We start from the raw sequence: 287,550 nt of genomic DNA, 5'->3' as shown, positions 1-287,550 counted from the left end.
CTTTTTCACAAAAAGTTTAAAACTCAAAATGTTGTTCTTTCATTATAAAGCAATCGCATAATATTCTCGTATCATGTAAAACTTTATGACGAAGTTACTTATCTACCGTTTTGCAATTATAAAATGAAATAATTATTGAATTCTACTTGCATTTTAAAATGTAATACTCAATCGTTCAATGAATTTTATGATTATTTTTATAAAACTGTGTATAATGAACATTTCAACTAAAATAATTAGTACAAAATGGCTGCTAAAAATTCTCGTAAACATTTATAAATATTATACATTTATAAATTTCAGCTTTTCGCATTATTGCTAAATAATCCGTACGAGCAGAACCATTAAGTTTAATTAATGAATATAGAATTAGTAACAAAGTTTCTGCTAAACAATAATTTTTTTTTAATCTTTTAAGTAAACAAACTTTATTGTAATAATTATTTCATTATTAAGGATTAGAGGTTATTGTGAAATTATTAATTTTAATTAGCGGATGAGTAGGTAAAGAAGTTCACTACTCGAAATACATTTAATGAAAGTTGTGAAAATACAGAATTATGGAGGTAATAATATATAATTTTTTTTATCTTAGTTTTATTACGACCTTCTAAAAATCGCTAATAAACACAATTATGTCAACAGATACAAACGATTATGTCGGAGCTATAACAAAAAAATACGCTTTATATTTCATTTAATGCAGAAGAATCTAATGTAGATCAGCTTATTTAAAACTCTGAAATGTCACACCCATATGTAACTTGGTGAATGATAGATACCAAAAAACAAAACAAAAACATAAGCACACAGCTGTTTGGCGATTTGCGAGAACGTTCGTTTAACGCCAATTGAAAGTTTCGCCAACCCTTTTATAATCTACGGTATGTTTTATCAATACGCTTACGGGACACCGAAAAAAGTCGTCATAATATTATTGACACCAATACTGTGCATTTTTATACGAAATGTCTTACGGTCCCTAGATGATATAAGTACGGGAGAAAATATGTTGACTGTGATATATTTTCAATATCATGAGTTGCCTTGAAAAACAGTATTGTGCTTTTCTTAATCTAATAATGCAAAGCAACTGAAAATGTTAACAAATTATAATAAATAAAAAACATTGGAATCCTTTTAACTGTATTACTTGTGTCGGTATTTTTCTGAAAATTTTGTGCACGATTTTGCAGTGTTTTTCAGTACTGATTAATTGATGCCCTTTTTTCCACCCTGTACAAAGCACGGGTATTCAGCTAGTAAAAAAAAATATAAAACTCTAAATGCGTTCATTGATACACGAAGATAATACAAAACGGATAATACAAAACTCAGGTTTTAGTTGATACAAAAGTTTTTTGTTGTTGAATGTTTAGTTGATACAGATAATACAAAACGGAACACATGGATAACACTTGACCAAATGATTGGATAATTATGTTATGAGATAATTACTATGCACTGTCCGAAATTTCTAGGTAAAAATGTTTAAATAGCAATTTATTTAATTGTTATTTAACCAGCTACCACAATAGTCAAGCAACCTTAAAAAAGATTATATTCAAACTATTAAGTGTGAGAAAAAAAAAGTTTATTGATTGTTTTTATCTTATACTGGTTAACAACCAGAATTCTATCCGTGTAACCTTATGAAGCCATTTTGTTCCGTACAGCTGAGTGCATACCATAGCTGAGAGGGTTAATGAGTCAATCTTATGATCGGCTGCACAGGGGTTCGAATCATAGCCTTGATACCACAATATTTCTTACATTTCTTCAATACGCGAAGAGTTTCTAGTATCCTGAACTCTTCAATCGGTGACCCTAGACTGTTATACGAAACTATATAATTCACACATAAATGGCGCAGCACCAACAGAGCTCCAATGACTGTTTAAGTTTTGTTTTTATGGTTAAGAAACTATGTTAGTAATGGATGGTTACAAAACTGTATTGTTTTGTATTCACGGTTTTTTAACCGTACCAGTTATAAACGGTTTGAAACCCGTAAATGTAAGGGTAAGTTCCTGGCCATAAACTTTATAGTTAATGGGATGGAGAGACTGCTGCCAGTTATTTTACAGTAACTTCAGAATGAAAATTCTAACAGCGTGTGATCGAACTCAAACATGCTTATTCATTTTAGCAGAGGGTATTTTTTTTTGCTGTAGCGAAATCAGAGCAGAGGCAAAAACGAAACTTTCAGAATTAGCATGATTTTTTGGCTATGTTTAGATTTTTGATCTTCAAAATAACCAAGAGCTGTCGAAATTTTAGTTTATTTCAAATTTTGAGTTTTTCATCAGTTCCCTGGATTTATTTACGAGAATCGAAATTTTTTTTGACATAATTGGAAAGCTCGCTTATCTAAAAACAAGTTAATAGGAAAAATTATTTTATTTCTGTACATTCTTTAGGTTCATTAACATTTTCTTTTGTAACATACCATTTAATTTTACGTTGGTAGCAAAAATGGGATCTTTTTCCCGAGCTGATCAACAATCTAGCGTTTTTTAATTTACTTTGGAGCTGAGGGGCCCGATGGGGAAAAATTAAAACTTTATAGATTAGTGAGGAATTTCACCAGATTTTCTGGGTCAAGAATCCAATTCCACCACCAACAAAAAAATAAAAAATAAATAAATGATGAAAACACCTTCTATAAAATGAAAAAATAAATTTGGTCACCGCAAGGCAATCACAGGTTACCCATTGGCAAAATGGCTGTTGTCTTTTGTTTGGAAAAGAAACTTGACTGTGTTTTCATCTTGGACATCTTTAACTCTTAATCCTGAACTGCTCGGTACGCAATTTCGCAGACACATTTAAATGCAGCTCAGACACATTCTGTGTAAATTCTTTTGATGACTGAATAGGCATTGAACAGCCAATCGAAATTAATATTAACCTTTTCGGATTGGTACAGTGCTTTTTAATGGAGATGGTAAGCTGCATCATACACCCGTTTCGGATTCTCAAGTTCATACATGAAATATGTTTTGAAAGTTAGGCTTTTTTTCAAATTTTCATGAATGGTGAATGAATCATTTATATTGCGTGGAAGACAGTCTACGGTCTTGTGCAAGTTATTGGGTACGTTGACAATGGATCCTTTTATCCCTAACTGGTGATCAACAATCAGTTCTCGTATTTGCATGAAAGGGGTTCGGAGAGTCACCATTCGCTCTTCGGTAGAGTTCAATTCTCTTAACCACTTTCGTACTTTTGTGAGGAACGGGCTTCATGCTTGTGTTTGCGTACGGAATCCTTGAGTTTTTCCGTTTGTGTGTAATGCTTAAGGTATTCCCATCTATGCTCTGTGGCTTTGGCTTTTTCAGCCTCGGTAAGTTTAGGCCTTGGCATCGTTTTTTCTTGCTTTAACTCTAACTTTTGGGACCGTGTCAATCGGTTTGGACCCTCTTTATTTGTGATATTAACCTGAATTAGTATTAAAAACTATCCAGTTTGAACTGTAGGTTAGAATTTCTGATTCTAAATTAAAACAATACAAAACAAAAATATCGTTCATATGATGAATTTCTCTTTTATTCATAACTCAAGAAGTATTTATGGGATCTCTCTGGTCCCATGTCTCAAAATAAACTCACCAACTGAATGCGTAACAAAATTAAAAGTGAAAAAAAGAATTCTAAAAAAAAATTATCAAACAGCAGCGGTTGCCATAGCAACGCATGCGCACTGTTTACTATTACTCTTGATAATTGTAGTTAAAAAGTGCGGACGCCATGAAATTCTAATCAAGACCCATTTTGGCAATGGGTAATAAGTTACGTTTATTTAGAAAAAGAAAGTTTTTGTGTCTGATTTCATAACTTAAAACATCGCCTTCTCAAATGAAGTGTTCAAAATTATTAAGATTAGTATGTAATATTTCGATAATTAAATCAATACTATACATACACCTTATTTACAATTGAAAAAAAAAGATAATACATAAAATAAAAACTTTTTTATTCGAGCTAAATTTCAATTTTATGGTCTAAAAGTTATATAATTACACCTAATTATTAATCATTATTACTTGGCTTAAGCGAGCAATAGCTAATTCTTTTAAAGGAGCGGGAAATATATTTTTGACAGCTTGGCGAATTTCAGCCGGCCTTATAGTTTCTACTTTTAAAGTATTGACTTCATTAATAATTTTTTTCAATAAAGTCCCTAAGTTTTTGCTAAAGAGAGATACTCCATTGTCGCTGGCGAAAGAAATACCAAAAAAATCGCCAAGTCTTATAACACCTAGTTTGAGAAAATTCGTGCTTGTGGTTTTAGATTTCGGTTTTTGGTCTTTTAGCAAAAGTTTTAATTGAGACTTGATTTGCTTTTGCTTTTTTGGTTTGATTTGCAAAGCTTTCCTACGAGGTTTTTCTTTTATCGTTTTTTTCTTGGGTGTAAATTTTCGTTTTTTACGTGGTTTCGCGGATATTACTGCTTTGCGCTTTTCCTGCTTTTTGACTGCTTTAGGTTTTGGTACTTTTTTTAAGACATACTTTATCCCTTTTTTACCAGCAACTCTTTTTACGGGCAGTTCATCTTCACTTCCTGAAGACACGTGCTTACGTTTTGTTGGTTCAAATTTAGGCTTATGTTTAATTTTTTTAACTGTTTCCTTAAGAGGTTTTTTCAAGCGGGTAGGTTTCAGTTTTTTTCGTGGTTTTACTGGTGTTTTCGCCTTGCGTTTTTTAATCAATTCAGGTTTTTTCCTTCTTGGTGTAGATTTTTTCCTCTTTTCAACTTTTCGTTTCCACGAACTACTTTTCTTTAACAACTTAGGTTTAACTTTTAATGACTTCTTTTTCACTGATAATTTCAGAGGTTTTTTCATGGGGGTAGGTTTAAGTTTTTTTCGTGGTTTCACACGTGTTTTCGCCTTGCGTTTCTTTATCAATTTAGGTTTTTTCCTTGCAGATTTTTCCGCTTTTCGTTTCAACAAAGTACTTTTCTTTAACAACTTGGGTTTAACTTTTAAGGACTTCTTTTTCACTGATAATTTCAGAGGTTTTTTTATGGGGGTTGGTTTCAGTTTTTTTCGTGGTTTCACACGTGTTTTCGCCTTGCGTTTCTTTATCAATTTAGGTTTTTTCCTTGCAGATTTTTCCGCTTTTCGTTTCAACAAAGTACTTTTCTTTAACAGCTTGGGTTTAACTTTTAAGGACTTCTTTTTAACTGCTAACTTCAGAGGTTTTTTCTTGGGGGTAGGTTTCAATCTTTTTCGTTGTTTTACACTTGTTTTCGCCTTGCGTTTTTTAATCAAATCTTTCTCTTCAGGTCTTTTCCTTCTTGTAGATTTTGCTGCACTTCGTTTTCGCCAAGTTCTTTTCCTTGGTCTAGGTTTTACTTTCAATGACTTCTTTTTAACTGTTAATTTCAAAGGCTTCGAAAGTTTCTTCTTGGTTGTAAGTTTCCTTTTTCCTTGCGGTTTCACAAATGATTTTGCTTTACGCTTTTCTGTTAACTCTTTTTCGATCTTCTTCTCAAATTTTCTAATTTTTGCGGTCCGTTTCGGCATAAGTCTCTTTTTTGTTTTCTCTTTTCGAACGATTTTCTTTTCACGCGTTTCGTCTTCCCTTTTTAATTCACGTTTACGTTTTTTAGGCACGGATTTTGATTTAATTTCTTTTAATGGTTTTTTCTTCTTTGGCGAAGTTTTCGTTTTGGACTTGTAAACGATTCTCCTTTTCCTTCCTGTGGCCTCTTTTTTATCCTTTATAGTAACACTCTTGTGCATCATAACTTGACTTATACGCGCAACTGCCAAATTCTTCAAAGTATCAGGAAAAATGTTTAATACTGCTTTGCGAATTTGGGTTGGGTTCACTTTGTTTATTTCCATATTGTTTACTTCGTCAATTAAATATTTTAATACAGATGCCAAGTTTTCCCCCAACAAAGATATGCAGTTATCATTTGCGAATGTGATACCGAAACATGCATTGAGTCGTCGAATACCTTGTTTTAGTTTGAATATGTTCTCAGCTTTTACTTCATGTACTTGTTTTTTCGCCGTGTGTCTTGACTTGGATTTGACTTTCTGCTGCTTTTCCTTACGTCTTCTTTTTAGTAGCGTCTTCTTGGGTTTGACTTTAGGCTTTACCTTGAGTCTTCGTTTTAGCGGTGTCTTCTTGGATTTGATTTTCAAAGGCTTTACCTTGGGTCTTCTTTTTAGTAGCGTCTTCTTGGGTTTGACTTTCCGAGGCTTTACCTTGAGTCTTCCTTTTAGTAGTGTCTTCTTGGGTTTGATTTTCAGAGGCTTTACCTCGGGTCTTCTTTTTAGTGGAGTCTTCTTGGATTTGACTCTAAGAGGCTTTACTTTGGGTCTTCTTTTTAATGGTGTCTTCTTGGGTTTGACTTTCTGTGGCTTTGCCTTTAGTCTTCGTTTTAGTGGTGTCTTTTTGGGTTCTACTTTCAAAGACTTTACCTTGGGTCTTCTTTTTAATGGTGTCTTCTTAGGTTTGACTTTAAGCGGCATTGTCGCGAGTCTTCGTTTTAGTGGTGTCTTCGTGGGTTTTACTTTTAATGTCTTTAGCTTGGGTTTTCTTTTTAGTGGTGTCCTCTTGGATTTGATTCTAAGAGGCTTTACTTTGGGTCTTCTTTTTAATAGTGTCTTCTTGGGTTTGATTTTCCGTGACTTTTCCTTGTGTTTTCTTTTTAGTGGTGTCTTTGTGGGTTTGACTTTCTGTGGCTTTGTTTTGAGTCTTCTTTTTAGTAGTGTCTTCATGGGTTTGACTTTCAGCAGCTTTTTCTTAGGTTTTCTTTTTAGCGGTGTCTTCTTGGGTTTGACTTTTAACGGCGTTGTTTTGGGTCTTCTTTTTAGTTGTGTTTTCGTGGGTTTGACTTTTAATGACCTTGCTTTGGGTTTCCTTTTCAGTGGTTTCTTCGTGGGCTCAATTTTCAGCGGCTTTGCCGTAGGTACTCTTTTTAGTAATGTCTTCTTGGGTTTTCTTTTGAGAGACTTTTTCTTGGTCGTAATTTTAGATTTCCCTGGCTTCTTCTTTTTGAGTATTTTTGAACGAAGTTCCTTCTTGCGTTTGATTATTTTCAGTTTTTTTCGTAGTGTTTTCGAAGTTTTCACTTTCCCTTTAGCGAAAGGTTTTTGTTTTTTCGGTGGTGCTACAGATGTTTTCCTTTTACGTTTAGTTTTCATTATTTTAAGTGGCTTAAAAGTTTTTGTTTCACGTTTTTTCTTGATGCCTTTCTTTTCAGATTTTTTTGTAGATAATCTGGTTTTCTTTATTTTAGGTGTTATACGTTTACTCTTTATCAGAATTATTTTCTTTTTGGACACTTCATCTTTAGTCCTTGATACACGTTTTCGTTTCTTTGGCAATGCCCTAGACTTTATTTTCAAAAGATGTTTTGGTGATTTTTTCCCAGAAATTTTTTTCTTAGATGTTTGCACTTGTTTCTTTTTTGTTTTTTTGTAAAGTTCTTTTTTCCTTGGTGAAAATGTTGTTTTTTTAATTTTGGCAACTATCTTTCGAGTTGGGACTTTTAATTTAACAAGGTCTGATTTTGCAATTCTCCCTTTATACATCATAATTTGAGCTATACGGGCGACTGCCAGCTCTTTCAAATCTGGTGGGAATTTTTTTAAAACAGTCTGTCGAATTTGTGTTGGCGTTATAATGTCTACTTTCACTTTATTAAGTTCATTCACAATATATGCCAATACTTTTACCAAGTTTTTACATAAGAGCAGCAAGCCATTATCTTTTGCTAAAATAGCGCCAAAAGTCGTTACTAAGCGCTGGACCCCTTGCTTCAGGAAACTATTTTTAAGAGGTACTTGAGATAGAGGTTGCCGCTTGATATCATCCTGAAGTTTTCTTTTTTTAGTTCTATGTCTTGACATGACTTTCAATGACTTCTTTGATTTATTTGAGGTTTTTCTTCTGGATTTGATGGTGGACAGTTTTGGAAACGCAACTTTTTGGATGAAATCTTTTACGCCTTTATATGAAGTTATATTTCGAAATCTTCGAATATGTTTGCTGATATGTTTCTCTTTTGCAGGCATGTGTTTTAGATTTAGTAATGAAACCATATTATTCATCTGCTATTCAATTTCCGCCTTCAGTTTTTGAAAAATATTTTAACAAACATAATTTAAAGCATCTGTTAGAAAATTTTGCTAAGGAGTAGACAAAAATGAATTAACAAAATAAAATAATAATATTGTGTTTAGATGTTTAAAGTTTGATCTAAAGCGAAATAATTTTTAATGCTAATTACAACCTTCCTCAATTAAACTTAAAGTACTCTTTTAAACTTTTGTTTCATAAGTTTTGGCAGTTATTCTTTAATTAAAAGCTTTAGGCGATGACCATTTTCACAACTGTTACGAGAATGCTATTTCTATATAATATTTTTTTTTACAAAAATAATTTGCACATGCACAGTTCTGTTTTTGGGGTGTGGTACTATTTTTGGGAAGATCAAAAAGATGGAAGCTAGATTGATGGAAAATTTAAAAGATTTATTTGCTTTTAAAATTTATTATATATTAATTTATTCTAAATTAATTTATTCTAAATTAATTTATAATAAATTTGTTTATAACAAATTTATTTAAAATAAATTTATTTATAATAAATTTATTTATAATAAATTTATTTATAATAAATTTATTTATAATAAATTAATTTATTATAAATAAATAATATTATTATATATTAACTTACTATAAATTGTAATTTATAATAAATTTAGGAATATTTCAGCTGAGCAATCTGAATGAATTTTGTCAAAGACACTTAAATCATGAAGAACGAACCATTGCATTATTTTTGCTGTTTATTTTTTTACTTTAAAGTTACCATTTTCGAGATTTAGGAGAAAATCCTCTTCTGTCTTCAATAAATTAAATTTTTAATGAAGAGCAAATTTGACATCACTCTTTGAAAAAAAAATCTGTGTAGTGAATATCAGGCAATAACACTTAATCTTTAAACAAAACATTAGTGTAGAGAATACCGAGCAAATCTAGCTACAGGAAAATGGCCCTTTATTTAAAAAAAAAGCATCAGCATGTGACAAACAACCCCACATTAATACTCTGTCTATTAAACTGATTTTCATTGATTTAAAAAAGGATATTATTTATAGGCACTAGCTATTTTCACTTAAATTGAAAACAACAACAATAATAATCTCAGTTGAATTGTTCTTAATTGGTTGTGCTTTTCTTAATTGGTTGTGAGGGCTTCTTTCATTAATTTGCATGGGTTAACTTTCGTGAAAATAGACAGTGCTAAAATTTTAATACAAGAGCCCAGGAAATTTCGATTATGTTAGCTCACTAATTTATAATTAGCTCAAAATTTCACTTAATGTGTCGATGACCCAAACTTGAAAATTTTCAAAATTTCCTTGACCAAATTGGTGAATCAAATATAAAGCCTAACAATTTTGTTTTGTAAAATATTTTCTTCCATATCTAAATTATATATCAACATATTTTTAGTTCTTTACAAAGCAATATACTCAAAATAGGTGTTTAAAACTTATGCTTGCTTTTTTTTCTAATTTAAAAAAAGAGAAAAGAAAGAAAAAACTTGTTGTTAATGAATATAATCGGCTAAACCTAAAGCCTAATTTTTACTCCTACAATAATAATTTAAAATAATAGTTTAAAAAATACATAGTATGCAATTTAAACTTGTCTGAAATGTTAATATGATAACTTTTTAAGCGTGCTACTTTCTAAACACGTTTATACATGCAACATGCGTCATACACGTTGACATGCTTGCATGTATTAAAAATGGTTACCAAGTTACTTAGCATTTCAAGAAATTTAACCAGCGTTCCACGATTTGATTTTGATTAAGATATCTCAAATATGTTGCAAATTCAAATGTTGAGGAAAATATTTAACTGTAATATAGTTTGTTTTAATTTCATTTCTTTCAATACTTTAATTTTTATTTAATTTTAAATTATGTCTTGGGATGTACCTGAAAGACTATTTCCCTAATCGAGTATTTTAAAAATTAATATTTTGCAGCAGAAATAAATATCCAAATTTCAAATCTGTTATACACCGTCATTGTTTTGCTTCACTTTTCAGGATCTGCAACAACGCGGGTATTATTTCAATGGGAGAAATGACGTTTTATAAGTTTACTGGTCTCAAATATTTGTAAGTATACTAAATGTAATCTTTGAAATATTCTTTATTTGCTTTTTAAATTACATATTTTTGAATGTTATTGCTATTTCGTTTATTTATTTAATTCGGAAATTAATGTAAATAAGTATATTATCTTTTCTCCCTTAAAAATAAATACATAATTTAATAAGGTAATTATTTTATTAATTATTTGATTTTTAATAAATAAATAAATAAATAAATAAATAAATAAATAAATAAATAAATAAATAAATTAATTAATAAAATGATTAATTAATAAATTAGTCATTTTAATAAATTAATTAGCAAATAAACCATTTATAGATGTAGGCTTTTAGCTAAACAAGTTAAACGAAATTCTTGAGTTTTAATTTTATTCAATTAATCTGTTTAAAGTTTTATAGCATTTTTTTCTGTTTTAAATTTTTTGATTGTTTAATGAACTAAAATAATGTTAAAAAACTCATGAATTTTATCATTTTTTCCTTAAAAAACATACTCTAAACATTCTTTTGAAGATATAAATTTCATATTTAACTCAAACACAATTAAATAAATCGCTTTTTTTTCTCTCTGGGGTAGACCAGTTGAGCCACACTGAATTTACTGCTGCTCTTGTTCACATTCAGGGCCTTGTAATTTTGTACCCAACCCAGAAAACAAGGATTCTCCTTGACAAACACACCTACTTGGAGAACATGTTTATAGAATTCACATGCGCTTGTTTATATATTCTAAACCATAATAGGTTTACCACTGAAGATTATTGAAATTAATATTTGACTGATGCGAACTGGTTGACGTGTTTTGGTTGAATATGGTAAAATAACAATTAAATAAATTGTTATTTTACCATTTTTTAGAGATAGTTCTAATAGCGCAGTGCTACGTTCAAATTTGTGTGGGTATAGAGCTTTCTTATTTCATTAAAAAGCCAAATATCTGTTATATGTATGAACTGCTTAACATCTGTGATGAAATAAAATACAAATGTGAATACAAATTTAAATGTTTCCAAATGTATGTAAATAGAAATTTATAGTGGACTCTTCATTTGTTGCAGGTATCTCAATGGAAACGGAATACATACTATAGGAAATAAAACTTTCATGGGGAGTGCGTCGTTACAATTTTTGTAAGTATTTCATTCCTTTTTAGTTATTATTGCTAGATTAAAAACACATTAATCAAAAGCTTAACGTTTCAATACATTGGAGCTAAATTTTAGAACTTTTATTTTCTCGTCTACTTCTCGATAAAATATGTTTTAGATCTTTTATTTTCGAGTTTACTTCTCGATAAAAAATATTTTAGAACTTTTATTTTCGAGTTTACTTCTCGATAAAAAATATTTTAGAACTTTTATTTTCGAGTTTACTTCTCGATAAAAAATGTTTTAGAACTTTTATTTTCGAGTTTACTTCTCGATAAAAAATGTTTTAGAACTTTTATTTTCGAGTTTACTTCTCGATAAAAAATGTTTTAGAACTTTTATTTTCTCGTTTACTTCTCGATAAAATATGTTTTAGAACTTTTATTTTCGCATTTCATTCTGGATAAAAATGTCTTAACAAAGAAAATAGCATTGTGGGACGCATTTTCATTTGTTTTCAGTTGAGTGAGATTCTTTAACAGATCTGTGCAAGTACTTTACGCACTCTATGTGAGTACTTTATGCACTCTGTGCAAGTACCGATGCAAGTACTTTCGTATTGTTGATTTCAAATTTACAGATTTTTCAAGTTACAGATTTCTTTTTTAATGACATTTTCAGTCTAATTTTCATGGAAATGTATAAGTTTTAAAACGATATATATAACAGAGAGTCACGTAAATGTAAAATTTCATAGGAACCAGTTCTCATGCAACGCTAGGGGTGCTTTCCTATTATATAATGTTTTTCTGTGTGTCTAAGGGTAAATTCGAGTGATTAAGCACTTCAAAACACTGATTATTCATGGACATCGCGCTAAATAATAAAGAGAACAACTTCAATAACTTTTTCATTGTTCTTCAGGCGCAATTGCATAAAAAAGATGGTATTTAAATCATTTCATTTAATAATTTTTTCCGTTCATGTGGCAAAGGTTTACTAGAAATTCTGGTTTTCGAAATTATAGTTCTTATTACCATATATTTAATAAGAAAAAGTGCAAAATTGAAAAGTAAATTTAACCGAATAAATTATTTTTAAGTCATGCTCTAAAGTTTCTTGATGAATAATTGCCAAACAGCGTGGTAATAAAGTTCTATTTTATGTTAGTTTTTTTAAAAATCTATACTAAAGAGCTACGTTTAAATAATTGGGCTTTTTAGTACTTCCATAGAGCCAGAAACATGGTAAATTTTACCATATTATGGTTGCTTATTGCCCATATATTGATAGCACCAAACGAAATGGCTGGCACTTCTATAGTATCAATTACACAAGTTCTGAGACTTCGAACAAGAAACAGTTTATTACCTAAGAAAATTTGAAGTTACTTCTTGAGGTCACTTTTTAACTCATCACTATTTCTTCTGGAAATCAAGCATTGTTTTAATGTTACATAGTTACACCTCACTGAGTAGTAATTCACTAAATTTCGATACCGTTTTCAAATTCATTTTTTTTCATAGTTAAGTATGAATTTAGGATTTTTAATCTGTATACTTTTTGACATCATTTTTGACAAGGGTTCTTAAAATACATGTTATATGCATATACTATAGTTTACTAGTTTTTTTCAGTAATATCTATAATGTTTTATTGCGCATAATTTTTCATTTTCCATACTTTTTTTTTATTATTTTGTATTAACTTTGGCAAAATGAGAGAAAATATAGCATTCTTATAATTTATGGTTATTAAAAACAGCATAAGACACCGGTGTCATTTTTTGGTTTAGAGGTAAAATCGTCCAGACGCGGTTCACCTCCAAACAATAATTTTTCAAATTTGCTATAGTTTGCAGTTATTTTAATCTAAGAGAAACAGTTATTCATCATTAAAATTTCTTTAATTTGTGAAATCAGTCATTGATAAATATGAATGAAAAAATATTTTTTAAACTACTTTTTTTCGAATTTTATATGTTAGTACAAACATAATTCCGATAAACTGACAGTTTTTTAAGTAACTATTAGACTGTTTTTTTATGATAAAAAAATACCAAAATATACTACTTGTTTTTAGTTGTAATTAGGGCGTCTGAAAAAATATAAAAAAAGGACACCTGTGTCCCATCTGCATCAAATGGTTAAATAGTTTCTAGGCACAAAAAGTCTCAATTGCATGAAACGCAAAGTTGTTTGATCAATCAGAAATGTTAAGCTTGAAAAAATCAGTGCAATTACTTTTGAACATATGAACAGTCATATGAACATGTTAAGTTTGACGATTCCATTTTTTTAATCTTATCAATGGCTCAGTTTGTATTAAAAATAAACTCCATAAACTATAATTTAAAGCGTCTTGTATTTTCTTATAGGCAGGTATTCTTATCTTTCAGAAATAACTAGTACTAACTAATTTATTCAGTACTAACTAGTTTATTCTGATGCAGAAGATATTCATGCTAATTAGATTACGCATATTTAGTGATGTATAGACGTCGAACTTTATTGAAGATTGACGCTAAATTGTATCTATTACATGTATGACAAAATGTAATTATTTTCTTAGCTATTATTTCTTCTTTCAATTGAAAGCACATTAAATATTCAGAAAAGAAATTTTTTCCTGGTTATTTCTAAGTAAAAATCATTATAGTAAAAATAAAAGATGCAAGACTTATAGAAAATCAAAAAGCTTAGTAATTCTTTGAATACAACGTTTACTATAACTTTTAAAAATGTAAACAATTCAAATAAAAGTCACGAAAAAATATTTGCTACTTTAAATTCACATGGTGACGAGATATAATAATAACACACAATTCATTGTAAAATTAAAATATAAAAATATATTTAAGACCGTGAAAGCTTGGTTGGCAGGGCGCTGCACTCACGTTTGAGAGAATGGGACTTCGAATCCGGCCGGCTGAAGACTCTCCGTTTAGTAAATGGTGACGAGTGCACGTTAAATCAAAGTCCTCCATGTTCCCATAACAAATCAGTACCTCTGGGAGTACTGAATTGGAGATTGATCGTTCTCTGGTTCAGGTCAAAATTACGATCTGTGGATGAATGAATGGATGTATGAATGGGTTCGCCCTATAAACATATGTGACGTATGGTTGTGGCAGAAGTCGAATTTTTGGCCATAGATGGCGCAACTAAAAACAAGAATAATCGCGACCCCTTTACCAGAATGGCAGACAACAACACTGAAATATATAAAACTAACCACTTTTGGCGACCAGGTTGGTCAATTTTCAAAATTATCTTGCGCAACCTATAAATGTAATGGTAATTAAGCCGAATGCATAGCACAGCCGTATTAAAAATTCTAACTCTTCTACCCCTCCACCAATCTTAACATCTTATCGTAATTAGTTTTAAACACTATACACTGCTGTCCACCGTTAATGCAACTCCATGAAGGAGCATGCAAATAGCATGAAATTTACAACATGCATTAGCGGAGGTGAGATATGCAAGTGATTAGAGTATCAGCGCAGATGCACATTACGCGCGCCCGTGGTGCCACTTCAAAGCGCTATTTAAAGCTTGGAGATTTCGACGATTTCAAATTCGGCAATTGTGTTTTTCTTGTGGTTTTTTCAAAAAACGATTAATTATGCCTCGTAGAAAACAGTGATCATCTTTTGATCTAGTATCTGAGTTCGACAGAGGAAGGATAGTGGCCTTCCGAGATTGTGGATTATCTTTGAGGGAAATCAGTAGTCGTGTTGGACGAAACCAAACAACTGTAATGCGGATATGTGATCGTTGGATGCAGGTTTTTTGTGCTCTTTAACGTTGTTTACCTTAGTTTGTATTTTTAGCACAAAGGTCGCCCACTTGTGTATTTATGATTTATTGTTGTTTTTTACCTCACTTTATCGGCAGCAATATCTTAATCAAGTTTATAATTAATAATAATTTTAAAAAAAAAGGAAGAGCCCCCATACAAGTAAAAAATTGCTGACTTTCCTGGCAGCTAATGTATTTTTAAATATGAGCAGGAGAGTTTTTGAGACAAATTACATTTCAAATATGACTTATAACTCGACAAATTTATGATTTATTCATTTACTGGGGATTTGACTATTTAAGGATTTAACCACTTATTTAATGAGCAAATTTATGGCAATAACTACGTGCGTTATGGCAGTAATTACACTGTAAAAAATTTAATGTATTTCAATGAAAAAATTGGTGGTAACTACTTCACAACTAAAGTGTTGTGAAACGCCATGCGTAACTATTTGATTTAATGCTTCACTACACTAATATTCCTTTAAACTACTTCGTATTAAGATGACGCCATCATTTTTGTTATTTAGTTACACCAAACTTTACAAATGAGATTAGATACACATAAAAGTCAGTGAAGTTATTTTTACAAAGTAAGGTAGGAATGCAGGTCTAAACTAATTCTTAAAATAACATTAGGTTATAAATCAAACATGCGCAGATTACAGAGAAAATAAATATTAATACGAATTCGAACTAGGCTTAACAGAACGGAAGCTGATAAAAATTATGCTTTATAAAATCATTTAATACAGTTCTCAGAGATTTAAAAAAATTGAAATATAATTTTCCTTATTACACAACTAAAACAAACATTCATATTTGGCGACGAAATTTGACTTCTGTTGATGGATGTTAGTGTTTGAAAATATCAACATACTCTTGCCAACTCATTCCAGATAGTAAACAAAATTCTCGCGAGATTCTATTCGGCGTTTCTTGATATTGATGTTTCTTGATATTTTGACATTCTAAGAAAGCTATTATTGGTGTTTTTGGATATAATATAATATAATGTAAGTTAAGAAAGCTTGCCTAAACTAATTCCTAAAAAAACATTAGTTTCTAAACCAAACATACGCGTAGTGCAGAGAAAATATTAACACAGATTCGAACTAGGCTTAACAGAATGGAAAGAGATTATGCTTTATAAAATCCTTTAATACAGTTCTCAGCGATTAAAAAAATTAAAATTAATTTTCCTTCTTACAAAAGTAAACACATACATTCATATTTGACAGGCGAAATTTGACTTCTGCTGATGAATGTCAGTGTCTCAAACTAACAAACTCTTGTCAACTCTTTTCAGATAGTAAACAGACTACTCACGTTATTCTCTTTCTAAGTATTTCGATATTGATATTCCTTGATATTTTGAAGTTCTGAGAGCAATAATAGTGGTGTTTTCAGAAGTGAAAATAGTTCTCATGCGGTAAAGCAGAAGAGCTGCTGAAAAATTACTCAATTTTAAATGTTTCGATTTAAATTACATCTTTTAAATTGTATATGAACGCTCAATTTGGTGTTAACCCGGAAGTTTTCTTTTACTCGATATTTTGGGTTGCTCAATATTATATTCGAAGAGATATTACACCACCGTTTTTACAGTGTAATATTCATTTATGTGTGTAAAATGTATGAATTATCTTTTTGTTGTTGTTCCATTTAGATATTTATCTTATAATCCAATCCAAGAAATAGAGGACGGGGCTTTCATTGGTCTAAAAAGCTTGGAAGAATTGTAAGTACTTTTAGTGTTCTTAAGAAATATGTTTAAATATGTTTTATTAAATGAAGCAATTTGCACCAAATACTGATAAGTTTTAAAAATTCAAAAAAGAATGAGCATAATGTGGGCATAAGGGGATATTAATAAAGTCATAGAAACTTATTTCTGCAAGTTTTAATGTTTCATTAAAAATTTATTTTGTTATAAACTATTCAACTTAACGATTGTATCAAAACTCTCTAATTGTGCAACCTCTAACAATTTTTCTTTCAAAAAATTTGAGAATAAAGTTATCAGAAACGCAATTTAACTATCATAGTTATTATTACGTAGTGTTAAATGATTTTTAGAATAATGAAATAGTATGCATAAATATGAGTTCAACATTAAATATCAATACTGGCATAACGTAATCAAAAATATCAATGCTATATCACACAGCAATGCTGTCTTAACACAGATTGTTTAAAAAAAGAACTAAAAATAACTGAAAAAAATTAAATTGGAAAAAAGGGAAGGAGATATAAATGTACCTTTTTCTCTGTTCTGGCTAGCAAGCCAGTATATTTATTTACGTTTGTCTTTGTTCTTAGTAAGCCAGTGTATTTAGACACGCTTTTCTCTGTTCTGGTAAGTAAGCCAGTATATTAATTTACGTTTGTCTTTGTTCTTAGTCAGTCAGTGTGTTTAGACACGCTTTTCTCTGTTCTGGTTAGTAAGCCTGTATATCCATTTACGTTTGTCTTTGCTCTTAGTAAGCCAGTGTATTTATACACGCTTTTCTCTGTTCTGGTCAGTAAGCCAGTATATTCATTTACGTTTGTCTTTGTTCTTAGTCAGCCAGTGTATTTAGACACGCTTTTCTGAGTTCTGGTTAGTAAGCCAGTATATTCATTTACGTTTGTCTTTGTTCTTAGTCAGCTAGTGTATTTAGACACGCTTTTCTCAGTTCTGGTTAGTAAGACAATATATTTATTTCAAATGTGGTTTAAAAGCAAGAATATCTTTTCTGTATATGGTTCAAAAATTTCATCATAAAATAGAGCTTTTGTTGGGAGAACTAAAAATCTATATCTTTCTTCTGCGTTTTAAACTATTGAAACAGAATAATTTCTTTTTGTTTGAGTTTTTTTCTCAGATTGCACCATGTGGTTACAGGAAAAAAGAGGTTATTTCGGAAAAGTTCGTTAATTAATTTTCTCAGTTGATAACTACGCAAGTTTTGCAACTATATTCAATACTTCCTGACATTAAGTTAACTGATTTCTTATGCAAAACTCAGAGTACTATGCATTTTTAGATCTTTCTACTTTTTTTACTGATTTTTCGAATCATCAATCACAATTTTTGAAAAATCGCAGCTATCAAAATTTCATCAAATGCTACATTATGTAGTTTCAATGAAGTATATTAGAGTGTTGCTATACTAAAATATTCATTATTTTCAAAAATTTAAAATTGATAATATCAAATTTTGAAAAGAAGGACTTTACAAAGCATTGAATAGATATGAAATCAAAGTGATATGGCAAAAGTAAATGTATATCAGTTTATTTTCATCCAAATTTAATGTTCAATATGTTTTTTAAATTTAAATAACTGTATTGAAATCAAAGTAACTAAGCTTAATATATTAATTATTAAGTGCATATGTTTTTAAAAATTTTAGATCTCTTCGCCATTGTTTAATATCATCGATAACTATATCAACTTTTCAACCTCTACTGAAATTAAAAGCACTGTGAGTATTTTTTATTCTATTTCTTATTGTGTTTTGGTGCTCAAAATAGAAAATGGATTAACTTGAAGAATTTTTGATCAAATGATCGGATTTTCATGTTCTAGGACTCAATCTTAATGGTTCGAGGAAGTGATCTCTAAATGCTAAATAATTAATGCAGACGATATTTTTAGCTACGAAATCAAATACAAAAACGTATTCTCCCTGGATAAACTTACCTTTTTTTCGACAAATTCAAATTTCTGAACCTCCAAATATGGGGGGGGGGGGGGGTAGCCTCAGTCTGGGAAATATGGTCCCAATAGTTCGGTCAGGAGAGCGATCGAAAGTTGGGATCCCTTAATATTAATTTTACATTTTTCTCATTTCACCATATTTCGAGGTATAGTGAAATACCCAAATCTGCACTAACTAATTAGCATATTTGAGGCCACTCCATAGAACCATTAAGATTATGTCATACAACGTGAAGATCAAAAGTTGTTTAGGGTGGTTCGTTTATATTTTTTGCGCACTGCACATGTACAGGTAATAACCTAACGACAAAAATTATTATGCAATCTTTCATGGTGTTGAATGTTTATTAATTAATGCGGAATGTTTTGGTATAAAGACTTACTCATCAAAAATTTTATATATATATATATAAACACAAATAATAAAGTAATAGAAAATAGAAAACTATTAATGGGAAAAACAAAAGTCCTCCTCAGGGCACATTTTTCGGCATAAATTAATGCGATATTTCTGAATAAAGAACAATTATTCTAAGATAAAAATTATTCTTTCTAATGTGACGATAACGCTAAAAAATTCAGTTGAAAAAGAGTATGAAAAAAAGAAAGCAGAAACCAAACTTACCGGCGTGTAGCAAAATATGGGTTAGATTTAAAAGTAAAATACTAAATTAACAGTTAACACACACACACACACATATATATATATTCAGAATGCTTACGTTTTTTGCTCAACTGCGCTAAAAAATATCATGTTGCTCTTTTGCGTAACAAAAAATATTCTATTTAGAAGCACTGTTAGAAACTTCCTTTTAAATATCTACATTCATCATTTTAGTCATAACAACTATTTAATTGTAAAAAATTTAATTCTCAAATAAAATATACTTAAGATCAAAATAAAAATAAGAAATTAGCTTTTAAGCTAATTTCCGTATCCTCTAAAACAGCCACATTTTTTTTCTTTTTCGTTTTATTCATTAATTTCAATTCCTTCCGATTACAAGGTATTTAAGAAGAAATGAATTAGTTTCTTTACAAATAACAGGAAATTAATTTAATTACTTTCGGGTTAAGTAATTCTTTTATTTATCTTCTTACTTCCTTACAGAAGCATTTTTTTTTGCTTTAAGTGTTTTTTAATAATCTTATAAATATATTTTCTTCAGTACTAATGCAATTTATGAAAGATTAAACGTCTTCCAGGTTTGTTTGAGTAATTTTATTTCTTTCTGTTTCTCTGAATGGTTTTTTTTCCTGAATTTCTCCTTTGAGTTAATTAATAACATTCAGATAATGAATTATTTAAGCATTATTTTTTTCGCTTGATTATCTCGATACAATGATTTTAAACATAGATTAAGTCGTATATTGTATTCACCGAATTTAGAGTAAAAGCTCCTAGTTAAGTCTTACTTAAAAGATTTCAGTATAATAACTACATTTTATAGATTGAACATTTACGATAATTAAAACTTCAACAGAAATAAAAAAAAGTATACTGAATTATTAAAATCATATAAGACGATCAAAGGATTTAAATTTTTTTAAGGGCAAAAGTTTTAATTGATTTCTAATTCTTAATGATCTAAGTTCTCCTTTGTTTTACTTTAAGACTTACGCACTTTAAAATGCCATAGAATTAAGAAGGTAAAAGAGGAGTAAAAGAAGAACAAACTGCAAAATGGTACTATAATGTGTAGGTTTAGCACCTAGTTCTGCATCTTACTGTTCAATGTGATAAATGCAAGTTTAAATATTTATAGAGCCAAGTATTTTTAAATTACGTTTAGTTAAGAAAGCAAAGAACTAAGAACAAAATGTTCCGTAAATCTCACTGCTTATTGATATTTTTTTGAAATCTTGTGAAAAATTAAGTGAAGAAAAGATAAATATAGTGTTACAAATTAATGTTTAAAGGAAAAAAAAAGAGAAAATGGTCATAAAAGTTTAGTAAACACTTAAAAATCAAGACGAAGATAGAGATATTAAAAGCTGTTTGATTGCCAAAAAAAACTTAGGTGAAAAGGGATAATTTGAAACGCTTTCAAATTAACCGGACAAAATAAACTCATGTTTGTGAAAATTGCATGCAACACCATAAAGGACTTATGCGAGTGAGCTGAAATTTTCAGGAAATGCAAAGTAGAACATGATATGTCATTGATTAGAATTTCAGATCCGTAGCGCATGCGTATGCCGAGTAGCGCCCTCTGAACTGCTGATGGATCCGAATAAACAGACGGCTGTAGCGAGGCGTCTATGGTTATCGGTGATTATCTGCTTGTGGTAAACGTTAACTTAGTCATTACTTATGCCTCTTCGACGAAAAAGAGCAAGATTTCAACAACTTACTGAGTTTGAGCGGGGGAGAACCATCGGCCATCGTGAAGCTGGATTGTCTTATCGTGCAGTAGCGGTTCGTGTGCAGCGTAACAGCTGCACAGTGATGCGTGTTTGGAAGTAGTGGACGGACGAGTGTCAGACAGCTCGGAAATCCGGGAGTAGACTCCGAATGTCATGTCAGCTCGCGATGATAGACACCTGCTCCGCATGGCGCTGACGGACCGTAGGGCTCCCTCTATACAACTGGCAGCACAGTGGTCAATAGCTACAGGTGTTTCATTGTGTGCTTCATCACTTCGTAGACGTCTGCTGCAGCGTGGATTGCGCGCAAGGACTCCTTTATACAGGATCCCCACCCCACGATAAACCATCGCTGCCTGCGGCAGCAATGGGCCAACCAGTATAGGGACTGGCGTGCTGATTGGCAGCGTGTCGTGTATTCTGACGAATCTCGCTTCAATTTGTGATACCATGATGGCCGCATTCGTGTCAGACGCTATGCCGGTGAACGCAACCTTCCGGAGTGCGTTATCGAACGCCACAGTGGACGAACATCTGGAGTTATGATCCGGGGTGCCATAGCTAATCATGGACGATCTCAATTGCTACGAATTGTGGGTAATCTGAACAGCAACCGGTACATCAGTGAAGTTCTACAGCCCCAAGCTGTTCCGTTCCTTCAAGCCTTGCCAGGTGCTGTATTTCAACAAGACAATGCCCGCCCTCATATTGCTAGGACTGTTCAATCCTTCCCTGCATTGCGACAGGTACAACTTCTTCTTTGGCCGGCGTATTCCCCGGATATGTCGCCGATTGAACATGTGTGGGATTTCGTTGGTCGGTGTCTCGCTCGTGATCCTCGTCCTGTTGCTTCTACAGACGAACTTTGGGTACGCACACAAACAATATGGAATGCTTTTTCTCAGACAGACATTCAAAATTTGCGTCACTCCTTGCCACGTCGCGTAACAGCACTTACTGCGGCGCGTGGAAACTACACAAAATACTGATTTTGATCTCTTGTTATTGTTTGTTTGATTTGAAAGTTTAATCATTCATTTGTACCACTACCACTCAACTGTGTACTAAATTTAATTTAATTATGACGATTCTATCACGGTGTTGCAATTTTCACAAACATGAGTTTACAATACTGGCTTTATTGGGTTTAATTTCGCCTTTTCTGTAACGATTCATCAGATTTTAACCAATTTTTTGCATTTGCACAATTAAGTATTTGTTACAATTAAGTAATGTAAGTTTTTAGACTTTTTTTTCCTGAAACATGCTACATGTGCTAATGATATCGTCCTTAGGCACGTTAGGCCATTATACGTTTGACATGACTGTGCAGAAATATGATCTAATCTGGGAAAACAGCTGAATCTCAGAGGAAGAAATCCGCCTTCAGATCAACATTCTTCATGACACCTTACATGTCATTAGCAAAAATCTCCTTTGAAAAATTTACGCGTAGTTGGTACCTTGGCTACTGACAGCGGGACAAAATATGAGAGAATATGTCAGTTCTCCTTCATTGAGTTTTTGGAACTTTCTCCAAACTATTTTGACGATGCCGTTCGAAAAGTTTAATCGGTTTTCTTAGAATAGAAGAGTGGAGATATTCTTTTTCGGTATAAATAATCGACTTTGTGTAGAATTCAAATGTTTTTAAATCAATTTTTTCATTTTAATATAAAATATTTTTCTACGCTACGCAGAGAATATTTTTTGTCAATATTTCATCAAAATAAAAATTTGTACAAAATATATAATTAGAAATGGAGAATATTATTGGTGCATTTAAAGTAGAATGATCAAACCACATTCTTTAGAAATATATTCTAAGTTTCTAAAAATCGGGAATTATTCTTTAAGATTTTACAACTTTTATTGTAATTCATTTTTCCGAAAGAAATATTTAAAATAGTGATAAAACAACTATTATTTAACTCAGAATAATGACGTCATGTAAAATTTAAGAATTGAATCAATCGAAAATTCAACCCTTAAAAAATTAACAATAAACGATTAACTTCTCAAAAGTTGAAGAAATTCGGTGTGGGCTTTAAAAGCTCCGTGTCGTGGAACAGGTTGCATGTGTGAGACATTGCTGTATGTGTGAGACATTTGCAATTGTACCACAAGAAAAATTGCGCTTTTCTGACGAGAACGCACACGTATATCATTACAGTGAACGTGGTTTATTGATGCCCTGGAATTCACATGTCCCCATTTTGAATTCCAGAGTAAACGATAACGATAAAGCCAGCACTGCACGTGGTTGCATCAGACGATGAAGTGCGCAACTGGTGGAAATTATGAAACCATCAGTGACCTAATTCTTACTGGAGATCTGGAATTTATCGTCTCATGTCCAACTGGGATATATGTATTGAGTGCTTTTGGCAATCATTTTTAAAATTAAACCCAACCAATTGTATGGTTGTCTCATGTCCAACTGGAATATATGTATTGAGTGCTTTTGGCAATCATTTTTAAAATGAAACCAAACCGATTGTATGGTTGTTTCATGTCCAACTGAGATATATGTATTGAGCGCCTTTGACTATCATTTCTAAAATGAAATCAAACTGATTGCATGGTTGTCTTATGTCCAACTGGGATATATGTATTGAGTGCTTTTGACTATTATTTTTAAAATGAAACCAAACCGATTGTATGGTTGTCTCATGTCCAACTGGGATACATGTATTGAGTGCTTTTGTCAATCATTTTTTAAACGAAACCAAACCGATTGTATGTCAGTTTGTATGGTTTGTCATTTATATATTGAAGATGATAAATGACAAAATAGCATGAAAGTTAAGATCGTTTTATTCTAAAAAAAACTCTGCATTTATTCAAATAAAATAAATTTAAAATTAAATAAATTACAATTATAAAAATGAATTGATTACCATTATAAAAATAAATAAATTATAATTCTTCGGAAAGAATGCCAGTTATTTGAATTATTTTATTTTAGAAGTTATTGTTAAATGATAAACCGACAAATTATTTTATCAGGTGGTTGGATGAGAACAACTTAGAAACAATTCCGAATGGGGCATTTCAACGTCTGCAGCAGTTGGAAATTCTGTAAGTTACAGTTTTTTTTATTCTTTAGTAAGTTTTATTTTTTTTATTCTGCTAAGCAGAATCATTGGTTAAGTATTCAAAACAATAAAAACATCTGTTAAAGAAAGAATATTTAATTTTACTTATTTTTTTTATTCATTTTCTATGAAAAATCAAACAATTTAAACTCTATTTTTAGACGAAAACTTAAATAACTTTATTTTAAAAAAATATGCCTTCATATGTTACACGTATCCTAGTTAAAGTAACAGTTAAAAAAATAAAATTTTAAATCATATAGGAAGTTTCTAAACGTTACAATAGAGGGGTGATAATTATTTAGTAATTAAAGAAATTATAAACTTATTTGACACGATAATTCTATAATTTCACTTATTCGGCTGTTATCACAAGTAATTTCTGCATATTTTTTTAAACTCTTGATACTTTTAATGCCATATTATTTATCATAACAAGGGAATCTGAAAACAAGAAACAACCTTTTTATTTAACCTCTTTTTGACGCGCTTCCTTGTAAATACACTTGGTTTGATCATTATTATTCTTTTCAGCATTTGCTGTAGATTTCAGTTTTTAATTTTTTTTATTCGATGACACACCAAAAGTTTTCGAAAAAAAGAAGAAAGTGTAATTTTTTCAATATATATAGAGCGAGCCGCGATGGCTCAGGGGATAAAGCGTTCGCCTCCCAATTAGGTGAACCGGGGTTCGATCCCGGCGATGGTTGGTCCATACGAATTCTGCATCCGGCTTGCACCGACCACAGTGTTGACGTGAAATATCTTCAGTGGTAGACGGATCTTGGGTTTGAGTCCCTTTGCCATCAGGCTAACCGTCGGAGGTTCTCGTGGTCTTCCTCTCCATGTAACGCAAATGCGGGTTAGATCCATCAAAAAGTTCTCCACGAAGACAAATTTCTCCCAATACTTCATCCAGGAGTTCCCTTGTCTTCAGGACTGGGTTCAAAATTGCAAGGCTGCATTGTAGTCGTAAGCCCCAAACAAAATTGGGTCGGCTGTTCAACGACGGTTATAAAATAAAATATATAGAGGAATAGAGCATAGGCTTTCAAATGAGGTGAACCGGGTTGGAATCCCAGTGATGGCCGGTTGATACGAATCCCGCATACGGCTTGCATTGATATCCTCAGTGGTAGACGGATCTTGGGTCAGAGTCCCCTTGCTGCCAGGCTAAACAAGGGAGGTTTTCGTGGTTTTCCCTCTTCATGTAACGAAAATGAGGGTTACTTTCATCAAAAAGACATACGCACACACACACACACACACACACATATATATATATATATACATACTCTACATTTTTGCGTTACATGGAGGAAAACCACGAAAACCTCTCTTGTTTAGCATGCTGAAAAATGACAGTCGCTATTTCTCCTCTTTGAGCAAAATGATAAAAAAAAATTTATTAAAGAAAAACCAAGAAGAAAAAAAAATTTTAGATAGTTTTTTCTTCCCGCAATCACTTATCTGTATTTAATAACTCTTAAAAAAATTAAAACTTTTGCTGATGATATTATTATTTTAAATTCCATGCTTCCCTACCTTTTCCTATTTCAGATCTTTATCAACAAATCATTTAATAAACATCGATTCAGGAACACTACAAGGACTGTGGAGTCTTTCCACTTTGTAAGTATTCAACTACTAAATGTTAAAATCAATTAGTAAATTATCTACGTTATTTAATTTACTGCGTTAAAAAAAGTAAAATAAAAGTCTATTCGCTTGGTATTGCGATATTTAGTTAAAAACTAATCGAGAGTTACTAATGGTTTTATTAATTCTGTTAATTAATATTCTGTTTTAAATATTTCAATATTTAGAAACTGTTTTTAACTCAATGCAAAAAAATTAAAGTTTTAAAAAAATTTCTAGCTATAAAGCTTGTTTTTAGTTAAAAGCTTATTTTTTTTAGTTAAAAGCTTATTTTTTTAGTAAAAAGCTTATTTTATGGTAAAAGCTTCTTTAATAGAATGTAGCAATATATTTTAGAAATTTTAAAACCATATATTTTATAAATCATCTGTGCATATGATAGTTATAAAAAAAAGTTCGCAATACGGAACTTTTCATTGTTGTAAACTGTTGTAAAAAAAGCTAAGTAGATTATATAGGTTTTATTAAATCTTTTCGTACGTTTAATATTACATTAATTATCAAATTTCAACATTTTAACATCATTTTCATTAAAACCTTTATGTATTGAAATAGTTTGCTACAGTTGCTAGTCAATAGCATAGCAAATAAAAACATTTGTAACTAATGCATCACAAATATTTATTTCAAATACTTTATAGGGGAATTTAATTTTGTACTTTTACTCTTTTAGATATTTGACTTCGAATTCTCTAACGTATTTGAGAAAAAATCATTTTGGAAATTTCACATCTTTATTGACGTTGTAAGCTGCTTTTTTTTTACTTTTACAAAGAAAAATGTGTTTTTTTTTAATAAAAACTAAATACTGAATATCCTGTTTTTTCCCCTTTTTTAACAGGGATTTACAAGATAACGATATCTATACCATAGAAATTCAAGCTTTTGAATTGTTGAAAAACTTAAACTCACTGTAAGTATAGCAAATTAAATGTTTTTATATCAAATAACTTTTAATAGCATTTAATAAAGAATTTTCAAACCTAATAAATACTAGTATTGTTAAGCATTTTAGTTTTTTTTATATTGTAAAGAAAAATTTGTTTATTGTTAATAAAAAAAAACTCTAAGTTCGTTTTTTATTTGTATTGTATTCGTTTCGTATTGAATTCATTGTGTCTATATTTTGTAATAAAAGTTTATTTAAATAAAAATGAGTAATAGCATGTTGCAAATTCATGGCAGATTGGTATTAGGCGAAATCCTTTTACATGCCGTTATGACACATCACAGGGAAACCGAGATATGATTAAACAAAGAAAAACATTTTGCTCCATTAGGGAACATTTTTAAAAGGGGAACAAATATGGCTACATTTAAAATTTTAAAAACATATTATAACAAAATAAAATATTAGATTATCTATTTTATAGAGACGGAGCAGTACCTCCTAGAAGAGAGAAAGCTTCAGCACGAGTTATCATAAATAAGAAATTTGCTCTGTTAGTAATCCAAACGCAATGACATCCTTCGTATTTTCCTCTACTGCGCAGCTTTTATACTCCGAATGTAGTGATATTTTCTTATTTTCCTCTACTGCGCAGCTTTTATATTCCGAATGTAGTGATATTTTCTTATTTTTCCTCCACTGCGCAGCTTTTATACTCCGAATGCAGTGATATTTTCTTATTTTTCCTCTACTGCGCAGCTTTTATACTCCGAATGTAGTGATATTTTCTTACTTTTCCTCCACTGCGCAGCTTTTATACTCCGAATGTAGTGATATTTTCTTATTTTTCCTCTACTGCGCAGCTTTTATACTCCGAATGTAGTGATATTTCCTTATTTTTCCTCCACTGCGCAGTTTATATTCGTTACGTTGGAGCTCTAAATTGATCCGTGCTGAGGCCTTCTTTCTTCTAAGATGTGTTGGGTGCAGGTGGTTTCATTTTAGGCATCGATGTTATATAACAATTTTGAAAAAACTTCAATGGTCAGACGGAGGGGACCATCGGACATCCGATAACTACCCGTCCTAAATCCAAGAAGTTCAAATTTCCAGTGAATGCGTAGTTACTAACGGACACTTAGGAGCATTGGAAGATACCTAAAATTTGGCTAGTTATCGATAGTTAATATAGCCTGATGCCAACTCCACGTTATTAATATTAAATTTCAAATAATCTGGCTACGACTTAATCTCCAAAAAGACCGTTGAAATTTAATATAACCCTGTAACCGTAATATTTTGTAGTTAGAGAAATAAAATATCTTAAATAAAAATAAATTCAAAAAAAAAAATGTTGATATCAAAAAATGTTGTGACACAATGAATCAATGAGTTATATACTTGTATTGAATTAAAAAGTTAACCGTAACGCTGATAGTTAAGAAAAAGAATAAAATATTTACAATCGCTATTTATTAAACGTGATAAAAATTAAATAATTGATTTAGTTACGATGAGTTTAAGAATTATTAAGGAAATTTAAAATAATTCGTTAATTTGGATCTATGTCACATACTAAATTGATACACTGATTAATACTTTTAGTACATCGATTATTAAATTCTAAATAACTATTTTAGGAACGTGAAAGGAAATCCTCTACGGCATATTCAGTCTGACTGCTTCAAACCTTTGGTGTCATTACAGTACATGTAAGTATTGCCTTCCTATAAAAACCACCGCCTTACTGGCTTTCAACTGGACGTTACATTTTATTTTAGCTTGTAAACACTATCATACTTAGAAACTTAATATTATGAATGTATGCAGGAAATGTTCGTATGATGGAATAAAAAAATACAACATACGATACAACGTTCGATAACTATCAACAGTTAAACTTGTAAGAAATAACTGTTGTGTAGGGGAGAGTGGGATCAATTGTAAAACTTTTTACTTAACTATTTTTAACTGACAAAAATTCCAATATATTATTAGTATTAATTGACAGACGAGTAAAGTAGACTATCCTCTACTAGAAAAAATAAATAAATACCTTATTTTAAATGTTATTATATCAGTTGTTAACAATTTTTGACAGTCGTGCACTTGTTACAATTGTCCCCACTTACGGGGTCAATTGTAACAGTTCATAAATTCAACTAAAACATAGTTAATTATACATATTATCATAGTTGTGATAGATTTTTCTATTGACCAAAATAGTAATGATATTTTAGGAGTCAAAATAATGATGAGCAGAGACCTAAAGGGTTAAACTTTAAGGGGTTAAAAATTTTAATTTATGCTGTGAAAGGTGACAAATGAAATAATGCACATGCAACATAATATAAATGATATAGGAAACTATTGGTGGTTCTTAAAGAGTTAAGTAATGGTTTGTAAACATAAAATTATTTATTTTCAGCTGTTACAATCGTCCCTTTACTTATTGTTACAATTGTCCCCAAGACGCCATTTCAGCTTCATTTGTTAAGAACAATGCTAGTTAATTAACAAAACTAATCTTTTTTTTCAAAATGTTAATTAAGGTGTCCACTTACATATTCGGTTAATAATTTTTATTTGTTTGAACAAAATTACTTTGTTACAATATAATATTCTAATACCAAAAAAAGTACTTACGTAGCGTGAAAATATCTTTTGTGATGTAACTCTTTCAAAAGTACATAAAAATGGTTGCCAGCAGGGGTGTACATGTAGATTTATTAAATACACCTTGTTCGCCACCTAGGAACCAAATCTAGAACCCGACACTCGAAATATTTGCTCTGTTACAATCGTACCCTGTTAAAATTGACCCCACTCTCCCCTACTCTGCAGAAATGCAACTACAGAGTTGAAATTTGACGAGTTGAAAGAGCTATATTTAATAATGTGTTTAACACTAGTTTTTCACGAAATTTCAATTTGTACAAAAGTTATTGGAATTTTAATTGCCTTTTATCTCGAATTGTTTCTTATTTTTTCCTTTAACTTTGTGAATAAAAAAATATAACATACGATGTTCAGTTCGATAATTATAACAGTTAAACCAGTAAGAAATACCTGTTCTGTATTCTGCAGAAATGCAACTACTGAGTTTTTTCCTAATTGTTCCTTTGAATTTGATAATAAAAAAATATAACATACAATGTTCAGTTCGATAATTATTAACAGTTAAACTTGTAAGAAATACCTGTTCTGTATTATGCAGAAATGCAACTACTGAGTTTTTTCCTAATTGTTCCTTTGAATTTGATAATAAAAAAATATAACATACAATGTTCAGTTCGATAATTATTAACAGTTAAACTTGTAAGAAATACCTGTTCTGTATTATGCAGAAATGCAACTACAGAGTTTTTTCCTAATTGTTTCTTACTTTTTCCTTTGAATTTACGAATAAAAAAAATCTAACATACAATGCTCAGTTCGGTAGCTATTAACAGTTAAAACTTGTGAGAAATACCTTTTCTGTACTCTGCAGAAATGCGAATATGGAGTTGCAATTTGACAGGTTGAAAGGGTCGTTATTAATAAATTGAACACGAGTTTTTCACAAAATTTCAATTTCTTCGAAATTTATTGAATTTTAATTGCTTTTTTTCGAATCGCTCCTTACGTTTTTCCTTTGAATTTGTGACTAATTATTCATTGTTCTAGTGAATTTTATTATCTTGTTTGAGGTCTTTATTTTATAAATGAGTACATGAACTGATGTGAAAAAATAGCAAATATATGCCTTATACAAATCTTAACATTTATATTGAAATTTATAAAAATATAAAATTCCAGAGATGTAAGAATCGTTTCCAATTTGAACTGTTACAATTATAATATATTGTTAACAAATGAAATTACTTCTAACTTAATTCTTCTTATTTTATCAGATTTTATCAAGTTTTTTTTTCCGAGTTCAGTTGAATAAGTTTCTAACCAGGTAATTGCTCATTTCATTGCAAAATAGACAATTACCTGGTATGAATTGTTCATTTATTTTCTGGCATAAAGTAAAACGTAGTTGTATATGATATTAATAAAATTATCATTTTTTTTTTTAGAAAAATCACTTAAAACAATGACGATTGAGAACTAATCAAGTTGCTTAGTGCTCAGAATGACCTGTAGGTGGAGCTTCGTAGCTATCAAAATTAATTTTAATACGTGACATATATGTTGATAATGTTAAAAATGATGAGTATACTAAAAAAAAAGGAAATAGGTAAACAGAAGGAAAGTAAACAAAACTGATAACGAAATTTAACGACTTACCGTTAATTGCCGTTCAATTGTCGCTTCAACCGGGAATTAGATTGTAATGTCTTTCTTGTCCATTTCTTCAGTAGTGATTTGTTAGATTTTGATGGCATTTTTCTTTTTTCCTTACTTGAATATTAATTTACAATCCTTAATAAGTATTTTTTGGCTGCATTTTTCAAAGGACTCTAAAAATATATATTAAGGGTGATCGTTGTGTAGCATATTGTATATTATGTCTCATTTAATGGCTCGCCATTTTTGAATATCTGTTAGAAATATTGTGTTTTAATTTTAATTAAATTTTAATTTAATTATTAATGAAATTTTAATTAAATTTAAATTTTAATTTAACTTTAATTGACAGTTCATTGCATTTGAAGGGTGAACCGGTAATTTTTTAACATTTTCCTTGAGAAGTACAGCAATAAACGGAAGGTCACGGACTTTTTAAATTTCGTTATTAACATTCTTAACATTCCAGAAGTGCTTTTTTCTTCAAAATGGCAGACATTTTAATAAAATTGTAAAATTTTATTTATTGCTTCGAAAAGGCAGACAAATTTAAAAAGCTGAAACCATCTTCATTTGAAGCAGCAGACTGAAAAAAAAATTTCCAATTTAAACTGGTTAGAGAAGTAGTAGAAGATCGAATTCAATAGCTTTCATAATAAAAATATTTTATTTAAGAAACATGATTATCTGCTGCTTTGTCAACATGTTTTTATTAAAATGTATTTCATATATTTTAATAAATACACTTTCAAAATACGTGAATTCGAGTTATAATGTGATGAAAAAAAATGCTTTAAGCTTCTTATTATGTTGATACTCGGTTCCAACCGGTTTAAACCGGTAAGTGCTTAGAGGACAGTTACCTTTATTAAAAATATAGTTATTGTGGTAGGACTATATTATTATTTCTCTAGGGGAATTAAAAGATCTATGGATCTCAGACATGGTACAGCAATAAAAATGACATGAAAAAAACTTCAAGTATTTATTAACAACAGTATTATAACAGTTTACAAAATCAGAAAAAAAAACGTATTTTCTCTAAATAAACATATCTTTTTTTCAAAGAATTTGGATTTCTGACCCCCAACATAAAACAGTAGCCGCAATCTGGGAAATATGGCCCCTATAGTTTGGTCAAAAGAGAGACCTTAAATTTCAACCTCATAATGTTACTTTTAATTTATTTGCGTTTTTCTCCATATCTTGAGAACTTTTTAAGGGAATTAAAAAAAAAAATTGCAAGCAATTGTGAAATTCGGTTGTTCAAAAATAAAAGATCAAAAAAATTTTTAGTTCATATATATTATTTTTTTATTATTTTATTTAATAATAGTCGAAAAAATTGAAACGTAAGGTATGCAATTTTTTACATAATTTTAGAGTATGTAATTTTACATGGCAAGATACAAAATTTGAGTGAAATCGGTTGATTAGTCCCTGAGAAATTGAATTTAAAATGTACGTTTTCTCTAAAATTCGATTTCTTAGGAACTATATTTTAAAATTACATACTTAAAAATTATGTAAAGAAATTGTATACCTTGTAATAAATTTTTTTGTGGCTATTATTAAATAAAATGATAAAAAATGATAAATGTTTAGTAAAATTTATTTTTTGCATGAATGGATAAATGAATTTTATAATTGTGTGTAAAATTTTTTAAATTCGCTTAATAAGTTCCCAAGATATAGTGAAATACGCAAAAATTACAATTAGCACTATGAGGCCCAAATTTTGGATTGCTCTCTTGACCAAACTATAGGGGCCATATTTCCCTGATTGCGGCTGCCCCTTATATTTTTGGGGTCAGAAATCCGAATTTAATGAAAAAAGATATTAAGAGAAAGTAAGTTTATGATTTCGTAACTTGAAATATCGTCTGCCCTAATTAATTAGCATATTTGAGGCCATCCTCTCGAAAAATTAAGATTGAGTCCTTGTGCGTGCATATACGATCATTAAAATCAAAAGTCATTCAGGGTGATCCATTTTATTATTATATTTTTTATGCATTATACATGTAGTTTCTTTTCCTTTTTTTCAGATATTTTTCCAATTTTTATTTTTGCTCCTACGCGCAGCATGTTAGAGTCTGCGAGCCAAACAGTGATGGCATCAGTTCGTTTAGCCACCTTTTGGATAATGTTTTACTGCGAATTTTTGTCTGGCTTGTTGCAGGGCTGGCTTGTGTTGGAAATGCCTGCGTCATGATTGGTCGGGCATTAGTAAAAGAAACAAACAGCGTACATTCCTTTTACATCAAGGTTAGTATATTCAATTTCCCAACCAGATTTGAAATTAATTGTTTGTGGTCTAGGAATAAAGGATGATTTCCTAATTAATTTACTGATATAGTGACAACACTACTACTCTTAATGTACTAAATATTGAGAACACAGAAACACCATTTAGAATACACTATTTGACCACCTGAAACATTACGGTAATGAAATTTTTTCATGGCCTGGGTTCCTTAGTTCATGTGGTTGCTAACTCTAAGATGTATACCGGCAATGCTGCTTTCCCAACTTTTACAGCAATATTTTAAAAAAGGTTCATCATTTCTTCTCCAGCAGGAGTATTATTTGATGGAACTAATCCGCATTTGTGTTGCATGGTGAAGAAAAACACGAAAACCTCCCATGATTATCCCTATGGCAGGTGGCTAACAATTGTTACCTGATTCGCCTTTATGGTAGACAAATCAGGAATCCATGATTCGTCTACCACTGAGGATATTTTGTTCCACGCAGTGGCCAGTGCGAGCCGGGAGCCGAATTCGAATCAACCAACTGAGTCATCTCGGTACCATAGAACACCACTCTTTGTCTTATATTTTATAACCGTCGTTGAAAATCCACCCCATTATTCAGTTTGCGACTACCAATGTTAAACTCTGTAGCCGTGAAATTTTGAACCCTATACAACAAAAAAGGAAATTCCTGGATCATCTGTTAGAAGTTAGCCCTCCCACAGTTAGCCAGACGGTGAGTGAACTCTAACCCATGATCCGTCTAACACTGAGGATATTTTGCGTCAGCACTGTGAGCGGTGCGAGCCGGGAGCGGAATTCGAGTCAACCAGACATCGCTTGAATTTGAACTCGAGTCATCTTATTGGCAGGCGAGTGATCTATCCCCTGAGCCACCCACCACGGCTCCATAGAACGCCTTTGGGACGAATCTGAATGGAGATTATTTAGCCAAATCTACTATCCTCCCATCTAGCACTCAAGTGTAATCAATGAGACGCATCTTGTATACTATCAAAACTGGTGGAAAGTCCCCCCTGGCGAGTACAAATTATCATCGATGAAGACAAAGGAAGACCAAGATCATATTAATATATGCCACCGGTTACTTTTGTGCAGATAGTGTATAATGCTTCTAACTTACATCTTGAAAAATAATATGTTAAGTTTAGAATATACCAGTTTTAACTTAGATACGTTAAGAATAAGATTTTAACCTTATTATGGATTATTTATGTCCACATAAGGTTTTGTTTGGAAGAGTCATAATATTTTTTTCTATATATAATACCCAACATGAGATCGTATCTTTATTTATTTTTAAGATTTTGTCCTCGTGAGAATTATTCTTACGTAGACAATTTCCGACGCAAAATTTGTAAAATTTTGACCTCTTGGTTTTGTGACCATTTTAGATTTTGCATTTGTCGGATTATGCTAACATATTGATTTTTTTCAGATCTTTATTTTGACCTTAACAATTTCATGTTCATTTGAAATTTAATTCTTTTAGAGGTGAACTCATGCACCACAATATTTTGATTCTTCATTATTTTTTGTCTGTTTGAGATTTTTTCTCCGTGAGGTTAGAGGTACGTTAGATAGTGTAACTCGTTATGTCAACAATGAGATTTTGTCCCATTGAGTTTATCTTTATTAGGGACTTTGTCCCAGTAAAATTATGTCAACGTGAGAGAGTTTGTTCTTTTGAAGTTAAAAGTTCACTTTTGAGAATAAAAACAAGCTCATATTAAAAGAATTTATAAAATATTTTTTCTAGAACTTATCCGTGGCTGATTTCATGATGTGCTTATATTTGTTCATAATTGCCGGCCATGATGTAGCTTTCAGAGGACAATATATTCATCACGATGTGCAGTGGCGACATAGTTGGCAATGTACTTTGGCGGGAATGTTAAGCACTATAAGCAGTGAAGCATCTATATTTATCATGACTTTAATTACTGCTGACAGGTAAGTACTCAGGTCTCATGATTTAAATATGATATTTATCATTTCATCCGTTTTTTTTATATAAACGAATATTTTAAATTTAATAAATTGCAAGAATAGTAGAACACTAGACAGTTTTTCTACATAAGTTTATGATGTATGACTGGAAGAAAAAAATCATAAATTTGAGACAATTTTATACTTTAGGAAGAATTAATAAAAACTGATAATATCTGACTTTTCTACGAGTATATTTTGAGTTATACGTAGACATATCCCTCACTATTTCATTTAATCGAGTTTTTCACAGCGAAAGGTTCTTAATTGGGCCTTTTGCTTACCCAACAACAATGTTCTTTACTTTCTTGTATTTGTGTTTTATGTTAGCCGGTAGCATATGAAAGACATCTGAAGGCAATGTTGAAAAACTACCGATTTACGATGCTTTTGAAAATAGATATCCTGCAAGTCATTGACTTTCGTCTACACAGACGGTTCAATGTTTCAAAGATGTATTAGACCTGTACTGGAGTTTATTATGAATACTTTGATTTCTTTAAGGACATTAGCAGAAGCACTACAAATTTCAATTTTCAATTCTATTTTAAATGTTTTGAAACAAATTATGGTGTTGATACGAAAATTTATTAACGTAGTTATAATGTCTGATTCCAAACCTACTTTCAGGCCATCTCCAATAATAAAGTTTGCAATTCTAAACACCTTTTTGATGTGTTTTGAAATCATTTACTGATTCTGCCGTGTTGCAGAAGGCTCACTCCCACTTTGGAAAGGAAAGTAATGCAAGAGTTTATTACCTTGCCAAGAAAGGTATCACTGTTTTGCGCAGAGACCTAATCAACCTTTGACTTTTCATTCTGCTAAACGTCTCACCAAAATAGAATTTGGGAAAAGATTTAAATTGGAATTGAATACACGAGCTAGGGGAACAACTCTATGGTACTGGATCGTCTTTCCCGGTCTAAAATTCTACTGTTTCTACTCTCCGTCTTATAATAGGACGCGATTGTCTTAATGCCAAGTCTCTTTAAAATTGGACTTAAGAATTCCCTGACTTGCTGTCTTTGTGGTATTGGGCTGTCAATGGACAGTTGCCATATCGACACGTGCACTGCATTTAATTGTAATTGCATTTTTCAGAAATATTGGGAAGCCGAAAGACTAATGACTGGATTGCCATTTGCTATAACTAAATAAATGATGTTATTGGGGTTATAGGCAGGCACCAAAACTTTGAAATAAGTGGGGTGTTGCACGAGCAAGTGGATTAGGCTATTGAAAATGCAAAGGATACGCTTACTTTTGGTGTCGAATGCGTGACCCATACAAATACGTGAATGCATGTGTGCTCCATTTACTCTTGAGAAACATAAGACTTCTTCTGTTTTCTATGAAACAATGTTTTATCTATGTGTAAATGAGTTGTAGTGGCTTGCTTTACACTCGAAGTTCTCAACTTAGTGAGAAACTTCATCTCTGTATATTACAAGGGTAATTTGGAATTCCAATTTCCCCCAGCACTTAAAAAGAAGCGAAATATAATTACCTGAATTGTTTTATTGCAAAAGTACTTACAAATTTTCAATTTTGAATCATTAGAATATCTTGATTTTTAATTAAAAAAAGTTTTCTGTCAAAATTACTTTGTGCATCATATAATTGTACATTTTTATTGTAACATAAATAAGGTATTTTTCAATCTCATTGTCTCGCATAAAATGAACCGGAGTTTGAAATTATATTTCATCAATTTTTATTAAATTTTATTAAAGTAATTGAAAAACTATTCTGCTGGTTTTTATTAATCGTGTTTTACACAGGTATGTTTCGATCGTCTACCCTTTAATGCACCGTAGGAGGAACATGCTTTTTGCTGGATCCTGGATAACGGCTAGCTGGTCAGCTGCAACAACCATTGCCATTTTACCATTTCTGAATCTCGGTTACTTTGGAGATGAATTTTATGGAAACAATGGAGTTTGTTTACCACTCCAAATACATGATCCATTTTCAAGAGGCTGGGAGTATTCCATGGTAGTATTTTGTGGCTTGAATTCCATAGCTTTTCTCTTCATCACCTACGCATATATAACCATGTTCATCACGATCAGCCGATCGAAACTGGGATTGAGATCGTCACAACAGCAACAAGATCGAATTATTGCTAAAAGATTCGCTTTCATTGTTGGTACGGACATGTTATGCTGGGTGCCTATCATAGTCATCAAAATCTTGGCTGTATCAGGTAATAATAATCAGGTATTTCATAATGTTAGATCAACATAAAACAAGTAGCACATATTTTAATGCTTTATAGATAAACTCAAATAATAGGGTAAACTAACCAGTGAAGGAACACTTAAGCTTCGCTTGCCTTTTAAAAAATCATATTAATTTCAAAATTCGTAATTTTAGTTAAATAACAGTGTCAACATAATTGTTACTAATTGCAAATTATGTAAAAAATTGTAGAGAACTTACATAGTATTGTTTTAAAGTTTTAGAGGTTCAAATAACAAGTAGTAAGAAGACCAAGTGAAGGAACAGCTCTTACCAGTGAATGAACACCCAGTAAAGGAACACTTAATTTTGGTTATTTTTCAATGCTATTTATGAATTTATAAGCCATACAAATATTTAAAAGCCTATTCTTGAAATTATAGCATATAAATACTTGGAAAATGTTAACTATTTTTTGTAATCATGAATTGAAAATTAAAGTGTCAATATATTAACACATACTGTTCATTCACTGGGAAATCTATGCCCAGTAAAGGAACATGCCTGTTCCCTCACTGGTTCGAAGTTGTTTTCGCATTTTTAACATACTTTTGATGCGGAACATCACTAAAGGTACAAGAAAATTAAAGTTTATCCTTTATTTTCATTAACTTAGAAAAAAAAACCAGTAAAGGAACACTTGTTCTTTCACTGGCTTTTCATCGTTTGGTGATCCAGTGAATAAACACCTCCTTATCTCAGTACTTTATTATGCTATGATGCTTAGAAAAAATAAAACGTAACTTCAATAACTATATTTTGAATTCTCTTTCTCACAGTGAGAAAAATAAAACTATTACATGCAATCAATTCCACTTCTAACGTATAAATACAGACACTCACTTTATAATTTTTTCAAAGAAACAAGGTGTTGTAGAGATAATAACAAATTCAAATTTTTTTCCAGAGAAGTCTATTTGACCAAGTAAACCAAAACATTGCTAGATGACTTCCTATTGTTTGGCAGTAAGCTATTGTTACCAATCAATCCAAAGAAAAACTTTCAAATTCTTATTTTTAATCGATATATATGAAATGTTCTTTCACTGGGTAGTGTTCCTTCACTGGTTGGTTTAACCTAGCTTTAAACAACTTAAAATACTAAGTAAAAAAGATATTGCGAAAATTCTTTGCTCTTCTGTATTGCTTTTTACTATTTTTTGTTGTTGATAAGATCAAATTGCTATGCAACTTTAATTTTCTTTTCAAAGAGACGTAATAAATTCGTAGGACAACACAAATTTAACAAAATTATAAAAGAGACATTTAATCTGACAATGAGTTTTTGAGAGATAAGAACATTAATCTTTCAGTAAATTTCTTCCTTTAGGTGTTAGAATATATTCTGAGTTATATGCCTGGGTCGCTGTGTTTTTACTACCTATCAACTCTGCCCTAAATCCAGTACTTTATACGTTAACCACGAAATTGTTCACGCAGCAATTGGCGAGAATAGTTTACACTTGGCGAGCAAACGGTGTACAAGCTGCCAGTCCAATTGAATCATCTGGGATATCAATGACCTCAGCTCATTTTAATGGAAGGTTTTCAAAGAATAACAGTGTTTCATTAACTACATCTGATGTAAGTATTTGTTTCAATTGCATTGAATTAATTCCCATTGTTAAAACGCAGAATGGAATAGATTATTGTTAAAAGAGGTAATCAAAACTTACGTTACAGCTCAAGTTCCTTTGTAAAAACGAAATACAGGACGGAATAGATCATAACAATGGCGTTCTTAATAATAGTGCTAGTGCTAATTAATAATAGTACAATAAGGCAGAGAATAATAGGGAATAAATGCTTCAAAAAATGATAGTGCTACTACTATCATTTTAACTACACCTGATTTAAATATTTGTTTTTCAGTTGCCTAAAATTCAGCTCCATTGTTAAGTCGGCGGGTGAAATAGATTAAGCCCACTGAAAGCTTTAAAAATAAATATGTAAATACTAATAGAACTTAACTTAAAAGAGCAACTAAAAGACGCAAAATTTTCTTCTTGAACAGCGATGGTTCAGGGGACAGAGCGTTCGCCTTTGAATGAGGTGAACCGGGTTCGAATCCCGGCATTGGCTGCTCGATACGAATTCCGTATCCGGCTTGCACCGACCACAGTGCTGATGTGAAATATCCTCAGTGGTAGATGGATCATGGGTTAGAGTCCCCTTGCCGTCAGGCTAATTGCAGGAGGTTCTCCTTGGCCTCCTCTCCATGTAACGCAAATGCGGGCTATTACCATCGATAAGTCCTCCACGAAGGCAAATTTCTCCCAATACTTAATTTAGGAGTTCCCTTGTCTTCTAGATTGCGTTCAAAATTACAAGTTACAAAGTTGAACATTAGTAGTTGTAAGCCCTAAAATTGGGTCAGTTGTTCAACGACGGTTATAAATTTTTTTTTCTTCTTCATTTTTGACGAAACCATTTTATGAAAAATACTCCCAGATAACATTTAATCCAATTAAGCAAATTTTTACATCCCCTACTTTTACCTTTAAAATTTTCCCAACAGCACTAGGTTTAATGTAACGTATCGATTAGAGCAATTGATCAATAAACTTGACATAAAATAAGAGTAGTTTGAGTCAATAAGTACCATGACGTTGCCAGAAATTAAACACTGGTAATCTGCTTGATAAGCGAGCGCATTAACACTTTTACCATCCCATCATACAATGTAAACAGTTTCAAAATTAAAATTTTTTTTTTAAAAAAAGTTGTTGAAAAATTTCTAGAATTTACTGAGATGACGCACGAGTAAGGAAGCAGCTTCGTCAAATATTTGAGAGTTCACTTTTCGTTAAATATCAAGAGATTTCAGAACGAAATGACTGCCAAAAATTAAAACAAAAGAAATATAGTGAAAAGATTGCTGAATTGTCAAAAATGAGCTAGTTTTATTTCCGAGAGATCAAAGGGTAAAAAATAGCTTTGATAAATCCACGATGAATGTTTCAATATAACTACTTCTGTTATACAAGATGTGGCGTATTATTTATGTTTTAGGAATTATTGTTAATAATGAGTAAAAATATATAAACATATTAAGGATCATAAGTCAATTATTAAGCTTTTAATAAAATAAACGTTATCAAAATCATACGAAGCATTTATGAAGACGCAAAAGTGAATTAAGAGCAAGGTTGAAGATCAAGGGGAAAGAACGGTTTAAGTCTATTTTTCAGAAAAATGACATTAGACTTTCGATTCGTTCTTAAGTTTTGACAAATCAATCGGTGATCCTTGGGAGCTGTTACACAATGAAGATGGGTTGTGTTGGAGAAAAACTGCTTCAGTTTTCCTTGAAATTTTTTCTTCTTCTTAGAATCAGTTTTTATGGAGATTACTGTTTTACTTAATCTTCCATAATGTTTTATCCAGACTTATGTCTCATTTAGACTTTTTAAATCGCGGTTTCTTTAAATCGTCAGACATTAAAATCTTTTCCTAACAATTATTTACGATTCTAATATACTTACTATCTATAACAGACACATAATAGTAACGGACACATAATTAGATATAATCCTCTCTTTCAGAAGTGAGAAAAATAAACACGCTGTCCAAATCAGATGAATTATTATCTTGATCTATACGAACAGAGCAAAGATTAAAATTGACGAAACTTTAAAATTAACACAGTACTTTTCTTTATGTATGGCATTTAAAATAGAAGCATGGAAAAATTGTTGTTACATTTCCCCCTTGCCAATATTAGTAAGCCTGCTGACTGCTTGAAATCAAGCGCATTTTTATGTAAGCGAGAGAGTGTTCTTATTTTTCAGTGGCGCCATCTATGGACAAAAATACGATTTTTTCAAACACGTACATTACAACCCGTTTTGCAGGGAGCACTCATTCACACACCTTTCATTCATCCGCAAATCATAATTTGGACCTGAACAAGAGAATGATCAATCTCCGATTCAGTACTGCCCGAGGTATCTTGGATGGCTTTGTGACCCCAACAGATTCAGCATGCACCAGTCACCATTTAATACATAGGGTTTCCTCGATCGGCTGGATTTTAACTGCCGTTCGCACGAGCACGAGTTCAACGTCCTACCGATCATGCTATCTTGGCCTCTTATTTCCTGTTTTATTAATTTGTATTAACGCATTTACATACATTTTAATATATTTCTCTTCTTATTTTCACAGTTGGACCGAAGCGTTAGTCGTTCATCACTTCTTTCTGCCAACAGTCGAACTTCTGGTCGATGCTCGTGGCCAGCACCTTTGGCTTACATCGTGTACCAAAACCATTGTTTTTAAGCTGTGGGACTTTATTTTTATTATGTTATTGAATTTCTTTTATAACCCTCTTTACCTTATGCACACTTCTGTTTGTTTCTTAAAAATTACGTATTGGTACGTAAAAACAATTTTGATAAATGATTCACGCTTAACGGGCATAGTAGGAAGGACAAGTTACGAGTAAACACATAACTATTCAGGCTTTTAAAATTATTCTTATTGTTGGATGCATATACAAAATAATAAATTTATTTTGCCAATAAGACTAGCATAAGATAAATATATTGAAAATGTGAATACTTTTGCTAAAATTCTTGATGTGCAAAGAAAATAAAAAAATAAAAACAATTTTTTAATTACACATCAAAGAAATGAATTAATAAAAAATGATTTTTTATAATTATTTATTATTTTTTTTATTATTGATTTTAAAATTGGTAATATTTAAATTATGAGGTATAGAAGTTTTAACATCATTTCAATAATAACTGTGTAATTTTTTATTCCAAAAAGTAAAAATTCTTAAAAAATGAATAACACAATATTCTTGGTGTATCGAAAATGTTATGACAAACTTTTAAGTACAATTTATAAGGATTGAGAGTACCTTAAAACTAAACAAAATTGATTATAAAATTGGTGTGCTTCAACGATTTTAAAAAAAATTGTATTCATAAAAAAAAAATTATTCAAGATGGCAAGTTTTCTAATGAACACGTTGACTTTATATTAACCTTTTGCTTAACATAACAGTAAAAGAGGAGATAGAGAAGTCAAATGATTCCAATGTATAATTGATGTTTTCTTAACAATGTCAATAAAAGAAATAATATAATATCAGTGCGAAACATGTCTGGAGAGAAACGTGCAAAGGATGAAGTTGCGTTTTAGATAAATCATTGAATCTTGAGCCCGATTGCATTAACAGCAACATGAAGGCTGGCTTGAAGTTCCAGTTAGCAACTGTACTTATTTTTTATCGCCCCAACTGCAGGAAATAGGAAGTATAGAGGACTTATTGTGAACTTATTTCTTCATATAAAATATTCTAAAGTGACCTCTAATGCTTCATAACAAATACTTCGTCATTTACAATAAATAAATTCGTTCCACGCTGTTTTCAAGTGAACAAAAATACATCACAAGATTTATCTTAAAAATAATTTTCGGAAATATATCGACCAGTTTCTAATAATCCGTGTGAATACGTAAAAACCATAAGGAAGCATTAGCACCAGTCGTACCACGTTCCGTATAAGTTCACTGGCGGCAGATGACTCCCTATCACAGGGAAGGTACCAAAGCAAAATCTTCGTTTACTAACAACGATTTTGTGGACTACCATTTGGTGACCACAGTACTAAATAGATACAGTTTTTTACAATTCCAAACCCAGCTCGCACAGATCACAGTGCAAGCATCAGTGGTAGACGGATCATGGGTTAGAGTCCCCTTGCCGTTAGTCTAACAGTAAGAGGCTTAATGGTTTTCCTCTGCATATTACGTAAATGTGCATTAATCCCATCAAAAAGTGCTCCTCGAAGGCAATTTTCTCTCAATACCTGATCCAGAAGTTTCACTGTCTTCTGGATTGGGTTCAAAATTACAAAGCAAGTTGAACATAGTCGTAAACTCAAAATAGGCTTGACTGTTCAGTGATGGTCATGAAATAAAATTGAACATACATTTGAAGTTTGAACACCAAAATATGCATTCCAGGTCTGATAGCGATCAAGCATTCATTGTTGGACACAGTCACACACGAGGAGTTTCTTAAATTATAGATGCAGCGCAGACCTGTCTTACCATGAGATTCATTGTTGTACTCTCTACATCTTAAGTTCATAATACTTGATAGTTTCGTATCCTCATCAAATAAGAAATAAAGGCTAGGGGAAACTGTGCAATGAAGTAAAAAATATCATTACAGTATTAGAGTATAGAGCACCACCTAGTGGAGTACAATGACAACTCTCAACCTTAAATTACGTTTCATCTGCTCAAAAAGTTTGTCGCTGCATTTTTAAAGCACCTTGTCTATTGTAAAACTGAATTGATCAAAATTTAATTAAGTGTAACTCAACATGTTATTCTACTAAGCTCTCTTATTTTTATTTGGTATACCTCACAGTATTTCAATTTTACTGATTCGAACTTAACTTAAATGTACCTAGACCTTGAGTTTAACCTAGAAACGGGAACTTAAGGTGCAAACATAAGAGGCTTTTGAGGTAGAAACGAACACAAGTTGTATTTTCTTTTTTTAACAGCCAATTTCATTTAAAGTCAAACAATGTTATAACATATGTTAAACCAATCCTTCTGCAGTATTACAAGTTATGTTTTTCCTCGGATCGCATTATTGCTCAAATTTTCTGTGAATTGAAATAAATATAACTCTTAACTTAATAATTTACAATTTCCTATCCATTCTATAGATGGAAAAATAGCAAAAGAGTTTTTATAAAATGCTTAATTTTAATACATTTTTGTAATACTTGAAAGATTTTATGGCTAAACGTGCAGCATTTTGTTTCTTTAATCACTATTTTTGTATGGTAAATCTTGTTTTAATTTAGGCATTTTACGATTTTTAAAAGAAGTCTTAGAATCTCGAAACTGACATGATTTCAGTTTCCTTTTAGAAAAAAAATCTGCTAAGAGATTTTTTTCGAAAGATAAATTTGATTTAAAATATTTGACCCATCGATGATGGCGTTCAAAGAAAACGACGAAAACGATTTTAACTGACTCGCTGTTTTGGAATAATCGTTAGCCACGCTTTGAACAGATGAAAATTAATGAAACAAAATGCCATACGTGGACGGTGATCCATTCTGCAAATCATATTTCTTGAATAGAACAAAGGTGAAAAACTAATTTATAGAGCTTGCCATAACGTTACGTTGATAAAAGTTTTCCTTTCCTGAATAGAAGAAGCAATGCTGATAAGCAAATTTATCCAGCTTGCCATAGTGCTAAGCGAATAAAAGTTTTTCCTTTTTGAATAGAACAAACAATGCTGATAAATAAATTTATCCAGCTTGCCATAGTGCTAAGCGAATAAAACTTTTTCCTTCCTGAATTGAAAAATGGGGATAAATTGCTTTATCCTGCTTGCCATAGTGCTAAGCGAATAAAAGTTTTCCCCTCCTGAATGGAAAAAAGGGGGTAAACTGCTTTATCCTCCTTGCCATAGTGCTAAGCGAATAAAAGTTTTCCCTTCCTGAATAGAAAAATGGATATAAACTGCTTTATCTTGCTTGCCATAGTGCTAAGCGAGTAAAGGTTTTCCTTTCCTGAATGGAAAATTGGGGATAAACTGCTTTATCCAGCTTGCCATAGTGCTAAGCGAATAAAAGTTTTCCCTTCCTGAATAGAAAAAAATGGGGATAAACTGCTTTATCCTACTTGCCATAGTACTAAGCGAATAAAAGTTTTCCCTTCCTGAATGGAACAAAGGGCCTAAGCTGATCTATCACATTTTCAACAGTGCTAAACGAGTTGAAAGCGCAAAGAAATTTAAAACAATTATGTCTTATAATGATGATAGATCAAATTCTGACATACCTTGTAATTGTAAGAGGTATCTGAAATGTCAGTAAGATATACTGTTTTAATATTATCTAAGAATATTAATATTAATATTATCTACTGTTGGCGATGCTCTATTCTGTAGATTGTTATCTGTTTTGTGTTTTGTATCTGTTTGAGTCTCAAACATAAAGCATCACTCTCTGATGTGAATTTCATTGCATTAAATGTTCATCAATATTTTGGTGTACTGTGTGCCCCCCCCCCCAAAAAACAACTTGAATAACTTTTGATCTAAGGATCGAATCTTCACGTTCTCGGACTCAATCTTAATCGTTCGGTGGGGTGACATCAAATATATACTAACATATTAGTCCAGTCGATATTTTAAGTTACGAGTACAGACACAAAAACGTACTTTCTCTGAATAAACATACTTTTTTAAAACAGATTTGGATTTTTCAATCCCAAATTATAGGGAGTAACCGCAATCTGAGAAATGTGGTCCCCGTAGTTAGGTCAGGAGAGCGATCCAAAGTTTGGACCCCTTAATGCTAATTTAAATTTTTTACATATTTCGCCATACCATTTCTTAAGTGAATTTAAAAAACTTGCACACAACTATAAAATTCGTTTGGACAAAGACAATTCCAATTAAAAAATGTTTTTTAATAGATATGTATTATTTTTTATTATTTTATAAAATAACAGCTGAGGTATGTAATTTTTTACGTAATTCTTAAAGAATTTAACTTTACATTCCAAAATACAGAACTTGAGCGAAATCAGTCGAATCGTTCCTGAGAAATCGAATTTTAAATATACGATATTTTTAAAATTCGATTTTTCTAGAACTATTCAACCGGTTTTGCTTAAATTTTGTATTTTCCCATGTGAAATTTGGTACTTAAAAACAAAGTAAGAAATTGTATACCTTACAATTCAAAATTCCTTCGAAAATTATTTTATAAGATAATAAGAAATATTAAATATTTTCTAAATTTTTTTTCTGTCTGGAATTATCTTTGGAAAAACAAATTTTATAATTGTGTGCAAACAATTTTCAATTCGCTTTAAAATTCCTCGAGCTATGTAAAAATGTGCAAAAAGTAAAATTAACATAACGGGTCTAAGCTTTGGATCACTCTTCTGACCATACTATGGTGACTATATTTTCCACATTGCGGCTACCCCCTATATTTTGGGGGTCACATATCGGAATCCGCTGAATAAAAGGTATGGTCATTTCGGAGAAAGTACGTTTTTGTGTTCGTTTCTGATTTCGGAACTTAAAATATCGTCTGTGTTAATTAATTAGAATACTTGAGGTAACCCCCTGAACTATTAAGTCCTAGAATGAACTAAGTCCCAGAATGTGCTATTCAGAGTGGTCTGTTTTTTTTTCGGTGCACTGTACATTATTTAAATATTTATCCAAGTTTTTCACAGCTTTATTGTAATACTTTCTGTATTTAGAAAATTTGATTTCAACAGAGGCAAGCATTCGTTTTATAGACACAGGTAATGAATCAATCCTGATCCTAATAGATCGTGATTAATCATGCGTAAAAATTTCTTCGTTTGTAGTCAATCTTATCTAGGAGTCTCAGTAGGATTTTTTGTTTTTTAAGATTTTTGTTTGGATTAAACACATTCAATATCTTTCTGAGCTATCGATTCAAATGCCGTCCTGGTTGTGCTAAAAAAAATTCTTTCTAAATCTAAAACACGAAATTATTTTTTGTAAGGAGTTTATTGTATGTACTTAGATGATGATAGAAAACCAAATATTCTATACAAATGAACAAATACCGAGCTTAATTCAATTATTGTTGCAAGTAGTTTGCCATTATACTTTATTAATTCCTTTAAAATTTTTAAAAATACTTTGAGATTTAAAAGAAGGAAAAATCAACACTTTGCTGAACTATAATGGTTTTTTTAACATACATAATTATACATCTACTGGGCATAACGAAATTAATGACACATATGTAAGGGAAGATTAAAATTAGCAGATTTTACTATGCAATGTGGTGAAAATAGTGAGAACGAGGGAAATCAGTGAGAGGGTGCCTATTTATTGATAACTGAGGATTGCTTGAGGGTGAAAAATGAATGATAAATGATCAAAGATTCACTAGTGAAAGACCAAACTACAATATAAACGAAAATTGTCGTCTTGGAGAAAGACGAGAAAGCAATAATGACGAATGATAAGGAAATCCCTGCTTGGTGAAAGATGAGAATACAATAAAGACGTATGATAGCGGATTACCTGCTGGATGAAAGACAAATGATAAAGGATTGACTGTTCAGTGAAAATCGAGAATACAGGTAAGACGAAGGATAAATGATAAAGGATTGCCTGCTTAGTTGAAATTAAGAATACAAATAAGACGAATGATAAAGGATTGAATGTTCAGTGAAAATCGAGAATACAGGCAAGATAAGGATAAATGATAAAGGATTGCCTGCTTAGTTGAAATTAAGAATACAAATAAGACGAATGATAAAGGATTGACTGTTCAGTGAAAATCGAGAATTTGGTAAGACGAAGGATAAATGTTAAAGGATTGTCTGCTTAGTGGGAATTAAGAATATAAATAAGACGAATGATAAAGGATTGAATGTTCAGTGAAAATCGAGAATACAGGTAAGACGAAGAATAAATGTTAAATGATTGCCTGCTTAGCGGAAATTAAGAATACAAATAAGACGTATGATAAAGGATTGAATGTTCAGTGAAAATCGAGAATACAGGTAAGACGAATGATAAATGTTAAAGGATTGCCTGCTTAGTGGAAATTGAGAATACAAATGAGACGAATGATAAATGATTGAATGTTCAGTGAAAATCGAGAATGCAGGTAAGACGAAGGATAAATGATAAAAAATTGTCTGCTTAGTGGAAATCGAGAATGCAAGTAAGATGAAAGTAGAATTATAACTAAAGGCACCTATCTGGTAAAAACTAATGAGTGAATATGAGGTGAAATACATGCTTCATTTTGATGACAGAGAGAATCAAGTGAAAGTCAGAAGATTAATGATATTACTCTAACGCCTGACGCTGCTGCGTAAATTCAGTTGATAATATTCTTTTGAGATTCGATGGGCTTCTATACACCAAAGAAAGTTCTAGGCCACCAATACAAAATCTTAAACTATGCTTTTTTTGATGTCCTAGAGAAAAAGTCTCAGTAGTTTTGATGTCCTAGAGTAGTCTCAGTAATCTAACTAAGTCTAAGTCCAGGTATATCTAAGTAATTAAGAGACGAACCCATTGCGTCAAATCTATCAGTTCGAAAAGGCAATCGATCGCTTTGTATAATCCTGGATAAACATCACTTCAGAGAACGCGCCATTTTTTTCCATTCTCACATAGTATGGTTAATTTTTGTTTTTGCAAAACCTCTCTCCCTTCATAGTTGTAACTATTATTTTTCACACCCTGCATAGTTAGCAAATAAGTGATTCAGATTTTTTTCACTGGTTTTAAGATCTCTCTGTATTTACTGATTTCTAACCTTGAATCCCCTCTGTCACGATGTTCGAGTAAAAATGGGAATTTGTGCTCCGTAAATAAAATCACCAAACTTGATTTTCCAATAAATAAGGACACAGATTAAAAGGCACATGTTACCAAAGCACAGTCGTTGATTAGAATACTCAGTGAGGTTACTTGGAAAAATAACCGTGACATGGCGAGTGAAAAAAAATCAATTTTGACATAAAAGTATCTTTTACAAGTAGTAATAGTCTGGAAGCTCTTTCTACATCTGGTGAGAACCAAATAGGAAGAAGAAACTAAAAAACTGCACAATTGAGGTACAGTCGAACCCCGCTATAGTTAACACGGCTTATAGTGAACTCCCGGATATAGTGAACGAAATGTTAGGTCCCGTGCCTTGCTATGCACGTATAATGTTAATTTTTGTGGATATAGTGAACCAAAAAAGTGAGGAAGTTGGATATAATGAACTTTTTTCTGTCTTCAACTGATTTTTTTATACATATATACAGATTTTCAAACCCATCTATAGAGGAGAATTTAGCGATAAGCTTCTTTTATCTCACTTTCCCATCCCTAAACAAACCAAGCAGATATTTCCAACCCTAGCAGATAATGCACCTGTAAGGTGTCAGTGGGATCAATATGCATTTTCTGTCAGGATTGCTCATCAGCTAAAGATTAAAATTTTTTTTATTAATTTTTTTTTTTTTTTTTTTTTAAAGCAAGACGAAGAGTAATAAAAAATAATAAATTTTTCGCTACTAAATAATATTTTACAGTCATTTATTTAAATAATGTGTAATAAAAGGGAGGAGTTTGGGAACCATTAGTTAAATTGCCTGCGTAACGGATATAGTGAACTCCTGATTATAGTGAACCAAAATTTCGGTCCCTTGAAGGTTCACTATAGCGGGGTTTGACTGTATTACTATTTCCAATTCATTCTTTTTTACCCAGATTTCATAATTATTTCCAATTCATCATTTAAGCTCAAGTTGGTTGGGCTATGCAGTTATAAGAAGTTTACTTACAAATTTTTTTCATTTTATTTCTAATGCCACATTAGAACTGAATGTTAAAAAAGATAACAATGCATTTAATAATGAAAGTCCAGTAACTTTCTCAGCTTGATGTCGGAGAAAGAGCAGGGTATCTAAACCGATGAGACAAGTCCATCTCTTCATAGAGATCACACAAGATATAGAAAGGATCAGGAACCACTTTGATGCGAACCAGATGTTTGTGCATACGAAAAGTACAAAACTGAATTTATTAAATTTAATTAATCAAATTTGGCGGCTGGTGAGGAATCTCGGAGGAAGAGTTCACTTTGTCTTATGATGGAACACTAGAATTGCGAAGCATATACGGTTTTCTGAAAATAAGGATAATTTAAAATAGTAATTTCTTAGCTGCGTATGCAGTGCAATCATATAGTGAAAATAAAGCTGTGAGAATAGGCCAAATATCCTGCTTCACATTTTGCTGACACTACGTTTCTCATTTGTTTCAACCTTTGGAACCGCAGAAATAAACTTTACCGATACACACGTCATTCACGCAAAGTACCAAAAAATAAATAATACCAAATTTGATGTTTTTCATCCGTACATGTCACGGTTATTATTAATTACAAGTAACCTAGTTAATTCTTCGTAATCGTATTCTTCCCTTAATCATTACTACCTCGTTAATCCTGCAATTTGACTCTGATGAAATAAACAGAATGAATGAAAATTCATTTTTTTTCTAATTAAATAAGCCTCTGTTGATGTTTTTAAAAATTTGTATGATGTCCCAAAACTTGTGATTTTTGAAATATTTGTAAATATTTTCCTTTTGTTATAATGAAATCCAACAAAAAATCGTCATGCGAGAAACAAATTTTATTTTGTAACAATTTTGGCATTTTTGAAATAAGTATTATACATTGTGGTGTTCGTGCAGTGTTATAAAACATTTTATTTATAACATCTCTTATATCATATCACTTGTAAACAACTTAAATGCAAACATGAAATTTGTAACTATATGTATTAGTAGATTTCTTTTTTCTGTTTTCTTTTTTTTTTTTTTTTCAATTTTTATTGCGTATTTAACGCAATGACTAAACAAGAAATAATTATTTCCAACCGAAAATTTTACTGAATTTAACCGTTTTGAGAAAGAGTGTTCTTTTTCGGCAACCAAAGTAAATTATTGCTCCGATTTTTAAAACAATTTTTATATGAGGAGGACATATATTTAAATGTTTCTAACAAAGAAGTCTTATAAACTTTCTTATTTATAGTCTATGTACTTAATTTTGGTAATTAAATATATATTGTTAAATAGATGTCATATACATTTTATAAACGTATAAATATATATAAATTAAGTATACATTGGTATTGGTACACTTTAATATTCATCAAATATACATTGGCATTGATGCATATGTATATATATTTAATATACAGTGAACTTACTTATATTAGTTTCTGTAATTGTATCTTAAAAAACTCTATAAAGAAGAGTTTTTTTTATTCATCAGTGATGCATAAACAGGTTTGACCTGTTTTAAACATATAGACATTATACATAAACTATTATTTTAAGTGATTTTTTCAATGTCTACTACTAAACTTATTGAATAAATGTGTGTTGATTGTTCCAAAAGTATCAGGCGATTCAAAGTTTTCAAACATTGAAATATGGAAAGAAATACAAAGGTACAGTTTGATACTGTGTTCTGCTTAGGAATTCAGTGTTTTCCCCACCAAATTACAAAATTACTTACTAAGTTGATCAAGAGATCACGAGATGGTGCTGCCCACAAATATGTTGTTTTATTTTTGCTAATTGTCTTTAGTGACAATCTTTGATTTCTCGGCTATGATCCTAAGACAATACTGGCACATGAGTCTTCGTGGCTCAGAGGATTGAGCGCTCGCCTTCTAATGAGGTGAACCTGGTTCGAATTCCAGAAATGTCTGGTCAATACGCACCCACCTCGCACCGATCACAGTGATTACGTAAAATATCCTCAGTGGTAGGCGGATCATGGGTTAGAGTCCCCTTGCCGCCTGACTGACCGTGGAAGGTTTTCGTGGTTTTCCTCTCGGTGTAACGCAAATACGGATAAGTTCCATAAAAAAAGGGCCGGGATAGCCTGGTCGGTAGGGCGCTGGGCCCATATCCAAGAGGTCGTGGGCTCGATCCTCGCCGGCCGAAGACTCCCCGTGTAGTAAATGGTGACTGATGCACGTTAAATCTGTCGAGTCTCAAAGTCCTCCATGATCCCACAACAAATCAATACCTCTGGGGGTACTGATCCAGGAGTTTCCTTGTCTTCTGGATTGGTTCAAAATTACAAGGCTACGGAGTTGAACGTAAGTAGTAGTAAACCCATGAAATTGGGTCGGCTGTTCAACGACGGTTATAAAATAAAAAAGTTCCATCAAAAAGGGCCGGGATAGCCTGGTCGGTAGGGCGCTGGGCCCATATCCAAGAGGTCGTGGGTTCGATCCTCGCCGGCTAAAGACTCCCCGTGTAGTAAATGGTGACTGATGCACGTTAAATCTGTCGAGTCTCAAAGTCCTCAATGTTCCCACAACAAATCAATACCTCTGGGGGTACTGATCCAGGAGTTTCCTTGTCTTCTGGATTGGTTCAAAATTACAAGGCTACGGAGTTGAACGTAAGTAGTCGTAAACCCATGGATTTGGGTCGGCTGTTCAACGACGGTTATAAAATAAAATAAAGTTCCATCAAAAAGCTCCTCCACAGAGACAAATTTCTCCCGCTTCTTGATCCAGGAGATCCCTTGTCTTCTGGATTGGGCTTAAAATCACAAGGCTACGGAGTAGAATATTATCAGTCATAAACCTAAAAAATTTGGTTGACTGTTCAATGATTGTTATGAAATAAAATTAAATACTGGCCCATGAATTTATCAGATCTCAATAAATCTGTTTTGATTTCGCAGAGGCCATAGCATTAGAGTTGATTTCAGACCACTATGGCATGGAAAAAAGAAACGTAATCTGATCAGATTTTTTCTTGGGGAATCGAACCCCGGCCCAAGCCATGGAAGGCAAAAACTTAACACTATACTGACTGAGTGGTACAAAACATTGACTTTTATTCGTTGCTCTGATTGTAAAAACTAAAAAATAAAGTTTTTTTTCTGTATCTCAGACAACTGCAGTAAATTTATTATTCCAATAAACTTATTATTTACGGTAATTTTGTTCTCACTCAAATAACACAAGAATGTTACTGCAAATGATGGTAATTTTAAAAACACAGTTTTATAATAATTATTACAGGTTTTTATTGAAATGCAAAAAACAATATTTTTTAAATAAACAATGCATTAAAACCAAAAAGTGTTATAAATTCTTTTTTAAAATGACTACAATTCGCAGAAAACATAACTTAGTCAGATAACAAAATCAACAGACATGCGTGCATTGATGGAAGTGTTTACTAGTTTTTACTTCACCGCTGTCATCTGTTGATCAAATCAGTAACTAATTTTGAAAAGTGAGGAGAAAACACTTATTTTCATGGCAGAAAGGAAAAAAAAATTCTATCTCATTTTGCTTTTATTTTAGTGATAACTGTTATCGGTCAGTATTGGGCTACTTGTCATAATAATAAAATTAAATTAGCAGTATATTTTTAATGTTCTTTTCTTCTCGGTTAAAAAAAAAATTCTTTTTTTTTTGAAAATATTTCAAGAAGAGTTTTTTAGAAACTTCACTGATTAGCTGAAATAATCAAAGTATATTTTTTCAGAATTTTGTCCAAAACATTTAAGACACCCAGCATCCAAAGTAATCTAGCGCTTTAAGTATTACTATGAAAAATATAGTATTTGTTTTAATTATCAACAGTAGCTGATCCCAGAAAATTTTATTTGTGTGTACCCAGAGTTGCCAACTTGCTCCGGACAGCAAATATTTATTTTTAAGTGGTAGTTTATCAATTGCGGTTTTTGGTGTGATGAATTCAATTTAGTAGATTTTTATCCGTTACTATTTCTAAATAATTCTTAGGCTTATACAATTCACCACTTAATAGTATTTATTCCGTGCAGTACCATTTAAAAAGCAATAAAAAGTAGTCAAATATTTGCAAAAATTACTTTGTAGTTATTTACCGTTTTCTTAATTATTTTGGTGTGTCCGGAGCAGTTGGCATTTCTGCGTACCATGAAAAATCATACATTTCTAAATTTTTAATTGAAAATAAATTCAATATATGTGGAAGAATATACACTGAACTTTAAACCATATCAGAGAAATAGAAAAAAAATATTAATCTATATCATATTACTGTTTCAGAAAAATTTTGTTACTGTTAATAATATTTCAACTCTACAACGTTATTTTTATTAAAACTTTTAATGTCATGTGTATGTGTATTTGTGGAAAAGTGATATTGTAAACCTAAAACGTCAATAAAATGTTTTTAATGTCTGTAATGGAGAAACGCTTTTTTATATATTTGTTCAGTTGTTGATTTTCTAAATTTGTTCAGTTGTTGTCTAGAGCTCTACAAATTTCGTTTAATCGTTCCCAATTTTTGTAACTAATTTTACTGGACTATTTTTTTAAAAAGGAATAAGAAAATACTGGATGTTTTCGAAATTTTGCAACACCAGGTCTATATATTTTCATACTGTACACATATATTAATCCCTTTGGGGTGGTATTAAGTTTTTATATTTTTGTTATACTTGTTTAAATTAATTTTTGTCGGAATAACAAAGAAAGAGAACAGAAACCTAGAACAAAGTTGCCTAAATCGTTTCTATCCCAAATAAATCCCACCCAGAAGTTGCATGCTATCGGATAAATTAGGAGGCTTTTTCCCACATAAATCCACGTAAAAGAATAAAACCGCTGTGGACTTGCGTTAAATTTTAATTTATGTTAATCAGTTTTACCAGTTATGAATGCAGTTTTTAAACATAGCATAGCATTCGATATAACAGAACTAAAACAATGTGCCGACTAATTAAAAAGTCATATAGTTGCTAATCAACTTATTCCGTTATGCTTTACTTCTTTGGTTATTAACTATTGTTTTAAGCTTGGAATAACACTTCGCTTAAAACGTTACGTAATTTTCTTAATCGTACCTCGCGTGTAGTCCTTAATCGTACCGGTATGATTTTGGAACAACGCATCAATTTCCATTATTGAACAGGTTGATCTTTGAGCCATTTTAGATGTGGTTTTGTTTTTTATGGCGCTTAGTCAAGTCCAGAACGTCCACCATAGGCCTTTTAGAATTAAGTCAAGAAGGTGGGTCCTTTGATTAAGAAGAGAGCACTACAAGGGAGAAAGTATGTTTTACAAGAGAAACTAGGGAAGTGTGACTCGCCAATTTTGAAAAAAACTAGTGGGATGTATGCCTTATGAGGAATAATTTTAGGGGAAAACATTCGTTTCGGCTCATAGAAGGTCTTGTGAGAGATAAAAAATAATTCAATATATAATAGAAACATCGGTATTTTATTACTTCAATGCAGACTATTAGTTATTGCAATTGTCTCATACTCCAATTAATTTTGTGGTACTTTCACGTACTATATAATGCATATTTATTGTCAAAATTGATTTCGAAAATTTTATATATCTGCAGTTTTTCAGAAAAACCTGTTAGGTTAATTTAAAAAAAAAAAAAAATTGCATCAAATTTTCTTAATTTTTTTTTCTTCAAAAAACTTCTCAAATTAATTGGAGTATGTAATTGCAAATCAATTAATTAATAAATAAATAATTAACAATTAATTAATAATTAATTTTCTGATTTGTTTATTAATTAGAAAATTAATTAATTATCCAGTTAATTACAAATTAATTGGGTTATGAAACAATTACAATAACTAACAGTTTACATTGAAGTAATAAAATACCGATTTTTCTATATATTGAACTATTTTTTATCTCTCACAGGACCTTCTATGAGCCGAAACGAATGTTTCCCCCTAAAATTATTCCTCATAAAGCATACATCCCACTAGTTTATTTCAAAATTGGCGAGTCACACTTCCCTAGTTTCCCTTGTTAGCTCAAAACCTCCTGAATAGATCGCAGCATCACTTACTCGTGAGATTACTTCCACAATTTTGAAATAGATCGAAAGGGAAAGCAAATTTTCTCCAGATTCCTGTACCCATGGGACTGCTCAGTGACCGACCACAGGACTTTCGATTCCCCAGATTTTACTAGCTTGTACATCGCATGTACTTGGTGAGGTTAAGTGAAGTCGAAAATCGAACCCTGGCCCTTCTGGACCTGAGACCGTTTCTGTAACCACTGGGCTACAACGGTCCTACTTCAACTGTTCTTACTACTCTAGTTCAACTGCCCAATTACAATGAAATGACAAGCCTATCTGCGAACTATTCCTCCACCAACTTTCTCTTATTATTAAACTTTTCATCTCGAGAAGTAAAGCTTTTTATAAGCCTGCAAAAACTGAGAATTGTTTAAAGGTATTTAATAATTCCCGGGCATCATTTTTTTTTAAAAAAAAGATTTCTTTGCAGCAGAAAACTTCAATCTATACGTGAATTAATAGGAACTATTTCAGTAAATTTAATATTTGATGAGATTTATTTTCTATTTCATGAGATTTATTTTCCTTATTCCAAGGAAAAAAAGGGTGATGAAAAACGTCAAAGTGATTAGCCATCCAGAAAGTCTTGAGATTTTTTAAATATGGATTAGTAATGTGATTTGATAAACCATACTCTCTCCTTCTCTTCCATAATGAGGGCTTTAATCGAAAGAATTTCCAAGATCTTAGAAGAAACTTGGTTTTAGATCCCAGAAAGATTCAGTTTTGATTAACAGCACATATAAAGTCACTTTTAAATTTTGTAGCACATAACATCATGTTTCATTAACATCTATTTTATATCAAATAACGCATGTTTCTATACTTTTAACAGTTAAAAGTTTTATCATATTATGCTATTGAATAATTGTTTGGGCAATGTCTGATCTATTTATTCTCATAATGATAAATAAGAAATATTTTTGAGGTTGGAACGATAAAGAGAACAGGTGGTATGAAATAGGCAATCGATTTTTAAATGGTACCACTTGCAAACCATGCGGAAACAATTAATATCCAGGGCAAAAATTATTGCTAAAATATTATAATTCGCTGACTAGCTAGATTTTAATATTAAAATATCTGAAATGTAATGATTTGAGATTGTTAAAAACATAAATATGAAATTGGCATGATTTAGACTACGTTTCTCTTACATGAAGAACGAAATAGTTCTTAGTAACGAAAGAAAAACTCAGTTGCCCTAGAACACAATTTTTAAAATATAATTTTTTATTTTGAATATCGATAAAAGCAATAAACTTTACTGAGGAATATTTATTTTAATTTTATGTATCTTCAAGACCCATTAACTTTACTGGATAATATTTTTCAATATTAACATGGTTTTTCGAATTTCTGTCTCTAAGGAAAATAAAAAAATACAGTTTAAGTTCTTTGCGCTTGAAGCAAAGTAATAATCTTATTTTAGATATATCCTCCTGCCGTGAAGAATTATCTGGACTTTAGAAAGGACATATAACTTAAGTATTTCAAAAGTTTGTAAACTTTTTTAAAAATTGCAGACGAGGTGATATTTTTCCACCAGGATGAGAATTATCAAAATTATTGCTGTATTCTCATTTTTTGTAAATTTGTATGAGCCTAGATAATAAAGCATTGAAGTACGTTTTAAAATAGCTAAAAACACTACAAGAGTTTTTCATTTTCACAAAACTATGGCTTTCCCCCATATTGACGTTTTGCACAATTTTCAGAGCAAGCATGGAGAGAGATGGCTATAGATAGGCTAAACTTGATTTAATAGTTATGAGTAACTATTGCAAAATTTCAGCAGTTACGAAAATAGCTTATTATTCGTAAGAAAAGAATAATTTCATATGACTACGGAGACTTCGAAAAACAGCCGTGGTGGAGTGGGTGGTTGAGAGGAAACATACGACTAGAATAATGGTAATAACGCTTTGATGGTTAAAAGTATTTTAAAAATCACTTTTTCTCAAAAAATAAAATTTGAAAAAAGGAAATTGTTTAAAGGTTTAAAGAGCTAATAGATAGATTAATTGTTAAAACCAAAAAATAATGACATCGTAGTCCGATGTTTTATAGTAAAACATGGTTTTTAATTTAGATTCTGAATACTAGCAAGATTTGATACATTCTCTTGAAATTTACTAATTTGAACTGAAAAGCAGAAGTGTGAATAAAACCCAATAAGAGAGCGATGGGGGCTCAGGAGATAGAGCACTCGCTTCCTAATGCAGTGATGCGTGTTCATATGCCAGCGATGGCTGGTCGATACGAATTCCGTATCCGTCTCGCACCGATCACATTGCTGACGTAAAATATCCTCAGTGGTAGACGGATCATAGGTTAAAGTCAAGGTTAAAGTCTCCTTGCCGTCGAGTTAATAGCTGGAGATTTTCCTGGATTAAAAGCGGGATAGTGTCATCAAATAATCCACTACACAGGTTAGTTTTTTTATTTTTATTTTATAACCGTCGTTAAACAGCCGACCTAATTTTTCGGTTTACGACTTCTAATGTTCAACTCCGTAACCTTGTAATTTTGAGCCTAATCCAGAAGAAAAGGGAATTGTTAAGAGTGGGAGTAATTAAGTATTTGGGAAGATCAAGTATTGGGAGAAATTTGCCTTCGTAAAAGACTTTTTGATAGAACTGACCAGCATTTACGTAACATGGAGAGGAAGACCACGAGAACCTCCAACGGTTAGCCTGACTACAAGGGGACTCTAACCCATGATCCGTCTACCACTGAGGACATTTCACGTCAGCACTGTGGTTGGTGTGAGCCTGATGCGGAATTCGTATCGACCAGCCATCGCTGGGATTCGAACACAGTTCACCTCATTTGAAGGCGAACGCGCTATTCCCTGAGCCATCGCGGCTCACAAAGGCTAGTTTTATGTCTATAATTTTATAACCGTCGTTGAACAGCCGACGCAATTTTATGGGTTTATGACAACTAATGTTCAACTCCGTAGCCTTGTAGTTTTGAACCCAATCCAGAAGACAAGGGAACTCCAGGACCAAGTATTGCGAAACATTTTCTTTCGTGGAGGTCTTTTTGATGGAGCTAACCCGCAGTTGCGTTACATGGAGAGGAAGACCACGAGAACCCCCCACGGTTAGCCTGACTGCAAGGGGACTCTAACCCATGATCCGTCTACCACTGAGGATATTTCCCGTCAGCACTGTGGCCGGTGTAAGCCGGATGCGGAATTCGTATCGACAGGGATTCGAACCCGGTTCGCCTCATTGGAAGGCGCAAGTTCTATCCCCTGAGCCATCGCGGCTCACAAAGGCTAGTTTGTCCGAATGCTTGATCCAGGACTTCCCTTTGTTTTACGAATTGGGTTCAAAATTACAAGGCTACGAAGTTGAACATTGGTAGTCGCAAACTTAAAATTGGGTCGGTTTTTCAATGCCGGTTATTAAATAAAAAAATAAATAAAGCATAATTAACATATTCTGTATGTTTAGAACTTTAAAAGGTGACAAAAACCCTGTGTTTTTCTAAAGACCAACTTTTTCTTGTGTGAATTTTATGAATAACAATAGAGTGCAAAATAATGCATCAGCGTATTACTTTTAACTATTAGTTTTATGTTTATTTTGTAAGTTCTGATGTATGTTATAGTGAAGTGGAGTATGTTTTCTAAGAAGCCATGTTTTTCAATCTCATTCTAACGATGCCTCAGAAATTATTAACCATATTTACATTTCTTTTTCTACAAGTTATGAAAAAATCAAATTTCGTACAGTGCAGAGTAGATAGGTTTTGTTATTACCAATTTTTACTTTTTAACTTTTGAAAGCTTCAAAATTAAATTTTTTTTTCGCAAATGGAAGAAAAGAAACTTATGAAAATCAAAAGCAGAAATATTAAAACCCCCATGTAGAATGATGTTAGAAAATATGTTTGCTTAGAAATGTTAAGTTTAAACAGTGGTACTAGGTATTCGTAAAATAACGGAATAAGAATAAAAAATAATAGAAGAAGTACACAGTGAGCTATATTTGTTTGATGGTTCTGCTCAATAATAACAATAAACTACCGAAATAACAATAAGCTAGAAAGCAATTGAAAAGAAAACAAAAGCATCTAAATACGATTCATGGATGAGCTATTTTTCAAGTCAATGAGAATAATATAAACCGGAGATAAATTTTCTCCAGAATTTCTAAAATCATTAGAGAATTCCTTTAAACTAGACACGCCTCTAGACAACCATCTTGAGAATAATTCAAGTCAATCTTATCATTGTACGCTGTTGTCTTATTCGCCTTTTTAATATTTTCAAAAGAATTCCGCTTAAATTTTCGAATATTCCAGAAATATGCTTTTTATGATTAAAATTTTTTCTCAACTGAGATATAAGTTGATTAAATTTTGTCTTTTGGAGAAAAGCATTTTGCTCGCCGTGCTATGATTGAGTTATATCCTAGTATCATATTTTTCTCCCGCTGAATTGCAAATACACTTTTTGATAAAAAATAATAAGATGTATTCATAATATTGCAAAACTTTGATCAATTTCGTAACATTCATTAACAATCACTTTGATCTTTATTATTAGATTTAATTTATTTATTCAAATTGCGTATACGAAAAGTAGGCAATGTATTTATATGTCTGAAAAAAGATGTGATTAGCGAGAAATTGAAAAGTCTCTAAAATGCAACGTGTTCTGTATTTACCGTCTGTAATCTATATTTTTAGAATCTTAGACGGAAAGAATATGAGAAATATGTGCACATAAATTTAATCTGTTTCAGTTAAACTTGAAGAGTTGGCAGATATTAGAGAGATATTGCATAGCGTTTGTCTAACCTTATTTTTTCTTACCCCTTAGTGATGACACGGCATGTAGAGAAATTTTTGTAGCGCATGCGCTGTTAAGCTGTAATAGCGATAGTGGTAAATTTATTCGAAGAAACAGTAACGCTTTGCAAAATATCTCAATTCTCATGATAGTTGTCAAATTGCCATTTTTAAAAGCAATGTTTCCTTCTGAAATTTTCTTCACTGAAATGCGAGAGCGAATACCGGCTAAATTTGACCAATGATGGTTGCCTTGAAAACATTTCTTTATAGATTTTCTTAATTAACAACGTCACTCTTTGACAAACTTTGCTAAAAAATTTTAAACTTTGAGAGAATAAATAGCTGGTTTAGTAAGCAGAACACAGGAAGCAACCCATCCTCTTCGTAATTAATTTTTCATTGTTTGAATTGCCTTATTTTATTTGACTTATTTATTTGTTTTAATTTAGATTATTCGACTTATTTTACACGGTTCCCAGCAGATCACCGAAGTCAAGCATCACTGGTTGCGGTCAGTGTGCGGATGGGTGACCACTTAGATCAGTCTGCGTAAGGACCGAGGGTGCGCGGTATTGGTCCTCGTTAAACTGTTCTACCGTGAAGTGCTCGACTTCGCGTGCAGATCGTCGGGCTACCGAAGTCGAGGTTTCATCCCCTCTGCAGAAGATCAAACTTGTGATAGCATGTCTTCGGATCATCCTCAGGGATGTTTCCCAGACTGTCGCCAATAGCCCGTTATGCAGCTCTAGAGTGACGTAAATGAACTAGAACTAGACTTATTTTATTTGAAAATATAAGTTTAAAATAAAAAATAGGAAATACCATACAGAAAATCTTTTTCTCTTGAAAATTACACTAGCATACTATTACACTAAATTCATGTTTTTAATAAAAATAGTAAAATCCTATATAAAAGCTATGTCTGAATGGGTACCAATTTTAAGCATATTTTTGAGGCGCCTATTATGAATAACAGCAAAAAACGATATATTTTTCTGCAGTAAGCTACTTTGAGGGACTATTTTACAAATTGCGTGACATTTAAAGGCTATTTTTAACTTATTTAAAAAATAGAGTTTTCCTTGAATTTATCGGGGAAAATGCATTTTAATTTACTGAAGGCTATCAACCTTTGAAAAAAATCATTCCAATTTATAATTTTCCAGTAAATCGCATTTACAAAATGTTTGCAAATTTAACAAAAGCGTTATCGTAAAATCAATCAAAATCAAAATCGTAATCTGATGAATTAACTTTCAAAATCAAAATTACCGAAAATTTTTTTGATGAAATAGCAAGAAATTCAGAAACAGAGCTCCAACAAATTTATTTTAGTTCCAGATTTGCATACAATTTTAAAAATGTTAAATTAAGAGAATATTTCAAGGTGTTAATTCTATAATTCTTCTCTATAGATTGTACATAAATATAAAACTATGAAACATCTATGAATTTAATTAAATAACCCAAAAGTGAAATTGTTAGATTTTATAGCAATTAAACAATGCTTTGTGAGAATTTCAAGAACAAGCTTTACGGAAACTATAAGATATAATTGTAACCTTTTCCTTTTCGGCAACAAATAGCACTTCAATATATTCTAAATATTTATTCGCTACAATACGAATACTTTTGCATGAAGGAATTTAATTTTAAGCACTTACGTTTCAGTACTGCGGAGTAACTAATTACTTTTTAATGACTATATTTCAGAAAAGGGATGTATCCTTATACATTTAAAAGAGCTATATTTAAAGTGTAATATTGTTTTCCTGAAATGTTTGAGATCTAGCAGTAAACTGATTGATTTAGAACACGGGTTTCTAACTTACATGAGGCCGGGGGCCACAATTAAAAACACAAATCAAATGGCACGGGCCGCATCTTGATCAAAATTTTATGTAGGACTCTTTTATGTTTGAAGGAACATTAAATATTAGATTATATTAGATTATAGATATATTACATTATAGATATATTAGATTATAGATATAGAACATTAAATATAAAAATATAAAACTCAGATTTTTACCAAGTTGTACAAAACAAAAGTATTGAATTACAAATTAAAATAAGAAGTAGATTTTTAAAAATATTTAATTGCATGTTAAAAAATTCGGGCTACAATAACTTTAAAGTGCACCTATGTATTAAATGATTAATGTGCAACAGATATCTAATTGTTAAGATACAAAACTTTAAAAAGGTTCCCTTAGGAAAATTTGCCATAGGTTTGCCATAAAAAATGCCATAGGATATTCCTATGGGGTTTTGCCTATGGCAAAATTTTGCCATACATGTATGGCAAAATTTTGCCATACGTATATGGCAAAAGTGTATGTCAAAATTTTACCATAGGCAAAACCCCATAGGAATATCCTATGGCAAATTTTTGCCATACATGTATGGCAAAATTTTGCCATAGGCAAAACCCCATAGGAATATCCTATGGCATTTTTTTATATGGCAAAATTTTGCCATACGTATATGGCAAAAGTGTATGTCAAAATTTTACCATAGACAAAACCCCATAGGAATATCCTATGGCAAATTTTCGCCATACATGTATGGCAAAATTTTGCCATAGGCAAAACCCCATAGGAATATCCTATGGCATTTTTTTTATATGGCAAATTTTTGCCATAAAACTAAGATGTGCTACAGCTTATGACGAAATATTTTTCCATACCCTTAGGAAAATTTGCCATAGAGAAGCCTATGGTAATCTATGGCAACCTATGGCTACCATAGAAATTTGTATGGCAAGATACCCTACGCCTATGGTTACCATAGAGATTTGTATGGCACAACACCATAAGCCTATGGCTACCATAGAGATTTGTATGGCACAACCCCATAAGCCTATGGCTACCATAGAAATTTATATGGCAAGATATCATACGCCTATGGTTACCATAGAGATTTGTATGGCAAAACCCCAAAAGCCTATGGCTACCATAAATATTTGTATGGCAGTATACCATAGACTAATGGTAACCATAAGGATTTGTATGGCACGTCACCATTGGCCTATGGCAACCACAGAAATTTGTATGGCAGTATACCATAGGCCAATGGTATCCTTAAAGATTTGTATGGCAGTATACCATAGAGAAAAGTTGATCTAGATCTCCACCAACGAAACAACAACTTCTATGGAGTCCTCAAAAACATCTTCTAAAAGAAATAAATATCCATTTTTTCACCCCGAAGTTAATTAAATTCAACATGTAAACCCACAAGGCATTCCTGGTGAGTCTTTTCCGGCCTCCGGGTGGCCAATTTTTCCATTTTTGAGTGTTTAAAATCAGTTGTTCCATTGATTTAGGCTTAGAGTATCAGACCGCCATATTAACGTGTCATCCACTACAAGTGGAATCTTTCGCAAACTTTGGCTACTTATTTTAATATTTTTTCGATCTCATTCTTGGTCAAAAACAATTTATTGCAAACGCCTATGCGATTATCTATCTGAATTTATTAAGCTTTTTAATTTCCGGCTGTCTGGTACTTTTATCAGTGTTTACATTCTCATTAGTTTTTTATTTTAATTCCACTTAGGTTCTTGCAATGCTTTTTTACATTATCTTACATATGTTAGGGCTTTATATTTATTTTTTGTGTTTAATTTTTGCTTGCCATTAAATTGTTTTTTATCATGTCTTTGTGTTTTACTATTTTACAACTAATATTTCTTAAGTATCCACATATATTTGTACAATGTTCTGTTACATGTTTATACATAGCTTAGGGTCATCACTTAACTAGATTTGCTGGATTACTGGTTGACAATTGTTTTGCTTCAATATCATCAACTGGACAGTCCCTGCCCATATCATCTGCTGCTGTAACCAAAAATGCTTTTAACAATTTAATCTTTCCTTAAGGTGCCTCACTACCTTGAAAAGTCGAATTTCGATGAAATTTTCGAAATTGAGATTTTTTACTTTTAAAAATATTTGGAATCTTATCTTTCGATTGGTGGTAAAATTTCGTTGATACGATAATTCTAACCCGAGATATGTGCATTTGAAAAAGTATTAGTTTCAGTGAAAATTCACCGGAAGTGAAATTTCGAAACCGAAACTAATCATGTTTTTGACAGATTCAGTGCATAAATCATTGTTTTCCATTTTTTTTTGCTTTTAAAGAACTTTTTAAAGTAATTATAAGCAATTCGAAATATTTTAATAGTCTGTATTGTTTTTATTACTTGAAATATGGCAACAAGAGATTGTTGTCATTTGGCTCTCTTGTGATTTCGATTGTTGTTTGGAGTTAGTTTTCTTATTTTGATTTGATTTATACTAGATTAAATAGCTTTATTTTGGGTTATTTCATAATAATTGTTTTCGGCAGGAAAAAATTATCGCAATAAAAAGCGAAAGTTCTATGGAAATAGGTATTCAAATTTACCTAACAAAAATAACGTGGATGGCACTGAAAAGGAGAAACTTTCTACTGCTAGTTTCTCTAAACTGAAAGATAAATTACAAACAGTGGAAAACCATGAGCGAGTTTCAAATGCTAACATTCAAGGTAATAGAATAATATCGATGGAATTCCTTGTATGCTTACTTTCTGCCCTATCTTGTTCTGAATGTTTTCAGCAATCGCTGTCAATAATTGAAGATTCAAGGTATGGACTTTTGTCAAACTTTACAGTGAAGTGTAACAGCTGCTCTTTTATGGTTCCTTTCCCAACATCAAAGAAAATTGATAAATGCTCTGAAATCAACACTCTTCTTGTTTATGGGTTGCGATTGATTGGTAGAGGTTACACTGCAGGCAGAAAGCTATTTTCTATACTTGATTTACCTTTCTTAGCGCCATACAGTTTTCAGAAACAAGTGAAAAAGTTATCTGATGCTGTTGTAAAACTGTCCAAAAGCAGCATGAATGAGGCTGCAAAAGAAATAATTGCAATGAAACAGTCTAATGAAGTTGTGACACCTTGTGGAATTTCTGTCGATGGAACTTGGCAACGTCGAGGTTATAGTTCATTGAATGGTTGCGTCTCTGTCATCTCCATTGATACCGGTAAAGTACTTGACTGTGAGGTGATGTCATCCTATTGTAGAATGTGCTTAGCATCAACAAATTCTACGAAACCTCATATTTGCCGAAATCATACGGGCTCTGCTGGAGGTATGGAGAGTGTTGGTGCTCTTAGAATCTTTCAAAGATCGGCTCTACTGAATAGCCTTGAGTATAGAGAGTACTATGGCGATGGAGATGCAAAAGCATATGAAACCGTTAAAAACGTATATGGAAAAGACAGTGTTGTGAAGTATGAATGCATTGGACATGTGCAAAAGCGTGTTGGTTCCCACTTACGAAAGGTAAAAAAAAATACAAAAGGACTTGGCGGGAAAGGCAAACTGACAGATAAGTTCATAGATAAACTACAAAACTATTATGGGATTGCAATTCGGAGCAATAGTGGAAATCTTCTGGAGATGCAAAGATCAGTAATTGCTGCTTTTTTCCACTGTTGTTCTAGCTCAAAAAAGCCAATGCATGTGCAGTGTCCTCCTGGCTTGGAGAGTTGGTGCAAGTACCAGCAGTTTCAGGCGTTAGGAAAAAACTATAAAGAAAATGTCCAAGGTTTACCTGAGAAAGTAATGGCGGCTATAAAGCCAACATACATGAAATTGTGCAATCAAGAGTTGTTGAAAAAATGTTTGCATGGAAAAACTCAGAATCAAAATGAAAGCTTCAATGGTGTTATCTGGCAAATCTTGCCAAAGAATGTTTTTGTTGGACTGGAAACTCTGCAGTTTGGTGTGTCATGTGCAATTTTGCAATTCAACGATGGGTCATGTGGTTTACTATCTGTTTTAAGATCATTTGGAATAAACCCTGGTTATTTCACTACTCTTGCATTCACAGAAATGAACAAACTGCGGTTAAATTCTGCTCACCGACATTCTTTACCGTCTACAAAAATTCAAAGAAAAAAGTTACACGCTTCTAAAAAGCGTAAGCTTTCAAAAATCGAACTGACAGAAGGGGTTACATACCAAAGCGGTTGTTTCTAATATTTATAAGTGCCTTCTTTTGTTAAACTCTTACTTCAAAACTATTATGTTCTTTTTCTAAACTGTGTTTTTTAAATGTGTGTTATAATACTTCTAAGTCATTATCTTTTACGAAGTGTATGCTTGTTTTTAAAAATGTTATTGACCGAAACTATATTTTGTTTAATCTTGTAATATAACTAGCATTTCACTTTATAAGAAAGAAGTTCTAACTAGCAAATATATTAAATGTTTACAATGATAAATGATGTTTACAATTTAAAATAAAACATCAAGGTTACTCCTTATTCATATTAGTAAATCTGATAATTCTCATTGGTAAAAACTTAATTAATAAAAAGGAAATAATGTTTTTATGAAAATGTTTCTACTTGAATAACAAAAATGAAGGTGTAAAATATCATTGATATGATTTCCTTGCATATTTATTACAATAAAAAATTTTTTTATGCAATTGTTTACTTTAAATGCATTTTCTGAAGTTTTGATTTTTTGCAACTTTTGAGTTACGATTTACATCATAACTTAAAAAGTTTTAGTCCCAAAGTCTTGAAATTTTGTGTACAGCTTTTTTATAACATTCTTTCAAAGATAGACTAAAATCTTTTTCATAAATATGTAAATTTCTTTGTTTGAGCAATTTTTGTTTATTTTGAACTGTATTTTTTTCGAAATTTTTAAATGAAGATATTTAAAACGCCATAACTTATAGTTCCTCTAATTTAGAGCTTAGCTTTTAGTCTGTTTTTAAGACACATTAATTACGAACGTAATAGTGAAGAAAATTGTTCAATAACTTAACTTGAAAAATTTTTAGAGCGTAAACAGTGGTTTCATAAAAACAGCATTTTTTACCATATTTTTCCCCAAATTTACAAAAAATAAAATTTTTTTTGCTGAAACAACTGCAAAAAAGCAGTTTTTATACTACAAGGCACCAAAAAAACCCTTAAGGTTTCAATTAATAAGGATTTTTAAAAAAAAAGTTGTCGAAGGTGTCCAGATACCTTAAGTTTACAACTTTTTCGTCATAGTGATTCCCTATACCCAATTAATTTTTATTTACTATCCCTGACCAAGTGCAAATTGGTCAATAACAATTATTAATTTTACCAATTTTAATCATGTCTTAAACATGTTTTGTATTTACCAATGTTTCTATATTGTGTTCTCTTTTCTAAATGTGCTTATCACAACTCAACATAAATTTTCAGAGTTTTTTTATCCCTCATTAGTAGGGGATCAATTAATTTAGCCTGTTTTCTATTCTTAGCTTTTCATAGTCTAATACCATCTTTTTTATAGATAAAATTTTGTTCACATGTCACCACTGGTTGCACCATATTCAGCTTTTGTCCCGTTTGATCTATTTTAAACTAATTTCGCTTCGACCACCGGCCCCACTCTTTATCTTTTGAGTTTTAATAGTATTTTATTGTTTTAGTAGTCTGTTTAATTTTTAGTTTAGTATCACATATCGAAATTTAAAGAATTTTCATACTCGCTCCGACCATCGGACCATTATTTTGCTTCGCGTTCTTTTAGGTTCCTCTAATATCTGACGCTTATCTAACTAATTATGATACCAATCAATCAAATTAATGTTTTTTGTACTCGCTCCGACCTCCGGACCCACTTTCTATTTTCTTGTTTTTACAGCTTTAACAAATATTAGTTGCCTGCACTCAATATATTTTGTTCCTAATCAACATAACCATTATTTTCCCCACTCGCTCCGACCACCGGACCCATTTTCTAGCGGTTAGTACTAACTGTTTGAAATTTATTTGAATAAGAACCGCATACAAAAAGGATTCTGCAAGTGAAACAGGAGAAGTTTATCAAAGAAATTTAAAAAAAGCTTCCTGGATATATATTTATTCCACAAATATTAAGTTTTGTATTTTTAATATTATCCATTGCGAAAGATTCTTGTAAGTAATTATTTTTTGACGTATGGTAAAATATCAACGAGAAATGTTGCCATAGCTGTATGGCAAAGGTGTACCATAGCCTGTGGAAAAATATTTCTTCATAAACTGTAGCACATCTTAGTTTTATGGCAAAAATTTGCCATATAAAAAAATGCCATAGGATATTCCTATGGGGTTTTGCCTATGGCAAAATTTTGCCATACACTTTTGCCATACACTTATGGCAAAACTTTGCCATACAAAAAAATGCCGTAGGATATTCCTATGGGGTTTTGCCTATGGCAAAATTTTGCCATTCAAAAAAATGCCATAGAATATTCCTATGGGGTTTTGCCTATGGCAAAAATTTGCCATACATGTACGGCAAAATTCTGCCATACGTATATGGCAAAAGTGTATGGCAAAATTTTTGCCATAGGCAAAACCCCATAGGAATATCCTATGGCATTTTTTATGGCAAACCTATGGCAAATTTTCCTAAGGGCGGCCGGACCCATTTTCTAATGGTTAGTACTAACCATATAAAATTTATTTGAATGAGAACAGCATTCAGAAAGGGTTCTGCAAGTGATACAGGAGAAGTTTATCAAAGAATTTTTTCTTAAAAAAAGCTTTCTGGATATATATTTATTCTACAATTATTAAGTTTTGCATTTTTAATATACATTGCGAACGATTATTGTAAGTAACTATTTTTTGATGTATGATAAAATATAAACGAGAAATGTTGCTATAGCTGTATGGCAAAAGTGTACCATAGCCTATGGAAAAATATTTCGTCATAAGCTGTAGCAAATCTTAGTTTAATGGCAAAAATTTACCATATAAAAAAATGCCACAGGATATTTCTATGGGGTTTTGCCAATGGTAAAATTTTGCCATACACTTTTGCCATATACGTATGGCAAAATTTTGCCACATAAAAAAATGCCATAGGATATTCCTATGGGGTTTTGCCTATGGCAAAATTTTGCAATACACTTTTGCCATATACGTATGGCAAAATTTTGCCATATAAAAAAATGCCATAGGATATTCCTATGGGGTTTTGCCTATGGCAAAATTTTGCCATACATGTATGGCAGAAATTTGCCATAGGATATTTCTATGGGGTTTTGCCTATGGTAAAATTTTGCCATATACGTATGGCAAAATTTTGCCACATAAGAAAATGCCATAGGATATTCCTATGGGGTTTTGCCTATGGCAAAATTTTGCAATACACTTTTGCCATATACGTATGGCAAAATTTTGCCATATAAAAAAATGCCATAGGATATTCCTATGGGGTTTTGCCTATGGCAAAATTTTGCCATACATGTATGGCAGAAATTTGCCATAGGATATTTCTATGGGGTTTTGCCTATGGTAAAATTTTGCCATACACTTTTGCCATATACGTATGGCAAAATTTTGCCATACACTTTTGCCATATACGTATGGCAAAATTTTGCCATACATGTATGGCAAAAGTGTATGGCAAAATTTTGCCATAGGCAAAACCCCATAGGAATATCCTATGGCATTTTTTATGGCAAATTTTCCTAAGGGTGTTGTTTCGTTGGTGGAGATCTAGATCAGCTTTTCTCTATGGTATACTGCCATACAAATCTTTAAGGTTACCATTGGCCTATGGTATACTGCCATACGAATTTCTGTGGTTGCCATAGGCCAATGGTGACATGCCATACAAATCCTTATGGTTACCATTGGTCTATGGTATACTGCCATACAAATCTTTATGGTAGCCATAGGCTTTTGGGGTTTTGCCATACAAATATCTATGGTAACCATAGGCGTATGGTATCTTGCCATATAAATTTCTATGGTAGCCATAGGCTTATGGGGTTGTGCCATACAAATCTCTATGGTAACCATAGGCGTATGGCATCTTGCCATACAAATTTCTATGGTAGCCATAGGTTGCCATAGATTACCATAGGCTTTTCTATGGCAAATTTTCCTAAGGGTTGGTATTAAAACTTACATAGTAGCACACAAAATGCTCAATGAGAAAATTGAGGTTTGTCTGCTAGAGAATAGATATTTACATTTTAAATTTAAAATTTACAAATGTGTGTATAAATATTTTCGTCCAAAATAAGTGGTTACAAAAAGTTAAATCGGATAATTTCTCCGAGAAAATTTCTGATACGCACATCCTAATTTATATTCACAAAGTATAAAAAAAAGGAAATAAAAAAGAGCAACATACACGATTATTTTTGTATTTGAATAAATATTTTCTTGGATGCAAAACCTGAGAAATAATTTTTTTTGCTCCGTTGGTATGTTAAATTTCACAGAAACGAAGAAATTAGGTTTTTATAAACTAGAAAAGTATTTTAAATCAATATACATTTATTACGAAAATTGTCCGCAAAAGAATGACAACTAATATATTTTAGTTCGCGGGCCACAAAAAAAAAGGCTTCGCGGGAGGTGTGTGGCCCTCGAGCCGCCAGTTGGAAACCACTGATTTAGAAGATAAAAACGGCTTTAATCTAAAATTTATTCATCATGAAAAGCTAAAATATTTATTTTGAAAAAATGTATTTCTTATTAAGACTCTGATTGCAATTTTTTCATTGTATTAAAGTAGATAATAATAATTTTTCTTAATCTCTAATAATAAAAGGAAGACTGCGTTTGTGTATCACTTGTAGTTCATAAAATTTGGACACTGGATTTAATGGAAAACTTTATTTTACTAACTTGAAATTCGTTCGAAAATTTAATTTTCCCAATTGGGTAAAACGTGCGAAAAATAGAGTTTCCTTATAGGTTTAGCATTATGCTTGGCTGCAATTAAAATTGCCGGAAAACGTTTTTTTTTAATCAATTATCTTAAACCTAGGATCAGTGATTAGTTTTGTATGATGAAAACACAGATACAGCTTTGTTTTACAGCGTTTTATAAATCAAAATCTAATTTCATTAGAGGTTTACTGCGCGTTTTTTTAAAATTCTTTTTTGTCAAACAAGCACTGTAGTAAAGTAAACGTGTGAACAAGGAAACTCCTGGATCAGTACCCCCTGAGGTATGATTTGTTATAGGAACATGGAGGACTTTGAGACTCGACAGATTTAACGAATATCAGTCACCATTTTACTACACGGGGAGTCTTCGGCCGGCGAGGATCGAACCCACGACCTCTTAGACATGGGCCAAGTGTCCTGCCAACTAGGATATCCCGGCCCTCATTCGATGTTTATAGCTGTTGATATTGATAGAGATATAATAGTTATATAGATCTTTTAAATTATCGCCGGCTTTAGTTTTCAACGCGTATCATGAGATGAATTCGTAACAAATCGCAGTCAAAAACTTTAAAATGCATTTTTGTTCTCACTGCATCGATATATATTGCCCATTTGCAGAGATGGCTGAACTTTATAGCTTTGGCTCAGGTTTTCTTTCTTGACCTTCTGTTTTTTTTCTCTGAGAATAATTTTTTTATATTTAATGCATGCTTCTTTAATGAGATGATGAAAATGCTACTCTTTATAAAATTTTTAATATGTCGTTAGCTTTGCATTTTTTAAAGCGAGTTAATAGTACTTAGAGAATTGCTTACGAAGCATTTTTCTATGAAAAGTACAACATATTACAATAAGAAGGTATAAATTAAAGCAATAAAATTCAATTTCTTTAAGTTTCGATTTGAAAAGAAATATTGAAAATTAAAAGTACTATTCATGAAAACAAATAATGAAGCATGTTGATTTTAATTTAATCTCTGATTTAACACAAACAAAAAAAGAACATTTTATTCTTGATTTTTAAATAATAAATATAAAATCAATTCATGTAAATAAGAGAATGAATACATCACATTTAAATTCTAGTTTTTCAGTGTTTATCTATTCAAATCTATTTAAAATTTACGTCTTTCTTTGCAATTCATTATTAAATAAAAGCATTTATTTGAAGTCTCAACTTATTTTTCTTCCTGAATAGTCTGTCTGCAATTTGAAACTAAATAATGCATTTAAATAACTAAATGGAAATATTTTCGAGTAACCTTTTATAAACAACAAAAACAATGTCATTCTTGCAAGCAGCAACGTAAGTTATCAGCTAGTTAAAACATAACTTTTAAAAAAGTTTCTAAATTAAAAAAAACGTGTAATATCTTATTTCCTTTCAAAATAATATGTAACATTTTAAGGGTTTTTAAAAATGTGTTAGCGAATAATAACTTTTATGAAATTAAAAAAAAATTATAAAATCATCTTCAACAACTAATAATAGCAATAGTGTTGAATGCACTTAAATTAAATAAGTTTTTATTATATTATTTTATTTCCCTGTTCTCAAAATATTTAGAACAGTTATTTTAGCCATTATAAATAAACAATATTCTTGAATAATTTGTTGAAAAGTTAAATTTTAAAATCAGTCCTTTTTTATTTGCTCAAAAGGTATCTGATTCGCCTTCAGGGACTCATAATTAAACATGTTAAGTTAGATTTATTCATAACTCGGAAATTTTAAAGATATATAGTGTTTTTAAAGGGGTGTTATTTAAATACTACTCGTTCAGTTTACATTCTATTAAAAAAATGCCCGTTTTTTTTATTTTTTGCTGTATTCTAACTTTTAATGAAAAACAAACGGGAAAAAAAATATGGGAAAGATAGGTATATAAAAAGCGAGATCGATAAAAAAAAAAAGAATGAACGGCTTTTACCATATAACATAAAAATATTTATAATCTAACCGTTTCGTACATATTTCACATTTTATAGTCTATTTTAAGTTTTCACATCTATTAGTTTTTTATCATGGAAAAAATATGGGAAAGAAAGATACATAAAAAGAGAAATAGATTAAAAAAGAAAGAAGGGCTTTTACCATATAACATAAAAATATTTATAATCTTACCTTTTCGTACATATTTAACATTTTATCGTCTATTTTGAGTTTTCACATTAATTATTTTTTTTATCATTCAATAGTAGTATACCCCGTTATGTTTACAATTTTGATTATCAATTTTGATTTTGAAAATCAAAGTCTTGAAACTAAAAGTTGTTTTGTTACAATAGAAAATAATCCTTTATTACGCAACATTTTATGATGATAGTAGTTGATAGATGAATAGTTGTCATTTTGCAACTATTAAAAAGCAAATAAGTTGCATTTACTTTTATAATATATTTTAAGTAATGCTCTGTTTATACAGTTTGCACAAATAAGATAATTTATGTAAACTAAAGTTGCAAAGTAATACTAAGCATGCACATTTCTCGTTCATACGAAATATTCTCCCAGACGAAAGACATTTAATAATAGTTTCTTGTAGAAACCAAAAGTTAAATACAGACAAGAAAAAAGGGGTAAAAAAGAAACGTAAGATAGTTAGTAGATTAAGTTGTAAAGGTATCTGAGCAAAATGGTTAGGTTAGCTTTTTATCCCAATCGATTCGGAAACGAAATAAACTTTAGTACACTAACTGTTACAACAATGCGGAACTTTTAATAAAATGGTTTCTGAGTAAAATATTGCAACCTGTTTATAGCCAGTAAAAATATTAGGGGGTTCATGGACTGACTGAGAATACAATGGAACCCTCTACATGAAGAAAAAAAATTCTGGTAAAATTACTGTACTGAGTGGTAATGACATTTTTGGTGAAAAGAAAAAAGAGATAATTCTGGCCAATAAAATCTAAATGCATGGTATTTAAACCATTCATTTTTTAATTTTTTCTGCTGTTATGTTAATGGTTAGGCAAAAATTCCAGTTTTCAAAATTATAATTCTTTTTATCTAATACTTAGTAAAAAATAACAAAACTGAAAAGTAACTTTAACCAAAGCAATGCCATTCTCTAAGGTATCACGGTAAAATTTTATCACATTTACCAAATTTTATCACCTATTATAAAGCTATATTTTATTGTTAGTTTAACCAAAATCATTACCAAAGAGCTTCGGTAAAACTTACAGAGATTTTTAGTGTTTCCGGGGAGTCAGAAGCACGGTAAATTTTACCATATTCTGGTAAATTGGACCCAGCTTTGTTTCTCAGTGTATAAATTAAAGTTGCAAAGTAATACTAAAAGGATGTACTATACTCGTTCTTAAGAAATAATCTCTTTGGCGAAAAATAAAAACTAATGGATTTTTATGTTTAACTAAAACTTAAATAAGGAAAGAAAAAGAATCTAGTTTGTAGATGAAGTTGCAATGGTTGCCGAGCTAAATAATTAAGTTAGCTTTTCATTTCTAGCCTAATCGGGAACTGAATATTTGAAAAGAAATCAGAGTTAGTGCAATCAATAATTTGCGATACCTAATGGAATAAAGTAAAATATAACAAAATGTTTGGAAACAAAATTAAAAAAATGATTTCGCAGCTATAATGCGGGTGGGGGAATCAATCGAGCAAGCAATGGAACCCTCTAGTTACTTCCCAAAAATAAAATTTTTTAATTACTAATTTTTAACTAACTGATTTTTTTATCCTGATAAATAAAAATTGAACTATTATTAATTAAAACTATTTATCTGACATGTGTTTCAGGATATATCTATTTCAAACAACATTTACCTTATTTTGACCTTAGAGCGTCGTCAGATTCAAACGTCATTTCTGAAATTCATTATTGGGTATTTGTTTCCGAAGAATCCAAATCTGCAATCAAAACTGGGGTTCTTTTTAGCATTTTAAAGTTGACCTTCACTTCAACTAAAGGGTGAGTGTTCAATCCTGGTGTCTTTAAGTATCAGTGGTAAAATGCTTCACAGATGTCTTTTTTTCTTAAAGTTTTTAGCCTATTATTATTTTGCGAGATATTTTCGTATATTTCGGACATCCAGTACTTTTTAAGAACACTTTTTAAGGGGAAATAAAAATTTACTTACATAAGGGATAATAAATAAATGTATATTAAAAAACCAAGCTGCTGTGAAATTATTGTTAATCACTGCTGAAGCTGCAAAAGCAAAGCAGAAATTAAAATAATCTAAAACCTGTTTGTTAGAAGATGGAACTTCAAGCCTCGCCTTTGAAGGAAAATGTAGTTTTCGAGTTGTTTTAATTAAAGCTGCTTTTAAAATAATGGTAAAAAAGTTCGATAATTTATTTATTATTTTTGTATTTATCTTTTTTTATTCCTAAATAAAATACTATTATTGCTTTATAGAGTCTTCGGGCTAATGAAATTCGAATGAAACTAACTGCTAAATTTGAAACTTCTTAGTGCAATGAATAAATGTCAATTAATATTTGTGCTTCAATGATTTTTGGCAGTACAATTTAATTTAGCGTTTAATTACATTATGAAAGGATGAGTTTAAATGCTTCGTAACTAAATACTGTCGAATAAATGAAGGGAACTTGTGAAGGGAAAATTGCTAAATAATGTTTGAAAATTCCTCATTTACCTTTTCTATTAGAATATGTTGCGAACTATTGCACAGTAGAAAAATAGGTAAATTAAAGATCCATATTTGTGACATTTATAATTTGAAAAGCATAATTTCATGATTTTTCTAAAACATTTCTTTCATTTAACATTGGAAATCTAGGAAATTACTGAAGTATGAAATATTTCCGAGACTTTTTCTTCAAAATATTTAAGGTTTACTATTTTACGAAGCAATAAGATATACTACAGTTCTGGTTTCATTTTGAAGAATTTTTTCCTTGTCTCAACACAGAATGAAAGAAAAGAACACAAAGATGCTGAAGAAAATTTTAAAAAAAGTTAGTACACTGAAAAAAGAACATTGACCAATAGAATAGGTTGAAGCAAAATATAACAAGATAATCAAACGAAAGATGGGTGGTGAGAAAAAGAATGAAGTGTAGATAGGTTGTATATTTTTTCCAGCATGCGTCAAATGTAATATTTTAAAGGATTTATAAATGATTAAATTTACATTCTGCTTCATTCAATTGGTTAGAGCAGCAAGGCCGAGTCCTGTGGGTTAAATACGGTGCTCGGTGATAAAAAAAATTGAGCTTTCATACCTTTGCTGTTAATTCTTGAGTAAATTAGAACCTCTGGCACGCAACATTTAGTGAGACCACTTTCTAAATTTAATCCTTTTTTTTATATTTTGAAATGGATTTAAAATGGATTTCTTTTTTTATCTATATTGACGTGTGGCCGAGAGGTCGGAGTCGTCCTCCTGGAAAGACTGAGATTCAGGGTTCGATCCGCAGAACTGCACGAAAATATAAAACTCTGAAATAAGCTTTTATTTATTATTTATGTTTCTTCTAGAAGTTTCTAGAATGTTCTAGCATATCATTTCCTGTTCCTGTCACTTCCTGTTATTATTCCTATAAAAGACTGGATGTCTCTAGCCGAGGCCCAGGATGGAATTAAATTTAAATTAGACGAATTAAGAAATTTTCTGTTAAACCACGACCCAGATATCTGTATGCTTACAGAAACGCACCTCACCCCACAACATAAACTAAATATTAATAATTATGATACTTTCAGGTGTGATAGACTCACACATAAAGGCGGCGGGGCCGCGATCCTCTCAAAAAGATATCTCAATGCTACATTACTGGATATTGATAACAGCAATGGATTTGAACTTGTAACAATTATCCTAAGCATTAATAATAAAAAATATAAATTTTCATCTATTTACAATCCTCCCAATAATACCCTGAAACAACAAGATATTGACTCAATTTTTAATGATAACATAGACACCATTGTTGGAGGTGACTTCAACAGCAAAAATACTATTTGGGGGTGTCGAAATAATAATAAAAATGGAATTGCACTAAAAGACATTATAAATAGAAAAAATTTAAAAGTGGTAGCACCAATACATCCAACCTATTACCCTAGCTTTGCTAATCATAGACCAGATATTCTTGACTACTTTATTACAAACTCAAATTATCCCCTATGTGCTGATGTAATAAATGATTTATCCTCAGACCATTTACCAGTATTCTCCACATTCTTGCAAAATACCAAAGCAAACCCCCAAAAAATTAAAACAACAAATTGGCAAAACTATACACAGTATCTGGAAAACTTGGAACCAAATGACTACCAACTTAATAGTCCTAAAGATATAGACCTAACTATTAGCAAAATTAACACTATGCTAACAGATGCATTTTATAAATCAACCTCCGAAAAAATAGCAATCCCTAATTTCATGAAACTTCCCGACCACATCCGACAACTGATAAAATACAGAAACAAAATTCGGAAACAATGGCATAAATCTTTTGATCCTCAGCTTAAATCTGAAATAAACTACTTGAACAAAAAAATTAAAAAACAGTGCCAAGATCATCGCAACGAAAATTGGCAAGAGAAACTTGAAGCACTTAACACCGACGATAATTCTATCCACAAATTAGCTAAAGCTCTTAAAATTAATAAAAATATAAATAGACCCATCCACGGTAAAAATGGTCTAGTTTTCACTTCAGAAGACAAAGCTGAAGCTTTTGCAGACACGATGGAGGATCAATTTACAGAAAACAACAATAATACTAATGATGATTTCGAAGATCAAATTTTAAAAGAAAACAGAAATTATTTCAGTAATATAGTAATGAAAAATAGCATTAGTCCCACTACCAATGATGAAATTACAGCATTAATTAAAAGGCTCAAACCTAGAAAGGCACCAGGAGGTGACCAAATCACTAACAAAATGATTAAAAATTTACCAACAAATTGCATTAATTATATAACTAATATCATTAACGCTTGCCTTAAATTATGCTATTTTCCCACTAAATGGAAAGAAGCCACTGTTATTCTTTTCCCAAAACCACTTAAAAATCCAGTAATGCCTCAAAATCATAGACCTATAAGTTTACTCCCCTCATTAAGCAAAATATATGAAAGAATAATCTATTACAGAATTGAAGACAAACTCATAACACTACCCGACGAACAGTATGGGTTCAGGAAAAAATTAAGTACAACTAAACAGTTAATTAGAATAATTGAATTCATCGGCCAAGCCATTAAAAACAAGCAATGCTCAGCATTTTTAATGCTAGATGTAACAAAAGCTTTTGATAGAGTCTGGCATGCTGGACTCATCAATAAATTGATTAAATTAAACTTTAATAGTGACGTAATTATTCTACTAAAAAACTACCTAAGCAACCGCTCATTTAAAATTAAAATCGATGATACACTTTCAACTAGGCGTATTATTAAAGCTGGGGTCCCCCAAGGAAGTATCCTTGGACCCATTCTTTATCTATTTTTTACACAAGATTTTCCAATTAACAGAACCGATCACAACTGCCTCACTGCCTTCTTTGCAGATGATACAGGAATTATTATTAAGTCAAAATCTGCAAATAATGCCTTATTAAAACTACAGGATAACATCAGCACACTTGAAACTTGGTGCTCAAATTGGAAAATTGATATTAACGCTCAAAAATCCAAAGTGCTTATTATTAAAAAGCCAAGAAGCCAAATTATTACAAATACTCTAACCTTTTATGAAAACCAAATTCCAATTGTTAACCAAGCTACATATTTAGGTCTCACAATTAATAATAAATTAAACTGGGACGATCATATTAATAATATTCTTGGTAAAGCCCATGGCATTAATAATAAACTGAAATGTATCCTTGGACCCTTTTCAAAAATGTCCCTTAAAAGCAAAAAATTCATATACACAACATATATTCGACCGATCTTAACTTATGCATCCCCAGCCTGGTGCAACTTGAATAAAAAGCAAACAAAGAAATTAAATACTTTCCAAAATAAAATTCTAAGAAAAATGAGTGGAATGCCATACTTCATAAGAAATAGTGCCATCCATAGAGATTTCCACATTAAAACCTTAACTGAAACAATTGTTGATCTAAATTCCAAATTTTTTAAAAAGGCGATGAAATGCAATGCAGCAAATTTTTATAAAATTTTTGAGGCAGATATGTTAATAGAGGACTCTAAAATCAGACCTATTGCATACTTTCTAACTAGTGATGCAATACTTTCGACGAATTTTAATTAATTTTAACAAATATTAATATTAAAAAAGGCTTTTAAAAGGGCCAATTTAGTTGCAACATTTACCGCTAAACTTTATTGGCGCTGATTGCATTATCTCAATATTATTTACTTGATATTTCTCCGCTAGCCATAACTGGCGCTAAATTCCAACTTCAAATGTAGGCGTGGCTTAGGGCGCTGCAGTCGCGCACATTCAATATTAAACTAAGATTACATTAGTTTTCTTCTTTTCTCTCTCTCTCCTTCTCTTTTACCACAGATACAACCAAGTCAGATCTCACTAGTACCAGATGGAAGGGTAAAAGGCCCCTACGGGGCCTAAAGGCCCTGAGCAATCCCAAATGATGATGATGCCGAGGCCCAGTTACTTTGTTCACTGTACTTTGTAGGTGTTGAATAAAGCTCTCCAACTTTGTAGACTAAGTCCTAGCTATTCTACGTGACAATATGACTGGTGCAAAAACATGACTTTGGTAAAGTTTCCGAATATGGATTTAGTGTAAATTTGGAATCTCTGTACTTTCAGCTTTCTTAAAATACTTCACTTTTGTTTGTACAGCAATTATTTACAAAGTTATAGCAGTTTTTTTGCAATGACCAATTTTAGGTAAAAAAGGCCATTTAAAAATAATAATAATAATGATTTTGCTATTTTGTGAGTTTTTACACGTGATAATAATTATAACCGTCGTTGAACACCCGAACCCATTTTATGGGTATACGATTATTAATGTTCAACACCGTAGCCGTGTAATTTTCAACCCAATCCAGAAGACAAAGGAACTCCTGGATCAAGCATTGGGAGAAATTTGCCTTCGTGGAGGACTTCTTGATAAAGCAAACCCGCATTTGCGTTACATGGAGAGGAAGACCTCTAGAACCTCCCACTGTTAGCCTGACGGCTAGGGGACTCTACCCCATGATCCGTCTACCACTGACGATATATAAACTAGTTCTTTTTAAAATTTTGTATAAATAATTTTTAAAAAAATTGTCGAAACTAGTCTTATACCTCTAACTTAGTGTTTCCCAAAGTGTGATACGCGTACCCCCAGGGGTATGGGAACAGTTTAGCGGGGGTACGCGTTCTTATGCGAAATATCTTGCAACAAGCGAAAATTTCAAAATTTTTTATTTAAAAATAAAGCTAGCCATTAAAATTTATGATTATGTATTTTTCTATAGACTATTTTCTTGCAGAGTTAACAGTTAATAATTAGTGGCATCAACAGCCAGTTGAGATTTTTAACTTTATTGCAATTTTTTATGGTAAAAAATACGTTCATTTTTTTATTAGTCACATCGTTACGAAAAATTTAGAAAGGGTACACAAAAGTCATAAGTATGGGAAACATTGCTCTAACTTATGAAGCGCTACACAGAGGACTTGCACAACTCTGGCAAGAAGGGAGATTTTAAAAGGAATTTCATACCAAAATTGTAAAAAAAAAAAAAAAAAAAAAAAAAAAATTGAAAATTATTATTATTATTATTAAGACATTGCAATTTATTTAATTCTTTTCAATAACAAATGAAAAATAAATAACGTTGACATTATTAAATACCGGCATCACATTTCGGCATCGTTAATAGTAGATACACAAGAGAGACTCTGGAAGAAAAACACACATATTTATAGTCACTACTGAGAAACGTCATTTCCTTTAACCAATCAGGAGTTCTCCAATCTGAAAGAAACTAAAGTTAAAGTTTATAAGAAATATGTTTACTTTTCCACCGTTTCACAACTTATTAATTACATAAAGTCAGGTATTTACGTCACTTTAAATTATTAAAAGCATAAATAATGTTTGCCCAACAATTAAACTTATTTTTTTGTAGATTTTAGCTATAAATACTAGCGTCATGCAATAAAGATATATCTGTTATTTCACTAACAGGGTATCATATATTATGTACTACCATTACTGTGAATTTTCATGCAACCACACATAGTGCAAAGACAATTTTTAGTGTAGTGTTGTTAATATTTATATAAAACTTCTAGGTATAAACAGTGCACAAAGTGAAAAACGGACCACCCTGAATAACTTTTGAACTAATGATCGGATATTCATGTTCTAGGAATCCATCTTAAGAGGTCTGAATTCAACTATGCTAATTAATTGGTGCAGACGATATTTTATCCAAATATGCAAAGTCTGAACCTCCTAATATTAGTTTTATTTTTTGCGTATTCCGCCATATCTCGAGAACTTTTTGCACTTTTTTGACTCTTTTGTACTTTTTTTGTTCAACCTTTTGAAAAATCTCTGCACACAATTATAAAATTTGTTCATCCAAAGATAAAATCAATGTAAAAAATAAATTTTAATAAATATTTAAATTTTTTTTATTATTTTATTTAGAAATAGGCGAAAAAATTTGAAATTATGAGGTATGCAAATTTTTTACATAACTTTAAAGTAAGCAAATTTTCGGGGAAAAATACAAAATTTGAGCGAAGTTGTTTGAATAGTTCCTGTGAAATCAATTTTTTAAAAATTCGTATGTTTAAAATTTGATATATCAAGAACTTTTCGCCCCATTTTGTTCAAATTTTGCATTTTGCCATGTAAAAATAAATACTTTAAAAACATGTAAAAATTTATATTACCTTACAATTCAAACGTTTTAAGACTGTTATTAAATAAAATAATTTAAAAAAAGTAAATATTTCATACATTTTCTTTAGTGGAATTTTTTTTATAAGCTAATTTTATAATTAATATTTTATAAGCTAATTTTATAATTAATATCAGGGGGTCCAGACTTTGGATTGCTCTCCTGACCAAACTATGGTGACCATACTTCTCAGATTGCGGTTATCCCCTATATTTTATTTTGGGGGTCGAAAATTCGAATCCGTCGAAAAAAAGGTATGTTAATTCAGAGAAAGTACGTTTTTGTGCCTGATTTCGTAACTTAAAATAACGTCTGCACTTATTAATTAGAATATTAGAGGTATACCATTAAACTCCCTCTAACTATTAAGATTGAGTCCCAGAACGTGAAGATCCGATAATTAGATGAAAAGTTATTCAGGGTGGTCCGTTTTTTTTGCACAAAAGCAGATTTTTACGTCATTTGGAAAGTTACATGAGAAAGTCAGTATTAAAAATAAAAATAAATAAATTAAATTTAAAAAAAAAACACGTGTAAGAATACATTTTAACTGCACTATTTCAGAATAACGGCCTATCAAGAAAAGTCTTATCCGACGATAAGTCTATGATGGGAGAACCAATTTCCTTCTTTATGATATTTAAATATTCAAAAAAGTACTAAAATGTCTTTAAAAACTACAGTATCAAAATATTTAATTAAGAAATATTGAGTGAAAATATATCTTAGCTTCAATATCAGAAAAAAGAAATTAATTTTAAAAAATAAAAGAAACTGTGGAATTTTTTCTGAAACTATTCTCTTGGAATATAAGAACAATCATTTTTTAATTTCACAATGGTTTTGCTGAAAGTATATATTGAAAATTAATATCTAAAAATTTGAAAATTGCTCAACTAGTCTCTGTACTGTTAGAAATTTCCATTCTAAAAATAAGATAAATTAACCTACAGCAGTCTGTTAATCCAATTAACCGTAAAGTTTACAGAAAAGAACATTTTTAGCTTTATGGTTTTGAAACCGTTTACTACTAATATGGTTGTAAAACTATGAACACAAATTATACTGCTCATTAACCATTTACGACTAGCATGGTTTTAAAACCGTAAAAAAGAAATTTAACTGGACATTGGAGCTAGGCTTTTCGTTAGTTAATATACAATGGAGTTGGATTGTGGTTGAATTTTCGGTGTGGTTTTTTTCAAATTAATCGTAAAATGTGGTTTAATTAGCTTATTTTTTTTCATATACCGTAAGAAACGGGAAATGCCATACTTTCTTTCAGTTAAGTGCGACCACTTATGTTCTCAATTCATCTATGGTCATCCATGGTCTCAAATTGGGAAGTGTAGCACGCTAAAACTCTTGATGTGTTAAAGAGAATAGAGGAAATATTGTAGTGCTGAAGCTGGAACACGAACCCCCGCTCTGTTGGAACACGAACCCCCGTTCATGAGATTCACAGATAAGCCCTATAATCTACACTATGCATTCAGCTGCAAGAAACTAACTGGCTTCATTAGATGGGCTTAGTTGGTGTGATAAAATTCTGGTTGCTTAACCGTATAAGTGAAAGCAGTAAATAAACAGTTTTACTCACAGTTAACAGATAGAATAATGTCTTATTTATGGTTACTTGACTGGTTTGCTTGCTCATAGTAAAATAACAATTAGATGAGTTGCTATTTCACCACTTTTCAGAGAAATTTCTAACAGTGCATATATCGCTCATTTGGTGAAACAATGACATAACTGCAAAATCAAGTTATGTCATTGTTTCAACAAATGCGCGATATACAGAACACTCTATTCCCGTTAAAATATCGAAAGAGATGTTAAAAAAAAATAATAAAAAATAAAATAAATAAAAAATTAATCCGAATTTATCCTTTTTTTACCATTGATCACTGTTTTTCAAAGGAAAAATAATATTTTTTATATCGCTCATTTGGTGAAACAATGACGTAACTTGATTTTGCAGTTTTGCGATATATATTCTTATGTAGTGTGAAAAGACGTCTGAAACCTTATTAAAATTAATGTTCTTATTAAATTTATAAGCAATATAAGCAATAACACATTAAAATTGATATTATTCTTTGAAAATAGTTTATGTAAATCCGAGTTTTCTTCAATTTTAATAAGTTATCAATTCGAAAACAATTTGAGGAAATTACAGAAAATTTCTGTTTACACATTTTTAGGAATAAACTAATTTATTTTAGAAGTATTAATCATGTTTGTTTACTTCTTGTATTTTAAATATCTCTCAGTGTAATGAAATTTAATCAGAAAACTCATGATTTTAAATTACTATAAGATTTAAAATTGGTTTCGTTTAAATCATATTTCCATATAAATGTTTTTTTTCACAAAGGGCAAATTAATTTTTCATTCTTGGAAAAAATGTTTTATTGAAATTTCAATTAATGTTTGATCAATGTAATTAGGAAATGAATTTTGACATAAAAGGAAAAATGAATTTAATAAAGTCTAATTATGTTTTTTTCTTAACCGGTAAACTACCAACAAATTCGAACATTAAAGAATTTTTGTAAATATGAATATATTTTCTGTTTTTTTCTTCTATTTCACGAAAAACTCTGATTCAATAGAATTCGTATAGCGATAAATAAATAGTTCTAAATGAATAAACATAGAATATATCTTCATGATATTTTTCGTCTTGATTTTGAATAAAGTAAAGTCATTTGTGTAAAGAATATTTAATATTTATCTGTCATAACAATGACATAAATTGTTAATTAACATTTGCTAGCTATTGTTAAGTTATCAAAATAATTCAATATTACTTCGCATTTGATCAATTATCTAAAGAAATGCTGAGTATATTTTAATAAAGAGTGGCAAATTAGGTAGACTGAGATTGTACAATTATAATAATTACTCAAAAACTCAAATTAGTAAGCACGATTTTGAATAAGACTCATTATAAGGCACTCATAAACATTGCGTTACACTCATTAAGACTCAAAAAGGACAAATAACGTCATTGTTTACTTCGTTTTTATTGTTGGAAAATGATTAAATAGTGCACTGAGACGCTTTCACTTTTTTAGTTAACTCAGAATTTTATGGCCTTATCAGGACCACGCATCTAAAAATAGGCTTTCAATTTCTGAGGTATTAATCTTAATATTTTGTGACTTTTAAATTAAAAAAATATCCTCAGATATTATTGAAATAAATGTTGAAATCTGCAACTAAGCAAAACTCCAAAGTATCACTTTCAAACGTTTGTGACTATTCCGAAAATGACCATGAAAAATTTCGAAACAAACCAAAATATAGTCTTTTTATGTAAAAAATTATCTGTTATGATCATCCTAAACACACACCCTTCCAAAGTCAATCATAAGGAGCCATATGACCGAAACTCGTCATTCGCATATTCACTGCAAAAAAGGGTTTCTCAAAATTGAGCAAAAGTTTCTCAAATCTGTTCCGAAGCATATAATAGACAAATTTGAAAACCCCAGGTATTCAAATTTGAAATAGCATGTATTCAAATTTGAAATAGCATGTATTCAAATTTGAAATAGCATGTATTCAAATTTGAAATAGCATGTATTCAAATTTGAAATAGCATGTATTCAAATTTGAAATAGCATGTATTCAAATTTGAAATAGCATGTATTCTAAATTGAAAACCCCATGTATTCAAATTTGAAAACCCCAGGTATTCAAATTTGAAACAGCATGTATTCAAATTTGAAAACCCCATGTATTCAAATTTGAAAACCCAATGTATTCAAATTTGAAAACCCCATATATTCAAATTAAAGAACCCCATGTATTCAAATTTGAAAACCCCAGGTATTCAAATTTGAAAACCCCAAGTATTCAAATTTGAAAACCCCATGTATTCAAATTTGAAAACCCAATGTATTCAAATTTGAAAACCCCATATATTCAAATTAAAAAAAAACCATGTAATGAAATTTGAAAACCCCAGGTATTCAAATTTGAAAACCCCATGTATTCAAATTTGAAGACCCAATGTATTCAAATTTGAAAACCCCATATATTCAAATTAAAAAAAAACCCATGTAATCAAATTTGAAAACCCCATGTATTCAAATTTGAAGACCCAATGTATTCAAATTTGAAACAGCATGTATTCATTATTGAGCAAAAAGCAGTCTCAAAAGTGATGTAGAGGGAGAAAGAAAGGAGAGAGATATTGGGGAAGATGGGATTCGAACCAATGACCTCCGAGTAATTCGTAGTAGGATGCTCTAACCACCATAGTTGAACAACATAGTCCCAGGAGAGTAACGAAATTTTTTATACTCCATCCACATAAAAGCATCTAAGAAACAGCGAAATCAGCAAAAAATGAAATTAAATTTACCAATTTCCAGACTAAGCTATTGGGGTCATATTTTTCAAATTGCAACCCTTTCTACTATTATAATTGGCTATGGCATAATTTGTCGTTGTCGTGGCTACTATATAGGGCTTCTAATCTTACCTGAACTGGGGTGTACAACTATGGTGGAAAGGGCATTAAATTATGCTATTATCAAATTGTAATTCGACATTTTGTATTGCACCTATTTTGGCCTGCTTTCGTTCAATTCTGAGAAAGCCATTTTTACAGTGCTGTAGTAAATGATTTGCTTTAAAAAAAATATTGGTATTTGATCAATGACGTTGAAAAAATATTGGCTGGATATGAGTTAATATATATTTTTTGAATATTCTCGAAAAATGAAGTCAAAAGAGAATGATGAAGTCACTTTAGAATCGAAATTTTATATTTAAGCGAAGACTAAAGAGAAACACAGATTAAATCTGACTAACAATTTCGGGGGATGGTGGGTTTAAAGGCATCAAAACACCTTTGACAGCATAGTGAAATTCAATTTTTTTCTTCTAATAATTGTTTTGAAATTCCTATTTGTTTTACCGAGCATTCATATGGGTTTTAATTTCTTCAGTCCTGCCTTTAACATTAGCGATTCCTTAGGTTTTAATAGTGTTCTCTTTGCTTTTCGCTTTACTATTAAAATGCGATCTTTAAACTGCGCACATTTTCCCTCATTTTTATCAAAGAAATCTGATGATTATGGATCACCTTGTGCATTTAGTAAAAATATTTTCAACATTACATTGATCTAATAGTAATTAATACACTATCAAAATTTGGTTTATGAAACTTTTTTTAAGCCTATTTGATATCAAATCTATATTTGAGAATGCCAATATACGTTGGGATCTACTTTAAGATTTATTTTTATGATATTCTTAGTTCCTCAGAATTATTGATTTTCATTTATGCATTTATTGGCATTGATGCTTATTTCGGCTCCATTTGGATTAAAATAAATAGATTTTCACTTCAACTAAAACGATCTTTTATAACTTACCTCGTAAAGTAATTTAAAAAAAGTGTACTTGATGCAATAAAAATATGTAGCTTGCCGAATTAGAATACTTTGTAGTGCTAACGGGGAACAAGAAAGCGGGGAAGGCCGCGGTTAAGATGGGCTGACTCAGTGGAGTCTGATTTTCTCGCAATTAATGAAAAGAATTGGAGATCAAAGGTAAATCGGAAGTCGTCATGGAGAAATATTCAGAGGAAGGCATTGGCTCACATTGGGCTGTCTGGCCAACTATGATTATGATGATGATGTAGTGCTAACGGGTAATGGGTCAAAATTTCGCTGTCGAAGCATTCATTTCACGAAGTTTCGCAGACGAAATTTCTCGTGGACAAAACTTGGACCGATAGGAATACTATAGGAATTTATTATACCACATTTCAGAGTTGAGCGTTGGAATAAAGATGGAATGACTTGAACTAATATTTATTTAACTTTCAAGAATAAAGACTAAAATCATTATTATAAATTATAACATATTTGCAACTCGTAAACTACATGATACATATTAGAGGTCAGTAAACATCGCTCATAACCAGCAAAGATTCTAATTTGCGGCCTACTACTTTCTCTGTCGTGGCTGGGTGGCGCAGTTGGTTTGTCGTCGACCTTCTGAGCCCAAGTCTGCGGGTTCGATCCCCGGCCCAGGCACCGGATTTTCGGGATGCAGAAAATCCTCAGCGGCCATGTCGTATGATTATGCGGCATGCAAAAGATCCCTGGAGTGCCTTATTGGCTCTTGGCATTTCCGGCAAAATTAAATTCCTAGTGCACTTTAGCATCCAAGTAGAGTCTCGGTGCTGCCATCTAGTGTGGCAGAAACTAGACGTCCAAATTAACATGACCAACGGTATCTCACCCATTGTGGTGGTCCTGAAAGAGTGGATACCACCTCTGGAGAACGCACTAGGTCTGCTCATCGGCAAGACTGATTGTGCTGCTCATTGGAAATAAAAAACTTTCTCTGTCTGATCTGAAAATTAAAAATTCGAGTTTTATTATAACTTTTGAGACATTGACGTCATATGCCATTTTGGCTTATTTCTTCCCATTCGATGGATCTTTCAACTTTATTATTTGTAAAAGTATTTTATTTCTTGTTATCGTTTTGTAAAATTGTTTTAATTTGTAAAATTAATGTTTATAACTCCAAAAATTAAACTTTTCGTCACATTATCTTCGCTCGAACAAAAGTTTGCGAGGGAAAAACTTTCATGCGGACAAAACTTTTCTCCCGGATGAAACTTCGCAATCTCAAAATTTTGAAATAATAATTAACGTTAAATTATTATTTAATTTATGCATTATTTTATAAAGAAAAATAATTAAAGTATTAATTTTAAAATGAATGTTATAAAATATATTACATAATATAAGATAATACTATGAATAATATAATAAAGCATTTTTAAATTAAATACTGTTTAAAGATATTTAATGTACTATGTAATTGTACTAAGTTCGAATTCTTAATTAATTTAATTTTAATGCAAGTAAAAATATAAAATTAAATGTTTTCTTTTTTATTAATTTAATTTAAAAAATAGAATAAATAACGCTCAATGTTAATTTAGGTAAGTTAAAGTCTTTTAAACACTTATTAAATTTTATTTTAATAAGACTATAAATATTAAATTAAATATATTTTTTTTGATATTCTATTACTTTTATTAAAAAATAGAAGAAAAAAACGAGTAATGCCCATTGAGAAAAATAAATGTTTTAAAGCTCGTCCTTCAGAATTAATTTAGTTTTCGTAATTAAATATGGTTATTATTATTTTTTGTTTTACATTTTATTATGTTAATTTTAGAAATAGACATCGCTTAATGTTAATTTAGAAAAATTAAGGTTTTAAAGTTTTGTATTCACAATTTATTTAATTTTAATAAAAATGAAAGGTATTAAATACTATTTTATAATTAATTTATTTTAATTTAAAAAACTGAATATTAAATGCTTAATGTTACTTTAGAAAAGTTAAATGTTTACGAATTTATGGGCTAGTGAAGTTTCGTACCAGCAAAGTTTTGGACAAGCGAAGTTTTATTCACGCGAAGTTTTTGCCACGAGTTTTTTTTTCCAGCGAAGATTTAACCGTGAAGCTTTGACTGCGAACTGCTACACGATGAGACCAATAAAAAATGATTGCTTCACAAAGCATAATTGAAAAACGAGGATTTATTTTCTGTAATCTATACAATATGCACTATATACAATAGATTAAAGCAGTTTTGCGAAGTCTGCGTTTTAATATGAAATGATGCCTTTTTTGCGAATAATATGCTATTTTTGCAACTGCTGTGAGTTTGCAACTATCTAAAGCTAGTGCTGTCTACGTTTAGTTTGAAAATAGTGCAAAATGTCAATATGGAAAAAAGCCACAGTTTTGTGAAAATTAAAAGCATTTGCTGTCTAATTTTTTAATGTTTAAAAAATTAATTCAATGCTGCATTACTTGGACTCATAAAAATTTGGAAAAACTGAAAATAAGGCAGTGATTTTGACAATTTTAATCTAAGAGGAAAAATGTCACCAAATTGGTGATCCTTTAAAAAGTTTAATAACTTTTGAAATGTTTAAGTTATTTGTCTGTTTTAAAGCCCAGATAATTCTTCACGGCAAAATTATATGCGTAGTTTAAAATCATTACATTGCTTCAAGTCTAAGACACTTAAACTGTGGCTTTTTTTTATTTTCCTTGGCGGCAGAACTTCGAAAAACAGCGATAAGTAATAAATTCTAATAGGAAAATCGGAACTAATAAAATAAACGATAAAATCGCACATGCATCTTATCTTTCTGAAAAGAAAGCAAAGAAAGTAATTAAGAAATGTAATGACTTAACCACTCCAAATGAAGCAGAAATAAACATCCTTGTCAATAAAAGCATTAATAAAAATCAATAATACTGAACTACTAAGTATATCATTAAAAAAAAATATCTGATAATAAATAGCAGCGCATATAAACGTGCTCAAATTTAAACATGCTTATAAATTGAGTACTAAATAAGCTTAGGAGTTTTTCTTAAATCAAATTTAGATCATTAAATTGTAAAATAGAAATGTATTTATTAAATTCTGAATGTAAAAAAAAATCGAAAAAATAAGAAAGATGTTTTTTACTTTCAATTAGGTCTAAAATGATATTAGGTCCAAATTGATATTATACAATGTATTTACATTTTTTTAAAAAAAAGTAATAAGAAAATTTGAGCATGAAAAGCAAATAAAAGCCATAAAAATTTAATCGCGCAAATTGATTTTGAAGTTGTATTTGATATTTTAAGAAATGGTACCTGAAAATATGTAGCATTTGGAATATTATAGTTAAATCAAAGATTAAGAATAACAAAAAATCGAGTCTTGTTATATTAAATTTCAGTTTTGTTCAACAAAAAATATTTATAACTAAAAATAAATAGCAAACTTAATGTTTTAATAATTTTCTGAGAGAAACACTCTGACAGGTTAAGGTTTTTATTTCTAATATTGAATCTTACAATGCGAAGAGAACTATCTGTTTACATGTCATTGTTCCCAAAAGTGAAGTTTAAATTTCATGAGTAATTTAAGTTCGAATTATATTATTTTTCATACATTTAATAAATAAGTATTTTTTGCACTTAGTTTGATTCCGTTAGCGTAGTTATTTAATTTCCATGAATATTAGAAATTTGATATAATTTGAAAATTTTTAACCAGTTCTTAATATAATTTAACGAAATTTAAATTTCTATAATAAGACTAAATGCTTACAAGATTTTAAAAAGATAATATGACCCTCCGTTAGGCATCAAATTTAAAATTGTATTTTAATATTTTAAAGTCAAAATATTAGTTTAAAACCAAATATTCTTTTATGTTCTATGTTATTATTTGACCATTTAAAAAAAATTTAAATATTAATATAATTTCCATAAGGATATCTTAAGTTTTCATGATCTTCTAAGGGGGTACCATTTTGTTTCGACCAAAGATAGGTTTTGGAACGCAGTAGGAGGAATTGTAACCTTAGTCTGTAATAAAACTCCTGCCAAATTAATAAAAATGTTCCAAATATGGAACATTGATAAAAACAAACATTAATTTTTTTTCACAATTTTTTTAAAATTCTCTTTAGTAGTGAATTTATCGAATTTCAAGTTATTCGGTTTATTTTTTCTAATTCGGCATTTAAACTGTTAAAAAAAAAGAAGAAAAAAAATTACTAAAATCAGACATTAGTATATTTTAAAAAAATATTATGAAACAATATCTGTTTTAAAATATAGTCAACCTTCTTTAGTAGGATCCCTATTACAGAGAGCATTGCATTAAAATTACCTATTCATTGCATTAAAATACCTAAGTTTCTTTTACTTTCATAGACTCAATGTTTTCTTTAATGTCCCCCCGAACCAGCTATTCATCAAAATTGAGTAATTTGATTTAAAAAGAGATTCAAATACATCATATAATCCATTATTTATATTGTTGTTACCATACATTAATTGTAAAATACTCTGAATCATCTTTGAACGAAAGGAGAGTATCATAACCTCCAACTTTTCATAAGTCTTAGGTCGTAATTTATGGTAATTCATAAACTGTGTAATTTTCTTTTCAAAGCAATAAGTCATTTCTATCAATCATTTCAATTATGCTAAATATATTTTTTGTTTGAAAATTCTTATTAAAGTAAAGCCCCTTTGCTTGGTTTAAATTAGTCAAGTTAATATTCACGTTACTTTTACTCACTCTAAAATGACAGCGATGTTCCTGATATTGAGGGTTGACATAGGTCAATAAATAGTTGTTGTGCAGTAGTTAGTGTCGCCTTAAATTATGCACAATGTTTCTCGTGAAAGATGTCGTTAATTAACTAGGTTTCAAAGTTAAAAATAATGTAACGTGAAACATATGATTTTGATTTTTTAATATTACGTTAATGAACTGTGTTTCAAAATTAAATGTAACTTAGAACATATGATTTTGATTTTTTAATATTACGGTGATGAACTAGGTTTCAACATAAAATGTAACTTAGAACATACCATTTTGCTTTTTCAATATTACTGTAATGAACTAGGTTTTAAAGTAAAAAATATATAACTTAAAACATATAATTCCGATTTTTTAATAATACGGTAATGAACTAGGTTTCAAAATAAAAAAGTGTAACTTAACATATACTAGCTGGATGCCCGTTCTTCGTATGGGGTGGAAAAAAGTAAGCTAGTAATATTTCAGTACTGAACAGCACAATAATATTCTGCACGGAACTGAGAGGCATATAAATAAACTGTAAAAAAACAACACTAACACATAATTACTAACGCTATAATTCATTCTTCTCAGTGGCTTTGCATTATTAAATTAAGCAAAACAACTTTTAAGTAGTCCAATCAAAAGTCTTTTAAGTTTATCCCATCAAAATAGAGATTAACTGAATTCTAAATCATTGGAATGATGCTGTTGCTTGAAGCTAATGCATTATAGTCAATAATTTATTATCAGAAAACGTAGTTTGTGCATTTTTTACATTTCCTCTAAACGAATTAGTAGCATTTCTCTAATAATTTTAAATGAATAAATTCTTAGTAGCTAGCTTATATTTTTATTTCAGTTAGTACCTATCTCCAAAGTTAATTAAGCATCATTAGTTTCAATATTATAATAATTTGGCGATTTTTTCAGCTTTTAATAAGCGGATTAGCAAGCTTTCTTCATTAAAACTGCTTTTGACACAGCTTATTTTTTACTTTAGTTAATAATTATTACCAAAATGAATTAGCTATCATTAGCTATTTTCCGAAACGATTTAATACCGTTTCTCTGTTAATTTTGCTTCAGAGTACAAACCATATTCTTTCTATTCATTTAGTACTTAATACCAAAATTAATGAAGCATCATTGGTGTCTATGATGGTTCTTTTTATGTTTCTCTCAATTTCTCCGTTATTATTATTTCCGTTTAGTGGATAGATATTCATTTGTGCTTAAGTTTGGTAAAAAAGACAGATTCGGTTTTATTATACCAGGATTTCTAGACAGAGGTCTGATCGATCGAAAAAAAGATCGCAGCTGCAGAAGGAAAGGAAATAACAGAAATCTTTCTACGCCTAAGTAGCGTTCACTAGCTTTTTTTACTAACCAGTAAGTATATTGTATGCATACATGTCGTATGCTTGTATATTGTATGCTTATTTATTGTAACTATCGGATAGATATTAATTTCCCTTTAAGGTTGGTAAGGAAGACATATTCTGTTATATTAAACCAGGATTTCCAGATAGAGGTCTGATCGATCGAAAAAAAGATCGCAGCTGCAGAAGGAAAGGAAATAACAGAAATCTTTCTACGCCTAAGTAGCGTTCACTAGCTTTTTTTACTAACCAGTAAGTATATTGTATGCATACATGTCGTATGCTTGTATATTGTATGCTTATTTATTGTAACTATCGGATAGATATTAATTTCCCTTTAAGGTTGGTAAGGAAGACATATTCTGTTATATTAAACCAGGATTTCCAGATAGAGGTCTGATCGATCGAAAAAAAGATCGCAGCTGCAGAAGGAAAGGAAATAACAGAAATCTTTCTACGCCTAAGTAGCGTTCACTAGCTTTTTTTACTAACCAGTAAGTATATTGTATGCATACATGTCGTATGCTTGTATATTGTATGCTTATTTATTGTAACTATCGGATAGATATTAATTTCCCTTTAAGGTTGGTAAGGAAGACATATTCTGTTATATTAAACCAGGATTTCCAGATAGAGGTCTGATCGATCGAAAAAAAGATCGCAGCTGCAGAAGGAAAGGAAATAACAGAAATCTTTCTACGCCTAAGTAGCGTTCACTAGCTTTTTTTACTAACCAGTAAGTATATTGTATGCATACATGTCGTATGCTTGTATATTGTATGCTTATTTATTGTAACTATCGGATAGATATTAATTTCTCTTTAAGGTTGGTAAGAAAGACAGATTCTGTTATATTAAACCAGGATTTCCAGATAGAGGTCTGATCGATCGAAAAAAAGATCGCAGCTGCAGAAGGAAAGGAAATAACAGAAATCTTTCTACGCCTAAGTAGCGTTCACTAGCTTTTTTTACTAACCAGTAAGTATATTGTATGCATACATGTCGTATGCTTGTATATTGTATGCTTATTTATTGTAACTATCGGATAGATATTAATTTCCCTTTAAGGTTGGTAAGGAAGACATATTCTGTTATATTAAACCAGGATTTCCAGATAGAGGTCTGATCGATCGAAAAAAAGATCGCAGCTGCAGAAGGAAAGGAAATAACAGAAATCTTTCTACGCCTAAGTAGCGTTCACTAGCTTTTTTTACTAACCAGTAAGTATATTGTATGCATACATGTCGTATGCTTGTATATTGTATGCTTATTTATTGTAACTATCGGATAGATATTAATTTCCCTTTAAGGTTGGTAAGGAAGACATATTCTGTTATATTAAACCAGGATTTCCAGATAGAGGTCTGATCGATCGAAAAAGAGATCGCAGCTGCAGAAGGAAAGGAAATAACAGAAATCTTTCTACGCCTAAGTAGCGTTCACTAGCTTTTTTTACTAACCAGTAAGTATATTGTATGCATACATGTCGTATGCTTGTATATTGTATGCTTATTTATTGTAACTATCGGATAGATATTAATTTCCCTTTAAGGTTGGTAAGGAAGACATATTCTGTTATATTAAACCAGGATTTCCAGATAGAGGTCTGATCGATCGAAAAAAAGATCGCAGCTGCAGAAGGAAAGGAAATAACAGAAATCTTTCTACGCCTAAGTAGCGTTCACTAGCTTTTTTTACTAACCAGTAAGTATATTGTATGCATACATGTCGTATGCTTGTATATTGTATGCTTATTTATTGTAACTATCGGATAGATATTAATTTCCCTTTAAGGTTGGTAAGGAAGACATATTCTGTTATATTAAACCAGGATTTCCAGATAGAGGTCTGATCGATCGAAAAAAAGATCGCAGCTGCAGAAGGAAAGGAAATAACAGAAATCTTTCTACGCCTAAGTAGCGTTCACTAGCTTTTTTTACTAACCAGTAAGTATATTGTATGCATACATGTCGTATGCTTGTATATTGTATGCTTATTTATTGTAACTATCGGATAGATATTAATTTCCCTTTAAGGTTGGTAAGGAAGACATATTCTGTTATATTAAACCAGGATTTCCAGATAGAGGTCTGATCGATCGAAAAAAAGATCGCAGCTGCAGAAGGAAAGGAAATAACAGAAATCTTTCTACGCCTAAGTAGCGTTCACTAGCTTTTTTACTAACCAGTAAGTATATTGTATGCATACATGTCGTATGCTTGTATATTGTATGCTTATTTATTGTAACTATCGGATAGATATTAATTTCTCTTTAAGGTTGGTAAGAAAGACAGATTCTGTTATATTAAACCAGGATTTCCAGATAGAGGTCTGATCGATCGAAAAAAAGATCGCAGCTGCAGATGGAAAGGAAATAACAGAAATCTTTCTACGCCTAAGTTCTACGATTGATTGATCGAAAAAACGATCGCAGCTGTAGATAGAAAGGAAATGTCAAGAATCTTTCTACTCGTAAGTAGCGTTCACTAAGTTTTTTTCACTAACCAGTATGTATATTGTATGCATACATGTCATATGCTTGTATATTGTATGCTTATTTATTGTAACTATCGGATTGATATTGATTTCTGTTTGAGGTTGGTAAGAAAGACAGATTCTGTTATATTAAACCAGGATTTCCAGATAGAGGTCTGACTGATCGAAAAAAAGATCGCAGCTGTAGATAGAAAGGAAATGTCGGGAATCTTTATACGCCTAAGTAGCGTTCACTAAGTTTTTTTCACTAACCAGTATGTATATTGTATGCATGTCATATGCTTGTATATTGTATGCTTATTTATTGTAACTATCGGATAGATATTAATTTCTCTTTCAGGTTGGCAAGAAAGACAGATTCTGTTATATTAAACCAGGATTTCCAGATAGAGGTCTGACTGATCGAAAAAAAGATCGCAGCTGTAGATAGAAAGGAAATGTCGGGAATCTTTCTACGCCTAAGTAGCGTTCACTAAGTTTTTTTCACTAACCAGTATGTATATTGTATGCATACATGTCATATGCTTGTATATTGCATGCTTATATATTGTAAATAGAGATTAGATGGAGGTTATTATTTGTGTTCAAGGTTGGCAAGAAAGACAGATTCTGTTATATTAACACTTGATTGACTAAGCTAGTCATTTTGACTTTTTTTAAATTTCAATTAGAAAAGCAATGGTGTATATAATGAAGTAATTTCTTAGAGTTTTGTAACTTTTTGTACAACATATATATTTTTTTATTGCTAATATTTACTAATAACTTGTTATATAACTGTAAGTAATATCAAAAATATTAAAAATTAATTTTAAACAAAATTCTTTATTCTTGCACAATACAGTTATTTTGACTGCTTTTGGGTAATATAGGTATATACTAAATTTCCGTCTTTCTAGTGTTAAAACAAGATTTCCAGATATAGGTCTGATTGATCGAAAAAAAGATCGCAGTTGTAGATAGAAAGTAAATGTCAGGAATCTTTTGACGCCTAAGTAGCATTCACTAAGTTTTTTTTTTTTACTATCCAGTATATTGTATGTTTGTAACCTGTATGAGCTGTTGTTGTATAGCCGTCCTTCATTCTTCTTCATAGTATTCTCTTTTTTTTACAAAACTTTTCTCTCACATCCCTTATGCAATCTTTCCTTTTCAACCCAACATAACATGATGAAAGTTGTTATAGTCTCGAAAATATTCCTCAACAGTTACAGTTGTATAATTCGTTTTGTAACACCCTATGTGTGCAGAATACCCCAGAATAAGGCTTTAAAAATTTAAAATATAATAAAAGGTGTACGTCTTTCGAAATATATAACTACTATTCGTAAAGTTAATTCTTTTTCCTTCTAAATGAAATGTGAAAGCCGCATTGACGGATAAAATATGTTAATTTTAACGAAATGAAATTTAAAAATGTTAATGAAATTTTTGAAAAATTGTATTACAGACAAAATTACTTTGAGAAATAAAATTGATTAAATTTCCTGGAATCTCTCCTTTTGATAGTAAAAAATATTTATCTTAGCAAATGACTCATTATGTATGGAAATTCAGTTTCATTTTTCTCAAAAATGTTTTCAATCATTGAGTCAAGAAATTTAAATATGAAGGATTAAATTGATATAAGATAAATTGTGTTGAACAGATACTATGAATAAATTCTTTAGAAACATTTTCTTTGAAACAAGAGTTATTATGGAGTTTTGGTGAAATTGCAATGATTTTAAGATAAAAAAGATTGCTCTAAAAGACATTTTTCGCTTTTTTTCTTGGTATTATCTATTGTCAATTTAATATCAAGAGGTAACGAGAATTTTGTTGTGTGTTAGAACGTGTGTTTTGCTGTGTGGGCAGTTTCAGCGAAATATATTAACAATCAATTTTTTTCCAAGAAATGATCGAATTTCATTCAATTTCATAAGTACATAATTTTAGATGAGCATAAGCATTATTATAGAACATAAACGTCATTTTTCTTTTTTAATTTAAAAGTTTGTTTGAATAAAAGCAATTTTTTTCTTCATTTAAATTTTCTAAACCATATTTTGTTTCTTCAAAAAAAAAAAAAACATTTTAGTTAATAAATATGTCTATCAGTCGTGAACTTAAAATATGACCATTAATTATATTTAGGGTGATTCAATGAGTTTTTACTTACTAATTATTATACGCTGTTTTTTAAATTTTAAATTTCGTTTTTTTGAAGCAATGTTTCGAAATTCAGTAAATTTCCTTGGAATTTTTTTAAAAATATATGGAAATGGGTGACTTGAATTGAAATATCAAATTACGCGAGGAACGTAGGATTTTTCAAAAGAAAAAAAAACACTTTCATTTATAATTTTATACAAATTTTTTATTCTAATTTTTCTCTATAGATTTTGAGCTTGAAATATTTTCACTACCCAATATTTAAAAGGGAAAAAAACTCTTTAAAAGAAAAATTATCATGGACCTCAAATGAACTTCTGGTTTTTGTTTTAGAATAAATACAGGTTAGATAGATTTTTTTTCTTTCTAGTTATGAGCTGTTGCAAGAACTTTTTGATGATGCCTGATTTTCTTTTTCTTATAAACAGCCTTATAAACAGCCTTTTTCTTATAAACAAGTTAAACAGCCGGTGAAATTTTTTGAGTTAATGACTATGAATGTTCTACCTCGTAACCTTTGTATTCAATCCAGAAAACAAGGAAACTCTTGAATCAGCTATTGAAAAAAAATTGCCATTGTGCAGGAATTTTTGATGGAACTAAGCATTTGTGTTACATGAAGAGAAAAACTACAATGACCTCTCACGATTAGCCTGACCAAAAATGGACTCCGTCTTTTTTCTAAGGTTATTTTACATTAGCACTGTTTTCAGTGTGAACTGGAAGCGGAATTCGCATCAACCAACCATAGCTGGGATTCGAACCCAGATCACTTCATTGGGAGGCGAGCGCTACATCTCTGAGCCCCCACGACTCTGCCAGATTTTTTGATCCATGCAAATAAAACTTGGTATAAATTTTCATAATAAAAAGAAATATTCATAAAAAAAGCAGAATCATTTCGACATATGATCGCTCTTTTCATATTCGAAAAAGCAGGTCAAATATTTTGAAGTGGTTTAAAAAAGCCTGTAGTCATACCATTACCGTAAGTTTATTAGCATACTGCTTATACTGAACAACAGAAATTTTTTTATTGAATTCAAAATGGAATGTAAATTATTTGTCGAAAGGAAATAATGTGTTGAAAGGAAAAGGGCCGAAGCAACATTCAAATAAAACTGAATGGAATGTTAATATAGAATATCACATTGCGCGAGAAAATCTTCATGGTTTTAAATGACTATAATGCGTTTTGAAAAGTCATTTTGTGAAAATGGAACTCACATTGAACACTTGTTGTTGACGTATGCCTGTTTTAGGCAGAGGGGGTGCGATTGTTCTTGTTTTCCAGTGGCGCCATCTATGGCTAAGAATTAGACTTCTGCCACACCATTCGTCACACCCGTTTATAGGGCGGACCCATTCGTGCATCCATTTATTCATCCACAGATCGTAATTTTCACCTGAATCAGAGAATGATCCATCTCCAATCCAGTACCCCCAGAGGTATGGATTTGTTATGGGAACATGGAGGACTTTGCGACTCGACAGATTTAATGTGCATCAGTCACTTTACTACACGGGGAGTCTTCGGCCGGCGGGGTTCGAACCCATGAACTCTCAGACATGGGCCCAGCGCCCTACCGATCCATTGAATACTTGCTCTGAATATATAAAATTTTGTTTCCACAATTGTATTTTCCATGTTCTTTATACACGTCCCTTTTCCACCTGGTAGTCGAAATTTGAACTACCTTTTTCATTACAAATTTCTTTTTGTAATGGCTCACAAAGCGATTATACTAAGTCTTCTCAACATCTATGAACTGGAACAAACTCTTCTACAGTTGACTCTAAACAGGGTAAAAATTATAACCCCGTGAAAAGTGTGCAAAAGTGGGGGTAACCTAAATAACTTTTGATCTAGTGATCGGAATTTTTAGTCTTTAATTCTGTCTCAAAGTCCCTTACCTTATATAGGCTAATTAATTTGTGCAGGCAATATTTTAAGTTACAAAATCAGACGCACAGACGAACCTTTTCAGAATATTACATACCTCATTTTTTGACGTATTTGAATTATTGAACTTGAGAGCAGTAGAGGTCGGCCCTGCAGTCGGAAAAATAGAGCCCCAATAGGCCCCAAGAAAGTGGTTGAAAAATTGGGTCCCTAAATTGCTAATTCACTCTTTTTTGTATTTTTTTCTTCTAGATTTTTAAACTTTCATTCCTCAAAAATTATTTCACCGATTATCTTCAAATTTTGAATCTCACTACAAAAAATTATGTAAATTAAATTGCGGCAAAAATTTATGTGCCTTACAATTCAAAAATGCTTATTACATTAGTAAATTAAATAATAAATTATTATGAAATTATTATGATATTTTTCCTGAGATTATCTTTGAATAAATAAGTATTAAAATTAAATGAAAAAATTCTTTTGTTTCACTTCATTGGTTTCGGTGATATCTTAAAATACGCAAAAAGCAAAATTAACTAAATAAGTTAACTAAAGCACAGTTAACTAAAAACTAACTAAGCAAAGTTAACTAAAATTTAAAAAAAATTTGCCATCGTACAAATATTTGATCTTACTTAATTCGGTGAAGGAATTTCATATAAGTTTTGCTCTTAAAGCTACGGTTTCTTTTCCAAAATGAAATTTTTAGTCTATTTTTCAAAAGTACAAATTCAATAATGTTATGTATAACAGGGAGTCGCTTAAATGTACAACAAACTTTAAAAGGAGCTATTGCACATCACCAGGATTAAAATTGCATTGAAACGAATGCCAGGTAATTTTGTCTTACGCGTTTAAGAGGCGCCGCTTACCTATTATAACCCATTCAGAAGCATATGAAAAAGCAGTTAATAAAAGAGAAGCACACTTCATGGCGTATGACTACATTTTTGGACATGTTATTTTCCTTTTCTTTCGTGTATAAAATTTTAATCCTCTTAATGTATATTTACTGCCCAAGAACTTAGACGAAACATTTCTGTGACTCTCTGCTATATATAAAGTTTTACGAAAGCATCTAAGATCTGTTAAAAGAAAATCTCATGCAACAGAACTTTTTCCTTTGTGTAATGGAATAAACCATATTCGTATTAAATCCATTCTTCAGAATAAGTATTTTGGTAGAAATGCGGGTAGAAATGCGTATCCATTCCCTAAATAGAATTTCTCCTATCGTTCCTTTTACGAAACTAAAAAAACAAAAATGCATACTCAGGTTTCATGAAAAATGAAATCTGTGTGCTTGATGTTTATTTCTGCGAAATTCCTTACAAATAAATGCTTGCGTCGTGCTTGTTCGTTGTGAAAAAAGAAAAAAAACTTTCAGATAATAAAATCAGTAGTTCGGAATAACGAAGCAAAAATGCTGATTCCAATATTCTACCTTTACTAGACATATAATTAAAGATTTGGAATTAATGTTCCTTGGAGGGATATTATAGGAATTAATAGTTAGGAATTAATTATAGTTAGCTTTTAACATTATTTGCATTATTATAAATAGATGAGAATATATTTTTCCGCGTAGTTTTCATGTATCTTGACTATCATTTTAAATTTTTAAGCCATATTTTTTGTTTTTATTACTTACAGTTCTTAAACCTCGTATCTATGCTTAATACCTTATGATTTTATATTACATTTACAATTAAAAAAATAATGAATTTGTATGTTTATTTTGTCTGAGTGTGTATCTATTATAATTCCTGAGCAGTTTGCTTTAGGATCTCGAAACTTGGGCTGTGGAAGCATGGAGCTTTTTTTGTCAAAAAAATCACTTATTGGTTGCAGTTCTTTATTAACGTAGCTCTAAAACTGTTCGATGGACCATTGGCGACGATCTGGGAAATTTTTCTGAAGGTGATCCGAAGACATGTCATCATAATTTTGATCCTCTGTAGAGGGGATGGCTCCCCGCTTTAGTAGCCCAGCGGCCTACGCCGACAACTACTAGAAGAGAGAAGACCTCATCACGAATCAATTTAGTAGTCCAACGTAACGCACATAAACTGCGTAGTGGAGGAAAATAAGAAAATTGTCACTACGTTCGAGATACTAAGCTTCGCAGAAGGGATGGAATATGGAACATGTCATTACGTTTGGACTACTAAAGTATCGAATTTCCTGTTTATGATAAACTGTGCTGAGGTCTTCTCTTTTTTATGAGGTATTACCTGTGTGCGAGCGAAAATCATTCAAAAGTTTCAATTAATAGCAGTTCGAGTGGAATATTTATAATTTTTCTTCAAATTCGTTTGACATTAGGCATAGTTATGAATTAAACTATAAACGATCATGTTTGTTCTTCAATTTTAAAAAATAACATCAGTGCCATTTGCTAGCTTACAGCTCTGTTTGTATTCACTTGGTATATTTCACAGTGAGTTTATTGCACATTCTTTGATAATTATGTTTCTTTGATCGATTATATTTCGTAAACAAGAACAAAATTAACGTGGAGAGATAGACTAGAGATGTCCAAAATAGAGTCTGAACTATATCACTTGACTATAAACATTCAATCAACTGTCGTAATTGGTCGTTACAGTTACGAAAATCATTTTAAGTCCAGCTTTTTACATTTTTACTATAGATTTATACCCTAATAAACTGAAGGGAATTTTATTTTCGACTATGTCAACCTTGATCGATTAAGAGATACCTCAAGACAGATTCGAGTTAATGTGTTTATATACTAGCCATTTGGTATTTAATATTTGTAGTGGTAGTTACGCCACAAAAGAATAAAGATTTAGCTCGTTTTCCTCTGCTCGCAGGCTAAAATTTCCAGTCCGGTAAAACTACCTGTGACGTGAGTCTATGCGAGGCTCACAAGAAGATAACTATATCAAAGGCTAAACAAACTTTTTACAGGTAGAAAGACAAAATTTATTGCACGTCGTATTCTTAAAGCATGAAAAGCGTTATTTTCGTGTTTTGCAGAATTTTTATATATTTAAGTTTTTATATCGAAGTTAATTACAGATTTCTTTTGAAAAAAAAAACATTAATAAACACTATATCTTTAGTTAAAACTGTAGGTAGGGCTCTCTGCCTGTCCCTGTCTCCGGAAAAATCGTCTCCCTCCTTACCCTCCCCTGCGGCATTGATTACATCATATGCTAATTGCATGCATAATTTTCCGAAATTGTCATATAAAATAGAAATGTCCGTTTTTTTTTCATCGAAATTTTAGCATTTCCAAATTGTCTATTGAGTTAACGCGTGTACTCAGTTTAATGGTTTGACTTTTTCATTTAAAGAAATCCTTTATAAAAAAAATAGTTCATCTATGGCTTTCCACTAACGATATATTATATACCGCCAAAAAATGAATATTTAGGTTGAATCAGTGAGTTTTTAGGTCGAACAGTTTAGCTGCAGATCTTCGAATCTTAAGCTTCCCGATGTTACCCCACATTTCTCTCTATATCTTAGAAACTAATCGACTAATTTGTTCAACGCTAGTTACGAAATAAAATACTAAGTCTAAAATGGCTTTTTAATGCCAAATATACTAAATATAGTTGAATAAATACAAGACAATAGAAAATAATGTATTTTTTCCTGGTTGAAAATTTAATCATAGAATATTACTTTTCACTATATTTTGGATTTTCAATTAAAATTTCAATTAGTTGAAACAGTTTTTTAATTTAGATTCTTTTAAGAAAAATACCTGATTATAGATTAATTTTTGATTCGCACTTAGATCGTAAGCACTCAATGTTGTCAAAAGCAAGAAATAACAGAATTTCATAATTTAAATTAAATTAATGTATACGACCATTACATTGCTGTGTGGGTGTTAAAATATTTGCTGAGTAAAAATTGGAATTTATTTTTAACCTTTCTGAAATTTAATATTTAAAAATTATTTTTCTTTCTTAGTGCTATCGTTGTGAAAGACTAAGGAAAGACTTTATTGCACAAACCACTTACCAAAGTGCTTTGTTTGCCGTCTGGGGCGTAATAAGGGGTAGTCTTTTGTATTTTTGTTTCATTTTTAAGGATTTTATTACTTTTTTTACTATCAGACCTGGTAACTTTTCAATCTAAGATATCCAAACCATGGTGCCTCAGGGGCTAGAGCGTTTGCATTCCAATGAAATGAACCGGTTCATATCCCAGCGATGACTCGTCGAAACGAATTCCGTACACGCAGCCTTGACGTAAAATATCCTCAGTGGTAGACGAATCATAGGTAAAGAGTCCTCATGCCGTCAGACCAACCATGAGAGGTTTCAGTGGTTTTCCTCGCCATGTAACGTAAATGCGGGTTAGTTCCATCAAAGAGTCCTCCGCGAAGACAAATTCCTTTTAATACTTGATCCATGAGTTCCTTTGTCATCTGGATTAGGTTCGAAGTTACAAGGTTACGGAGTTGAACATTAGTAGTAGCAAAGTCAAAATTGGGTGGACTGTTCAATAACGGTAATAAAATAAAATAAAATTTAAGAAATTTGTTATGAATGCATTTTCTTTAACGATAAATGAATCGTTGAAAGATTTTAGTCTACTCTTAAGCTCCGTCTTTACGCCTATGAAAATTTTATAAAGTATGTATGCCAAAGACAATAAAATAATTCAATGAAATATAATGATCAAGTTACCCAATAATGTGGGGCTACTTGGACAAGCGCTAAGAATTCAATGTATGGCTTTATGTCAGTTGGAAATTAGCTAAAAAACAGATAAAATAAATGTATAGAGCCCAAAGAAAGAAAACAAACGAACCATCCAGCATAACTTTTGATTTAATGATAGTAGGGTAAACCAACCAGTGAAGGAACATTTCATGTATATTGATTAAAAATAAGAATTTGAAAGTTTTTCTTTAGATTGACTGGTAACAATAGCTTACTTCCAAACAACAGGAAGTCATCTAGCAATGTTTTAGATTACCTGGTCAAATAGACTTCTCAAGAAAAATTTTTGAATTTGTTATTATCTCTGCAACACCTTGTTTCTTTGAAAAAATTATAAGGTGAGTGCTTGTATTTATATGTTTGAAGTGGAATTAATTGCATTCAATGGTTTTATTTTTTTCACTGTGAAAAAGAGAATTCAAAATTAAGTTATTGAAGTTACGCTTTATTTTTTAAGCATCATATCATAATAAAGTACTGAGATAAGGGGCTATTTATTCACTGGATCACCAAACGATGAAAAACCAGTGAAGGAACAAGTGTTCCTTTACTGGGTTTTTTTCTAAGTTAATGAAAATAAAAGATAAACTTTAATTTTCTTGTACCTTTAGTGATGTTCCGCATCAAAAGTATGTTAAAAATACGAAAAACAACTTATAACCAGTGAGGGAACAGGCATGTTCCTTTACTGGGCTTAGATTTCCCAGTGAATGAACAGTATGTGTTAATATGTTGACACTTTAATTTTCAATTCATGATTACAAAAAAGTTAATATTTTCCAAGTATTTATATGTTATAATTTCAAGAATAGGCTTGTTTTTAAATATTTGTATGGCTTATATTTATAAATAGCATTAAAAAATAACCAAAATTAAGTGTTCCTTTACTGGGTGTTCATTCACTGGTAAGAGCTGCTCCTTCACTTGGTCTTCTTACTACTTTTGTTATTTGAGCCTCCAAAACTTTAAAACAATATTATGTAAGTTCTCTACAATTTTTTTACATAATTTGCAATTAGTAACAAATATGTTGACAGTGTCATTTAACAAAAATTACGAATTTTGAAATTAATATGATTTTTTAAAAGGCAAACGAAGCTTAAGTGTTCTTTCACTGGTTAGTTTACCCTACTAGGACTCATTCTTGTTTGATGGTATGACTTAAAATATGTTAACTAATTAAAGTACATGATATTTTGAGTTAGGAAATCAGACACAAAAGCGCTTTTTTTCTGAATAAACATGCCTTTTTTTTCCTTGACTAATTTGGATTTCGAGTTCTCAAAATATGGGGGGTAACGGTAACTATAATGTGGGAAGTATGGGCACAATAGTTAGAGTAAACCGAAGTTTGGACATCTAACTGTCAAATTTACTGTTTGCGTATTTCATTATGCCACAAGAGTTTTTTAAGCGAACCGTAAAGTTTTTATACACAATTATAGAATATGTTTATCAAAAGATAATTCTATGCAAGCAATAATTTTTAATAATTATTTATTATTTTTGTTATTTTAGCTTAAAAAAATTTGAACTGCAAGGTATACAAGTTTTGCATCATTTTAAAAAATGTAATTTTACAAGGCAAAATTACCAAATTTGGATGAAATTGGTTGAATAGTTCCTGAGAAAAGGAATTTCAGATAGTATACTTAACCATAAATTATTATCTAAAACAGTGATTCTCAACCACTGTGCCGCGGCACTTTTGTGTGTCGCCAAATTCTTAAAATGTGCCGCTAAATATTGGAAATGATACAATAAAAATTATAATATATATATATATATATATATATATATATATATATATATATATATATATATATATATATATATATATATGTGGTGTGGCTAAATCAAAAGGGGGGTGACTAACATTAAGTCAACTTAAGATTAAATAAAATTTAGATACTAATTATGTAAAGGCCGAAAAGGTGATAATGGCGTACATTGGAAGTGGGTACAAATTTTCAGGTAAGCGCGACAATGGAACATGCTGAAAAAAAAGGAAGAGAAAACAACTTATACTGTAAAATTACTCACCAGACTCATAGTTAAGGATGCAGAAAAACATAGTTTATTTATAAGATAACATTTATAAAAAGGTAAAAATGCTTGGCAAACATGCCAACACCAAAAATCGGCCTAAGCCGAAAACCAAAAAAACACACAATTGAGAGAAAAACAACTGCTACTGACTATTTCTTCGTTATGAAGATAGGGGAGAAAACTCTCGCCAAAAAAAATTAAACTTTTGCGAATAACGCCTCGGTTGGTTGGAGAAGGATCAGAGGGGCAAATCACAGAGCTGCAAATATTGGCCAACTGGCGAAATTAATTGTTAAGCTCCATGCCAAACATGAAGCAGGATTGTCTAAAGTGGTGACACACCTGGTAAAGAATTTTGTGGAATGTTCTGGAACATTCTTGGCGCCATCATAAGATCAAAAGGGGCGCTTTGCATTTGATGCAAGCCGGATCGTGGGAAAGGGGACTTGGTGTCACTCCTTCTCGATCCAACAAAAGGGGTTTGCTGACTGGACATACATCTTGCTGTCAGCAAGTAACAAAAGGAGGAATCTTCTTTTAAAGGAAGAATATAAATGCAGAGAAAGATTACTTTCCCAAGGTTACAAAACAAATTGAGGCTTAAAACTTAAATATTACATGAAATATATTGCAAAGAATTATTGAATACTGATAAATAAATAACATTAATTACAAGTGTAAAAAGAAGAAATTAAAAAAAACATACAATTAAAAGTTTATCACAAATTTAACAGTTACAATTATTTAAGCGTTTAATACATTATTAACAATTAACAAATGATTATTAAATTAGATGAATGATGATGATTAAATAAATTAAGATGATTAGATAATTAAATTCGATAATTAAATTAGAATTAACAATTGATTTTACTTAATATGTAGTATACCATACTACATATATTCCCCCCAGATACAGAAAAAAAGGTGAAGCCTTTTTGTACAAAAACTAAATTCAGGACAGCAGGATCTGAAAATAAACAAATGCCAAAGCAATTAATACATCCAATACAATAATGGGAAGACAAAAACCAGAAGCTGGGAAAAAGGTAAAAAATTTGCATCCAACAAAAAATAAAAAAAAAAACTTGAATAAATACTTAATTGACAACACACAAATACACTACACTGAAAAAAAAAACTTGGTGAGATGTTAAGTTGTTTTCAAAGAATAATGGCAACACAAAGTCTAAAAAAAATTATATACACAAAAAAGGAAAAAGGTTTACAAAATTCATCTGAAAAGCAAAAGTATTAGTGCTTGAGAATGAAATTCGTGAAAAGTCACAATTCGGGAGGGAGTCCATGTTAAGAAGAACCAATCAAGTAAGACAAAAAAAAAATATGTACTGATCTTGTAGCTGTGCACCTTGACCTTAAAGAACACATCCAACCACTTAGCTGCCATTAATTTGACGAAATATCACAGTTCAGTGAATCCAGAAGGACATAATATATAAGGCACAGTGAACTATGAAACACTGTCATTGAGTTGCCACTAATTTGACGAAACCACACAGTTCAATGAATCCAGTAGGACCAATATATGATGCACGATGAACTATGAAACACAGTCATTAAATAAGAGGTCAAGTTTACCTCAGTATGAGACGGCAGGATCACGCCTCAGGAGCTGATAGTAGACAATACACACATCAGAAATATCCAGAAGAGGGATATAGACATCAGGGATGAAGACAGTTCGAGGTAGCAGATACACTGACCACTTCCAGATAAGGTCTGGCAAACACAACTGACAGAAGTCCAGATGAGGGATAGAAACATCAGGGATGAAGACAGTACAAGGTAGCAGATACACTGACCACTTTCAGATAAAGTCTGGAAAAGACAACTGGCATAAGTCCAGATGAGGGGTACAGACATCAGGGATGAAGACAGTTCAAGGTAGCACCAGAAGACAGAGCCGAGCAGTACGGTTTGTGCCGTTGTAGTAAGTTCTGACTCATATGTTCATACAAATATTGCAAACAATTTATATTAGCTCAAACAAAGATATATGCATAAAAACGATACTTATAGACAAGTAAGTATAAACAAAAATGAGAATAATGTACAATAAAAATCTAGACTTTGTGTTTGACCAACAAGGTTTAGAAACATGTCTCTAAAAAAAGGTTGCATGAAAATGCATATAAAAATGACACATAGAAGATTGGTATAAACCCATTACTTAAAATTAAATTGCAGTGTTAAAATTGCATTAAAGGTTATTTGTATAGTACCACATTCCAAAATAAACAAGGAAAACCTAATTGTATTAGAAAAAAAATCCAAAGTAATAATTAAAGTCACTTAAGTTACAAAATGTTTACATGAATAGTTGAGTGAAAACAAACTAAGAAAATAGGTAAAAAGTATTGCCCTGAGTTGATAAAAAATTAAACAAGAAAGTGATTAATTAATTAATGATTCTGAAACAAACGTTTCGATCACAACATTCCCAAAAAAAATCTTGTCAGGCCTGATAAGATGTCACATGTACGCCAGCGTAGCAGAGACATCCCAAAATTTTATGGGGGTTTGCAAGCAAAACATTAGCAAAATCACACAAACAGTTATTTGAATTAAACATGTGAACGAAGAAAATAAATAGTATTTTGTTGAGGTAATTTATTACTGGTAGCACACAGAGATGTTTTTCTATGTGGGGCTAACCTTAGACGGTTTGCATGAATTTTAAACACAGGAGCATTAGGATTAGATAAAAATTGGATACTAAAATTAACATCATTATGTTTTGTAACGATGGTGTATGGACCATTGAATTTGGGATTAAAAGAATCTTTGGATTTCAAATATACAATATCATTTACTTCGAATTTACGAAGTTTAGCTTTCCTTTCAAACTTACTGTTTTGATCAGTCTGATTCTGCCTTAAAGAAGTATAAGCATTATTATAATAATTATTTAAATCATTTAAAACCTGAGAAATATAAGAAGCTTGGTCTAAACTTATAAGTTTATTGTTAGAATTTTGGTATGTGTCAAAGAAAATACTCATTTCACGACCAAAATGAAGCATGTTAGGGCTATATCCTGTGGCAGGATGAATAGCACTATTATAGATTTGTTGGTGAATTAAGAGGGCAGATTGAATAGAAATTCCTTGTTCTCGCAAGGCAATCAATGAGGATTTTAAGGAAGTGTTTATTCTTTCTGAAACTGAGTTCAGTTGAGGGTGCCCTGAAGTGGTATGTATTACCTTAATACCTAGTTCAGAATTTATAGTATGAAACACTTCACAATTAAATTGAGTTCCAAGATCACTTAAAATCATGGTAACTCTACCAAACAATGACATATAATTTAACAAATGTTGGACCATAGTATTAGCAGTTAAGTTCCTTAAGTGATATAACACAGTAAACTTTATTGAAGTGATCAATAACAGTTAACACATGCCCAGTATCTTTAATAGGTCCAACAATATCAATACTAATAAAATCCCCAGGGCGAGTAGGTATGTACACATTTTTTAAGGGGGCTGGTTTGACAGAATAATGTTTGATGCGAATACATGCATCACAAGATAACACATAGTTTAACGTGTCAGCATAGTAGCCTTTCCAATAAAATCTTTTCGACAATAACTCAAAAGTTTTCTTGACACCTGTATGAGATACATGAGTAATTTCCAAAACCTTAGGTCTGAGAGACTTGGGCGCAACTATTAAATCAGCATAATCATTCTTATTATACTCTTTATGAAACATGAGTAGCTTAGTATCAGGGGATATAAAATATTTATCAATAATTTTAGTGTTTAAGTTATTATCATTTAATTTAGTAATGATATCATTAAGTTCTTGATCTTTGGTTTGATTGTCCTTAAAGGTTTCATTAGATATTTCAAATTTAGGGTCAGTTTGAGTAACACATACTAACTCATTATTTTTAGGATCAGAAAAAGGTACAATTAAAGATTCAGTATTGTCAAAATCATTAAAATTACAGTCTTCTCTTAAATCAGGATTTTGGCATCGACTAAAATAGTCAGCTAGAACATTACAAGAACCAGGTACATATTTAAAATCAAAGGTGTACTCACTTAATAAAAGAAGCCAACGTGTTATAATGTCAGCAGGTGAAGTAGTTTTTTTTGTAGTATTTAAGGGGTTTAGAATCAGATAGAACTGTGAATGATTTGTTGTATAAATAGTACTTGAATGCTGTTATACCCTTAACAATGGCGAGCAACTCCAACTTTATAGCAGGATAATTTTTCTCACCCTTATTTAATGATTTGCTAAAATAACCTACTGGATGAAAACCATCCTCATATTCTTGTAATAACACAGCAGAAACTGCCATTTTACTTGCATCAGTGTTTAAAAAGAATTTCTTAGAAAAGTCAGGTAATTTGACAAACGGCTTGTTAAAAAAAATATCCTGTAAGGATTTAAATGCATCTTGATGCTGTTGGGTCCATTTAAATGAAATATTCTTTTTCGTAAGATCAGTTAAAACACCAGTTAATTCTGCAAAGTTGGGTATCAATGAGCGATAAAATCCGCATAAACCTAGAAATCGTTTAACTTGTTTTACTGTTTTTGGAGCAGCAAAATTAGTGATTTTAGCAATATTAAATTCAACAGGTGAACTTATGTTTTTGGCAATACGAAAACCTAAATAATCTATTTCTTGTTCAAAAAATCTACATTTAGAGGGAGTAAGAGTTACATTATATTTACTTAAAATGTTTAACAAAGCTTTAACTTTAACCATCATGTCATCAAATTCATTGGCACAGATGATAAAATCATCTTGGTAGGCATAAATATGCTCAATTCCATGTGCCTTTAACTCATCAATAATTTTGTCAACGAAAGCTTGAAAGGTACTGGCACTAGTTTTGAGACCAAAAGGTAGTCGTTTGTTAGAATATGTACCAAAGGGTGTAGTAAATGTTAACACCTCCTGAAGTTCATCAGGGACCATTATTTGATTATAAGCACTTTTAAAATCTACTTTTGAATAATATTGAAACTGAGAAATATTGTTAATTAGAGTCGAAATCTTGGGAAAAGGGTACGTTGAATTTTCTATTATGGAATTAAGTGACCTAAAGTCTAAAGCAAGTCTATATTTGTTTTGATTAGAGGAATCAGTATCTTTTTTCTTTACTAAAACCATGGGCGAAGCCCAGCTAGAAACATTTCTTTCAATAATATTAGCATTCATTAACTCAGTGAGTTCATTTTTTACAATATCCTGTAAAGCTTGTGGTATATCATAAGGTAAGGTTTTAATGGGGTTATTGGATTTTAACTTAATACTAGGTTCAACTAAATCGGTACAGCCAAGTGTGGCAACAGATTTTGAAAAACAAGCATAATTATTTAATAATATATCAGCAATAACATGTTTTTGAGATTCATTTAAATTATCAAGGTAAAAATCATTAATAGACAACTCTAATTTTCGTCTTTCAAGCATTTCAGGTGAAGCTTGAATCAAATTTACATACTCATCATTGACATTTTGGTTATCAAGATTATTTTTAACATCAAAATCACTAGAAATTGATCCAATTTTGCAAGACTTATTTAAATGAATTGGTGATGCACTTTTGTTATATATTAATACATGAAATGAATTTTGGGTTAAACTATGAACACTTGGATGCATCAATAAATCATTATGATTTATAAGGGGAGTAAATAAAATGTCATTATTTAAAAATTTGTCATTATCGGTAGAGACATTGATGAAAACACTTTCATTAGGATCAATAACAACCTTATTAGTTAAATGAACATGTGATATTACATTTTGAACATTTTTCTGTTCAGCCAAAGGTAAAGCAAAAGGTAACTTAAAAGAGTCAAAAATCAATTCATTATTCTTAGAATCTATAATTATGTTATATTTGAATATTATATCATATCCAATGATACCTTGAAAATGAGAAGTATTAAATTTAGATACAAAAAAATGATGCTTAAACTGACTGTTACTGATTTTGAAAGAAATTTGAGCACACGATAAAAAATTAAGTTCAGAGTTTAGTGTAGAAATTTTTACGTTTCTAGATAAATATTTAACTTTAGTTACTAATTTAATTTGGTCAAAAATATCTTTAGGCATTAATGAAATAGAAGCACCAGAATCAATTAAAAATGTGAACTTTTTATCACCAAACATTATATCAATAAGTGGTAAATTACATTTGTTTTCACTAAATAAATTAAACAAGGTTGTCTCATTAGACTTTGGATTTAAGAATTCAGATATTTTTGTCGGACCATCACTCATAGTGTGATTTAAATAATCAGAAGGTTGATCAGACTGATCAGAAACAGGGGTTCGCTTAGTTTGAAAAGGGACCACAGTTTGCCTACAATGTGGTCCCGACACTAGTTTAAATTGGGACGACCTTGATTTTGTGGTCTCCGGTTATTACTTGAACCACTATTTCTATTAGGATTTTGTCTAGATCCCTGCAAGTTCAAATATTGGTAACATCGAGTCATAATATGACCATTTCTCCCACAAAAATGACATACAATTTGTTGTCTTGGATTGTTATTTTGGGTTCTCACATTAGATGTTGTGAATTGAGGACAATTTTTAAGACAATGGTCAGGAGATTTACATAAAGGACATAAATTGACTGCCTCTTGAACAATAGTAGTCAATTGTTTAATTTGATCTTTGAGGATTTCGATTTCAGAGCATTGGTCCATATTTTGGGTTTTATTTATAAAATTAACTGCAGCATTAGTATGTGGTGCAGAGCAGGAAGATATTATTTCTGCCTTGTTTACAATTGCCATGAAATCTGAAGGATCCTCAAAGGCTAGTTGAGTCTTTATGCTAGGAGATATAGCATTTAAGAATTGAATTGACTTAATTTTATTTAATGCAGCTGCATCATTAATAAAAGCATATGCCTGATGGGCTGCTGACTCAAGTCTATGGGCAAAATTTCTTATCGTTTCATTATGAAACATGTTTAGATCATTAAATTCAGCAATAGCTGAGGCCTCATTTTTTGTTGCACAAAAGAAATTTTGAAGGATTTTTACTGCTTCCTCAAAAGAATTGAGGCTTAGGCAACTAGGAGAAGTTGCAAAAAAGGTAAGTGCAGAACCCTTTAACTTGGACTTAAGGAAAATAAGGGCTGCCTGATTATTCCATTTGTTAAGTGCCTTAAGTTCCTTTACTTGGGACAAAAACCAGTTTAAAGTACTGGGATCCCCATAAAATGGGTCAATATTAAAGTGATATTCTCTTGAAGTTGGAATATCCTCACTCTGAGGGTCTGCTTGCCTAGTCCTTGGCATAATTAAAATATTCAAATACCAATAATTAAAAAAATGCTTAGATAAAAAATTTTTTTTAATTATCTACCCCTAAATAAATTAATGAAAAACATGAAATAAAAAACACCTACATAAAAGTGCACACTTAAAACATACATGTTAGAGACATGTTTCAAACTATTCAAAAATTTCCTTTTCACCAATGATGCATCTCAAATAAAAACATTTAAAATAAATATAAAATAAACATAAGTACAATGATCGAATGAAAAGAGGTGCATCATTGAGTTTTCAGCATGTCAACTGTTGCAAACGCGGCACCAAATATTATGTGGTGTGGCTAAATCAAAAGGGGGGTGACTAACATTAAGTCAACTTAAGATTAAATAAAATTTAGATACTAATTATGTAAAGGCCGAAAAGGTGATAATGGCGTACATTGGAAGTGGGTACAAATTTTCAGGTAAGCGCGACAATGGAACATGCTGAAAAAAAAAGGAAGAGAAAACAACTTATACTGTAAAATTACTCACCAGACTCATAGTTAAGGATGCAGAAAAACATAGTTTATTTATAAGATAACATTTATAAAAAGGTAAAAATGCTTGGCAAACATGCCAACACCAAAAATCGGCCTAAGCCGAAAACCAAAAAAACACACAATTGTGAGAAAAACAACTGCTACTGACTATTTCTTCGTTATGAAGATAAGGGAGAAATCTCTCGCCAAAAAAAATTAAACTTTTGCGAATAACGCCTCGGTTGGTTGGAGAAGGATCAGAGGGGCAAATCACAGAGCTGCAAATATTGGCCAACTGGCGAAATTAATTGTTAAGCTCCATGCCAAACATGAAGCAGGGTTGTCTAAAGTGGTGACACACCTGGTAAAGAATTTTGTGGAATGTTCTGGAACATTCTTGGCGCCATCATAAGATCAAAAGGGGCGCTTTGCATTTGATGCAAGCCGAATCGTGGGAAAGGGGACTTGGTGTCACTCCTTCTCGATCCAACAAAAGGGGTTTGCTGACTGGACATACATCTTGCTGTCAGCAAGTAACAAAAGGAGGAATCTTCTTTTAAAGGAAGAATATAAATGCAGAGAAAGATTACTTTCCCAAGGTTACAAAACAAATTGAGGCTTAAAACTTAAATATTACATGAAATATATTGCAAAGAATTATTGAATACTGATAAATAAATAACATTAATTACAAGTGTAAAAAGAAGAAATTAAAAAAAACATACAATTAAAAGTTTATCACAAATTTAACAGTTACAATTATTTAAGCGTTTAATACATTATTAACAATTAACAAATGATTATTAAATTAGATGAATGATGATGATTAAATAAATTAAGATGATTAGATAATGAAATTCGATAATTAAATTAGAATTAACAATTGATTTTACTTAATATGTAGTATACCATACTACAATATGTATATATGTATATATATATATATATATATATATATATATATATATATATATATATATATATATATATATATATATATATATATATATATATATATATATATATATATATATATATATATATATATATATATATATATATATATATATATATATATATATATATATATATATATATATATATATACTTTTAATAATTTTTCCAGGCTTTAACCACCTGAACATCTTTGTCGCTATTGTGCCTCTGACAATCTTAAAATAAGTTAAAATAAGAAGGAAGCGTTTAAATTGTCTTCGGCAATTTTAAAAAATGTTGAAATAAGTGGAAAATTTAATGACTATTAAAATTCTTAATTAACAAAAGAAAGCTAAATATTAACTTTCAAACGGAATTAAAAGCTAATCATTAAAGTAAGGTATGTAATTCACAGTTATAAAAGCAAATTAACAAAGGATAACTGACAAAAAAATTAGCTAACAATTAATAATTAGCAAAAAAACTAGTTAACAGGAAATCACAAAAAATAACAATGTAAAAAAACCAACAGTTAATAACTATAGAAAACAAGCTAACAATTAATAACTAGCAAAAAAAATAATTGTTACTAACTAATGAAAAATTAGTCGAAAGAAATAATTGATCCCTTAATAAACGTGCTTTTGTAGTACATATTATTTTATTTCACATTCAAAATTATTATCACAGACTATTTAACACAGTGTATTATAGGTAAGCAAACACATTTTAAACTAATTTTTTTCTTTGTGTGACGGCAAATTTCGAAATCGTTAAAAGTGTGCCGCCGCCAAAAAAAGGTTGAGAATCACTGATCTAAAATATTTGTAAAAAAAAGTTCCTTTTTTTTGTATTTTATATATATATAACAGTACGGTCCATTAAAAGTAATCCTATAGCATGTCGCAATATATTCTGAGTTTTCTATAATATGATCTTTAGATCAGTTAAAAAAAAAGAAAGCAATTTTAAAGTTAAAGATTTGATTTTAAACTAGTTAAAGAATGTTTAAAATTTCGAATAAATTATGTAAATCCTGTAACAGAAATCAATGACGATTTTCAATATTTTCGTATTATCGAAAATAATTTATTTTTAAGGGTCCCTTTCTGAAGTATCTCATTGAGCCCTCCCAGTACTAATTTGATTTTATTATTTTCATGCAATTTTATTTTATAATTAGAAAAGAAACAAAGAAAAAATACATTCTTTATTATATATATATATACACACATTCTAATATTCTCAAAAGTAATGAACCAATGAAAAACTTAATCAAGGTTAAAATAATAACTATAAAAGGATTTTAGTTTCAACATCAGAGATATAGTTTATAAATAATCTTGGCAACGATTCTGAGAAATGCCTTAATATTTACTTCACTTTAATTCGTTTCTAAGTAAATGGCTTTCAAAATTTTCAATGCTTTTAAAATAACCTTCATTAAGTCACTCAATATGAAGGGATTTGCGAAAGCTCTTTAAATCTTGTACCTAAATTTTCAACTAATTGAAATGCTGTTTAAATAATTATGATAAATAGAATAAATTTAAATCTCAGATATTTGTTTAATTATTTAGTTATGTTTAAATTTGGCCAGTGCCACCATTGTGAGAGTCATCAAAAATTTAAGTAGTATATAAAGGAGTTAAAAAGTGCAAGGATAACTAAAGCAATAAATACAGGATCGATTGTAAAAACTGACGATATATCTAGAACTGATCCAGAATTGATTTCCACTCTATTATATAAAGAGACTAGCAAAAAAAATATTTTACCAATGAGAGCCAAATTGGCAACACACTGAACGTAATGTTTTTAGCGCCACCTTTCGGCAAAAAGCTTAACCACTATAAGATATAATTTTGTTTTATTAAGATATAAGTTATTTCTAAGATTGATTTTAAGATAAGTTATTTTTATAAAGTCAAATTTAAAAAAAAAAAAAGAAAAAATCATAGAAGTCAAAATTGACTTAGATTTCGCCAAGAGGCATTTCCAACTATACTTTTACTAGATTACCCGCTATGAGATAAGTAAATAAATTCGAATATTCTACTTTCATAAAAATATTTGCCTCGTGCTAGATTGAGGGGGTGGTCGTCAGATCTCTGGGAGGCATTTAATCTCCGACTGCAGATTTTTAACGCACGTAACCTATATAGTAAATGACACTACATTATTTTAAATATTTATTAAAAACTTTTTTTTTCTTCTCAAATGTTAGACAGGCGATGTTTTTTTAAATTGTGGTAGCAGTAAAATTCCATAAAATAATGTCTCTATTATATATACTCAGTCAGTGGAATAAAATTTTTTTATCCGTTTATGAAATAATACAAATTTTCTTCCGAAAAATAAATTTCGAAAGTTTTGTTTCATATGAAATTTGAAATAAATTTATAAATGAAGTCTGTAAACTCTCCTTTTTTTCTCTGTACGCTCCTCCCTCTTCTGTTCTATAGCCTTCATTTAACAACCATCTCAATTTTGAAGTTCAAATCTACCAATGTTCAACTCAATAGCTTGTAACTTTGAACCCAATTCAGAAGACAAGGGAATTTGTCGTCGTGGAGGACTATTTGATGGAACTAAACCGCATTTACGTTACATGGAAAAGTAAACCACGAAAACCACCCATGATTAGCCCGATAGTAAAGGGACTCTAACCCATGGTCCGTCTACCACTGAGGATATTTTACGTGAGCATTGTGGTGGGAGCGAGCTGGGTGCGGAATTCGTATTTACCTCTCAATGAGATGACATTTTTGGGTAAAATGGGATGAGTTGTTGGAATTGAATTAAAATTTTTCTAAATAGGCAAGTGAGACATTGTTTTCGTTGTATTTTTTTACTCTGAAAAGAATGAGACCTATGGGTTGGAAAATGCACTTTACACGTTTAGATAGCAAAATAAAAATTGAACATATGTCAAAATTAATACTTTTTGTGTCAAAAGTAATGTTTTTTATGTATAAATAGTGACAGCTTTGGAATTGTTCGTTTTATTGACTCGTATATAGTCCCGTTTGATTAAACCCTTCCTTCTCGCTCCCGTGAAAATGACAGGGTGAGGTTTCGCCCTCTATTTCTCGCTCCCGTGATATTCCCGGGAGTGTTCAGTAGTAACGCGCCAATAGGAATAAAACTATTTCATTTATTTTGCTCGGAAAGCAATTTATTTCTCATTTTACATACCAGATGGCAGTCCCAGGATATTTTTAAGGTTATTTTAGATAGTTAGTTTATTTTAAACTAGATGTCAGCACTAATCAAATACGTGTATAATATACGTGTATAAAAAATAGACACTTTTATGACCGTTTTCATGAAAATTAACCGATCGTTAAGGGGTTAAACTAGGAAAATAAAGTCTAATTTATTTTGATGCATGTTCAGTTTCGTAAATATATACAAGTACAAAATTTTAATTTTTGTACTTAAAATCCTTATAACTTTCAAAATATTAGTCCGATTGTCTCGAGATTGGTTTCCTTCAATTTAGAGAGAAAAAGAACGTGGCCTCATTGGCCTTAATGAAAGAAAAGGGAAAGCTTACAGAGGAGAGATGAAGGGTTCTTAGCTATTTATAATGACATAACGAAGCTTTCTGCCAATTATTAATTTTTTTTAAGAAACAAAATTTTTTTTCATTTAATTACTGGCCTAATTATTATAAATATACTTAAATGAAAAAAATATCAAAAATATCTTTCTAATAAAAATTGTTTGATGTGTTTTTTTCATTAGCTGTAAATACATTCACTGGTTATTCAGAGCACGTACTAAATATAAAAGTGCTTGAATTATTTTTTATGTAGTTTCATTAAAAAAATGCCTTTTTTATCAATTTTTTTTAAACTATTACGATAGAATTACGCTTTCTATTAATTTCACATTAACTATATGATCTGCAAAAAATAGGTAATCCTCAATACTCATTACTTATATAAAGGATCATAGTTACTTGCATAGCTTCTCATAACTAATTTCTTTCAATTTAATAAATTATAACTATATACAGATTCTATAAATAATAAACTAAATATGAAAGCTTTAAACATTTTGTCTCTCACTTACGTTAAAAATTAGAAAATTAGATTATATTAAAGACTTCAAAAATTTTTCGCTTAAAATTTAATTTTGTTTTGTTATTTTCATATTTTTTGTTTTGTGTTTGTAAGTTTGTGGAAAGAAGACGAAGCAGCAATAAATTTCACTTGCGACACTTAGAAAACAAATGAGACTTGTATTGGTATTTGGCACATAGTTTGAGAATGAAACTTGTACACTCTAGCTTATTAGAAAGTGGCCGAAATGTTTCTTAAGGATAGATTCTATGTGGTGATAAAATTTCGATAACTTCTGTTCGTTGCGGTCAGAAAATAATTTAAGCCAATTTTCTGATGAAGTAAAAATCTTCAGTTGAGTTTTGAGCACTGTACTTAGTGAGAAAGTGTTGGAGAGATTGACAATTAATTTACTTTTAGCGATACTATAGGTATAATTCCTACTCGACATTCTTAAAAAAAGGAGCAAAGCTTTTTAACTCATACAAGTACAAAGCTTTAGTTAAAACTTTAGAATTCTACCTATTCGGGAGATCAATAAAATTTCGATTAAAAATAAATTCTGCTTAAAGTCATCAGGAAACGCTGGAAACTTGAGTGCGTTGTCATCAGAAACATTTCAAGATGTTAATTGCTCTCGCTAGTCGCTAATTAGTCCGAATTTTGACGATCAATTCTAATAAAGACAATAGTTCCTGCTTCTCTACCTTAAACATCTCAACTTCATAAGAAAGTGAGCAAAATTTCGATTCCAATATTTTAATATCACAGACACGATCACCAGTAATCACTGGTATTCGAACCCGGTTCACCTCACTGGAAAGCAAACGCTCCATCTCCTGTGTCACCACATCTCACAATGGGCTATTGGCGACGGTCTGTGAAACTTCTTTGAGGGTGATCAGAAGACATGCCATCGCAATTTTGATCTTCTGTAGATGCGATTGCTTCCCACCTTTGTATTCCGAAGACCTACAGGCGAAATCTATCATTTTACGGTAGAAAAGTTTTACGAAGATCGATCCCGCGGCTCCTTCGCATACCAATCAAATTGATCACCCACCCGCTCACTGACCGGTGCCAGTGATGTTTGACTTCGGTGTCTACAGGAAATCGTGTCCTTGTGATCAGCCAATTGTGGGATAATACAAGGGAGGGAAACATTCTTATGGCATCCTTTTCCTTATTAGTTGTTTGTCTCCACAACACCCCATTATACCGTTTTAATAATTCTCATTTTCAACCGAAGGAGAGTCGATAATTATTGAAGTTATTAATGTCGAGATTATTATCAACAAAGATAACCATCCAATGAGAATATATTGCGGAAATTTTCTACAATGACATCAGCGTGAATGTCGAGACGATCGTCATTCCTATGGAACGAGAGCCAATGGATTTTCAACCGATGGAAAGTCGATAATTATCGAAGTTATCGATATCGAGATTATTATAACAAAGATGATATCAACAAAGATGGAACGAGAGCCTTGAACAAGTTGTCCATCAACCCCTGTGGTGAGCAACAACAACCTAATGGTCTAAGGTAAATAATAGTAGAAGCATTCTGTGAAGCAAAAATATCAAGTTCAAAATAATAGAACCGTTAAGTACAAGTACAGTGGTCAGAACTTGAACCCACTACTATAAAAATTCATGCTACATAAAAAAAGTAACAAACTAATATTAGATTTCCGGTATTGTGTTGTATTTAAAAACTAGATACATGATAAATGAACCCGATAATATTGAAATTCTGACATCACTTGGAAGCTAATTTACAATACAGTGGCCTATAGCAACTGGTGCTCATTTTTCGGCGATATTTCTCTTGGCTGTAGTTGGTTGCATTTGTAATGCAAGTTTTCATTTCTTTTAAAATCTGTTATCTGAACTTTTTAAAAAAAAACCAGTCTAGAATCAAGTTTTTTTAATTATTTATTTATTTATTTATTTAAGAAACTGCCAAACTAGAGAATGGGTCGTTAAAAGCAGCTGGATAGGAAAATCGGCATCTGTAATCGGTTCAAACTTTATCAAGGTAAAATCTTCTATTTATGTTTTACTGCAATAGATTTTGCTCATTACTGTTTTTCTATTTTTTCTTGCTTTTTTTAAAGAACCTTGTGCGATTAATTTGATTTTAATTCAAGTTTTAGAATATATTTAACTGGTGTCAAACACCAGTTAAATATATTCGTTATCCATTTTTGAAAAGATTAAAATTTCAAAAAAGTATTTTTATTATATCACGTAGATATTAAACTGTTAAACTGAAATGTCAAAAAGCCGACATAAAAAAATATTTGATGGCCATTTCTTAATGAATTAACGATATGCTTGAATCTTGTAAATCCGTTCTTAAAATTTAAATTTCCCTTAATTAATCGCAATAAACTTAAATCTTTAAAAAATTTAGGTCATAGCGCAATGTGCTTGAAAATTAGGTCATAAAACAGTTAAAAATACAAATTTAAAGCATTTTTCTTTTCATAATTAACATGATTATGAACTCGATAATAAGTTAATAATAAAAATGAAATATTGATTCTTGATTGAAGACAAATATAAAGCTAACCAAACTATTATACCCCAATTATAAATAAAAAAAAGGCTTAGATTTTCTTTTAAAAGGATAATATGAAAAACAAATGTTTAATATGCTTTAGTGAACTTAGATATATATTTTGAAAGGAAAAGTAAGTTGTTTAAATATTGATTTTTATTATCGCAAGAATAAAATGTATTCATGAAAAATAGGATATTTTATCTTTGACGTTTAAGACTTTAAAGATTTATTCAGAGTATTTTCTGTTTAAATTGAAAGTTAAGGTATGATTTTCTTACTTTTCTTTCTTCTTATTACAAAGAGGATCTTCAAATTATGAATTATGTTGGTAATGACTTAATATCTGATTAAGCTAAGTTTTGACAAAAAATTTTCATTAATTACTTTAAAAAAAATTTTCTAGAAAGATAATTTTCGGAAAAATGTTGTTTCGAATAAGATAAACTTTTCACACCCTATAAATTTTGTTTTAAAAACAAAGGAAGCATTTTATATGAAGTATTGATGAAGTTAAAAAAATAATTTCGAACTTGCATTATGCAGCACTTTATTCAATGTTTTGCAGGCTATACACGTTCTTTTGATTAATAACTAAAAACTGTTTAAAATTGTAAATTTATTTTATAAATCAAAACCCATTTTTGCATAAAGTAAGAGAATCTTAAATGTAACGTCACTATAATGATTGTTTATTGGTATTTTTTATTCATTATTCGTTGATGTTACAATTCGTCATCCTCCTCATATTTTTATTTTTATAACCTTCGTTGAACAGACGATACAATTTTGAGTTTACAACTATGAATGTTCAACTCAATAGCCTTGTAATGTTAAACCAAATCCTGAAGACAAAAGAAATCCTGGATAAAATATTCGTAGAAATTAGCCATCGTCAAGGACTTTTTGATGGAACAAAATCGCATTTGCGTTACATAGAGAGGAAAACCACGAAAACCTCTCACGTTAAGCTTCACGGCAAGGGACTCATACTCTGAAGATATTTCAAATCAGCACTGTGGTCGATGCGAAACGGGAGTAGAATTCGCATCAACCATCTGCTGGGATTCGAACCTGTGTCACCTTGACTGGGGGACGAGTGCTCTATCCTTTGAATCACAGCTCATCCTAATCATATTTTATTATATAAGCGTCGTTGCAAAAACGACATAATTTTTAGGTTTGCGAGTGCTAATGTACAACTCAGTAGCCTTGTAGTTTTGAACCCATACCAGAGGACAAGGGAACTCCTGGATCAAGTAACGGGAGATATTTGCCTTAGTGGAGGACTTTTTGATGGAACTAACCCCCATTTGCGTTACATGGAGAGGAAAATCTCGTAAACCTCCCGTGGTATTCAAACCAGGTTCACCTCATTGGAAGGCGAACGCTCTCGCCCCGGAGCCATCACAACTCTGACTCATCTTACTGAAATTGTCCCGCAGTGGACTGATCGTTAGGACACGGTTCCCAGCAGATCACCGAAGTCAGGCATCACTTGCTACGGTCAGTGTGCGGGTGGGTGACCACTTGGATCAGCCTGCGTAGGGACCGAGGGTGTGCGGTATTGGTCCTCGTTAAACTGTTCTATTGTAGAGTACTCAACTTCGCGCGCAGGACGTCGGGCTACCGAAGCGGGGGTGCCATCCCCTCTGCAGAGGATCAAAATTGTGATGGCATGTCTTCGGATCATCCTCAGGGATGTTTCCCCGACCGTCGCCAATAGCCCATTGTGCAGCTCTAGTGCGACGTAAATGAACAACAACATCATACTGAAATTATTTTTCAAAAGTAATAAATGGGTGTTGTAACTTTTGAAGCGGCAAAAAATTTTTACAACCGCTAAAACTCCTTTGATCACTATAATTAATCAGGTAGTTGAGAATTTACGATTTATGCTTGCAAACTTACATTTTTTTCTGAGGTTAGCCAACACCTTCTGTAACTAAAAGCCACCACTCTGTTTCTGAAAGGTACTCTTATCAGACCTCTACGTAAACCAGTTTACACAACAACTATTTAATTAGAAATATAGTAAAAACAAGAAAGTTTTGACAAATATATAGGCTTTAAAATCTATTTAATTAATGAATATGATTGGTTTGCCTTACTTCATTGTCATTTACTGCAAATTAATTGATCAATTTTATAAATATTGAAGTAAGAAAAATTACTTTCAGGTATTTTCATATTAGATGTTCAGTACCTAAGCGCAGTTGGCTTACTTTTTAAATAGTCTGCGCAGACTTTTTATAAGAAACCGTGTGATGAAAGAAGTAAGCAGAACTTAGTTATGGCAAATTAAGAAAAGCTAATTCGAAGAACACCGTGATAATAATAAAAAAATACTCATAACAAACAATATTTATTATAAAAAAATACTGACAATTGAATGCACTTTCATTTAACTGCTTGCAAGTAGTTCAACTCTTTCAGAGAGCTTCACTGATAAGAAATCGCCGTTTTCAGTAAAATAATTACTCTCGAAAATAATGAAAAAATATGTATGGATAATTAGTTAATCACAATTACGAATCGTATCCAGCAAAACTTATTTACAAGATTCTGTGCGCTAACGTCTACAACAGCTTCTTATACAGTGGAAATTGTTTCAAAATTAAATAAAATATGTTAGAAACTGGGTCGTGACGTTATTGTAAGTGAGGAGGAGAGCTTTTTTTCTGGTATATTTTGCTGTAGGATTGTTTAGACCCTATTTTATGGTAAAATTTGGCTTCAATTTTTAAATTAAACTTAAAAGGCACAAGATTGTGGTTTCAAAATCTATAATATTAGCTACGGTCATTGCAATTATATATATATTTTTTTTTTGTTATACAATATCAATTATTTTTTCAAAAATGGAATGATATTTAATTTTTTAGCGGATTTATAATGTACTCAAATTCATATCATAATGTATTTATAACACTCTATTTATATATTATAAAATCCTATTTATATATTATTATATTATTATTATTATAATATTTACATTTTTACCACAATATTATTTAAAATTTCAGTGGTTAACTTCAACTACTTTTATTACCGTATTAGATTGAACTGGATAATATCTGCTTACTATATTACAGTACAGAACCCGTTATCCGGAAATCAGAAAACCGGAAAACCAAAAAACCGGAACGAAATTCGATAAATTTTCCCGCCATTTTTTTAAAAAAATGTTTTTTTCCTCATAAGATTTTAGGATTTTTCTTTCTTTTTTTGAAAGATGTTTACCTTACCATCATTTTGGAAATAATCATTAGTGTATTACTCCATCGCTTTTTCTTCTTTTTAAGATTATTTCCAAAAAAAAATTTTTTTTAGTTGGGTTTAACAATAAAAAAAGCTGCTTTTTTTAGCGATTCAGAAATCCGGAAAAATCAGTTATCCGGAATAGCGATGGTCCCGATCGTTCCGGATAATCGGTTCCCTACTGTATTACAAATCGTCTGTGACTTTTTAAATATGGACATAACTAGAAATACATGTTTACGAAAAGGGACACACCTCGAAAGGTGGGTTTACAAAAAAAAGACACGCCCCGAAACGTGTGTTTATGAAAGGGACGCAGCTTGAAATGCGTGTTTACGAAAACGGACATAGATCAAGGGCGCCGGCAGAATAATATAAAAGGGGGTGCAACCCTCTAACAAACTAACGCAAAACAAAATGCAAAAAGAAAAAAAAAAATGTAAAATTTTCTGTTATTGCATTTTGTTTTGTTATTACATATACTTTCATCTGTTAGTTCTTTTCAAGATACATTTCTTCATTGTTAACAAGATATTTAAAAAAAAAAAGTACGAATTTCTTGTACTTGCAAATTTTGCCACAAGAAACTATTGATGGCGTTGGCATGGCTATTGACTTTGAAACTCAAATAGCTACAAACAGTAGTTTCGTATACTAACGTGTTTGTGCACGCTTAACATTGGTATTTACTGTGTTGATGAAGTTATGCAGTTGTGAAAAGTCAGTTTGTGTTATTATACACCTTTGTTAAACTAAATAACTAATAGAAAATATAATATTATTTATATTTTCTTAAATGAAATTTAAAAATATAGCTGAGATATCTGCCAAGTTTGAACATGCTCAGCGTGCATAAGAAAAGAATCAAAGATGACTCAGAATTCATTGAAAAAGTTATAAACAGATTTGGGCCGCAAACAAGACGATTACAATTCTTGTTTGATTAAACAATTTTTTAATTGTTATGTGTCAATTATTTAATTATTTGTTTTCAAATAAAAATATTTATAACAAAATTGTTTTTCTGTATCGCTTTAATTGTTAAAAAAAAAGAAAGGAAAAAAAATCCAGAGGGGTACAAGTGCACCCTCTTGCTTCCCGCTGCCGGCGCCCTTGACATAGCTCGAAATATATGTTTACGAAAAGGGAGGCAGCTCGAAATACGCGTTTTTACGAAAAGGGACACAGATCAAACGGAGAACACAAAATACAGAAAAGTATTTTGTATACGGAAATGCACAAAATATTTTTTTTAAAAAAATACTAATTCAATAAATTGTACCCAGTGACTAAGATTATTAAGATTACTTAGTTAAGAGAAAAAGAACAATACTCATAAAACGGAAACTTCGAAAAACGGAATCAAATGCCATATTCATTTTCTTAAAACTCATTTTGAGCTGTGTCATTTTCATAAACACGTATTTCAATTTACGTTCAGACTTAAAAGCTCACCGACTAAATTTGGGACGTATTTCCAAAAATGAATTATCATGTGCTGTTTGTCATTTCAATTGATATACGTATTACTTTATTTATTCTTTTTTTTGTATAATTTAAAATTGAGAAACAATATTAATTTAATTGTTCCAGAAATATTTGATAATCGTAGTTTTAGATGCGTTAAATTCTTTTATTTTTTCAAGTGACTTCATTCATTCATTTTTCGAATTTTTTTTCTTCTAAAAAATGTGTTTGCTCGGTTTTATTTGTATTTTAAACTAAGCTTCAAGAAAATTGTCGTTCTTTGATTATTAAGAATATAATCATTTAAATATTTATTTTAAAATTGTTCTCATAATATTTGTTCTTGTAACATACTGTTGCAGTGAAAATAAATATTGTAATAAAAACTGTAAGTAGCTTAAAGATGTCTTTCAATATAGATGGCAGCACTAAAACTGTTTCCCAATAAAACTTCTGCTACATCAAAAAATAATAATACATGAATAAAATAAATAGAAAAATGTAAATTGGAGTAGTCAATATTAAAAGAGCAAGTTTTCATCCTTTTTTAAGTTTTCTGAACTGAGTTTTGTGATAAAAATATTACTACCCAAAATTCCGATTCATTTTTTATTAATTTTATTCCTTTTACAGACATAATCTATAAATTTTTTTAAAATCAGATTTAATTTTTCCTTAAACCCTCCTTCATTGAATTAAATTGAACATTTGGAAATGTATTTTAATTTCCGTGGTTATGTAAAAAGTGTGTGAATTACGAATACATTTAAGTGTATAGAAAGTTTCCATCTCACATACGAAAGATGGAAAGATAGTAAAAAAGTGTCTGAAGTTTTAGTTATTAATGCGAAAACATTTAATTAATTTTACTGAGTATCTGTATAAAAATTACATTATGGCATTAAAAAATATACATGACAGCTTACTAAAATATTATTTAAAACTTAAAAGATTTTCAATCGTTAGATGGCATCACTAGAGCATTCGCCAGTTCACTATAAGTTTTACTCAAAAAATAAATAAATAATAAAATAAATAACTTAACAAAATAAAAATAAATAAAATAAATAAGATAAATAAAAGGAAAAGAAGGAAAGAAAGAAAGGGGAGGAAAAGAAAAAAGGCAACATTCAACCACACTTAAATAATGTTTCATATATATATATATATATATATATATATATATATATATATATATATATATATATATATATATATATATATATATATATATATATATATATATATATATATATATATATATATATATATATATATATATATATATATATATATATATATATATATATATATATATATATATATATATATATATATATATATATATATATATATATATATATATATATATATATATATATATATATATATATATATATATATATATATATATATATATATATATATATATATATATATATATATATATATATATATATATATATATATATATATATATATATATATATATATATATATATATATATATATATATATATATATATATATATATATATATATATATATTAATATATATTAATATATATATATATATATATATATTAATATATATTAATATATATATATATATATATATATATATATATATATATATATATATATATATATATATATATATATATATATATATATATATATATATATATATATATATATATATATATATATATATATATATATATATATATATATATATATATATATATATATATATATATATATATATATATATATATATATATATATATATATATATATATATATATATATATATATATATAAGTTATTGTTAGTAAGTAATTAGTCTATAAATAGTAATTTGTTAGGTTATAAGCTAAAGCTGTTTCATTAGTCGTATAAAATATTTCGCTCATCTGAACAAACAAAACTGACAAAAGTTTAAAAACAAAATATGCCAAAGAATTGTTTTTTGTCCTATTTTGCAATTAAAAATTATTATGAGAAATTCAAATTTATCTCATTGCCAGTTAAAGTAATTAGTCTGTAAACAGTAATTAAAAGTAATTTTTCAGGTTATAAGCTAAAGTTGTTTCATTAGGTATATTAAATTATATCTCGCTCAAGTGAACCAACAAAATTGACAAAGTTTTGAAAATAAAATATGCAAAGGAATATTTTTTTTCTTAATTTACAATTAAGAGTTATTGTAAAAAGGTTAAAGTTAGCTAATTAATAATTAAAGGTTTATTTATTTTATGTTATAATGCCTAAGTTATTTCATTAGGTATACTCATGTTTCATTCATCTGAAAAATCCTTAGCTATGATTAAAAAAAAAAAAGGATTTTTTAGATCCTATAGCAAGGAAACTCTTTTAAAATAGCTTTCAAAAAAAAAAGTTTTATCTATGCTAATTTTAGTTCTGTGATAGAACAATACAGTTTTGCAATAAAAACAAATGTTGAAAGCTAATAATCAAGTAAATCAAGGAAAAATATGCATTTTACTTATTAGTTATATTTTTCTTCTTATAATCATTAGATAAAGTATCCGAAATTGTAAATAAGCATTTTTCTTTCAAATAATTACAAGCAAGTAAACAATGTAAGTATCATTATATCAGTTATATGTTTTGATTTTGGGGAAGTCGTCATCCTAAACTCGTTTTACCAAGGTTGATACTTTTTTCTGCCACATATTCGAAAATAAAAAGAAGAAAAATAGGAAGAAATCATTCCTCAGAAACGCGATGGCCTTCTAATTATGAAAATTAATAGTGAATCTTCATAAGCTGTTGCGAATACATTGATTTTTCTTTTTGACGCAGAAAAGTTTCCTTACACATCAAATAGAAATTATAAAATAAAATGAAAATTTTTGTAAATTTTTATTCTTAAAAATGCTTAAATTTTTTTTTAAATAAACTAATAACTGGAAAATTTTAATTTTTTCAGATGCTTTTCTTTAAAGAACGTAAATGTCAAAAGGAAAAAGTTTTCGAGGTTAAATTTAAAACAAGACTGATGCCCTACGTTTACCGTTAGGAAAACTGAAAAATCTAAATAATTTTTACTGTAAAATAAATAATGTTAGACATTTTTATTTCATTATGTTCTTCCGTTTGAATTTGTATCATTTCGTTTATTTGTATGGGAAAGAAATCAAAATTTAAATCGTCGAAATACTTCATTTTTAAAAAAATTTAGTTAGCATTTTATTTTACTTTATAACAGTCCTTGAACAGCCGACCCAATATTAGGCTTGCGGCTTCTAATGTTTAGCTCCAAAGCCTTGTAATTTTGACCCCAATCTAGAAGAGAAGGGAACTAACCCGCTTTTGCGTTGCACGGCGAGGAAAACCACGAAAACCTCCCATGGTTAGCCTGAAGGCAAGGGAACTCTAACCTATTACCTGTCTACCACTGATGATATCTTACGTCAGCACTGTGATCGATGCGATCCGGGTGTGAAATTCGTATCTACCATTCATCCCTGGTATTCGAACCAGGTTCACCTCATTTGAAGGCAAACTCTCTATCCCTTGAGCCACCACGTCACTATGTAACTAGTATTGACAGGACAATTCAAATTGATGACAAATCTCATCGGTGATAAATTCTGCTCTAGAGCCGTCGTGACTCAGGTGATAGAGCGTTCGCCACACAATGAGGTGACTCTAGTACGAATCTCAGCGGTGGCTGGTTGATACGAATGCTGCTCACGGCTTACCCCGAACACTGTGCTGACGATAAATAACTCCAGTGCTAGACGGATCATGGGTTCGAACCCAATAACCGTCGGGCTAACCCGTAGAAAGTTTTCGTGGTTATATTCTCCATTTAAAGCAAATGCAGGTTAGTTCCCTCAAAAAGTGTAGAAATACATGTTATTGAACCACCGATAGATGGCGGAGTTTATCATTAAATTGTAACCGTAACTGCAAACAAAGATTTTGTAAAAAGAAAGAACATCTTCATTGTAATGTAGTAGTAGCATTGTCTACCATTGTACCGTATTCATCATGTTAACGATTTAAATATATTTTTGTTACTTACCCCTTGGTAATTATTGAGTAGTTTTCCTGTGCCATCAAGAAAACGAGAAAAAGGTTATATTCACTAATAATAGTAATAAATCTTCGGTGTATTTACCCTATTAGAATTGCTTTAATTTGAAAAGCGAAAAAAAGTCCTCAATGAAAGCTAGCATGTCCTAATGCTCGATCCAATAAAATTTTGCTTTTAGAACTCTAAAAACGATAGTATCTTGTCATCCAACACAAGAACCTACTTAAAAATTTATCTTATTAGGAAAATATTCTAAATTTTTAATAAAATTAATAAAACTATGTCGACAAAAGGGAGCTGAATTCTACTGGTAGTGGCTAGAAAACAATTAAAACTTTTATTGTCATTAAACACCTGAGGATATTTGAGCTTTCTAGTTAATTAGAAAGTGGTCGGTATGACAAACGAAACTATATTTTCATTTACACGAATCATTTACAACCTTTTGAAGATAACTATAGCTTCGATCGGTCAGAAAATGATTCAGGACCAGAGTTTCGAAAGAGATTTGAACACACTAGTTGTCCAAAGTAAGTCAAGAGTTTAGAGTTGCAAAAAGTTGCAATGTTTCGGTGGAGATTTGAGTCTTCTAGGTTCGAGATGATAAACCTTTTTTGCTTAAATTATGGCTTACCAGTTAAATTACGGTTTTTAACTTTTAGATGTCCAATGTGTCACTAACTATGATTCTTATTTAAAAATAATCTGCAAGCAGCTGCTTTGATTTTAAACCATAGAAACGCATAGCGTAGTTATATTTACTACTTAGCTATTAACTTTGCTTTAAATCTGAAACAAAGCGATTTTTTATAATCGAATTCATTGATTAAAACACTCCCTCACAACATTATTCTAACCTATACTGTTAGAATTTTCATTCTAAAATTATGGTAAATAACGGGCCGCAGTTTCTCCATAAAGTTACCGTAAAGTTTACGGTAACCTAACCGGAACTCTTACGGAAAAATACATTTTTTATCTTTACGGTTTTGAAACCGTTTACAGCTAGTATTTGCCCTACTAAGAAACCATGAATACAAAACTATATAGTTTTTAAACCATTTACAACTAGCATGGTTTCAAAACCGCAAAAAAAGAAATTTTACTGACCATTGGAGATAGCTTAGTAGCCTTACGATGTTGCCATCTATGCATGAATGAGAGTATCGTATTCTATTAGTTCAGGGTTATAAATTGGGGAGTTCAGGTCACTGGAATCTCTTCATGTGTTGAAGGGAACGGATGAAATATTGTGGTGACAACGCTGGGACTCGAATCACGGTTCTGTTGGTCGTGAGATTGACAAGCTCCCTCAGCTATTAAATGTACTGATTTGCGAAAAACTAAGTAACTCCATTAGGTGGGCCTGGTTGGTGCGATAAAATTCTAGTTGCTTAACCTTATTAGGTTAAACAACAGTTTTAACTAAACACAGTTAACAGTTTTAATGCCATCTTATTTATGGCTATTGGACTGCTTTGTTTGAAAATAGTAAAATAACATTTAAATGAATTATTATTTAAATATTTATTATTTAAAATTGGTATTTAAGTAACAGTGCATAGTGCAATTTTTTTATAATAGGCAATTAAACTAAATTGGTTCCTTTTATAAAATTATTATTAATTTTAATACTTATCAATAAAAAACCAGCCCCCTTACGATGTGGACTTCCATAGTGGAGAGGCCACAAGTCACCCTTGTGTACCGAAAATATGATAGTAACCAAAATCGTATTTGTTTCAGAATCTACCTTTGCTGGCAGCTAGAAATGCTGCACATATTTTTTTTTAAATATTTTTTTTTAAATATTTTATTTTATAACCGTCATTGAACAGCCGATCCAATTCTTTTGGGTGTACGACTACTAATGTTCAACTCCGTAGCCTTGTCATTTTGAACCCAATCCAGAAGACAAGGGGACTCCTGGATCGAGCATTGGGAGAAATTTGCCTTCGTGGAGGACTTTTTGATGGAATTAACCCACATTTGCGTTACATGGAGAGGAAGACCACGAGAACCTCACACGGTTAGCCTGACTGCAAGGGGACTCTAACCCATGATCCGTCTACCACTGAGGCTGCTTCACGTCAGCACTGTGATCGGTGCAAGCAGGATGTGGAATTCGTATCGACTGGGATTCGAACCCGGTTCTCCTCATTGCAAGGCGATAGTTTTATCCCCTGAATCATCGCGGCTATTTCGTTAAATATTGTCTTCAGTGAATGTAATTGAGCAGAAGTAATTTAATCTAAACATCTTGCGTGTCATCAAAATACATGCCAGTGCCACAGGTTCACTATCTTTATTCAATCTAGCCTGAAAGTAGCCAAAATTTTTATTGCAAGATTATATCATCTTACATACGAGAATGAATTAATGAAATGCTAGATAAAGATGCGTATGTAAAGACTTAAAGCACATATATATTTATCTTCTTTAGAACACGAAGAATATTGTATTTAGTTTTGTATCATAAATCTTTTTATGCAGAATTTTTGTTATCATATTTTTCATACCTTTTTATTATTTTGTATTAATTTCGAGAAAAACAAGTGAAAAATAATGTATTTATTATTTTATTTTTATAATTTTATAACCATTGAGGAACAGCTACCCAATTTTATGGGTTTACGACTACTAATGTTCAACTCCGTAGCCTTGTCATTTTGAACCCAATCCAGAAGACAAGGGAGCTCCTGGATCGAGCATTGGGAGAAATTTGCGTTCGTGGAGGGCTTTTTGATGGAACTAACCAACATTTGCTTTACATGGAGAGGAAGACATCGAGAACCTGCCACGGTTAGCCTGACTCCAAAGGGGACTCTAACCCATGAACCGTCTACCACTGAGGATACTTCACGTCAGCACTGTGGTCGGTGCAAGCCGGATGCGGAATTCGTATCGACTGGGATTGGTGTCCTTTTCTCCGGTTGAGTTAAAATCTTCCAAACACGGCCCACGCCAAAACAATAAATTTTTAAATTTGCATTTGCTTGCAGTGATTTAGATCTAAGCGAAAAAGTTATTCATCATTGAAATTTCTTTATTTTATAAGGTCAATCATTGATAAACTTTTGAATACGAATGAGAAAAAGAATTTTAACATCATTTTTTAGATTTCATATCTTAGTACAAATATACCGATAATGTGACAGATTTTTTAGCAATTATTAGACAGTTTGTTGTAATTAAAAAAATACTGAATTATATTTTTTCTGGCAATTAGAGAGACAGAAAAAATATATAAAAAGAGACACCAGTATCCCATATGCGTCAAACTGTTATTTTTTCTTCTCATTTGATCATTGTAAAAAAATAATTCGATCGAAATTTGTTCGATAATTCAAAAAAAATAGTATCGATCATTTATATTGTGCTAATTGTGTTAATGTCATTTAAAATCTGCAGTATTGTCACGTTGCGGTTTTCTTTATTTGAAACCTTGATTAATGCCTTCACCTAACGGAAAGCCAATATCAATGAACTTGCATTCATTTCCTTAAAAGTCCATGACATGTGATATTGCTTTAAATTGCTTTTCAGTCAAACGAGTTAATTTGAGTGACATATTTTTATGTCAGGTGAACGTTACTGAAAAGTGAAGACTCGTCAGAACGACAAATTTTAAGTGGTGTCAAAAATGTCCTAAATTGAAACTTCATATACAAGGGAAAGACGTTGTCAAATTTCGCTAAAGACGTTGTCAAATTTCGCTTTTAACGAAAATTAACCTCTCTTGCGGAAGTTGCAACCTAAAAAAAGTTGATGTTGTAACTCTTAACACATTTGATGATTTATAATCAAAAAATTTTTTTGATGATATGTTCCCATAACAAATCGTACCTCCGGGTGTACTGATCCAGAAGTTCCCTTGTCTTCTGGATTGAGTTCAAAATTACAAGGGCACGGAGTTTAACATTAGTAGTCGTAAAACCCAAAATTGGTTCGGCTGTTAAACTACTTTTAGATAAAATCTTTTAAATGCTGCATATTTTCTATATTTTTCTATGCTAAGAAAAATGTATGTTCAAAATTACCAGAATATAATAAAATTTACCGAGTGTCTGGCTCAATGGAAACACCAAAAAGCTCGGTTATTTAAACCGAAGTGCTTAGTTAATGGCTTTGTTAAAACTAACAATAAAATATAGTTCAACTAAATTATATGAAATTTGGTAATTTTAGCATCATACCTTAGAGCATGGCATAAAAATCTTTTATTTCGGTAAAATTTACTTTTAGTTTTGTATTTTTTATTAGATGTGTTGTAATAAGAACTACAATTTTGAAAACCTAAATTTCCGTTCAACTTTTACCATATGAATGAAAAAAGTATTAATGGTTTAAACACCATATATTTTATTAACCTGAATTATAATAGTATAGAGTAACCAAGTTCTTTTTACCAGAATTTTTATTGCTATACATTACGGCAATTTTACCAGAATTCTTTTCTCCGAGTACAATTAGTCACGTATAATTTATGGAATTTTGTCACAATTATATGTTTTATGATTTTCATCATTAATGAAAGAATAATAAAGTGAAAGTATATATTTAAAGAACATTATATAAATTATTTGAGGCGAAATCAATTTTATAAACAATAAAAACCTTCAAAGCATTAAAAAAATTTAGTAGAAAGTCCAACGTAAAAATCTCAATTCAAGCAAGTCTTTGAACTCTCTTAACCTTCATCCTTTAAAGGAAAAAGTTGAAGCGTTGTGTAAACCGTGAAAATCACGTGGGTTTTATTTGACTCATGCGTGCTTTAGCTTTTTCAAACTGGCTTTTTCGAGATTTATATTAAGGAGGAAAAATAATTTGACTAAAATGTTAAAAAAAGAGAGTTACTTGTCAAAAATGTAGGCATAGAAGATTTAAGAAAATTTTCTTTTTAAATTGCCATACGTTTTTCTCGAAACTATTCTACTTTTGCTGTTACTGAAGAAAACAAAATAGGAAATATTAGTGTTTATTTCTTCATATTTTCTACTAATAGCTAGTAAATTTTTCCGAAGTCTTATCATATTTGAATGTGTTTTTTCTTCTATTCGTGGTACTTTTTCCATTAATCTTGAAATTGAAACATTTCACTGAAATTCATCGTGGTAATCGAAATGCAAAAAATGTAAAGAGGGAGATTTTCCCATATAGTAATCGCCCATATAATTGATACAGATCCATAGAATCGAAATAAACGCCTGATAATATGATTAAGTACTAGATTGTATGGATAGATATAAGATGGACATATGATAAAATATACGATAAGATGGACACATGATAAAATATACGATAAGACGGACACATGATAAAATATACGATAAGATGGACACATGATAAAATATAGGATAAGATGAACACATGATGAAATATACGATAAGATGGACACATGATAAAATATACGATAAGATGGACACATGATAAAATATACGATAAGATGAATATTTACACTAAAACATAAATTAAACTGTTTTTAAATATTTTTTTATAACCGTCGTTGAACAACCGATCACTGAGGATATTTTACGTCAGCACTGAAGTGCGAGCAGGGTTCAGATTTTGTATCGACAAGACATCACCGGGATTCAAACCCATGTCATCTTTTCTGTAGGCGAGCGCTCAATCCCCTGAGCCACCACGACTGCGGCAGATTAATTATTTTATTTTACGTAACTGTTGCTGAACAGTCGACTCAATTTTTGGGTTTACGATTACTAATGTTCAACTCCGTAGTCTTGTCATTTTGAACCCAATCCAGAAGACAAGGGAACTCTTGGATCAATAATTAGGAGAAATTTGATTTTGTTGAAGACTTTTTCATGAAACTAACCCACATTTGCGTTACATGGAGGGAAAAACCACGAAAACCTCTCCCGGTTAGCCGGTCGGCAACTGGACTCTACCCCATGATCCATCTAACACTGAGGATACTTTACGTTAGCACTGTGTTCGGAGCGAACTGGGTGCAGAATTCGTATCGACCAGCCATCGCTAAATTAAGAATTGATGCTATATTTGCCTCACATTCTTATTTGGCATATATAGGGTAACAATTTCGAAGGAATGTTCTAAGCTTCTTTTATAGTTTTAGCTTACTAATATGCAATCCTATTTTCTTATAACTTCTGTTTTCATTTACGTATTCGAGCTCAACTGTTATTAAACAAATATTTGTTTTAATCACCGTTTCGGGATTAACTAGGAATCATGAACGCGAAGTAAAGTTTAGATGCTCACTATGAGGCTCGCCCGATTATTTGTTTAATTTTAAAAGGAAAAGCTTGTGAAAACTGTCTCAACTGAAAATGAAATTCATTTGATTAAATGTTTTGATATTTTTATGAGAAAATATTTTCTCACAAAACATTACTCTATTAAATTAATAAAATGTCAAAGTTTACACGTATTCATTGAAACGCTATAAGATTTTTTAACCTTTTACAACTAGTATGGTTTCAAAACAGTTAAGAATGAATTTAACTGGAAATAGGAGATAGTTTAGCAGCTCTATGGTGCTGCCATCTATAAGTGACAGAGAGTAACGCATTCTAACTTAAGGTCACGAATTGGGTATTGCAATACAGACGCTGAAAACTCTTCATGTGTTAAAAGGAACGAATGAAATATTGTGGTGTCAGCGCTGGGATTCGAGCCTCTGCTTGGTTGTTCGTGAAAGTGACAGATTAGCCCTCTCGGCTATACTGTGTACTCATCTACCAGGAGCTAAGTGGCTTTTTAGGTGGGTCTAGTTGGGGCGATAAAGTTCTGGTTGTTTAACTGTATTAGATGAAATCAGTCAATAAACTATTTTTCTCATAGTTACCATTTTGAATACAATCTTACCTATGGTTTTTTTCTGTTTTGTTTGAATATGATTAAATATCAATTAAATAAATTGTCATTTAACCATTTTTTCCGAATAATTTCTAACATTCTTTGACAACTACAATAATATATGCTTATGATTGTAGCCATGGTCCATCATGAAAATTATTGAAATGTCTTGCAAAATCTGATATTTTATGTTTCTTTTTGTATTGAAAACCATATTAAGTGCTTGTAAAGTATAATAATAAAAACTTATGGCTCTGAAGATCAATTAAAAATGGCTGGTGGACAGTTTTAGGTTGCTGTTTGAGTCAAAAAACTCATAGTAAAAATTTACAAAGTACAATAAACAATGGTATGCCTGAAATTCATACCTTGCCAATGATTATGCTTAGTAATTTAAAGATGAAAATAAAACGCTTCCTTTTCCTGAGTTTTATTATATAATGCTACATAATATGCACGTGATACTTTGTATCTCAAAATACACAGTATCAGCATTATTTAAAACATGTGACATTGAAAAAAAAGACAGGGTTGAGCAATCTTGCTGTTCTTGATTATATCTAAAGAAAAATATTACGGTTCATTTAACAAAAATTTATATTTAAAGCAACACTGTAGTACAACATAACTTCATACACCAGTGAAAACCATTATCTAATACTGTGCATATTGTATGTAAATAGTATTTCTTCAAAATACCTAAATTAGCTTTGAGACAAAGTAACTAAATAAGTAACTTCCGCTGCAGTACAATGCATGAGATGAACCTAAAGATCCATACAAAACAAGTCAAAATCAAATCCGATTGTTTTCATCTGAAAAGATGAGCAACTTAATATTGAAAGTAAAAGTTTCACTTGTTTGATAGATCTAAAAAAGAATTTCTAGCTGAGTTGTCTATGTTATAGATGCAATCAAGTTTATCTAGATATGTGGAACAAAGGCTTAATGGTATCCGGTTTAAATTTCTTTTGTGGCAGCGAAAGTTTTTTTGCAATAAAATTCACCGTCTGTTTTGATCACAATAAAGAGAATCAGCTGAAGAAAAACCTGTTATGATTTTGATGTTATTTTCTTCTTGGCTTCATTTCGGTCTGAAAGTGAGATCTAATACAATTTCTTTAGGCCCAATCACATTTTTTTGCTTTGATAAACTTAAAAATGCCCCGAAAATAACTAAAATATAGTTTTAAAATTCTATATCATTAGATTGCACTGGGAGCAATGATTTAAGCTATTTAAAAAAGCCATTTATTTATTTAAAAAGCTACTTATTGCTTTATCATTTTTTTTATAATTTCAATATTTTAATTTTGTGAATAAAATTAAAAAACAAGATTTATGTTAGAAATACCAATCACATGAAATTAAAATCGAAAGGTGTACTTGTAAATAAACTTTACTAGTGTGGTTATAAAAGTGTAAAAATATACAAGCTTTAAGCATTTGAACACGGCTCAAATTTTCAAGAAAACATCACGTGAAATTACGCAATGCTGATTTGATAAATAAGCATTATAAATGTTGCCTTATATAAAATTATAATGTTTGTTTCATATAAAATTATAATGTTTGTTTTAGATAAAATTATAAAACAAACTTTATGATCGAACTAACAATCTCATGAAATTAAAATCGAAAGGTATACTTGTAATTAAACTTTATTAGTGTCGTGATAAAAGTGTAAAAATATACATGCTTCGAGCACTTGAGCATGGCTCTCATTTTCAAGAAAACATCACTTGAAATTAACGCAATATTTATTTAACAATGCGAGATTCGTTCCTGCACTCGAAATTTGAACACTATTCCACTTTTATTTTGAAAAAAAAAAGAAATTTTTTTTACATATAAAATTTAAATCTCGTCTAGTTTTTCTAATAAAACAAAAAAATTAAAACAAAATGCTTGTTTATGGTTTTCAGAATTAAAGAATTATGATTCTCCGTGTAACGTAAATGCGAGCTAGTTCCATCAAAAAATCCTCCACGAAGGCAAATTTCTCCCAATACTTGATCCCTGAGTTTCCTTGTCTTCTGGATTGAGTTCAAAATTACAAGGCTACGGAGTTGAACATTAGTAGTCGTAACATCAAAATTGGGTCGGCTGCTTACGACGGTTATAAAATAAAATAAAATAAAAATTAATAGATGAATTATAATTTTCTTGAAATAATAAATTTAGTTGCTTCAGCAAACTTAAGATATAATCTTGTATGTTGCCAAAATTTGTTGTATGAAATACAACAAAAACATGTTTACCGTGAATATCCTCAGTGGTAGACGGATCATGAATTAGAGTCCCTTTGCCGTCAGGCTAACCGTTTGAGGTTCTCGTGGTCTTCCTCTCCGTGTAACGCAAATGCGGGTTAGCTCCATCAAAAAGTCATCCGTGAAGGTAAATTTCTCCCAATACTTGATCTAGGAGTTCCCTCGTCTTCTGGATTGGGTTCATAATTACAAGGCTCCGTAGTTTAACATTAGTAGTCGTAAACTCAAAATTGGGTCTGCTGTTCAACGACGGTCATAAGATAAAATAAAATAAAATTAATAGATAAACTATAATTTTCTTGAAATAATAAATATAATTGCTTCAGCAAACTCAAGATATAATATTGTATGTTGACAAAATTTGTTGTATAAAATACAACAAAAATATGTTTACCGTTCCAAAATGTCAAAAAGTTCTTTTTTGATTATATTAATAAATTTTGGTGAGGTCATTTAAGCTAAGAGAAGCATTTATGAAAAGGAAATTGTTTGGTTTGTTTTCTGTAATTAAAGACAAGGTCAATAAAATGAAAACATAATTAAGTAAATATATATACTCTAAATAAAAGAATATCTATGTAAAAAAAGTTTTTTTTTTTTAAAGATAAATGTAACAATTTCTGATGCTGATAATGTGACCATACTGAAAAAAAGACTATGAATCGTGTATTTTGTATGCTAGTGTGAAACAGTATTAATTCACTACATTATTTTTCTTACTTATAAGTAATCAGAAAAATCTGATGTTTGAAATAGCTTAGTTTATGATATTTTTATTATTATTTTTATTTTTTAAGAATCATATGAAGAATAATTTTTTGGTCTAATATCTTTCAAGTGCGTTAAATTTTAACATCCTTTAGGTATCGCTAAATATTCCAAGGTGAATTTTTTAAGAAATCTGTTTTAAGATAATTTCATATATTTGGGGGTCAAAAATGTTTTAGAATAAATCAATAAAGATGTAAGTAATAGCATTTAATGCAATTTTTTTTTCTTAAGGAGTGACATAGGTAATAAATTTAAAATAAAGAAAATTCCATTAAGAACGATACTTTTTTATTATCTAGAATTGTTATATTTTATTATTTCTTATAATTTACGTGTTGTAACTTGAGGATTCGAATCACGAAATTGATTGGTGTTTTAGAAATTCCTTTAAGGTTCGAATAATTTGATTTAAATATTGATTCAATCACTGATTTTATGGGAGCAGATATAAATCACAATAAAATCGATTCGAATAACAATGACCCAGGTTTGAATTCCAGCGTGGTTTGATACGAATTCTGCATCTGCCTCGCACCGATCTCAGTGAAGTAAGATAGCCTCAGTGGTTGATAGTTCCCTTGATGCCAGGCTAATCGTTAGAGTGTTTCGTGGTTTTCCTTTCCATGTAATGCAAATACGGGTTAGCTTCATCAAAAAGTCAAATTTCTCCCAATACCTAATATGTGAGTTCCCTTGTCTTCTGGATGGGGTTTAAAATTACAAGGCTACGCAGTTGAACATAAGCAATCGTAACCTCAAAATTGGATCGACCGTTCAACAACGATTATAAAATTATAAAAAATTGAAGAGTTTGAAGAGTACAAGAAATCAATATATACCTGACCTATAATTGCGTCACTTAATGTTTAGCAAATAATACTGAGTTCAAGATTAAACTTATCAATATTTTGATCTCCTATCTGAACTTGAAAAGTACCCTGTCACGGTTGGAGGTAGCTCCTTTGACGTCACTTTCGTACTTTGATCCAACGCTTACGTCACCCCATACGTCTCACGCGATAAAAAATGTATTTTTAAAATAGAAGTCATTAAACTTTTTTACAAACATGAAGAGATTACTCGAATGAATGAGGCCCAGATATGGGTTAAAGTGTTATTGATGACGAAGATAAATCCGTATGGTCATAACAAATTATGAACCTTTCAAGTATGTTGTTATGACGTCAGACAGTAGAATAAAAATATTATCAAAAATAAAAAAAACATATTTTCTCTTCTGTCTGAAAACGACTGGTTGATCTGGTTTGAAATATATATTTATTTTTTAAATTGTTTTTGCTTTTAATCTCGCTGAGATGTTTTGAGTTGTAATTCATTATTGTTATTCAGTACTACAAGTTGAATAACAAAATAAATTTGTCAGATCATGTTTATAGTAAAAAGTGGAAATGCCCGTATTTATTACTATGAAACTCTTTCTGTTGTATAAGAATAACAAGAATGTATGAAATAAAAAACAACATCTCATAATTATAAAAGTGTTTGATGGTTTTATTTTACATTATATTATTATTATATTCAAGTAAATTTTCCGTAAAATGTAAAATCGAAGACTTATATTTACTGAACGTCAAATAAATTAAAGATAGAAGAAAAGGATACTTTATGTATATAAAAAAAGGTTAATTCGAGATAAACATTAAATTTAGTTTAAGTATCAATATATACTCAGCAGACTGTAAGACATTCCGGATCAAATTATGGTAAAAAGATTCCGCACCCCGATTGCTTGTAATTCATACCGCAAATTCCATTTTTACCAGAATATGCTATGGAAGAAAAAATCTGATAAACCGTAATTTTTGCAGCAATAATTACCGTAAAATCACTCAATCGATCTTATTAAATAAATTTTATTATAAAAATTATGATATAATATTTTGCAGTAAAAATGAGTTTTACGGAAAAAGGATTTTACGAATGATATGCCAAAATGCCGTTGAATATACTGTAATTTGATTAAACATTTTTAACAAAGAAGTTCAAATTTACTTTCTGGAAAGAAAATAAAATTAACACTTTCAAAAAGCCTAACATTTTCAGGATATTTGTTAGCAAAAAAGTTTTGAACGAAAATAATTTTGTTTTGATACACGTATTAAGAATTCTATTGCAATTAGAATTAACATTTTAAATTATTACACGTAAAATCACTAAATCAATCTTATTAAATAAATGTTACTGTAAAAATTATGATATAATATTTTGCAGTAAACATGAGTTTTACGGAAAATGGATTTTACGAATGATTTGCCAAAGTGCCTTTGAATATACTGTAATTTGTTGCAAAATTTTTTACAATGCAGTGCAACTTTGCTTTTTAAAAATAAAATAAAACTAACACTAGAAAGACTAACATTTTCAGGATATTTGTTACCATGAAAGTTTTGAACGAAAATAAGTTTGTTGTGATGCACATATTAAAAATTCTATTGCAATTAGAATTAAAATGTTAAATTATTACACTACTGAAATGAACAAATAAAAGGCATAAAATTACAACGAAGATCAGCTGTTTCTCATCGTTGAAAGATAGATGAAGATGAGTAGTTTTAAATCTAAAAAAAAAAAGCAATTTCAAAGCTTTCACTTACCATGTAGAAAATAATGCATATTATTATGTTCTATCCTTTACTATGAGCTATAACATCAAAACTGTTACCAACGCGTGTTTAAGAAATATATCGTTTTAAGAAGAAATTTGTCCTTTGAAGTGCTTTTAATTAGTTTAAATTATGAAATTTATTAAGGAGACAAAAAAATATCTTCTTGTTGGAAATTCTTGTAAAATAATTTTATAATTCCCAAATGAAATAGCCGAACTTTGAAATAAAACTTTTGTTTTTACAATTATATATTCTATTTATAAAAAATTTTAACAAAAAAAAAATATTTTTAAAAATAAAATTTTTTAACTGGTTTTAATTTTTTTTTATCAAATTTAGAAATCCTTACGAATAGTTATTAAAATCTTTGGTAATCTTGAAATTAAGAAAACTGGAATACGATAACTTCCCACTCGATTATTTCCCACTGGAACATTAAATATAGAATCATTAAAAGTTCGAAAAATAATATTTTTGAAAATGTATTCAATTACGATAGCAAGTGTTTTAGTTAAAATGAAACAAATTTATATCGATGTATAAAATCAAAAAGACGAAGAAAAAAAAGAAACTTTTCAGAAAAACCTTTGTTAAATAATGTATACTAAACTGTAATCTAGAAACAGGCTTTAATTATTTCCCATTAAGAAAAATACTTATCGTTTATATGATTTCGAGAATTATTATGCTTTCTGAGCGTATTTTACACCTTTGACTTCAGTTAAATATTAAAAGTCTTTTTAAACAAAAAGCTAATTTATTCGATTCAAAATGATTTTTCCCACTATATTTTGATATTCTAATGCAATTGATATTTTGATTCATCCTCTTCTATTTTCTATTTTGATCCAATATTCCTCTTTAAACTGAATAGTTAAAATAATGTCCATGATTAAAAAATTTAAGCGTTTTCATGACGATTATATAAAATAGATTGCATTATGAAAATTTTTCATATATAAGAAAATAGTTCAAAACCAAAGTGTAGTTTTTAACTTTAGTAATTTGCTTTTTATAGATTTAGCAAATCCAAATTTTTGGGACAAAACACTCATACGTCATTTATTATTAAATCAAAATGTAATAGTAAGGCTGAATTTATTTTCATATTTATATTATTAAATAAAAATGAATCAAATTAATGAAATTAAATGTTATTATTGGCAAAATAAATTAAAACTGAAATAGATTAATAATATTTTTTTTAATTTGCTTTGAGTAATATTTCTTACATCTTAGAGAAATAACATCTTACTTATATGTTAAAGGGAAGAAACATGTTTTTATTTGTTCAAAATGGTTTTCGAAACTGTTTAATATATTGTAATTTTTATGTGATGGATTGAAAAAATAAGTTTCCATACTAAAGAATCTTCTACGTTATAAATCAGATAAGTAAAACTTTTAGAAAATAAGTAGAAAAAATATTCACTTAAATCCTAAAGCATAGAAGTATTCTTTTAAACATCACTATTAATATATTTTGAAATGTAACAAATATATTTTTTAGATAATGCCTGATAGTTATTTCATAATCACCCTAAATGGAATTATAATAAGATTACATTTTATGAAACTATATTTGGGAAATTAGGTCAAACATGAAACCAAATCATGAAACTAAGCACCACGTAAAAACGCACGGAATAAAAAATTACCGGACAAAAAAACTTTATCAACTGTTATGCGTCCACTTCGATTCGGACGTTGAAGCCGAATTGAATGAAGATAACCAATTGTTCAAACATAATTATTTTCTAAATATCAATTAGATCACTATGCTAAATTTAAAATTTTCTGAAAAAGACTTTGAGCACTTAGTATATTTTTAATTGTGAATACAATTATAAAACATGTAATTATCATACTGAAAATATATAGGACTTTCGTTAAAAAAAATTTTAAAAAATAAATTAAGGCAAAATTACATATCAGGTGATTTAGGATTTGTTTAATGCAGAAATCAAAACAATATTATATAATATTTTTTTTAAAAAAACATATTAATCCCAATAAATATACGTTATGCGTTATCAGTAGTATTGTAATTTAGGGAAGAAAATAAAATTTAAACTATCTTACAAGTTAATGCTTTTACAATCAGTATAATGTTACGCAAAATGTTTAAAGTATTATTTACAATTTAAACAGAAAATAAAATAAAATTTGGGTATTTACAGTAAAATGGCATACAAAATAAGACATTTTACTCAAAAGTCCCAAATGATTCAATTTTTTCTTCAAATTTTATTCATTGAAAATATCGATGGCTCAAAAAAAAGGGAAAAAGAAGAAGAAAAAAACAAAGTGGAAGCAATAATCTGCCAACTTCATAATAAGTAGTTCGAGTTTAAATTTAATTAAAATAGAGCTAATACAGTTGACAAATTTCTGTGAAATGTGGATGGATTTTCCTTAAAAAAGTGGTTAAATTACTGAAAAATATAACATAACAACATGGGATGATATCTAATAAAACGTTTCAAATCATTTATTTAAGACTATAAATCAATGTCCAATGTCAGCATGATGAAAGTGATAGCATTTATTATAAAACTATGAAAAATTATTGAACCACAATCTTAAACTTATACTTTTGCGAAAAAATTATGACTTTGTTTAATCATATTTTTTAATAACTTAAAAATCGCATTTCATATAAAAATGCAATTAAAAAAAAATACGTTGCTGTGACATGTAATTTTTCAAGATATAATTTTTTATTACCCAAATAGAACAGAAAAAAATCAAAGTAATTTACAGTTTCAGAATTATATTGAAGAAAAACAAATATAATATAAAATTTATAATTTAATATTCAATTTTTTTTATTCAAAATTATAAGTAATGCAATAGAAAGTGTCGGGCTCCAATTTATTTTTGTAATACATTATTTTACATTATTTTTGTAATGGCTGATAATTGTATTATTGTAAATAACCTTTAAATTAACAACAATCTCTCAAAATGGAGATATCATCTTCTAATAGATTTAAAATATCAATAAAAAAGATAAAGTATTTCAATTTCATCCAATTCTTAAAAAATAACTAGTTGAAAAGGTATTCTTTCTACATCTAAAATTGAAACAAATAATTTTTGAAATTAAGAATAATTTTAAAACTTCTTCAGAATCCTAATTATTTTGTTAGATAATATAAAAAGGGGAATGTTCCTTTTTGTAAATTTCAAACTAATTTAAGATATTAATGAATTTTATAAAAATATCTTATTTAATTTGAATAAATATCAAATTAAACTAAATTTTGCTGCTCAACGGCCCAAATTGAAAGTTTGTTGAGTTTGTAAACTTACGAGGCGCTGTTTTATCGGGTTTTTTTTTCGTTATTCCTTCATATCTTATCTCAATATAATACACAATTTAAATTTTTTATATACCTCTATCTTATATTATGTAATGCTTATGTTTTATTTCAACGATGTTACTTATATATTATGCTTATTTAAACTATAAACAAGTGGAAATGAAACGTTTCAGTTTGGTGATTAAAACTGCAAAATATAAAAAGTCGAATGTATTTTACTAACCAATGAATTAAATGTATGCTTTAGAGTTTCATAAAAAAAATTTTTATCTAACAAGTGCAAAAGTTATTTTTATCTTAATTTATTTTTAATATTTAATTATTAAGAAGCTGATTATTCATTTCGTTAAGTTGATTATAGATAAGCACACCGGACAAAGAATTAGTCCCCCTTAGAGAAATCGTGAAAAACATCATTTAATAACATGTAACGCCGCCTCTCGGTTTGGTAACCACCTGGATTAGGTTAAGTAGTTAGTCCACAAGGTTTCGCACATACGTCGAATTTAGTTTAAGCCATTCGCGATTTCATAGCGTATATGTACCAAATTGCGAGGATGTTGATTTCGGTGTTTTATCCATTGTTCCAACACGTCCCACAAATGTTCAATGGTGTTCAAGTCAGGTGATTTTGCAGGTTAATCGAGATGTAATTGAGTGTCTGAGTGTTCGTAAGACCAGTCACATATTCCTCCAGCCCGATGAACTTTACTTCTGTCATCTTGAAAAATAGGGGAATTGGCAACATACTCTTTATGAAGATGTTGACTGAAAGGCAACACCTGATCATCCAGAATGTTCAAAAAAACATGTTTGTTTAAGTTAGTGGCCCCCGCAGTGAAGGGGAACAATCCATAATATGAAAAACATCCACAAAACATGACAGATACACCTCCGGCTTGAACCTGACCTTGCATACAGTCAAGATTAAATACTTCATTGGATCTTCGGTGCACTCGACGAAGTGCTTTATTTGAATAAAAACAAAAACGTGATTCGTCAAACCATATTACATTCCGCCAGTCAGCAACTGTCCACGTTCGATGACTTCGAGCCAACTGAAGTAGCGCTGCTTTATGTGCCTGTGTGAGCAATGGCCTCTTACGAGGTTTTCGACTCCAAATGTTCATCTGTCACAATGTTCTCTCACTAGCAGGTTGGGATGGACCTTCATTCAATCCTGAAGTAATTCCTGTCGGGTTTGGAAGCGATTTTGATTGACAAGTCGTGAAACACGTCTCCGGTCCCTTTCATGCAGCAAATTTTTCCGACCACAATTCCGACCTCGTCTTTCGCGACCACGTGTATTACACCACAACTTGTAGACACGTTGAAGAGTCCTGTGGACATGTTAAGAGTTCAGAAACTTCATTCACGGTATGACCATGGGCATGGCCAAACACAGTTGCCCCTTTTTGCTACTCTATCACCAGAGGCGGATCCAGAAATTTTTCCTGGGGGGGGGGTCATAGACTCAGATCCCACCCCCCACAATTAATTTTTTTATAAAACAAATTTTTTTTAAATATTTTTTTGAAGAAAAAAAAACTGAAGTTTCTAATGGTAGTCCTCTCATTTATTTTTTTCGTAATGAACAATAGAGCAATACATAAATAATTCAAATATTCAAAATTTTTAAATAATAAATGCAATGCGTTTTTCAGAAATTTTGGCGAATCTGTCAATAGTTTTTTCAACATCCAAATCAATTTCTCGATGAATGTTTTATAATGCGAGTGCATTTAATCGTTCCTGATTTTGAATTGCTCTAAGCCAAGTTTTGAGGCGTCGAAGAGTTGAATAGAAACGTTCTGCTGTTACTGCACTAAAAAATTTGTTTTTTTCCGACCTACCTAGGTGTATATGCCCCTTTAAATAATTTTTAAAATATTTTATTTATTTTGTAAACTATTAAAAATATATTTTCTTAATTTTATTCTTCAATTTCGGGGGGGGGGGTCATGAACACCTTGACCCCCTGCTGGATCCGCCACTGTCTATCACATCTTTAAACTTACCCATATTTACACGCAATTTCCGTTTAAAACAAAAATATCTCACTGATGGCTACTTTCCTTTGATCACGCTGTGGCAGTACGCACGCAGTTGAGCCCGTCACCTGACCACTGCGTCATCTAACGAAAGCCAACAATTCATCGGTGCTTGTTCACTAAGGTGACTAAATATTTGGCCGGTGAGCTTATTATTGACTGTTGATAATAGATTAAAAAAAACATTATATGTATTTTAATATGAAGATATATTTCTTTGAACATTTGATTTAAAATTAAAAAAAAGTCAGCTAATAACGCTTCATTGCTTTAAACAATATATGTTGCAATAAAGCTTTTTTAAAATGTTACTCATCAATAATTAATCATTATATTACTAAAAAAACTCAATAAACAAATATTTATTAAATAAAATTATTCTGAATTCTTGTTTTATTCATATGATTTCTGATTCATTTGTTAACAATATTAGTTCCTCACCACCTCTTCATAGAGCATGAAAATGCATTATACCCTGATATGCCCCTCTCGGGCACAGCAATTTTTCTTCTTTTTTTTTGTCATTTTTGACTATTTAAGTTTTTCCTATTTTCTGTTTTGAATCTATTTTTCATTTATGTTTTATATTTACAATAATTTTTATTTCTTTACATTAGAGTCTTGAGAATGGGTGGCAATTTTTAAGGCCATTAAACATGTCGAATTTTATTACCATCTATATATTTTTGAAGCCAATAAAGTTTTACATTATCGTAAAACTTCAATGAATATTACATTACTATTAATATATTTGTGAGAGCCATAATGGCTCAAGGAACAGAGGGTTCGCCTACCATTGAGGTGACTTGGTTTAGAATCACAGCAATAACTGGTCGATACGAATCCCGCACCCAGTTTGCATCGACCACATTGCTGACGTAAAATATCCTTTGTGGTAGACGTATAATGAGTTAGAGTCCTCTTGGCGTTAGGCTAACCCTAGGAGGTTTTCGTGGTTTTCCTCTCTGTGTAACGCAAATGCGGGTCCATCAAAAAGTCCACCACGGGGGCTTTTTTTCCCAATACTTAGTTCCGTTGTCTTCTGTATTGGGTACAAATGACAAATTTTAGATACAGAAGTGAGTGACGCGAACTGAGAAAAAAAAGTATGGTCAAAACTACCAGAAAATGGTATAATTCCCCGTCTTTCTTGTTTTATGGAGCACCCAAAAGCTCGGTAATTTTTGTTGAAGTACTTTGATAAGGATTTTGGCAAAATTATCTATAAAATACAATTTTATAATGTGTGATATAATTTGCTAAACGCTGCAAAATTCGGTAATTTTATCATTAATACCTTTGAACATGCCATAAAACCCATTTATCAGATAAATTTTCCTTTCAGTTTTCTATTTTTTACTAAATGCGTGGTAATAAGAGCTATAATTTTTTTTAATGGCGGGCACTTGGAACTATTGTCCATTGGTCGCAGAAAGTTCCAGAACTGCTAACTCTCTTTTCGTTACCCAGTGGGCACCTGTGGCGAAGCCATGGCGGTGGAGCAGCGTCGCCCACGTCACACTACCACCGTTTATAGGGCGGGTCACATTCACACACAAAGGAGAAAGGACATAGAACACAGATAGAGAGAAAGAAACATCCATGCCTTACCCGGGATTCGAACCCAGAACCTTTCTGATGCAAGGACAGTTCCCTGCCCCCTACACAGGCCGGTCGGCAGAGCTATAATTTAGAAAACCTGAATTTTCAATAATACGTTGCTATATAAACGAAACAATTACGAAATGTATGGTTTAAATACCGTGTATTTTGGTTTGGTTTTTATTAACCAGAATCATGCTTTTGTTTTTACAAGAAATAGAATTACCATACAGTACGGTAGTTTCACAGAAAAAAAAATTTTCGCTGTGCAGATTTACAAGCAACAGATACTTGCAAACTTTCCATGATTTTAATTTTAAAGCAATTGAACACATATGCTGTGGAGTACTATATATTTCAGAAATAAATATATAATTTCAGCACTTATTCCGAAAACACGTGCACATTAAATTTATAGCTTCAAGCACATTATTTAATGACGTGTTTAGTATTATGTATTGGAAAACGAAATACATAAAGGCATGTGACTCAGTAAATTCTTATGATGAATATTTCATTGCAGTACTTTGCATGATTTTGATACTTGAAGCAAACATGTAGTGAAATCATTTTAAAAATTGGAATACATTATTTAATAATTATTAAAAACAACGTATTGGGAAACTAAATAAATGAAAATAACTCAGTTAATTGTTATAACGAGTACTTTATTGTAATATTTTGCAACTGGTTCTCTTTAAAACAGAGCCGAATGTAAATTAATAAGCAGTAGTGTATGTTCCATATTTAAACAATTTTTAATAATAGTTAAATAATAAGAATGAAAACACATAAATTCAGTTATTTACTTTTTTTGAAATAAGTCACCTTTATCTTATGATGTATGAATTTCGTCATAGTCCGACCTAAATCGAAGTGATAAAAGCTTTTTGTTAAATTTTTGCAGGATTTGAGGTTTTTGAAAGTTCAAAACGTTTGATGTAACACAAAATAGGTCAATTTTTCATTAATCTCATTCGTGAGAAATTTTTTTCATGAAAAAAAAAAGTTATTGAATTGCTTCTGAAAAACCATGACGATGAAATCTTCAATATTTTGAAAGTAAATATTACAATCCATGCATAGTAGTAATTTTACCTACGTATGAAGAGCGTAAAATATTTGCTGTAAGTAAAAAATATTTGCAATGAAATTAAAATGTATACATTTAATTTCATTGCTTGTAGTAAGTAAAAAGTAACTTTACTATTTATCAGTGTTTTCGAAGAAAATCTTTTGTTTAGGAGATTTTTTAAATATTTTTTCAAATTATACAAGTTAAAATTATATATTTTGAACAAGTATAAGTGACAACAAGGAAGGGGAAAAAGTAAACATTCATATTTTTACTACATTTAATATCACTTACTCTGGGTACTTCATTATTTTTCATATCGTTTACTTCTTTTTTTGTCACTACTATTTGCACTATGCAGAAATTGAAAGAAATAGTTATTTTAAGTCATATTTGTTTTAGCGTTTCAACAACTTTTCCGAATTCAATGAATTATTAATAATTTTTTTTACTTCATGCTATATTGCTTACTTTTCCTTGAGGCTGCCTAAGTTTAATTTCGTTCAGATTGCGTAAAAACCGTTCATGTTGAGTAAGCATAAGCAAATTTTTATTTTTAATTAAGTCGACATGTGCAGTAGTTTTTAAATTCTAAAAGATTAGAGCTTAAGCAAAATTATGAAATATTGTTAATGTTTACAAGTAAATAATACAGACAGCTTTAAAAAAGTAAGGAATAATAAATATCTTGTAATTTAAATTCTTGCGGGTATTTTTTTTTTTTTTGGAATGGTTACTAAAAAGGCCTTATTGAGCTGTGAGCAACAAATATTGCACTGTAGGTGATGTGCTTGCTTGAAAATTTTTAACAAAAATGAAAATTAATGATATAATTTAAAACTTTCTCCAATATTTTTTACTTGGTTTTTGAAACTAGACATGTCATTCATCATCATTAATAAAAATAAGTTTTGCGAAAAATAATATTTCGCTGCACACCAATTAGACCATAAGAAAAAAAATAAATCTCTGTGACAAAAATGTAAATAATGATACAATTTAAACAATACTATGTCGTCTCATTTAATATTGTCAATAAAATTTATTTTTAAATAAAAATATTAAACTTTGCAACCAATAGTTAGCCAATAGTTAGTAAATAGATAAGAACGAACAACGTGCTGTAATATGTGCGCTTACACATAAATCCTTTCAAAAATGTAAATAATGATACAATTTAAACAATACTATGCTGCGCAATAAAAACTAGCTAGTATGTATTAAATAGAGCCTAATGGCAAATATCGGACTATGATCGAAGTTGTTTGTGATAAATCAATACATGTATAAAAATTAATGACACAATCTGATACTTCTAAAATAATTTTTCGTTTATTGTTATACTTAATTTTTGAAACGAGCCATCTATTTTATTACAATCAATAAAAATTTATTTTGAGACAAAAAAAATAACTTCACAGCACAATCCTACCAATAGTTATTGAATGGATTCCAAGAATAAACAACGTGCTGTGATCTGTGTGCTTACACATAAATCATTACAAAAATTTAAATTAATGATACAATTTAAACAATACTATACTGCGCAAAAACAAAATCTGACTAATAGAGTCTTAATAGCAAATATCGGTCTATGATCAAGGATCTAAGTTATAAATCTGTACGTATATTAAGATGATTAATAACATAATCTTTTTTTTCTTCAATTCATATATATTATTTTTTTAACGAGATGTCTCATTATGATTATCAATAAAAATATGTTTTGTAATGACGTTTTTCAAAATATGTTTTGTAACGTTGCGCAATACAATGCAACAACAGACTGCAAAATTACAGAAATCGGTCTAGATAGTAGAATATATTGTTAAAAACCAAATATTTTCGAATTAAAGTTTGCTTTTAATATTATATAAAAATAATATTTACATTAAAATAATATGCTTGGTGGTTAGTTATGGGTAATAATTCAAATCTATTAAAGTACCCATTACCCAATTTGAGATCCGTTAAAGTGCGGAATCAAGCATTTTCCGGAATTTACCTACACTTGAAAAATTCTGGATTATATTACGGTAAAAAATACTTGCATTCTGGGCACAGCATCGGTAATATCTATTTTACCACAAAATTCGATTTTACCGTAACCATAATTTTTACACCATAGTATATTGATTAATATTATTGTATTATTGTATATCATAATTTTTACAATATTACAATAATATTTATCAATATACTATGATTCAGTAACTTTACAGCAAATATTACTGTAAAAATTATGGTATATTAGATTTTTTGTTCGATAAAATTAAGTTAAGAAAAGGGATTTTACGGTAAAAAGTACTGGCTCCCTGAATGTCGGTACTTAATACGATAATTTGATCCGGAATTTATACGGAGTAGGTAATATCCACTTGAACGCATTAAAGTCAAAAAATTTTGTTTCTCTTATTTTATCAACTAATTCGTTGATTGTTTAATGACATCGAATTGATTTCGAAAGATAAATGACAGTATGATAATTTCTGAAATTATAATAATATTTCAGACCTTTTGTTTCTTAGCATTAGAACTTTGAAAGTAATTGATGATTGATTCTATTCCCTCATGTAATAAATAAATGACATTGCGTTGATTTCCTTAATTATAATATTTTAAACGTTTTGATTCTTTGTATTAGGGCTTTTAAAGTAATGGATGATTCATTCTATTCCCTAATATAATAAATGTCATTGAGTTGATTTCCTTCATTGTAATATTTTAAATCTTTTTATTCTTTGTATTTATAGTTTTTAAAGCGATTAATAATTGATTTCATCAACTAACGTCTTAATTGTTTGGTTGCAACAACTTGGATTTTTAGGTAGCGAAAAATAAAAAACGTTATGGTATTTTAAGTGTGCTGAAATGTTGGTGTTGTAACAGCAAATAACTTATTTTCTGTGACAACACCAACTTGTGCCTAGTTGGTAATGTGCAGATTATCTAGGTAGTTTTCAGATTGCCTAAGTAATTTGGGAAATAAAACAATTTTTCGCACTTTAACAGAATTCCCCAGTTAAAAATCACTTTAGTGAAATATCAGTAGAATATCTTATTCCAATACATTAGCATTGATATATGTTTACTGTATGGTAAAATTTGATATCTAATCTACCTACCTCTTTTCTCACAAGAAAAGGGAAATAACATTTAAGAATTTAAAAAGCAAATAAATATTTTTATTACTCATGGATATGGTATTGTTGCATTGTTTTACAATACAAACAATACATATTTTTTGCACTGTCAAATTACAGTATAAAGTGCAGGAACTTTGGGTGCCTCATCTGTCCATTTGTACCGCAAAATATTATACCCCAATTTTTACAGTAATTATTCATTTAATTAGCGGTTTAGGGACTTTACGGTAATTATTACTGTAAAAATGACGGTTTCTCAGATTTTTCGTTTCATAACATGCTCCAGTAAAAAACGATTAAAAAAATACCGGTTTCCTGAGTGTCGGTCCTTTTTTCCGTAATTTCATCCGGAATATTTTGCAGTGAACGCTTACAGATAAATCAATGCAAAAAGGGAATTTAATGATATAATCAAAATAATTTTCAAACATTTTGTAATTAGTTTTAAAACTAGGCATCTCGTTTACGTATTATCAATAAAAAATAATACGCTCGCAATGCAATATTGTAAAATTGTTAAGATTTATCTATATCAGTAAGAGCCGCGGTGGATCAGGGGACAGAGCGTTCGCCTTCCGAGCGTTCGAATTTGGTTCGAATCCCAGCTGTGGCTGGTCTGTGCGAATCTCCATCCGGCTTGCACCGACAACACCGCTGGCATGAAATATCCTCAATGCTAGACGGATCACGGGTTAGAGTCCCTTTGCCGTCATGCTAACCGGGGGAGGTTCTCGTGATCTTCCTCTTCATGTTAAGCAAATGCTGGTTAGTTCCATCAAAAAGTTCTCCACGAAGGCGAATTTCTTTCGATACTTGATCCAGGAATTCCCTTGCCTTCTGGATTGAGTTCAAAATTACACGGCAACGGAAATGAACATTAGTAGTCGCAAACCCAAAAATTGGGTCTGCTGTTCTACGACGGTTATAAAATGTAAAATAAAAATGTTACTTTAAAAATGAAGTTCTAAAAACATAAAACTGTTGCACCTTTTTTCTTTAATTACTACTAATTCTATTTAAATACTTTTTGATTTATCTACAATTCAAAATCGTTTGGAGATTATATTTAAAATAAATACTTCATATATCGAAATACACAATTATTAAATTTAGAGTTTGGAGGCTCAGCAGTTTTCTTAAACGAACTCTTAAAAACGAAGGAGAAGGTTTGAAAATTAAAGAATGTAACAAATTAGGTAAAAATAAGGGTAAAAGTGAGGCTTCTTCTGAAACAAGAAATTAGTTTGAATCGATGGTTAGTGTCATATACACCCTTGTGCAAATTAATTGAAACAAACTTTTTTTTCGTGTTTTTTAAGGAAGATGTTTTGGTATTGTTTCGGTTACAATGGGGTTGGACCTTTGCAGCCTATTGACGGTATGATGCGTTCTGAGCAGTTAAAAAAAAGTTGTTCCAGAGTTGAAGAAACGATACCCTGATGGAACAGGGATTTTTCAACAGGATTTAGCTCCTTGCCATACGTCCAAAATTGTCAAGAAATTCATGTCTGAGAATCAAATTGAGACATTGGAATGGCCAGGGAACTCTCCGGATATCAACCCAATTGAGAATCTCTGGGCCATATGCAAGAATCGCCTATTAAATATGGACTGTACAACTATGGAGAAGCTAATCACGGCGTTAATTCTTGTGTGGTACAAGGACACAAATATTATAAATGACTGTAAAAAATTAGTGGAATCCATGCCGAATCGTGTCCAAATGTTAATAAAGTGTCGTGGAGATCATATTATGTACTAAAAATTTTTGAGTTTGTATAAATTTAAATAAAATAGCATTTTTTCTTAGTTTTCTGAATTTATTGAGTTTGTTTCAATTAATTTGCTCAAGGGTGTAATATATGTAGATTTCTGATTTTTGCTAATTCTGTTTGATTTTGAGTTGAACATTAGTAGTCGTAAACCCAAACAATTGGATCGGCTGTTCAACGAATGTTATAGAATAAAACAAAAAATTATAAAATGTATATCAGTAAATATTGTTGAAAATTTAATCTGTTCCTTGTAATACTTGCTTCAATTATTAGATAATATTTACAATAAATAAAATACTCTGTTTATTTCATAAAAAATAAGAAAAAATCAGAGAGTAATCTTTTTTTTTTGTGAAATGAAATTAGAAAAAAAAAGTATTTCCTGTAAGGTCAAGTTCTAACCTCTTCCACAATGTTTTGAACTGAGAGATCACGGATCAACAATATCAACCTTCGTCTTAGCTCTGACGTCATTAGCGGCGAAGTTACCTTTATTTTGTATGGAGTATTTTCTTTTCTTCCGAAAACTTGTTCCCCACGTGGTTTTTCTAACTTTTATAAATAAAAGATACACCCGCAAAATGTTCAAACATTCAAAAAGATTGAAACCGTCTCAAGTGTTTGAACAATCTGTTTTATATGATAGCTGTTCATATTTACTATTGACTGTTAATTGTGAGGAAATTAGCTGTAAATTAAAGTGATTTTAAATGTTTCTTCATTAATTCGCCTTCATTCTTCAAATTTATGCTTTTTGATTAACCGGTAAGTACATATTTCTTTAAGATGCCTTTTTCTTTTAATTTTTAGCAAATTTATTGCCTTGTTTTTTTAATATTTTTTAAATTATCTTATTTTTTAATACTTGAATTTTTAAAATTTTAGTATATGTATTTAAATTTTGTACAGGAAATTAGTAGATATAGTTAAAAGAATTTAGTTTATTTTTATTATTGAAAAGTCAGATTCCTAAATGAACTTCAATAAAAAGACTGTGGATTTTTTGTTTTCTTTATCTAGGATTATTTCTATGTAATATTGTTATGTAAATCTAACTATTTAACAACGTTTATTTTTCATTGAATCACAGAAACTATTATGAGCTTATATACATCATATCAACCATTATTTAATGTATTAGATGTGAAAAATCCAATTTAGACTTAAGTTTTGCTAATAACACTTATAAATTTATATTACTTTACTAAAACTTTTTTAAGTAATGAAATAACAATAGATATAAAATGTTTTTATAAATTTAAAAAGAGTGTATGAAATTATGTTACGCAAAAACTATTGGATGGAATTATTGAAAATAAAAACATTGAAAAATTAAATACAGTGCTTTTAAAAAAAATTAAACTAATGTTATTTTATTGAAAGTACCAAATAGACTAAGTTGAAATATTAACCTTGATGATTTTTATTTTTATATTATAACCGTCGTTGAACAGCCGACCCAATTTTATGGGTTTACGACTAATATAGTTCAACTCCGTAGCCTTGTAATTTTGAACTCAATCCAGAAGACAAGGGAACTCCGGGTTTCGAGTATTGGGAGAAATTCGTCTTCGTGTAGGACTTTTTTTGATGGAGCTAAACCACATTTGCGTTACATGAAGAGGAAGACCACAAGAACCTTCCGCAGTTAACTTGACGGCAAGGGAACTCTAACCCATGATCCGTCTACCACTGAGGATATTCCACATCAGCACTGTGGTCGGTGCTAGCTGGTGCGGAATTCATATCGACTGGGATTCGAACCCAGTTTGCCTCATTGGAAGGCGAAAGCTCCATCTCCTGAGCCATCGAGGCTCTAATCTTGATGATTCAAATAAGTCAAATGAGAAGTTTGAAGAGGTTGTATTTTTTCACCAAAAAATTACTGGGTTTAACATGGTTTTTCGAAGTTAATTCGCCAAATAAAATAAAATAAAGCCACAGTTTAAGTGCCTATTACTGGAAGCAAAGCTATATATGCCATCTTGTAGTAAAAATTATCTGAGCTTTAGAACGGACAAATAGCTGAAATATTTTGAAAGATATTAAATTTTTTTTAAAAATTGTCTACTCGATGACATTTTTGCATCAAGAAGGAAATTGTCAAAATCAATGTCTTATTCTCATTTTTTGAAATTTTTTTATGAGCCAAGGTAATGCATTGAAGTAAGTTTTTAAACATTAAAAATTTAGATCACAAGCGCTTTTCATTTTCTCAAAACTGTGGTTTTCCCCCATATTGACGCTTGGCACCATTTTCAGAATAAACATAGTTGTTGTTGTTGTTAATTTACGTCGCACTAGAACTGCACAATGGGCTATTGGCGACGGTCTGGGAAACATTCCGGAGGATGATCCGAAGACATGCCATCACAATTTTTGATCCTCTGCGGAGGGGATGGCACCCCCGCTTCGGTAGCCCGACGACCTGCTCGGGAAGTCGAGCACTTTACGGTAACACAGTTTAACGAGGACCAATACCGCACACCCTCTATCCCTACGCAGACTGATCTAAGTGGTCACCCACCCGCACACTGACCGTAGCCAGTGATGCTTGACTTCAGTGATCTGCTGGGTACCGTGTCTTAACGATCAGTCCACTGCGGGACGAATAAACATAGAGGTAGGCACTAAACGTAATCTAACATTCATGAGTAACTGTTTCAAAATCACAGTAATGAAAATAGCATATTACTTGCAAGAAAAAAAAAAACATCATTTTATAGAATTCAGAGCCATCGAAAAAGTTTTAAATGTCTAAAATATTAGTCTTGGTGATCCGAAAAATTAAATATTCGTTTGTTATTAAAGTGAAATTGCTTAAAATTTTATAATCATTTTCCGAACAGAAACAAATTTCTAAAAACTAAATGTAAAAGTCACGAAACATAAAAAAAAATTTCAATATTCAACTAAAATAATGATAATAATGTATGAAATAATAATTGTATGACAACTTTTAACCCAGGAAATATTTTTAATTTTATTTCAAATAAATTAGCCTTCAAACAAATATTTTATTTAATATTACGGAAGTATTGCATACTTTTAGAAACATTTTAAGATTTGGAAATATAATTAGTTCAGCAATATAATTAGTTCCTTAGAGGTTCAAAACTACAACTGGTATTGCTTTTATTAAACTTCATAGTAATTGTTTCAATAGCAAATTTTTTTTTTATTTCCAGATATTTATGTACCTTATATTGTACCATATTAGTTCATTACGGGATTTATTCATGTGTCCAATATACCTTATATAAGACGACTTATATATGAAACGATGCTATATAATGATAGGCAAATTGAAAAAAGGAAAGATTTTGGTGAGCATTTAGTTTTCATGTAAGTTGTGCACTGTGTTATCTAGTAGAAATTATATAGATCCTTGTGTAGTACCTATCTGAAAACAATGTTAAGCAATTTTATATTTAAATAGTGCTCATGCCAAATTTATATTAAAATAGAATAATATGCCACATTTATGAAAAAATGCGGCATATTAATCAATTGCATTAAGGCGTTCATCTATTTCATTAGTGCCTGGAGAGTTTTTTACATGGATATGAATAACGACTCTATTATTTTTACTAACTAGATGCTAAATAAAAGTACTAGATGTTTTTCAGAACAGATTAAATTCCCTCTTTAATTTACATGTTCACTGATTTTACAGTTAAAATCATTTTATTTCATTTCATAACCGGTGTTGTTTAATCCTGATTTGGTTCGATGTTACACTCTGTTTCTGTTCTTTGCAATTTGTTAGCCAACTAAAAGACAAGAGAACTCCTGGGATCAAGCATTCGGGCAAACTGCCCTTCGTAATGAACTTTTTGTCGGAACTTACCCGCATTTGCGTTACTTGGAAAATCACAAACCCCCTCATGCTTATCCCGATTGTAAAAGTATTCTAACCATAATCCATCTATCACTCAGGATATTTTACGTCAGCATGGTACAAGCCGGGAACGTAATTCGTTTCAACCAACTACCATTGAAATTCCACCCTGGATCACTTCATTGGGAGACGTACGCTCTATCCCCTAACCCAACACGGCTCTTGATAAAATCATTGTCAAACTACTCAATTTTATGCTGTTAAAAACGATCCATCGATTATCAACAGGTAATGAACACAGTCTATATTGAACAAGGCTTAAGAATAATATGCTTATAAACGCGTTTATTAGATTGCTTAAACTCATATTTTCTTCAATATTTATTAAATAGAACTTAATCGTTATTCTGCATTTTCGCTATCTTAACAATGCTTTAACTGTCTTTCAGTTACTAAAGCACCACCATATGCTCCGTTAAACGACATTAATAACCCGATCACTTCAACTTAGCATAATTATTCATAAACGCGTAGTTTCCTTTCAACTTTGCCATTGGACTCGTTTTCTTACTGATTTTAATGATAGTGTTATCACTTACAAAGGTAGCGGATAGCTGCGATTTCGTATTCCTCAAGGTCCATTCTTTGAGTTTTTGATATTACTTCCTATAAGACCATCTTTTTTGTATTCACCAAAGCCATAACAAGGCGACACAAAGACAGGATTAAGTGGACAACCTTGGCCACTGACTGGGCCGAGGAAAAGAAAAGTTTTTTTTTCTTCTTCTTTGGATCACTTATCCAGATCATCGCCAAAGGCCGATACTTTTAACTTCCGCTTACTTCCAAGTCTTCCAGCTGCTAGGCTGGAGGCTGTTTGCTACTTGTTTATTACTTCTTAAACAGTGATACGTAATAAAATGCTTACTTGATGCTTAGTTATCCTTGATAAAATAATGTATGCGCATTGTAATTGTATAAGCTTAGTATTATTACCTTCTACAGCTCATTTTTCGTGAAAGAATTCAATTAATAAAAACTAAATTTGCCGAATGAAAAAAAAACTGCTTGATTCTTAACTTTTTCAAGAACACGCTTCGCATTCGTTAGTTAAAAACTTCTGCATCAGAGGAAACTAACTTCAAATAATTAATTCTATGTAAGAAAATAGCATTGCAATAGGAGCAATCCATGTAATTTTAGCAATCTATTTATTCTACCAATATTCTGTACATACATACAACTTTAAACTATGTATAGCTTTAAACAATGTATAACTTTAAATAATTAATTCTTTGCTAAAAAATATCGTTGTAATAGTAGTAATCTATTTATTCTACCAAAGTAGCAACTTTAAACTATACATAACTTAAAACAATTTGTAACTTTAAATAATTCTTTGAATACTACCAATATTCTGTGCATACAACTTTAAACTATGTATAGCTTTCACCAATGTAGCTTTCACTAATGCAACAAAATAGAAGTGTAATAGCAGAAATCTAGTAGTAATCTATTTATTATACTAATGTATTTTAAACACCAAAGTGGTTTAAGAATAACTGCACGTACTTTTTATCAATTATTTTTCCATTTATTAGACATATAAAGAACTTTTGGGTCAAAATCGTTTATTTATTTATTCATTTTTAGCAAAATTATTTATAGAAATTTGTATCGTTAATATTAGTTTGAAGCACAGAAAAATTGAGTGGTTACTTGGCGAAACTACACGGAACAAAATATTTGATTTGCACGAATAATAAAGGGGATAAAAATCAGGATTTACCTTATTTCTGTGCGAGATTTTGTGCATGCTAGAGTTTGTTCACTAAAGCTTTTGATCAAATTTACTTTTACCTCAACAAAATGTGTAAAAATCTTACGAAATTTCAAAAAGTTTTAATTGCAGCTACGGTATTAAGTTTTATGAGATCAAACAATACTCTTTAATTTATATTAATTTTACTGAAGTTAGAGATTATAAACAGCAACTGATGGAAAACTAAAATAATTAACTTTCAAGGAAAATTCCCTCACAATAATATTGTGGCTCTCCAGCCGGTCATTAACCAGTCGCGCATGATGTGCTGGTCATTCATCAGCAAACCCAACAATTGAGATATTTTGAAGGATATTTGCGTGGTTGAGATATGCCTAGAAACGCAATGGCTGTTTGATCTCGCATATAAAAATAAGCGTCTTTACTTCGTCTATTTACTTCAAATCATTTTTTTCTTTTGATTCCCATCTGGCAAATCTGGAAAATGGGTGGCTATTTTTGAACATTTGAAACCCTTTTTTTTCAATAAATTTTTTTAATCAAGTAATATATTACAGCTTAAGATTCCTGAGATTATTTATTTTATATAGAAATAAAGTTATATTAAGGTTTAGTTGTCTATTTTTTAATTTGATGAGCTGTGCGAAATACGATAGTAGGCCATCATTTCCGATATGGTCAATTGGTCATTTTCAAACTGTGCATACATAATAGATATTTGAGAGAATTTATGCACCAAGGTTTCTGTGCAAAAAAAATAAAATCAAAAGTTCCTTCAGAGTCGCGATTGCTTAGGGGATAGAGCGTTCCCATTCAATGCGGTAAATCGGGTTCGAATCCCAGTGAAGTCCGATTGATACGAATCCGCATCCGGCTAGCATCGACCACAGTGCTGAGGTGAAATATCCTCAGTGGTTGACGGATCATGAGTTAGAGTCCCTTTGCCGCCAGGTTAACCGTGATAGGTTCTAGTGGTCTTCCTCCCAATGTAATTCAAATGCGGATTAGTTTAATCAAAAAGTCCTCTACGATAGCAAATTTCTCCCAATACTTGATCCAGGAGTTCCTTTGTCTTCTGGATTGAGCTCAAAATTACAAGACTACGGAGTTGAACATTAATAATCTTAAACCCAAAAACTGGGTCGGCTATTCAACGACGGTTATAAAATGTTACTTTGAAAATGAAGCTCTAAAAATATGCAACTGCTTTCTTTAATTACTATTAATTCTTATTTATATACTTTTTGATTTATCTACAATTCAAAATCGCGTGGAGATTATATTTGAAATAAATACTTCATATTTCGAAAAACACAATTATTAATTTTAAATTTTGGAGACGCTGCAGTTTTCTTAAACGAACTCTTAAAAACGAAGGAGAAGGTTTGAAAATTAAAGAATGTAACAAATTAGGTTAAAATGAGGGTAGAATTTTTCCTTTGAAGCAAAAATTTAGTTTGAATCGATGATTAGTGTCATATAATATATATATAGATTTCTGATTTTTGCTAATTCTGTTTGATTTTATTTTCATTAAAAAGTCTCTGCCTTCTCATATGTAAATTAATAAGCATCATTAAAACTAAAATAAAACTCTAAATAATTATAATGCTTGCATAAATTAAAGGACATAATTAAAACAAAAATATAGTTCAGTTACTTTATATGAACTGTTTGCTTTCAACACTCCATTTCCACTCAGTTTATTTTATTTCAGCTCACTGTTGCCAACGTGAGATAAGAAATTTCATCGGTTTTCTAATCATCTACATATCCATGAGTGCTCTATACAACATATATATTTTTAAGCATTTATAGATATCTATTTATGAAGCAACATTTTTAAGCCTATAAATAATAAGTCACGAACTATTCGACAATATTCCAATTTCTTTGTCTGTTATTCAATACACAAACTGTAATCGCATAAAGTGTATGTGATTAAATTTTATATATTCCCGATGATTGTATATACTCTTTTTCTTTTAGATTCATTTGTATTTCATAATGGGGGTTATGAAGGAGGACTCATCCGACATTTTGTATCCGTTTGAATCATTTAATGTACCTGAAAGATTTCTTAAGAAGGCTGAAGATGAACTCCATGAAACACTCGACAAAAGGAAACCTGCAATGCAGGAATTGAGAGAGTTAATAAGTGAGTGTATAATATATATATATATATATATATATATATATATATATATATATATATATATATATATATATATATATATATATATATATATATATATATATATATTAATTTGTATTGCAATAATACTTTTCTATGAGCCATCGAGTAGAGTTTTAGACTAGAATAATGTAATGTAAATATGTTTTTAAAATAATAAATTTCCTTTATACATAAATTAAAATCTAAATACTCATAGTAGTTGAACTGTTTTACTTTTTTATCTTAGCTATTTTTCGTTATTCTGCAGTAAAAATTACATTTTAGAGAAAAAATACATGAGTAAGAATTTGCATGAAAGAACAACAATTGCAGTTAAAATTATTGGAATGAGTTTTAAAAAATTTTGTTTATATAAATGATGAGAAAGGGAAATGATAAAATGCTTTGAAACGCTTTGGAAATATCTAATAAATCAATAATGTAAAAGATAAGAAAATATGCTTCTTTCATTTTAAAATGTTATTATAAATGTGAGTAAGCGAAACGTAATCGAAAAAAAAATTATTTTAAAAAAGATACGAAATAAATTGAGAACAAAGCAAATACGTATACAAAAGTGCTATAAAGTATATAGATTCACTTTTTATTTAAAAAAAAAATTATAAAAATTTCGGAAAATGACAGGGACAGCTATTATCTTCCGAGTTTTTAATAACAGCTATTACTATTGAAACTAAGCAATATTTTTCAGAACTGATAAATTCGTTAACCCATTGAATTTTTTAATATTTTTATTAGTAAGTTTTGCATCTAGGCTATTGGATAAATCCAATTGGTTTTTATATATTTCACGTCTATATTATTTTATTTATTATACTTTTTACTTATATTACTGAACTATTCTCTTATACTATTTTCTTAAATTTATTAAACTTTATTTAACTTATATTTTTTTTCCTGATTATGAGAGAGTGTTCACTTTTACATTTTTATTAAAGAAGATTTTTATCGTAAAAATAAATTTTTATAATCTATTCCTCAGAAAAAATTGTAAACAATGTTTAAATTTCTGGCATATTTCTTTGTTTTCGTAATCTTTTATTGACTTTTAGAGCTCTTTTTAAAGTTCTATTTTTGTTCTATTGTACACTGAAAAAATAGTATTGTCAAAACTACCAGAATATGGTAAAATGTACTGTTTCTAGTTCCATGGGAACATCACAAATCTCAATATTTTTCACCAAAGTACTTTGATAATGAATTTCGTAAAATCAACAATAAAATATGGTTTTATAATATGTGATAAAATTTGGTAAATGCGGTAAAATTTGGCACTTTTATCATGACACCTTAGAGCATGGCACAATAACCATTTATTCGGTTATATTTACTATTTATTTGGTTTATTAATAATTATGTTGTTTTGTTTTACCAGAAATCATATTGGCATGTAGATCGGTAATTTTACCAGTATTTGTGTTTTTATGCAATTTTATCATCTTTTCATTGAAATTAGATACAATCATCACTGATTATATGAAAAAAAACGTAACCAATAAATTTCTGAAACTTTAGTTTTTCTGATATATCTACCTAATAGAATCGGATATTTCAAACGTGTTGCACCGCTTTATAGTTGGAATTTGCTGCAATTTTATGCAAAGCTCAATCATAATACGTTTGAATCTGCTGTAACTTCATTGTAGTTCAAAGTTTATTTATATTATCTTTGGAATTTGTTGCAAGTTAAATATAGTGCAAAGTTAAACCATGATATCACTGGAATTTGCAGTAAATTTAATAGTACAAAGTTTAACCATAATATTGTTGAAATTGGCAACTAGTTTAATATAGGTTAAATATAAGTTTAATAAAGAGTATAGTTGAACCATAACTTCGTTAGAATTTGCAGCAATATTGATACTGTGCAAAGTTGAACCATAATATTTTATTCATTAAACTTGAATACACGAGACTATGGTTCAACGCGAACGAACATGTTTCAGTTTAACCCTCAGTAGCAGGAAATTCGCTGACTTTCGTGATTTAAGGTACAGATATTGTGGTGTAACTTTGAACCGATTTTGCTAAAAGTATTTCTGAACACCTTAGTTTCACTATTTTCAAAAAAGTCACCCATGAAAAAAAAAAAAAAAAAAAAAAAAAAAAATATATATATATATATATATATATATATATATATATATATATATATATATATTATATATATATTATATATATATTATATATATATATATTATATATATATATATATATATTATATATATATATATATATATATTATATAAGTTCAAAATGAAGAATAAAACAAAGAAAAATTATAGACATATGAAAAAAAGGGGGTGGGAAATAATAAGTAAAAAAAAAAAAAAAAAAAACAACAAACAATATTTTACTTAAAAAAAAAAAAAAAAAAAAAAAAGTGAAATGTTAATTAAAAAACCGGAAAAAAAGCCGGAAAAAAAAGATATAATCTTTTCTTCAGCCCACACGATTATATCCGCAAAACAGAGTGCTTTCTGATATTGTATCAATACAGCCAAAGCAAAATATATTAATACAATAGTGTGAGGAGCACTCAAAAAAATTTTTTTTATAAAATATATATATATTTTATAAAAAAAATTTTTTTGAGTGCTCCTCACACTATTGTATTAATATATTTTGCTTTGGCTGTATTGATACAATATCAGAAAGCACTCTGTTTTGCGGATATAATCGTGTGGGCTGAAGAAAAGATTATATCTTTTTTTTCCGGCTTTTTTTCCGGTTTTTTAATTAACATTTCACTTTTTTTTTTTTTTTTTTTAAGTAAAATATTGTTTGTTGTTTTTTTTTTTTTTTTTACTTATTATTTCCCACCCCCTTTTTTTCATATGTCTATAATTTTTCTTTGTTTTATTCTTCATTTTGAACTTATCTAATGAGTGCTGTTTACTTGCAGCTTAAGCGCAATAAATGTTACTTATTGTTTTTCTTAACTTTCTTAGTGTTTTCTTGTATTTATTTATTTATATATTATATATATATATATATTATATATATATATATATGTAATAACAGGGCTCCAACCCTGTTATTAGTGTTGTATTTAGCTTGAAATAATTGCAGTCATAAGCCATCAGACGTTCTAAACAGGTTTATTAAATATAGGCTGGCATTGCTAACAGTTGGCGTCCAAGCTCCCTACGGGAGGGGAATGGACAAGACTCCGGACAATTCCGGCACAGCTTATCAGGATCACATTATGATGATAAGGACACGCAAAACTATGCGTTCTTAGGTTTTATACCAACATAGATTTTAGGTAAAAAGGCACACTGTCGTACATTCCTTGTAACCTTACGCATTAAGGAAAATCATTTCCGCTTCCTTATATGGAAGTGAACGAGGTAACGATTCTAAAAATAACTCTTCCCTTGAAATATAAATCTATTTATATTTCAATGGTATGTTTTCAGCCTTGAATTCCCAAAATAGAATCTCTCTACGCTTATTCTTTAACAAAGACATTTTATGAAACCGAAAGAGTTTTAATTCTTTTATTACTACAAAAGTATTTAATTTTTGTATTACATCCCCCCCAAAAAAAATTTTTGGTGAGCCAAAATAAAAAAAATTTAGAATACTTTAAATTTAAAATTTTTAGGTTGGTACGATTGTTCCTTTTTCCCTACTACAAACAACATCTTTTCAATTATGAGAAGAAAAAATATTATTTACAATGACAAAAATATGAAAAACATGATTATGCAATTTATCTATTTAGTAACTAAACAGAAAGAAAAATGAAATATTTACATAACTAATCTACTAAAATTTTCAAAAAATTTTTTCACACAAAAATATACAACATTTTTATGCAAAACGAATTGGACAACAAGTGTCATTTATTCATGATTTAATTTCAACATTTGTGGGTTGTGATATTTCCTAAGCTTTGATACATGTACTATTTCAAAATTTTGTTTACTTAAATTATTCTTTTTGTTTATTTTGTAATTAGTTTCTGAAATTTTTTGAAGAATTTTATACGGTCCACTAAAAGGAGGTGACAACTTCCTCGTATTAGGATAATTAAATTCTTCAAACATAACTAATTCATCAGTTTTAAAATCTATATCTAAAAATCTAGGATCATAATAGATTTTATTTCTTTCATGATATTCTTTAGTTCTTCGAATTGTAATTTTTTTAGCTTCCTCAACAGGTGGATAGATTTCTTCCTTTAAGGGATTTTCATAGGGGAGTCTACCATGCATGAGATATGCAGGTGGAAATTTTGTAACAGAATGGGGAGTTAAGTTATACGTATTAACTATATCTTTTAACATAGTAGGCCAGGGAGTTTTAGTAGGTTTTTCATTGATTTTACATTTTAAACTCGTAATTATTGTTTGACCAAGGCGTTCTACCTTGCCATTAGACTGCGGATGATGTGCAGTTGTCAATAATTGTTGAATTTTATTATGCTTCAAAAATTTTTTAAAATGAGAAGAAGTAAAGGCAGCGTTTCTATCACTCAACAAGGATTTAGGAATTTGATTTTGAAAAATTTGATGTAAAAAATTTGTATAGGTTTCTGAGCTAATGGATTTTGATGCAAAAGCCCAAATGTATCTTGTGAGGTGGTCAATAATTAAAGTTAAATATTTTTTTGTTGAATTATAGTAATTCAATCCACCAACACTATCTATTGCTAGCAAGTCAAATGACTGATTAACAGGGGGTAAGGATTGTAATAATCCAAATCTTTTTTGTCGCGGCTTTTTATTTAATTGGCACGTATGACAATGTCTACAAAATTTTGCTATATCTGAAGTTATGTTATTCCAATAATAAACAGGGGTTATCAAGTTTATCATTTTTTGCACTCCTGGATGATTAAATTTATCATGAGCAATTTGCAGAATTTTTAATCTCAACGAAAATGGAACAACTATTTTAGTAAAATTTTTCTTACGTACACATAAAACATTATTGATATCAACAAAATTACCTTGTAAGTTATCTTTCCTTTGAGCTTCAACAATTTCATCCAATTTTAACAAATGTGAAAAATGAACATTATTATTGTTACAATTAATTTTGACAAGTGAATGTGTTGCATCTCTCGAAAGCCAATCTGCTTCAAAATTAGTAGAACCTTTTGTGTATTTAATATCATATTCATACATACTTAACAATAATGACCATCTAAATAATCTACCTTTTAAATTTTTAACATTTTTTAGCCAAACTAGAGCAGCATGGTCAGTATGTATGGTGAATTTTTGGCCAAAAAGATAATGGTGGAATTTATTTAAAGAATCTACAATAGCAAGACATTCAAGTTCTGTAATTGCATAGTTTTTTTCATAGTCCCTTAAGGAACGAGAATGAAAAGCTACAGGATGCAATACACCACATTCATCTGTCTGTTTTAACACAGCACCAATTCCAACTAACGATGCATCAACAAAAAGATGACATTCATGATTAGGATTAAAAATTTTCAAAATTGGTTTACAAATAATAGCATTTTTTAAAAGTTCAAAAGATTGTTGACATTTTTCTGACCACACCCATTTTACATCTTTCTTTAACAAGTTATTTAAAGGATGTCGAATACTTGCATAACTATCAATAAATTTATTGTAAACATTTATTGATCCAAGAAATCTTTGCAATGATTTAACATTTTTAGGGGGTAATAAATTTTTAATAACCTCAATATTATGGTTATCGGGTGACACAATTCCATTGCTTATTTCATATCCTAAAAATTCTATTTGTTTTTGCAAAAATGAACATTTTGAAAGTTTTAATTTTAAGTTTTCTTGTTTACAAATATCAAAAATCTTTTTAAGATGGGTTAAATGTTCATCACAAGAATTAGAAAATATAATGATATCATCAAAGTAGTTTGTAGCAAATTTAATTTTATGTTTATTTAAAATTCTACGAATTGTACGTTGAAAGATGCTTGGCGCATTCTTCCAGCCAAAAGGTAATCTTAAGTATTCAAATAGACCATTGTGAGTAGCGAATGCTAATTTCTCAGTGTCATCAGGATGAATACGAACATGATGATATCCCTGTGATAAATCTATTTTAGAATAATAACAACTATTAGATAATTTTTCAATTAAAGACTGTATTAAAGGTAGAGGTTCAGAATCTGTTTTTGTAATTTGATTTAATTTTCTAAAGTCAACACATAAACGACTCTTTTTATTTTCATCTTTTTTAAAGACTAAAGTTACAGGGGCAGCATAAGGGGATGAACTTTCTTTTATAATGTTATTTTTTAACAATTCTTCTGTTTGTAAATCAATTTCCTGTTGTTGTTTTGGGGATGTTTTGTAAGGCCTTAGAGATATAGGTAAATCTGATGTTAACCTGACTCTTTGCGGTTCGGTTCTAATTTCTCCTACGTAATGTTTATGTTTTGCAAAAATATCATCATAACTTTTTAAAATTTCTTTTAAGTCCACATTTTCTATCTCGCTTTCATTTTTTATTTTTTCGTCGATATTAACCTGATAATGTATGCATCCATTACCTAGATCTATCTCCGAATCATTTGAAATTTTTGGACATTTTTTCTTTTTCCTATTTGTCCTTTTTCTTTTATTTTTGTTACCCTTTACATTATTTTTTTCAATGTTTACTTTAACTGAAACATCTTCAACTTTTATTTTTTCAACATTTTTAACTTTAACATTTTGAGAATTTTGTTGTCTAATGTGCAAAGATAAGTTGTCACTGTTAGAATTAGCAGAGGTGATCAATCTCTTACCAAATTGAGTAACAACTGGCCCGACACAATCAATAAACAAACAAAACTCTTTGCAAGTCTGCAACCCAAGTAAAGCATATGGTAAATCAGTATCAATTACAAAAAACTTAACTGACTTAACAATTTTGCCTAATTTAAGGGGAAACTCACAAATTTTGTTAAGTGTTAGTTGACCTTTCGTTTGGGTAACATTTAATTCCTCACATTTTTTAATAGGAATATTCAATTTTAACACCAAATCTTTTGGTATTACATTCAATGTTGACCCGGTATCAACATTCAACAGAGTTAGAAACGTTCAGAGCCAACTTTAATTCCGTATTTTCCATGCTACGAAACTTTTTCAGGTAGCCAGCTGCATTTCTGGAGGAAATTATCATAAAAAATTGCAATTAAAGCCCATCAATGTACAACTATTTCTACACTCAACTCTTTCCCCTTATTATAATTCATATAAAACTGCTTTTTTTATGACTTATGTTGTTTTATACTTATTTTAGGAGACAACGGCCTTACTTGTAGAACTTCCGATGAATTTCTGCTTCAGTTTCTGAGGGCCAGAAAATACAATATTCCAAAATCTATGAGCCTGTTGAAGAAATACGTTTATTTCAAAGCTAAAAATCCAAATCTCTTTACCGGGATGAACTATGATGCTCTAATTAAACTAATTAAATCTAAAACCATGAATTTCCTTCCCAAAAGATGTGCAGATGGCTGTGCTATCCTGGTAGTTCATTTAGGTAAGCTGTTAGTCAACTAACTCATTATCAAAGTTCTGTTACCAGAATTTCTCAAAATAATAAGTGTGCTTTTACAAATCTGGTAGTTTATTTAAGTAAACATATTGTTGTTTTTATTTATATCATTTAAAGAGTTATGTCACAATCAGTTGTATGGCAGTTCATTTAAATGAGCAATGTGTAGCAAATTTTATATCACATCATTTAACAGTTTGAGCTTTGATTATTTGTGAAATAACTGACGCTGGTTGTGTAATTCTGGCAGTTTCAACTATGCATTTTAAACTGTCATTTTTTACTGGCTCCCTGAGTGACAGAACTTTTTATCATAAAATTCAGTTTTACCGTAAAAATTATTACAGTAAAAATTATAATGAAATATTACATTTTTAAATTCTTTGGTAAAATAGATTTTATGGGTACTACACACAGGGTGCCAGCACTTTTTTACCGTGATTTGATTTAGAATTTTTTACAGTGTATAAGCTATTTGTAAAATTCAATACAAATCATTTAATGGCTTGCTATCTGATTATTTTTCAAACTAATAAGTCTGGTTATGCAATTCTGGTAGTTTTTCTGATATAAATTTTTCCTTATAAATTTTTTGGTAAAATAGATTTTACGGGTGCTGCACACAGCGTGCCAGTACTTTTTACTACAATTTGATTTATAATTTTTTACAGTGTGTCAGCTATTATTTATGAAATTCAATACAAATCATTTAATGACTTGCGATCTGATTATTTTTCAAACTAATAAGTCTGGTTATGTCATTCTAATAGTTTTTTTTTAAGAAAGCTATTGGTTATAAGTCTTCACTATCATAGTTTAATAAGTAAAGTTACTATTATTTTTGAAATTAATTATTCCTTACTTAATAGTAGGTTTTAGTTTTAAAATTCAATTAAAATAAGTTTTTGATTTCTTTTGCTGAAGTTGGAGTTATCTCATGATAGTAAAAAGAAATATAACGCTATCTTGGGCACATTCTAATATTTTGGTAACATTATTGTATACTAGAATGCCTTTAAAGTTTTATTTTGTTTTTCTGATTAAATAACAAACCTCTGATTGCAAAACGTTAATTAATTTCATGCAACAAAAAAAGCACCATTCTGTTACAATGTAGACCAAATTTCTATTCATATTCTTAATCATCTAAAAATTCTAAAAAAATATCTGACATAATGCAAGAATATTTCAAGGGATGCTAAATATTTATAGGTAAAAATGTCATTGTTCTACATCTTAGTATTTAGATGAAAATTAAATCATAATTACAGAGAACAAAAAGGATTGTTGTTTATATAAATTAATTCTGATTGTCTCACATTTTTTCTGGAAAATATTTTTTAATTACAATTCAGAACTTAGTGGAAAACAAGACTACGAGAAATTTAGAAAATAGGCAGAATTATGAGTATAAATTTTTCTTTGCCTATTACAAAGTATCAAATAAAATTACAGATAAAAACGAAATAAAAGATAATATCGATTTTTAATGCACAGAGAAAAAATGTATGATCAAATTTACCAGAATATGATAAAACTTACCGTGTTTATGGCTCTATGGGCACACCAAAAAGCTTCGTAATTTTTTATCAAAGTGCTGTCACAATGATTTTGCTAAAAGTACGATAAAGTACGGATTTATAATACGTGATAAAATTTGGTTACGATGGTAAAATTAAGTAATTTTAATATAATGCATTAGAGCCTGGCATCAACACTATTTATACGGTTAAATGTACTTTTTAGTTTCGTATTGTTTACTAAATGTGTGGTAATAAGAATTATAATTTTGAAAACCAGAATTTTTGATAAACCGTTACTATTTCAGTGGAAAAATTACCAAAATAATTGTTTGCATGCTCTATGTTTTGGTTTTATTAGCAGAGTTATGCTTTTTCTTACTGAGAATGTCTTTACAATACTGTACGTTAATTTTACCAAAATTTTATTCTTCTTGCACTTAAAACGTTCTTCCACTAAACAGTTCATAAAGAAGATTTAACTAATTGTATACACTATAAAATCGTATATATTATACATAATAAAATTAATTACTACAGTTTACAGAGAGACTTGAAAATTGAAATATAAATATCCGTGTTACACTGCTAAAACCTGCATACATATTTTTAATGACTATCGTTTCTGTAGATGAAACGTAGTATTGAAGACCACCACGACTACTAACCAACTCGTTATTAATTGTAAACAATTACAGACGATATCAAAACATGTCATCACTGTTGTTTTCGGAAACGAAAATATTTAACATTTGGTGTAAACTTAATAATAATGGAGTAAACTTTTTGTATTTTCAATGCTTAGAGCTTTCACATACTCATTAAACTGTGTTTGAAGTCTCGACAAAATTAACACGTTTTGGGGGTTGTTTGGAAGTTGAAAGATGCAAAAAAACGCACCTATGGTAGAAAATGAGGGTATGTTTTGCACCAAAATAACCTCATTAATAAACCTCAATTTCAACCTCATTTACACCGTTATAAAATCAACCTCATATATAGCTCAGCTATACTTTTAGTTGAGATCGAGTGAAATTATTCAGACCTCAAGTATATTTATTTGCTTGAAGGTGTTCCAAAAAAAATAACCTCCCTAACCTGGTTGCTGTAAAGTAGATTTCCATCAACCTCAAAACTACCCCAATTTGAATAAAACAGCTTCATACACCTTCGGAGGTTGATTTTGTTAAATTGTTTTTGAAATCAACTTCAAATAAACCTCAAACCACTTAATGCTTCAATCAAATAAACCTCAAACTTAACACCTCAAAGCAACCCCAAATAAACCTCAAAAACACCTTAAGTTTTTGTGAAGGCAATTCATTGTTAATTTGAAAGAAAGTGTTCCTTCACACTATAGTTTTTGCAGTGTAGATAGATAGAGTATTTCCAATAAGGAGATTCTAATTGTTTGAAATCAACTTCAAAACTATGGTGTGAATTTGAAATCAACTTCAAATAAACCTCAAACCACTCAACACCTTAATTAAATAAACCTCAAACTTAACACCTCAAAACAACCCCAAATAAACCTCAAAAACACCTTAAATTTTGTGAGGGCAATTCATTGTTAATTTGAAAGAAAGTATTCCTTCACACCATAGTTTTTGCTGTGTAGATAGATAGAGTATTTCCAATAAGGAGATTCTAATTGTTTGAAATCAACTTCAAAACTATGGTGTGAATTTGAAATCAACTTCAAATAAACCTCAAACCACTCAACACCTCAATCAAATAAACCTCAAACTTAACACCTCAAAACAATCCCAAATAAACCTCAAAAACACCTTAAATTTTGTGAGGGCAATTCATTGTTAATTTGAAAGAAAGTGTTCCTTCACACCATAGTTTTTGCTGTGTAGATAGATAGAGTATTTCCAATAAGGAGATTCTAATTGTTTGAAATCAACTTCAAAACTATGGTGTGAATTTGAAATCAACTTCAAATAAACCTCAAACCACTCAACACCTTAATTAAATAAACCTCAAACTTAACACCTCAAAACAACCCCAAATAAACCTCAAAAACACCTTAAATTTTGTGAGGGCAATTCATTGTTAATTTGAAAGAAAGTATTCCTTCACACCATAGTTTTTGCTGTGTAGATAGATAGAGTATTTCCAATAAGGAGATTCTAATTGTTTGAAATCAACTTCAAAACTATGGTGTGAATTTGAAATCAACTTCAAATAAACCTCAAACCACTCAACACCTCAATCAAATAAACCTCAAACTTAACACCTCAAAACAATCCCAAATAAACCTCAAAAACACCTTAAATTTTGTGAGGGCAATTCATTGTTAATTTGAAAGAAAGTGTTCCTTCACACCATAGTTTTTGCTGTGTAGATAGATAGAGTATTTCCAATAAGGAGATTCTAATTGTTTGAAATCAACTTCAAAACTATGGTGTGAATTTGAAATCAACTTCAAATAAACCTCAAACCACTCAACACCTCAATCAAATAAACCTCAAACTTAACACCTCAAAACAATCCCAAATAAACCTCAAAAACACCTTAAATTTTGTGAGGCCAATTCATTGTTAATTTGAAAGAAAGTGTTTCCTCATACCATAATTTTTGCAGTGTAGATAGATAGAATATTTCCAATAATGAGATTCTATTTATAATATTTCCATACTACCATAGAGAAAAAACTTCCGAAAGTCAATTCTGATTTCCTAATTTTAATAAATAAATATGTTTATAATAATAATTTTCATTTGTATCTTCAGATAATTGGAATCCCTCGGAAGTTCCTATACAAGATTTGTGTAGAGCCATTGCCTTGTTCCTATATCATTCCATCTGTGATCCGCTGACTCAAATAAACGGCTACAAAGTCATACTCGACGTTAAAAGTAGCCCCTGGAAACATCTACGATTTTGTACACCACAAAATATCTACTTGTTATACAACGGAACTCAGGTATGTGATTTTCATACCATTACATTTTAATGTGTTCAGTTTTGGAGAATAAATTCAGTAGCCAACTTTAAATATTAGCAGAAGCACCAACTACACTATCTACCAATAAGTATTTGAACACCTATGCAAATGACTATATCTGCGGTCCTGAGATACGTCACGCCCTCCGCCGGTATATATCGTGTAGGGAGCAACATCGGCATTAGTCCCATGCAAGATGCCTACTGCATTATTTTTTTTTCCAATGGCAGGCACTGAATTTGAATCTTTTGCCTATACTATGCCAGAATTGTTGCTCATTTGGCGTTACCCAGTGGGCACCTGTGAACCAAAGTCACGGAGGCGAGCAACATTACCCACGCCACACTGCCACAAACCCGTTTATAGGGTGGGCCACATTCACACATCATGCACACACACAACAGAGGACAGCACAAAGAGAGAAAGAAACATCCATGCCCAGAGCGGGATTCAAACCCGCAGCCTATGGCTTCGCAGTCAGGCACGCTAACCACTCGGCCACCAGGCCGGCCCTACTGCATTATTTTGAATGGCAATGTGCTTCCTACGTTGTGACAGTTATACGGGGTGAAGCCCTGTTACTTCCAGGACTCAATGCTAGCTGTCATGTTGCGAGGGTCACCAAGGCTTGGTATGGTGCCGATGGGATTAATCGAATGGACTGGCCTGCCCAGATTTGAACCCTATCGAGAACCTCTGGGACGAGTTGGATCACCGAATTAAGGGGTGTACTTTAAGTCCAAAATCCGTGAAGGAACTGACATGTCTTCTCCTAACCGAGTGGAAGAAATACCACCTAGCCGTCACACAAGGACATGTGAAAAGTATGCCCCGGAAAGTTCACGCTGTAATTGCTTCTCGTGGAGGGTCTACCAACTATTGATTATGAATAAATTTTGTTTTTCTTTTCAATCACACGTGTCCAAATACTTATTGGTAGATAGTGTATTACGATTTTACCGTAATTACTGTGATTTCGCAGTCAATATTACGGTCGTACGGTGGAATAATAAAATTCACGGTTATTGAAAATTTTCGTAACAATCTGTTAAAATTAGTATCCCCACTGAACTACCAAGAGTTATGTGTTTTTGTTGTTTGTAGGGAATATTAAAAAAATAACTTTTTTGTTTTAAAAAAAAGTAACTTTAAGTGTTACTTTTTATTTAATAACATTAGCATCAGTTTATTAATAATTTTTAGGTATATACTTAAGTTTAATAAAGTAGTAAAAAGCGGTTTACTATAGCTGGTTTTGATAGTTGGAACGTTTGTTTTAGATTTTCGTTGAATTTTTGAATTTTAATCCCATGACGAAGATATTACTTTTACATTGACACCAGTGTTACTATTTACATTTATTTCTGGCGCTCTAGTTACAAGCAAAAATTCTATTTTATTATCTTTTAATTTTAAAAAACAGTCTAATAATTACTGAAAAAATCTGTTAGATTATCGGAATTATGTTTTTACTAAAATATAAAATCCAAAAAAGTAGTTGTAAATTTTTTCATGCATATTTAAAAATTTATTAATAATTGATTTTGTAAATTAAAGAAATTTAATAATGAATAAGTGCTTCTATTGCATCTAAACAAGTGCGAATATGAATAATTATTAGAAGATTTTTTAAAAAAAAAACTACCGAGAAAAGCCAATAAATTTAGGGTTACAAATTATTCAGAAAGCAACAAAAACGTTCTCGAAATTACCGAATCAATAATAAGAAGGTGGGATAAATTCCATCAAGACTTGGATGACAGATGAAACATAATAATGTCTTTTTTTGCAAATCTGCTATTTAATTTAATCTTTTGTTTTTTTTATCTTCGCATTTGAACAGGTTTTAATCTTTTAAACCATAAATGATATTTCATAAATTTGATTTTACAAACAATGACTTTGGTAGTTGACTTTCCAATATCTGACTTAAATTAATATTTTCCAGGAATGTTTCCCAGGTAGATTTAAAGGCATCCATATTATCAATATGTCTCTTACTTTCAAGGCAGCCTGGACTTTAATTCACCCCTTCCTATCCGAGAAATTAAAGAAACGAGTAAGTATTTTCTTGATTGGATTTATTAATAAATTATTCACATATTAAACAAACACTCATCATATTCTTGAATTTTATAACACTTTTATTTTGTTAAGTAACAGTTAACCTTTAATTCCACAAGCAATTAAAAACTTCAGAATAATTTCTAAACAGCAACAGCAACACCATTTTTTTTAACTGAGATGGCTGCTTTGTTTAAGTAATTTGTTCGAGTTTTCAGAAGTAATCGAAAATGATAATAAAGTTTGATGATGGAGTCGTGGTGGCTCTGCGGATAGAGCACTTGCCTCCCAGACATGTGCTTGAAAACTTTCTTTTCGATTTTTTAGATCCTGAGAAATTTTTTCGATCGTCTCCCAATGAGGTAACGCGGGTTCGAATCCCAGCGATGGCTGGTAGATATGAATTCCTCACCGGTCTCTCAACGACCACAGTACTTACGTAGAATGTCCTCAGCGGTAGACGTAGCATGGTTTTCAGTTCTCTTTCCGTCAAGCTAACCGTGGGAGGTTTTCGTTGTTTTTCTCTAAATGTAACGCAAACGCGGGTTAAATCCATCAAAAAATTTCCACGCAGGCAAATTTCTCCTAATACTTGTTCCAGGAAATCAATAAGTTTCAATAAGTTTCCTTATCTTCTGGATTAGGTTTTAAATTGCATTGGGTCAGATGTTCAACGACGGTTATTGAAATATGAAATAAATTAAAGTTTGATAAGAGCCATGGAAAGGGAGCGCACTCTTACCAATGAGATGACCCGGATTCGAGTTCCAGCGATGGCTGGTTGATATGTATTCTGCTCCCAGCTCGCATCGACCACAGTGCTGATATTAAATGTCCTTAAGTGTTAGGTAGATCATGGGTTAGGATCATTTTGCCATCGGGCTAACCGTGGCAGGTTTTCATAGTTTTCCCCTCTATGTAAGCAAATGTTGGTTACTTCCATCAAAAAGCCCTCAATGAAGGGTATAGTTTGAGCTAATTCTTTATCCAACAGTTCTTCGTCTTTTGGGTTGGATACAAAAATTACAAGACTACGGAGTTGAACAGTGATAGTCGTAAACTCAGAATTGGACCGGCTGTTCGAAGCCAGTTATAAAATATTATAAAGTTTGATTGAGGCACGGTGGATCAGGGGAAAGAGTTTTCGCCTCCCATTCAAGTCGCCAAATCCAACGGTGCCTGGTTGATACGAATTCTGACCACAACCATATTAACCACATTACTGATGTGAAATATATTTAGTGGTAGACGGCTCATGGATCAGAATCCTCTTGCAGCCGGTATATCCGCGGAAAATATTCGTGGTTTTCCTCTCCGTGTAATGCAAATAGTTCCATCAAAAAAATTCTTCCATTTAGACTAATTTCTCCCAATACTTGATTCATGAGTTCCCTTGTCATCTGAATTGGGTTCAAAATTGCAAGACTTCGGAGTTAAACATTAAATGTCGTGAACTCAGAATAGGGTCAGCTGTTCAACGTCTATCATAAAAGAAAAATATAAAATGTACTCTGATAGAGTACTCAATTTTTTAAACTGCTTTGTATAATCATATTTTTGTTTAAATAGGTTTTGGAAGTAACTAAAAAAATAAATTTTTAAAAAAAATCAAATAATCAAAATTTTTATAATGTATTATTATTTTATAATTTTTATAATTATTTTATAGTTTTATTTAAGTGTAATGGAATTGATTTTAAAAACACCAATGGCTATTTGAATAGATGTACCACAGTCTATTGTCTTATTTGGAACTAGGCGACTTCTATTATTAAGAAATATTTGTAAGATTCGGATTTAACTTATTATTATGATACATTCCAATCTAAAGAACCTTATTCGAGTAATTTCGAGGAATACTTAAATTTATCAAGGTTTCCTTAAATTATTATCGATGCATATGTTTTGAAATATGACTTATTTAAATGAATTTTTAAGATGAATAATTTAAAATATTTTAAACTATCAATAATTTTAATTTCACTTAATTGTTAAGTGTAATGGAATTGATTTTATAAACACCATTTTAATTCATTCTTTTTATTGTGTGCAAATCTATTAATTTGAGCATTTTGAAACAAATTGAAACATTCTTTCAATTTCCAATCTCAAAATTAAAAGTTTATTTCAGACTAGTAAAATTATTACTTTATAAATTCTATAATTTGTAAAGCGAAATGTTTAAAATAAAAAATAATTGCTTATATTGACACATTATGTTGAAACATTACATGTTTGATATGAAAGTAATTAATTTCAATCCAAGTTTGCTGAATTGTTTGCATTGAAACTAGCCATTTTGAGAGCACATCAAATAAATATAATCAAAATTTACATTAAAGTTCTTATATTAAACTTTATATTATTAAATTTATATTAAACTTATATTAAAGTTTTGTAATGCATTTTTATCGGCATTTGCTAATAGTCTGAATTCTACATTTTTGAACAGTAAATATTGTAAAGTTTTAAATTACAAACAATAAAAACTAAGTTTGTGAAATTCCTAATGTGAAGGTATTGACTTTTGAGGTACAAATAAAAGTTTGAAAATGAAAAATAGTAATAAATTATAACTTAAAGAGGTGGTTCATAAATATCAGGAAAAGAATGATTCTAGAACAATATAAAGGGTAATAATCCACATGAAATATCTCAAAAATGACAAAATATTATATAAATCATATGAAAGAATGCTGGAGGAGAAAGAAAAACACTGCTAACTGAATTTTACTTAGGAAACTAAGTTGTATCACCAAATTAAAATTAGTTTTAAAACTCTTCAATAGATGGCGATGCTAAAGAAGCTATAAAATAAGAAATAACATATTATATTTTCTGCATGCCAGACATACGAACTGAAACTATTTTCACAAATATGCGTAAATGTTGTCCTCAAACTATTGCAATACTGTAACTGCAAGTAGTGAAAAATTTGAAAAACATTTAATTAGCTTTCAAAGCTGGTGATGCCATTTATTGAAAAAATTTTTAACTAATTTTCAATAGCGCTGCTAAAAATAGATCTAGTGTCTTAAGCAGAATGTAGCAAATAGCACATTACCATGTCATTTCTTGTCTTTTTTTTACTAATTGATTTTTTGAAACGTTTATCATTTTTGAAACTCCCGATTGCTGCAAGCTACTCATTAACAGTGAGCAGTAAATTTGCTTCCACCTTAATACGATGTTAAACGAAACTATGTTTATGTTCTAGTCTCATCTTGGAAACGTGCAATTAATTTTAAGTAGCACAATAATATATGATGAAATTTAACACCATATATAGACTTCAGAATTCTAAGGATTAATTGTAATGTTCTGGCACATATTAATGATTAACTAATTAGTTTATGATGACGAAATGATATAAGATTTAGTTACGGTAGGTTAAATTATCTCTGAACAACGTCTTATAAATTTAATAACTATTATGCTATCTTATTTCTTTAAAAACATTTTCATATATTAATGAGGAATTTATTACTTAATAAATTACTAAAGGCATTATGTACCTATAAGGGCGTTAATCATGGCAACGTAAATTCTCTAATAGTAACCATTAACAACCTTTTATTAAATATTATTTTATCTCATTTCTTTAGAATCATTTTTAAATATTAATGCTTAAAAATCATTTTCCTATAGTTTATTTTTCATCAAAATATGGAAGAACTTACTGACTATTTCCCAGTGTGCCTACTCCCTACTGACTTCGGCGGCCAATTGCAAGATTATGATTGCACACCATGGTTAAAAAATGCTTTGCAAGAAGAGCACTTAGAAAAACTAGCCAATTAAAGGTGCAGGTCACTATTATTAAATGTTTATAAGCTATATTAGCTTCTATATGATCAATGCATGGTTATCAAGATGTCTCTTTCTTCCATTTTATTATGGTTGAGGATTTTCTCCATGGCTTTTGATCAAGTTTCATTTTTATTGAAACATTGTACAGTTACTTTATTGATTGATTTACTGGACATACTTTTTGCTTGTACATTATGTATACTTGTAAACTTTTTACTTTTTATATGTTTAAGTTATGAATAAATGTTCCTATTCTCTGTCTCTAAAGATATTTTTTCTTTTATGTAACTTTTTTGAGACATTATTTTGAAAACATTATTTCAGGAATAACTCAAAAAGCAGCAAAAACAGAAAATAGTAAATAATCCGTGCAGCATCTAAAACTTCAAGAAAGAAAAATATCTCCAAAAGAGTGCGCACAAAAATACAAATTTGAATTGAATCGCTGATCTACCTGCCAGCGTCACCAGGGGGTACTACCATGTCATCAATACGGAAAAATACCACAAACAACCGTAAGTCCCAAAAAAAACTCACCGGCGGTGGTACACTGGTGATATGGCGCAATCCTAAGCGAAAACCAAAACGCGGATTAACAATGTCCCAAAAAGAGTGATAAGTAAGAAACAGAAAGCAAGTCAGATGAAAATTATTTTACCACCGAACGCAGAAACTGCTCCCACACTGACGACACGGTTGTGCCCTTCTGATGAAGCTGTCAGTCAGTGCTTCCATTTTTGTGCTCTTTATTTTGTGGATATTATTCTTTTGTAAAGCATTAAATGCTGTTTTCGGATTATTCACAATTTCCTGTTATTGCTGCTTTTTGGATTATTTCCACTAGAATGTTTTTATTGAATTCATATCAAGTAATAACTTATCTTGATTTATATTTTTCAACTGCTCTTCTAGTTATAACATTAGCAGCCTGGAGCTGTGGTAATATATGTGTAATTTTCCTTTTTTCTTCAATTTTCATTCTTGTTTCAAATATATATATATATATTGTATGCGGCTTACAATCAGATATGACTTCCATGTTGATTAATGGAAAATTATATGAATAATGTTATTAAAAATATATACAACAGTATTAATTATTATTAGTATTAATTTCATTTAAGAATTCACCAGTAATTTATTTAGAATCTTTTGTTTTATTTTATACACCACATATTTAGCTTACTCATATTAATGTTGGTTTCTTGTAAAAAGATGCAAGCTCTGGATGATGACCTGATACAAATTGCTCGAAAAACTTGAGCTTTAATAAAAATATTCACAAGATTTAAAGTTAGAATTAAAGTAAAATTCCAATTCATCAGTGACCCCGCTAAAGTTGACTGACATTGACTCGGAGCCAGGAAATATTCGAACTGCACTATATTTCACAAGATTCTGACAAGATGCCATTTCGAGTCGAATGGTGTATGTTTTAGAGTCATCTTCTTGATACGTGCGCAGCTTGGCAAGAGAGACTGGTGCAAAAAGGGTATGACATCGATTTCGTGAGTACCAGACAAAACATTGATAGATGTTTGTTTTTTTTGTGCATAATTTTTGGGCTTTTTATGTCATTTTATTATAATTTTCAATTTTTTTTTAAACATTTCTGAATTGAAATTCAGTTTCGAGGGTTCAGTTCCGAATGTATACCCATTTAAATGAAAACTGCGGTATAAGTTTTCGCTAAATTCAAGCTCGTACATAAACCGATGCTAAAAAAAATCACATCCATTACCATCTAATTGGAGATAATGGTTTCTTGTTTGGGACGTCATAGTCGAGTATTTGCTATTACATTTCTAACACCACTTATTAATGCGCTCAAAATAATACAGCTTGCATTTAAATAAGATATCGCTTCCACTACAATACAACAGCTAATATTGCCAGTCTCTTAACATTGAGCAGCGGTGTTTCAGGAGATAGAGCACTCACCTATCAATGAGTTGATCCAGTTTCGAATTCTGCATCTGGCACGCACCGACCACAGTGCTAACGTAAAATATTCCGAGTGGTAAGCAGATCTTGGGCTAGAGTCCCCTTCCTCTCGAGCTAACCGTAGGAGGTTTTCGTATTTTTTCTCACCGTGTAACGCAAATGTGGGTTAGTTCCATCAAAAAATCCTCCACAAAGAATATTTTGTCAATATGCTTGATACAGGAGTTCCCTTCTCTACTGGGCTGGGTTTTCATATTAAATGTGTGCGAAGTTTAACATTGTTAGTCATAAACTTAGAATTGAAACGAATGCTCAAAGCCGGTGATAAAGCAAATTTCCATAGCATTTTTTAGTGATAAATTGCTTTTTAATACTTTTTTACTATTTCTACAATTTTTTAGCGAAGTTTATTAAAATCTGAACGAGTTATAGCAGTGGAATTATTTTAGGCTGCATTCTGCATCGAGTTTTTGGTCATTGCACTACCAATACTGTAAGAAAATTTAATGCATGACTGCAAGATGACATTAAATGAACTTTTCTCTGAAGCCTAATCTGGTTTTGAAGCAACTTGCAATTTTAAGCTTGTACATTAATTGAAAGATTACAAAAACTGTAATTAAGAAAAAAGCCATAAGAGATCTGAAATTTACAGAAAAAAATTTAGCAAAATAACATACTCCATTGAGCAACTGCAGAAAAACAATTACCAAAGTAACTGTTATAAGCAAGAGAATATATTTTATTATATATTATAAGAACATATATGTGTTGAACTGTATTATAGTTAAAATTTGCTTCAAATTTAATATGGTGCTAAATTAAACCAAATTATCTTTCATTTTATCGTTAACTTTATTGACAATATGTTACAATGTAACACCTTGTTAAAGTTACTGCAAATTTGTACAGTATTGTTGTTCTTGGTACTGATGTCGTGATTGAACATTAAACCAATGTTTTTGAGAGTTGAGTTGATGAGTTTTGAGAGAGGGTAAATAATAACTGGAGTAGCTGCTCCATAAAAATTTATTTTATTTAAAAATAAATTCTAATACTCAAAACTAATGGGTTTTTTTCTTAAAATTGCAATACTATCTAAATGGCTTGAATATATTTAAAAAACCAAACTAGTTTATAAAAAATATTAGCAAAAATCATGTTGAAACCTTAATTTTCTAAAACTCGGATTAGTATTAAGACTTGAACTTAACTTTTTTAAACTCGGGTTAGTATTAAGACTGGAACTGCAGTCGCCGATGCAAATTATTTCAGTGATGCACCTGAAGTTGATTAGAATCTTATTGTGGTTGTTAACCGTTGGAAGTTTATGCGACTTTTTTTTCTTCGTTCAATTCAAATGAATGTTAGTTACACCAAGGAATGTTTATCTTGATATTTTAGTCCTGAACTGCCATGTGCGAAGGTATTGCTACATATGGAAACAGGATATTAATTCATGAAACTAAAAAATATTCAGTTACTCTTATTTAGCACAAAAATATGTCAGTGTTTACTTAAAATATTAGTTAAATAAATTTTATCCTTGGTAACAAGTTATAAAACCTAAAAAAGTGGAAAATTAGGAGGAAAACAGTTCTATTTTTTTTAAAAAAAAGCAAAGAAATCTTTGTTTTATAGCCAAAACTGCTTTATATAAAACACGTGTTTAGATCGACACCCTTCCAAGTTCTTCATTTCTTACAAAAATAATTCACCACGTGTTGGAAACTCTCGGCCTAGAATTATGACTATCGTCTGAAATCAAGAAGTTAATGTCAAGCTTTTAATCTAGAAAACATACACAAAAAATGTTTGTGTACGGAAGTAAAAATAGGACAAGACTCGTAGTTCTTCCACTTTTTCCTTACCTCAAGGCGAGAAGTCACTTGATCCCTTTAAGTGAAAGTGAGTTTTGTGGTATTCAAGCTCATCTTGTTAAAACAACAATGGCGATTACGATGATTAATATTGTCTGGAATAAATCGATAACTTAATTTTCATCGTTTAATTGATGGTAAGTGTTCTTATTTTAAGAATATATCAGTTTTTTTTAATATTCATGAAATAACGATGGATTTAAATTCAATTCTTCTAAAAGGGAACAATTTTTTTTGTGTAATTAAGAAGCTAAATTCCAATCTTAATCAGTGAAATCAATTAAATGATAATTTTAAGTAAAAATGAGTTTGCAGTAGTGAATCGTGTCTTGTTAAAACAATGGCTATTCCCCTGATTAGTTTAGTATGGAATAAATCACTAACTTTGTTTTCCTCCTTAACTGAAAATAAGTTGTTGTATTTTTAATGTTTCAGTTTTCTGTTCGGAAACTAAGGTAAAAATTAAATTCTGCTATAAATGAACAAATATCTTTCTTAAATTTAAAAACTATTTTTCAATTGTCCCGTAAAATGATCTATTTAAGCAAAAATGAGTTCATAATATTTAATCTTATTTTGTTAAAACTACAAAGGCGATCCCTTTATTAAGCCAGAATGAAATAAATCAGTAACTGTTTACATCGTATTGTAAGCTAAGTAATTATGTTATAAATACTTCAGTGTTCAGTTCATAAAATAAAGGTTAAAATTAAATTCTGCTGAAATAATGAACACATAATTGTGTTAAATTAAAATAACCAGTATCTTTCAGTTTTAATTTAGTTTCATATTTTTAAAGAAATATTCGTTGTACCTAATTTAAATAAACTGGAAACTTAAAATTTCTCACACTTCAAAGAGCATTGCATATATTTATTATTATATACGTTTTACTTTTGTATTTCAGAAATAAAAATCTGAGTTTGACAAGGAATAATTTTAAAAATTTAACTTTTATATGATTATTCATTAATTTCAAGTTTCCGACAATTATTTTGTGATTTAATTCTATAGTGAGAAAAAAAATTACAAACTCTTGCTTGTAATTTTAATTTTTAAATATATGTAGATTTGAATTAAGTAATAAAAAATATGCAATTTTCTAATAATATTTTGATAAGAAAAATATGCTGCAAGGAAGTTAAAATAAAATAGCCATATGATCTTAGCTTATTATTAAAGCCCGGATTTTGATGGCATTTGCATTTTTGGACATTTTTACATTTACTTTACATTTCAAATTATCAAAAAACATGTAATAATCCAATGTACTTCTGATATTTAGTAATATTATGAGATGGAAGTTGTTATATCCATTACAGTTTCTATACAAAATAAAAATATTTTGGTGTCAATATATTTTCCTTTTTTTTTGTTATTTTAGGATATAAAACATATTTTTCAAACTTTAATGAACGTAGAACAAGTATTGCATCGCTTCATATTTTTTAAATGACTCATAATAATTTTAAAGACCAAAATATTTTTCTAATTCAATATTTTTACTTTATTTAAGGCATTTTTTGCGCAATTTTTGCATTTTTAAGAACATTTTTGGCCCTTTTTAAGGTCATTTTTTGCATTTTTTAGTGGAGGTTAAAACTCTATGATTTCGAGATAAATGGTATGATTGAGGTTATGCTGTTAGCATTGCATTCCCATCAGACAAGCTGGTTGTAGTTGATCTGAAGACTTGTAAATTTAAAGTCCTGTCAGGTGCTGATTAACCCCTTGACGCAGCTAGGACACCTGTGTCCCTTTTATATAATCTTTTCTAACTTTCTGATAAACAAGCAAAAATATATTTTGGTATATTTTAATTATAAAAACTTTCTAATAGTAACTAAAAAATCTGTTAAATTCGAAGAATTATTTTTTTTTTAAGATATAAAATCTAAAAATAGTAATTTGAAGAAAAAAAATCATTAATACACAAAAAGTTACTAATAATTAATTTTGAAAATTAAAAAAATTTCTATGAATAGTTGTAATATGAGTAATTTATTGATGAATGATTTAATATAACTGGAAATTTGAAACTTTATTGTTTGGAAGTAAGTCTTGTTTAGTAGATTTTACCTCTAAAGCAGAAAAAGGCACCGGTGTGTCATGCTGTTTTTTAGTACCATAAATTATTAAAATGCTAACTTTTACAACATTTTTGTCCTATTTTGATCAAAATTAATACAAAATGACGTAAAAACGTATGAAAAATACGTTTAATAAAAATTTTGAGTCCAAGGTATAAAGTGCATGCGATTACAATCAAGAAACTTAACCAACAATTTTTGTACATTAACCATCAAGCAAACGCTAATGTTAAACCACCTAGTTTTATGTATTTAAAAAAAGAAACTTTTTTTTTACATCATTAGCATCTTTATTCGTTTTTCTTGATCTAAAAATTGCAATAGTTAGAAAAAACAAAAACAAAAAACCTCATGATTTATTTTTGATAAAGGGAAACCTAAAAATAAGCTTACTTCATCAATTATCATTTTTAAACTTGTAAATAGTTACATAATAACTAAATAGGTGGCATTAATAAGAGAGGTTATTAGGTAAACAACGCGAACTATGGCAGATATGTGTAATTCTTTACACAAAGATAAGTGATAAGAAAAAGTAAACATTAAAGCTTTAACTTTTATCGATTTAAATGACGATTTGCAAAAACTTACGAGGTAAATGGCTCGCATGATATGTCAGTCACTTACATAAAAATCATCATGAATAATTTTAACTCATTTGCTCTGAGAGTGGTCAAGTATTGAAAAGAATTCGCATTTTGTAAGTTTCGTTTTATTGTAATATTGTTTTAATATTGATTAATGAAATATTATTACAAGATAATCGTACAAAAACAAATGTGCTTAGAATTACTAATATATACTAGTAATACGTATAATATTGTTTATTATCTATTATCGTATATAGTTGTCTATTATCGAAAAGTATTCAAATTTTGAACGTTTCATTTCATTGCAATCTTTTTTTAAATATCATTCAATGAAATATTTCCGTAATATAATCATAAGGAAACAAAAATAATGTTTAGACTTACTAATATGCAAAAAGTATTGCACAATTTTATTCCTAACTAAATTGTTTTAAGACAACATTTGAATGATTTCAAACATTCTAACTTGATTTTTGATCTAATTATGATGCAGATATGAATTTAGAAAGTTTCACAAGCAACAACTAAGTGATTATTGCATTGAAAAAAAACCTTATTTTGCATGATTTTATTGACAATATTTCTTATAAAAATAAAGATATTTATGATAAAAATCCCTGAATATATAAAAATTGTCTGATATATCATTTCCAACACAAAATTAGATAGCAAAAAATAAAATAGCTTTTAAACTTTAAAAATAAGTCAAAGGTAAAACATTTTAAGTTAATTGTGATAGTTTTCAATCAAATGAAATGTGTTTTATTCTTTATAAAATTCAATTTCATAATTTATTGACATGAAATTAACTTAGATATTTTAATGTTTATTGATTTGTACAAAAAAGTAAATAAAACTAAAAAAAAAACACATTTATCACCAAAATTCTTTTGTAACTGTTTTTAATAAGGCTAAGGTTTTAAGTGAATTTATTTTAAACAGGTTCGAACTATGAGTTTTAATTTCATCAACAGTGATGAAAAATAATTGTTTTTAAATATCAAGTCCTTATTGTTTTTTTTTAAATAAATACATTCCTAAAAACAAAAATTCAGTTTCCATTTATTTAATTGTCTTGACAAGCTCGATGCTTTTATTCATTTGTCGTACAATGACGATAATACTTTTTCTCCTCGATATAGAGAATGCTTCTTTATATGAAACAAATAGAGTGTTATGCAATAAAATGACGGAGAATATTTAAACTGTTAAGATGAATAATAAATATTTTTAGAAATGGAATATACGCATATTGAAAGAGCTGATAAAGCTGAAAGAGAATGAAAGAGCTGAAGGAATGTTGTTTTAACGTTATTCTATGCATTTAAAATTTAAAAAATGCTTCATTCAAATCCATGCTTGTGCAATTACAAGAATGCTTCTTGACGTGAAATTTGATATTTTTTTGAAAAATAACTTGAATAATAACTTTGAAACTTCCTGAAACTCATAACTTTAAATCTTGACCAAAGAATACGTGTTCTTTGAAGAATCTTTGTTCGCCAAGCTTTATATAATAACTTCTCCCCCTAAGTCCTGCTTTACTGACTCAACGTGGTGGGACAGTGTTCCTGGGTGGAATGGGCGAAGTACGTCGGGAGATTATTCTCCTGGTAGGGCCACCCAAGGCGTGAAGGCCATTCCAATTTGCCCAGCTAAAAGATCTGCAGGCATGAGGCAAAGTCAGACTTCAACTTTTGGTGCCTCAAGGTCTTGGACCTCCTCAAGCTGCATCTCTAGCCCTTTACCATGACTCAACAAAATAAAAGCTATGATACTGCCTCGTCCGTCGCGCAGGATAAAAAGAGGCGCGTTCGGAGTGTTAGTAGAGGCCTCCATCCGAAAAGTAAACGGCCCTTGCCAGACTTAGAAGCGGACACACTCAATCCTAACGTCACGTTGCGGGCCTTAAAGTCTATCCACCCTGCCTTAAGTGCAATCTGAACCAGTCTGCTCCTGCCCACATCCTATCGTGTATTGGCTGCCAGAAGAGCCACCTGAGGTCTCCAACCCTTAGTAGAGGCCTCCGTCCGAAAAGTAAACGGCGCTTGCCAGACTTAGAAACGGACACACTCAATCCTAACGTCACGTTGCGGGCCTTAAAGTCTATCCACCCTGCCTTAAGTGCAATGTGAACCAGTCTGCTCCTGCCCACATCCTATCGTGTATTGGCTGCCAGAAAAGCCTCCTGGGGTCTCCAACCCTTAGTAGAGGCCTCCGTCCGAAAGTAAACGGCGCTTGCCAGACTTAGAAGCGGACACACTCAATCCTAACGTCACGTTGCGGGCCTTAAAGTCTATCCACCCTGCCTTAAGTGCAATGTGAACCAGTCTGCTCCTGCCCACATCGTATCGTGTATTGGCTGCCAGAAGATCCACCTGGGGTCTCCAACCCTTAGTAGAGGCCTCCGTCCGAAAAGTAAACGGCGCTTGCCAGACTTAGAAGCGGACACACTCAATCCTAACGTCACGTTGCGGGCCTTAAAGTCTATCCACTCTGCCTTAAGTAAAATGTGAACCAGTCTGCTCCTGCCCACATCCTATCGTGTATTGGCTGCCAGAAGAGCCACCTGGGGTCTCCAACCCTTAGTAGAGGCCTCCATCCGAAAAGTAAACGGCGCTTGCCAGACTTAGAAGTGGACACACTCAATCCTAACGTCACGTTGCGGGCCTTAAAGTCTATCCACCCTGCCTTAAGTGCAATGTGAACCAGTCTGCTCCTGCCCACATCGTATCGTGTATTGGCTGCCAGAAGATCCACCAGGGGTCTCCAACCCTTAGTAGAGGCCTCCGTCCGAAAGTAAACGGTACTTGCCAGACTTAGAAGCGGACACACTCAATCCTAACGTCACGTTGCGGGCCTTAAAGTCTATCCACCCTGCCTTAAGTGCAATGTGAACCAGTCTGCTCCTGCCCACATCCTATCGTGTATTGGCTGCCAGAAGAGCCATCTGGGGTCTCCAACCCTTAGTAGAGGCCTCCGTCCGAAAGTAAACGGCGCTTGCCAGACTTAGAAGCGGACACACTCAATCCTAACGTCACGTTGCGGGCCTTAAAGTCTATCCACCCTGCCTTAAGTGCAATGTGAACCAGTCTGCTCCTGCCCACATCCTATCGTGTATTGGCTGCCAGAAGAGCCACCTGGGGTCTCCAACCCTTAGTAGAGGCCTCCGTCCGAAAAGTAAACGGCGCTTGCCAGACTTAGAAGCGGACACACTCAATCCTAACGTCACGTTGCGGGCCTTAAAATCTATCCACCCTGCCTTAAGTGCAATGTGAACCAGTCTGCTCCTGCCCACATCCTATCGTGTATTGGCTGCCAGAAGAGCCACCTGGGGTCTCCAACCCTTAGTAGAGGCCTCCGTCCGAAAAGTAAACGGCGCTTGCCAGACTTAGAAGCGGACACACTCAATCCTAACGTCACGTTGCGGGCCTTAAAGTCTATCCACCCTGCCTTAAGTGCAATGTGAACCAGTCTGCTCCTGCCCACATCCTATCGTGTATTGGCTGCCAGAAAAGCCTCCTGGGGTCTCCAACCCTTAGTAGAGGCCTCCGTCCGAAAGTAAACGGCGCTTGCCAGACTTAGAAGCGGACACACTCAATCCTAACGTCACGTTGCGGGCCTTAAAGTCTATCCACCCTGCCTTAAGTGCAATGTGAACCAGTCTGCTCCTGCCCACATCGTATCGTGTATTGGCTGCCAGAAGATCCACCTGGGGTCTCCAACCCTTAGTAGAGGCCTCCGTCCGAAAAGTAAACGGCGCTTGCCAGACTTAGAAGCGGACACACTCAATCCTAACGTCACGTTGCGGGCCTTAAAGTCTATCCACCCTGCCTTAAGTGCAATATGAACCAGTCTGCTCCTGCCCACATCCTATCGTGTGTTGGCTGCCAGAAGAGCCACCTAGTCTCCAACCCTGCTGCAATAGTACATAGCTTTGGGAGCTTTTTGGATGAGTTCATGGACTTGATTTAATGCTTCTGTTGGTCAAGTAGGCATAAGCAACAACAACATAACTTTGAAAAATAACTAAAAAAATAACTTCTTTTTTTAGTTTCTAAATATTTTACAAGATTTATCAATTTTTTTCTTAATTTCATACTGATTTATTACCATGACATTTCTCATTAACAATTATATACGTAATTTTTCATCCCAAAATAAAATATAAAACGTCTCTTAAAAGAAAGCTAATACACTTACTAGAATGTTCCTCGATGTGAAATTTAATATTTTGTTTTAAAATAACTAAGCGAGATTTTTTCTTATATTTTTTTGTGTCTAAATATTTTAAGAGGTTTATAAAAAAAAATTCTTAGTTTCCTATTGATTTAGAACCATGAAATAGCTTATTAACAATTATATACTTCAAAACAGAAAATTAAACGTCCCTTTAAAAATAATACATTGTCTTTTCTAGTAAATTTATTCCCCCAGTTAATTTTCCTGAGTTAATTTATTTTTTCTTTAATTCTTTTTTGTCTCTTTTTTATGTTATATCACTGGCTATATATTTAGATACATATGTTATAGATTTAGACTATTTCATTGGCTGTTAACTTTGAAAAATTATATGAAAGCATAAATTTTAAAAGTATAAATATTAATATTTTAAAAGATGTTAATATTTTAAAAGATGCTTTATATTGTGTCTTTGCTTTTTAAATTAAATATTATTCCGTCATGTTTAACTTTGGAACAAAACAAGAAATGTTTTTGTTATTTAAATTGAGCCATTTAAGATTTAGAAACATTTCATACCAATTATTACTGTTTAATGCCACTGCAAATTTTTTATCTTAAATTAAGCATCGAGTTTCCAATTAGATTCAAATATTTTTATGCGTGTACTTTGTTTTATATAAATTTCTTTATCTATCAATGCTTGTGAAAGAAATTTCTTAAAAATCACGAGTACTGATTTTTTTGTTGTTGTTTATTCTGATGTATTGCGTTCTTTCTATTCAATTTTATCAGTTAACTCAATAATATAAAATCAATGGACTCAGTTTCAATGTCAACATACCTCATAAACAACGCGGGCTAATCGTCACAAGTAGACTAAGATTAGACAGGTAAAACATTTCTGTATAAATTAAAAGTTCATGAAATAGTACCTAACATTTAACATAATTTGTTTAAAGAAAGATTCATCGGTAAATTGTATCATTTTTAACTTCTTGCGCTAATTTGTTGGTTTTTACTTATTAAAATGTACATTAGTATAATTATTTAATTCTTAAATGTGTGGTTGTGTTTTTTTAAACTTCTTCCACTGTTCTATTGGTATTTTTTTTTATATTAAAAAGTACACTAGTGTTTATTATTAGTTAATTAAATCTAAAATTTAACGGTTAGTTGTATATTTAACATCTTACAATGCTTTGTTAGAATTTTTTATTTCAAAATTATTTTATTAAAATTATATTATTATTCTAATTTATTTTATTAAAAATTATCTCGGCAATTTATTTAATTTTTACATTTAATGGCTTTTACTCGTTAAAAATTTACAAGAGTATTTATTACTAATTTTTTAATTCTTAATTTATCAGTTTGTTTTGCATTTCTTACATTCTTATTTCTTTTTCTTTTGTTAGGAATTTTTATTCAAAAAGTCCAATCGTATTACTTTTTAATTATTTAATTTTGAAATTTATCAGTAAGTTGTGTAATTGTCTACTTCTTACACATTTTTTTTTGACAATTTCTCATTTCCAAATATAAAATCAATAATTCTTATATATTTAATTATTAAATTCATCAACGAGATTTTAATAGTTAACTTAGTTACATTGTTCTGTTTGCTTTTACTATCAATCAAAATTATTCATTTTTAATTATTTAATTCGAAAATTTATCGGGAAGTTAGAGAATTGATAATTTCTGACGTTGTTCCAATTGCTTTTTCTCCTCAAAATTAATTAAATTCTTATTTATTTACTTCTGAAATGTATTATTAAGGCATGCAATTAGTGAATTTTTACATTGTTTTATTTACATTTTTTTTATAATCCATGTTGAGGTTTGAGTTCGAGATTAGTTAGATAGTTTGAGTTTCCTGTGCTGGCAACATCTTATTGTTTTTATATTCTTTTTGATGTAAATAAAAGTTAAGTTTTCAGTTTGTTCTACGTGACTTTCAGTCTGATTTGCTCTCAACAAAATCCAACATTTGGTGCCGAAATAACTCGGTGAGTCATACTGAACTTGTTATAATTACTTTCGTCAAAAATCTGAATTGGAATGGCTACCGGTAGTGAAAAACTTGTAATATTTAAACGCAAACGAACAACGCTACGTACCGCCATTACGAAACTAACGACGAAATTGAACGATGCTGCTAGTACACAAACTGAAAAAGAATACAACATTGAACGTTTACAAGATAAAATTAAAGAATTAACCTTGGCAGACGATGAAATACATAATTTTTTAAATGATGAAGAATATCAGGAAGACATAATAGAATGCGAAAGATACACAGAATATGCTCATTTGGCGTTATTTAATTTCAAAAGAACAACAAATCGGAACACGAATTCAATTTCTGAAACATCGCCAACAGCTGCCAATATAAATAATTTTTCAGCTTCGCCTTCAAATGTTACAGTAAAGTTGCCTACAATAAAAATAAATACGTTTTACGGCGAAATTGAAGAATTCCATAGTTTTTGGGAGCGTTTTGAAAACTGTATCGACAAAAACGAAAGTTTATCGCTGATTGACAAGCATGTTTTTTTGCGGGGATATTTAGATGGAGAAGCAAAACGAATAGTTGATGGAATTAATATAACTGCAGAAACATATGCAACAACAAAGAATATTTTGAAATCGAAATATGGCGATAAAGATAAAATAATACAGGCTCATCTCGATTATTTAGAAAACCTAAAACCTGTCAAAAATCACTCTCCAGCAGCAGTAAATGAGTTATATATTGATTGTAATCGAAGAATACAGGCTTTAGATGCTTTAGGAGAAAAAACTCAATCATATGGAAGAATTTTGGCTCCTAAAATACTTCGTGCTTTTCCTCATGAAATCTGTCGTAACTGGATTGTACATGCCAAACGTGAAAATTTTGGTGAAAGCGATATTTCAAAATTAATGAAATTTTTATCAGAAGAGGTCGAGGGATCAATTACTGCAAGTAATATTAAAGGTTCACTTGCTCCAGACTATCCTATTAAATCCTCCTTAGAAAATTTTAGCGTGAATTCTAAATCAGTTACCAAAAGTAAAATAATGTCACCCTTTTGTCCTTTCTGTGAAACTGTCGGACATTGGCCTCAACAGTGCAATGTTGTAACGGACATAGACGTGCGCATACAGAAATTGAAGACTAGTAATAGATGTTTTTTGTGCACTAACCGAGGACATAACAAAAAAAATTGCCCTCGTAGAGAAAAATTTGTCTGTTCCAAATGCAAGAGAAAACACCATACATCAATATGCAAACCTCTAACCAATGAGCAGCCTGCGGCTACATCTACAAACAAAATTGATGTATCGTCTTCCAATTTCGTTCATTTGCAAACTGCACGAGTTTTCATAACTGGGCCCACTGGCATTACAAAACTGACACGTTGTCTATTGGATGGTGGAAGTCAATCTAGTTTCGTTTCTTCTAATCTTGTGGATACTTTAAAACTTCCAGTAATTTCAACCAGACATTTGGACATTCAAGCCTTTGAATCCCCAGCTAATGTTGGCTACATGCGAAGACAAGTCAAATTTCAGTTATCAAGTATCTGGGACAAATCTAAAGTTAATGTTACTGCATTTGAAAGCTCCAACAAATATGCATCACACCTACCTTCATCAACGGATGTTTCACTCTTTGCTAAAAACAAGCGAATGAAATTTGCTGATCCAGATGATTCATTGTCGAACTTACCAATTGAGATTTTAATCGGTGCAGATTACTACTGGATTGTTATGAATTCTGAAGCTCCAGTCAGGTTGTCGGATTCTCTGGCCTTGGTCCCATCAAATTTTGGTTGGGTACTTAGTGGAACTCGATCACACGCAACAGTTTCCTTCATTTCAACGGTTCATAATGTTGATGTGGATACTTCAACTCAGGAATTAGATAATGTGGTACGAAATTTCTGGAACTTAGAGAGCATTGGCATACAACCAACACAAGAAAAAATAAGTCCTCACAACTCTGAACTCTTAACGAACTTTCATCAATCTTTTGAAATCATCGATGGTAGAAGAGTTGTAAATTTGCCTTGGAAACCAGGAGTTCAACTTTCGTCGAACAATTATGAAGTCGCAATTCAACGATTTAAATCTTTAACAAGGAAAATGCATGCAAATTCAGAATTCAAAGAAAAATATTTTGAGCACATGCAAGATTACATTGATAAAAAACACGTTGAAGTTGTCTCAGAAACACATAATGAGGAACGTTTATTTTACTTGCCCCATCACGCAGTAAAGAAAATCACAAATGGAGAAACTAAGTGGCGTATAGTTTTTGATGCATCTTCACATTCTCCAGGTCACCCATCTTTGAACGACGCTCTTGAAGTAGGACCAAATCTTCTTCCCGATATCTTAGCCACATTGTTGAGATTTCGACTTTCTAAAATAGCAATCACTAGTGATGGGCGACAAGCATTTCTGCAGCTGATTCTAGCAGAAGAAGACAGAGATGCAACACGATTTATTTGGTACAATACTACATATACTCCTGATGGGAGACTCCGCACTGAAGATAAAATTGTAACCTATCGATTCACACGTCTTCCATTTGGACTCGTCTCTAGTCCATTTTTATTAGCAGCTTCTCTTCGCGAATTGGCTACAAAACACAAACAAGCATATCCTACAGCAACTAGACACATTGAGAATAACACCTATATGGATGATTTTGTTACGGGAACGTCTACGGATACTGAAGCTCTGATTCTTTACCAAGAACTGCAGCAACTTACATCACTTATTAGCCTACCATTAGACAAATGGACTACAAATTCTAAGATTTTGAAAGATATGTGGAAACAAGAAAACGTCTCGTTTAAGGATATCACGCAAGTCTTGGGTGTTAAATGGGACACTAACAGTGATGTTTTTCAAATTGATGTGCAGACAAAAATTGTTCAAGCATGTAAAGAACCAGTAACAAAACGCTTACTACTGAAGTTGATGTCAAAGTTTTACGATCCTCTAGGCTTGTTTGCTCCAGTTACAGTAGTTGTGAAGATATTGTTTCAAGATACATGGCTTAGTGGTATTCAGTGGGATGAACTATTACCTCCATCTGTAGCACAGCAGTGGCACAAGTGGATAAATGAATTACACTATCTGAATGAAATATGCATCCCAAGATGGATTGGCTTTTCCGAAAATTCCGACGTTACCATACATGTGTTTTGCGACGCTTCGGAACGTGCATATGGTGCTTGCTTGTACGCGCGTCACGCAGATGATATTTCTACAGAGATCCATCTCATTTGCAGTCGAAATAAACTAGCCCCATTCAAAAGGGTCACCCTTCCGAGACTTGAATTGTTAGCTGCACTACTAGGAGCTCGCCTACTCCAATATTTTTGCAAGGAAACGAACATGAATTCTTACACTGCAATACTATGGAGCGATTCTACTGTAGCTTTAAGTTGGATAAAGGGAAATCCTAACCAGTGGAAAACATTTGTCTGCAACAGAACAACAGAAATCCTTCAAAACACTACTTCAGCACAATGGCGCCACTGTCCCGGTACAGATAACCCAGCGAATTATCTTACTCGTGGTACCTTTCCATCACAGTTATCGATTTTAGAATCTTGGTGGCACGGTCCGAAATGGCTGAAACATGATCCAGAAACTTGGCCTATCAAAGTTTTATCTACACGTACACAGCCTTTAGTTGACGCTAAATCACGAAAAACCAAATTTCAATCCTCCTACGTTGCAACTACAGAACCCATCATAGACATATCTCGTTATAGTTCTTATACGAAACTTCTTCGTGTGACTGCCTGGATACTACGTTTTGTATACAACTGTAAGACACAGCAACGCATAACTCATGAACTGAGTTGTAATGAAATAGAGAAAGCTAAAAACTATTGGATACAAACTGTACAGAATCAATGTTTCTCAGCTGAAATAAATGCCTTAAAAGATAAACTTCCCCTGCTGAAAAAATCCAAAATTTCCTGTTTCAATCCCTTTCTTGAAGATAATTATTTGCGCCTTGGGGGAAGGCTGCAATTTTCAAACATTTCTTCTGACACGCGACACCCTTTATTGCTCGATGGTAAACACTATTTTGTCCACCTTTTGATCCAGCATACACACATACGACTTCACCATTTAGGTGTGCGTATAATCCTGTCCGAGTTACGTTCAACTTTCTGGATTTTAAGAGGACGTCAAGCTATAAAGCAAGTTATTCACAAATGCCTACCTTGCAAGCTGTTCAAAGCGAAATGCGGAAAACAAATCGAAGCTTCTTTACCTCCTGAAAGAGTTGTACCTTCTGCTCCATTTACTACCACAGGAATTGATTTTGCTGGACCCGTGAATATTCGATGTTTGAAATCAAGAGACACAGCCTACATAACACTATTTACTTGCGCAACAACACGTGCATTACACATCGAACTTGTGTCGGATCTTACCACAAATTTCTTTTCATGTAATGGATCTTCAGACAAATTTCTTTTGGCACTACAACGTTTTGTTGGCCGCAGAGGACTCCCACACACAATCTATACCGACAATGCTACCACTTTTCATGCAGCAAATAAGGACTTGATTCTGCTATGGCAAGTTCTGTCATCAGCTAAAACTCAGCAATATTATGCCCAAAATGGCATAACTTGGAAATTTATCGCCCCACGAGCGGCTTGGTGGGGAGGCTGGTGGGAGCGCCCAATAGGAGTTGCATGTGGAAGAAAGCTAGAGTGGTGAACTTGCATGAAGGACGAGATGGAAAAATAAGATCCTGTGAGCTGAGAGTTAATGGTCACAATATAACCCGTCCGGTAGCTCTGGTCATCCCCCTCGAGGTCGACCAGGGTGGGGAGGATGTTGAGGTTTGAGTTCGAGATTAGTTAGATAGTTTGAGTTTCCTGTGCTGGCAACATCTTATTGTTTTTATATTCTTTTTGATGTAAATAAAAGTTAAGTTTTCAGTTTGTTCTACGTGACTTTCAGTCTGATTTGCTCTCAACAAAATCCAACAATCCATACTATAATGTTTATTTCTTATAAATATTCAAATTGTGAGAATGTTGCAATTTTTAATCTGTCGATAAATAATTATAAACATTAAATTAAAGTCATTAAAAAATATAACTGAACAGTTTTAAGATAACCTAAATTTATATCTCGTTACATATATTTCCTTTTCTTTTTATTCAAATTATAGCATATTTCATCAACATTCAAATATTATAATTTTTGTCAAAATTTATATTTAAACATTTTATACAAGTTATATCGTTCTTTTCGAACATATTTTGACGTTTAACGATATTTTGACGTTTGACGACGATATTTTGACGATAATGAGACGTTTTGAAGTATATTGAAATATAAATTAACGAAAGCTATATAAATGTATTTAAAATATTTTGAAATTAAATTGTCTGAATTATTTATAATGGGATTTTTATCTGCTTCCTATTTTTATTTTTATATATTCCGCAATACTTTTTGGCCAAAGTATTTTTAATGGTTTCAATATTACTTTTATTATACTTATTTCAAAAATTAAATTTTTAGTGGTATAAAAAAAGCGTAGTGAAGCTTATATATGATTTACTGAAACTTATTGTTGTCTAAGTTATGATTTTTAAACTAATCCTACCTAGATTATAGTTAATGAAGAATTTAGATGTAAGAATTGAAACTATATGAATTTATTCGGAAAAAAAACCATTTTACCAAAAACCATTCGAGCGAAACCCTTTTACTTACTAGCAGGAATTTCGCCTTATTAGAAAGCTTAATCAATTTATATTAATTATACAATTTATTTATGATAATTATTAGAGAGAATCTAATTTATCAATACTTAATAAATTTTGGAGGTTGTTCTTGTCCGAAAACAATTAAGATTAATTTTTACTATTTAAAAATGAATAATATTAGTTCTCTTTAAAATGTAAAAGTAATATACCTAAATCTGGAATAGAATACAAAAAAAAAAACTTAATTTTACTTTTAGCTTAAATTTGACAGATGCTAAAGTTCTGAATACTTTTTCCTACTTAATTAATTTCGCACCTTTTTCAATTGTAAAACGTTTTACATCAAAAAGTGAAAAGAACATTTTAGGAAATTTAGAGTACGCATATTTCAAATTTTTCACTTTAAATTGCCTTTAAAGATTTAAAATTTCATTTTAAATTTTAATATACATATTTTGTAAAAAAAAACAAGTAAAAAAACGATATTCAATTTAAAATTAGACATTTGTGAGAGTCAACATCAAATAAATTTGAGGATAAATTAAGGTTCGGATAAGTTTGATAAAAGTAAATCTAACATTTTTAATATTATTCAGGAATAAAAAATTAAATATTAATATTTTAACTCGCAGAAATTTTGCGATGTACAGTTGCCTATTCGTTAGAACGGTGCAAAAAATGAAAAGAATGTATACATTTAAAAAAAAAAAGAAATTTCAAAAACATTTTCTTTTTGTATTTAAATACTATAATAGCCTACAGAACATTAAAATAAAACTTTCAACTGAAACAATACTTGAGTTGTTTTATTAATTTGAAAGCAAATATGCAAATAAAGTAGAAATTCTTAAATTTAGATTGAATATTCTTATCATAACAAAACTTCCGGTAATTTAAATCAGGGTCAATGCATTGAATTCCATTGTCTTTCTCACCTTGCTTCTTATCTCTTTAGTTTCACTGGCATTCTTGTCCTTTTTACACATTAGAAAATACCCTGATAATTTTCAGGTATTTTTGAACTAAAATTGTTGCTAGATAACTAAAGATGTTTCGAATAAAGATGTTTACTTTGATTTTATCTCAAAACTACGTCACAAATTCAATGAAATGTTGTTATTAAGATTATTAGGATCAGTCTTTATTTTTTTCCACAACATTCTGAAAAAGTAATATTGGGAATGCAAAATAATGTTTACATTTCTTAAGAAAAAAAACGTTTATCACAGTATTTCAAAGTTCAAAAGGTGCCGGATTGTTTTTCAACAGTTTTTCTCATCTATAACTTTGATATCATGTGAAATACTCCCGGATAATTTATCTTTATTCTGTAAATATCAGACTCATAAGATGTCGAATCTTTGATTCTGCAGGTGACTAGAGTCCTTTCAATAATTTTGAAAAGGTTATAGAGCCTTAATAATTTTACACAAAACCAAAAAATACAAAGGATTTTACATAAAAACATTATTGTAAAACCGTTGAGCTGTAATAAAGAAAAGGGAAAAAAAGGAAAGAAAAACAAATGAAGGTGAAAATCTTGTTTTGATTTGAAAATCAAAACATATTTCAGGATGTTTTTGATCTCATATTTCTAGTACATTCTCTAACTCACAATAATAAAGTTTAAGGAAAAAAAATTCTAAAGATCTAATTTTTAATTTAAGAGAAGTGATTGCTATAGCAAACGATTTTAAATATGATAGCTATCTTTATCTTATTTAAAATCGTTTGCGACTTTCAAAACATTGTCATGATTACATCAAACAACAATTTTAGTAGCTCTGTAACAACCATCAATATTTGAAAATTGTCAAATACATTTTTTTCATTGTTTTTACAATCATGTAGTTATTTTTAAGTACAATAGCGCTTCATAATATTTTTCTTTGAAAAATATGAGCCAGGCAATATATTGAATGCTTACGTACCTCACTAATTCGTAATTAGTGGATAAATTTTATTATTGAAGGAAAATATATTAGTGGGTTCCGCACCCTTCTGTCTAACAATCGCAAACCCCGAAGATTACTGCTCAATGCTGCTTGTTTTGCGAGCAAATTTCCATTTGCTCTCAGGGAAATTACTTCTGCTTGAAATGAGTATTAATGTTTGTAAACATAAATGATTAGAGAAACTATCTTAAGAGAAAAGCGCTTGCTGCCCTTTTACTGAAAATCAGCATCAAAAAAACATATTTTCCTCAGATTTCATTGCTATCTATATCTATATATTTCTCTCACACTGCGACAAAAAAAAGCCTCATTACAACTCCCCGAATGGCAACGCTAGAAAATCGACCAATGATTGCCGCTAAAAATGTCACATGCCAAATCTAGCTGAGATGGCTCAACATATAGCGCTTTTAAAAACGGAAACTAAAATAACCAGAGAGAGCATAAGCTAGGCAGAAGTGAGTAGTCTTTGTGGATAGATCTCTATTTTAGTATTTTGTCGAAAGCGCTTTTTTTTCACGAATTTATATGTTACGAATTTATTTGACGATTTTTGATTTATAACACGAATTTATTTGTTTTACTAGAATTTATTTGTTTATGCAGGTTTTTCCAATGCAATTCACTTATTTCAATTTTTAATAGACTTAATTATAGCCAAAATTTCAACCTTTTTAAAGAGATATCAATTTTAGAAAATTTTTTCTTAAGATTTTATACTATAACACATTTCTAATAGGTTTAATGAATTACATGTCATTTATTTGAATTCACATTTATTTTAATGTCTTAGTATTTACTAAAAAGATGTAATTTTTTTAAAAAAAAGTTTTATATGGATTTGAATGACTGTTTTGAATTCTTAGAATTTTGTGCATTTGCAATGTACTTAAGTTAGTAGCGAGCGAAGCGAGCCTGGTTTGCGAAGCAAACCATACAAGATTGCGTAGCAATTTTCGGGGGTTGGCGAGCGTTAGCGAGCAGGGGGAGCAGCCCACTAGTTATTACTATTATTTGCTTTATAAACCCAAAAGATTTTTCAAAATTTCGCAAAGATTTCAAAATGATTCTCAAAGCTATATTTTACCACAGTACAATTTTTCTAAGCTAAAATTGCAAAAGGAATATCATTTACCAAAAGTAAATTAAAATCGCTTTCGGGTTACAGTTTTTGATATTAACTTAAACTTTGCAGTTTATTTGGAATTTTTTAAAATAAGGAAAAGATGCGGATGTAAAAGGAAGAAAATAAAGATTTAAAAGAAAGCGTTGGCATTATATTAATATTAACCATTTTATATTCTATGATTTTTTCATTCGAATAATTTTTTTTTTTTTTCATTGGAACTAGAATTATTTTTCATGCGTCTTTGCAATTTTCACTAACGATACTTTTCAGTAATTTCATAATTTCAGGTCCTTGTTTTTGTTTTTTTAGATTGCGCTTAAAACTGTACGATTTTACTTTCGAAAAAATAAACATTTATAGACTGTATTTTGTAAAGAATTTTCTATATAGCTTCAGATTATTTAATGCTAATTTACAAAATTAGGAAAGTGAGTCTTAAACTTCATTAAATTATACTTTTTTCAAACACTTTTAATGAATTTGCAATACAAACTAAGCACACCGAACAAAAAATTAGTCACTTGGAGAAATCCTGGAAAACATCATTTAATAGAAAATAACACCGCCTTTGGATTCGATAACAGCCTGGAATTGGTTAGGAAGTGAGTCCACGAGATTTTGGAGGTACATCGAATCCAGTTCAAGCCACTCGCTAAGGATTTGATCGCGAAAATCCACTAAATGGCGAGGATGCTGATTTCGGCGTTTTACACGTTAATTCAACATGTCTCAAAAATTTTCAATGGTGTTGAAGTCAGGTGATTTTACAGGCCAGTCGAGATGTATTGAGTGTCTGAGGGTTCATAAAACTAGTCATATGCTCTTCCAGCCCGATTTGCTGTTGTCATATTGAAAAATCCAGAATGTTAAAATAAACATGTTGGTTCATGTTAGTGGCCACCTCAATGAGGGGGAACAATCCATAATAAGAAAAATGCCCCCAAAACATGACAGACCCATCTTCGGCTTGAATCTGGCCTAGCACACATTCAGGATGAAATGCTTCATCTGCTCTTCGTTGCACTGGACGACGTGCGTCTTTTGAATAAAGGCAAAAACGTGATTCATCAGACCATATTACATTCCACCAGTCAGCAACTGTCCTCGTTCGGTGACTTCTAGCCCACTGAAGTCACGCAGCTTTATGTGCCTGTGTGAACAATGGCCTCTTACGCGATGTTCGATTCCAAATGTTCATTGCATGCAGTTCTAGTTGCAATGTTCTCTCCCTAACAGGTTAGGATGGACCTTCATTTACAAACTGATGGTTTTCCTGACAGGTTTTGAAGCGATTTTGATTGACAAATCGGGAAGCACTTCTCCGGCCCCTTTCATGCTGGATCTTTTTCCGACCACAATTTTGACGTCGTCCTTCGTGACGACGTGTATTACACCACTGCTTGTAGACACGTTGAACAGTCAGCATCGAAATACCAACAAATCCAGCAACTTCATTAACCGTATGACCATTGACATGGCCAAACGCAATTGCCCGTTTTCGATCACATCCTTTCACGTATCCATGTTTACACACAATTTCCGCTTCAAACTAAAATATCTCACTGATAGCTACTTGCTTTGATCACGTTGAAGCAGTGTGCACGCAATTGAGCACGTCACTTGACCACTACATCATCTAACGAAATCGAACTATACATCTGTGCTTACGAACTAGGGTGACTAGGGTTACGCAAAATAATGAATATAAAACAATAGAGCTAGATTATATTATAAAATACAATTATTATTGTTTAACGGAAATTATAAGTTATATGCATCACATTGTTATGTATAATAATGTCTGGTTATCATTCTTTGCAGAAAACTATTTGAATAACCTTTAAGATTACTCATATTGCCATAAAAATCCAAGGTTGACTGTAGACGTAAATACATAAAAAAGATAAGTGCATTAAGAGGTCAATGAATTATAACCTTAACTCAACGAGACTGCTACAGTAACTTTATGATACCGTAATGATATTTTATCTCATTAGAAAGCGTTTAGACTTATGAATCCTTTATTGCAAGCGTCAAAATGTTATTAAGTTAGTTTCTTATCATTATATTTAAAAAAGTTCCTATTTTTAAAGCAACAGCTACTCTTAATTGAAAGTACACATTAGAAGCAGTTAGACACTTAATGTAAGTATTGCGGAGACCATTATTTAACTCGCATACCATTTCTTTAATATAATTTAGATAAAAAAATTATCTTTAAAATTGTGTCTTTAAACAAAATAGGTAAAATTTTAAAAATTTTACGTGAAATTGAATTATTTCGAATTATATCGAATTATTTAATCGAGTTATAAATCGAATATCGTGAATCGACTAGATAGAAAAAATGATTTTTCGAGTAAGTTTTTTAAAAATATATTTGTTTTTAATAGCATGTGAACTATTTTTTACTTGTTTGAACATCGATTAAAAAATTTTTTTTTAATTTCCAGTGTTTTAGTAAATGCAAATTCTTTTGCATATTTTTTTTTTTTTTTGAATTTGCTAAACAGTGGCATTACTTATTTACTTTTTCAATCTTATTTTTCTGGGAAAAAAAAGTCAATTTCTTGTGTTTTTTTTTTAAATATTTAATAAGAGGCTTTGCGCACCAAACCTCGTAATTGATTTTTATTTATCCTTGTTTTTTATTAAATTGATATTTAATACAAAAATAAATAATTATTTGCTAATAAAATAAAAATTGATTAATGTAATTTTTGTAAAACCATTTTGTTAATATGCTAATCGCAGCAAAATGAAAAATTTCCTGTGTTTAAAAAATAAACAATTGTACGTACTTTATCAGTACGTACTTTACAAATTGTTTGGTTCAATAAGAAGAATAAAAAATAATACACTCGTTCAAGACGTTCTACACGTTCTTCATTTTAAAAAAGAGTTATCTTATCTCTCATCTTTCTTATATCTTATCGTCATTTTATCAGTTTTCTAATTATAGTTTTATGATATTTAAATTCAAATATTAAGAATTTTAATCGTATTTAAAGAAAAGAAAGTGTGAAAAAAATTCGCGGAAAAAAACTTGAAATATTATTTGCAGTAACTTTCAAACAGATTTGAATTTAAATGCATGGCATGCATACTTTTTTTTATTACAAATTTTTCAATTGAAAATTCCTTAACTAATAATTAAACCTTAAATAATGGCATTTCATCGTACTTCCACTACACATTTTAACACAAATTCTTAACTTCAGGTTCTACTACATTTTATAGTATTCTCTACACTCAGTTCTACTACATCAAGTTCTACTACATTTTATAGTATTCATTACATTCAGTTCTACTACATCAAGTTCTACTACATTTTATAGTATTCACTACATTCAGTTCTACTCATATATGGCAACGTTACTTTTAAAAAGTAACGAGTAAAAGTACAAGTATTTTTAAAAAAAGTAACGAGTAAAAAGTAAAAAGTTCTTATTTTAAAAAGTAACGAGTAAAAAGTACAAGTAAAAGTACAAGTACTAAACCAAAAAAGTAACGATTTAAAAGTACATTTCTGGGAAATCGAAAATTCAAAGTAACCTAAAATTTTATTGAATAATATTCTTACTTCTTCTTATTGAATAATATTCTTATTGAATAATATTCTTACTTATGTTCTTTAATGTTTTTGCAAAATTGTTGTTATTTATTTAATTATTTTTAATTTTGAAAGTTATGGACATTAATTTATTTTTAAATTCGGAAGAATATTATAATATAATTTTATAATATAATCGTATAATATAATTTAAAATCAAATATAATTTTATAATATAATCGTATAATATAATTTAAAATCAAATATAATTTTAATATCAAACTTTTTATGGAATTGCACGAAAAATAAATTTTATCTATTGATTTAAATTTTTAGTTTATTATTCTTATTAATTTAAATTACCATTGATTTAAAATTGTTTTACTCTAAAGAAACGCGTTTTAAAAGCACAAACATAAACAAAGCAAACGCTGGGTTTCAGAGAGCTTTGTGATCTTTGAGCTAGTAAAAAATAATTGAATGTGCAGTATAAGTTGAAACAGCACAGTCTAAAGTTTTATTTGTAACAATGGCTAATGCTGAAGTCGTGCAAGAAAATCATTTTCCGAACATTTCTGCCCAACGGAATAATTAAAATGTGTAAACGAATTTTAGTATCAGCGGCTAAACTAATACCTTCGAGCTTTCAAGAGTTAAAATAGTAATTATAATAGTTTTCAATAGCACAAACAGTTCTGAAGTTCTTAGAGATCTGACTGGGCGTTGTTTGACAAGGTCGGGCATAAACATAATTTTAGTAAAAAATGTACTAGGTAAAAATGTATTTAGTAAAAAATGTATTAAGACAAAATTGTATTATTAGTGAGTTCAAAAGGAAAATTGAAAAACGTAATAATAAAATCCAACATTTTTTATTTAAAATGTATTAAATATATGCATAAAACTCAAAAATGAATGAAAATAACTTGTAGCAATAAAGGAAATGAAGGAAATAAAAATAAAAATATGACCACCGAAGCCGACGTCTTCAGGGGGTACCGGCCCCGGTAGCCATAAAACAAAACCTTTTCTATTGAGGGGGAGGCAATTGTCTAAAGTAACACCCTCAGTACCCCGAAGGTTTTGTATAGAAGTCCAGGAAAAAACATGAAATACAAAGAACCAATTAATTTAGAAAAGAAACTCAAACAAATTCATCAGAAAATAAAATTATTGACAATCCAAAAAAATTCACCATAAATACTAAAAATTAATTATTTAAAATTAAATAATGAACTTATATTTGGAAAAGATCTATTAACATCAATTGTCATCCACTACAAGTTAAATAAAATGTATTTGAACTTGATTGGATAAATGGAAAGGATTATTATCTGTCACAATAAACCAGAATGGAAAGTAATAATTTTATTTAAAAGAATACGTCGATTTTAAATGCTTAATTTCTTTTAAATGGTTTTTTTTTTCAAAGCATAATACAACTGTATTCTTTATAAATTGAAGTCGAATAAATTTTTTTAATTTCTACTTTTGATCCATTTGTTTTCTTTTTCGTTAGAGGAACTTGGAAAAAATATCTTTCCTTTTTTTTAACGTTAAATTTCAACAAAAATTTTTTTATAAGTTTCATCTTTAGTCAGTGTTACACTCATGTTATTTAAAAATCTTTTTCAATTCTAGTGCATAAATTTTCAATGCCAGTTTGATAAAAATCAATTTATTTTAAAGCAAAATTTCTTGAGATGACATATTGGACATCTCTCATATTTTCTATTCTATATGGAATAAAGTAAAGTAAAGTGGAAATCCTATAGCGCAATATCGGTTGAGTATGGACGCTAGTACAATACCTCCATCCCAAATCCATTGATTTTTTACAAGGTTCATCTTCCCCATCAATGCTAATCAGAAAGATTAAAATTATTGAATCTAAAATTTGAAAAGTGCTTCAAAGAAAAGAAATGAACTGATTAAATATTTACAAACAAGCAAGTCCCTCAACTTTAAAATATCGTTGGCGCGACTTATAGTACACAATTATAATTAATAAACCTCAATATTGTTGATTAATGAGAAACGAATACCAAAATTTACGGAAACGACAGTTCTTTACTCTTTCCCTAGTCTTATTAACTATACCCTAGTTTATATTAACTTAAAGAGAGTCTTTTTTTTTATTTAAATAAAAATTTATATTTGCTAATTCAAAAAAAAAATATTTGTTAATTTATTTAAATTAAAAAAAAGATAAAAGTGGTAGAAATCATATTATTACGGAATAAAATCTAATTCGGATGTTACAAAGCTCCTTCAATAGTGAACATTTAAAATACCCAGAAGCCAAAATTATCTGTTTACATATAAAAAGGAGTCTTTTTGATGTCAGCAACAAAGGCAAATTGATGTTTTCTAAACCTAGGCATGATGCACAATAAATCATCCTGAATCATACCTCCGTTGTACTGTAAACAATTTAATGATGTTCCAGTAGAAGTTAATGCACTTGCGTTAAACACAAATCTCAAAGGGGTACTTTTGGATTCAGGTCTAAACACACAATGACGAGGAATATAATACTGCACATCTGGTTCTTCAGACTCTTGTACTTCCTCCATATGACCCATATTTAAATACTCTAGCATAAATGCTTTGTGAAGTTCACAAAATTGATGTTCTCTAGCAAGGCGATTCCATAACGAATTCAAACACTTTACTTTTACATACACAAGCTTTTTTCTTAGATTCACCCAGACACGACGGATCTTCTCTAAAGGGCATTTTAACAACATATTTTCCACTCTCAGTTCTTGAATAATTTTCAAGAAAATGCTCTTCACAAATTTCAGCTTTTTTAGTTTTAGAAATTTTAGACTCTCTCTCTCTCTACATTTTCTATTTCCGAAAAAGTTTTTAAAAAGTTAAATCAAAACTATTATCTCTATTTAAAATAGTAGCATTAACTTTCGATTTTATGCTCAGAAACATATTATTTATTCCCGATACAGTTATATTTGAACTTGACCTATTTAAATTAAGAGAATCTGCTAACCTTTTATTCATAAAATTAGAATTCGCTCCCACGTCTAATAATCCTCGAACTTCAAAACACTTATTTGATTCATCTTTAATTAAACAAATAAAAGTGCTGAGTAAGATTGTTGTTAATTCTTTTCTCATTGTAGTAGAAGAAAATATATTTTCCCCACCCTCACATACGACAAGCGTCTCGTAATACACAGGCATTTGGAAAATTGGTGCCGAAGAATTCAAGGACGATTGAATGTTCCTATTTTCATTATTCATTTGATTCCAAACTATTTATTTTTTGCTCTCGCGGAAAGTGAAGAGAAATATGATGCCTTTTTCTGCAAATACTACAAAAGATTTTGTTTCTACACTCACTTACGTTATGATTATTTAAACAGTTAAAGCATAAATATTTTGATTTAACGAACTCAACTCTATCACTTACGAAAATATTTTTATAAATAGTACATTTATACAAAGGATGAAGTTCATCACATAAAATACATTTAGTATTTTTTACATCCGTTAGAAACGCTTTTGACATAGTTTTCGAGTTATTTTTATAACTCATTATCAACTACGGGTTTTCCCCTAGAAGTATAAAATAAATCAATCTCCCTAGCTAATTCTACAGGTTTAAACCTAGAACTTGCTTCTTAAATTTATAAAGCACATAACCTCTCTATCAAGTGTTTGATTAATTTTATCAGATACTATTAATTGCTTTAAAGTTTCGAAGTCAGTTACATTTTTTAACTTTAAATAATATTCCCAACTCGTTATTAATCTAGACGCGAATTGCACGTACGTTTCACTCGTCATTTTTTACGCTTTCCTAAAATTTTCTAAACAGATTTTTTTTTTGGGGGGGGGATGGCTCGAATTCTCTCAAAACTATAGTTTTAACTTTAGAATAATCTCCTAATTCGTCATCTTTAATGTATGTAATTATATTTGTGGCTTTTTCCCTCAACAGATTTAGAAGAATTTCAGCCTTAAATTTCTCAGGGACATTTTTTGAAATAAAAGCTCTTTCTAATGACGAAAAGAAATATCCCCGTCCTTCTGATCTATTAGGGATTTTATGAGTTTAAGTCCTCACACTTTTAATGAGAGAGTTTAAAGATTCTACACTTTCGTTTTTCACACTATCAACAGGTAGTTCACTTTTAGATTCGATTCGCAATTTAGCGAGCTCAAGTTCCGATTTCACTCTTTCAACTTTTAATTTTTCAATTAATCGGATTTCATCACTTTTTCTTTCTTCGATTATGTAATTTGCTAACTCTTCAACTAACTCAATGTTATTTTTATACGTATCACAACTCTGAAATGCTGTAATTAGATCAACAATAGTTTTGATATTAGAAATGTCTACATTAAGCTCGACAGCAAGCCGAACATAGTCCTCTTTTTTAGCACTTTTAAACATATTGAACTTCAATAACTAAATAATAAATCACGTACCTTTTATTAGGTATATTATCCACTAATTTTACTACTGATAGCTCTGATGGACAGGACCAACAATGGCTCTGACGATAGCTCAGTTTACATAAATTCTCGATAAAATAAAAGTTCTCAAAACTCAGAAAATGGACCGTAATTATTAGTCACAATACTTTATTCACATAACTCATTTCTCCCATCAGAGCTCTTCGGATTCATAACACACACTAAAATTTCATAGATGGTGCTTCTGGCATCAACAAGGAGCTTAGATTTATGTTAATTTTAGAACTATAGAATTTTTTTTTAACATTTTGTTTTTATTTTCGGAAACTTTATTTTATAAATAAATTACCTTGTTCGACAAATTTGATAAACATTATAACTTATGTTAGAAAATAAATTTTAAAAAAATACATTCATATACAGGAAACCCCTATAAATCCAATAAACTACAAATTTTATTTTGTTTTTAAATATAATTTTTTTTTATTTTAAAATATTTCATAATGGCAATTTTCGGATTTGTAATAACGATGTGCAAGACTAAATCCACTCATAATCAAAAATTATGAACAAAAGTTTGATTTTAAAATTTTATGGTATGAATGACTAATATGTTTACGCAATAGTATATATGTTACGTTTAATATAATTCAAAAAAAATATTTTGTTGCAAAATAAAAAAAATTATAATATTTTAGATTTTTTTTAATGCATACTACATTTCCATTAAATAAAGCATTGTTTTTATAATTAATTACTTTAACGTTAAAAGATATTAAAAGATAAATGTAAAACTTGTGCCAAAATTTTTTGCAATAGTAATATGAAATTAGTTATTTAAATTATTTAAAAAAGCATCCAATGCGCACACAATGTTAACAAAATTTTTAATTAACATATTTAAATGAATGAAAAATGATTCAAATTAATATTAAATGTTATTTTATAAATAGAGAATAATTAGATATTAAAATATTACTTACTTTTTTCAAAATAGATGAAGTCTTCTCAGGGGCCCCCATCAGGGGGGAAGGTGGGCGCACGATGCGCCCACTTAAAGCTTGGGGGGGGGGGAATTTTTACACTAAGTAAAACGCATAGTTTGGGGGGGGGATTTAGAATTTACCCAAGAATGCGCCCAAGAGCTTGGGGGGGATGGGGGCTACTGAGTCTTCTTAAAGCAAAGTTTCATAAAATAAGAATTCTCAATCTATGTGTAGAAATACTTGTTGAACCACCGATAGATGGCAGCGTTTATTGTAAATTAAATTGTAACCGCAACTGTAAAAAGATATTGTTAAAAAAAGAGATATCTACGCATTTTGAATGTAGCCTTTTGTCCTGTATATCACATGTTATAATATATTTTTGTTGTTACTTACCCCTTTGTGGTTATTGAGTAGTTTTCCTGTTTCTCAAGAAAACGAGAAAAATGATAAATTCACTAATAGTTTAGATAAATCTTCGGTGTATTTCATAACCCATTGGAATTAATTAAACTAGAAAAGAGAAACTATGCACATTAGTATAGGTCTCCGCGAATAAAAAGAGAAACGTTTTTTTCTTTTCTTCTTTATGGTTACTTTTTGGAGGAGTAGCAAAAACCAAAAAAAATCATCTTTGTGTCAATAAGACATCAAAGATACAGTTCATTTGTTATTTAGACAAAACTATTTTTCAAGAGGAAAAAAAGCATTCCATCCCATGGGGTGATAACAGTATTGCATAGATATAAATTCCCTATATTAGTTATTCCCTATATTAGTCCCTGCAGTATTCATATGGGCATTTGTTCATTCCAACCCCCCTTGAGACGATAACCACTGGTATTCACAACTTTTGCTATTCATGTCATCCTTTATCACAGGCAATTTTCAGAAGATGAATATTCTGGAGAACACCACATTCACAATGATAGTTGCAGTCAAAAAAAGATCAAAAGAGCCGTCTTTTCCCTTTCAGGAATGACAATTTTAAAAGATCAAGGTATTTAAACACGAAGTTAGCTGTGAATACATATACTATATTGCACATTAATTTTATAAATTAAAAAAACATAAGCATTTTTTTTTTATAAATTTTTTTTTTAGAAAGCTTACCGAGTTTTAGAAAAAGTAACGATTTTATTTGACTTTTCCGTTACAAATACTTGTACTTTTTCCCTAAAAAAGTAACGAAAGTACAAGTAAAAGTACTAAATTTAAAAAGTAACGAAGTACAAGTAAAAGTACGTACTTTTTACTTGTTCCGGCGGTACAAGTAACGAAAGTAAAAGTACTGCCATATATGGTTCTACTATATCAAGTTCTACTACATTTTGTAGTATTCACTGCATTCAGTTCTACTACATCAAGTTCTACTACATTTTATAGTATTCACTACATTCAGTTCTACTACATCAAGTTCTACTACATTTTATAGTATTCACTACATTCAGTTCTACTACATCAAGTTCTACTACATTTTATAGTATTCACTACATTCAGTTCTACTACATCAAGTTCTACTACATTTTATAGTATTCACTACATTCAGTTCTACTACATCAAGTTCTACTATATTTTATAGTATTCTCTACATTCAGTTCTACTACATCAAGTTCTACTGCATTTTATAATATTCACGCGGCAAAAAAATATGTAATTTAAAATATATATGGCAAGAAAAGGGAGTGAAAACACGATGAAACCACTTAAAATTGCAATAACTTTCAAACCTTTTGAAATTTCAAAAAATTAAAGTCTAATAATGAAGTCTAAGGCAGGGCGCGTTTATTATTCTTACAGGGAGAGGCACATAGGTTAATGTGCGCCACTGCCTATAAATGCCAGCTAATTTTCACTCTTTCCAAGAATGGATTTTCCAAGTGGTAAAAAAACAATTACCGACAAGCAATCTTACTAAAAAATACATTTATATTTTGACCTGGTTGACATTTTCTATCGTAATAACTATTATGTTTTTATATATTTATAGTAATTATTTATATACAGTAGTGGTCAAACTCATTTATAATTATTATAGAATTTGCTTAGTCGTCCCGCCCAAGGATATGGGCACTCGACTATTACGATGCAATACAATACAATTTGACAACAACAATAAAATACAATAAATACAGTTACAAAAAAAATAACAATGACGTTAGAGTGCAGATGATTTCGTTACAATAAAGACAGCAGAAGTTCAAAAGCATGAAAAGAAGAACTCTTCGAAAGAGGACGGTTTGATGGTTAAAAATAATTAGAAAATGTATAATTGATAACCAAAATACAATAAAATTAATTAAAAAATTAATCAAATTAGAAAATAGGTATATAAAGCAACAATTAAAATCAAAATATCCAGGGCAATTCAGGATCCAATAAATAAAAAAAGCACCAAAAACAAAAGCATCAGTGACAATTTGACAACAACAATAAAATACAATAAATACAGTTACAAAAAAAAAATAACAATGACGTTAGAGTACAGATGATTTCGCTACAATAAAGACAGCTGAAGTACAAAAGCATGAAAAGAACTCTTCGAAGGAGGACTCTTTGATGGTTAAAAATGATTAGAAAATGTATAATTGATAGCCAAAATACAATAAAATTAGTTTAAAAATTAATCAAATTTGAAAATAGGTTTATAAAGCAACAATTAAAATCAAAATATCCAGGGCAATTCAGGATCCAATAAATAAAAAAAGCACCAAAAATAAAAGCATCAGTGCTCAAAATAATTAAAAAAGGGTAAAAATAGGAATCTAAACCAGAGTATAGGTATTTAAAATCAGTAAAATCAAAGTCTTTAAAACAAATTACAAAATTGAAATTCAATAATAGAATAGTCTAAACAACAGAGAGGTGTTGGTTCAATCTTAAATCTGATAAGTTAAAATACATATGGGATGATAAACAAGGGGTCCATGAGGTCGTTTGAGGACATTATGTTCTCGACACAGTATTTAATGATATTTCTTATCGTTTGTTTTTGTCTCTCTGTTCTGCACCACGACCTCATGTCTCCCTGGTTTTTAAAAGTGATGCCACGAGGTGTTGTAAATTTATAGCATTCCGTTAGTAAATTTTTGATTGTTTAATTATTATTATAACTTAAAAAGTTTAATGGAATAACATGAGTTTCGCTACCACTTTAAATATGAAAATAAAATCTTCCGGATAAACTGGAAGAGCTCGCAGCTATGCATATATATATATATATATATATATATATATATAATGTGTATGTATTTTCGGAGGCATATCAGAGTAAATATTTAATTTATTTTATGAATATTTCATATTAAAAAAATCATTTTAACAAAAAGAGAGAGAGAAAAAATAAAATCTTTCTCAATAGTATTCAAATTTTTAAAATAATGCCAGTTTTACTTACTTTGTTTATAATACATAATTCGCTCACAAAATATTTGTAAAAAAATGTTGTTTTTTTTACTTGTTGTGTTTTTAATCTTACTTTTTAATAACTACATTGAAGTACTCTTTATATTGTTTCCTAAAATAGAGGAAAAACGGGCATTTAATTTTTAATTGCAATAAAAAATTTATCATAAGGAATCTATGTCACTTAAAATATTTACTGAATGCAATATAAAGAAGAAAATTGTTTCGACACTTTTTTTCTGAGAATTGTGAATACACAACTACTTTCGTGCCAGAATTCAAATTAGTCGAGATCAAATTTAAAAGAAGAAAAAGCTAAAAAATAAAAAAAGGTCAACTTTATGTTCTAACTTCATTCAACCAAGCAATGTAAAAAAAATTTAAAATATTAAAGAACCAAAAATATTGTTGTAGAACATTTAAATGTATATTCGTGAATATTAAAATTCAATTCACGAAAGAATCAAAAACTTTCTTTGGAGGCTTATCAAGAGCAAAAGCAGCATTTATTTTATTACTTTTTTATAAATATTTTATATTAGAAAAATTTCGTTTGACAAAAAAAAAAAAAAAAAAAAAAAAAAAAAAAAAAAAAACACTTTTCTCAATAATATTTAAAATTAATGAATAAATAAATAAATGAATCTGCACAAAAGAAAAGAAAAAGTAGATTCTTTAATGCGAATCTGTTTATAATCTTATTTTATGTTTTAATAAACTCTTTATTTTAGTATACTCTTTTACTCCTTTTTACTCTATTTACTCTTTATTTATTTACTTATGATTATTTTTTAAAAATTACTGAAACTACATTACTTGAAGTTAGCTTGTAATATCTTATCATTAATACCGATTAAGTAACCATCACATTTCAAATAAGGAAAGATTTTATTTACAAGTAGAGAAATATAAACGATAGCTCATCTAGCGATTAAATTTCAAATGCGCCGGTTCACGCTATTGGTCAAAAATGACGTAACTGTACGTGGGAAGGGAGATAATGGCTAATTGGCTGGCGCTTATATGATTTGACGACAAATTTCGTTTTCACACGTGCTCGGAAATGTAAATATTTACGTAAAGTTTATGTTTACGTTGTATCACGTTGTTATGTTATTACGGAATGTAAATGTTACGTTGTTAGGGTGGGGGAGATAGGTAAATGTCCTCTTCAGTATTTCAGAGAATATTTATGTTTCAATTGATTTAAATTCATCAAAGTTAAAAGCAAGAAAAACAAAAATAATTAATGTTTTTCCAAATATAAGATGCTATAGTAATATTACAAGAACGTTTTTTTTTTTTTTTGTGTTTTTCCCTTAACAATTATCTTTTACTGTTATAAAGTTTAAAAAAATTGAAATAAATATAAGCTCAAATTTGCTAATACTTCATCGTAATTTAGTTGCGTTATAAATAATTTTAAAAACTTCATAATCAAACATGTGAATTTAGTTTAAAGTAATGACCATGGGGCCTACGAAAATTCTGTACTTAGCCCCCCACATTTTCCCCCGCACATCAGGCCCAGTTGGCCTTGACGCAATAGCAGTATAGTTTAATATCAGTCACTTAGATTCTAAAAAAAATTACCTCAAAACTGTGCAAAATGTGAATACTGTCGTTATTATTTTTCACAATTATAATTATTCAAAGAAATATTTAATCGCATGTCGGATACATTATAAACATGCGCAACACAGACAAAGCAAAATACTGTCTGCAGTGATAGTATTTGTATAAATTACCTTATTTGTATTAATTACGTTGCTGATAAAAACTTAACTCCAGTAAAACGTGTTCTACTTATTTGCTATCAGTACTTTTTTTTAAAATTCAGTTAACTACACTGTTGCTTCTATTGAACTGTCATCTCATTAAGTTTTTAGAACATTAAACTAATAAACGCAGAATAACTAATAGAATAACTCCAGAGAGATCTAAATTTAATTTCTGGAGTATCAGTCTTCCAACAATCATTGTTCTTAATTAATCGAGAAATTAGGCTAAATCTCGTATTTTTCGTAAAAGGAAACTTAACTCCCAGCTAATGTTCTTCAATTTTTTACAACTATCAGGAATTCACTCAAAAATATATGATTAGGTAAATAAGTTCTTCCAGTTATATTTCATTTTACTTTACTTAAACCAAACTGCCATATCGAATTACGGTATAACGTACCGGCATTTTGGGTGCATCATTCCAAAAATCCATTTCACCATAAGATTCGTTTTACCGTAAAATCCAATTCTCCTGAAAATCCATGTTACGGTAAAATTCACTTTCCTCATAAAATACGACACTGTAGTTTTTTTATTAATATTTATTTAATTATAGACTTATTCAAATGTGATAAGGTAAATAAATTGCACTTACTGTTTTATTTTATTTTATTTTACTTGATTTTATTTTATTTTATTTAAACCAAACTGCCAACCATGCAGCTACACTGTAAAAAATTCCAGATCAAATTATTATATAAAGCACCGGAATTTTGGACTCGTAATTCCTGAAATCATTTTCACCATCAAATTCGTCTTGCCGTAAAATCCAATTTACCTTATAAATCATTTTTACCGTAAAATATCATACCGTAGTTTTTTCAGTAATATTTATTTAATTAGTGTGATTCAGATTTTTACGGTAATTAATACCTTAAAAATTACAGTAAATTAGATTTTTTTTCCATAACATGTTCCAGTAAAAATGAATTATACGGTAAAAAGTACCGGAACCCTAAGTGGAAGTACTTTTTACCGTAATTTGCCTCGAAATCTTTTACATCGCGGAGGCTTATGCAGATGATTAAGCTGCTTATCAAAGGCAAATAGAATGACATAATAATCTAATAGTCTTTCGTCATCGGCATTTGTTTTTCTTGTTTTTTTATAAAACGGGGAAGCTTCGAGAGAAAAAGAGGTGTCTTCGTGTTTACGATGAGTACAGCGATAAAAACTTATGAAAGGAAAAAAAAATATGAAAACATTTAATAATCTAGATAACCTTCCTGATTGATTTAATAGGAAAACATCGGGTTTTTTTTTTCTAGAAATCTCCAAATTTTTTAATGTAAGAATTTGTTTTTGTTATAAAAATTGTATAAGAAAAAGAAAATCGATCATTTGTTATTCATTTAGTTCTTATTTTTCATTTAAACATTTTAAACGTCCTTTTGAAGTTGAAAAGTTTGGTAAGCATAATTTACTTCTTTAGCTACTAATTACTATTTTATTTTAAATGACAGAGTCACTACGTTTTTACTTTCATTGTATTAACGTTTTTATATCTTTTTTAAGTTTAAAAGTTTAGCAAGCATATTTTAACCTTTTTTTTGCTACTGGAATGAATATTTTAACTGCTTTAAATGTCGTAGTCTTTATGTATTATTTTTAGTTTTATTGCAATAACCTTTTGAAACTTCATTTAAAGTTAAAAACTTTAGTAAGCATATTTTTCTATTTTTTTAAAATCAGAATGAATATTTTAATGATTGTAAATATCAAAGTTATGACGTTTTTTTTATTGAATATCGTAAATAATGCTTAGTATTAAGAAAATGGGAAGTGATTACTCAATAATACAAATTTTTATAATTTTGTATAGACAGTTAATTAATGTAGTAAATGTATTTCGTATTTATAGGTTTTAATAGACTTCTTAGTTAAATATTTCGTCAATGTTTAGATCTATATTTATTTATGCATGCTAGAAAAAATTTCTGGCTATTGTTCCTTATTAACTAAGAAATAGCAGATTCAGAAATTTGTTTTATTTCACAGAGGAAATTAAAACTGAAACTGAACTAATTAACGCTATCAACAAAGTAATAGCACCATAAAACTATATCGATTAATAAATTCTAAAATTGTCTAAATATATCAAAGATTCTAAACTATGTTCAAGTGGAAACTGAATGCTTTTCTGTACTAAAAATTAATATTTTATGTGCTATTTATTGTTGATAATTCCAGGCAAGGAAAATGTTTTATAAATTTACTTAAATTGCTAGATACTTAAAGGCTTAACAGGATATAAAACAAAATAAAAATCACGCCAAGCGTTTAACACCTACTAGGATTATATTCTTCTTACTTCACCATTTTTAATTTCATGTTGAAAAAGCTATCTCTATGTGCCGGCTAGTATAGAGGTTAGTGTGAATGTTTCTCTGGTTCAATAACTTCTTATTGTGTTTCTTAGTTAATTGCATTTATCGACACGTTGCATTAGGCTTAATGTTTCTGACAATACTATAAAACCTTGTTCTCCGAAGTAAAACTCGCACTTTTGACGATTCAGCAATCCTTGAGCAGAATTTCGAAAAACTTTTGAGAATCATTTCGTTGCGAAATCTCGCGATTTGTGACGAAACGTGAACTCTCAAATGTATAATGAAAATATTTCCTCAACTCGAAACCTTATCGTAGTGCATTGTGGGAAATTACTAACTAGAATGAGGAAACTATTGTGATAACTTGACACTCGAAGATAAAGTGACGAAACAAGTCGACCGCTCAAATAGTTGGCCGAGTGCCAAGAAGATCACGGGCTCCTATCCCGCTTCAGGCATGAGTGTAATTTCTCTCTCTGTTCTATCGGTTCTTCTTGTGTTGTTTGGATGACATTGATCCGCCTACAGTGTGTCCACGAAAAATATAATAGTTCGTTTCCTGGAAGAAGTGACGACAGTTATTTCGTCACTTTGACGAAATTTTTACTCGGAGCGTGTATCAGGAAACAGTTTCATCAAAAACGAAGAAAGTTTCGTGAAACTTGCATATTCATTTTTACTGCGCTCAGAGGAGTGAAGATAGTAATTTCTTCAACTGGACGAAATGTTCTCTCAGAGCATATTTTTAAAAGAAAATATATTTCGTCAACAACGGACCAAATTTCAATTAGCAGTTTAATTATTATTTATAAAGGCGGGAGAACCTGGTTGGTATGGCGTCCAAGAGGTCATGAGTTTAATCCCCGTGGGCCGAAGACTCCCCGTGTAGTAAATGGTGACTGGTACACTTTAAATTTGTCGTGCTACAAAGTCCCCCGTTCTCTCGTAAAAATTATACCTCTGAGGGTGCTGAATTGGAGAATGAACTTTCTCTAGTTCAGGTCAAATATACGATATGTGGATAAATGAATGGCTCCTCCCTATAAACGGGCTGTGGCATGTGTGGGTCTAAAGCCACACTCTTGGGCATATATAGTTCCACTAAAAAACAGGAAACGCACCCTCTGCCTTAAATTCACTTTATTTTATGAAACAAGCTCACTGGTATGAGCAAGTAGCATTGGAAACAACGACAATTTTTATTTGTCATTAATTTATTTTTTACTCAAGTTACATTAATATCAAATATGGTTATGAAAAATTCTTTTGCAAGGAAATACTGACATTTTCATTTCTATCTTCGTAGGAATAGACAGCGTGAGTAAATGCAAAAATGCTTACTCGAAATCCTGACATCGCCAAAATAGGAGAGGAGATCCTGCCGTTTGAGATGACTCGAATTCCCGAGTTTTTTCAGAGAAAAGCAGAAACGGAGTTGCGTGACACACCTGAGCGTAGAGCGCAAGGGCTCAGACAAATAAAAGAAATGGCAAAAAGTAAGACTTCTTTCATATTCCTTACTTTTATTTTTTAGGCTAAAGGTTAATTTTGACTTCTACTTGCTAGTATTAATTTAATGTTAAAGATTTCTTTTTTTATTGTTGAAATGCGCGAAATGAAGAAAAAAAAGGCTATTCAAAACGATAGAACCAATTATATTGCATTTCACTTAAGATTATATTTTACTTAATTAAGATTAGATTCACTTACTTGGATAGTATTTCACTTAATTATTAGAGAATAAAATTGGATTTGAACAATCTTCTTCCTAAAGGAATAAAGAAACTCCAAACTTGCGTTACCTTCAAATTTGCATAATTTCCAAATTTGCCCAAGCTTTAAAGTTGCGTTAACATCAAATTTGCAGAAGGTCTAAATTTGCGAATGCTACAAATTTGCATTACCTTCAAATTTACTTAAGCTCCAGATTTGCGTAAGCTCCAAATTCGCGTTACCTACAAATTTGCATAGGCTCTAGTTTTAGGTATGCTCCAAATTTGCGTAAGCTCCAACATCCGGAATGCGCTATTAAGGCAGTGTTAATTGCGTAAATGACATGGTTATTTGGTGTGCGAGCTGAGCTAGATTTCTGCTTAGATTAGAGATGGTGAACCTTTTTCAATTAGTCTCCTAGAGCCATTATGGCTCAAGGATAGACAGCTCTCCTCCAGAAAAGATTCCGCACCGACTTTAGTCCATGACGTGAAACATCCTCATTGATAAATGTATCATGGGTTAGAGTCCCTTTGTCACCAGGTTAACTGTGTTAGGTTTACATCCACTCCATGTAACACACATGTGGATTAGTTCCATCAAAAAGTTCTACACAAATACAAATTTCTTTTTGTCTTTTGGATCGAGTTCAAAATTACAAGGATATGGAGTTGAACATTGATAGTTGAAAAATTGAGGTTTAGGTTGATTGTTCAACGACGGTTATAAAATAATATAAAATTAGTCTTGAAGTTAAATCAAAATCTATTATTTTAAAATAACTAGTGTTCCGCTTATTATTTTTAAATTAAAAACTAATCTTTTAAAACCATATACACTGATTTCAGACTATAAAATTACATTGGTAACTATATTTACTATTTAGATATTGTTTCACTTCAAATGGAAATCGAATAAACTGATTTTAAAAATATCTCAGTTTAATACTCATTTTAGCTTATTATGAATGTGGTAAGGCTGGCGCTATTCGATGACGTATAATCTTTCTGACCAACTTAAATTAATTGCTAATTTAACGGTAGATATTTTTAATATTTTAATATTCCATGTATTAATGCGTTTCAAGACATATTTTTATTGCCTCTTTTTTCGACTAAAAATGGTGTCCTCTTTAAAATGCTACAACCAAAAAGAAAAAAACTTCATTTATAATTCACTTAATATTGTAAACAACTATTACATATTAAACTAAAACAATCAAAAACTTAATACATTAGATGCGACTAAACCTTATTAGCCATGTCATAAATATTTGGGTAATAACTTGTCTTTAAGAACACTCTAGAAGCGCAATTAAATAAAAAAAACAAGTCGATTTTTTGCAGTTAGTTATGTAGAATTCATTGATAAAACGCATGCTCACAAAATAGTGCAAATTTACTAAAGTAATTTTTTTCTCATAACTTAGTTTCATTTATTTAGTTAGATTTAGTTTCTGCCGGCAAAAGATAGCATTGGCGATTCTTAATTTTTATCGCATTTATCAAATTTTATCACATGTTTTGAAACCATATTTTATTGATTTTATTGTTAATTTTACCAAAATCATTACTAAAGCACTTTAGCAAAAATTGCCGACCTTTTTGTGTTCTTATGGAGCCATAAACACGCGAAATTTTACCAAATTCTGGTAGTTTTGACCTCATTTTTTTCAATATGCTTACGAATAAGAAGTACTACTTTTATGTTATAATTATTTATACTTTTCTTTTAAACTATCGACTCAAATTTAATCTCATTTGACTCAACGTAAAAAGAACACACATGCAACCATACCTAGCTTACGTAAATAGCTGTGATACAATAATATCAAGAATGTCAATAAGTAAGAGATGGTCAAATTAAAAGCTATCTAATCTAAGTTACAGAGAAAGCAGTGAAAATGTAAATTGTCACCTAAATCTATAAGTTAAATAAAAGTTAAGTTTTTTATTATAAAAGTTTCACTACCGTTTTTATATTTGCCACCTAGTAAAGTTAAAGATATCACTTTTTATGCTTAAAATTTTTGCATTTTTTAAAATTATTTGTCCTGACGTCTCAAACCTTGCCTCATTCAATCCAAGTTGAAAACATTTATTCAAATCAATGCTCTATTTACACTGAAGAGCCGTTACATTATGACCCCCCTGCCAATAACATGTAGGACCACCTTTACCCCTCAAAACTGCTAGCACCCGCTGTGGCATTGATTCCACAAGGTGCTGATAGGTAGTCTGAGGTATCTGGTACCAAGCGCTCACCAACTGGTCCTGCAATTCCTTCACATTGCGAGGGGGTAGCGTGGCAGCACGAATTTGGTTTTCCAAGTAGGACCACAAATGCTCTATTGGATTAAGGTCAGGTGAATTTGGGGGCCAAGACAAGTAGCTTACAAGTAGTACAAGACAAGTAGTTGTTCAAGTAGCTTACAAACGTCAGGGATTGTTCTATGAGGATTGTGGATCCGAATGTGCCCATGAAAACATTGTTCCTGGGCGAGAAATAATGAAAACCTGGGCGAGCCCATTGTTATAGATGGAGGGTGGTCATAATGTAATGGCTCTTCGGTGTATATGGTCAGCAATATTTAAGTTTCGTCTATTTTATTCCTCCTGCCAAAATCCGACGTGTAAGGTTCGGCAATTTTTGTACCACTTTTTAAGAGTAGAGAACTTAGCAATTTTACTTTGGGTAGAACTATTTTTGTTAGGGTTAAGCTTTGTTTTTGCAGTACTAAAATAAAATAATGTCCCCGGCTAATAATGTCCACAGCTTATAATTTCGATCTGCTAGTTCCGAGCTATATTTCGAATTTTAATGATATTTGCTATTTCTTTTTAATATTTTGATTTGCAGATGACAAAGTGACTAGAGATGTTATATTCAGCGATGATTTCCTTTTACAATACTTAAGATGCAGAAAGTACAACGTTGCAAAGGCTTTCTCTCAACTGAAAGCTTTCGTAAACTTAAGAAGAAAATTCCCACAAATATTCTGCAATTTTCGATATGAGAATATTGTGACGACCATGACGAAAAAAATCGTCACTGTTTTGCCTTGGAGATGTCAAGATGGATGTGCGATACTATTCATAGAACTAGGTAAGAGCTGTTTAGTAAATTTAGAATTTACAGCATCTTTAATATAACTATTTTAACTGCACTCTAAAATCTGTGGTGTAACATCTCTCCAAAAATTGGGTAAACAAATACTTTATTGCAAGATAGCAATTCGTAAATTTAAAATGATGTATCCTTGGTGTTTCACTACACGATTTTAATTGCATAATAATCCACCATTTTTGCTGTTCAGTTACACTAAAATGCACTAAAGATGCACCGAAATACAAAGTGTTATTGAACATTCCTGGTGTTTCTCTGCACTGAAAACTATCTTTGCGGTTTGATTTCCTCAAGACTTATCCCAGGTGTTTCATTACACCATTTTGAATGTTAAATAGCTTCCACCATTTAGGACGTTCAGATACACTAAACTGCATTAGAAATGCACCAAAATAGAAAATATGTAGTGGAACATTCCTAGTGTTTTACAACACTGAAAACTGTTCTTGGTGTTTGATACCTCAAGATTTGTCCTAGATGTTTCACTATACCATTTTAAGTGTAAAATAGTTGCCATTTTTAGTGGTTGGATGCACTAAAGATGCACCAAAATAAGAAGTGTAATTGAGCATTCCTGGTGTTTCTCTGTACTGACAACTATCTTTGGTGTTTGATTTCCACAAGATTTAGCCCTGCTGGTGTTTCATTACACCATTTTAAATGTAAAATAGTAGCCACCATTTTTGGTGTTCAGATACACTATAATGCATAAAAATGCCCCAAAATAAAAATAAAAATGTGGTGGAACATTCCTAGTGTTTTACTAAACTAAAAACTATCCTTGGTTTTTGATTACCCAGAGATTTGTCCATGAAGTTTCACTATACTAATTGGAGTGTAAAATAGTTACCACAATTGTTGGTGTTAAGATGCACTAAAATATTTTGCAATGCAGCAACCTTATGTTACCATGATTAAACCTAAACAAATGTTAAGCAAAACCAATCAATTTTATTGACGTGGCAATATTTTGACAATAATGTCATTTTGATTGTTTCCTGAAACAATAATTGATCATTAAGCAAGTCATGCGTCAGAAGTTGTTTGAGGTCACTATATTAAATATAAGTCAATGCACTTTAGATCCTTTTTAAACAATTTTCTGTTAATTGAAATTTTATTTTATTTATTTTCTGAAAGTCAGATTTCCTTTGAAAAGGAGAACGCTTTAATTGTCGTACATGAAAATGCAACTTTGCCATCATTGCTTTGATTTTAAAATTCATATAAAACTATATAAAACATATACATGTCCAACTAAATACAGTTTATTCCGTCTTCGTATGCAATCTTAAAATGCAAATTAATATTGGATACTCGCAATATCCCTTGAATAGAGTTCATTCCATTTATTATATAATATAATTGATTATATTTTTACGGATATGTATTTTATGGATCAAATTTAAATGCCCACCACATAAATTTTAATTTATTATAAGTATTTTCTATTTAAATATAAGTATTTTCTAATTAAAATATAATATGTGTACAATTTAAAAATTATACATTTTGAGGTAATTAAAATATAAACTTAGTATGTCCAACAGTAGTTTAACTTTTTGAAATTACTTATTATAATACAATAATAAACGTTTTGTACATCATTAGTTAGAAAAATATCATTTAATATATGTCGTAATGCGTAATTAATTGAATGTTACAAAAATGAATTCCTAAAAATTAATCAATGTGTTAGAATATCATATGTGTAGTCATACATCATTAATTAAATATATTAGAGAAACAATACCTTAGAAATTAATTATTAAACGATCAAGGCAAGAAAATTGAAAGTATTAAATAATTAATCTTCGAATTATGTTAATCCAGATATCATATATTGAATCATATATCATTGGCATCAAAATTGGAAGAAAAAAATATCCTTGAGATAATTTACTCAGTTTCTGCATGTTACAAACCTTCTTTTCAATTACATACTTTCAACAATTTCTCTATTTATTCTAGATCACTTGCATTACAAAAAACAATACGACCTAATTTTCGGCGAAACGTGAAACTTCTTCACGTGAACGTTCTAATAAACGAAAAAGAGAACGCATTCTTCTATTCTATCTAGTAAAATATTTCTTATTATATTTTACTATGTTTTTATTTACTCGCTTTCGTGCATGTAGTGACTTAGCAATCGAAATTTTTACCCCTTTTTGACTAGCGAGAGCACTTAAATCTGCAGTGGAGCTCCGTGCTTAGAAACAATACAATATTTTCTGACAGCTGCTAATAATATTTATAGTCAAACAAAATTCTGATCCCTTTCTGACTAACTATGCTTAGATTTTAACTGGAGCTGAATAACAATACAACTTCCTTTCATTCCCTAAACGCGACAAGAAGTATTTGTTGAAATATTATCGTCAAAAGGAATTTATATTCAATCAAAATTCTGATCCCTTTCTGACTAACTATGCTTAGATTTTAACTGGAGCTGAATAACAATACAACTTCCTTTCATTCCCTAAACGCGACAAGAAGTATTTGTTGAAATATTATCGTCAAAAGGAATTTATATTCAATCAAAATTCCGTCCACTTTGAGCTTGTCTAGAGTACTGAAATTTAAACTTTCCTTTTCTGTGCCATATGTTATCGTTTTCTGATAGCTAAAATAATAATTCATCGCCAAATCAATAAATATTAATTTCGATCACTTTTTGACTAGTTTAAGAGGTTGCATTTTAACTGGTGCTATGAGTCTAATTTCAATGGTTTAGAAAATAGACAAAATTTATAATCACGAAATAGAATTTATCGTCATTCAAAATTCCACCCACTTACGGCTGTTGAACTTTCAATTGGAGTTCCGTGAACGATGAAAATACAAGCTGCGTATGTCGAAAATCGTACAGCACATCAGATTTGTAATTAAATTTCATTACCACCAAAGCCCCCTCACATATTTTTTTGAAATTATGCACCCTTTGCTGTCTTTGGTCTGTGTAAAACAAAATTATCTTCTCCCTTTTAGTTTTCATTTATTTTTACTGCTTCGTTTATCAAAAGAACATTCGTTTATGTTATAAATATTTTATTCTAGATATTCTTTTTCTTTTATTCTTACACCATTACAAAAATAGCAGAAATGTTTCATGTTCCAAAGAAATGTTTCAAGTAAGAAAAGATTCTTCAAAGATCAATTTTGAAGATTAATTTCAATAATCTGAAAGTTTATATTTATGCTTTAATTGAAAACAATTTTCGAGATAAATAAAATTTAAAAGGATCACAAAACTCAAATTCAAGAAGAGGATATTAATTAATGACTCTCAAAATATTTTTATTAAAATTATAAGTTGATGAATGAATAAGTTTGATAATCGATATCTTTTGTTTAGATCTAATAAACTACTTTACATTTAATAAAATAAAAAAAGAAATCAGTTGAGTTAAAGGGGCAACTAACTTTAAGATTAATTGTTTATTGCTTTTTAAAGTTTCACTTAAATTTTCTTATAAACAAAAGAGTCGCTATAATCATGAATCATTTTTATCTTATCCACGCTATTATTAAAATAAAATGAAACCAAAAAGTGAAAATTCTAAAATGTTTATTAGTACCAAGGTTGATGAACTTGATTGTAAACATCTGTAAACAGACTTACTTTTTACATAAACTTAATCTGTCAGAACCTTTCCAACTCTCGTTATCCAGAGGGCGCTCCTAACCTAAAAAAATAATCGTTTGCGTTACTTAAAATATTAAATTTTAACAGAAAGAGAATTGTCTTTTAAACAAAAGAATTGGTGAAATTATATATATTTAGCTTAATTTAGTTTTTTTAAATGTAAATAGCATTGTTTTTGTCTTTTTATGTTTCAGTAAAAGACCTATAATTTGTTCTGTACGTCCGCTAGAACATGTTAATATTAGATATTTAGCATTATAAGCAACCTTGAAATGGCTAACTGGATGAAATGGCTAACCTGACAGAAGCAAAATTGCTTTAATTATAGTTCATTTGAGTTTAATGAGTTTGCATGTCACGTAACAGTTAAGTTGCTGATCTAGTTATACCGATTGATTTTTATGATTGAGTTATACCGAGAATTTTTTAAGAAATTTCGTTTCAAACCCTACGCTTTTATTACCTATTGTATTTAATATATGATACAATATTTACGTTGTATTTTTTTTCTATAATGCAATTTTTATTTATGTTATTTATGTTTTTATATATTTGAAAATACATTTTTTGTTTGTATTTTTTCCTTTTATTTAGATAATTGGAACCCTGATGAATTTCCTGTAGAGGAAGTGAAACGAATGGTAGTTCTTATGCTCCTACAGTCTCTAAGAGAACCCATGACTCAAATAAACGGATTCAAGGTTATTTTTGACGTCAAAAGCAACCCCCTGCGGCATTTAAGGCACGCCACTCCTTCCAATCTCTATCTTCTAATTCACGGAACGCAAGTTAGTTGCAGTTAATTAAATCAATTTTAAAAAAAAGCTAAAACAAAATGTTTAAAGACTGATGTTGCACTGTAAGAAGTTTTGGAAAGTGTTGAATCATATAATTGTTCAAATATACTGCAACTTTAATCTTTAGCTAATTTTTGCCATGCTATCATATTTCTTAAACACGATTACTCGATACTATGATTGAACTTGTAAAGAAACACTATCTAATTTAACACCTTAATGAGGTAGTAACAAATTTGTATCGCCTTATGATTCAGAGTACACACATTATGGTTCAACAAAACGTCGAGCAGATTTACTTGAGAGTTTAAGTTGTTTGTTTCCTTGAAAGGAGAGGAACCATTTTGATTTAATTTAGAACCGGAGTCTAAAAAACAGCCCAAATTATGAGTTCACGATTATCAATGGTCAACTCCATAGTCTTGAAATTTTAAATGATAAAGCTACTGGATCAAGCATTGGGGTGACCTTCGTATAAGACATTTTGGAAAAAAGCTACGAAAACCTCCCAGAGTTAGCCTACCATGATCACTCTCTATCATGCAGGATCGAGCCGGGAGCAGAATTCGTATTGAACAGTCATCGCTGGGATTCGAATCTGGATCACATTTTCGGGAATCGAGCTCTCTATCCCCTGAACCACCACGGATTAGAGGGAAATCATTTTATATTTTATAATTAAGGCTGAACAGGGGACCCAATTCTGAGTTTACGGATATCAATGTTCAACTTCATAAACTTGTAATTTTGAACCCAACTCAAAAGACACGAGAACTCTTGGATCAATCATTGTGACAAACTACCCTTCCTGGATGGCTTTTTTCTCGATCTAACTCACATTTGCGTTACGCGGAGAGTAAAACTACGAAAGCGTCCCACCGATAGTCAGAGGGCGATTCTAACCCATGGTCCATCTACCACTGAGGATATTTTGCGTCAGCACCGGTGCGTCAGATGTTCTCGTTGTGGGCCGAGAGCGGAATTCGTATCAACCAGCCGCATCTGGGATTCGAACCTGAGTCATCTCTGTGAGAAGTGAACGCTCTATCCTCTGAGTCATCGCGAAGAGGAATCATTTTATTTTATTTTATAACCGTCGTTGAACAGCCGACCCAATTTCATGGGTTTACGACTACTTACGTTCAACTCCGTAGCCTTGTAATTTTGAACCAATCCAGAAGACAAGGAAACTCCTGGATCAGTACCCCCAGAGGTATTTATTTGTTGTGGAAACATGGATATGGATACAAACATTGATACGAACATTGACAAGGTTCGAACTAACACATTAGTAATATGTCATCTGTGCTAATACGTTTTTAATACAGCATCGTTATCATTATCATCATTATTAGGTTGTCGTCATAATTATAATTATCGTTATCATCACCAGTTTATACATAATACCTGATTCATTTTTACTTTGATCTCAATTAGTTAACACTTTTAAAAAATATAAAAATGTAAAATCAGTTCAAGTTTAGTTGCAACTATTTTTCTTCTCAATGTTTTAAATACTTGGCGACTATTTAGGCTCATGAATATTTGTCTGAGTATATTTTTCACTCTATTTGCATTCAGTTTATATGTAAATGTCTCCATGTCAACCTATATTTTGTAAGTTTTTAATCTCAAATACTTTTAATAGGATTGTGTACCAGGAAGATATAAAGGTGTTCATATTGTCAATAATTCCCTCACATTCAAGACTGCGTGGCTGATACTTAAACATTTCCTTCCTGACAAGTTGAAAAATAGGGTAATATTTTATTTACTTTCTCTATTTATAATCAAAATAATGTAAAGCAAGAAGAAAGTTTGGTTTGGTTGTTAACATCACATTAGAACTACATAAATGGGCTTTGGTGTTGGTCTGAGATTTATATTTAATGAGGATTTGAAGACAATACTGGTACTATTACACTACCACAATTCTAATCAGAGGACAAATGGTGGATCATGCTCTCCAGTTGCCTAAGTCAACGATTCCCAATTTTGTTCGGCTATGGAACCCTAAATAATAAACTTTTTTTAGTGGAACCTTATGAATAAAATTTATTAAGGTAATTGTGAAAGTTAGAACCTAGAAAAGACTTTTTTTTAATAAATATTTAATTAGATGAATGAAATTTTTTAATCGTTTTATCATTGAAAATCTTTAATTTGCAGTTCTTATTTTCATTTAATTAAATATAATTTTGTTAAATTTGCAGTTCTTGTGCTATATCTAGTCCAGTTAAAAATTTGTTTCTGATGTATATACATAAGTTTGAAATGAACAAAATAAGCCGAATTTTAGTTTACACCGAGATGAAAGTTTAAGCAAACTACTGTAAACATTGGAAACGATTATTATTAAAACATATTTTTTTAACATCAATTTCAATTTGACCGGGATAGCCTGGTTGACCCCGGCTGAAATTGACCGGCTGAACTCGCATTCGTGAGAACGGGAGTTTGATTTCAGCCGGCTAAAGAGCCCCGTATAGTAAATGGTGACTGATGCACATAAAATCTGCCGGGTCACAAAGTCCTCCGTGTTCATATAACAAATTATACCACTGGGGTACAGAATTGGAGATTGATCGCCCCCTGGTTCTGGTCAAAATTGCGATCTGTGGAGGCATGAATGGATGTATGAATGGGTCTACCCTATAAACAGGTGCGACGAATGGGTGTGGCAGAAGACGTATTCTTGGCCATAGATGGCACCACTGGAAAACAAGAACAATCACACCCCTTGCTTTAATGGCACATGACAACAAAAAGGACTTCAATTCTTTTATTTTGATTTGAAAAGCATGATGGGAAATACTAATGTAATAATTTATAAATGCTTATTCCTTTCATACTTCGTTCAATATTGTATTATAAATATATTTTCTCTTAAACAATACCATTTCTATTTCGTTGGCACTTTACTTGAAATAATTTCGGAAACAGCAGCCGAAAAATTAAATAAATAAGGAATAACAAGTTGGATCTAAATATAATCGGAGGTTTCAAAACTCATTACTGGTTTTAAACAGTGCTAAATCGCGAAACCTCTCCACTCTTCAATGGAACATCATTTGGCAGCAGCTGTCCTAACTTATGCTTCGGAATTTCTGGTTCTGAAACCACCAGTAATGTTACATTGGAGAGGCTATCGAACCACTAAGATATTATATGGGAAAATTTAAATCGATTAAGCACCCAGCATCAGCAGAAGAAATCGTATCCCAGCCCAAGACATGATAGACAAAGAGTTAACCCGCATCCTTTAAATTTCCGCATTTTCAATATCCAGTGATGAATTCAACTGATTAAGTGATCAACTGAGAGAGTTCAGTTCAAATTTAAACAACAGAGTCAAATAGAAATTAATAGTTAAATTAATTAATAGTTATGGTGCACGTTAAATCTGTCGGATCACAAAGTCCACCAAACTCTCATAACAAATCAATACTACCGGGGGTTGGGGGTACTGAAGGAATGATCATTCCCTGGTTCAGGCCAAAATTACGATCTGTGGAAGAATGAATGGGTTCGCCCTGTAAAACGAGCTCTGACGTGTGTGTATGAGACTGATGACTTTTTTGGCCATAGATGGCGCCTCTGAATAACAAGAAACGCACCCTCTGCCTTAAAGTCGTTTGGTTAACCAGCAGGCTTGCTGGTTCTGGCAAGTGACGTACAATAAAAACAACAAAAAAGAATTTCATTTAATTTTTTTTTATTAATTAATATAGCAATTTTTCTGGATGCTGCATTTTGTGTAATTTGTTTCAAACTAATTTTGATAAATAAATAATTCGCTGTCTACAGCTATAAAGTTGCTTTGAATGGCTGCTGATAGTGAAGCTTGTTTTTTATTCTTATTTCGTTAACGTTCGTAAATGCACTTTTTATATAAGGCTGTATTTTACTTGCAATTGACTTTTATTAACCTCAGAAATTTCTTTTCCAGATAGTTTTTCATTCCTCTCCAGCAACTCTTCTTAATTACTTTCCACGTGATATATTACCAGTCCATTATGGAGGAGATCTAGAAAACTATGACATGACTCCTTGGCTACAAAGAGTTATGCAACCGGAGGAATTGGAAAAAATGATTGGTGGAAAATATTTAGCAGACAGCCCACCTCAATGAAACTTGATATTTATCAGCTAAAATACATTATTTGATTTTGTATAGTGAGAAAAAGGAACAGAAGTCACTGTCTTAATGGGAAAACGGCTAATGAAAGGTCTAGATATTCATTGTTACGAAATGTGAGCCAGCACAAGACCGTTTATGAACAGAACAAAAGACCGTTATGAACAGAACCACGTTTATGAACAGAACAAAAGACCGTTATGGACAGAGCCCCGTTTATGAGCAGAACAAAAGATCGTTATGAACATAAGAACGTTTATGAACAAACCGTTTACGACAGTTTATTTTAAAACATAAAACACATTTTTATAATAGGAAAACTGTTTATATATTTATTAAAACTTTTTTTTGTCATCCCATAAACTGCAAATATTTTTGGTGTATTATTGCCGCAATTTTTGATGTCAAGATAAACAATAACCATTTTAAGTACAGAACTATGGTTATCGTGCAAAGATTTACATAAAATTAACATAATAACAATTGCTTGAAAAATTTAATGCGAATATGTTGCGAAGAATGTGCTTGTTTTTTTAAAAAAAACTGTCTTTTGCTTTGAATCCATTAAATTTATTCGAATGAGTTGATGAAAATATGTGTTGCCAATAAACAATCAAACAAAAAAGTAATAGATAAATAAAACTATAGCAGTGAAAAAGTAAATAAAAAAAAATTAATTATATGCACTGTAAAAAATTTAGTTTTTCCGTACATCGAAAATTGTGGCAGCTACGCACCAAAACTTTTACGTATTTTATAAACTAATTGGATAGCAAAAAGTTAAGCCCAATTTTTGTATTTTTCCTTTCATGAGTAAAATCACTGCAACATCAACTTTCATCATCATTTGCATAAAACAGCTCTCAAATGATTAAATACCTTTAATTAGATCATTTATGTATATTTATGTAAATATGAAGTTATTTATGTATGTAAATAATAAATAACTAAAAACCTGAATTTTGTGTTCAATGCCAAAACATATTACATTTATCATTTTTAGGTAGGCATTCATATAAAAACTATATTTTCAGACAACCCTATAAGAAATAACAGAGAGCGTTGTATCTTGGACTGCGTGTAATTATACTTGTACGACAGTAATTATTTGTACAACTACAAAGAGGAATTTTGCATTCATTATATCGCTTTCCAATGATGCAACCCGGGTTCGAATTCCAGCGACAACAGATTGATACGAATTACTCATCCGCCTTGCCCCGAACACACTGCTGACGTAAAATATCCTCAGTGGTAGACGGATCATATGTTAAAGTCCCCTTGCCGACAGGCTAACATTTAAAGGTTTTCGTGGTTTCCATTACCATATGACGCAAATGTGGGTCAGTTCCATCAAAAAAGTCCTCCAAGAAAACAAATTTCTTCCTTCCAAATACTTTATCCAAAAGTTTTCTTCTGGACTGTGCTTAAAATTACAAGGCTACGAGGGTGAACATTAGTAGTCGTAAACTCAAAATCGGGTCAGCTGTTAAACGATAAAAAATCATATAAAAACGATATAAAATAAAAAATCAATTTGATTAGAAAATGGAACCTTTAGTACTTACATTTGAAAGCAAAAATTCCAAAATCTCATTCTGTTCAATAATATTTATTTTTGAAAAAATTATAATTTCATGTAAAAAAAAAAAATTAACGAAAACAATTTAATTTCGTAAGCCTTAAGAGAATCAAAAAAGTGCATACCATGTTTTATTATGGCACGTGTCACTTACCGTGTTACACATAAAGTATTTGCAAGGCATGTAAAACAGATCTAGTTAACACAAATATATTTCCTTGTAAACTATACACCGGTAAAATCTACCATGTTTTTGACTCCATCGGAACTCCAAAAAAATTCTGCAGAATCTCTTTGGTAATTATTTTATTTGATTAGTTTGTTTAATTAGTTCAATTTGTTTGATTAAAATTAAAAATAAGATATAGTTTCATAATATGTGACAAAATTTTGAAAATTTTATAACATTTGGTAATTTTTTCATGATACCTTGGCATGGAATAAAAACCCATTATTCGGCAAAATTTATTTTTCAGATTCACATCTTTTACTAAACTAGGAGGCTTCGCCTCCTGATCGCTGGCGCTCGCCAACCCCCGGAACTGCTTTCGCAGTTCATTTCGGATTGCTTCGCAATCCGATGCTCGCTCATTGGATACGTTCTTAACGTCTAGCTTTTGTATACTTTTTTAAACACTGGAGTTCCGAAAACTTTTCACTGTAGAAAATTATAAACCTGTGCATTTCAATATTAATTTGAAATTGCAAACAGTTCACATATTTTTTTAATCACACTATTCTAAATTTCTGTTGTTGAGAAAAGTAACTATTGTAAGTTTTGTTTTAAAGTCTTTCCCACCAGAGGGCTAAAACCATGTGTTGTAAAACAATATGAAATAGTACTGAACTCCGGATGTAAGGCATCGGCTTCGATGAAGTTAATTTTGTGAGAATTTTTTTGATAATTCGGTGAGAATTCACCCGATTAGACATATGATGCTCACTACGTGCTCTTGCACGCCGAAGCCTATCAATTAAAACGTATCAGCGTTTTATATAATATAGATTAGCCATATGATGCTCACTACGTGCTCTTGCGTGCCAAAGCCTATCAATTAAAAATGAAAACTGTTGCCAACGCGAGAAAAGAAATATCATCGGTTTTATTGATACATACGTATTAGCGTTTTATATAATATAGATATGTGGAACTATTATTTTGAAAACCATAATTTCCGAAAAACCATTACCATATGGATGGAAAAATTACCAAATAACTGGTTTAATTACCGTACATTTTGGTTTTATTAACCAGACTTCTTAACGGAAAAACCAGTTTTCTTAACGGAAGTGTCAGTACAAAATAGTACAGAAGTTTTGCCAGAATTTAATTTTTTCACCGTGCATCTCTCACTATAAGTAATTGCTTGTTGTTCTAATCATAAATTTTGGCCATAATTTTCAAACTAAGAAAGTCCTTATATCCTTCTAAGAAAGTCCTATATATATATATATATATATATATATATATATATATATATATATATATATATATATATATATATATATATATATATATATATATATATATATATATATATATATATATATATATATATATATATATATATATATATATATATATATATATATATATATATATATATATATATATATATATATATATATATATATATATATATATATATATATATATATATATATATATATATATACCGAAGAACCACTACATTATGACCACCCTGCTAATAACATGTTGGACCACCTTTACCCCTCAAAACTGCTAGCAAACGCCGTGGCATTGATTCCACAAGGTGCTGATAGGTAGTCTGAGGTATCTGGTACCAACCTCTCGCCAACGGGTCCTGCAATCCCTCACATTGCAAAGGGGTAGCGTGGCTGCACAAATTTGGTTTTCCAAGTAGGACCACAAATACTCTATCGGATTAAGGTTAGGTGAATTTGGGGGCCAAGACATGACTTGAAAGTCACTGGAATGTTCCTCCACGATTCCACTCTTATGACACGTTGCATTATCCTGTTGGTAAACACCATCCCCAGCAAGAAAAACTGTTGCCATGAATGGGTGAACCTGGTCTGCAACTATGTCCAAGTAGCTTACAGACGTCAGAGACTGTTCTATGAGGATTATGGGTCCTAATGTGCCCCATGAAAACATTGTTCCAGGGCGAGAAACCATGAAAACCTGGGTGAGCCCATTGTTATAAATGGAGGGTGGTCATAATGTAATGGCTCTTCGGTATATATATATATATATATATATATATATATATATATATATATATATATATATATATATATATATATATATATATATATATATATATATATATATATATATATATATATATATATATATATATATATATATATATATATATATATATATATATATATATATATATATATATATATATATATATATATATATATATATATATAAAAATATATATATTTCTCTCATAATATCTAATCTATTCAAAACAATTATACTCTTTAAATAAAAAAGTTGATATAAGTTCAAACGTAGAATATTCTCCTCTACCTTTTAGGTTTTAGAAAGTATTTAATTTCTTTTAAATTTAAGGGAATTAATATAAGTTTCCTGATTCATATTATTGGTAATTCATTTATCTTCATTTTAGTACAGAATTTGATTTACCAAGTATATTTCATATATTTGGTATTTCAAATTCAGTATTAAAATCGATATTTTAAATATTTCAAAGTAACTTCAAATACTTCTATTATATTTTTCGGAAATGTAACATTTCAAAAATGTCATACAAATATTTTTGAAAAAAAAGTAAGAATGTTTAATGCTACGAAACATGATGAAATCACTACATTTCTAAAAAAAATACTTGAAATTAATTAATTGAAATTATTTAAAATCAATTTCGCTCTTTAGCATAATTAGCTTGCTATTTAATAATTCGAAAAAGTAAAATTCTGTGAGGCAGGAAGCAAAATAAAATATATTCTTTATTTCAATTATTTTTACTTTATTAAAATTAATTAACATTAATTTCTAAAAAAAAAATGTGCTATAAACAACGTATAAAGTAAATAAATTCCGTCAATAAATAAAGTTATAAACATTCCAAAACTTGAGGAATTTAATGTTCTATCTTAAACAAAATAAATACTTCAAACAGTAGTTAGAGTGAATGATATACCTAATACATCATTGTATTCGATTCAGAGCTTTTTAACGATATAAAAACGTTACGATATAAAAATTATATAACGATATAAAAGAAATTTATATCGATACATTATCGAATTAACGATAGAAAAGAAAGAAATATCCGAAAAATTCGGAGAGTTAGCATTTTATTTATGCGGTCAGATGCCGGATTTGTGAAAAAAAAGTCCCCTGCCCATAATTGTAAAGTAATTAATAGAGTTCATCGTTAATTTATACGGTTATTACTAGAGCCCGGATTTTGATGACCTAAAAATTCTCAATTAATGACCTTAAAAAGTGCAAAAAATGCCCTTACGAACTGCAAAAAATGCCCTTAGAAGTGCAAAAAAAGTCCTTAAAATGCGAAAATTGCGCTAAAAATGCCTTATGACATGACTTAAATAGAAGTAAAAATATTGAACTAAAACAATGTTTTACTCTTTAAAATTATTATGAGTCGTTTCTAAAAATATAAAGCAATGCAATACTTGTTCTACGTTCATTAAAGTTTGAAAAATATGTTTTATATCCTAAAATAACAAAAAAAGAACGGAAAATATATTGACTCCAAAACATTTTCATTTTGTATAGAAACTTAAATGAATATAACAACTTCCATCTCATAATATTACTAAATATCAAAATTACAATGGATTATTAAATTTTTTTTTAATATTTTGAAATGTAAACGAGCGTCTCTTGTCTGAAAGCAAATTTTTATACCAGGAGAAGCTTCTTTCAACGTCTACTGATGTTATTGGTGCGTACTTGAAAAGGACGATCACACTTACTGACAATTCTTCTTCAATTTGAAAAGATGTTGCTTCACTTTTTAATATCCTAGAGATTTTCTTCATTGTTTGGAAGCCAGTGTAACAATAAAAAATTATAAAAAATAATAAAAATTACAAAAAAATTAACAAAAAATTTAAAAAATGCTTTAAAATGCAAAATGCGCCCCAAAATTTAAAGAAAATGCCCTATAAATCTCAAAAGGACAAAAAATGTCCAAAAATGCAAAAAAAATGCAAATGTCATCAAAATCCGGGCCTTAGTTATTACAATAAAGCTTTATAACGCAATGAGGAGATGTGTACCATTTTTCATGGTTCACAGCATCAGACTACGTATGGTCAAAACTACCACAATATAGTTAAATTTACTTTGTTTCAGTCTCCATGAATAGTTATTTTAATCTAAATAATTTTTTGCTGAAACGCTTTAGTAATAAATATAGTAAAATTAATTTGATGAAATTAGGAATAAAATTAAATATTTTTCTTTACCATGGGAATGATTTTTTACCATATGCTTGGAAGAGAATGAGATAAAATTTTTTAACATTTGATAATTTTATACTGCTGCCTTAGAGAATGGCATTTAAGCCATTCATTATATTAAATTTACTTTTCAGTTTTGTTATTATTACTAAATGCGTGGTAATGCGTTGAGATTAGCGCCATCTGTTGGAAGAATAACAAAAGTCACTGAAATCGCATTAAATTGAATGATGCCGATTTCTTTTTCTATTCAAGAAATCAAACGAAAAGCCAGCTTTAAAAATAAATAAATTGAAGTATACAGGTTATTACTCTCTGAACTATAATTTTAAAAACCAGAATTTTAGGAAAACTATTTCCATGCAATCGGGAAAAAAATCAAAGAATGGTTTAAATACCGTTCATAGTGGTATTATTAACCAGAATAGTTAATTTATTTTATAGAAATGTCTTTATCAAACAGTACGATAATTTCACCAGACTTTTTTTCATTCGTGTAGTAACATTTTCATCAAGCACTTAAGAAGTCTATCACTATTTTCACACTAAAATGTTACTCAACTGCAAAGTCTGCAGCTAAAAATATTATAAAATTCTTTGGAGAAAAAAATTTATCAATACAAATTAGTTCCTACTTTCCAAGCAGTATTTGTCCGGCAGTGGACTGATCGTTAAGACACGGTTCCCAGCTTACTGGCTGCGGTCAGTGTGCGGGTGGGTAACCACTTGGATCAGTCTGCCTAGGGTGTGCCATCCCCGAGGGTGTGCGGTATTGGATGTGCGGTGCATTTCGAGGATGTGCGGTAGAGACCGAGGATATGCGGCATTGGTCCTCGTTAAACTGTTCTACCGTAAAGTGCTCGAATTCGCGTGCAGGTCGTCGGGCTACAGAAGCGGGGGTGCCATCCCCTCTGCAGAGGATCAAAATTGTGATGGCGTGTCTTCGGATCATCCTCAGGGATGTTTCCCAGACCGTCGCCAATAGCCCATTGCTTGACTTCGGCGATCCGCTGGGAACCGTAGTCATAACGATCAGTCCACTGCGGAACAGAAATTGCGTAGAGTCAAGTATAACTAATATTTAAACTAGCCATTACGAAAAATGGATAACTAATCACTTTGGTCACACTTTTACACATGAATGTGCACTCGCGAAACATTGATGTTATTTCTTTAAAAGAAAGTGAACATATTTTCGATGTACTTAATCCTTTAGAGGAAATAAAACAGCACTGAACAATTGAAAAATTTCAAAAGTTTGAAAACTTTGCATTTATTACATTAAATATTCGCTGCCGTGAAAGGCATAAAAAGTTGAAGATCAAATAAACAAATTCGAAAAAAAATGTTTTGTAAAAGCAAACTGGCTCGCGTAAACATTAATAAATATTTCTTAATTATACCTTTAGTCTCTACATTAAAAAATAAGTAGTTACAGTTGTAGTTAACAACAAAAATAACGCAGTTTTTCCAACCACTTAACTGAACTAGCTGAACTCAATTCATAAACAAAACTGTTGAACTGAACTGAACTGAGTGATCTAAATTAACAGAACTAATCTCATGGACTAAACTAAAGTGTACGTTAAATCAAAAATTTGTAGGTTTTTCGGAGAAAATTTAGATTGTAGTCTCTAAACAAACATATGTAACGTTAAGACCCCAATCACATTTTCACAAAAAAAATAAGCTGTCAATCACATTTTTTAAAGTTACAGCAGTTTAAATTTGACTTTAAAGCATGTGAACCATTTTAAAGTATCTCTTAACATCTTACACAAAGGTTTACGATGCTAAATTATGAATAAAATCAGTATTATAAAAGCATCTTTAGAAATGATATTAATTTAAATTTTAGTACAGTAAACTCAAATAATATTAAACTATAATAATATTAAAAATTCTTTTTTTTTATTAGTGTATTGAGTTAAGAAAAAAATAAGTATTTCTTATGGAACAATCGGTAAAATATTCCTTATCGAATAAAACAAGTATTAAGCATAAAATGATGTGTTGTTAAAAATAATATGCTTGAAAATGCTGAAATACTATATGAAAAAACTTCCAGAATTCAAAAGTATTGAAGGATAAATGTTGATTGCAAAATTCATCTTCATAAACATGAATTGGTGATAAAAACAGAAATAGATTTGAATAAATTAGGACTAACTAGGTTTGAAAATTAAAAATTCATCTTCATAAAAATGAATTCATGATAAAAATGGAAAAAAAATTAGTAATATAAGCCTTGCAGGTTTAAAAATTCGAAATTTATCATCATAAACATAAATTGATAATAAAAATGGAAATAGATTTGAATAAATTAGGACTTGCGAGGTTTAAAAATTCAAAATTCTTCTTCATACAAATGAATTGAGGATGCAAATGGAAATAGATTTGCATAAAGTAGGACGAGCAAGGTTTTTGAAATTTCGATTTTTGCCTGGACATAATAATTTTCGCTTTGTAATTAAAAAGATGCTAACTAAGGAGCAACATATATTTTATTTATAAAAGTTTTTAATTATATATTTAGTACACTGTTCGCAAATGTTATACGCATTGTTGTAATTTGCAAATAAAACTAGATATTTAATTAACAATGGCGAATTTAAAAAACATAAATAACAAATTAAATAAATAATTTTTTTTTTTTTTTTTTGTTAATTTTAAAATTTTGTAGATATGTAACTAACATTTATAATTGCATTTTCACAACATGTACTGAACAATTTGAATTTTTTTTTTAGAATTTTTAAATTTTAAAAGCATTTATACATAAATGCTACTGCCATTCTTTACTTTTATTCCTTATAACGAATCTTTACTTTAACGGAAAATATTTGATTTTATTGTTATTTTGTGTTATTGATTTTGCCACGACGAAAAATTTATAAATAATGTTTTTTTTTGTCCTTACTCGATTTGTATAAACTTTGTTATTTTTGGAAGCATTCGAGAAATAGATAAATAAAAAATTATCAAGGTTGCACGTGACTTTATTGTATCCAAGTTAATCGTTTAAAATGTCGAAACATTATTTCTGCTTTTTGAAAATGTTGGTTACAGATATGACAGATTAGAATAAAGTGCTTGAACCAATAAACACTGCAAAATGGACTTACAACGCACTACATTCCAGTAAGATCACAAAACTGCGTCATGAATATTTACGTATTTGTAAAGCACTCAGAAAAGGACTGATTTTTAACAAAAACTGAAGCAAAATGTATTTTTTATAGTGAAATAAAAGTTTATCTTACTTACTTGATGCAATATACATTTTATTCTCTCTTTATTTTTCTTATTTTCTGTTTTGACAATTAAAGCTGCCACTCTATAGACTTTGCGCGGCAAGTTAAAAGGACGCTATACGACATCACGTTGAGAAAAAAAGTGTGTGGACCTAAAGTAACAAAATACGCTAAAATTTACTTTGTTTCTGATTCTATGGAAATATTAAAAAGGTCGGTATTTTTTACCGAAGAGCTTTGGTGGTGATTTTGATAAAATTAACAATAAAATAAAATTTAATAATGAGTCATAAAAACTGTTAAATTTTCTAAAATTTGATAATTTTTTCACAATACCTTGAAGTATGACATAAAAATAATCAATTCGATTAAATTTACTTTTCAGTTTTGTATTTTTTTATTAAATGCGTTGTAATAAGAACTACAGGTTTGAGAGCAAGAATTACCGGTAAACGGTTGCCATCTGGAAAAAAAACTACCAAATGTATTGTTTAAGGTTGTTTTTCAATGGCTCTGTCTTAATATGAAATGATACTTTCTTATGAATAATATGCTATTTTTATAACCGATGTGAATTTGCAACTGTTACTCAGTGAATTTTGATAATTTTCATCTAGTTCGAAGCTGTAGTTTATTTACGTCGCTCTAGAACTTCACAATGGGCTATTGGCGACAGTCAGGGAAACATACCTGAGGAGGATCCGAGGACGTGCCATCACAATTTTGATTCTATGCAGAGGGGATCCTCTGCCCCGCAGCTTCGGGGGCCCGACGACCTGCGCGCAAGGTTGAGCGCTTTGCGGTAGAACAGTTTAACGAGGACCGCTACCGCACACCCTCAGTCCCTTCGTACACTGACCCAAGTGGTCACCCACCTACACACTGACTGCAGCCAATGATGCTTGACTTCGGTGTTCTACTGGGAACCGGGTCTTAACGATCAGTCCACTGCGGAACTCGAAAAATATAACCAAATTATCGATTTTTTTTTTAAAGTTTAATAACTTTTCTAATATTTTAGTTATTTATCTGTTTTAAAGCCGAGATAATTATTCGCGGCGAGAATATATATTTAGTTTATAACAATTGATTCAAGGAAAGGGCACTAAAACTATGGCACTTTTTTAATTTTCCTTTTCAACAGAGCTTCGTAAAACAGCGTTAAATACCATATATTTCGGTTTTATTAACCAAAATTATGGATTTTTTTTAACAGAAATATCATTGCGAAATCTGAAAAATGTATGCTATATAATATGTATGGTGCGAATTAAGTAAATTTATATTACTTAATTACGTATCTATATTATATAAAACGCTAATACGTATGTATCAATAAAACCGATGATATTTCTTTTCTTGCGTTGGCAACAGTTTTCATTTTTAATTGATAGGATTCGGCGCGCAAGAGCACGTAGTGATCATCATATGGCTAATCTATATTATATAAAACGCTAATACGTTTTAATTGATAGGCTTCGGAGCGCAAGAGCACGTAGTGAGCATCATATGTCTAATCGGGTGAATTCTCACCGAATTATCAAAAAAATTCTCACAAAATTATCTTCATCGAAGCCGATGCTTTACATCCGGCGTTCAGTACTATTTTATATTGTTTTACAACACATGGTTTTAGCTCTCTGGTGGGATAAACTTTAAAACAAAGCTTACAACAGTTACTTTTCTCAACAACTGAAATTTAGAATAGGGTGATTAAGAAAAATATGCGAACTGTTTGCAATTTCAAATTAATATTGAAATGCACAGGTTTGGAATTTTCTACAGTGAAAAGTTTTCGGAACTTCAGTGTTCAAAAAGTATACAAAAGCTAGACGTTAAGAACGTATCCAATGAGCGAGCAAAGCGAGCATCGGATTGCGAAGCAATCCGAAATGAACTGCGAAATCAATTCTGGGGGTTGGCGAGCGCCAGCGAGTAGGGGGCGAAGCCTCCTAGTTAATATTAAATTATTATTAATTATTATTGATTACATATTAATATTATTACATATTAAAATAATGGGTTGAAATATGTATGTGTACTTGTATTTGGTTATAGTCATTGAGTAAAAACAGGCAACTATGGATTTAAAAGTAAACAGATTAAGGCCGAAACTATGTTATCAAAAGCAATTAAAGTAAAGGGAATGTGATCATTAAGGAAAATGGTAGTATAAAGCTATCGTGGGATAATAATTACCCCATAGGTTCAAATGGTCACAAAGTGTCAGGTTTGAACAAATTGGATAAATTTGGAAGAAGGGTGAAAACTAAAATGAATCAGAGATAAAAGATAAATAAGACAATGACCTGCTATATCCAGATACAAGCTTAGCATTTAACACGGGGATATGATGTTTCCAATTAAACAAACGAACGTATGCCTGAACCAGAAAAGGACAAAATGTACTCAACAGATACAGGAAAATTTGATTAAAAAAATTTTTAAAAAATAAATGAGGATTCATAGTTGAACAATAGCATCTTTTATTTACTTTCTACACTCAACGACACACAAAAACAGATAATTAAATATGAAGTAAGGTAAATTTTTTTTAAACAAATGCTAAGGTTTGAAGAGAAATGGGTGCAATAAAAATAGTTTTGAAATCTTATAAAGGTTTCGCAATCAAAGGTGATACAAAGGAAGGAAATTTAAGGGGCGATAAGATAAATACAAAAAAAATCATTTAAAATATAAAAAAATATGATTTTCAGAGAAATTTCAAAGCTATAATAGGGTTGATATAAAGAACATTAATTTACTGAAATTTATATAGATTTGAAAATTTTACATTAATATTTTAAGTAAAAAAAGTAGGATGTGGGAGAAAGAAATAATTCCCTCGATACGAACCAAAGTCCAGTGGACTGATCGTTAAGACTCGGTTCCCAGCAGATCACCGAAGTCAAGCATCACTGGCTGCGGTCAGTGTGTGGGTGGGTGACCACTTGGATCAGTCTGCGTAGGGACCGAGGGTGTGCGGTATTGGTCCTCGTTAAACTGTTCTACCGTAAAGTGCTCGACTTCGCGGGCAGGTCGTCGGACTACCGAAGCGGGGGTGCCATCCCCTCTGTGGAGGATCAAAATTGTGATGGCATGTCTTCGGATCATCCTCAAGGATGTTTCCCAGACCGTCGCCAATAGCCCATTGTGCAGCTCTAGTGCGACGTAAATGAACAAATCAAATCAAATCAACGAACCAAAGTCCGCCTCTCGGAGAAAAAAAGTAGAGGGCACACCCCTTGATGTAACAAACAAGCATGCACGAGAGAGAATGTGTCAAAAAACTGGTGTAAATCCAGGAAAGCGATAGCCAATTAAATTTAAAGAGGGGAGAGTTTGAAAATTAGATGAAAGAGATGGGTTAAGTAAGCCCCCTTAAAGAAATTAAGAACGAAAAAAGAAAGGAGGGTATAGAGGGGTATCTCTCCCCACGGGAAGTGCAATAACCGCATTGACCAGTGATTAAGGGCCAACAGAAGGTTAGTATACTTTATGAAAAGAAAAGTGAAATTTTGCCGGACAAGTTATTTTTTTTAAAAATTTATATGTTTAAATTGAGAAAAAAAAACTCTAATTTAAGAAAATTATTCGGAAAATTTCACACGAAATAAATCTAAACTGTTATATATAAAAAAGGAAATAAAGGTTTAAAAAAATTAAAAGATTAGATTTAAATAAAAGAGTAAACTGTCACATTACGCAAAGGCTGCACGTGGCAATCATTACGATACAATACGGCAATTTCACCAGAATTTGTTTTCTCTGCGCGCCATCAGCATTTTAAAATATATTTAAAGTTTGAAAAATGTAAGTTCAGGTTCGCTTAATATAAAGTTCCAAATGCTGAATAAAAGTTTTCACTATATCGAAATGCTAGTGAAATATCTCAGGATAATTTCCCCACTGCATAATGCTAAGTAATTCTGCCATGATTTGTTTGCATTTTGGTAATTTTATGAAGAAAAAAAAAGCATTTTAAACTTCATGGTTTATTCTAGGTTTGTGTGAACTCACTTTATCTATATATTAAGTTATTACATAGTATATAATAAATAATTTAATGAATGAATTTATCGTGAAAATAGTTTAATAAACCTCGTAATGCAGATAACAAAGAATTTGACTTGAAGTGCTTCTCCCATGATACAGCGTCCTCTTAGGAGGACACCATTCATACTTCAAAATTATTCAGGAAGCAGTATTGATTGCCGCTTTCATACAGCGGGACCATAACCATAACCAACCAAAACCAATAACCGTAATCATAAACCAATACCTCCTAGAAAAGAGAAGGCCTCAGTATGTGTTACCATAACCAAAAGTTTGATCCTTTAGCAATCCAAGCATAATGACATCTCTCATATTTCCACCACTGCGCAGTTTAATAGCGCAAATTCAGTGACATCTTTCTTACTTTCCCCCACAGCGCAGTTTATGTTCGATTCGTGCTGATGAATTCTTTATTCCACGAGGTGTTGGATAAGCCCTATATGTCAGACACTTTTCTACTGCTTTATTAATTTAAGCGAATATGGAGTGGAAAAATAAGTTCACACAAATCAGGAAAACCATTATAATTTTCAAATGCCATTTAAAAAAAAATTGAGAAAAAATATGACAGGATTGATTGGTGTTATGAAAAGGAGAAAATGTAATTGCATAATATTTTGAAGGAAAAATTTTTTTTCTCTGTTTGTAACTTCATAGTCACTTTATCTGAACTCTTTTTCTTTTATATAATTTAAATTTTAAATCATGTATTTTAAAATATATATTATATATTGTAATTGAAAGAGAATTGAGTGAATTTGAAAGAACGCGATAATGCATCCTATTAACTTCTCCTACACGGAGAAAAAAAATTCTGTTAAAATTACCATACAAAACATAAAATTATTCGGGTAATAAGATTAAGATATATGGTATTCAGAATATTCATATGGTGACGGTTTCTATTCATATGGTAACGGCTTACCGACAATTCTGGTTTGCAAAATTATAGCTCGTATTTACCACGCATTTAGTAGAAATACAAAAATGGAAAGTAAATTTTAACCGAATTAGTGGCTTTTATGCTATGCTCTAAATCAGGGGTTTCCAACTTGCATGAGGCCGGGGGCCGCAATTAAAAACAAAAATCAAATGGCAGGCCGCAACTTTATCAAAATTTAATGTAGGACGCTTTTATGTTTGAAGGAACATTAAATATTACTGCCAGATTTTTACCAAGTTGTACAAAGCAAAAGTATTGAATTACAAATTAAAATAAGAAGTAGATTTTTAAAAATACTTAATTGTTACTAATAATATTTTTAAAAATATTAAATAAATAATAAAAATTCGGGCTATAATAATTTTAATGTGCACCAATGTATTAAACAATTAATGTGCAACAGATATCTAATTGTTAAGATATCAAACTTTAAAAAGGTTGGCATTAAAATTTACATAGTACCACACAAAATGTTTAATGAGAAAATGGAGGTTTGTCTGCTGAAAACCCCAGAGAATAGATATTTACATTTAAAATTTACAAATGTGAGTGTGAATATTTTCGTCCAAAATGAGTGGTTTCAAAAAGTTAAATCGGAGCATTCGGGAAAATTTCTGATACACACATGCTGAATTATATTCACAACATACCAAAAAAAAAAAATGAAATAAAAAAAAAAGAGCAACATACGCGATTATTTTTGTATTTGAATAAATATTTTCTTGGATGCAAAACCCGGGAAATAAATTTTTTTGCACCGTTGGTATGTTAAATTTCACAGAAACGAAGAAATTAGATTTTTTAATAACGAGAAAAGTATTTTAATTCCATATAGATTTTTTACGAAAATTGTCCGCAAAAAAATTACAACTAATATATTTTAGTTTGCGGGCCACAAGAAATGGCTTCGCGGGCCGGATGCGACCCCCGGGCCACCAGTTGGAAACCCCAGCTCTAAATGATAAAATTTACCAAATTTTATCATATTGACTAAGTCTCAAAGCACATTATAAAACAATATTTTGCTCTTAATTTTACCAAAGTGCTTCGATGAAAATTACCGAGCTTTTTAATGCTCTCATAGAACCAGAAACACGGTAAATTTTACCATATTGCGGTAGTATTGACCATTATTAGCTTTCTCAGTGCACGATGCCATTTAAAGTATCTAGGATCACAGATTATTACTTACTCTATTTAAATAACAATGATCTTTTTTTCATTAAAATTCAATTATTCATTCAAAATTCATCATTCAATTCAAATTCAATTATTCATTCAAAATTCATTATTCAATTCAAATTCAATTATTCAAAATTCATTATTAAATAATCATCAACTTCTGTTGATTATTTATTCAAATTTCGCACTATATTCAATCATAATGGTGCACAAATCATTAGTAGTCCTTGTAAGTGTGGAGGAATTGAGCTTTAAAGCGCCCAGTTTAAATGATTTTCTAAAATCATTTATTCAAATCATTGTTGATCATTTATTCAAATTTCGCACTATATTTAATAATAATGCACACTATCATAATGGTGCACAAATCATTAGTAGTCCTTATAAGTGTGGAGGAATTCAGCTTTAAAGCGCCCAGTTTAAATGATTTTCTAAAATTGTTTAAAGAAATCACATCAATCTTCAATTTTTATTTAAAGAAAAATTAATTATTTACTTTTTAATTTAACTAATAATAATTAATTTAATTAATAATTAATTTAATTAATAATTAATTTAATTAACAATTATTTTAATTAATAATTAATTTAATTTCAAAATCGAATAATTACCGACTTGAGACTTTTCGGAATATCGGCCTTAAAAAATTCCCACTTGCCTCACTTTTACAATGGCACTATTGGTAGTTCAGGTTTCATAGTTTATATTACAATATAATTATGAATATAGAGGTGCTTATATCCTGCTCAATGCAGTCGCGAAAGAACAAGAAAAAAGAATTAAGAAAACTTTTCTGCTTTCCTTAAGTTCAAGCGTTAGACGCACACTATTAATTCATTTTTAAATATTATTATTATTTCGACTTTTAAGTTTAACTTATCCAATTGTAATGTTTACGTGTTTTCAAACCTTCTGATTAATTTCATATTTCATATTTTTTAAGTGATGAAGGATTTCTTACGAGATGGCAGCACCATAAGTCTCAACTTATGGTGCTGCCATCTCATAGGATAAAAAAGAAATGATTTCGTATTCTAAAAATCCGCTTAGCAATTTTGAAATATTTTAAATCCATACAGTACATTTTTTATCTGCAATGTATTACCAATATAAAATTAATTATACTTTAGGCATTTTTTTTAACCAAATGGTTTTCTTTAATCGAAATTTTATAATTTTTAGCACAATAATAAAATAAAGCGTTAATTAAAAAAATATAAAGTTTCCATCATTATAAGTTCCAAACCAAAGCGTAAGGATATCCACGTATTTTTTATTCACGTAATCATTTTCACGCATATTTTTATAAGAAAATCAGATCAGCTTTCTTATTTTTTAATTTCATTGAATTTAAAATAATGCACTGACAGTGATTATTACTAATAGCTAATTTGATCTTTTTACCGGATACATCACATCTCCGTATTTTTTTTTTTTTTTTTTTTTTTTATTGCCATCAGCATGAAATTAATAAAAATCATAAAGGTATTATTTTCATGTAAATTATTTTTCAGTCCCGAATTTAAAGATATTTATCAGTAAAAAAGTTTTTTGTTTTACTCTGCCTGACTTCTACGTTGTGGAATTTGATTGGTTCCTAGATTAAGAGTTTAAAGCTATAAGCGCTGTTTTAATTAAAACTCGTGTCTAAATTACATTATTACGCTACATTTTAAGATAAACTTATTTCAATCGGTGTCAAAACTTATTAACCATTTACAATGATTTTTCTTTTATTTTTTGGGTGTAAATTACATAAATATATGATTCATCGATACATCACAAACAATAAACAAATTGGTCCGTCTAGCTCAGTAGCTACCAACTGGCGGTCCATGAAGCCTTTTTTTTTGTGGCCCGTGAAGTAAAATCTATTAGTTGTCATTCTTTTGCGGACAATTTTCGTAAAAAATCTATATGGGTTTAAAATACTTCTCTTTCGCTAGGGGAAAAAAAAAAAAAACCTAATTTCTTTGTTTCTGTGAAATTTATTATACCAACAGAGCAAAAAAAAATTTTTTTCAGGTTTTGCATCCAAAAAAATATTTATTCTACTACAAAAATAATCGTGTATGTTGCTCTTTTTTCTTTTTTTTTTTTTTAAAAGTATAATATAGCATGTGCTTATTATAAATTTTTTCGAAAAATTCTCCGACTAAACTATTTGAAACCACTCAGTTTGGACGAAATTATTTGCATTTGTTAGTTTTTAAAACACATAAAGGAGATAATGAATATCATGTTTAATTGGTGTTCTTAATTGCGGCGCCCGGCCTCATGTAAGTTGCAAAACCCGGGTCTAGCCGGAGCAGAAGCAGCGACATACGGATCGATAGCGCACCACTCTGCCAAGTGAGTAATCAATGGACAACAATTTGTTTATTGTTTGTGATTTATCTATAGATGAATCAGTGAACTGCAACACACATAATAATTTATTTACAAATTTGAAGATATAATTATTTATTTATTTTTTTTTTTTAATTACGCCCGCCATTGTCTTTTTAGACATAAGGCGTCTTGCAGTCCAATACAACAGTGAAGTAGCTCCAAAAGGTGAGAGGGCACAAAAGTCATCACAGGAACGAATGTCAAGAAGAGAGGGGCAATCAAATAAATGCTCCCCAGACATAGGCGAAGTGTTACAGAGCACACAAAGAGGTGAATTGACCAAGTTAATTTTAAATAAATGGGCCTGCAAGTAGTCATGTCCAGTAATTAATCTAAGGCAAGCAACTCCCTCAGCTCTGGGAAGGAGGGAAAGGTGAGAGCGCTGCTGGTCATCAAGAAGGATAGTCCAGGATTTTCCATCAGCTAAGTCCCTAAGAGCAGATATTGTTCTGTGCCTGCATTTACTCTTAAGAAGCCGCCTTGCATTTCTAAAGGGAACTGGATGAGAAGATGGATGCAGTGCTGAAGCCTCTCTAGCCAACATGTCAGCCCGTTCATTTCCGTAAATGCCACAGTGGCCAGGGACCCACTGGAGGACTACCTCTCTTCCAGAACAAAGAAGAGAGTCAATGCGTTGTTTACACTTAAATTCGAGTTCAGAGGGATATAAATTATATTCAGAAGTGGTCTGAATAGCAGTCTGAGAATCGACAAAGATGACAATGTTTTGTTCAGATGGTTCACCAATAGCTGTAATAGCCATAAGGATTGCAAACATTTCTCCATCAAAATTATCTGCCCAAGTGTCAAGAGGTTCTCTAAGGCTGAAATATTTAGAGTAAGCACCGGCTCCAGCTCTACCAGTTGAAAAAGTGGCGGATCCATCAGTAAAAACCTGCAGCCATTGCTCGCAAGGGTATCTCTCGTGTATAGTGGCCAGAGCGATAGGATACAACTCGGTCTGGTGGAAAAGATATAAAATTGGCGTGATCATTGTGAAGCTGCAGAAAGATGCGCCCTGTTCCGGAGTTGAATGGCAACTCATTGATATGGACATGAGTGCCCCACCAGACATAATTTGACAATTCTTAACAATATGCTATTATGCTTTCTATTAAAGATATTCATAAAATAATTTACAGCTTAACAATCAGCTTTATGCCCAATGTGACGCATGCACAAATTGTATTTATTATACCAACCTGTTAGGTAGGCTAAAGTATTAAATTTCAATTGTTAACTCACCAAATTGGTTATAACAAATTCTTTTAATTGGATACTTGCACTTCAAGAAAGAAAAATCATGGACACCCGCACGTGTGATCAATGATATCAGCGTAAGTTGATCATTTATAAGCAAAATAGCATGCTAAAGTTGAACTAAGTTTCTCCACATAAGTTAGAATACTAATTAATGTGAAGTTAATTAAATACGCATTGCACATCAAAATTGCTGAAATATAATTATTTCTCATCTACGTCTTTTACTTACCTTAGATTTATTATTTGTTTACATGCTTTATTGTAACCGTGATATATTTTTGTTTTGTGTTCCTGCAAACCTCGATGTTAGTTTATGTTCTACATGGTTTAGTGCCTGTCTTTGTGTTAAGTATTGAATATAGTGAAAGAATTGAAATATTTGTGAAAGAATGTAGAATGTGTCACTTAAGAGAATTGATGCTTGATGGGCTTGGTTTACTGGAAAGGGAAAGACAAGAACAGTTGCAAATGTAAACAAATGCCACGTTTCAACAACCAATCAGGATCGAGATACACATTCCACGTCACTTGCAGGTATTCCATTTTAAATGTTATTTATAAGAAAAAAAATTATTACTAAGTAAAATTATTTATGTTCGCTAATAGGTCTAAATAGAATCATAATTGCAGGAAACAGAATCATATGAATTTTTCATACTATTACCCATTAAATTTGAGTCAAAATAAACATTTAATTTGGAAGAAATGAATGCTGGATGTGGGAAATGGGGGCGTAATCAAACCGAATTCTTTATAGAACATACATTTTAAAATAATCATTTCTGATTTATGCTAAACATCAATTATTGTAAATTAATCATCGGGGCTGCTAAGTGGCAGCGAACAGAGGGCTTCTCTCTCTAGCAAAAGGATATAAACTGAAGCGATTACTTTTTCTTCTAAGCAATTTTGATTTCAAAGTATATTTTTTTTAGCAAGAAAGATTTAATTTCTAGGAAGTACAATAACAGTCCGAATTACAATATATTAAAAAAAAATAATAACTATTTATAATTTATTAACATCGAATATACGCTACATGTGAGTGTTATTGATTATTTTAGTAAGCTCAGCTAGTTAGTTGTTTCAAGATTTTTTATAAAGTGGGTTGTAGGGAAGAGGTCAAACTAGGGGCTAAAGTGTTATATTTAAGTGAAAGGTAGCAAAATGGTCATTTCTCGACAAACATTTTTTTCCGATATTGGTTTTTTTCACTAAACGTTATCAGTTATGAGAGATATCTCATAATCTTCATAGTTTAAAATTAACAAATTTTATTAAAAAAAACTCAATTGACTGACCAGCACTTCAATTTTTTGAATTCTCTCACTTCATTTTCTTTCAATTGATTTACGGATTCATTTACCTTTGGATTAAAGTTTGATCAAATGGTAAAGGATGCAACAAGCATTTCGCTTGCGAAAATTAATTTTATAATAAAACTTTTTCTCTCATTGCTTTTATAGTTTAAAATTAATAAAATGTATGAAAAAATGTAACAATTGATCTTCATTTTTGTCATTTAAATTCACTCGCTTAATTTTTTTTTTAAATTCATTACTGATTAATTTACCTTTTGATTAAAGTTCGCTCAAAAGGTGAAATGAATATTTCATTTTCGAACCTTAATTTTATATCAAAATTTTCATTCTCTATGATTTTATGATTTAGAATTAATAAAAGGCATGAAAAAAAATTAAACGACTGAACTGCACTTCTATCATTTGAAATACCATATTTAATTTTTTTAATTGATTTACTGATTAATTTACCTTTTGATTACAGTTCGCTCAAAAGGTGAAATGCATATTTCATTTGCGAACATTAATTTTGTATCAAAATTTTCATTCTCAATGATTTTAGGATTTAAAATTAATAAAACGTATGGAAAAAAATCAAACGACTGAATTGCACTTTTATCATTTGAAAGACCATATTTAATTTTTTTTAATTGATTTACTGATTAATTTACCTTTTGATTACAGTTCGCTCAAAAGGTGAAATGCATATTTCATTTGCGAACATTAATTTTGTATCAAAATTTTCATTCTCAATGATTTTATGATTTAAAATTAATAAAACGTATGGAAAAAAATCAAACGACTGAATTGCACTTTTATCATTTGAAAGACCATATTTAATTTTTTTTAATTGATTTACTGATTTATTTACCTTTTGATTACAGTTCGCTTAAAAGGGGAAATGCATATTTCATTTGCGAACATTAATTTTGTATCAAAATTTTCATTCTCAATGATTTTATGATTTAAAATTAATAAAACGTATGGAAAAAAAATTAAACGACTGAATTGCACTTTTATCATTTGAAAGACCATATTTAATTTTTTTTAATTGATTTACTGATTAATTTACCTTTTGATTACAGTTCGCTCAAAAGGTGAAATGCATATTTCATTTGCGAACATTAATTTTGTATCAAAATTTTCATTCTCAATGATTTTATGATTTAAAATTAATAAAACGTATGGAAAAAAATCAAACGACTGAATTGCACTTTTATCATTTGAAAGACCATATTTAATTTTTTTTAATTGATTTACTGATTTATTTACCTTTTGATTACAGTTCGCTTAAAAGGGGAAATGCATATTTCATTTGCGAACATTAATTTTGTATCAAAATTTTCATTCTCAATGATTTTAGGATTTAAAATTAATAAAACGTATGGAAAAAAAATTAAACGACTGAATTGCACTTTTATCATTTGAAAGACCATATTTAATTTTTTTTAATTGATTTACTGATTAATTTACCTTTTGATTACAGTTCGCTCAAAAGGTGAAATGCATATTTCATTTGCGAACATTAATTTTGTATCAAAATTTTCATTCTCAATGATTTTATGATTTAAAATTAATAAAACGTATGGAAAAAAATCAAACGACTGAATTGCACTTTTATCATTTGAAAGACCATATTTAATTTTTTTTAATTGACTTACTGATTTATTTACCTTTTGATTACAGTTCGCTTAAAAGGGGAAATGCATATTTCATTTGCGAACATTAATTTTGTATCAAAATTTTCATTCTCAATGATTTTAGGATTTAAAATTAATAAAACGTATGGAAAAAAAATTAAACGACTGAATTGCACTTTTATCATTTGAAAGACCATATTTAATTTTTTTTAATTGATTTACTGATTAATTTACCTTTTGATTACAGTTCGCTCAAAAGGTGAAATGCATATTTCATTTGCGAACATTAATTTTGTATCAAAATTTTCATTCTCAATGATTTTATGATTTAAAATTAATAAAACGTATGGAAAAAAATCAAACGACTGAATTGCACTTTTATCATTTGAAAGACCATATTTAATTTTTTTTAATTGATTTACTGATTTATTTACCTTTTGATTACAGTTCGCTTAAAAGGGGAAATGCATATTTCATTTGCGAACATTAATTTTGTATCAAAATTTTCATTCTCAATGATTTTAGGATTTAAAATTAATAAAACGTATGGAAAAAAAATTAAACGACTGAATTGCACTTTTATCATTTGAAAGACCATATTTAATTTTTTTTAATTGATTTACTGATTTATTTACCTTTTGATTACAGTTCGCTTAAAAGGGGAAATGCATATTTCATTTGCGAACATTAATTTTGTATCAAAATTTTCATTCTCAATGATTTTAGGATTTAAAATTAATAAAACGTATGGAAAAAAAATCAAACGACTGAATTGCACTTTTATCATTTGAAAGACCATATTTAATTTTTTTTAATTGATTTACTGATTTATTTACCTTTTGATTACAGTTCGCTTAAAAGGGGAAATGCATATTTCATTTGCGAACATTAATTTTGTATCAAAATTTTCATTCTCAATGATTTTAGGATTTAAAATTAATAAAACGTATGGAAAAAAAATTAAACGACTGAATTGCACTTTTATCATTTGAAAGACCATATTTAATTTTTTTTAATTGATTTACTGATTAATTTACCTTTTGATTACAGTTCGCTCAAAAGGTGAAATGCATATTTCATTTGCGAACATTAATTTTGTATCAAAATTTTCATTCTCAATGATTTTATGATTTAAAATTAATAAAACGTATGGAAAAAAATCAAACGACTGAATTGCACTTTTATCATTTGAAAGACCATATTTAATTTTTTTTAATTGATTTACTGATTTATTTACCTTTTGATTACAGTTCGCTTAAAAGGGGAAATGCATATTTCATTTGCGAACATTAATTTTGTATCAAAATTTTCATTCTCAATGATTTTAGGATTTAAAATTAATAAAACGTATGGAAAAAAATTAAACGACTGAATTGCACTTTTATCATTTGAAAGACCATATTTAATTTTTTTTAATTGATTTACTGATTAATTTACCTTTTGATTACAGTTCGCTCAAAAGGTGAAATGCATATTTCATTTGCGAACATTAATTTTGTATCAAAATTTTCATTCTCAATGATTTTAGGATTTAAAATTAATAAAACGTATGGAAAAAAAATTAAACGACTGAATTGCACTTTTATCATTTGAAAGACCATATTTAATTTTTTTTAATTGATTTACTGATTTATTTACCTTTTGATTACAGTTCGCTTAAAAGGGGCAATGCATATTTCATTTGCGAACATTAATTTTGTATCAAAATTTTCATTCTCAATGATTTTAGGATTTAAAATTAAAACGTATGGAAAAAAAATCAAACGACTGAACTGCACTTTTATCATTTGAAGGACCATATTTAATCTTTTTAATTGATTTACTGATTAATTTACCTTTTGGAATCTTTAGATTTAAATTTGCTTACATGATAAACAAAAACGCATGTATTTCATTTGCAATTTCATTGCTAGAAACGGTCTTCTCTAACTTAAAAGATTGTATTCAAACTTCTTCTTCAGAATTTTATTGACTGATTCTCAATCAATTTGATTTGAAATAAGAGTTTAAAAGCAAATCAATTGCTCATTATTTTATCGTACATTAATTTATTCATTTATTAAAGAGAAAATGATAACTTGATTTCAATTTGCCAAGCTAAAACAGTTTAAAGCAATTAAACTCTGAATAATTTATGAATAATTTCGGAGGATAGTCTTAGATCTAGAGTTATAGTCTGGAATATACAAATTTCCAATTCAAAAGTCCAATTTTTAGTAAATATACAATATATGAATTGAACTTAAGGATTTATCCATCCATTTGGAAGAAAATGTTTTTACTTTTCAAACAGAGTTCGGAAACAATTTTATTGAATGCAATTCAAATAAATAAATAAATAAATGCTCAACTAACTATTGAATAAAAATGGCATGGAAAGTTTCAAATCAGTTGATTTACGTATTTTATTGTATGCTTATAAAAGCGAACGAAAAAAGAAATTACTTTGTACTCTGTGCTTTAACCCCTTGGGGACGGGTGATTCAGAAAAGCATTCCTACAAAATCAGAATCAGGATGCAATTAAATAAAAAACGGTAACTTAAATGTAGCCGTTTCTGATTTGACAGACTTACTTTGCTTTTACTTTAATTATTGTTAGTTTAATCATATATATAATCAATGTTAATTCAAAGTATAGCTAAATAGTTTTATTTTGAACAAAGTAATGGTGAATTAAATAAATCAAACAATTATAACTCCGCCCACAAATAAACTGCTAAAGAATTACTTTGATTACCAGTTTTATCTTTTTACCCTGGTTGATACGGTTTTATGCTGGCACGCATTTGTGACTGTCCGCGCGAAAGGGTTAAACTCAGAAGCGAACACTCTAATGATAATTCTGCTAAAGAATATTTAACCTAGCATTAATATTTTTTCAAGACATCACTGCTATTAATTTTTTTCTCAAATTAATAAGATGATTTTTGTGTAATAAAACTGCTTCTGTAACAACGTACCTTTAAAAATAAAAAAAGCATTATTATAGTATTACATGCAAAACATTTAACAAAGGAATGCATTGCACTTTACCTTGTAAACACTTTAGAAAAAGATTCAATGTAAAAAAAATAATAATAATAATAAAAAAAAACAGAATATTAATTAGTATGGTCATAAATAATTTGTATATTAAGGACAAAATACATTAAAGAAACTATAGTCAATAACAACTGAGTGACCTTAACGATTTATAATTTTTTTCTACAGTTAGTATATAATAAAAAAGCAATTTTTACTGTACTTGAGGTAAAAATCATAATTTCTATTTTTTTCTCATTATTTTTAATTTTTGAAGGAAAAAAAAGAAATATTTTTATACAAATTTACAGATTCCTCAAGAGAGATATAATTTTGATTATCATACTTCAAAATTTTCATAATTATTTTTAAAAAAACAGAAAAGTATGCTATTAAAAAATATTACTCTACTCTGAGAAAAAAAATTTATGATTAAGACTACCAGACTGTGATAAAATTTGCCTTCTTTCTGCCTCTATGAGAACACCAAAAAGCTCGTTAAGTTTTATTGAAGCGCTTTGGTAATGATTTTAGTAAAATTAACTGTAAAATATGTTTTAAAATTCGGTAAATATGGCAAAATTTGGCAATTTTATCATGACGCCCTATAGAATATCACAAAAACCATTAAGTAGGCAAAATTTACTTTTCAGTTTTGTATCTTTTACTATGTGTGGCAATAAGAATTTTAAAAACCAAAATTTCTGGCTAACCGTTACCATACGAACGAAAAAGTTACCAAATGAATGATTTAAATATTGTATATTTTGGTATTTTTAACCAAAATTATGATTGATTTCTTTACCAGAAATGTCATCATCATACGGTATGGTAGTTTTACCAATTTTTTTTCTCAGTAAAGGATATTAAAAAATCAACAAATTATCGAGAGAAAATCTTTTTCTTTACAATATGAAAGCGAAAATCTTTTTCTTTACAATATGAAAGCGAAAATCTTTTTCTTTACAATATGAAAGAGAAAATCCTTTTCTTTACAATATGAAAGAGAAAATCTTTTTCTTTACAATATGAAAGCGAAAATCTTTTTCTTTACAATATGAAAGAGAAAATCTTTTTCTTTACAATATGAAAGCGAAAATCTTTTTCTTTACAATATGAAAGAGAAAATCCCTTTCTTTACAATATGAAAGAGAAAATATTTTTCCTTACAATATGAAAGAGAAAATCTTTTTCTTTACAATATGAAAGAGAAAATCTTTTTCTTTACAATATGAAAGAGAAAATTTTACGGCCTAACAGAAATACTACATATAGGCACTTGATTTACATTAAGAAGGAGCTTAATGAAGCAGAGTTTAAATTTAAAAAAAAATTTATTAACCTCGCAAATATAATTCAGCCGACGCAATGCTTTTTTACAGTCATAAAGTATTGCCTTTGAATTTTTAGCACATGCACTAATGAACGAATACGAAATATAAAGCTAAATTATTCAAGGTGACATTGAAATCACAAAGAGCAATAAACGACATACTAATTGCAATCCAAAACTAACAGCAATTTACGCCTTTTTTCCTCCTATTCAGCAAACTTGAACTTCGTAAACAATAGAATATTGGAGATTTCAGTTTGCAAATTCGATTGTTCAAGACCAAAAGGTTTCAATTTTCTTAACTTTTTATGCCCATTGTTCGAACACAATCTGTTATAAAGAGGAAAATTTTGTACGGAGGAAGAATAGTTTAAACTTAAAAAACTTTTTCGCCCATTGTTTTGAAGGTCAGATACTTGCTTCAGTGCTCATTTCGGACGATTCAAGAAATTCTTTTAATACCACCTTGGACATTCTAGAAACTCTTAGCACATTTAATGGATTGGGACACTTAATTGCCAAGCAAAAGTGGACAGAAATTATTATCCTAAGTTGGCTGCACGCAAGATGTCTTGGTGCCAAGTGGACGAAGAAAAAAGAACTTTCTTTACCAAGGAGGATATGCATGAGTTCATTTATGAAAAATGTAATCATTTTGTTTACAATTTTCTGAAATTTTCAACAATTACATTTGGTATATTTGACATCTTAAGTGATTCTTTTTGCAGTTAGAATATTGAGATATAGTTTTTCTTTAGCGTTCAACCACGTATGCAATTGCGTTTTGAAACTTCACAAAAAAGTTTTTTTTTGTGTAGATATTAAGAAAATTACTACCCATAAGCATTTATTTAAGAGAGCATTAATAATTATATCAAATTAAATCATAATTTTGATGTATTTACTTCAAAATACAACTATGCTCTCAAACAAAGTAAACCTCTAATCAAATTTCAAATAAATAATAGAAAAGTACTAATTTCGAAATAAATAATTTAAATTATTTACAGTTGAATAATAAATTTTATTTTTACTTAATTAAAAATCAATTTCAATTCGTAATCTGTAGCCCAATTCATATAAATTCATCGTTTTGTCATATTTATACTAAAAAGTTTTCTCCCCTGCTTGCTCTACCCACCAACTCATATGGTTGCTTTGCAACTATCTTTTATATTTGTTATTTAGCAAATTTCATTTTAAACTGGAAATGCATTTATTTGTTTCATTTTTATTACCAATGATAAGACCAGTGGTTTTTGTGAATGGTGTTGCACGGAACCCGTAGAAATAGTTAGAAGGGCTCGGAAAGTTGGGGTTTTTATTCAACATGATATACCAATGATAAAACCAGTGGTTTTTGTGAATGGTGTTGCACGGAACCCGTAGAAATAGTTAAAAGGGCTCAGAAAGTTGGGGCTTTTATTCAACATGATATACCAATGATAAGACCAGTGGTTTTTGTGAATGGTGTTGCACGGAACCCGTAGAAATAGTTAGAAGGGCTCGGAAAGTTGGGGTTTTTATTCAACATGATATACCAATGATAAAACCAGTGGTTTTTGTGAATGGTGTTGCACGGAACCCGTAGAAATAGTTAAAAGGGCTCAGAAAGTTGGGGCTTTTATTCAACATGATATACCAATGATAAGACCAGTGGTTTTTGTGAATGGTGTTGCACGGAACCCGTAGAAATAGTTAGAAGGGCTCGGAAAGTTGGGGTTTTTATTCAACATGATATACCAATGATAAAACCAGTGGTTTTTGTGAATGGTGTTGCACGGAACCCGTAGAAATAGTTAAAAGGGCTCAGAAAGTTGGGGCTTTTATTCAACATGATATACCAATGATAAGACCAGTGGTTTTTCTGAATGGTGTTGCACAGAACCCGTAGAAATAGTTATAGGGGCTCCGAAAGTTGGGGCTTTTATTCAACATGATATACCAATGATAAGACCAGTGGTTTTTGTGAATGGTGTTGCACGGAACCCGTAGAAATAGTTAGAAGGGCTCGGAAAGTTGGGGTTTTTATTCAACATGATATACCAATGATAAAACCAGTGGTTTTTGTGAATGGTGTTGCACGGAACCCGTAGAAATAGTTAAAAGGGCTCCGAAAGTTGGGGCTTTTATTCAACATGATATACCAATGATAAGACCAGTGGTTTTTCTGAATGGTGTTGCACAGAACCCGTAGAAATAGTTAAAGGGGCTCCGAAAGTTGGGGCTTTTATTCAACATGATATACCAATGATAAGGCCAGTGGTTTTTCTGAATGGCGCTGCATGGAACTCATGGAAATAGTTAAAGGGGATCCGAAAGGGCTTTTATTCAGCCAGATATACTTTTTTTTAAACATTTTTGAAAGCTGTTATTATATTTAAATACAATCAATAATCCATTATTTGTTTAATATTTCGATTGCCTTTATAAAATTACGTTAAACAAAAATGCCAATAAAAAAAGAATATTTTCTCTAATAATTATATAATTATGTCGAATAACGATATTTTTTTCAATAACATTTTCTAAGAACATGCATTTATGAAAACTACATTAACATTTCCCATCGTGCTTTTAAATTCTAAATAAAATAACTAAATTTGTTAATAAAGAAATGTGTTTCCCTAATAACTATTTTCAGAGCATAGTTATTATTTTCAACGTCAGCGGCAGTTTTTTTTCGTTTTCTTTCCAACTAAAATCACAATTTGGCGTATTTCATTCATTTTCAGCATCGGTATTTAGACACAAACAAATTCATTCATGAACAAATTAGACTAAATCCAAAACTGCGAATTCAAATGTGGAATATAAAACCTAATTTAACGATGATTCATTGATAAAATGATGAAAGCTTTTTTTAAAAAATAAAGTAATTCTTTATTGATTAATGCCTTCACAATTGTCTTTATATACTTGTTTATCAATTCTGGGTTCCGCACAAAAAAAGAATTTGGTCATTTAGGACTCCATAGTCAGATTAGACTATAACTTTTACTTCCCTAACTTTATTCTATATTTTAAAATGCTGAATCTAACTCAGAAAATAAGTAATTTAAGCCAACTCCAAAGATTTTGCATCTTTCTTTTTTTGCAAAATTTTTATTATTCTAAAATTTATATCCTGATGTATAGAATATATTTGCTTTTAATCCTGATGACTGATCATCGCGATTAAAACAGTAAAAGTAAGTTGTATCAACTCGTAGTTAAATACAATTTCTTACTTGTAATTGATTTAATTTACCAGATTCCGACATATCTGGTAAAATGAAATATGTATCTGTGTTCTTCCGCAGGAAGAAGGTTGATGAAGGGCTTCTTAGTCACAAATTGTTGTATTAGACTATGACTTCAACTTCCCTAACTTTATTCTATAATTTAAAATGCTGAATCTGACTCAGAAGATTAGTATATTGGAACCAACTTCAAAGATTTCTTTACTCTTTTTTCTTTCTTTTTTTGCAAAATTTTTATTATTATTCCAAAATGTATATCCTGATCTATAGAATATAATTGCTTTCCATCCTGATGACTCATCATCATGATTGAAATAGTAAAAGTAAATTGTATCTACTCGTTAAATACAATTGTTTACTTGCAATTTATTTCATTTTACCAGATTCTAATGTAGTAGCTTTCAACTTACTTGGAACTTATAAACCACGATCAACTTATAAACAATGAGCTTGTCACAGAAAAATATGATTTGAACGATCAGATTGATAACAAAATAGGCTACAAACAATGCGCAAAACTGTTCTCAAGTATGAACTCTGTATTTGTTTTTTAAGTTTCAAAATATAGTGTTAAGAAACAGTTAATGCTACTATGATAATACTCACCTGTTTTCTTAGAGATAATTTATTATTCTAGAAATAAATAAAAGAGAATCAAATTTACGAATGCGGTTTATTCAATGGGAAAACATGACAATCTGTTATTACATTCTTTAAAACAAATTATTCTATCCAAAAAAAGTTTCTACAGTTAGTTGTTGTAGTAAATGTATAAATAGTTAGAGCATTTTATGAAGAAAAAAAATTAAACACAAAAAAGTAATTTCGTCAATTGAAATTCAAATGACGAAAATTTGTCAATAATCTTTATGTAAGACAATTTTGTTAATAATTCAATTAAACAAAATTGAGAATTACTTTACATTGAAAAATAATCAGCATCAACTGTTATTGAAAAAAAGGTATTTAAATTTATCGGAAACAGAGTGTGTGTCACAATAAGAAGTATTAAATGCGAAGTAGTTGTACTTGTTAACAGTGCATAATGCTATTCTTATATCATATAAAACATCAGCATGAAAACCGTGATTATCTCTCTTGCTATAAATATAAAGAATAAAGACTTCGTTTTATATTTTAATATTTACATCTAAGTGGCTCGGTAGCACAGTTGGTTTGTCGTCAGCCTTCTGAGCCCAAGTCTGCGGGTTCGATCCCCGGCCCAGACACCGGATTTTCGAGATGCAGAAAATCCTCAGCGGCCATGTCGTATGATGATTATGTGGCATGTAAAAGTTCCCTGGAGTGCCTTATTGGCTCTTGGCATTTCCGGCAAAATTAAATTCCTAGTGCACTTTAGCATGCAAATCGAGTCTCCGTGCTGCCATCTAGTGTGGCAGAAACTGGACGTTCAAATTTACATGATCAACGGTATCTCACCCATTGTGATGGTCCTGAAAGAGTGGATACTACCTCTGGAGAACGCACTAGGTCGGCTCATCGGCAAAACCGATTGTGCAGCTCATTGGAAATAAAATAAAAAATAAAAATAAATAAAAAATATTTACATCTGCCAACATTTAATTCAACCCTTATTTTATTTTATTTTTTCATTTTGCTACTTCTTATATGAAATTAAGCGCGAGTTTATAGGATGAGGATCTCAAGAGAATGTAACGATAATTTGAACATTCAAAATAATAATAGTATCGGCTCTTACGATATTTTAATATAAAGAGAAATATAAAACCTCAAAAGAAATTTTACAACTTCCTCGTTTTTTTTTTCTTTTTAAATACCGTTCGCTGTGACTCACTCTCATACAAAATATCTCACAAAGATTTGCTTAACACCCAAAGGCATTTCACACACCATTTCACATAATTTGCACCGACTAAGAGCAATGAGGCAAAAAAACAAAAATTAAAAAAAGAATTTTAAAAAAAGCATTGTCAGAAATCATCGCAAGCTTGAAATTCAAAAGAAAATATTTCGTAATTATATTTAAAAAACTGTTGGTTAATAATAAGTTATAGGTTTTATGTACTACAAGGAGAAAATAAATTCTGGTGAAATGACGTCACTGTATGGTAATGACAGGTCAAAAAAGAAACATAATTCTGGTAAATAAAACCAAAATATTCATTTAGTAATTTCTCCATTAGTACAATAGCGGTTTATCAGAAATTCAGGTTTTCAAAATTTTAATTTTAAAATTATAGTTATTGTTAATAATTCAGTAAAAAGTACAAAACCGAAAAGACCACATTTAGTACAAAATACAAAACTGAACAGCAAATTTAACTGAGTTAAATTTTTTTATGCCGTAGGTATAAAGTCAAAATTGCCAAATTTTACCACAAAATTTTATTACAGATTATAAAACCATATTTTATTGATGATTTTACCAAAACAGTCGATAAAAACTACAGAGCTTTTTGGTGCTCCCATAGAGCCAGAAAAGCGGTAAATTTTACCATACTTTGGTAGTTATGACTATACTTTTTTTTCAGTGTACTAAACAGTCAAACTATATAATGCACCGCTCAACGGGGACATTATTACCCCCATTTCGTGGTGAACTATGGCGTTGAAAGTAAGGCGAGTTCGATATTTTTAGAAAGTCGTTAACAAACTATAGATGAAAGTCGTGGTGGCTCAGAGGATAGAGTGAACCAATGAAGGGAATCGGGTTCAAATCCCAGCATTGGCTGGTAGATAAGAACCCAGCTCGCACCGACCACAATGCTGACGTAAACTATCCTGAGTGGTAGACGTGTCATGGATTAGAGTGACCTTGCCGTCAGACAAACCGTGAAAGGTCAGAGTGGTTTTCCTCTCCATGTCACATAAATGCGTGTTAGTTCCTTCAAAAAGACCTCCATCATGAGAGCTAGTTTGTTTCAATGCTCGATCTAGGAGTTCCCTTGTCTTCTGAGTTGGAGTTAAAATTAAAAGGCTACAGAATTGAATATTAGTAGTCGAAAATTCATAATTGGGTCGGCTATTTAATGACAGTCATAAAATCTAAAAAAAATATATAAAGGAAATTATATTGACCATTAATTGATCATTAAAATCTTTAATTTTTTGGTCTACTATCGAAGAATCAATTATATCTCAACCTCTATTAAATATTTGTCATTAAAGCAGTTATGTTATTAAAATTGTTTACCTTAATTAAAAAGCATTTTAACAGTGACAATAACATAGTCTAATAACCACTTTACGATTTTAACTTTAACTGTGATATCATCTTTGCATAAATTTGCTTTGTGGCTTTGTGGTTTTTCTTAATTTCATCAAAATTTTTGATATATTTTTTAACCTAATCAATGTTCGAATGATGTTCAAAAAGTTAAAAATTTTTGTACATATTTTTTCTTATTTATGAAGAAGAACATAACTCGTTATTTATATATAAAATTTATGTATTTCCTCCATTATTTAAAATTTCAAAAGAAGGTCATCAAAATGCAATTAACTTCTTTGGATATTCTATTTTATTACATAAGCGTCGTTGAACAACCGACAAAATTTTTTGTGTTTTCGACTACTAATAACTAGCTTAACCCCGCCCCGCTCCGTAAGGGGGCATCCGGGGACACTCCGAAAATTCGAAGTGCGAGCAACAGTTCAATCACATAAGCAAGCATATTCAAAATTTTCAAATAAGAGTGTTAACAAATAGGTAGAATATTAAATATGAAATCCAGGAGACAGCGTTACATAGAAATGAACTAAATACAAACAAACATTACAAAGAAAATAAACATTATCAATCAGAAGAGATATTGATGTCGCATCTTCAGTAGGGGGGCAAAGTTAATAAAAGGAAACAATTTCACATGGTTAAATATAAGATGTTTGTAACTCAGAAAAAAATTACAGCTGGCACAACAGCACTTAAGGTATCAAGTTCCAGAATTTTTTTTTAAAACAAAGAAAGACATATATATAGATATAGATTGGCAAAAGGCATTAAATTAAAACGCAAAAAACAGTTTAGGAGAAAATTCAAGTGAAAATCAAACCATAGCAGGTAATTCAATAAGAAATTTAAAGTATATCTTTCCTAACAATAGGCAGCAAGAGGCCATCAGGATTCAGGGAGATGCCTTGTTTCTAAACGAATTTCTTACTATTTCCTCAATTCCCTTTTTTATTTTAGAGTTTGACCAATGCTGCTTTATAAACTCATAGGTGGTTTTTGAATGAAACAATTTCTCTCTAACGTGCTTAAAATTTGTACAATGGATTAATATATGTTCCCAATCCTCAACAAGCTGGCAGGTACGGCTCAGCTGAGCTCCCCCAAAAAACCTGGCCTCATGTTGTCCATGACAGTCATGATTAGTTAGGAATAGATTTAAAAAGAAATTCCTCATGATTGTCCTCGTTTGAACTTTCGGGGGGAGCTCGAATGTGTGCCACCCCTTTGTAAAGCTGTCACTCCATCTCTCCTGTCATCCAAGCAATTTTTCGCGTTCCAAAGTTTTTTTCTAGCAGTCCACCTGCTTGGATCTTCAAATAGGTGGACCTCTCACAGACCGTTGATCTTTTCGACTACCAATAACAAGCTTATTGGTAGTCGAAAAGATCAACGGTCTGTGAGAGGTCAGCGGTCGACCTGTTTGAAGATCAAAGCAGGTGGACTGCAAGAAAAATACTTTGGAACGCGAAAAATTGATTGAATGACAGGAGAAATGGAGTGACAGCTTTACAGTCCACCTGCTTGGATCTTCAAACAGGTCGACAGCTGACCTCTCACAGACCGTTGATCTTTTCGACTACCAATGTTCAACTCCACATCTTTGTAAACTTGCTCCCAATATGTAAGACAAACGAACTCCTGGATGAAGTGTTGGGAGAAATATGCCTTCGTGGAGGACTTTTTGATGAAACTAACTCTCATTAGCTTTACATGTGGATGAAAACCACAAAAACCTCACGGTTAGCCTGACAGCAAGGGGACTCTAACTCATGATCTGTCTACCACTGAGAATAGTTTACGTTAGCACTGTGGTCGGTGAGAGCCAGGTGCGGAATTTGTATCGGCCAACCATCACTGGGATTCGAACCTGGTTCACCTTATTGAAAGGCGAACACTTTATCCATTGTGCCACCACGACTCAAAAATAGAGCTGTTTAGGAGTTTTGAAAATTGGAAAAAGATGCATCACTACAGAAGTAATCTACTATATAACTAACCTGCATTTGCGTTATACGAAGCGGAAAACCACGAAAACCTCCCACTGTTAGCCTAACGGCAAGGGGCCTCTCACCCATGTTCCGTCTACCACAGATGATATTTTAACTCAGCACTGTGGTTGGTGTGAGTAGGATGCAGAATTCGTATCGACTAGTCATCGCTGGGATTCGAACCTGAGTCATCTCACGGGGAAGCTAGCGCTCAATCCCTGATCCACCACGGCTTCTGGATATTTTACTGTTAACATCAAATTTTCTGATTTGATTAAGGAATACTTTTTTGACTGCTTGTTATCTGTGCTAAAACATACTAGCGATAAATTGCAAAACAAGAAATTTTGTAAGTAAGCCCAATGGCCAGACAATATTTGCAGAATGGTGAAAATCTTTGGGAGTTCCCAGTGATCTCCCGTGACCTCTTATCCCTGAGCCTCCGAACTTAAAATCTCGATTATCGAAGTATATCACAACAAAAATATTAAAAAACTTAATAGGACCTTAAACACATTTGTTATTATTACCGTTGAGTTTTTTGAAAGGGACATTGAAAATTTTCGGACGTACAAAATAGGCAGTAATTCGAAAAAAATAATGACTTATGATACAGCAGATGTGCCGTGACCATTAGGAAAATCTGTTATAGACAAACCTATGATTTTCTATGGTAACATATGGAAACCATAGTAGTTTTTGTGTTATTCATATGGCAGTACACCATAAACCAACGGTTCCCTTTCGAAAATATACCTTGCACATATGGCAATTATATGAGAACATGCCATACATTTATGGTAAGCATATAAGAAAACTTGATAAAGTAGTGGCGATTTTATAGCGAAGTAATATGCACATATGGAAAGTTCAGCGATACACATCAAAAGTATATGTCATTCATATGGAAATGTAATGTAATATAGATATAATCACATCATAGTACCATAGGCGTTTAGGAAGGTAACGTAAGTGGTGGTTTTGTTATGACAGCACACACCATACATATATAGCACTTGAATGGTGTTGGAACATACCATAGATGTAACCTCGTTAAAAATGTTCAAAGAACCTATATCAGAATGATACTGAAATCCGTAAAAATGCTACCAGATCCAGTAGAAAATTCAAACCAGTATAAGCAACTCCAAATCGCTTATTGGGTTATCATTTAAGACCAATACCTTACTTTTTTGAACACTCGCCGAAGCAAAATAATTCATTGTTCAAGTATCGAGACCATTTACTTTTATGGAGCATTTGAGACGCAGGGAAGAAAAAAATAGTGAAACACTTCCAGGGTTAGCTTGTCGTTAATTGGACTTAACACTAGAAAGACTGAAATTTAGTATATACCTATATTGCTTAAAAGAAAAGAATAAATAATGTGTAAAGAAATTTGTTTAAAATTAATTTTTATTATTTTTCATGTTATTTACAGTTATATAACAAGTTATTAGTAAATATTAACAATAAAAAAATTTATATGTTGTACTAAATTCAAAGTAATTGAGTCATTATATACATCATTGTTTTTCTAATTGAAATTAAAAGCAGTCAAAATAACTTCCTTGGGCAATCTAGTGTTAAAGTCCACCAACCTATGTTTCGATTTTGGATCAAAATCATTGCATGCAACACAATTGATATTTTAAGAAGAGGTTCTTAATAACTATTTAAAAATGATTTTAAATATTTTTTCCTAAAACATAATCAATCTAATAAAGTACCCATTGTACCCATGAATATTTATTCAATTTCTCTTCAGAATATTTTTGAAAAATTACTTAATTATTTAATCTATATATTTTTCAAGCAACAGAATAATTTAATAATACAAAAAAATTCTAATGACTAACGCCCAACTATTAATTTTGCGTTCTTTATTGCTAAATCCTTTAAATTTTAATTCTTTAATTTTTTTTAATTAATTTTCTAAATTACTTAGAATAATTTATGTCTTCTCTTAAGAAATTCAAATCAATATGTGTTTTTCAGCAGAAATCAAAAAATACATAGCTTATTCAAAAATATCAATTATTTTTCATATAGAATTCATACAACCTTGATTCCGGAAACAATACCGAAATTCGAATGGTTTCTTTTGCGTTTTTCTTAAGGAAAATCGAAACTTCTTAATGGCGATACTTTACCTTCACCAAATAAAGAAACGATGCGGAACTTTTCCCGGTACAGTTTACAATGGTCTCGTAAAAGTTATTATTCTTTATTTACCTTGACACTGAAATTACCTCAGAAGAATAATAAACAGAAGAATAATTGAAGAGTATAAACTAACTTAAAGCTCTTAAATTGTAACAATATGAAAAATTGCGTACATATGCGTTAAATAAATTGCGTTAAAATAATTATATTTTAAAATAATTATATTTTAAAATAATTATATTTTAAAATAATTATACTTTAAAATAATTATATTTTAAAATAATTATATTTTAAAATAATTATATTTCAAAATAATTATATTTCAAAAAAATTATATTTCAAAATAATTATATTTCAAAATAATTATATTTTAAAATAATTATATTTCAAAATAATTACACTTTAAAATAATTATATTTCAAAATAATTAAATATCAAAATAATTATATTTTAAAATAATTATATTTCAAAATAATTATACTTTAAAATAATTATATTTCAAAATAATTAAATATCAAAATAATTATATTTTAAAATAATTATATTTTAAAATAATTATATTTCAAAATATTTATATTTCAAAATAATTATATTTTAAAATAATTATTTTAAAAAATAATTATATTTTGAAATAATTATATTTTAAAATAATTATATTTTGAAATAATTATATTTTAAAATAATTATATTTCAAAATAATTATATTTCAAAATAATCATATTTCAAAATAATTATATTTTAAAATAATTATATTTCAAAATAATTAGATTTCAAAATAATTATATTTTAAAATAATTATATTTCAAAATAATTATATTTCAAAATAATTATATTTTAAAATAATTATATTTCAAAATAATTATATTGCAAAATAATTAAATTTTAAAATAATTATATTTCAAAATAATTATATTTTAAAATAATTATATTTTAAAATAATTATATTTCAAAAATCTAATTTATGCGAATCGTTTATTCATATTTCAATTTGAGCCGTTACAGTTTAGTTTAAACATTCATATTATAATTTGAGTATTTTTAATTTTAAGATTCGTAAAATTTCAATTTAATATTTGATTATATTATATAGTCCTCTCATTTCAATTTATGAATTCATATTCAAATTATAGTTTATGTATTCACATTTTAGTCTAATAATGCATGATAAAATTTTAATTTAATTATTATAATTATAATCGGAACATTCCTATTTTAATAGACACAATATGCGCAGTAAAAATTTATAAATTTTAATTACTCCAAAGATTTGGGAGCTCTATACCATTTAATCTGGTTATACTAAATAGGATTTCTGTTTGGATACTTTCAAAAGCTGTACATTTAATACTTTGGTTTAGTTTATGTACTTTTAACAGTTTAAACTACAGCTGAAAACTGTGAGTTCCATTTTTGCAATAAATATTTGATGATTTAAAATTTTATGATTCGAGATCATAACAGCTGAAAAGTTTAATATGTCTTCAATGCTGTTAATTAAAAACATAATTTTTTGTTTTAATTTATTATAAAAGTTTTCCCTTATTTTTATTGTTAAGATATAAAAATCTGTTAAAAACAATATTTAAAAAGTCTAAAATTGCTTCAATATTGTTATTAAGAAAAATTATCATTTTATTATTCATCATATCATTCTTTCTTTTTTATTGTTGTCTTCATTGTTATGATTTTGTTTATTGTTATGATAAAGAAAATCTGTTAATAACAATATTTAAGGAGTCTAAAATTGCTTCAGTTTCGTTATTAGAAAACATTATGATTTTATTATTTATCATAATATTCTTTCTTTTTTATTGTTGTCTTTATTGTTATGATATTGCTTATTGTTATGATAAAAGAAATCTGTTAATAACAATATTTAAAAATTCCAAAATTGCATCAAATTTGTTATTAGAAAACATTATCATTTTATTATTCATTATATCGTTCTTTCTTTTTTATTGCTGTCTTTATTGTTATGATATTGTCTTTTGTTATGATAAAAAAATCTGTTTATAACAATATTTAAAAATTCTAAAATTCCATCAAATTTGCTATTAGAAAACATTATCAATTTAATATAGGTCAAATCATTCTTTCTTTTTTATTGTTGTCTTTATTTTTATGATATTGTTATGATAAAAAAAATCTGTTAATAACAATATTTAAAATTTCTAAAATTGCTCTAATTTTGTTATTAGAAAACAATATCATTTTATTATTCATCATATCATTCTTTTTCATTGTTGTCTTTATTGTTATGAAACAAAAAAAATTGTTAATAACAATATTTAAAAAGTCTCAAATTGCTTCAATTTTGTTATTAGAAAACATTATCAATTTATTATTCATCATATCGTTCTTTCTTTTTTATTGTTGTCTTTATTGTTATGATAAAAAAAATCTGTTAATAACAATATTTAAAAATTCTAAAATTGCATCAAATTTGTTATTAGGAAACACTATCATTTTATTATTCATCATATCAATCTTTTTTACTGTTGTCTTTTTTGTTATGAAAAAAAATCTGTTAATAACAATATTTAAAAAGTCTGAAATTGCTTCAATTTTGTTATTAGAGAACATTATCATTTTATTATTCATCATATCAATCTTTTTTATTGTTGTCTTTTTTGTTATGAAAAAAAATCTGTTAATAACAATATTTAAAAAGTCTAAAATTGCTTCAATTTTGTTAATAGAAAACATTATCATTTTATCATTCGTCATATCATTCTTTCTTTTTCATTGTTGTCTTATAAAAAAGTGTATATATCAATTTGATCCAACTGATGTAATTGATTCACTGGCCGGTTTCTCAACTCCAACATAACCTTACGTATATTTTTTTTATACTAATGCAACTTGTTTTTCAACCTCAGAATATTTTTTGGCGGAAGCAATTCGATTCGAACAAAGTGAATATCCGTTTTATCTGACGCCCATCTTCCACAAAACTCGTTGATGACTTGCGAAACTCGGAACAGGCGAGCGGAATTTGGGGCCCCTTTAAGAAAAGGTGGATGTCACGCATACGAGCACTTCCTTCTGACCATGACTTAATACACAGTTAAAAGCCGTTTTATTTCCTGATCAGATGGCTCACAAAAGGAAGGGAAATTTTTACTATCTTAAGATTAAGCAAATGTAAATTAATCTTGATTATGATTTCCATGGGTCAAGGGTACATTTACTTTTATGCAAATAATTTATGACACCCGTATATTTGCGCTTTCCAAAAAAGAATGATTAAATATGCTTTTAATTCGAAGTATCAAAAGGAAATTGTCAAAAAACTTTATCCCCTTTCTGATATCATAACTTTAACGTTTACATAATTCTGTACGATTTATTCTTAACATTTCACTGCATATTGTCCGGCGTGCATTTTGCATTAACAAAATATCGCGTATGTGAAGTAAAGCAAATAGAAGACCTATTCTTACTGTAGCATTCTAACACATGGGAGTTTATCCCCGTTAACTTATGTACTTGTGAGATTCATTTTTTACGATAGATTGTACCCGTGATTTTGTATCCGTTATAATTTGAACCCGTCAGATAATAAGCTTGCATTATCTCCCTCTCCCTGCGAAATTATTTACATCCCTCCAGACTTCAATTCAATCCAAGTCCTAGATCCTAAAATCCAGTCTTCATAATATTTAGTGTTCTCGAAATATTTTTTTTTTTACGAACAAGATTTTATTGATGAAATTAGCATCCTTAATGCTTCTCCAGAAAATTATATACAAGAGTTTGTTCTCTTTTCTCGTAATTATTTTGTGCCCACCCTTGCAAACATTTACCTTGTTTTTGAGGTTTATTGAAGGTTGTTTTGAGGTGTCAAGGTTGATTTAAGGCTTATATGAAGTTGACTTCAAAACCTACATTAAAAGATCAACCTCTCAAGGTGTATAATCAATATGTATGAAGTTGTTTTATTCATACTTGAGGTTGTTTTGAGGCTATTGGAAATCTGCTTTAAAGTGGCCAGCTAAGAGAAGTTATTTTTGAGGTGTACAGGTTATTTTTTCAACACATCAAGCGAATAAGTGTTTTTAAGGTCCGAATAGTTTCACCCAATATCAACTAAAAGTATTGCTGAGTCATATATGAGGATGATTTTATGAGGTGTAAATGAGGTTGAAATTTAAGGTTTATTAATGAGGTTATTTTTGGCACAAAACATAAACTCATTTTCTAACTCTATCCTTTTACATCTGTCATCCTCAAAACATTTTCAAAAACACCTTAGTTTTTCTGTAAGGGTAAAGATTGTACCTGTGATATTTTGAACCATATGAACCAGATATGTGACTTATTGTGGTTTAAATTTCTTGCAACTTTTAATATGGGGCTGCAATAATGCTGTCATAATATTTATTTTTCATCGTAATACTTATTTTTAAATTAATTCTCACTTAAATTACTTTCCATAGCACTTAATTATAAGCGTTAACTTTGCTGAGCTTTAAGAGCCGGATCGACGAACATTCTATTGCTGACTGTCATCTGAGAAAGTGAATTGTCTTCTCCCCGTCTTTTCTCTCTTCGCGTGCTCGAAAAGTAAAGTAATCTTATATAGAGTTCAGTTAATCTTGTCTTTGTCTGGATTGCATTTTTTGCAACAAGATTAAGTCGAATATAGTAAATAACTTTAAGTAAAAGAAAACAGATTTATACTGGGCATGCAATTGAGGACACAACTGTGTATTCTGATGATACTACTGTCGTATTGAAGTACCGTAAACTTCCAGTACTAGATTTTGTGATTATGATGCTTAATTAAATAAGTCCCGCAGTGGACTGATCGTTGAGACACAGTTTCCAGCAGATCACCGAAGTCATTCATCACTGGCTGCGGTCAGTGTGCTGGTGGGTGACCACTTGGATCAGTCTGCATAGGGACCAAGGGTGCACGGTATTGGTCCTCGATAAACTGTTCTACCGTAAAGTGCTCGACTTCGCCTGCAGGTCGTCGGGCTAATGAAGTGGGGGTGCCATCCCCTCTGCAGAGGATCAAAATTGTGATGGCATGTCTTCGGATCTTCCTCAGGGATTTCCCAGACCGTCGCCAATAGCCCATTCTGCAGCTCTAGCGCGAAGTAAATGAACTATAACAACAACATAATTAAATAAATTATTGAGTAAAAGAAGCTATTCTCCAATAATAAGAAGTAATCTTTTTTGATTGCTCAACTGTACAGCAGCACACTTCACGAAGCAATGAAACTGACCTATGGTTAAAACTTGTAAATGACGCATCCTTTACATTAGTTGACTACACAAAACTTTCGTTATTATTTCCAGGCAGCAACAGCCATTGTAGCAGGTGCTAAGTTGAACTTTATTATCTTACTTTTTAAACCTCATTATACGAAATTATGGTTCAGCGTAAGTAAAAATATGGTTCAGTTTAATACCTTAATTAGATTAGCAATAAATACGATTCATATTATGGTTTAAGGTACAGATAATATAGCTCAATCGATTTTAAAATAAAGTAATTTTAAATTCGTAATATTTTGTACCCATGAAAATATCGTAATATTTTGTACCCATGTACCCGCAAAATTTTGTACCCATGAGACATTATACCAGTGATATTTTGTTATAGTGAACTTTTGTGCTTGTGAAATTACGTTCAATATGTTTTTTAATTAATGATTTAAAATTCTCCTTCTTCAAACATCTAATTTAAAAAATAGGAGTAGGAAAAAATGGGAGGGGAAAAAATTAAAGATAAAAAAAAAAACAATAAATAGCTTGTATTATCGACCATTTCCACATTATATGGATACCTTTAAATGTGTGTCTCACAAATTTAATTACAGATAATTTTCATTTATAGTTTTTTTAAAAAATACACTGATGATATAACAACCCCCTGGCCAACACGATCTCAGAATTTTAAAACTGTTTGACTATCAAGAAATGAGAAGAAGAAAAAAAATATTTCCTCTAATTACAGGAAGAACATCTGTTTTTAAGCAGATGATATTATATTGAGAACAGATGACATCTGCTTCGCACACTATTAGCGTCATCACTTGTCTTAACCACCTTATTTTTTTTTTAAATAAAAGTACGTAGACATCATAGTACAATGTATCATAGCTATGTTACATTAAAAAATAAACGTGTTTTATGTAATTCTTTCAATCTAAACCTAATACGTCATAAAACTTCTCATAGCATATTGACATCAAAAAATGTGGAAGATACTTGGCACCTAAATGTAGTGAAACGCCATATATTACTCTTGGATCTAATATTTCACAACATTAATGTTCTTTTACACTACTTAACCTTTTACTTACGGATGGTATAACAATTGAACCAGTATGGTGGGTTTTATACAAAACGCCGTAAGCAAAGGTTTAATGTAAAGTAACCACCACCATTTTTATTATTCCACAACACTAAAGTTTATATTTACAGTAAGATTACACGAGTCATTAAAGTTATTTTTACAATGCAATATGATTTAAGAATAATTGGCTTTTAATGCAATTATATACTGATTCGTAAAATAAAGTAACATATACGTAACACAAATAAAATCATAAGACAAGTTCGAATTAGGCTTAAAAGAAATGGAGCGGATAGAAATTGTACAATTCAAAAATTAGTTAGTACAGTGCTCAGAGATTTAAAAATTATCCTTATTACACAACTAAAAACATATTTAATGGTGCATTTTTGCTTCTGTTGACAAATAACGTCCAGATTATAAACAAACTACTCGAAATATTCTACTTAGCGTTCCTTGAATTTTAGTTATTCAAAGACACCAAAATTATTCTGTCTTTTCAGAAGTTAAAATATTTCTAGTATGGTGTTAAAACGCTACATTTTGGTGTAAGATAATTAGATTTTGAATTACCTATTTTTATTTTATTACCGTCGTTTAACAGCAGATCCAATTTTTTGAGCTTACGACTATTAATGTTCAACTCCTTTGCCTTCTAATTTTAAACCCAATCCAGAAAACAAGGAAACTCTTGGATGTAGAATTGAGAGAAATTTACCTCCTTGGAGGACTTTTTTTGATGGGACTAATCCGCATTTACGTTAAATGGAGAGGAAATCCACTAAAACCTTTCCACGATTAGCCTGTCGGTAAAGGGACTCTAACCCATGATCCTTTAACCACTTAGGATATATTATGCGGTTGGTGCGAACCAGATGCGGAATTCGTATCGACCAGCCGTCGCTGGGATTCGAACATGTTCTCCTTATTGGAAGATGAACGCTATATCACCTGAGACATAGTAATTATCGTATTTAACTTCTATTGAAGAATAAATTGATGCCCGCTGGGTAATGATGATTGCTACAGAGACGACGTAAAATTCAGCATGATTTTACTCAGTGTTACTAAATTTATTTCATATGAACATCCATGGATTTTGGTACCCGTGTCTTAATACAAATCCTGCTCCCGGTTTAACTTAGAATGGAGAAAACTATGTTTTAAATATTTAATTGCAACATGTTATCTTAAAACAAACAATTTCGGTTAATTTTCAAATATTACCTTAATTTGGTTTAGTTAAAGACATCTAAATTGCAATGACCTATACTTAACCGTCAGTAGGTAGCGCGATGCGCATTAAAAAAAATCTTACATTATTATTTTTTATTATGCATGATATTATTTTAACATAGTAAACAATATATTTAGCATTAAATTTGGAATTTATAAGAAACTAGTTACTTAAACAGCTAAAGGCGATTCAACATACGGCATTTCTGTGCCAAAAAAAGGTGATAATTCACATTCTTTTTTCTATATATGAAGTTTCGTTTAATAAAGTGTTTAGGAGTTGCTTCATGTTATGACGTCTTTCGAGTGCAATGCTCTTCCATTTAATCTCGAGTGACAAACTTGTTAAGGTTTTCGAACAGTAGTGAAAAAAATCATAATTTCATAAATACCTTCGTGAAAATTTTGCTTCGGTAGTGGTTTAATTTATTATGATTTGAATGGATAATTTATTAAAAATAATTTTTGCAACCTCAGAAAAAATAAATAATTCACTTAATATTTTAATCCATCAAAAATATTAATTTCGAAAGCTGAAAATTAAAAAAACAAAATTTCAAGCAAAATTTAATAACTAGAAATCATCCAAATTTAAAAAGGAAAAAAAAGAAAACAATAATTTCAAAAATAAGAAAACATTATCCTAAATGTAACGTTTAAATCAAGTTCATTTTACTTTAATTTCAAATAAAACTTTTATTTTTTATAAAACTTTTATTTTAAATAAAACTTTTATTTTTAATAAAACTTTTATTATGAGTAACACTTTTATTTTAAATAAAACTTTTATTTTAAATAAAACTTTTATTTTAAATAAAACTTTTATTTTAAATAAAACTTTTATTTTAAATCAAACTTTTATTTTAAAATAATATTAATTTTAGTTTTCAATAATCATCGGTTGTGAATACTAACTTCTGTATTGAGCTGTATCTTTGAGATAATATTTAGATTATAAAGTTCGACATTTAAATTTTTTTTAAAAGAAAAATTTTTTTTAAAAAGTTCTTAAAAATAAAAAACTCACAACTTGGAAGTCGTAGCTTTCAAACAACTTACAAAATATTGTTGCAGAATTTGTAATCCAAAAATTATCATGAAGTGAAAAAATGATACCTTAAAAATGATACCTTAATGATACTTTAAAAGTTAATTATGTATACAAATTTGGCACTTAAATTGTATTGTTAGTAAAATATTTATATTAATTATTATCATTATTAATTATTATTATTATTATTTATTAATTTTTTAATTAATTTAGAAGTATTAATGTTTAGTTTTTTTCATTGTGCTAATAAAAACATTCCTCAGTAATTATTATAATTATTAATATCATTAATAGTATTAATATCACTAATATTATCATTAATGTTATCAATATCAATATTATTGGTAACAATTTATGTGAACCAATTCTATGGTTGATTAATTATATATCATTTTTTAATTTACTGCAATGAAATACAAGTTAAACGTCAGTTGATTAAATAATAATAGATAGTAGTAAATGATAACGAGTTAGGTTGATAATTGATCTTAAAAGATAATTGTCTACTATAAATAATAGTTTTTTTTGTACATTCCTAAGTTTTAGACGTTACGATATATCTGTAACGTACCTTTAAGTGGCATTTAAAGAAAAGGGTTCTTTACTGTTAAAAAAAAGTTTCTAGAAAATTTTTAGTTGAACTTTTCTTAGGATCACGTGATTTCCCCACCTGAGGGTGTATATTTTTGTGGTCAATAATAACCAAAGCCGGTTATTTCTTTGTGGTAGAAATTGCTTTGGTTTCTTAGAAAATCTATTGATTGTTTGGGGATAACACATGGTCAAGGTCAACAACTTATTATGGTCGTTCACGTAATTAAGGTTCACTTCAATTTAAGTTCAGCTACACATTATATTAGTAAAATAACAGAAGAACAATAACTTTTACAAAGAAGATATTAGCCGGCAATAATTATATGAAACAAAATTTCATTTGAAATATTCAAATTTAGTGTTTGATTGCAAGAATTTCTTTCAAAACTATCTAATAAATCATCAGTTTAGAATTAATTTGACATACATTGCAAGAATTTCTTTTAGAACTTGCTAGTACAATAACTGTTTATACTATAAAATATTCCGGATAAAATTACAATAAAAATTACTGGTAAAGAGTACCGTATAAATAAACTGGTGTCGATATTTTTTACCGTAGAATCCATTTTTACCGGAGGATGTTACGGAACAAAAGAACCGATATACCGTATTTTTCACAGTAATAATTACCTTAAAATCACTGAATCACTCGAATTAAATAAATATTACTGGGAAAATTACGGTATAATATATCACGGTAAAAATGGATTTTATGATAAACTGGATTTTACGAATGATGCACCCAAGTGTCAGTACTTTATATCGTAATTTGATTTTTAAAAAAACTTACAGTGTACAACTAAATTAATTTACTAAACTAATCTTGCTGCCTTATGAACTCGTTATTTTTACAGCAAGTTTCACGCTGTTAATTAAACTAAATTTTCTAAAACAAGAATTAATTACGAAAGCGTCGGAATTACAGGAAAAATATAATTTTTTCAATTGACATAATTTATTGGATTTCTATTCATTAAAAAAGTTTTATTTTTCTTAAATATATTGTTTAAATAACTAAAGTTATTATCAGCAAAAACGTTGTGCATACATATAAAAATTGGTAATAATTTTTAAAAATGTTTTCTCAAACATATATTTTTAGATTTAGGGATTTGAAGAATTTGCAACTGAATTAATTTTTGAGGGCTCGAATAAAATTTAAAACTTCTTCTATAGAATACTTTGCATTTTAGTATTATGTGTTTAAAATCACTAATATTTGACTCTAGCGAATCAACTCACTCTAGCGAATAAAATATTCATCAGCGAATAAAATCTAGCTAAAATGCACATCAAATTATTTATTTATTTAATCTTCTTAACTGAACCCGCAAATTCTGTTTCTAGATAGCCCATACTAAAATGCTGCTATAAGGTACCTTTGATAAAAATAAAAATTCACTTATACTAAGATGCTGTTATAAGGTACCTTTGATAAAAATAAAAATTCACTTACACTAAGATGCTGTTATAAGGTACCTTTGATAAAAATAAAAATTCACTTATACTAAGATGCTGTTATAAGGTACCTTTGATAAAAATAAAAATTCACTTATTATTGATATGTGCAGTATTTTCCGTCTCGAGACTTTTATTTACGCACAAACATAAAAATGATAAAGACAGAAATATCCTGCTATAATGCTACCATGTTAATCTACCAAAATATAGCGAGAACTATTTTTTATAACCATTTACATGTATTATTTTTCTTCAACTCAATCTAGTAACTACACTGTGAAAATTTTCGGATCAAATTACTGTATAAAGACCGGTATTCTGGGAGCATTCTCCGTAAAATGCTTTTTTCGTAAAATCCGTTTTGACCACAAAATATTTTACGGTATTTTTTACAGTAATATTTATTTAATTAAAGTGATTTTGTGATTTTACAGTAATACGGTTTTATAATGAAAAAATAGCGATATATCAGATTTTTTGTTCCGTAACATGCTCCGGGAAAAAGAAATTTCACTGTCAAAAGTACCGGACTCCTCAGTGCTGGTTGATTTTACCGTACAGTGATACTGAATTTTTTACAGTTTAAGCTAGATCAAGAAAAGTAAATATTTGATAAATGCTTTCTAAAAACAAATTTTGCAAATTTTTTACCATTAAAATTTACATGGAAGATCGTAATTTTAAGACGTTTTAAATTCAACTAATCATTTTGAAAACATTTTCTCGGAACATTTTCAAACATTTTTCTTATTTTAATTTTAGAGGTAATCTGTAATAACCTTGAATTTGGAATCTTTTACTATTGCGAAAAGCAGTTTGATATGTAAAAGTATTATTAGTTAAATGTTAAAATCTATTATTATTTATGTTAATAACTATTACATGTTAATAACCATTAATATTTTTTTAACAAACTATGTATTACAAATTTATAAGTATTATAAAAAAGTGAAAAAGACATTATAAAATCCATTCAATCTTTGTCTAATATTATTCCGTCTAGCCTTCTGGAATTTTCTAATTGCGTATCTGAAAGTAATAATTATTTCTCTCTATAGTTATATTAGACTATTGTATTTTGAAAGTTTATTTAGTTTTAAGGGGTCATATGCCAACACCAGAATAAAAATTAGGTTCATATTTTTAAAATATATTAATGACAGTTATAAAATGAATTTGTAAAACTCAAAAACATTATTTGTATCAGCTGTTTTTTTTAAACTTTCATAAATAGTGTAAAAAAACATGAAAGTTATTGTCCGTTACTTGTGAAACTAATCCACTTGCAGTGAAAAAGCAACAACCAATATTTCTGCTACAAATAAAGCATTATTTCTCTAGATAAAGACCTACAAATATTTCAATTTTTTTCCACATTAGTGAATAAAAATAATATTTTTGACAAAATGGTTATGAATCAAAGATCTCTTCTTTCAGTTAATTTTTTAAATTTTTAAATTGTTAAACAATTTAAAATCATTGTCTAAATTTAAAAAAAAAAAACTATAAGACCAACATCGGGTTTGATAAGTGCGAAAATAGGTAAGGAGAAACATGTGATGTTGATTTAAACTAATAAAAATACTCATTAATAGGACATTTTTGAGAATGACTAGAAAAGCATATGAAGCTAATCCAATGACTTCTTTACCAGACCAATAACTTCGAATACCTGACCAATTCACTTCTTAGACCAGATCAATCACTTTTTAGATCCAGATAAAGCCACAAATGAGCCGAGAAATTTCAATTTGTACAAAACTCTTGGAGTTAATACAAATTTTTACAGCAATGTTTTTTGACCCTCGTAACACATCATTTTCCTGAAAAAATATCCGAGCATGAATCGTAATCCAATTATAGTTTTCGTAATCCAATTATTTACCTCTGCGCAACCAATTTTTAATTGTGTGTATAATTTTTAAGCTATGAAGAACCTGTGGTAACATTGTTTAAAATTCTATTCTTTAGAATCTCTGAGTTTTTGTATCACATGAAACAATGGATTTTCAAAAATACTTGGTCTTTTCCATGATGATGTCTATTTCGTAGTCGTTTCGTTATCTTCTTGAAAGTATATAAAGTATACGCTCCCTTAAGAAACCACAAAATTGTATTGCCGTATTTAGTGAAATCTGATCCAGATGTGGAATATAGCTAGTAAAAAGAAAGAAATAACCAAGTCCTTCAAGGTTGAATAATTACAGTTCTTGAATCTTAACCATTGATTGAATGAAGATATTTTCCTTAATGGAAACTAGAAATCTTACATAATATAAATTTCTTAACAGGGACCAGAAGCAACAATAACGTTAAAACGTACCAAAATTATTCATATTATACATTTTTGAATATACAATGCATATTTTGTGATCGTGAATATTTATGAGATTTCTTGAAATGGCCATGTTGTTACAAAAAAAGCATTGAAAACTGGTTTTAGAAATTGTAGTTTGTATTAAGGATCACTTAAATATGAAATAAAAATAAGGGAGAATGTTGTACCTCCGACCAGCTTTAACTTTTTAATTTTCATGCATAAATTAATAATTTTCAAAGAAATTTTAAAGAAAATGCATCATTTGACTTTTATTACCTTTTATGAATAAATTATGAAATTTCAATAAAAAAAAAACTTTCTCTTAAAGTAAGAACATTTTGACTAAGGTGGTCTAATGTACAACATGGCGCTGGCTATAGCTTGGACCACCATATCTTGTACCTTTGACCTTTGAATGTTACTTCTTGCATGACATTCATTTCCATTCCTTCTTCTACGCCTGTTAGTTGAATAAATTTGGGTTTTCATGCAATTGAAACTTAGTTTTCAAACAGCCAGTATAAACTGAAATGAACCAAATTAATCTTAAGTTTAATCCCAATCATAATTTTTCTTTGAATATTTTAAAAGCGTATAGTTTTACAAATGACATAAATAAACTACTAACTTTTAAAATCATGATTGCGGCCAGAGGCCATATATATTAGAAGAAAAAATGCACAGACAGATCCTCATTTCTATGGTCCTGATTGCTTTAGGACTAGCGGTGAAATTTGCTTATAGGGGGGAGAGTAGATAAGTCGGAATCTAATAAGAAAGAATGCCAATAAGATACCAATAAGAAAGATAATATAACACCATCGACAGTTCAAAATTTAAACAGTGTTAGAGTTTTGCTCAGTGAATCATATATATAATTCGAATTAAATCAATCAGATCCAGATTTGAGAACCGATTTTAGTCAGTTGACTCGAAAACAGGGTTAGCTAGAATTGCTGATAGTCATTATTATTATCAAGCCACATGTATAATTTCATAAAGGCCAAATTAAATTTGAGGTGGATTTAAGTAAATACGAAAGAACTACCGTATAACTTCGATTTTGCATGTTGATTTAATCGAATTACTTAAATGGAAATTTACAAAAGTAAAATAAATTTAAACAAGAAAGCAAAATGGAAACAAATAAATAAAGTAAAATTAAGCAAAGGTAATTTTTTGCTTTAGTGATCTTTTTTCTGTACGAATTCCATAAATGCAAAACCTTTTATATTTTCACTTAAAAATCATTAAATATTCTATAATTTCAAAAGACATTTTTAATTTATATCACGAAGCAATAATTTTGAATAAAAATAATTCTAATCTGGAGCAACCCAATTTTATTTTATTTTATAACTGGCGTTGAACAGTAGATCCAGTTTTGAGTTTTCGTTCAATATCCATATCCTTGTAATTTTGAGTTCAACTCGGAAGACAAGAGAACTCCTAGATCAAGCATCTGGACAAAGTAGCCTTCGTGTAAGGCTTTTTGATAGAACTTACCAGCATTTGCGTTGTATGGAGATAACAACTATAGAAACCTCTCACAGTTACCCCGACTGCAAGAGTATTCTAACCGATGATCCGTCTATGATTGAGGATATTTTATGTCAGAACTGTGATCTCTGCTACCCAGAAGCAAAATTAGAATCTACCAGCCACCATTGGAATTCTAGCCTGGATCACCTTATTAGGAAGTTAAGGCTCCATCCTCTGAGCCACCACGACTCTAGGATATTTTATTGTGATTTATATCTGTACTCGATAAAAACTTGAGAATCAATCAAGATTAAATTCAATCACTTATTGGATAGATTAGAGCTGATGATTGGAATATAAATTACTGTTCTGAGATGCCAATTTAGTGATTCGAATCTCCAAATAAATGCTCATAAATTCATAAACCAATGGAGGTAATAAAAAATGGCAAGTTCTAAATATTAAAAAACCGAATGCTTTTAATGGTGAAAACTTTTTTAGCTTAAAATTATTACCTAATATAAATATAAGGAAAATAATAGATTCTACAGTTACCGCTTCTTTTATTGACGTATCTTTTACAGATACAAACTAACAGACATTATGTAAAATCTTGCTCGAAACCTGTCTTTATCTGTCTAAAATAAACACAATTCGTAAACAACAACAATATTTAAATATATAATTAAGTAACTAAGAAGGATACATTTAGATTACGTCAAGTAATTACTGAATCACCCTGAACCCTGACCCTCACAAATGATGGCGAGTTCCGAAAAAAGAATATGTTTACATTTAATTTATTATGTAAAACCAACAACCACTCTTCTGCAAAAACGGGATTGAAAACGAGTATATCATTATATACTATGAATATTTTCCATTAAATTTCGAAGGTTGTTTGCACTGCATGATTTTGCTGCTGTTACTATTTCTCATTAGCAATTTCAGCTGGTGTTATTCAGCCTTCGGCAAAATCGTCTGATAATGTTTTGTGTTGATTTTATTAAAATCAACACAAAATGGAATAATAGATTTATTTTTTAAAAAAATATTCCTAATTACGTTTAGTTTTGTGAAGATTACATTTTTAAATATTTCAATAAAAGGTTCTTTGATGCATTAAAAGTAAAAAGGAAAACCGTCCATTTAAAACCAATATTTGCTTAAATATACTTAAAAACTATAAAATAGAATAAATATGAAAAAGATCCCTGATTCAAACTTTGGAAATGACATTGATTAACTAAAAAAAATCACGTTAACAAGAATATATTCCGTGAATCAAATATTTTCTGAGAAGATGTCAATGAAATTGAGTTTCAATAGGTAAACTCTGAACTCACAGGTTTAGTTAACCTTCTAGTAAATAACAATAAAGGATTACAATATACAGAAACGAGAATAAGATTTGCATCATATTGTACAATGACTGTACATTTTTTTCCGCACCTGCTTTGTGAATGCTGTATTAGCATAGTGAATTATATTATTGCACAGTGAGCCAGCATCCAAGGTTTCGTGGCCAAAATTAGTACTTCGATAAAACTTGTTTCAAAATTTGGGGGTATTTATTTAGGGGTTTTTATGAGCAGGTAAATTGAATTCATAGTTGAAATTTTGAAATACACTAAAAATACCCCAAAAAAAAAACAAAATGACGGCTGAAATATGGCGACCAAAAATAAAAAAATTAATATAGTGCGTTTAAATAATTAAATATAGCAATGAAAATATAATAATTTTCGTAATTTTATTTTAAAAATGAAAAGCAAATTATATTTCCGAATTAATAGTACAAATTAACGCGAATTAATTGCAAAATAAAGCGAAAACATGAAGAAAAAAACGTAATTTTTGTTTTTCGGTATATTTAGTCCACCTTTGCAATATGGGCAAAATGGGGCAGGTTTTTTCGAAAGAAGAAATATCAAAGAAGACAACAATAAAAAGTTTAGCTAATTACCTAGTGGAATTTTTTGGAACTAAGTTTCGAAAGTCATTCAAACATTGTAAAATGTCAAATGATAAGATTTAAACTATAAGTTTG

At 30.3% G+C, this 287,550-nt stretch overlaps 6 protein-coding genes across 13 annotated transcripts; 4 read left to right on the top strand and 2 right to left on the bottom strand.

Moving 5' to 3' along the window:
• Positions 1-3,964: 3,964 nt before the first annotated feature.
• Positions 3,965-8,151, bottom strand: LOC107450956 (uncharacterized). Its single transcript, XM_043048379.3, has one exon. The coding sequence runs from the start codon at positions 8,072-8,074 to the stop codon at positions 4,025-4,027; it is 4,050 nt and encodes a 1,349-aa protein (XP_042904313.3). The 5' UTR covers positions 8,075-8,151; the 3' UTR covers positions 3,965-4,024.
• Positions 8,152-15,403: 7,252 nt separating this feature from the next.
• Positions 15,404-41,969, top strand: LOC107440955 (relaxin receptor 2-like). Its single transcript, XM_087162731.1, has 13 exons — positions 15,404-15,420; positions 16,722-16,793; positions 18,451-18,522; positions 24,135-24,206; positions 25,784-25,855; positions 26,556-26,627; positions 26,724-26,795; positions 28,412-28,483; positions 33,095-33,314; positions 35,082-35,275; positions 37,096-37,520; positions 38,886-39,139; positions 41,723-41,969. The coding sequence occupies exons 1-13, from the start codon at positions 15,404-15,406 to the stop codon at positions 41,834-41,836; spliced, it is 1,728 nt and encodes a 575-aa protein (XP_087018857.1). The 3' UTR covers positions 41,837-41,969.
• Positions 41,970-121,884: 79,915 nt separating this feature from the next.
• On the top strand, positions 121,885-182,834 carry LOC107440956 (clavesin-2). Of its 2 annotated transcripts, XM_043048377.2 has the most exons (7): positions 121,885-121,903; positions 122,010-122,091; positions 164,513-164,681; positions 171,963-172,205; positions 176,479-176,672; positions 178,642-178,752; positions 182,406-182,834. In XM_043048377.2, exons 3-7 carry the CDS (start codon positions 164,531-164,533, stop codon positions 182,556-182,558), a joined length of 852 nt encoding a protein of 283 aa, XP_042904311.1. In that variant the 5' UTR covers positions 121,885-121,903; positions 122,010-122,091; positions 164,513-164,530; the 3' UTR covers positions 182,559-182,834. The 2 variants fall into 2 exon arrangements, with proteins under 2 accessions (XP_042904311.1, XP_071041239.1); XM_071185138.2 differs by lacking the exons at positions 121,885-121,903; positions 122,010-122,091 and adding an exon at positions 157,417-157,664.
• A 3,488-nt stretch (positions 182,835-186,322) lies between these two features.
• On the top strand, positions 186,323-200,000 carry LOC147808908 (uncharacterized). The gene is made up of 4 exons (XM_087162730.1): positions 186,323-186,419; positions 190,544-190,781; positions 196,478-197,289; positions 197,518-200,000. Exons 1-4 carry the CDS (start codon positions 186,323-186,325, stop codon positions 199,998-200,000), a joined length of 3,630 nt encoding a protein of 1,209 aa, XP_087018856.1.
• On the top strand, positions 186,395-234,970 carry LOC107440947 (alpha-tocopherol transfer protein-like). Of its 7 annotated transcripts, none has more exons than XM_016054045.4 (6): positions 186,395-186,528; positions 221,894-222,083; positions 225,160-225,405; positions 229,670-229,863; positions 231,521-231,631; positions 233,822-234,970. In XM_016054045.4, the coding sequence occupies exons 2-6, from the start codon at positions 221,921-221,923 to the stop codon at positions 234,002-234,004; spliced, it is 897 nt and encodes a 298-aa protein (XP_015909531.1). In that variant the 5' UTR covers positions 186,395-186,528; positions 221,894-221,920; the 3' UTR covers positions 234,005-234,970. The 7 variants fall into 7 exon arrangements, with proteins under 7 accessions (XP_015909531.1, XP_015909529.1, XP_020999884.1 ...); XM_016054043.4 differs by lacking the exon at positions 186,395-186,528 and adding an exon at positions 188,964-189,181; XM_021144225.4 differs by lacking the exon at positions 186,395-186,528 and adding an exon at positions 194,009-194,146.
• LOC147808907 (uncharacterized) lies at positions 209,957-210,391 on the bottom strand. Its single transcript, XM_087162729.1, has one exon. The coding sequence runs from the start codon at positions 210,389-210,391 to the stop codon at positions 209,957-209,959; it is 435 nt and encodes a 144-aa protein (XP_087018855.1).
• Positions 234,971-287,550: the final 52,580 nt, after the last annotated feature.

The sequence above is a fragment of the Parasteatoda tepidariorum genome, chromosome 5 (assembly GCF_982258835.1).
Source record: "Parasteatoda tepidariorum strain Cologne lab strain chromosome 5, Ptep-v5.0, whole genome shotgun sequence".
Lineage (NCBI taxonomy): Eukaryota > Metazoa > Arthropoda > Arachnida > Araneae > Theridiidae > Parasteatoda > Parasteatoda tepidariorum.
Note: the sequence above shows the minus strand (reverse complement) of the source record. Positions and strands in the feature narration are given on the sequence as shown.

What these genes read in the sequence shown, in the direction of transcription:
- LOC107450956 (XM_043048379.3), bottom strand. Translation starts at nt 8,074, where the DNA reads ATGAATAATATGGTTTCATTACTAAATCTAAAACACATGCCTGCAAAA.
- LOC107440955 (XM_087162731.1), top strand. An exon ending in TTGGTGTCATTACAGTACAT is followed by an intron (nt 28,484 to 33,094) that starts GTAAGTATTGCC and finishes CCTTTTTTTCAG; the next exon opens with ATATTTTTCCAATTTTTATT. An exon ending in ACTTTAATTACTGCTGACAG is followed by an intron (nt 35,276 to 37,095) that starts GTAAGTACTCAG and finishes TGTTTTACACAG; the next exon opens with GTATGTTTCGATCGTCTACC.
- LOC107440956 (XM_043048377.2), top strand. Translation starts at nt 164,531, where the DNA reads ATGGGGGTTATGAAGGAGGACTCATCCGACATTTTGTATCCGTTTGAA. An exon ending in TGTTATACAACGGAACTCAG is followed by an intron (nt 176,673 to 178,641) that starts GTATGTGATTTT and finishes AATATTTTCCAG; the next exon opens with GAATGTTTCCCAGGTAGATT. An exon ending in CCGAGAAATTAAAGAAACGA is followed by an intron (nt 178,753 to 182,405) that starts GTAAGTATTTTC and finishes ATTTTCCTATAG; the next exon opens with TTTATTTTTCATCAAAATAT.
- LOC147808908 (XM_087162730.1), top strand. Translation starts at nt 186,323, where the DNA reads ATGTTTGTGTACGGAAGTAAAAATAGGACAAGACTCGTAGTTCTTCCA. An exon ending in CTTGATCCCTTTAAGTGAAA is followed by an intron (nt 186,420 to 190,543) that starts GTGAGTTTTGTG and finishes TCTTGACCAAAG; the next exon opens with AATACGTGTTCTTTGAAGAA. An exon ending in ATCTTTTGAAATCATCGATG is followed by an intron (nt 197,290 to 197,517) that starts GTAGAAGAGTTG and finishes CCCATCACGCAG; the next exon opens with TAAAGAAAATCACAAATGGA.
- LOC147808907 (XM_087162729.1), bottom strand. Translation starts at nt 210,391, where the DNA reads ATGTTGTTAAAATGCCCTTTAGAGAAGATCCGTCGTGTCTGGGTGAAT.
- LOC107440947 (XM_016054045.4), top strand. Translation starts at nt 221,921, where the DNA reads ATGCTTACTCGAAATCCTGACATCGCCAAAATAGGAGAGGAGATCCTG. An exon ending in AATAAAAGAAATGGCAAAAA is followed by an intron (nt 222,084 to 225,159) that starts GTAAGACTTCTT and finishes TTTGATTTGCAG; the next exon opens with ATGACAAAGTGACTAGAGAT. An exon ending in CTGACAAGTTGAAAAATAGG is followed by an intron (nt 231,632 to 233,821) that starts GTAATATTTTAT and finishes TTTCTTTTCCAG; the next exon opens with ATAGTTTTTCATTCCTCTCC.